This window comes from Dryobates pubescens, chromosome 3, assembly GCF_014839835.1.
Source record: "Dryobates pubescens isolate bDryPub1 chromosome 3, bDryPub1.pri, whole genome shotgun sequence".
Classification (NCBI taxonomy): Eukaryota; Metazoa; Chordata; class Aves; order Piciformes; family Picidae; genus Dryobates; species Dryobates pubescens.
The window spans coordinates 45,581,748-45,831,820 of NC_071614.1; the positions used below are offsets into that span (position 1 = coordinate 45,581,748).

The 250,073-nt window shown below is 40.6% G+C and overlaps 2 protein-coding genes and 1 non-coding gene across 7 annotated transcripts; all 3 read left to right on the top strand.

The window, feature by feature from the left end:
* The first annotated feature begins 4,455 nt into the window (after positions 1–4,455).
* Positions 4,456–234,199, top strand: PLCB4 (phospholipase C beta 4). 5 transcript variants are annotated; one of them, XM_054180088.1, is made up of 39 exons: positions 4,456–4,635; positions 31,040–31,099; positions 125,840–125,940; positions 130,751–130,831; positions 131,135–131,194; positions 132,500–132,643; positions 144,951–145,030; positions 153,078–153,131; positions 159,230–159,311; positions 160,247–160,347; positions 160,939–160,996; positions 165,679–165,787; positions 172,898–173,108; positions 173,731–173,824; positions 174,462–174,541; positions 174,999–175,083; positions 177,621–177,711; positions 178,588–178,683; positions 180,546–180,643; positions 182,223–182,258; positions 184,781–184,922; positions 185,526–185,610; positions 185,821–185,945; positions 188,144–188,195; positions 190,460–190,562; positions 192,758–192,922; positions 195,793–195,997; positions 200,261–200,349; positions 200,790–200,934; positions 205,528–205,577; positions 205,694–205,759; positions 213,494–213,609; positions 218,257–218,332; positions 223,234–223,409; positions 226,993–227,094; positions 228,690–228,747; positions 229,160–229,246; positions 231,286–231,322; positions 234,027–234,199. In XM_054180088.1, the coding sequence occupies exons 3-39, from the start codon at positions 125,857–125,859 to the stop codon at positions 234,113–234,115; spliced, it is 3,612 nt and encodes a 1,203-aa protein (XP_054036063.1). In that variant the 5' UTR covers positions 4,456–4,635; positions 31,040–31,099; positions 125,840–125,856; the 3' UTR covers positions 234,116–234,199. The 5 variants fall into 5 exon arrangements, with proteins under 5 accessions (XP_054036063.1, XP_054036066.1, XP_054036065.1 ...); XM_054180091.1 differs by lacking the exon at positions 231,286–231,322; XM_054180090.1 differs by lacking the exon at positions 182,223–182,258.
* On the top strand, positions 135,684–135,756 carry TRNAR-CCG (transfer RNA arginine (anticodon CCG)). The gene has a single exon. It is a non-coding gene; the product is annotated as a tRNA-Arg (tRNA).
* Positions 234,200–240,239: 6,040 nt separating the features above from the next.
* Positions 240,240–249,109, top strand: LAMP5 (lysosomal associated membrane protein family member 5). The gene is made up of 5 exons (XM_054180180.1): positions 240,240–240,455; positions 240,715–240,846; positions 240,935–241,040; positions 242,533–242,721; positions 248,790–249,109. The coding sequence occupies exons 1-5, from the start codon at positions 240,240–240,242 to the stop codon at positions 248,966–248,968; spliced, it is 822 nt and encodes a 273-aa protein (XP_054036155.1). The 3' UTR covers positions 248,969–249,109.
* Positions 249,110–250,073: the final 964 nt, after the last annotated feature.

The window sequence follows — 250,073 nt, forward strand, 5'->3', positions numbered from 1 at the left end:
GGTAGAGATATCTACAGTTAAAACTGCCAAGATCTTCAAGTATTTTGCCAAAAATTTAACTGTTAGATTAAAATATTCCAAGCTTTTTGTCTGCATTCAGCTGTAACAAAATGGTCTGCAATGTTCATAAAATTGGTAATTAAAAAAACAAAAAAGGAGGGTATTTTAAATCACAATTATTTGCCCCAGCCAGTTTTTTTTTTAAATAGATGAGAAATCAGTGTGCCTGCTACAGTCTGCAATTTGCCTCTTGAGTGACCATTGGGTTGCCTTTCACATTAAAGACATGCAGAGTTGGCTGCATTGTAAGACTTGGAAAATCACTGATATAAGTGGATGCTTTGCTATTGACTTTACCAAGACCAGCATTTATCCATCATTATCAACTGCAGCACCATCAGTGGCAGATGATAACACACTGAGTAGAGCCTTTTGGCAGAAGAAGCAGCAATGTCCTCCCTGGAGAGTGACCGGATCAGAAGCCATGTAGCTACATGCACTGTAGCTACTGTGTACAGCACTGAACCCAGGTTAATAAGCCATATTGTGACAAGTATTAGCTTGAGAATCATCCTAATGTAATTTCCAGTAGGCCCTGAGTAAGGGCAGAGCAGTCTGCCTCAAAAGCCTATGCAGACATATTGCCTGTGAAATAGGAAACTATTATTTTGCCATGTGCACAAAACTTTTTTAGCCATGTGGGTTGAAAAAGATGACAAGCGTCCTCTTAAGCTTGCACAAGTTAAGGACTGTAATCAAGAAAAAAGGTCTTTCATTGCTAGCTCTGAAATGACTTGTATCATAGCCCTGAAGCATTTACACACAATGAGGCCAAAATAAAAGCTGCAAAGGGAGCATTTGTGCAAGTATTTTATAACAGTGCTTAATTACAGACATGAAACTTTCCTTAGTATTCTACATATATAATTAGGAGCTGGCTTAGAAATGAAGACATTAATGGCCCAAGCAAGCAGTGGTATACATCAATAAGAAGCACTACACATGCTAGATCAACATGACCTGTATCACACTCAGTTGGTAGCACATAAGACCTTTACTGGGGAAGGTCGTGAGTTCAAGCCTGCAGTGGGCACTAGTGTCCTCCCTACTCTAGTCATGAGGTCTGTGGTGACAGGTTGGACTCGATGATCTTTGAGGTCTCTTCCAACCTTAGTGATACTGAATACATTGACTATGAGCTACTGGTCTATGAGCTACTGGTGTAGACCCCCACCTTTGACATCCTGACTGAATTTTGCACGTTCAAACTTCAAATACCTACTGTGCTTTTACACCTACTGCATACTTTCAATGACTAGACAGGCTGATATTCAAGGAAAAATTTGCCTTAGACAACCTGGAAACAAAATACTAAGAATAAACGCCTTTTGAGTGGATATTCTAAGACACAGTGGGGGTGGGATTGTAAAGTGTCCTGCACCCTTCTATCAGATAAGAAATAAAAGCAAAAGATCACATTACTTTACCAAACTTTCAACATAATTTCAAGTCAACCTAAGGGACAGCTACAAATATATAGTGTGGCTCAGTTGGTAGCACATAAGACCCTTAATGGGAAGGTTGTGAGTTCAAGCCTGCAGTGGGCAGTAGTGTCCTCCCTACTCTAGTCATGAGGTCTGTGGTGACAGGTTGGACTTGATGATCTTTGAGGTCTCTTCCAACCTTAGTGATACTGAATCTACTGAATACTGAAATTGGAGGTTCTCTTACTCCTAAATAATTCCTAACTGTCTAAGGCCCAATAACTGCTGAAGTCTAGAGGAAATCAGTGGAGAAACAATGACAAAAGTGTCACCATCAGTTGCACTGTCTTTAGAAGTCCAAATGTGTAAAGAGTTGTACCACAATGAAACTTACAACATACAAATCAACCTTGATATGTGGACCTGACGCTGCCTCTCGGATGCATCTCGAGTTTCAGACCTTCCCTCTGGCCTTACTTTCTACAACTTTAAACATCTTTTAATGCAAAGTCCTCCTGTAGTTATAACCAATATTTCCAGTACCCATTGCAGAGCCATGGTGCTGACAGCTGTTCCTTTGATAACTGCCCTTCTTTCAATGAACAAATCAGCTCAGAGAACTGATAGTGGAAAGGCAAATACTGCAAAAAAACATGGAGTGGATTTTTCTAAAGACACTATATTTACACTGATTCTGAGACACCACTACTAGTATTTGATGCAGTTACCCAAACATTTTGCTAAAACTGTTTTAAGAACTACAATAATAAAGACAATAGGACTGACTTTTTCCCTGGAACAAAATCACATAGGCAACCATGGCTTATTGTCATGTAGAAGGCATTTTTGAGGGGAAGGAGATAAGAAATTACAGGAAAAGCCAAACAATGTTATTGGACCAGAGTAACAGTGTCCATGCTTCTAGTCAGTGCAAGCTCTACACATCTGAAGACAAACCACTCTGGGATTCCTAGAGAACAGTTCAATACTCTTTGCTAATGAGTAAGCCATTATGCCTAACTGGAATTTAAATATTTTTTTGGTACTACTTTTGCAATAATTTACTTAATTACATGCAGCCCAATGGAAAAAAAAAAAGAAATTAAAAACAACAACAACAACAACAACACCCCCCCCCCCAAATAATCAAGAAACCAAACCCAAATGGACTGAAAATGACAGAACTTCATTTCTATACCCACAAATGTGTCAGTTTCATTCCTCTAGAAACAAACACTTCTAGAACTGCAAATAAAAACCTCTCCACTAGCCCCGTGTCTATTTCACATTCAAGCCAATGCCCTCCATTTTTAATAGCTGTAATTGCTGCGCCTACATCCTTTGTGTTAACTCGATCCCTTTAGCCCTGACTGTGATACTGGCCTTCATCCAGCTCATGTGCTTCTCATGCAGATTCCTTTGTCATTTCCTTTCCACACCTCCGTCTGCATGATAAACCCACCCTGAGCCTTAGCTGCAGCTTTTCCTCCCTTCATAAATTTCTAAAGACCTACCTCTACCTCCATATCCATAAGGAATTTTGAATGGAGTAGATAGGTAAATATGAACATCTGCTTAAAATAATACTTGCCTCAATTACAGACACCCCTCACTCTGTAGGTGTGCTGTGCTGACAGGCCGTCCATGAAAACATGTACCATTGTTGCTGTTGCTCTTGGTCACCCCCTTGCTTACATCTCCACGGCAGCTCTGGGAGCACTGTGTCAGCTCTTCAAGGCAGAATAATTTTTGTCACATCCTGGTACAGCACCTGAAGCCAGAGAGGAGCCCTGTTCCAGGATTTTTACAGTTTATGGTACAACAGTGTAAGCTCTGGTCACTACCAAGTTGAGTAGTTTGTGGCAATGCAACATCCTTATTATGACTGTCTAGGAAAACCATTTTAGATTTTGTTCCACTGCTTCCTCAGCTCACCCTAGACTTCTTCAGCTGTAACTTGGTGTGGCTCTTTACTTCACACTGTTGTCACCAGCTTTTGGTGCCTGTGTCCCTTCAAGGCAGTCAGACTTCAGGCCTCAGTTGATCAAACTCAACAGTTCACTAACCAAGAGGGCTGTAGGAGAAAAGCAAGGTGCTTTGGCTGTAAAAGTGAGCACTGTGTTTGGTTTTTGGGGTGTTTTATGTTGTGTTTTTTTCTTGACATGGAGAAAAATACTCCTCATAAAATCATAAGGAGAAAGAGAAAACTGAGGTTAAGCACATAATGACAACAACTATAGGAGCACAGAGAAGGCACAGGGTGATGCACGGGCAGTCCGTGGCAGCGGTTTGCAGTCAGACAGGATCCGTGAAAGCGCTGGCCAGAGAATATTCGTAGAGGGAATCCCATGTTTCTGGTTGTCTGTGCTCTTAGCTCAGCTTGTTTGCCCTGAACTGAGCCTCCTCTACACTTCGCTTCAAATAAACCTCAGGGAGTCCAGCCGTAATATTGACATAAAGACTGTGAGAACTTGGGATCCCTCCAGCGACCTCTCAAACACCCCTTTTTCTCTTCGGCTCTGTTTCTGCGTTGAAGACAGCAGGCCAGGCGCGAGCACACAGGGAATTTCCTTCTCGCTCATTCAGTCGCCCTTTAAATACATGTAGTAAACACAGGCACGTCGGTCTAGGCATCCTCGCAGAACACCTTCTGCGCACCCCTCTCGCTGCAAAAGAGGAACGGGGTCGCAGCGCGAAGTCCGCGCTCCCGGCCTCGCAGGCGGAGCTCCGCACCCGCGGCCCCGCCGCCCACTTGTCATGCGCTGGCCGCGGCCCCGAGCGTCGGGGGCGGGTGACCGCGGCCCGGTGAGGAGGAGGAGAGAACAGCGCGGCCCGCCCAGCCTAGGCTGAAGGGTTTCCCCCTTCTCTGCCGCCTTTTCCTTCGCTGCGGGGGTTGAGGCGGGTGCGGCGGCGGGGCCGCCGAGGCGGAGGAGGAGGGAGGGGTAGGAGGAGCCGCTGCCGTTGTGGGGCGGGTATGCGGACGGGTTGCACACTGACACACACACACGCACACACAGGGGCACGCACAAGCACAGTGTGCGGAGGAGGAAAGAGGAGGAGGTCGCCGCCTCGGAGCAGCCCCTGCACCCTGCGCAGCGCGGCGGGACCGCCGGCGGCGGCCGCCCTGTCTCCCGCCCCGGCGGCGGCTGAGGTAAGGCGGCAGCTGAGGGGCTGCATGCGCGGGGCGGTGGCGGCGCGCGGCGACCGTTGGGGGGCAACCGTTGAGGGCCGCCGGGTCTGAGGGCAGCATCGCGTCCTTCACGGGCAGAGGCTCTGCCAGTCCCTCGCTTTCGGGCCGTCACCTTGGGCTTGCCGCGCCGGCCGGGGCAGCCGCCGGGCGGCTCTGCCGGCTCTACCCCCGGCCTCGGTGCGCCGGCCCTTCGCCTCGCAGGAGATAGATGTACCCACATGTGTGTCTGTACGTGTGTGGGTGAAATTTTATATATACGCGTGTGTGTGTGTGTATGTACATTTATATGTGTGTTTGTGTGTGACCGGTGAGTGAATTATTATTCTCATCTTCACTGCCAGCTGTGCAGCTTATGTAGTTTCTGAGTGCATCCGGATTTTTGTCACTGCTGGGCGGCGTGACAAATGTTTCTGTGTAGCCAAGTATTTAACTTTCTTGTGGTGTTTCATTCCATACCACCCCCCCCACCTCCCCCACCCCCCCTTTTTTTTTTCCCTCTTCCCTGGGAGAAAGCAAAGCTCACCTTTAAAGATTTTATTTTCTTTCGGATGCATCGAAAGGTCTCTGGGGATACAAGTGCTTGTGTTGTTTCTCTTGTGTGTGCGTCAGTAATATACCCAGGTGGTTTTCAATCACTTAGTATTAATTTTCAAAGCAAGGCTCAAACCCGGTGTTTCCCCTCTGCCAGTAAGGCTATGTACTGTATTTGATGCATGACTTTGAATTATGTGTTTTCAGACACCTGTTACTTAATCCTGTTTATCCTTTCCAGTTACAGTTATCCAGCCTTGGTCTGCTTAATTTTTTTTTTACTACCTGAAAGTAAATTATGACCAGCCTTTTATGCTGATATTTAGTAGAAACCCAGGAATCTAATGTATTTGAGGTACATAATGTGCATCTCTTAGGTAACACCTTCTTACAAGGATGTGATTTTTGTTAAGTTATGGAATAATCTTCATCTCTGGAGGTGTTTATATAATGTCAAAGTGTCCATGGAAATGTATCTGTAAGAAAGGCAGGGGCAGTGGGAGCTACGTAAAATTAAGTCTATCACAGTATAAATCCACTAACGTGTGCATCATGTTGTCTTTGTATGTAAATAATGTTAATGGTTTATGAACTTCACTTGATGTTGCACCATGGAATTTTCAGTTTAATAACTGGAGTTAGTGCGGATGCTAGAGAAAATGTCGCATTTCTGATTCCAGAAGAGGATGGAGCAGGTTCTTTCATAACACACTGGTGTTGATGATTGTATTCTATAGTTTACTTGAGCACTGTAAGCAACCTAATGATAGAACTCACTTTAGCTTATTTTCTGCAACTTCTGAAAGTATCATGTTAACAGTATTTGCTGGCTTTCTCCGGATCAAGGGTGCTTAATATTGCTCTGCACTGTGAAACAGTTATTACTCCATAGAATTGAGCAATTTTATATTGGGCAGTTTCTAAATGTGTGTCAGAAACAAATTTATTTCTGTTCAACTGATAACTTTGTGAAGTAATTAAAGACAAATTACAGATTTCAGGGATGAGAATTCTCTTCCAAAACTGTTAATACAGCTCTGCCTTCAAATGTCAGTTTTGATTCATCTCTTGGTGATATCACTAAAACCCAGGTATTAATGTGAAAGGCAAACCTCTGGTGAAAATATAACTGCACATAGCTGTCAAAATAAAATTGTAAGATTTGATTGCTGGATGTGTATATGTACATGGTAGAGTAACAATGCCTTTTATTTTGTAGACATGCGCCCACTTACCACAGCTTTGTTCTAAAACAGTATTTTCTATCATGAATTTATGCATAACCTCCACTCTCTGCCTTTTCTTGGCATGCAGGTATAAAGAAACTTGAGGGAGAAAAGAGACTAAAAGGGGGGGGAGAGAGAATTCATGCGGATTTCCCTTAGTAACAGATGAAAAACATCTTTATTATATCGCTGGTTGCGTTCTACTTCCACCTTTTCTAAAGTTATGGTGAGTTGTTTGGGCTTGATGTTCGCTGCTGTCTTCTGTTGCAGACATTGGCCATTTCTTCCAGTAATATCTGGCTGTGATGATGAACTTGGGGCTACGCTTTGAGTCGGTCAAGTATTTGTTGTAGCTGTGTAGGAACTGATGGAATTTTTTTTCACCAGGTTTACGTATACATATTAGAAAATTGTAGAGATATGATTTCCATTTTTTGTATTTCTTCTTCATTTTTTAAACTTGTCATTATTTGTGGTCATCTTGTGTTGTTCAATGGGTTACTTTCCCTGTTGGTTTTTAACAGCTGAATTGCTGTTCCTTCCTGTTGGTAATGTGCTGAAGACTGAAGTCTGAAACGGCTGTTTTAGTATTTTCCTTAAAATGGAATTAATTTCTTTTCCAGTGGAAAGGGAACCAGGGATACAGGAATTCTTAATGACATTTTAAAAATGAGAGCAAAAACTTAATGCAGGCATCTTAGCTAAGAGTGGCTAGTTATGAAAATCCATACCACATTGATTTCAGAGAAGGCCGATTTCCTCTGTAGGTTCAGTTATCTGTCCCATTAGATTTGGGGAGTTGTCATAAATTAATTTAGAAGTGAAATTTTCCAAATAATAAAAACTCTGGTTGGTTGTTGTGGAAGTCATTATTAAAGGTTGCATAAGCATTATTTGCAAGATGGCTCTCAGTTGCCTGGGCTTAGTTCCATTCTCTAATAAATAGATGCATTGTGCTACTTCAGAAATTGCAAAACTGGTGGCTTGAGTTCATTTAATTAATTTTGCAAGATATGTAATACATCCAGGTTTGGAAATACTCTGTGTTGTTAGTTGTGACCCAGACTGTTAACCCTTCAGATTTTTTTTAGTTACAAAGTTTAGGGTGCAGGCATGAAAGGCTCAGATAAAATTTTTATTTGGTGGGACTTTGTGAGCTGGCTTTGAGGTCTTGCTGCTGCAGGAAAAGTGTGACTCGACTGTGTCTTGTGATTTTTGGACTTTGCGGTCACCGAGATCTATCCCACAGAGGATTCAAATATATGGGATGGCAATGATGTAGATAACAAAAATACTGTGCTTTGGCATTAACCAGCCTGCTTTGCTTGTGTTCTCACCCTGTAAGCGCTAAGCTGTGAGAATGTATCTAGTAGGTCATCATCCACCTTCTTTTGGAAGTTTTGTAAATATGAATAAAGAGACTTGTGAAACTGCAGAAGCTAGCAGCTTCCCAACTGTTCTGAAATTAATTAGTTATGTGTAGTAGTATTTTGCATGTTCCAGGAAGATATGCCAGTCTGAGTGCCTGGAATTGGGTGCTGAAACATGGGGAAGAGTATAAGAACAACCCTTTTGCAGCCATGGTGGGACTCTTTGTTTCCAGAACAGGATGCTCTTGAGTCACTTATTTGAGGCACAGAAATAGGCAGTGCAGCACAGTTGTGGTTTTAGAGATTCCTTTCCCTCAGACTTCTGGATGTTAAGTTGCTGATCTTTTCTCTGTGAGTTTGTCACTGCTGGGATCTTGGAGGGGAATCAATACTTGCCCCCCCCTGCCTTTGCAGACCTAAATCAGGTTATATAAGGTAGTGAAGTGTTGTGGTTTCTTTTGTTTGTTTGGCTATACAAATCATTCTAGGTTATCATCAACTGAACGAAGAACTTGTTAAAGCTGTACCTGCATGACAGCAAAAGAATCTTGATTTTTGGAGAAGAATGAAACAAATGTCTGTCTTCTTACTGGAGAGCCTAGCTCTTACGCAGAACGTTATAAAGATATACAGTCCTGTTTGCCTTGTTACTAGGTTTGGACGAGCGATACTTGTCTGTAGTTGTAATGTTTCGTTTCACAGTTGAAGTTGTGAAGAAGCAGCAGTCAGTCTTTCTATGGGAGGGAACCTGATCCTGGGGAGCAGTGGAAATGTCACTGAAAAATTAGGTTGCCTAAATGTATGTGCTCATGAAAAAGGGGGAAATACAAGGTCTCCAGCTTTTGCAATTGCTCGTCTTTCATGGTTTAGATTTCTATGGTGTATGGGACTGTTACTTTGATCTTTCTGTGGCTTCCCATTCTTTTTCAAGTTGGTCTTGAGCTCAGTCCTGATCCCATCTCTCTGATGGCTCATAGCTGGTTATGGGACATACGGTATAGATCACAAAGACCATAGATGTGTGTAGCAATCTCACTTGTTCTCCCCTGTTTAGTGACCAACTTGTTTAATAAGTAGATGTATCCATTGTCTGACTTTGTGTGATTATTGCAGGCTATCTGATAGGATGTGCTTCTAGCTCCTGATGTTATGTTTCTCATCTTTCTTATTATAATAGCAAATGGTCAAAACTTGAGTTAAGTAGGTAATTGGAAGCTGTCATATATCTGAAGTTAGGGTCTTGCTTTCCATTTCGTATGGAAGACATTACTGGTCCACCATGAGGTAAAGTTAAGGGTCACTTGCTTGGTCTTTTCTCAAAACAACAGTTTATTTCTTTAACCAGTAACAATAACTGGGAGCTTTGGACAAATGAGGTTGGACCATCTGTTTGGAATGTGGCCTACTGCAAGGTCTGTTTGTGGAGTTCTTGAAATTAGTATCACTGAAGTAATTATGTGTTTCTGCCATCTCCTTTCTGAAGAATCTGGCCCTATTCCATTGGATTTGGGGCTCTCAAACGGTAACCTTCTTTGTGAGCTAACCTTGCAATTTTGGAAGACTGTGAGAAGATGTGTAATGTTAGAGATTCTGGGTTCAAAAGTGAATTGAATAGATTGTTCCTTTTCAGATGTGTACTAATAGATCATTTACTTGAAAAGTTTTAATGTAGGCTTGGTGTTTGTATTCTGTTTTTGTAAACATTGTAATAGTAATTGAAATAGAGAAAAAATTTACGTGTCATCCACTTATCAAATAGTTATATAAAAATATTATCTGCAGTTGGTCTAGCAATATGCCATCAGAGAGAGAGAGCTATATATTCAAGAAGTGTTTGACTGTACTTTGCTAAGGTGGACATGGGTATGAAAAAGCTATTAAAGAGCATGCTGTTTGTTTCTGAAGTTACAGACAGATTTTTCTACCAATTTCTATATTCAGCTACTGCAGATGGGAAGCAATCAGTCTGGAGGTTAGTGAGTAATAAAAGGGACAAAACCAATAAGGATTTGAAAGGTTAATAAGTATTTCTTGGATTCTAGGTACCTAGAATTTCTATGATCCTGTGAACTCTGTGATGTAGAAACCAAATAATAAGGAAATTCTGAGAGATCTAAGCTGTGGTTTTGAACAAGATGGGTTGTATGAAAGAGGCTTCTCATAACAAAGTGGTAGTTTTTATTCCTTGATCTTTTAGACCATTCTGGGTTTTTCTGTTCCCATTTTTCTCCTCCTTGAACATACTTTTTTCCCATCCCTGAGATTGCAATGTCTGTCATATTTGCTTTTTGGCTTTCCTTCATAAGCTTGTGGAAGTGTTCATGACTTATATTGCTGTATGTGCTGTATTTGTTGCATGTACAGATCTTCTCTGTTCTTCCCTTAACTGAGCTTGTTATTCTTGATCCAGGATGCTTGCTTCCATCTCTGCTGATGGACATCTGTACTGCTGCTGCAGCTGCTAAAAGGAAACATAGGAAATGAATTGATAGCTGCAGTAAGAGCCTACTTGTTTTGAAATACACAAATTGCAATAAAAGTTCTTTAAAAATAAAACAAACACCAAACAATTTGATTATTCATAACTGGACACAAGTTGCTTTTTACAGTGTCGTGATAAGGGCATTTTACTTCAATTGTAACAGAATTCCTCTCAGAATAGTGAGAGTGGAAATGGAAGGTGAATGCCTTAAGGAAATAAAGCCATTGAGTAGTTACTCCAGCTGGGCTAACAGGATCTGTTGAACCAAACAGATTTGGTGTAATTTTTTTCTACAAAGGACCCTGATCAGGGAAGAAAGCAGTTCTGAAGAAGGAGGAGGAGAGGTGGGGCAAGAGGCTGTTTAATTTGTGATAATTTGTTTGTTTGTTGTTTTTTTTTTCAGAGATGGCAATGAAGCATAAGTCTGTTAAAGGTGAGGTTGTGGGGCTCAGTGTGGTGATGAAGGGGAGCATGTACTGTTCCTGATTCTTGACTGCAAGGCAGCCAGGGACTGTTGGGACACTTTTATTTATTTCCACCCCCCCCCACCCCCCCCAATACACTTCTTGAAGATTGGTGCAGATTAAGTAGACACTCTACTGGATTTGGAGAGCTGTACAGCATGTCTGATGTCAGCAAAGAATAAATTATTGCTTTCTGCTCTTTCAGTCTGTGTTATTTGTGTACCACCTTCCTAGCAAAATACACTTAGGAATAATTGTTGTACAAGGGAATGACAAGGGAAGGTGGAATGTGATTGCAGGTGTATTAGAGCAGATTACAAATTAGATGCTGCAGTTGAGTGTAAGAGCTGTGCAGGTAGTGTGTATACTTCGGCATCACTGCTCAGCTTGTGATTTTCACAGTGGAAATGTGTATCCATGTATGCTGCAGGTGTATGTGAGCTCTTGGAAATTCCCCTCAGTGTGTGTGCCATCCCTCACATGATATGCTTATCTGCTTTGATTGGTGAATTCTTGTGCTGAGGCAGAAGGTCGGGGTTTCTGGGGGCATCGGGGAGTGGAGTAGAAAGATGTGGCCTGAGAGAGTAATTGTGGGCTCAAATAGGGCAGTCTGAGCAGGGAGGAGATTCAGCTGCTGCTTGTTATTCTTTGGGGTGGTGGTGCCCTGTTCTCCCCCACAGTTTTTGAGAACCTGGCAGGCTCTTCTCGCTTTAAAGCTAGGAGAAGTAGTTCCTGCTATAATTCTACATTTACCCTGTGGAGAGGGCTGGTGGTCCTGTAATCTCTGCTGCAGCTGAACTGATACAGTGATTATTTCCAAATTCTTCAAATCTGCTAACAGAGCCTGGCTGTTAGTTTTGCTGATGTTCTGGTTTTCAGCTATGAAATATAGTGGCTTTTCATTGACCCATGACTACAGCTGGTGTCAGGGAAGAGAAATAGCTTCTGGGGAGGCCTTGGACCAGGACAGAACAAAGCAAAGTTTTGCAGTTGCACAGGTTGCTCTTGCATTCAGATATCGGTGGTATAATTTTGCTAAACTCAGTCAGATCCTTGTCTGCTTGAATGTATCATAAAGCATTAATATGTGCTTTAATTTATATTCTTCCCAGACTGATAAAATACTGCAATTGGTGCATGTGACTAGCCTGGCCAACAGGTACTGATAAAATAGCCTCCTTGGAGATATGCTAGTGAGATCATAAGGTTAACCAAGGGAAGTCATGTAAAGTGGTTTGTTACTGTGTGTGTGGTAGGTTGAGAGAGGGCTTAGCTCTCCCTCCTCCACAGAGTAAGAAACCACAGCTAACTCAGTCAAAGAGCAAAAGCTATATATTTACAAGCATATATGGAAAGCAGGTTATATATAACACAATATATACAGGTATTTACAATATATACACAGAAATACACAGCAAAGACAAATAACACAACAAAGATCCCTCCCTCAGGGAGGGATCCCCTCTTTGGAACCCCCTCTCTCCCCCCCTTACCTCCCTTTTTCCCCAAAAAGGGGTTAGAGAGAGAGAAAGGCAAGTTACTAAGGAAAAGAGTTGTTAGCAAGCTTCAAAAGCCCATGCAGGATTAGTGTTTGCTTATCTGAAGGCCAAGTCCAGCAGTTCGCAGAAGAAGCAGGCAGGGAGAACAGGCTGAAACACCAAACTCCCCCAACTCCCAAACCGAACTGAACTGAGGAAAAAAAAAATTTTCCAACCGCTTCACAATCTAAAGCTGAATTTTTGTTTATCAACCAATGAAATTCGTTTAGAATATCAGAATGTTTTGGTTCTAGTACCAAAAACATTAGCCAGTGTGTTCCAGCAGTGTTTATTCTTAAAGGCACAGCCTCAAACGACCACAGTCCACCCCTTTCTAAACAATTTCATTGGCTGTTCGTACTGTCCATCCAATCCAGAACAATATTTACAGTTCGTAAGTTAAGTTCATCGTCCATTCCGGCTATACTCAGATGTAGATGATTCAGAAGTCCAAGAAAATCCAAAATCAAGAAAATGGAAAACAGTTTGTCTCTCCGCAGACGAAGCGAAGAAAAAGGGAAACAGGGACTCAGGGACTCTCAGTTGACTCAGGGCTCTCAGGGTTCTCAGAGTTCGTGCACCGTAGATTCCTCAGGGACTCTTTCCTTTGGACGCGCTGTAGCTGTACAACATTCTGAAATTAAACTCTCTCAGCTAAAGTTAAATCTCTTTGTGGAATACACTGAATTTCACCATTCTCTTGCATTACCCAATAAGTGTGACCCGGACCTTCTGCTGAAACCACCCCTCGGACAGGTTTAGCCTCTCCTGAGGGCGAAAATACCCAAACAGTTTTACCTAACAGATTCTTTTCCCTAACAACAGGAACTCTATCACCTTCTACTTTCTGTAGCAGATCTGAATGTGCCGGTCCAGCTCGGTTCACTGAACCTCTACTGTTCACCAGCCAGGTTGCTTGTGCTAAATGTTTCTCCCAGTTTTTCAAAGATCCACCTCCCATGGCTTTGAGAGTGGTCTTCAACAAACCGTTGTAGCGTTCAATCTTCCCTGCAGCTGGTGCATAGTAAGGAATGTGGAAAATCCACTCAATACCGTGCTCTTTTGCCCAGCTCTTTACAAGGTTGTTCTTGAAGTGAGTTCCGTTGTCTGACTCAATCCTCTCTGGAGTTCCGTGTCTCCACAGGATCTGTCTCTCCAGACCGAGAATGGTGTTGCGTGCAGTTGCATGTGGGACTGCATAAGTTTCCAGCCATCCAGTGTTTGTCTCTACCATAGTAAGCACGTACTGCTTACCAGAACGAGAACGTGGTAGAGTGATGTAGTCAATCTGCCAAGCTTCACCATACCTGTATTTGGACCATTGTCACCTGCAGCCGTGTACAAAATGTTCTTAATGTCTGGACCATCTCGCACAGGTCCCAGACCCACTGCTTGGACTACTTCTTGCTTTATCTGGTCAAAGGCTGCTTGTTGTTCAGGTCCCCAGTGGAAACTGTTCCTCTTTCGAGTCACATCATACAGAGGTTTCACAATCTGACTGTATCCAGGAATGTGTAGTCTCCAAAATCCCACTATCCCCAAGAAACGTAGAGTTTCTTGCTTGTTCGTGGGATTTGCCATGGTAGAGACTCTATTTACCACATCCACTGGAATGTGTCGGCGTCCATCCTGCCACTGCACTCCCAGAAACTGGATCTCTGTGGTAGGACCTTTCACTTTGTCTCTCTTGATGGCAAAACCTGCATTCAGGAGAATGTCCATGATTTTGTTGCCTTTCTCGAAGACTTCCTCAGCAGTTTTACCCCAGACGATGATATCATCGATGAACTGGATGTGTTCTGGAGCACCACCTTCCTCCAGAGCATCATGGATTACTGCATGACAGATGCTGGAGCTGTGGATCCAGCCCATTGGCAGTCTGTTGAAAGTGTACTGGATTCCTCTCCAGGTGAAAGCAAACTGAGGCCTGCATTCCTCTGCTATGGGAATAGAGAAGAAGGCATTAGCAATGTCTATGGTAGCATACCATTTGGCCTCTTTGGATTCCAGCTCATACTGGAGTTCCATCATGTCTGGTACTGCTGCACTCATAGGCGGAGTTACTTCATTCAGGGCTCGGTAGTCCACTGTCAGACGCCAGTCTCCATTCGGCTTTCGCACAGGCCACACTGGACTGTTGAAAGGTGAATGAGTTTTGCTGATGACTTTCTGACTCTCCAACTGACGAATCAGATTCTGAATGGGCAACAAAGAGTCACGGTTGGTTCTGTATTGTCTGTGATGCACAGTCCGAGAAGCAACCGGCAACTTAATGTCCTGAATCTTGTGTTGTCCCACAACTGCAGATTCATCAGAAAGCTCAGGTCTAGCAGACAGCTTCAGTTTTTGTCCATCAATTTCTACAGAAGCTACTCCAAAAGCCCATTTGTAACCTTTAGGGTCTTTGAAACGCCCTTCTCTCAGAAAATCAATTCCCAAAATACAAGGTGCATCAGGTCCGGTCACAACTGTATGCTTTTTCCATTGTTTACCAGTTAAGCTTATATTAACCTCCACTTTACTTAACTCTTGAGATCCACCAGTGACTCCCAGAATAGTTATGGACTCTGATCCCTGATAATTTGATGGCAATATGGTGCACTGAGCTCCTGTGTCAACCAAGGCCCTGTACTTCTGAAAGTGTGAAGTGCCAGGCCACTGGATGTACACATCCCAATAGATTCTGTTATCTGTATTACCCCTCTCCTCCCCCTGGCGGGAGGCAGGGCACCCCTAGTTATGGGGAACATGTCCACAGGTGCAACGAGCACACTGTGCAGTGTTAGAACTGGAGCCACTGTTGGAGCTACTAGAGTTGTCCTGGGGAACTGTAGAAGTAACAGCTACCCTTCTGGTATTGCTACCTCGGGTTCTGCCACTTTGCAGTTCTCTCAGTCTCCTGAAAAGATTAGAAGTTGGTTGACCATCCCACCTGTTCATGTTCTCACCAAACTGATCACGCAGGGTAATCCAAATAGTCCTACGTGACTGCCTTGGTGGTCTGTTTTGGTTTGATCTGTTTTGGAATGACCTCCTTGGAGGATGTCTATTCCTCACAGATGAAACCTGTACCCACCTGGAGGAAGAATTGGAATCATCTCTTTGTGCCAATTGGGAGATGGTGTTTTTAAATTCATCCTTCAGCTCTTTCATGCAATTCTCCAGTTTTCCAGACAGAGTTTCAATGGCTGAAACCAAAGAAACACGTGTCATGCTATCATCCAATTGTCTCAATTGATCAGTGAATTGGCCAACCGTAAGAGGAGCTCCACCATAATTTCTTGCTACAATTCTGCTTGCCAGAATGTTTGCATAATTAGAAGGAGCAAGCTTGATGAGCTTTTTAGCAAGACCATTTCCTACAGGAACATCATCAGGATTCAGAGATTCATGTTCACCATAGAGTACCTCTCTAACAGCAAATTCTCTCAGACGCTTAATTCCCTCATCTATGGTAGTCCAGGGCTTAGGATTCCATGGAAGATCATCTCGGGAAGGGTATCTCATGAGAACCGCCATTAGAAGGCGTATCCACAGATTAACCTTACCGAGAGCCTTGCCTAGATGTCTATCTATTCCATTATCCTTCGAGAGAGTTCCTAGCTGGGCTGCTGACTTGTCTCCAACCATTAGAGCTGGAGCACCTGTATCATAACATCTACCAAGCCAAGCGAGAACTGGCTCCTTATCTGCTCTGAGATAGTCTTTTCTTACATTTCTAAGCTCCTCCCGGGGTGAAGAGCAGTCGGTTATGTCATCTTGTTCTTGCTCCTCTGCCTCCTGTTCCTCAACTTGTGGTCCCAACAACCTCTCAAAGATCCCTTTAAGCTGAGAAGCACCACCACTAGCTGCTGTCCTACCAAGAGATGCATCTCGATCCTCTGATGATCTCAATAACTCAGCTATATTTTTAAGACAGATTTTCTCTTCCTCCCCAGCAGAAGAACCTTGCTGTGCATCCCCGTCAGCTCCTGAATCAGCTTTAGTCTTACCCTTCCTTGTTGTTAAAACTGCTACTTGCTTTACTGGAGCTGTGTTTGGGTTTCCAGCTGCCTTATTATCAGAAGCTGATAAGCTTTGAGACAGATTAGTTGCTTTGGAGGACGCTTCCGCTCCTGCCATGGAAGAAGGAGGAAATGACTTTGCCTCGTTAATGGTGGCTGCCTGGGACACAGGAGCCGCCATGTTTGGGGCTACTGTAGCCCCTGGCTGCTTGCCAGAATCATCACCATTGCTATTCAGAGCTGCCTTGCCGATTGACTTTTTAGCTTTATCTTTAACTGACACAGATTCTCCATTATCATCCTCACTGGATGTTCCTGAAACAGAGCTAGGGTGGCGTTTTCGTCTCTTAACCCTCCGTTTTATAACAAAACATGCCTTGGACACTTTTTTCTCCCGGTACAGTGCTACCAACAAATACACATTAATTATCATCATCAGCAGGACTACACACATCAAGAAAATCAGCTTTGGATCCCAGCCATCACTTAAAATTACCCTTTCACCGAGCGGAATCTTAAACTCTTTTATCTCAATAGGGAGTGTGCTAGATGTAACATTCCTGCACTTTTTAACATAAAAGAATTCCAGGTACTGATCATACAGAAGCCGAATCTTGTACTTAAACCACAAATATAATTTTTGCATTATATATTTACCTATCTTATCGATAATCATACCCAGGCAATACTTGTAGATCAATACACCAAAGACCGAGAAGAACAGACGCTCAAAAAGCCAAAACACCTTCATGTTTGCTCGTTCGACTTAAGCAAGCAATAAATCAAACTAATTTGTCAGCAAGCCCCGAGTTGGGCAGCCAATAAATGTGGTAGGTTGAGAGAGGGCTTAGCTCTCCCTCCTCCACAGAGTAAGAAACCACAGCTAACTCAGTCGAAGAGCAAAAGCTATATATTTACAAGCATATATGGAAAGCAGGTTATATATAACACAATATATACAGGTATTTACAATATATACACAGAAATACACAGCAAAGACAAATAACACAACAAAGATCCCTCCCTCAGGGAGGGATCCCCTCTTTGGAACCCCCTCTCTCCCCCCCTTACCTCCCTTTTTCCCCAAAAAGGGGTTAGAGAGAGAGAAAGGCAAGTTACTAAGGAAAAGAGTTGTTAGCAAGCTTCAAAAGCCCATGCAGGATTAGTGTTTGCTTATCTGAAGGCCAAGTCCAGCAGTTCGCAGAAGAAGCAGGCAGGGAGAACAGGCTGAAACACCAAACTCCCCCAACTCCCAAACCGAACTGAACTGAGGAAAAAAAAAATTTTCCAACCGCTTCACAATCTAAAGCTGAATTTTTGTTTATCAACCAATGAAATTCGTTTAGAATATCAGAATGTTTTGGTTCTAGTACCAAAAACATTAGCCAGTGTGTTCCAGCAGTGTTTATTCTTAAAGGCACAGCCTCAAACGACCACAGTGTGCCATTTCACATGTGACTTGGCACAAGCAAATGTCTTACAGTTAAGTTAGTCTTTGAATCAGGTAATGAAAGTATTTGCGCTGCTGTTATGCGAGTGATGGCCATCTCTTCCCTTGCTTGAGTTGAAGACTGGCACCTTGAAAGAAGCCTGTGATACTTAACTGCAATTGCCCCAGAGAGTTTAAAAGTTGGTGAAGTTGTTAACCTGTATTGATACTCCTGTGAAGAGATGTATGGATTGCATGCTAGGAGAGAGTACCCCAAATGTCTGTCTTGTGACCTTAGCTGTTAATTTCCTTTGCATTGAAGGAGAGACCTCTGATGGTTGCTTAGTTTTCTCGTTTGACCTGGTAGTAAAAATGTTCACATGGTTAGATGGACAGGAAAAAAAACAACAGCAGTATCAGCCAGTACCAGAACAAGAGGATGCAGTCTCAGGCTGCGCCAGGGGAGGTTCAGGCTGGATGTTAGGAAAAAGTTCTATACAGAAAGAGTGATTGCCCATTGGAATGGGCTGCCTGGAGAGGTGGTGGAGTCACCATCATTGGAGGTTTTCAGGAGAAGACTTGATGGGGTGCTTGGTGCCATGGGTTAGTTGTTTAGGTGGTGTTGGATTGTTGATGGGTTGGACGCGATGATCTTGAAGATCTCTTCCAACCTGGTTTATTCTATGTATTCAGTTGTCTGCATTTTGTTTTTACCTCTGTGGAGAGCTGTATAATTCTCATGGAGAAATGTTGAGGTATGAATCTTAATTTTTGCTAGTCTGAGTTCATTTAGAAGAGCTCTTACTAATGAAGTCTGTACTGCAAAATTGTGGTCCTTGCATGGATAGAGAAATCATGACTTGTTTAGGCCTTTATCTGGTAGTCCAGATCATGTATAAAAAAATTAATCACCATTCCTCTGATCCATCTTTTTTAAATTCTTGATCCTTTCACTGAATTAGACAAAATAAAGTATATTTGGCTACAGTGACAGTCTACCAGGTGACAGTCTACCAGTCAATTTATTCAGGGTTTGCTTTTTTTTTTTTTTTAAGGGGGAAGAGGGTGGTTTCCACTTTTTTTTAAGGTAGATAAAGGATGATCTGCCAGTTTTATGCAGATGCCTGTGTGTTAGTTTCTAATAGGGTTTTTCTCTGACCTAAAATTAAATGTATTGCTAGATGTGGGGAAACCAAAAGTATGTTTGCAGTAATTCGTTGCTATACAAGCAGATAATTTTGTAAATGCTTTCCTCAGGTAAAAGCAAGACATGCCAATTCACAGCTACTCATGTAAGAAATAGACTGCTTCCAAAGAACCCCATGAGCTTTATTGCTGGGGATGTTTTTGTTTTATGATCTTTGACACTTCCATTTTCAAAACTAAATCAACTGAATCAATATGTCAAGAAATACATGCTCTGATTTATATACCTATGATTTAGTTACACTTAGTTAAATAAACAGTGCCCTGAAATCTTCACTGATCTCACCCTGCTTTCATTTCTAATGTATCCTTGAAAAGTCATTGCTCACTGTAGTTTAGTATAACCACCTTCCTTCCCCACAGTGAAACTGAAGATGAATATTGGAAAACAAAGTCATAATCGCAGCTCTCACCCCACAGTAAAACCGAAGATGACTATTGGAAAACAGAGTCATAATCGCAGTTCCCAGATATTTGATATATTAAAAACATCTATTGAATTTATCTGAAATTACATGAAAAGATACACAGGTAGTTCTTCAGGTAATTTTGAATCATCAAATGATTGACACAGTGAGTAGTTTTGTGACTCAGGTGCTGAGCAATGTGGGGATTGCTTGAAAGCTTTTAACAACTGGAAAACAGATTTTGAAAATTCACAGGTAGAAATGGCAAAGGAAATTGCATTGTTTTGTTAACTGTTAAATTACACTGTATTAAGAAGGCTGTAATTTAGTGTCAGCATATTTGCTGTTTTTTCATGCGATTTTCATTCTGCTTTTAAAAATTGAATAGTTTTCTGTAAAGAAAAACTTGGTATGAAAATACCAAGGAATTTTTTTTTTTTCCAGTTGTGTAAAATTACATTATCCCTTTAGTGGGCCTAATTTTTTTATTATTTTTTTTTTTATCCCTTATAAAGGCTAATGAGATCTAAAATAATAACCCCTACCTTTAGCACTATTTAAATACTCATGAAGACTGCCTGGAGTAATTAGAAATTTTAACCAAAACTTGGATGGTGAAGGTATTGCTTTGCTTCATAGCATTAGAGGTAGTAGTTATCAGTGTCATTTTAAGAGCTATAAAGCTGTATGCCTAAAAGTTGTGAAGTTGCAGACCAGTACTATTTGTTAGGTGAGGTACATCTCTTCATTAAAAGCAATCAGTAATTGTTTTGCTGGTAGCATTGCTTAATTTCGTAAACCATTACATAGAATCGCTAAGTTATGAAGAAGCGCGCTCATGATTTCAGTTAAAAGGTAGGTGCTTCTGTATATATGAAGTGGAAATAAATTTCAGGCTGTCTTCTTTTTGAAGAAGGTGGAAAAGATTCTTTGCAGTTAATTTTAAAGCATGTAAATGAATCCTTATTTTAAAATGGCTGAGAGTGGATGAATCTTTTTTTCCCCTTCTACCTCTTCATGAACCTGTCTTAGATTACAGAAATTAAAGAATATTTTTGTCAGGGGATGTTTTGCTTAGTGGAGTGGTCTTTAGCTGAGCTGGTAATTAGCATATTTCTTAATGACTGAAACAATTTTAACAAATATTGGCTCTCTTTGTTTGATGACCAAGTCTGAGTATTACAGGCATGTAACCTGAATCAATTTGAGCCTTGTATTCAACTCGAAATCACTCTGCCTCATTTAAGGTACCTTTTGGAAGGTTGTTGCAATTTATCTATTCTTTCTCTATTACTCTAATACTGTTTTGACTGGATTTATGCATTTGCATTTTTGTCCGTTGAGGATTCACAGGCCTAAATTGTGTCCACTGACTGGTCTGTTGCTTTAATGGCTGAAAGGGAAAACAGTGATAATCATAGAAAAAAATACTGTGAGTAGTACATCACGCTGGCACACATGGTTTGTTCTCTCTCTGAAGTTCATTCTGAGCAAAACTCACGAGAAAAGGATTGGTTGAAGTGAAGCAGGTTATGTAAATTTTTCTGCTTATTTGCCTCTTACATCTTTTATTTTCCTTTGAGCTTTATATGGCACATGGCTCTGTAGATCATGTCTAGCTCTGTGCTGCTAATATTGCTTTACTGTTTGGGCCTTGCAAAAGCAGAGGCACATGACTTAATTTTCCCTTCCTTGTAGTTTCCCACCTTTAAAAAGAGACAGATTGCAAGGAGTGTAAAAAACCAACTCACCTCCACCAAAAAAAAACCCCAAACAATTAAGACCAGAAAAAACCCTCAAATGAAAATCCTTGCCTGTTCTGATAGATAACTGAATACTTTCTGGTTCTGGTGTTGAGTTTTTCTAATGTTGAAATTTGACCTGACAAAACAAAGGTAAGGAGAACCTAGAGTGTCTGGAGTGACTTGGTGGGAGGTATGTCATGTATGAGAAATAAAACTGATCTGATTACAGCATGCTATAGCTACACAAACTCAGCCCTCCAGCACCTGAGATAGGATTAAATCAGCCTTTAGCTTCTGCTGGAGAAATACTTCATCTAACTTCAGAACTCATTCAACAATATCTAGTAGGCTATACATCCAGTGGGGGTCCAATTACTCATTCCTAAGTGAAGTATGTATCCACAAAATTGTCTCAAGATTCAGGTGCTTCTGACTGTAGCACTAGACCGACATATATTTACTATAATTTGTATTTTTTTTCCCCCCAGAAACAGCAGCCTCCTAGTTTGTAAGACCAATTGTTAGAGGCTGCACTTTTTCAGGATAGATAGAAACCAGTGGAGTTGTAACTAAATGTGTTGAGGCTGATATTTCTTCAGCAAATTAGCTCTGTTTAACCAAAACAGAGTAGCTATTGGTGTTGAAATCAATGTGGTAGTATTACTGAGTTAAAATATGCAATTTTATGTGACATAGCAGAGATAGGAACCCAGCCTGAAATCTTGCTCCTTGCCACTATGGTAATTATACCATCTAGTCCCCTTCTGCCCTCCCCAGATCTTTTGAGCATAGGTATATCTTGCTGTACTGAACTTGTAAAATTCTATTTATTTGTTCTGAACCAGGACTTTGGTTAAATACAGTAAGATGTGTTCCTCCCATCAGCTCCAGTGTTCTGATTATGTGTTTTTTTTTTCCCAATATCTGTCTTAAATAACATGATAATGCCTGACATGAAGGCTCATTGCCTTACAAACAGTGAGACATACCATAGCCTTCAATAGTGCACATAAGAACAATATGCAATATTTCTAGCTTATCCCTTAAAATATGAACTCAAATACAGCACAATGTAAATGTCAATTCAGGAAGGTTAGGTAAGTTTGGTATGGTCCCTTAAGAATTGTTTCTTCATGTCCTAAATTGTGAGGTTTCTGGGGCATGAACTATCCTTGCATTATTTATTTTGTGGCATTTTTACAATTCAGTCTTTATTTTTTAACCTGATTATTGTCTGCTTACTGCTACCTCAGATGAAAAAATATGTTGCAACATAGTGGCTCTAATTAGAGGGTGTGTACAACACTATTTTATGCAAGCTGAAAAGAAATGGCATCAATGTTGATTACATACAGAAGTGTCTGAAGGTATAAAACAACTTTCAGACAACTTAATATATCTTCGTATTCCAATTATGGAGACCTTTTTCAGTATGGTAAGAGGACTTTACAGAAGCCTGCAACTGTATGTGTTAGCAACAGGGATTCTGGTAAATACTCTTGTCCTTGACATGTCCATGCCCCTGGTATGCTGCATTACAAACTATACTAGGGCAAGCTCCCAGGAGTGCAGCTTAATGTATAGAGCAAGGCATTGCTCATACTGATTGGATTGACGTGTCATGCAGTATTGGAGGCCACTGTCTTTAATACTTTGTTATGAAACTGATCCAGTTTTGATTTATAGCCCAGCAGTAGCAAAGCTACATTCTTTTACACTTTAGAAGTATGGTCCGATATAGAATATTTATCAAGCAGTCTTTCTGCATACAGTCTTCCACCAAAAATGCAAATATGCTGCTTAGTGTTATTTCTGAGTATGAGGATTCCCTGTATAAACCTTTAAATTGGAGCATAATTCAGGAGAGTGGTTTGGTTTTTTTATTTTAAATCTTTATGGAGGTAGTCTGAATCAGCAAAGCTTGCTTTAAAGGGATACTAAAAACCATTGGTTTTGTATCCTCCCTCTTAGTTCTGTGAAAGGCAACAGGCAACAAACCCTGTACAAATGCAGCTGCATGGCTGGGCAAGAGAAGAAATAGAAGAGACAGGGCAGGAGTTGCAGTCTAAATACAATCTATAAGGATCTTTCAGCTATGCTAAAAATTGACACTGCAGTCATACAACACTCAATGGTCCAATAGTGGTTGAGGAATATTTTTTTCAGATGTTTTACATACTTGTAAAAAGTTCTCTTTATCCCAAAGTATGTAGTATATAGGATGACCCTGGAGCTGAACACAATTTCTAGTATATAGGCAACAGAATGAAATGATGAAATTCTAATGGTGAAGAGGGCCTGAAAATTCAAGCTGTGTGTTTTTATAGTTTTCAATCAAGTGAGACTTTAAAGAGAAGTCAGTAACTTTGAAGTGTAAATTTTTACCTTGGACAACCTAGTACTGGCTGCCATCATAAAGAAATTTGCTTCAGTAAAGCCTGAATCAGGCCCAGGGTGTTTGCACAGTGAGGCTCTGTAACTCTCTTTTGCAGATCTGTAGTACTCTGATCTGTTTACTGGACAAATAAAAAATTAAACCCATATATGTAATTTTTTTCTTTGTGAGAAACTAGTGGACAGGAAATCTGGTTAGCCATATCAGATTTCGCCCCAAGAAATTGCATCAGCTTCAAAACGGGCATTGTACTTGCTGCTTAATGTTTAAACCCAGTGTCAAAACCTTGTGGCAGAATAATATGTATGGTTTCCTTGGGTGGATCTCGGCTCCTGTGCTGGTATCTGATAGAATATATTTACTTTCGTGGATTGAAATACTATGCTATTCCAGTCACAGTAATGCCACTTTTACCTAGCCGTTTGCAGCCAGATTCATAGGCTGTGATCAAAATTGGTTTAAAATGTCTTTTTTTTTTCTTACTGTGTAATTTTTTCTTTTATACTTCATACTATTTAGTAACTGAACATGTTTAGTTTGAAAGGGGCATATGTTCTAGGTGGGTAGAAGCAAAATAGAAGTGTTTAAGCCAGTGGCAGTTTAATTTCAGCTCTGTACATTTTGTTGAGACAAGAAAAGCTGCTGGCATTTAGGCCTTGCAGTTCATTACAAAGTGACTCCCAGTGAGATTCTCCTATGGAATTAAAACTAATTGGAAAGCAGAGTGAGAAATTTGCCATCTTCTGTTGCTTTTGTTGATAATGTGTGGTTATGTAAACTTCTTCCCACCACTTTCTTCTGAAACTTCCAGCAAAGCAGTTTTGTGTCGTGTAACATCTGCTAGCACAAAAATGAGTTGTAAATATACTGTTGAATCTTCTCTGTGCAGCCTAGTAGGAAGGAAAGAAAGGATGGAAACTAGTGTTCTCAGAAGCACCGATGGCTTTAGTAATTAATAATGCTTTGTAAAATAGCTTAAAAAATGGTTTAGTATGATTGCTAAAGTAGAGAGTATATGAAAAGGCTGAGTGCATGTATTTGGTACATTTAGAAGTTTGCCATCATTCAACTTTCCTGCAGGAACATACCTAATACGATCAGCTGTGTACTTTTCCATGTGTTATGGGATAAAGAGGGGAGAAATAATGCTGCTTAATTGTTTCTCTTGCTTTTGTGGAAGGTTAGGATAGTAAAAGCATAGATCAGAGCATGCTGTGGTGGACTTGCTGGCATACACTTCAAAACATGAATGACAGGAGACAAAAGTAGTTTCAGCTGTGGCAGTATTCTTGTGATGGCACTGAGATTTCCCTGGAGAATTTAGGTGGCTGCATTTTCTCTTGCTGATTCCGAGTGATGGCAGCTTGTGGCCTGCTGACATGAAAGGAGTAGCCTTCTTCTTCTCACCTCCTGTTCCTTGTTGCATGTCCTGACTGCATGTTGAAGCCTGGGATTGTTCCTTCATTTCTGTTTTCTTTGGATGTGGTGAGACAGTCCGCTCTTAGTTGGAATGCAATTTTTAATGAAAATAATTTGATTGGCCCAAGCAGAGTAAAAGCATTTGCCTGTCATTGACCTGGATTCTTTGTAATGCTGTAAGTGAAGTCTTAGATTGTTAATGCTTTTATTGGCAATGAGTAGTTTCATAGATTGAAAAATCTCTTAAAATGCACCATGATAATTTTGGTTCCAGAGTCACTATAAGTGACTGTAGGAGCACTTCCCTTCCTCACCCAATAAAAGGTTGGTATGAGCAACCTGAAACAGACAAAATTACCTGCAGGAACTTTAGGATAGTGTATAGTTCTTACATGCAAGATACCCTAAAAGTTTGTGACTTAAATTGTAGCTTTGGTGTTTTAGGTCTATGACATTTGCATATAATGAAAGCTTGTGGTAACTGTTTTGTATTGTGCAAATGCTGCTTCTCTTTATTGTTTGAATTAAAATTACATAGTTTTATCATCTAAACACAATTCATTCACTGTAATGAAGTCTGAAAGACTTCATTTATAAATAATTTTAGAGCATGTTTCTATTATTGATTGATAGGCTTTTCATAAAGTAGAATTTCTTTGGAGTCTGTGGAAATAGTCTACCTGTTTCAGGAATTCACTGTGTCAAGTCTTGCTCAACAAACACCAAAAAACATTTACTTCAGTTTAGTTAAGCACTCTGATCCTGAGTTCAGAACTCTCCTAACTCATGACTGAATGTCTGGGGTCAGATGCAAATCTAGTACTGAAGTTACTGTGTGGCACTAGCAGCAGTTTGTATACTTTTTGTTAGTAAGTTTCTGACTTAATTGAGTGAAGCTAAATGCAACAGCCCTTAATAAAAACATATGTAGTTTATGAATGGGGTTTGCATAATGATATTCCTTTGGCAGAAATGGATGAAATGTTGTTTGGTGGGGTGTTTTTACTGTTTCTGAAGTTGTTCATGAACAATTGTGTTCAGCTGTGTATTTGGTGACTTCTTTTGTCTGTATCTGTGAATCACACTGTTCAGGTTTTATTCACCTGGGGATGGGTAGCTGTATGGCCCATAGTCGGTGTCATCCAGGTAAATATCAGTGAAGAAGAGGTGCAGAGTTTATCTAGTTACTGAAGAGGCTGCTGTTCATGTGGATTAGAATGTGAAATGTTCCAGAAAGATGCCAGAGGCTCAAATTACGTAATGCTTAGAGCAGGAAGCTACTGAATTGTGTGCAGTGTGTTACCAGCTTCAGACTGATGTCCCTGGCAAGTCTCCACTCCAGGAAGGAGCTGAGGTTTCTCAAAGGCTCCACGTGAAGATGAATGATTTGACAGCGTGGCCCTTGCTAGAACAGTTTGCCCTGTTGAAGGCAGGAGCTGGCACTGCACAGCCTTGCTGCATGCTGTAAGGAGGCACAGTTCTGACATAACATTGTTTTGGTAAGAGTGGTTTCCTGCCCACAAGTGTTTACCAGCTGGCACCATCTTATCAAGGACCTAATTTTAGAGTGATTTGATTCCCTTGGTCTGTGTGTTGGTCGGTGGGAGTTTTGTTGTTGACTTTGTTTTTCTAGATCCTGAAACAAATAAGAGAGTAAGAAAGGACTCTTCTGGAAACTACATGTCTAGATTGCTAGGTAGTAAATTTAGGTTTGAAATGTGTTAAAAATTGTATGTCTAAAAATGACAAACAGATAAAACTATGGTCAATATTCCTTTTTGACACAAGATGAGTGAAGATTTGGTAGTTATAGCTCTTCCAGTATATATAGGTGGACTAAAATTGTTACATGTAAATTTAGATTCTAATGCTCTTTTCTAGTTGGGTACTTATACTTCACTTTGGGAGTCAGGCAAAAGGTCCTTATTCGAATTCTAAGGTCTCCTAGTGCGTAACTCCATAGCCAAGAGTCCAGAGATGGGAAATACTTGTAGACTTCTAGAAGTGTGTTCATGTCAGGTCCTTCTCTCTGATCATTTGAGACAATGACAGGGGAAAAATTATTTTTTTTATTTTTTTTTTGGGTTTGGTCTCTGATGATGAAAATTTGTTTTCTGCTCTAGGAAGGCTGTCTGTCCTTTTGAAGGGTTATGTAATACAGCTGAAAAATGAAGTCTGTTACTATGGGGTTAAATTGCATGATATATCTAGAGTGATAGGAAAGTTCAGATGACTAGTCAAGAAACAAATTTTTCCTTACTGAACAGTAGTTAAGAAATCTGTGTTGTGGCCAGTAGTGTACATTTAATACTTAAGAATTTGATGCCTTGGCACACAGTTAGGCGTTCAGTTGCAATCAAGATCTGGTGGAATCTATTTGGTTAGGTGTTTAGGACATGAGGAACATTAATGATTTTCTGCATAACAGTAGGTATCACAGTATTTTAGAGGTTGGAAGGGACCTCAAGAGATCATTGGATCCAACCCCCCTACCAAAGCAGGATTACTTAGGGTAGTCTGCACAGGAATGCATCCAGGTAGTTTTTGAAAGTCTCCGGAGAAGGAGACTCCACAACCTCTCTAGGCAGCCTGTACCAGTGCTCCATCACCCTCACTGTAGAGAAGTTTCTCCTCATGTTGAGGTGAAATCTGTGTTCAAGTTTGAACCTGTTGTTCCTTGTCTTAATACTGTGCACCACCGAAAAGACCTTGGTCCCATCACTTGACACCCACCCCTCAGATATTTATACACATTGATGAGATCCCCTCTCAGTCTTCCCTTCTCAACACTAAATAGCCCCAGGTCTCTCAGTCTGTCTTGATAGGGAAGATGCTCAAGTTCCCTAATCATTCTTGTGGCTCTCTGTTGGATTCTGTCCAGCAGTTCTGTCTTTCTTGAACTTGGGAACCCAAAACTGGACACAGTATTCCAGGAGTGGTCTCACCAGGGCAGAGTAGAGAGGTAGAAGACCTTCCCTAGACCTGCTGGACACAGCCTTCTTGATTCATCCCAGGATACTATTGGCTCTCTTTGCCACAAGGGCACATTGTTGTTCCATGGAGAACTTGGTGTCCACCAGCACTCTAAGGTCTTTCTCTGTGGAGCTGCTTTCCAGCAGGGCAGCCCCTAACCTGTACTGATGCATGTTGTTATTCCTCCCCAGGTGTAGGACCCTTGCACTTGTCCTTATTAAACTTCATAAGTTTTGCCTGCATCCAGCTCTGCAGCCTGTCCAGGTCATGGTGCCCAGTCCAATGGGGTGTCAGCCAATCTCCCTAGTTTTGTATCATCAGTGAACTTGCTGAGGGTACTCCATCCCCTCACCCAGGCTGTTGATAAAGATATTGAACAAAATTGGACCCAATACCGATCCCTGGAGAACAACACCACTGGCCTCCAAGTTGACTCTTTCCCACTGATGATGACTCTCTAAACTCTGTTGAGCCAGTTTTCAATCCACCTCACTGACCAACCATCTATACCACATGTCCTGAGCTTTTATATGAGGATGTTATGGGAGACAGTATCAAAAGCTTTGCTGAAGTCAAGATATATGACATCCACTGCTCTTCTCTCATCTGCCCATTTGGTCACAATTTTGTATAAGGCTATCAGATTACTCAGACAGGATCTCCCCTTGGTAAATCCATGTTGGTATCAAGGTACCTAAGACTAGCTTGTTCATCTCTTTTTAAAAATGGATTATTTTTATTTCTTTGGAAGAGGAGAGAACTGAAAATCACTTTTCTATTTTGCCCTTCACAACCATATGGAACAAAGGCTAAACTTGAAGATGCAGGTGCTGTCTGTTATCCTATGAGTAGTCAGGATACTGTGAATTACGGATTGCTCAGTGTTTCTGCCTCTAGTCAGCTCAGACTTGACTCTGGCTCTGTTTCCTTCAGTTTGCAGCTTTACTAGAGGGGCCGTTGAGGATTTTGAACACAAACAAGCTTCTGAAGAAATAAAACTAGCTGGTGAAAAGAAATAGATTTTTGGTATTTGCATAACTAAAGAAACTTTTTTTTTTTCCCCCCATTAAATTGGTATCATACTTGTCTGTTTATGTGGAACATGAGAAATTTCAGAGCCCAAAGGCAGTCTTAGCCAGAAAGCTGTAAATGATTAAAATCAGTTGAGAAACAGAATCTGTTTCTGTTACATGCATTAGGTATGGTATGATGCTACTGTGGAGCTGTGCTGGCTTTTATGACAATGTAAATGTGTTGAAATCTGACCACATTCTGCAAGAGAGCAAAAATACCTGAGGTGCATCTCTTTGCAGTCTTTGCAGACTAACAGAGTAGCATGTGTGCTTGAAAGTAATTTTGCCATGTTTTTTTTCTGACAGAAATATGTTTTGAATAGTGACTCATTTTAGCACTGAGTTGGCTTTAGTTGACTCCAGAAGTAAGTGTAAGGATGCCTTTGTATGCAGCTGTGAAGTAGTGCAGACCCAGTGATATATTGTTATGTAATTATCAGCTACTGAGGCCACCCTAAAAGTGCACTAGCAAAACAAGTTTGAGGCATTAAACAAAACAAACAATAAATGAAAAAAACCCAATTGCACATCTCAAATAAAAGCACTGTGTAGCTTTTTGTTAGGAGAATGTGCTGTCAATATTTGAGAACAAATAACCTAGCCAGCATCCTCTCAGAGCTGCTATTCATGTTTTGGAAAAATTTTGGTTTAATGGAAGTTTTTGGCAACTTTGAGAGAGTTCAACAGAGCAGGAGACTGTTCAACTGATCTCATTCCTGGGATTGCTGTGGTTCTGTGGTTCTCAGTCCTTCTGTTACACTATTTGGGGTAGTTTGTGCCACGAGTTTCCAAGGTAAATGCTAGGCCTACACTTCTAGCCTCTTTTGGCAGAGACACTTGTTTTCTAGTCTGTTTCTGAGGATTTTTTTTTTTTTTTTCTTCTATACCTCAAATGAAAAGGTATCAAGTCAGGTTTAATCCATAGTAAGCATCTAGTGCATACTCTTGGTGTTAGGCTTCAATTTATTTTACTTAAAAGAATAATGTACAGCTTCTGGTCTAATGTGTGCAGGAGCTTTTGATAGATTACTTTAAAAGAGCTGTAGTTACATTCATATTATTTTCAGTGCTGAACACTTTTTTTCTCCTTTTAAAGCATCTTCTCTTATAATAAATGAATTTTAATCTACACTGGGATTTTACTTCATTTTTTAACATTTTTGTCCTTGTCATTCAGATTCTGTAAATTGTTGCGTTACTTTCTGTGAGTGGCTGTTGTGCTCATGTCCATTTTAAGCTCTCATACAAATGATTTAAGATACAGAAATTGCTTTTGTTCATTTTAAAGTATGTGGGGGACATAACATTGGCAAAGCAGTTGCTGTTATTGGTACAGGTGTGATAACCACAGGATCTATACAAGTGCTTCCTCAGACAAAGCTTGGGATGAAGTCAGTTTTTCCTTGAAGCACTCAATCTTATGATGCAGAGTGTATTGCAGAAGATGATGATACTAGAATGTTGCTGGGACTGTGTTCCCCCAGCTCCAGACTTCAGGGCAGCAAAAGGGTCAGAGCAATGTCAATCACTTTACCCATTTGCACTGCCTGGAAGCATGAAAGTGTTGAATGTGGGTGTGCAGCAAACCCTTTCCACACAGAGCTATAGAGAGGAAAGACAGAAGTGGACATCAGTGAATTAGTTGGTGTTTCTAAAATGCCGACAAAAGCAATAGGGAAATCTGTTTTAGCACTACTAACAATGGCATAGTTTACTCTTTACCCAAAGCTGGGGTAAGAAAGAGACCTGGTTATACAACTTAGAATAAAATAAACTTGTTTTTGCTCTGCTCCTGAAATGCTACCTCATTCTTGGTCTCTACTGTGTGGGATTACTTTCTAGTTTTAAGTGCATGTGCGAATGGATACTGTGTGTTAGTTTCACCTGCTGCTATGATGCTTTTGCTTAGATACTAACGAAAAGAATTTAAAAATAAGATGAACTTCAGATAAAACCTCAGTGTGCAGTATTTATGCTTCTTATAATGTACATTTCTGATCCATAAGGAGAAACTATTTCAGGGGAGAAAGATAATCTTGAAGTGTTTTTGAATAATGAATTATTAGTATTCCCACTTAAAGCCTTTTATTTTTTTATTTTTAGGGAAAGCAAGACATTCTCTACAATGGAAACTTCTACAGAGTAATTCCTGATTTTCAAGAGGTATGGGTTTTTCTGGGTTTGGTGGTTGTGTGGTTTTGTAGTGTGGGTTGTTTGGGTTTTTTCTTTTTTTTTTTTTTTCTCTAGGTTATTTACTTCAAGTTTAAAATATGGCTTAGTATTTCAGTGCTCCATTGTCCATGTTAGCAGGATGAGAAGTGTATTCTGAAAAAAACACCAAACCAACAGTTGGGGTTTGTGACAGAAGTTATTAGAAATTTAGGTCATAACTTTGCAAATTCAGAGTATGCTGTTCTCTCCAGAAAACCCTGACACTAGGGAAGAAGTGTGTGTGAGGATGATCAGTGACAGATTGGGGTATTCTGGGTCCTTGGTGGCCTCATCTTTTCATAGAGGCTAATGTTCTAAGAAGTACAGGTGAGTAATAAACTGATCTTTCGTTTCTTCCCCCATCAGCCCTGACTAAACTACAGTGATAATGTGGAGCCATTTTTAAAATTGTTTCAAAGGCAGTTTAAGTGCTCTAGTGTCTGTGTGATTCAAACAGATTCTTAGCACCTAAAATTGGTGGAGAACAATTTTTATTTTGTAATGTTCAGTGTTGGGTCACTTGCATACCAACTTACCTTCATCGTACATACTCGTACTCTGAGCATAGTTCTATATATTCTAGTGGCATCAAGGATTCTTACTTCATTGGCTCTTGCTGTCTGAAAGCTGCTTTTCCTCCAGAAGCACCAAATTGCCGAAAAAATCCACTTGTTTTAGCATCCAGGCCTTGAGCAGGCTCAGGAAGGTGGCTGAGGCAAATGCTTCTCATTCTGAGCCAGACCTGAGTCTTGCCCTGTTAGTCAAGCCATGAGCTTGAGTCCATTTACGCTTGTTCTTATGCATAGGAGCAGACCACTGTACATGCAAGTGAGAGTGTAGAACTTAATGCACTGTTTCTTCTGAAATTTTTGTAAGTGACCATGAAGAGATGGTGTATTTTTTTGTTTTTCATATCAAATATATCTAAATTCATACCAGAATTTTCTCACATAGTCTGAGCTGCAAAAGTTATGTTTGCCTTGGTCTTCTGGAAGTTTTGAAGTTACAGTACAGTGGTAGTAGGCAGTGCTTATGTATCCTTAGTGTTAGCCATTAAAATGCACTTCTGTTTTCTTTGATTTTCACTTCTGCACACCACAAGGATTTGGGCATTTGTTGTACTGAACCTGCTGTTCTGTTGCAAGTGGTTTGTGTATTTGTAACTGATAAAAATAATTCTTCTGTGGCCACAAGTGCAGTTGGCTACAATAATTAAAAACAAACCAACCAACCCCAAAACCTTGGCCTGTTACTAGGGATTCAAAGGGAAATCACATCAGTGACAGAACTGCTGGGGTAATTGTCTCATTTGTTGAAGTTCATGAAGTAGGGAGTGAATCAGTTTACCTTGAGTATCTGTCACATTTGGGCATCTTGTAAACTTTCAAAATAAAACTCCTCAGAGAAAAACGACTACATATGGACTTTAGTGAAGGAAGTCAAGGGTGTTACTTTTAATTTTCCATTTGGACCCATTTTTAACCATTTAAACATAGCATGTGTAAGGATATGCCATAGGTTTTACACACCATCTTGAAAGTCAATGACTTAAAAACCTCTTGGAAGAAAGGAAAAGCAAATCCCAGAACTTCTGGATTGACATCAAGTAAATTTTAACAATTTAGCATAATAACAAAACAAAAACAGGGCCAAGCAGTCACAATTTGTACGCTGTATGAACAGCATACTGTAGTTAATAGTTATGTTTAAGAAACCTGAGAGGTTTTTTTGAGTGGCAAGCATGCTAAAACATCATATAATTGAAGTCTGAGACTGTCATGCATTATTGTCCATTTAATTACGGTGATTCTAGGCAGTACTTACTTGAATGTGAGGTCAACCAGTGTGTCCTTGCAGGTTTGTCCTATTTACATAGTGGTAGCAGGACAGGGGTGTGCTTATGGGGGATTTTGCCTTTATTGTAACACATTTTTACCTAAAATCATTCTCCCTTTAATGCCATCAGAAGCTACAGGAAATTTAACCTCTTTGTACTCCAAAAGACATTGTGTTGGAGAGAGAAGTAGACAATCAGATTCTCTTCCCTTTGTGATAACAAAACAGGAATCTGGCTTATAGGCTGTTCTAAAATGCAAGTGCTGAAGAGAGTATGTCTGGTGTGATCTTTATAACTGAAGAAACTACTGTTTTTACTTCAACGGTAGAGGAAGTACGTGGTAGATTTGCATGGCTTTCTTCCAAAATAGTGCCTTATAGCCACAGCTGACATCTTGTAGCTGTAGAAGTACTGCAAGCACCAATACATACACTATGAGTGTGGTGCTGCTCACACCAGCAAGCTTAAGAGAATTAACTGTTGTGATTTCTAGTGGTACACTGCTTACTTGCTTTACTTGAAAACATCAAACCTTGATCAGCTTTGCTCTGTAATCTATCTACCACAGTCACAGGAATACTTGGTGTTTGTTTTCCTTATGCCGATGCAGATCTACACTAACTCTGTTCTCCACCCCTGCTGAGCATATTCATAGAATCATTCAGGTTGGAAAAAAACCCATGGGATCATCAAGTTCAACTATTGACTCTATTCTACAAAGTTCACACCTAAACCATATCCCCAGCCTATAAACACATCCAGGGATGGTGACACAGCCACCTCCCTGGGCAGCCTATTCCAATGTTTTACTACTTTCTGTGAAAAAAATATTTCCCAATGTCCACTCTAAACCTACCCTGTTGCAGTTTGAGGCCACTCCCTCTTTTTCTATTGCTAATTACCTGTGAGAAGAGACCAGCACTAACTTCTCTACAATGTCCTTTCCGGTAGTGTTAGAGAGTGATGAAGTCTCCCCTCAGCCTCCTCTGCTTCAAACTAAACAGACCACGCTCCTGTAAGCGGACATGAATGAGGATGAGCTTTAGTCCTACAGTATTTGCTACCTAGTCATTATGTGGGGCATGGTTCCAAAATGGAAGATGTTTTGTGGGGTATTTTCAACCTGGCTGAATTTTGCTCTGTAGCATCTCTTTTGGCCATGAATCCTACTGCTGTTCTTCTAATCAGTTCTGAATTCTACAGCCTATCTAGTTCTTTATACATGTTATGTCTGGCTTCTCAAAACAGAGTTCTTTTATGTCTGAAAAGTTATCTGCTGTTTGTAAGCAACATGCATAACTTGCTTAGGTGGAGTGTGCACTGTTTCCCTTAAAATGGATAATGTTTTCTTTATAAAAACTCTCATAGCACATTTCTAGGTCAGGAGTGCTTGAAATATCTTGTGTCATTAAAACCTGGAGTCAAGAGTGTAAAACAAAACTAGAGGGGCAAAACAAAAATAAATGAAGTTTACTGTGTCCAGATGAAGTGGTGTTTTCCAAACATTCCTTTCTGTTTGTGATAATGTAGTCTTTGTACTTTCTTTTGAAAGACTGTTCTGTCTAATAATTAGAGCAAAAATAAAAAATGGATAGACATTTTTGGTGAGAAATGTGAACATGCACAAATTATATACTGGCAAAGGCATCAGATTGAGAAAAGTTGGTGGTTCAGAGAGGAGGTGAAGCTCTGGGACCTAAAAAGCAAATGATAACAAAAAGTATAGACAATTTATGACAGTAGGTACTGTCTCACTTGACAGCTTCCCTGTAGTTTCACATATATTTAAACTGACACTTCTGATAAGGAAAGTAGTCCCCAGCATCTAATTTCTTGTCCTGGGATGCCTCTAATTCCAAACCCCCCTGCCATGGGCAGGGAAACCTCACACTACATCAGGTTGCTTACAGCCGCACACAGCCTGGCCTTAAAAACCTCCAGGGATGAGGCTTCTACCACCTCCCTGAACAACCTGTTCCAGCATCTCACCACCCTCATGGTGAAGAACTTCTTCCTAACATCCAGTCTGAATCTAACCAATCCCCTTAGTCCTGTCACTACCTGACACCCTAAAAAGTCCCTCACCAGCTTTCTTGTAGGCCCCCTTCAGATACTGGAAGGCCACAATTAAGTCACCTTGGAGCCTTCTCTTCTCCAGACTGAATACTCTATACTCTCTCAGTCTGTCCTTGTAGGAGAAGTGCTCCAGCCCTCTAATCATCCACATGGCCCTTCTCTGGACATGTTCCAGCATGTCCAGATCCTTCCTGTAATAGGGGCTCCAGAACTGGAGGCAGTACTCCAGGTGGGGTCTCACCAGAATGGAGCAGAAGGGCAGAATCACCTCCCTTGACCTGCTGGCTATGCTTCTCTTGATGCAGCCCAGCCTCTGAGGTCTATTGAGGTCCATCTAGATGGCCTCCCTTCCCTCCAGCATGTCTGCCGCACCACACAGCTTGGTGTCATCAGCAAACTTGCTGAGGGTGCACTCAGTGCCACTGTCTGTCACCAACAAAGGTGTTAAACGAGACTGGTCCCAGTACTGATCCCTGAGGGACTCCACTTGGACATGGACCCATTGACAGCCACCCTTTGGGTGCGGCCCTCAAGCCAGTTCTTTATCTACTGAATGGTCCATCCATCAAACCCATACTGCACCAGCTTGGAGACCAGGATGTGGTGTGGGACAGTGTCAAAGGCTTTGCTCAGGTCCAGGTAAATTACATCACTTGCTCAGCCTTCATCTATTAATGTGACCTTGTCATAAAAGGCCACCAGGTTTGTCAGGCGGGATTAGCCCTTGGTGAGGTCGTGATGAGTGTGCCCAGTCACCTCTTTGTTGTTCTGCCTCAGCAGTGCCTCCAGGAGGATCTGCTCCATGATCTTACCAGGCACAGAGGTGAGAGTGACTGACCTATAGTTCCGTGGGTCATTCTTCTTTCCCTTTTTGAAAATGGGAGTTATATTTCCACTTTTGCAGTCAGTGGGGACCTCCCTGGACTGCCATGACTTTTGGAATATGATGGAGAGCGGTTTAGCAACCTCATCCACCAGTTCCCTCAGCACTCAGGGGTGTATCTCATTGGGTCCCATGGACTTGAACACTTTCAGGTTCTTCAGATGGTCACAAACCTGATCTTCACTCACAGTTCCTTCTTCCAGTCCCTACTCTCTTCCATTATTCTGGAAGTGCAGCTGGAGCCCTTGCCAGTGAAGACTGAAGTAAAGAAGTCGTTGAGAACCTCAGCCTTCTCCATATCACTTGTCACCAGTTCATGTGTTTCCTTTCTGAGGGGGCCACACCTTCCCTGGGCTTCTTTTTACCATTAATATACCTATAGAAATTTTTACTCTTCCCTTTGATCTCCCTGGCTAGATTTAATTCTAACTGAGCTGTAGCTTTTCTGAGCAGCAATCTCGCTGCTCAGGCAGCTTCCTCGTATACCTGCCATTCTAGCTGTCCTTTCTTCCACTCCTTGTAGCGTTTCTTTTTGTCTGGCAGCATGTCCAGCTCCTTGCTCATCCAGGCATGTCTACTAGCATTCTTTGCTGCTTTCCTCTTTGTGGGTATACTTTGCTCCTGGGCACAGAGAAGGTGATCCTTGAACACTGACCAGCTGTCCTGGGCCCCTTTTCCCTCTAGGGATTTGTCCCATGATACTTTGGCCAGCAGATCACTGAAGTGATCAGAGTTTGCATGCCTAAAGTCTGGGGTTGTAAGCTTGGGATACATCCTCCTAGTTGCCCTGAGGATCTTAAATTCTATTGTTTTATGGTTACTGCAGCCAAGGTTATTGCTGAGCCTCACATTGGTCACCAGCCCTTCCCTGTTGGTGAGAACAAGGTCCAGCATAGCACCTTTTCTTGTTGGTTCCTCTACCATTTGGAGGAGGAAGTTGTCATCTATGCATTCCAGGAACATCCTGGTACCTAGCTACCTGGAATCCTGGTACCTAGCTGTGTTGTCCCTCCAGCAGATGTCAGGGTGGTTGAAATCCCCACCAAGGACTAGGGCTTGTGAATGTGAAGCCACTTCTATTTCCCTGTGGAGGGCCTCATCTGCTTGGGTTCTGCTGGTCAGGTGGCTTGTTGCAGACCCCTGCAATAACATCACCTGCCCCTGTCTTCCCTTTAATCTTCACCCATATGCTCTACCAGCTCCTGTTCCCAATGGATTCTTTCGCAGATAGGTCAGTAGGACTTTTGTGACTGACTTCAACTGAAGCCAAGTGAAAGAGAGAAATGGAGAGTGAAAGAATAAGCAGAACAATCTGGAAGCTATGGAGACAGCTACAAAATAAATGAATCAAGATAAAAAAGTGGGAAATGTGATAATACAACTATCAGATATTGGAAATATGTATGTGGTAGTGAAGGAAGCAAGAGGGCATGTGCACAGCTGAGTTTAGACAAAATGTCTTATTTCTTATTCTCCTATTGAAACTACCTGCCAAGCCCTACTATTGGCACACTGAGATCATTTGCCTAGTTGGTAGTTTCACTTTAAGAAACTGTTGTGCCATCTTATACCACATGACTACTGCATTCTTCTTTGGGTCTTACTGCTTTCTGGTGAAGCCAAAATGAAAATGACAAAATTGCTGCCAGAAAATGCCTTCTTTTTGGAAAGGATTGTTTTCTTTTGCTATTTTCAGCTTCTCTAAACCACAAAAGATTTAGAGGGATTTTTTCCTTCATTACATTTGTTGTCTGTTTAGAGAAGCAGTGCTTGGTTGAGTGTTTAAGTAAACAGGTGCTAACTAAAGGCAAAATGCTGTGTTATCCTATAGCTTTCCCAGAACACACTTTTGTTCTAGTGTTCACATCATCTTTTATAGTTTTGCTCTCAAAATAAGTGTTGCATTAGAAAACGGGGAATGTATGCACATGTGAGATATTATGGAGTCTAGCCTACTAACAGCGGTTTACCTAAACAAATTCCTTTTTGTCACAGCACCTATGAAAACTGGAATCTGAGAAGATGGCATGTGCTATTCTACCTCAGAATGATTTCTTGCAGAGAATGAAAATATCTGTGGCAAATCAAATTTGCTTTCAAAACTTAACTGTTGTGGTTATTATGATTTTCCTTGGATACATCCTCTTAATTTACTAAGTGTAAATTTTCAAATTGGACAGGTTGCATAAACCAGAAAAGTAGGAAATAACTCCTAAAGAACTGCTGCCAGATCTTTGAAGGACATATTGAGTTATTTGATCTGAAACACAATGTGTGAGAGTGGCTTTGCCAAGTTTGGAAGTTACAGTATGTGGAGTGATGAGACTGCTGTTACCTTCTGTGAAAAAAGGGGGAAAGACAGAGATACAGGGAATGTTTATTGCTTAACAACACACATTCCACTTTTCAATTGTTGAAATTTTTAATTGTTGTTTCTTCTTTTCAAAATTAATAAGACTTATTAAACATTACAGTGAAAAGTAGTGAGTAAATCTACTTAGATTTCCTAACTGTGCTTTGCTGTTTGATCTATACCAGACTGAAAGTTCAGATTGTAAAAAAGATCATGACAAGATTGTTTGCAGTATGGGTTAGCAGTCTGGAGCACCGCTCTGGAGCTGCTGTAGATGGAACTAACTCTGGTACTGAGTCTGTTTTCTCAGATGATTGTACATATGGAAGTATTTGCTTGTTTTGCAGTGAATGTTTTTGTAAATGGCCTGATCATCAGACAAAGGAAGCAATTCTTCACTTACCTTATTAAATTTACTCTAGATGTTCAGATGTGCGTATTCCACTCCTGTTTGTGAGCAAGCAGGTTGCTCAGACAAAGAATTCATTCAGTCTTTTCATGTTCTTCTTGCTGAGCTGTATTTTAGCCTTGAGAAAGCAACCTCATTTTTCCTTCTGTATATATGTTATGGGAGGAGAAAAGTCAGTTAACCCAGCTATTAAAGTGTTTGTGGCTTGTATTTGGTTTGAGTTCACCTAGGCTGAGCAGATGGCTCTATGAATTCAGTAGGTTCTTTCCAGCAAGATGGTTGGGCATGCTCACCACACATTATTCCTTGGCTACTCTGCTCAAGTTTATTTCTGAACCTTTCTTTTTCAAAAGTAACTTGATTTTATTTTTTTTTTAATGTTGCCTAGTAAGATGTGCTTTTCATATTAAGCCATAAAGCTAGTCCACTATGCAATTTTAATTCCCTTTCAGAAACACAGATCAAATGTTCTTCAATACTTGAGTTACAGTAAGTTTTTGGTTCATATGAATCAGAACTTGAGTTAGCTGAATTTGAAACTGGTACCCATGTTTTCTTTAAAAAAAACAGCTCTTCTTACCTTAACTCTGAAGTGTTCAGATCAAACATTTGCATGGTATTTGGCTTTGGCTGTGTTGGAACTAAGCAAGATGAGATGTTTAATTAAGCTTTCTCATCAGACTCAGTAATACCCTTGTATCTTAAGGAGGGAAAGGCAGGAAAATATTTGCATGTGGAATACTGTCTGTGAGTCACCTTGATCCGTCTGCTTTTATGGCCTGCTTTTGTGTAAATGCAGTTGGTGTTAAAGATGTAGGAAAACAGCTAGGAAGATTGTGAAAAGCTTAAAAGAAACGTCTGCATTTGGGATTAAATGGGCTTTTTCTGTGTGTCTCAGTTGAGCAATTTGTTGTCTGGACTCTATAGAATATATATTTTTTCTTTATAAATTGTGTACATACAGAATTGGTGAACTGAGAAATGTAACTTTAACAAATGTTAAACACATGAGACAATTTCCAGGTGAATACTCTTCATGAAATCAAATGCTTTCCCTCTCTTCATCATTGGTGTATCAGCATGGAGTGTTTTCTGTTCTCATCTAAAATGTGGACTCAGGTTTGTCATTACTAATATTCTACTTTTCTATGTTAATCCATTTCATCTTAGTCATAGAATCTTTTGAAAGTTTGTAAATTTGGAAAGAGCATAAATGGGAATCAGACACTAAGAATTTACTTCAAAAATTACAACCAGAGCAAAGACATTACAGCAAATGCCTCTTAAAATATGAGGTAATAATAGTTAAAGCAACACCCTGTAGAATGGCTAATCAGCGAGAGCTGGAGCCTATTCTGTAATACGGGAGCACAAGGTTGTGTCCTGACTACACTTTTATGGACTTTCTTTTACTCTCTGGTATGATTCTATCTGTTCATCCTCTGGGATCCAGGGAGAACTTTAAAAATTCAGGGCTACCTGTGAAGAGATTGAATTAGCCATATACCTTAAGACTGCATTTTGTTGCATGACTTCTTGTTACTGAGTGGTGTGGTTCCTGCTGTAAAAGATGCTCTTGCAAGCAAGGTGCCTGAGGCTGGTGCATAAACACGAGAATCAGATGTACTGCTGATCTGGCATGCCTAATGCACTTGTGTATAGCTGGGTAGTTGAGGGTGCGCTGGTGGGAAAGCAGTTGTCTTGTTCTCTGTCAAGTTACCATATTCAGGAATCTTGGCGGGCTATAACCTCTCTATCCCTTCTTTTCATGGTGGTGCATATTAACTACTGAACCTTGGCAGTAGGTTATGTGACAGCAGGTGACAAAAGGGCAGGAAATGATGCTATTGAATCTGCTACCTGTTGTACGTGGGACCTCAGCAGAATGAAAAGGAGTCAATATTACAAAACCAAAATACATGCTGTTTGACAGTTTATTGCTATATCTTTATATGTGATCTTTGTGCTTTTTTTTTTTTTTTTAAAGAATTATGTCCAGAACACAAGGGATTTGTTTCTGCATTTTTGCTGATGTGTTATGTGACTTTATAGAAACGGTATGAATTAAAGTGAAATGGTTAAATGTTAAAACAGCTTCCCAGATACATTGGTTTACTGCCAGGGAAAGGTGGACGTGCAGTATAAATTCTGTATTTAAACACTAATCAAACATTTATTATTTTTGAATGAATAACTTGAGAAGGGTGCAGTTAAAATAAGATGTACAGGGTATATTTCATGGAAAAGTTTTACTAATGTTGGAAGAATGGCTTTAATTAGTCTGACTGTTGGTAGGTGTGTTCATTTTCTCAATGTACATCTGGTATATAATTTTTCACCAACGTATAATTGGCAGTTTCCCCTAGGAAATAATCATTATTGGTATTATAAAAGCACTTTGTATCTATCACTGCTGGGAAATTAAAGTTTTGCAAAGGTCAGAATAAAGTGTGCCCCCAATTATGCTAATAACTCATCCCAAAAATGATCCACTGAAAGGTTTAATAGCTTGGTAGTCCTTTTTAGGTTTTCTTAGAATGGAAAGACTTAATATTGCATTTTGACACTTTACAGTAAGGTGAAAAAAAGAAATCACCCATGTCTCTGGCTTTTCAAGTTTGTACCTGAATCTCATAGTGACTTGAGGATCTCAAAATTATCACTGTTTTGTTGGATTTTTTTTTTGTGTGTGTTGAGTTTGGTCTCGGAGTTATTTTCAAAAGTCTTCTGTTTCACTTCACTGTGAAGTCAGTATCTCTTTTTTTAACTAGCCTAGGGTTATAAAAGATGCCATGTTTTGACATTTGAAAATGTCTCTAAATTTTACTTGACATTTGACAATGTAGTCTGATAGACTTTGATCCTTTTTCTAAACAGAATGTGCTGAAGTAATTAAAAACAATAACCTGTTACAAATTAAAGTCACTAAAGCATCCAAACGCCGAGAATTTTAAAGCAAACTAAATTTAAATTTTGTGTTTTCCTTGTCAAAATTTCTCTCATGTCCTTTGGGGGCTATTCCACATTGGCACTGTAAATGAACCATCCCAAAGTTTTCCAAATATTGGAAGAAATCTTCAGGACATAATTACTTAGAAATTATTTGCTGCTGGATTTTCTCACTTATGTAACACGTCCACTAGACAGATTTCCTTTGAGCCAGAAGGTCTGTGTTGCTTGAAATTATTTTCTTTTTGTAATTTTGAGGTTAACACATTAGTGAAAGGCTAGATGAAATAATTTACTCCTGAGACTGATTATCCTAATATACCTGCAGCTACTGTGCATCTACTGAGTTGTTAAAGAACCCATTAAGGGGATAGTCTGAAATCTAACATTTGCAAATGTCTCCAAATTAAATTATAAATGTCTGCTAAACAAAATGTTTGCTGCACTATGTCAGTTCCACTTACAGCCAGACCTCTATCAGGTATGCATGCTTTGTAACAAACTTGGAACAGATAGAAAACACAATGAAATAAACAGCTCAGATTTACTCATCTCATGTTTTAAGTCTAGAAGCTGAGTTAATTATGCATGGTTTTGTTTAAAATATTCTCCTTTTTTTAGTGTTTTCTCTAAGCTTTACTTCAACAGAGATGCAGAGGATTTATTAGTCTTTTTAGATGGGCTCTAAATGAGGAATATTGACATGTATGGAAATTGAAATAAAGGGTGGGTTAGAAATTTGCGTACCCTGATTTTATGAGCTGCATTAAGAAAGCTGCTGGCTTCTGCTTTTCTGGAGGTATTGTTTTGTTTCATGCAGCCATTAGGGTTAGAGCCAGTCTACCTTCATAAAATGTCTGTTACAAGAGCATTCCCATATGACAGTTTTTCTAAAAGCAGTGCTAGCAAGGTCTTTTTCATGCAAACATTTGTCTTAACTGCATTCTGGTGCAATTAACCACACTTGTAAATAAAGTGCGGGATGGGAGCAAGGCTTAAACTTGAATCTTGATTATGTCCTCCTGTAAATATTTTTCTGTTTTGATGTTTCTTTATTTTTAAATTGTCAGTTGTGATACATGGTTAATACTAAGTGCAGACAACCTTAGTCTCTGCTTCAGTTTTATTCTTAAGTTCTCTATGTAGGCAAGTTACTCTTCTTCAGCATAAATACCTCAGTTCTTGGAGAGGATGTTATTAACTCCAGTCGAGCCAGTCCTGGTTTTATGTGGAAGATTATTTCTATGCAAATCCATATAATCCAGTGTGGAAGAGATAACAGCAAATTTGTCAGACTTATCTGGGAAAATGCATACACACATGATTTAATAAAGGAAGGATCCTGTTTTCTTTAGCCTAACTGCAAACTAATTGTGCAGTCCAAAATGAATGTCCCAATACAAAGCCTGTATTTTGAATATCAGGCACAAAATGGAAGATAAAATTAGGGTCCAAAAGTAAGTTTATGTAGTGTAAGTATTGAACTACATGGTAATATTTAGAGCTGGATAGATGCAGCAATACTTACTCAAGTATAGTTTCATTAAACTTTCAAAGCAATGTGGTTTTACTTTGTAGCTATGTGAACAATTAAATCCTGTAAAATTTTTCCAACTGTCCTAATTAGTTTTTTCCATGTGAAGCTTGCTAATGCAGGTCTCACCACTGCTCACTCTGCCAGTCAATCAGATATGTCTCTTGATGGTACTTGTGCTTTTAGACCAATGGGGACAAAGTGATCCAGTTTTTCCTTCCTTCCAGGTACAATTATGGGTCTCAATATAATAAAAATAAAATGATTGACTATCTACAGAGGTTCATATGGCATAATTTCCATTTATTTTAAGTTTGGAAGCTAAAATATCTTAATTGATAATCCCATAAGGTCTATTTTTTTCATGAGCTTTTTCCTCTTTGAGAGTCTATGTTTTCAGGGTATTGCTAGTTCTGTAAATGTAGCTATCAGACTATTGTAATTTAAGGCTGAATCCTTCTCACATGTGAAAGAAAATAATCCAGGAGTTTTATTGGAATAGAATCAGATTTAAGGGGCATAGCTTGAATAGTCTTCTACTTGTACCAGTCCCTGGACAGCTTTGCACACACTACATTTTGTGTTGGCTGTTTCTCCCCTTATATAAAATGCTCTGTGTTGTGTTTTTTAACCCTTCCCTCTTCCCAATCAACTGATGTCATCTCCTGGGACTTGTCTAAAGACTTTGCTTTCCTGCATGGCATCCTGATCACCACATTGGAAAAACATGGACTTGAGAGATGGACAACTCTCTGGATAAGGAATTGTCTGGGTGGTTGCACTCAAGAGAGTTGCAGTCAAGGGCTCAGTGTCCAAATGGAGACCAGTAACAAGTGGCATCCCTCAGGGGACCAGTGCTGTTTAATATCTTTGTCAACAATGTGAACAGAGTGAGGTTGAGTGAGGCAAGTTTGTGGGTGACACCAAGCAGTGTGATCTGTTTGACATGCTGGTGGGAAGGGATGCCATCCAGAGGGACCTGGTCAGGCTTGAGAGGTGGGCCCAAGACAGCCTCATGAAGTTCAGCAAGGCCAAGTGCAAGGTTTTGCACCCGGGTTGGGGCAATCCCAAGCTCAAGTGTTGGCTGGGTGGAGAATGGCTTGAGAGCAGTCTTGACAAGAAGGACTTGGGGGTGTTGGTTGATGAAAAATTCAACATGTGCTGGCAATGTGCACTTGCAGCCCAGAAGGCCAGCTGTGTCCTGGGCTGTATCAAAAGAATTGTGACCACTGGGAGGAGGGAGGTGATTCCCTCACTCTACTCTGCTCTTGTGAGAACCCACCTGGAGTCCTATGCCCAGTTCTTTGGCCACCAACACAAGAAGGACATGGATCTGTTGGAGAGAGTCCAGAGGAGGGCCAGTAAACTGATCTGGAGGTGGAGCATCTGCCCTGTGTGGACAGGCCGTGAGAGTTCTGCCTGGAGAAGAGAAGGGTCTGGGGAGACCTTGGAGTAGCCTTCTGGTACCTGAAAGGGGCCTACAAGGAAGTTGGGGAGGGACTTTTTGTAAGGGCTTGTAGTGATAGGAAAGGAGGAATTGCTTTAAGCTGGTGGAAGAAGGTTAATTCAGACTAGATATTAGCAAGAAACGTTTTACAGTGAGGGTGGTGAGACACTGGAATGAGTTGCCCAAGGAAGTTGTGGATGCCCCCTCTGTGGAAGTGTTCAATGACAGGTTGGACGGGGCCTTGAGCAAACTGGTCTAGTGGAAGGTGTCCCTGCCCATGGCAGGGGGGTTGAAACTGGATGATCTTTCAGGTCCCTTTCAACCCAAGTTATTCTACAATTCTGTGTTTCAATATTTATTTATTTATTTTAATTAGGTTGGAAAACTGTTGATATAATGGGGTCTTATCACAACAATCTTGTGTGGCAGACTGTGTAGCCTGTACAGTTGATAGCACCAGTGTTTTACTTGCTATTTGACAGGTAATACTTTATTTTAGATCTTTAGTATCTCATATGCATATGCCTCTATAAGCATGTTTGTCTCTTTTACTTGTGTGCTGTTAGTGTCGGGTTGTAGTCCCCTGTAAACCTGTCAACTGACAAGTCCAGTGGAGACGGCATTGATCTCCCATGCAGGAATAGATTACCTTTGTTCAGTGACTGATTTTGTATTGGTTATATTGCTTTCTTATGCAATTTTTCCACTGTTTAAGAAATCTTAAAAAAAATGTTTTTCTCCATCTGTCAGCAAAGCTTTTAGCAGAGTAAAATGATCATATCTGCTGGTACCACGATGTACTTCTGCATTCCTGGTATTTCTTATTGCAGGAACCATCCTGTTTGAAGTAGTGTTGCTCAGCTTTCCTTTTTGCATCCTAGTTGCATTAAGATAAAAACATTTTACCAGTTGTGCCTGTCTTGGACATACTAAGTGCGGAATTTCAATTAAAAGCTAATTCTAGATTACCACTAGGCTAGGGCTACTGGCACTAATTCTTGGCCTTGTTATGGACAGTGTGCTGTTAGTCACAAATGGGTTCTTCTCTTGTTTTTACTGACCACATGTAATCCATTAGATGACTTGCTGAGTGAAAAGGTCACTGTGAGTCTGTGACAGGTGCTCAGGGTAAAGTGCACTTCACTGGAAGTGAAAACCAAGTGGTTTAGCTGGAGGTCCAGAAATTACCTTAAAATTGTGAGCATCTGCTCTTAGGTCTTGTAATGGGTTGGGGCAGATCCCCTCCCCACCACAGGCAGAAATAACGACTCAGACAAACGGATTGCAAAAGTGATGAAAGTTTAAATAGGAAAACAATAACAAACAACAATGAAAGTTTTACAGAGACCCACAAGCACCACGACAAAGAGAGAGATCCCAGAACATACCCAAGAACATCCCATCCCCACCTGGGGGTACACCCAAACCCCCCCAGGGCTCTTTCTTCCCCCCCCCACCCAGCCTTGGGCCTGAGCAGGCCCAAGGGAGGCGGCTCACGCCATGTTACCTAGGCAGCAGCAGGGGACGAAAGAGGAAGTGAAGACCCCGCATGGACATTTTATAGGGGAGCAGGGCATTATGGGAATGGAATACCTGGTCCCTGTGACCACCCCCTGGGCTGGGCCCACCCCTTGGGACCTCCCAGGTGTGGCCTGCGCAGTGGCATCTGGGCCAGCACCCAGCCTAAACCACGACAGGTCTCTAGGTGTGCCCTGTGATACACTCTGTGACTGATGATCTATTTTTGTCAAGTCCATGGTATCAGAGGTGCACATGTGCTTTTGTGTGTGGATGAAGGCCCTGGGGATTGTTGTGATGCTCTTTGCTCTTCCTTTCTCTTTGACAGATGCAGACACTAGGTGGAGAATATGCCAGCTGTTTCTTCTTTCCTCAGTTTCCCTTTTTTCTATAGCAGCAACAAAGAACAGAATGTATCCTGGAGCTCCTCTGGAAGGGTATTTCATAACTGATGTGAAAAAGTGGAAGAGATAATACAAATAATGTCGGTTAATATGCAAGAAAAATGCAATGCAAGCTTGGCTAAGAGGAATAGTTGTGTTAAGTTAGTTGTTAGTATAAAGGGAGTTTGAGTAAGTGACTGTTAACACAGTATTGCAGTAGTTTCGAGGTACGTATTCTAAAAAACTTAATTTGGCATTATTTAAAGTACCTCCTTGTAATGCATGAGAAGACAAAAGCCTCTTGGAGGCTGGCCATAAGGTATGCTATACAAAGTTAGTACAGAAAGTGAATTTTGTGAATTTTGTCTGACATTAAAATCAGCTTTGTGTCCTGTAAGATATTTGCTATTTTGTGTGTATGGAAGATTCTCTATCAGTGGAAGAGATAAGGTCAAGATAAACACAGCCCACTCCCTAAATTATTTGATACTAATATGGTGTTTAATTCTGTACTAAACAAAAACCAGGGACTGTCCTCTGTTTACATCCAGAGCTAGAAATAATTATATTGCACTTCATTCTCCGAGGCTTTGTTAGAAAAGACATTGAAGACAGATAGAATAGTGACAAAGCTAATAATAGATCTTTTATGGAATGTAACTTTTTTATTTTGCCTAACTAGAATATTTTCACTTCCTTGTGCTTTTAGGTTGACTGTCTTCTAAAAGTGGAAAAAGGGAGATAAAGACTTGATTTAGATTTTGCTTCTGCTGAATTGATTCATGGCCACTTTTTGTCTGTGAGCTCTATGTAGTTTTTATTTTGTTTTCATACTTTCTAATGTTTTGGTTTTTTTCTCTTCCCCCTCCCCACCCCAGAATTGAAGTGCTGCCTCTGCTTTCTTTTAGTCTCAAAATATCTCTAGAGACATTTTTGTCCAGCTTGCATATTTACTTTGGTGGTGGTTGTGTGTGTGTTTATGCTTACTTGCAGTTGCAGTCCTAAGGTCAGTTGGGAAAATCGACTTGAGAGTCCTCTAAATTACAAAGCAAAATGGCAAAGCATCAGAAGCTAGCAATGGGGCACACTTTTGCCATGTTACTTCAATTTACAGAGTTCTGCTTATTTCCTAGTGTGCCTCATGCTCACATTGCAGTGTATGTTTCTGGATATTTAATAGATAAGTATTTGCCTAAGTATTTTTAAAGACAGAGTACTTCTGAGTACAGGGTGACAGCTCTTATCTTCAAAGCCCCTGCAGTGCTTCTGGCATAATAGGAATGCGTAGTTGTGAATGAATAATTGGATGTCAGCAATTAGAACTGTTATTAAAATAGGAAGCTACTATGACTGTATTTTTGGCTCATTGTCTCAGTTCTGTCTGTTCCTCCTATAAGTGGTATGCTTGGCTGCAAACTTAAAGGTAAATATTTCTTGCTTCTTTTTGGAGTTCTATTTTATCTTGCATATTTTATGCCACAGTAGGGACATTCCACAAATTATAATTGCCATAGGTAGAAACATAGTCTGCAGCAATGCTTTATTATTCTCGCCACCAAACCATGTGGCCTTGGAGGAGTGGGAATGGGAAAACATTTGTATTCCTTGGGTGCAGGGGAGAGATGCTCGGCAGAGGAACTGTTCCCCAGTGCACACAACCTTGTCTATTCACTCTGTTGTAGGAGGTGCTGCTGGTATGCAACATTAGGAAGGGGCTGAGGTTTCTGCGTGGGCTCTGGGTGAGAAATTGAGTCTCAGAGCAGAGACCGGCAAGGGAATGGGCACCAGAATTGGTGCAGTGTCTCAGTGTTTTGGGAAGACGTGGAGGGACCATTCTTACAGGGTGGATTTGGGGCAGTGGTGAGCAGTGGTAGGGATTAAAGCAATACTGCCTGTGGGTTCCTGCTGCTGTCTCTCCATGGAAGAGAAAGAAGAAAGTGAAGAGTATGAGCTGTCCTGTTTGTGGCCTGGTCTTTCTCTACTCCCCCAAAAACTACATGACAGCCTCCATAAATTTTTGAATGGATTTCACCCAAAGTGAAAAAGCATAAACACATCCATCTCCAACCCCTGCAGCTGTGTGAAATCCTTGCAGCTCAATCTCCACTGCAGTATGATTCTGGATTTCCTCCTCCTCTAATGAAGGAGGGATTCACCTTTTCAAATATAGAGCAGTAACCTTCTTCTCCCTCCTCGCACCCCTCTCAATTATCAGGTGTGCACTATATCTAGGAATCTAATTTTAAATTAACTTATCACCCTACATCCCATCTGTAGGGGTTTGCAATTTTAAACCAATTGCCTTTGAGGTGACTTTATATACTGTCCCATTAACATATACATATCAATTCTAGGGCACTTACATACTGCATAATAAAATCCTCTCTTGAGCAAGACATCTTCAGGGAAAAGTAGTTTTCATTTGCTTTGCAAATGAGAGCTGTGCTAAGTCAAACCCTAATATTGAGTGGGGCTGTTGAATTACTTTAATTGGATAAATTCAAGCAATTTTAGGGCAGTTTTAGTGTAAATACCGAGTATCAGAGACACCTTTTCTTAACTTGGTGGTGTTCCATTATCTGTGGCTATTTTAATACAGTGTACTTGCCTGAATTTGTGAATATGTGCATGACCTCCCAAAGTATTGACTTCCCCTTGAAAGCATTGTTCCAGTAGTTTTATTTAAAAAAATATGTTCTTACTGTTGTCTATCACACTGTGGCTAGGGACATGATACAGAGTGAGATTCTTGTGTGATGCTGCTGTGCTTACACTGTCTTTATTGCTGGAAGGGCAGTAGTCACGCTGAGGCCAGCAGTTAGCTCATGGTCCAGAGACTGCAGTCACTTGGGGTGAGAAAGATTCCTATGGATTGAAAGAGCAGTATATAGTTTTATGGTATAACACACAGTTTGTGCTTCATTCTTTATCCTGAAATAGACAGCATTAGGATCCTGATACAGAAAAATGATTTCACTTCAGATTTTTTTTTTTTCCCTTTCCATGTGCCTATAGTATTCCTGCCAGCAAAGGTGAAGTGATTTGGATTTCCATAGGTTTAACTGGAATGTACTTACATAGAATACATAGAATAAACCAGGTTGGAAGAGACCTTCAAGATCACCGCGTCCAACCCATCAACCAATCAAACACCACCCAAACAACTAACCCACGGCACCAAGCACCCCATCAAGTCTCCTCCTGAAAACCTCCAGTGATGGCGACTCCACCACCTCCCCAGGCAGCCCATTCCAATGTGCAATCACAGCAAAAGTGAGCCTCCCTTGCACTTCTGAAACTGAAGAACTAAGATACAAATAACAAAAAGCTGTAAATATTTATCCCTTTCCCATTAGCCTACCTTAGATGAAAAGACAAGCATGTGCTGAAGAGTCACTTGGAAATGGCAGCATAGGAGCTAGGAGCAGCAACAAAGGGCAAAGAGAAGGCACTTGTGAGAGTAGACAGGGAAGAGAAGAGTTTGGCAGAGCTGTTCTGTAGAGACAAGAGAGGATGGCAGCTGTGTCAAATACCTGGATTAATGAGGGACTACATTTTAAAAAAGCTTGTGAGTGCAAGGGCAGGATTTTATTGTTCAGTGACCAAAACAAAACCAAACCTGTGTTCAAGGGGAGATTGGACGTGGCACTTGGTGCCATGGTCTAGTCGTGAGGTCTGCTGGGACAGGTTGGACTTGATGATCCTTGGGGTCTCTTCCAACCTTAGTTATACTGTGATACTGTAACTGGCAATTCTAAAAACACTTTGGCAGATGATAAATAAATTGCGCATTGGCCATTTAAAAAAATGTAGTAGCCCATTTGTCTCTGCTTAGTTTGTATATACTACTTTGCATGTTGTATTTAACAACTTGTGATGCATAAGTCAAAACATCCAGTTATCATTTGGAAATTTAGATGGTTAGTTGAGAGTGACCAGCCAAATGCAAGTTGTATGTTGGAACAGCAAGAGAACGGGGTATCATTTACTCCAAAATAGCAACAAGGGTCTCTGTGCTTAGGGTTACAGACAGGCCCCTAATTTGAACATAAGTTTCATTAATTTTTTGGAAGACTGTATTTTCAAAGATAGACATGCACAAGTGCCTTATCTTGCCCTGGATAGGCAAGCATCTCCTGAAGGGGAAAAAGAGAGGATGTATCACCTTTGGAAAGTGGGGGAGGCAACTGGAGATATGTTGAAGGATGTTATTAGAATATGTAGGAGAAAAATTAGAGAGGCAGAAGCCCAGTTAGAACTTAAGCTGGCCACTGCTGTGGAAGATAATAAAAAGCATTTTTATAAATACATTAATGCTAAAGGGAGGGGCAAGAAGAACATCCACTCCTTATTGGAGCTGGAGTGGAACATTGTAACTGAAGATGAGGCTGAGGTTCTAAATACCTTCTTTGCCTCCGTCTTCAACAGTAAGGCAGGAGGACTCCAGGATAACTGGTCTCCTGAACTGGTCAATGGGGTCAGGAAGCAGTGTAGTACCTGTGAAATCCACAAGGAATTAGGGACTTGGTGAGCCACTTGAATACTCACAAGTCCATGGGACCGGATGGGATCCATCCTAGGGTGCTGAGAGAGCTGGCAGATGAGCTGGCCAAGCCGCTCTCCATCATTTTCCAACAGTCCTGGCTCACTGGAGAGGTCCCACATGACTGGGTACTGGCCGATGTGATCCCTGTCTACAAGAAGGGTCGGATGGAGGAACCTGGAAACCACAGGCCTGTCAGCCTGACCTCAGTGCCAGGGAAAATTATGGAGCAGATCATCTTGGGGGCAAACACTGTGCACCTGAAGGATGGCCAAGGGCTCAGGTCCAGCCAACATGGATTTAGGAAGGGCAGATCCTGCTTCTCCAACCTGATCTCCTTCTGTGATCAGGTGACCCACCTGGTGGATGTGGGGGAGGCTGTGGATGTAGTCTATCTGGACTTCAGCAAGTCCTTTGACACCATCCCCTACAGCAAACTCCTAGCCAAGCTGTCAGCCCGTGGCTTGGACAGCAGCACTCTGCTGGGTTAGGAACTGGCTGGAGGGCCGAGCCCAGAGAGTGGTGGTGAATGGTGCCACATCCAGCTGGCAGCCAGTCACTAGTAGTGTCCCCCAGGGATCAGTGTTGGGTCCAATCCTATTCAATATCTTTATTGATGATCTGGACAAGGGGATTGAGTCCACCATTAGTAAGTTTGCAGATGACACCACGTTGGGAGCAGGTGTTGATCTGTTTAGAGGGTTGGAGAGCTCTGTAGAGGGACCTTGACCGGCTGGACAGATGGGCAGAGTCAAACATGATGGCATTTAACAAGTCCAAGTGCTGGGTGCTGCACTTTGGTCACAACAACCCCATGCAGCACTACAGGCTGGGGTCAGAGTGGCTAGAGAGCTGCCAAACAGAAAGGGACCTGGGGGTACTGGTTGACAGTAGGCTGAACATGAGCCAGCAGTGTGCCCAGGCGGCCAATGGCATCCTGGCCTGCATGAGAAATAGTGTGGCCAGCAGGAGCAGGGAAGTCATTCTGCCCCTGTACTCATCACTGGTTAGCCCACATCCTGAGTCCTGTGTCCAGTTCTGGGCCCCTTGATTTAAGAAGGACATCGATACATTTGAATGTGTCCAGAGAAGGGCAGTGAGGCTAGTGAGAGATCTCGACTACAAGCTCTATGAGGAGAGGCTGAGGGGCCTGGGGTTGTTTATCCTGGAGAAGAAAGAGGCTCAGGGGAGACCTTATTGCATTCTACAACTACCTGAAAGGAGTTTGTAGCCAGATGGGGCTTGGTCTCTTCTTCCAGAAAACCAGCACCAGAATAAGAGGACACAGTCTCAAGCTGCACCAGGGGAGGTTTAGGCTTGAGGTGAGGAGAAAGTTCTTCACAGAAAGAGTTGTTGGCCTTTGGAATGGGCTGCCCAGGGAGGTGGTGGAGTCACCATCCCTGGAGGTGTTCAGAAAATGATTGGACATGGCGCTTGAAGCCATGGTTTAGTTAGTCATGAGGTGTTAGGTTGGACTTGATGATCTCTGAGGTCTTTTCCAACTGTATTGATTCTATATTGATTCTATGATCTTTGGTTCAAAGAGAGTCAAAGTGCAGTGAAATAATAGATTGCTGTCTCTACAGAGAGTGCTCCTTGTACAGAGGACTCGCAAACAGACAGCCAACAGTGCAACATAACCGGAGACAAACATAGAGAATGAAGTTAGGGAGGCTCTTTAGCTCAGTGATAGTGGAATATTTTCCACAGCTGTGCCTTTATAGGTCCTGTGTAGTCCTGGTTTTCTTTTGTGGAGGAGTAAAAAGACAGTCAGGTGGTAGTGACAAGGAACATAATACTGGCTGTGGAAATAAAGCTGAGGGATTTTAGTTTTCTCAATCTTTTTCTCTTTTTATTCTTCTTTTAAAATTTCAATATATAAATCCAAATTTTGCTTAGTTAGTTGCCAACTCTTCTTGCAATGTGTATCACACTGCTTTGTGTAGTCATCTGTACATGGGTACATAGGTGGAGACCTACTCAAACTTGAGAGCCGAGTACTCTTCCTTGCTGCTTCCTACATGGCTGCTGTTCTGCAAGCACTCTGGCTTTGTGTAGAAATCCTTCCTTATGCTGTTTCTTTGCATATGACTTAAGGGAAATACAATATCTAACTATACAAATGTGCTGTGGATTAATACTATGTGCATAGTAAAGGCTAGTCACTGAGATAGAAGTCTTACATTCTTGATATTTACTTATTTTTAAGTAAACATCTGTTGGACTGACATTCACCTCTGTGCTATGGGTATACAATCAAAAATGCCAACTCTTCCATAACAAGTGTTTGTAATACTTTAAAAAAATAGTCCATGGTATTTGCTGATGCAATTTCTTTATCCTTAGTGTCACTCTATCCCATAGAAGCTTTCTTTGATAATGAAAAACATACTGTGCCTAGGAGAAAAGGATCTAAAAGTAATGTTGGTTTGGTTTCATGCCTCACCCCTGTAAGAATAGATATTTTGTCCTGTTGGAGTACAAATGCTTAATTCTAGGAGGGAGAATAAAAACTACAAGACATTTTGTATTTATCTGTCTAGATCTTATCCCTAAATATTTCTATCCATATGCTTATATAAAATATGATAAATAACAAATTATATATAACTCATTAGCCACCTATAGCATGTTACATCCATGCTTATTTAGAAGGATCCCTCTAGAATACATTAAAACAAACCACCCAACTTTTGGGGGGGAATGGAACAACAACAACAAAAAAAGAACCCCAAAACCCAAGAGAGAATAGGTAGTTGTTCTGTTTCATAACAAAACTATCCTGGTCTGAATGGTGGTATTGGGTGCACTTCATGGGTGCTGAAGGATGTTGAGCACATGTGCTTCCATGGAAGATTGTTAGGCATATGAACACTCTGCTTGAGGGACGCTTGCTGATGCTGACTTTTTTTCCTATAAAACATTTTGATTTTTCAGGAATTATGACAGGAAAAATGGCCTCGTTAAAACATTCTGCATGGCTTCCATTTGTAGTTTTGCTGGCTGATTTGGCCAAGCAAGGTGTGACCTGATGAGAGTTTTCCTCATCTTCTGGAAAACTGCAAAACCTAGAAACTCAGTAACGTTTCCAACGAAACTGTTGAAACATTTCTATTTCACCTTAGTAATATTTGTTCTACTTGTAAGTCACCTTCCAACTGGTAGATTTCAACTTTCCTCTTTATATTTCTCAGCAGGTGACCACAAAATAAACAGTGAGTTTTATTCATTCTTTCCCCATTTTGTTTACTTTGTGCATTAGACAGTGCTCTGTAAATTATAGTTCTACTTTTTCTCTCTTGAATAGTCAGTCAGGCATGTTCCCATTTCACTTGTGCTGGAGATCCATTTATAGGTTACTCATTCCTAGGAGATAGAAGTATGTTCATTAAAAAAAATAAAAATAGGAAAATTAAAAACTGAGGGGAACTGGGGAGAGCATGGTAAAATGAAGTTTCTTGGCTTTGTTTAAAAGTACTTGCTTTCAGATGGGTATTGTTATTCTTTCTTATGTTTTGCTCATCTCACTCACAGCTTGTTTTATTACATTTCTTTCTTCCATATTATGGAAATATGTATTATGGGAAAATTGTTTGGCAAGTATGAATGGTGCCTGTTTATTATTTAGGTATTGCTTCATACTGTGCAGCTCAAGTGTTCAGATAATAGAAATTCATATAAATTACCTCCATAAATTTATATGAGGGAAAATGCTACTTGTACTAACTCCCAAGATTGAGTTTAACATATTTATTTATTCTCTTTTTTATGTGGGTAAGACTTTCTTCTGTCAAGATGACCCTCTGAGAAACACCAGCTCTTTAAGTCCTTTCTGACAAAAAGAATAAAAATACTTATTTATGATAGCACACTGATAACTGATTCACTTCTTAATTGGTTAAATATAGTAATGTAAACATTAGACCCCAAACTGAGAGCAGATGTTTAATGCAGAACAGATTTCAAGGTTTACAACAAGTATATGCAGCTGTATACTTTTGCTAAACTCTGTTTGTGTTGCAGCAGATACTTTATGGAGACTTATTAGGGCATTGTTCAAGTTTGCCCAGCCATGTTCCCACACTGTTTGTAGGCTGTAGGAAGTAAGTACGTAAAGATCTTTTCCAGTACATCTCTATGTTAATAGTGGTGCAACTTCAACTTAAATTGATTAACATTTAGCTTTCAGCTCTTCTGGGAACAGGATTATTTCTGGGTAAATAGTTACAATAGGTGTGGTTGCTTGTGCTTGTTGGTTGTTTGGTTTTTTTTTTAATGACATATGAAAATATAAATTAATCTCACTATCAGAAAAAAATGAAACAATTTTGTTTCCTACTCAGAGGTTTTAGAATGGGCCTTTAAATACATATTATTAAATTGGTGATTTTAGAGGGAGAGAATTTAATATGTCAAATGCCATGCAGTTTTATTTGTGGGATGTTTTCATTCATGGCAGGGTGAATAACTGTTTTCCTGACTTTTTGTCTCCGATTGTCTTTGGATCAGAATTGTAATAAGCTGTCATAAGTCTCATTTTTGTCTTCTGCATGATTTAAGGGCTATTCTGTTATTCCTCTTTCTCCCCAATGCTCTTCACTGGCTCTGTAGAAAAAGCTAAAAGCTTTTGAAAATACGTGTTACAAGCTTTATCAAAGGACCACCTCAGAGTGGGTTGTATATCCCTTCTGTTTCCTCATCCCTTCTGTCTCTTCTTTCAGATGAGATTTGATTTTTGTCCTGCTTTGTCCTTTATTGTAGGCTTCCTTTCCCTGCTGTTTGCCATACCACAGGCTGTTTCCTTTGGAATGCCCTTGGTGATGACAACATACCTCAGGGATAGGGTTTGATCATTTGAGCTCTTTGGAATTTGAGCATCTGAAGTCAGCCCATCGTCCCCCACCTTTACTCCAGTGGGTGCATACGTTTTTTCTTTTACTTTTTAATGTAAAATTCAATATGTGGTGAATTGTGTTTTTTACCTCTCCTTCTCTGTTTTGGTGAATGAAGGGATAGATGGTTTTTACCATTGACATTCCCTTACATTTTAAAAGTAAGTCTAGTTTAAGACAGAAATTTAGTGTTAACCTGGTAACATAGTATATATTGATAGTATATGTATTGCCTTTGCCTTCCTGATTACAAAAGCAAGGTATTATGAGAGAATATTACACATCTGAAGTTTTGGAGAAGACAAACAAAACTATCTTGTTCTGTTTCTTCACTTAAAATAGCACTTTTTTTTTTTTTTCCTCTCCACCGAAATCAGCTAAAATCCAAAGTGTAGACTAGAATCTCTGCTGCAAATTCAGTTCTGCTGAAATCAGTACTTCCTGCTACCTTCCCCAAACTAGAGAAGAACTTCAGTGGATTTTTTTTTTCTCTTTTTTTATTAATTAAAATGTGTTCTTCTGCACAGCTGACTTCTAACCTACTTTTCCAGGTTCTGTTTACTGTTATTTATGGCATGTATTTGCATCTGCTTATGAGAAGGAAGCTCTGTGCAAGGTCCAGGCAGGTTTGCTTTTTGTTCATCAAACTGTCCTTGGTGTCAGGACAACAGCTGTGTGGTAGGACCAGCAGAAGGCACATTTTAAATGCTTTCCTCAAGAATCTCAGTACTGTGAAAAGTAAGGTAACTTCAGCAGCTGTTTTGTGCATGTTTAAGAACAGGAATACTCAGAGAAATACTGTGATACCAGTCAGGTTGTAGCATGAGAACATGGTATTGTTCTCTTACAGTTCCAAGTCCATGGATGCTCACATCAGGCTGCTGTCATTTAAAAGTAGGTCACTTCTTACACAGATTTTTAGGATCTGAGCACATAGCTTGATGTAACACACAATTACAGCCTACTTGCTTTAAAATAAAGTGTTTGTGTGTTTTTAATGTCTGTACTTTTTCCACCCTTATAACTAAAAATGTTAGCCTATATCTTCAGATGGCTATAGCTTCAGTAAAATCTCTGATCAGCATCAGGCATGTATCTGTTCCTTCCCTTTTTTTATCTCTGATCAGCATCAGGCATGTATCTGTTCCTTCCCTTTTTTATACTTACCAGGGAAGATACTTGTTCTAACTGTGCTCTCATATAATTACTTTTTCCTGTTATTTAATGGATAACAACATCTGCCAATCTTCTGATCACTTACAAACATAAACTGTTGCAGGTGAGTTGATTTCTGTAGTTAATTAAATGATGATTTTGAAGTATTTGTAAGACTGTTTCCAAGTTTTTTTCATTTGGCTTCAGAAATAGTATTTTCATCTCTAGTACTTTTGATTGGATAAAAGAATAGTGAGTGTAGTCATAACTGCTTAAAAGCCCTGTTTCTGCATTCTCCCAGGCCTTCTGTATTTCTCTGCCCACATTTTCATACTGAGTCTTTAGAAAAGAGCTGTGACTAATAGTAAATTTTTTGATATGAGTAACATTCTTACGTATGCATTGCTATGCTCATTACATCTTGTAGTGTATTGGTGTGTTGGTAAAATGTAGTATTTCTAGTGATTTTTGTATCTCACTACATTGGAGGAATGAGGTAGAATAATCAATGTCCATGAAGACAAATTTCACAACTTTTTTTTTTCCTTGATGCCAAGGGAGTTCAAAAGTTACTTAATTGTGTGAAGTGAGCTTGCAATGCAGGGGATGTTTCCAGATGTTTTTAAAATTCCTTTTAGGTAATCTCAGTTTAGTCAACACTGTTTTTTCAAGATTTTACAAACCAAGGCAACGGGAGCCATGAGAGAAGTAGGCAGGAGAAGGCATAAAATTAGATGGGTCATGAGCTAAACAGAAGTATTCGGTTGATGTACAGAAGAAATGGTACATAAATGTCAATTCTGCATGCAGAGAAAAATGTAATTATAGTATTAGGTGGTATGTGGTCTAGCTAAACAGGCAAGATTTATCTTTCCTAGTTTTGTCTGTCTAAAGCTAAGCATTTTTTTAGTGTTTTGGCTGCTAAAGTCACAGGGGAGAACAAGGTGCTTTTGGAGGAATGATTAATCTGTCTTGTTCTAGACAGATACCCTGGGATGATATGACTTGTCCTCTGGAGGTGTCTAACATTCTGCATTGATTAGAGAGCTCTAGATGGATAACTTTGGGCACATAGCTTTTAGTCTTTTGATGTAGAGGAGAGAGATTTCAGCTGTGTTGAAGTCATGTTCCAGCCTCTTACTTCTCTAAAAATGCCTCTGCAGTTAAGGTGATTTGTAGTCCTTCATTTTTACAGTTACCACGTGTACTGTTGTCAGGTTTACTCAGAATAAATTTTTCTCTTGTGTTTTTGTTCAAGTAGTTGCTTTTGCAGTTGTCAGGTGTGCTTTAAAAGAAACCCTCCTTGTGGTTTGGATGTTTAACAATTGGAAATAGTAGGCATTTATTTTAACTTCATAACAGCTGAAAAGGGCTTTGTTTTTGTTTCTTTCACCAAAAACTAAACTGAAGGTACATAACGCAGATTTGTTTCTTAATGACAGAATCCATAACAGAGCCATCCACTTGGACCACGTGGAATCTGTGGCATGATGTGGTGTAGAACCTTTGCCTTTGAATATCCAATTCAAAACTGGTAATCTGGGAGCTAAGAGAAGTTGTGACTCAGTTCAAATTACTTCAGAAGCTGCTTTTACTCCTTCATAGGCAGCTATAATCTCTTTCTCTGTTGCATAGGCAGCTATAATCTCTTTCTCTGTTGCATAGGCAGCTATAATCTCTTTCTCTGTTGGAGTGTAATTTGCCTCTGAACCTCTGTAACCTCGACTCCAGAAACCAAGAGGTCATCCACATGTCTCACTTGGAGATCTTTGCCACAAGCACCAGGTTGGACCATTGTCACTTGCAGCCGTGTCAAAATGTTCTTGGTGTCTGGACCATCTCCTACAGGTCCCAGACCCATTGCTTGAACTACTTCTTGCTTTATTTGGTCAAAGGCTGCTTGTTGCTCAGGTCCCCACTGGAAACTGTTTCTCGTTTGAGTCACGTTATAAAGAGGTTTCACAATCCGATTGTATCCAGGAATGTGCAGTCTCCAAAATCCCACTATACCTAAGAAACATAGTTGCTTGCTTGTTCATGGGATTTGCCATGGTAGAGACTGTTTACCACATCCACTGGAATGTGTGGGTGTCCATCCTGCCACCACACTCCTAGAAACTGTATCTCTCTGGCACTTCCTTTCTCACTTGATGGCGAAACCTGCTTTCAGGAAAATGTCAATGATTTTGTTACCTTTCTCAAAGACTTCTTCAGCAGTTTTACCCCAGACGATGATGTCATTGATTCTGGAGCATTGCCATTTTCCAGAGCATCATGGATCACTGCATGACAGATGCTTGAGCTGTGGGTCCAGCCCATTGGCAGTCTGTTGAAAGTGTACTGGATTCTTCTCCAGGTGAAAGCAAACTGAGACCTGCATTCCTCTGGCCTCTTGATGCAGGCCAGGATGCCATTGGCCTTCTTGGCCACCTAGGCACACTGCTGGCTCATGTTCAGCCAGCTGTCAATCAGTACCCCCAGGTCCGTTTCTGTTTGGCAGCTCTCCAGGCACTCTGACCCCAGCCTGTAGTGCTGCATGGGGTTGTTGTGACCAAAGTGCAGCACCCGGCACTTGGACTTGTTGAATACCATCATATTGGACTCTGGCCATCTGTCCAGCCGGTCAAAATCCCTCTGCAGAGCCCTTCTACCCTCTAACTGATCAACACCTGCTCCCAACTTGGTGTCATCCACAAATTTACTGATGACTGACTCAATCTCCTCATCCAGATTGTCAATGAAGATATTAAACAGGATTGGGCCCAGCACTGATCCCTGGGGGACACCACTAGTGACTGGCCACCAGCTGGATGTGGCACCATTCACCACTATTCTCTGGGCATGGCCCTCCAGCCAGTTTCTAACCCAGCACAGAGTGTTGCTGTCCAAGCCACGGGCTGACAGCTTGACCAGGAGTTTGCTGTGGGGGATGGTGTCAAAGGCCTTGCTGAAGTCCAGGTAGACTACATCCACAGCCTTCCCCACATCCACCAGGCAGGCATAGAGCATTCTGTACTGAGGTTTCTAGCTGCAGTGAATATTAATTTTCTAATCCATGCTATATCATACTCATCTGTGTAAACAGGCAGAACAATTCCTGAATCATGTGAAGCATTTACTACTTCTGGCACGACATTTTGAACTGTGGAGAAACAATGCTTCAGATGTTGAAGTCACATATAGTTGAATGAGGAAGCAAAACAGTGTGCACTGCAAAACAATGATCACTGCAGTGATTTAGTGGAGCCCTGGCAGTCTGGATTGAATTATGGTCATGTTTTGCTGCAGTCCTACCTCAAAAGGGAGCAAGGTCTCTCCTGTTTGGGTTTGCCTTGACATCTTGAACATCGGTACTGCAAGTGATCAGCTGTAGTTCCACACATTTCTGGGTGAGGACTCTGCATCTTGTGTTTGTGTGCTTGGCATCTCAAACACTGTGTATGAAGGATTTTGTCAAGTCTCTCACTACAGCTGTGTTCCGGTTCACCTCACTGAGAAACCCTGCAAAACCTGATGTGCATAAAACTAACATTAAGTATAATAAATTACAGCAGAAGGGGAGTATCTATATGGAATTGTCTGATGATATAATTACAATATCTCAGAATAAAGACATTGTGAAATCAGAATGAGGGCTGCATGATTTTCATGTGAGGAGAGTTCCAAAGGTTGATTAGAAGTACTATGGGAGCCACTCCACCTCTTTCCTGTCTGTTGCCAGAAACCATTTTTTGGAGGGGAAGGATGGCAGCCCCAAAAGAAAAGAGCTTGTTACACAACCAGCTGAGCCTTCTGCACAGGAATGAGTTTCCAGATAACATTAGCCCCTTTCTCCCAGAATCTAAACCATTTTGGATCCTCTGCTTCTATTTACACATCTTTACCAACAGTATTTTTTAGGCAAGGGCTTGTCAGTAGTCTTGAAAGCTCTTAAAATTTTGCCCAGTGCTTTATTGCAGCAGTTAGATAAGGAGACTTTACCTGTATGGCAAAGTCAGAGGTTCCTTTGCCACAGAGCCTGAGGCTTCATTTAAATAATTTGCCCAGTGTTTTGTAGGTTTGCATGCAATAGCACTACAAGCTTTACATACATAATATAGTCTGGCTTTATTTTCTAGACTTGCCTGCTGTGGGCCATAAGTTACAAGTATCTACATTATGGATGATACTAATACTTAAAATACTGCCTTACAGCTGAGGAAGCTGAAGTCCTTCATGAGTAATAATTAATTAAATCTCAAAACAGTCCCACGAGATGGCCTTAACCCGTGGTTTGCCAACAGAGAGCACAGAGGCTAAGTGTATTGTTTGAGGATAGGTAGCTGGGCATTGTCAGTTCAAAGATAAAAACCCAGACCTCATTTTTACAGGGTTGTGTTCTAATCCACTTGTGTTCCTAGTACTTCAAAATTTGCTGATACTTTCCCTGTAAGGCAACCTTTTAATCTTATTTGATCTTTGCTGTATGAGATGATCCTTGGGAAAAACATGGCATTCCACCAGTCTGCTGGTAAATCTCCAAAATGGAGTAGGTAATATATTCTGCTCCTGTCCAGGCTAACTGAAAATGCGAGTGTGTATTTTCTTTCAGAACACAGTATTTTGTGGTCCCTTCCAACCCTTACCGTTCTGTGATCCTGTGATTTTATGCTGCTATTTTGCCTGTAGATACAAAGAAAAAAAAAAACGATGCTGTGTGGGTTTTTCCCTTATTGTAGCAGGCGTGGAAGGGGTGGAAGTGGGTATTTCTGACACTCTCATAAAGACAGCATTAATGGGGGATGAAGGGAAGAGGAGTTTGGGGCAGTCCAAGAGCTGTTCGTGTAACTGTCATTTTAAGAAATTTTTCTACTTAAAACTGCTACTCATGGTTATATAAAGAATTTGTCCTGTTTGTGGTTGAATGATGTGAAAGACTTGCTGTTTTGGCATGTGGTATCACACAGCAGCTGAGGCTCTTTGGCTTGTGAGATTTTTCCAAGTGAAGAAGGAGCAAATGTTCCAGCAGGAATTTCAGCCTTGGCACGTGTTTCTTCTGGGGGTGATGGGGATGTCATGTTGTGTCCGGAAGGCAATCTGGAATGCTGCCCTAAGAGTTTCTTTGCAAGTCACGGTGAATGAAATCATCTGCTTTCTGTCAAAGGATCTTAGTGGAAGGAAGAAAGATTTTTGAGCAACAAAGTACTCCGTAGTAAACTCATTGACAAATCCTTATTTGGTTTGGTGCTTGTTTTAGAATCCTTTCTGAAAATCTTGACTCTGAAGTAGTCTGTGATAAAGTATACTTGTAGTATAAAGCTCTAACATAGATGAACTTGGTGACAGCTTTTAGTGTGTCTACAAAACTTAATGTCACTCTTGAGAATTCAAGTTGATGTGATACACGAATAAGGTATCTGTTTTGATTAAATTTGGAAATAAAAGAAATTTCACAAATTAAGCATTTTACTTTTATTGTTAGATGATAACCTGAGGATTAGTGAAGCTGGTATTTTTCATTTTCACGTAATTTACTACATTTCATGTTCATTAATTTTTGCAGAGAGTCTCAATTAGGTGGATAGGAAAACAGCTGTGGTGACAGACTTGACAAAAGCTTTTGTATGGCTGAGTGCAGCATATGAAACCCAGAAATGTGTGAAACTACAGCTGATCACAACTTTTCTCTTCAGAATACCGGTGTGATGACAACAGGCCCAAACTGAATCACTAAAGGGAATGAGTGTCAGGTGAAATTTAATGGAATCAAATGCAAAAATAAGGCAGGGAGAGTTTGGCAGGGTATTTCCCATGTTACTGGAAGCATGAGGTAAATGGCCCATGTTTGTCCTTGCTTTGTAGCATTTTTCCTTCCCTTTCTTTTTTCCCCTGTTGTAATATTTCTCTCATCAAGTAACTCTTTCCTTATGCTGAGACAGGGTGAAAAGTTGGGAACAGGAGGAGTGTTTCTATCTGGGCCCTTTGCTCTTGAATCACTCTGCTCAGTTTCACACTCCCATAGTCCACTGAATTATCTTCCCCTGGTTTTAGATCAGCTTACATTCCAGAAAAAGCAGAAGGAGGTTTTTCCTATTACAGAACAAAAGCTAATGGATGTGAGGAATGAGACCCTCTACTGCTGCCTACTTGAGAGTTCTAATGGTCCTAACTGCTTGTTGCCTATCATTCCTTACTTTAGAAGCTAGATGTTGTATCCTTTCCTCTGTCTCAAAACTGGGTTTTCCTTCCTTATTACTGATTGTCTGTGCAGAGTGAGTATGTCTGCTAGAAACAATGCAGCTCAGGGAGAAGCTAGGAAAAAAGCTGTATTTGTGGTGGAGTTTCCATATAACCTTACAGCAGCAGTTCTTTGTCATAACTTGCTCAGGAAATAGTGTTTGTGTCAGCAGCAGCTTCAGCTTCTCAGATTGCATGTACATCATCTGGCTTCTGCAATGAGCCACATCTCCCCTGCTTTCTCTGTCCCTTTCCCACTGTGCTTCCATAACTTCATGTTCTTTATCTTCCTTGTCCTACTATGAGATCCCTCTGCTTAAAGCTGAGGTGTACCCTTTTCTTTGTGCTCTCTACCTCCTTCACCTTCATGCTACACACCTACCTGTGGTTCATTTAGGAGTTTATACCCTTAATCTCCATCTCCACTTCTTTCAAACAAGTGGTGAGACTTCGATGGGCTATCAGATCCTAGTTAAACAAGTCTTATTTTTTCAGAACCTTTCATGATCTAACAGCTCTTAATACAATCAAATCACTGAATGCTGTTGCATTAGTGCTGGGTGCTGCACTTTGGTCACAACAACCCCATGCAGTGCTACAGGCTGGGGTTGGAGTGGCTGCCAAACAGAGGGGGACCTGGGGGTACTGATTGACAGCTAGCTGAACATGAGTCAGCAGTGTGCCCAGGTGGCCAAGAAGGCCAATGGCATCCTGGCCTGCATCAAGAATAGTGTGGCCAGCATTCATTTTAGAGTCAAGTAGTTGCTAAAATTCCACAACAGGTTCTCAAGCTATTAACAGACAATGTCTGGAAATGAAGCCAGCCTAGAATTCTTTTCGAGAACAGTACATGCTTTTTAGCCCAAATGCTAATTTTATATGTTATGAAAGGTAAATATAATTACCTATTGTTATTTTACTTTCTAAAGCAAATAGTTTTTTCATATCTCTTTCAATTTATTGTTAGAATGCATATTAAACAAAATGTGTAGTCGAGCAGATTGAGTAATGAACATTTGAATATATCTGAAGAAAAATGTGTTTTCTTTGACAGTGGCATCATGCATGCCTTAGACAACATGCAGAGTGACCCCTGCCTTATTTTATTACATGTTCAAAACTTGCAGAATTTCTAACATACCACAACTCCTAATTTTGTTACACTATAGCATAAATGCAGGATGTTTATTGCATTGTGACCAGTATATTAGAAATTGCAATAACTTGGACATGACAGGAGGAGTAACTCAAGTACAGTCAACCTACTGAATTGTCTACCTAACATGACCCAAGGGTAGTCATAACCCTTTGTCTATTAACATATATCTGCAAATCCCAGTGTGCAACTTGAATTAGTTATGAAGGCCTGAAGGAAAACCTTGTTAGTGCAGCAATTATGACTGAACAGAAACCATGAAGCTGTCATGAAGCTTGAAGTCTGCTGTAAAAACAACAAAAAATATCTCAAACTCCCTAACTCATCACTTGTCTCAGATCCTGTTTTACCAGTCATTCTTTTGTTTTTCCCTTGATTCTTTCAGGATTAGAAAACAGAAGGAGAGTTTCTTTTCAGGGTGTTGCTTTTAGAACTTATACTAACGTATTGTTCTTGTAAAATACGCATTTGTTTCATGCAGGCATGGTGGGAAATTCTGCTGCTTTCCCTGGTACTCTCCAGAACTACTCATGATTTCACCCTCTGCTAAAATCTGTGGCAAAATGCCAGTCTAGTTTAAGTAAAGCCAGGAATTCGAAAACCATTGTTTTCCAGCCTGATAGTCCCTCTTTTTGTTCAGTTTACTGAAGTGTTTCTTTAGCCATGGATAGCTAAACCAAAATGTCAGTGATACCCATTACTGCTGCCTGTATGTTGTTGAGAGGGACTAACTTGTGGCAGCTTGAGCTGTGTTAGTGATTTCAGTGGATGTGTGTACGTAAAGTTTATTAAGGGTTAGTTGGGTTGTTAGTTCATGTGAAGTTTTCTGGTTTTGGTGTTGGCTTTTTTTTCATTAGTGAAGGGTAGTATATTTAGATCTCTTTATATGGGAATGAATCCCTGTTCTATTTACAGATATCCAATAAAGATTCATTTTATGAAGAGAAAATTGGTTCTGGGTAGCCAGAAAAAATTAATTAAACATGATACAAAATTAACACAGCCGTTCTTCAGCTACCTTGCAATCGGAATAGCTACAAACATGGGGTTCTGGCTCGCTCTGTGTGTTCAGGGTATTAGCATATTCTGTGTGTTTTCCAATATCAAATGATTTGTTTTGGATTATATATCCATAAACTCTCACAAAAACTGTTCCTATGCCTGAGAGCTATAAGAATAGAGCTGTAGGTTTTTTTGTTTTGTTTCTGTTTTGTGGTGGTTGTGTTTTTTGGTGGTGTGGTGTGGTGGTGGTTTGGTTGTTTGGTGGTTTTTTAACATTGTTAAAAACATTGTGTGTTTTTTAACATTGTTAAAAACATTGTGTGTTTTTTAACATTGTTAAAAACATTGTGTGTTTTTTAACATTGTTAAAAACATTGTGTGTTTTTTTAACATTGTTAAAAACATTGGTTTTTTTTTTAAACATTGTTAAAAAAAACCCCTTCTAACTTGCAATACCCTTTGGGGTGCTATGAGGCTGATGGGATGGGGTGCAGTATTGGGGTTGTGTTATGAGTGCAGTTTTCTTGCTAGTGATATGTGAGTGTTGCAGTTTAGGACCAGTTCTTCACTTTCCTTATCAGGACTTCCTCAATGGGACTTGTTTATTGCTTTGTTCACACTTAAAACCTGCCTGTCATTCTGTTTGACAACTCTTTAGTCTCTGTGTCATGAAGTACTATTTGAATGGTAAATGATGGGTAGAAATATGAGAGTTTCAAGTTACTGAACAGTGTGAAGCAGCAGAATGATTTCTAATATGAATGAAATTGTATCTTGTATTGCCAGAGAATAATTAAATAAGTTGCCTAAACTGTGACTAAACATGGAAGGAAGGGGATTAATTGTAGTGGTCTGTTCTCTGTTCAAAAATGAAACTTATCTCAACCTAATGAATTAATAATATCTTGGATACACCAGCTTCAATAACTTTACTTCACTGATAAGTATGGATTGCTCATGATTTGGTGTGTTTTAGATAACACTTAAAGCTGTTTGAATATGTACTGACAGTGTGAAATTCATTTTTTTTCACCTCCAGCATCACCTCCCAAAGCTGAGCTGTCATTTTCTATGGTAAGAACAGGAGAACAAGTTTTCTTTCAAGTTTGCTGTTGCTAGAACCTGCTCATCTGAAAATTCGTTGGTGTGCACGAAGGTTATGTTCTCTGTGCACTTATTACTCCTGAAAAATGGGGATTTTTGAGATCTCTTGAGTGGATGTTGTTCTAGTTATTGAGTACCCAGTATGTATTCATCAAATACTATGTTAGACATGTTGATATAAGCCTGTGTTCGAAGCAGAGTGGTCTCGGTAGTGTGCTGGATGGATCTACTTTGGATTTGACTGTAAAATCTGCCACCAGGTGTTCTTTCACAGTGGTTTGCTGCCTCGTAGGAAATGTATGTTAAGCAGAATCAATATTATGGTTCTTTTTAGTCTTGTCTCTTTTATTCACAACTGGAAAATTATTTCAGTGCCCCACCATACTTCCTATTTGTCACAGTGCTTGTATTGTCCAGCTGCAGTATATCATTCATTTAACTCTTTTGTAGTATGTTATTTCTATTTGCAATACAACATGAGGGAGTTCTTATTTCCTCAAAGATGATTTTGGCATAATTAGAGGACAAGTAACTAATCTCTGCCATATTTAGGCTTTTTTTTTTTTTTTTGGTCTTTGTCTTTAAGGGCTTTTTAATTAGCAAAAAAACCCAGAGATAGCACTGGACAATTTTGTTTCTAGGTTAGATGATGTTACAAAGCAACAGGCAGTGATGCTCTAGGTTTGTATGATGTGATCATGCAGATACAGGTATTTATTTGCATTATACTGTGATTTATCACAGTATTTGTCACAGAGTACTTGAAGCATGACATCAGTGCTGAATTTATCAAACTTCTTACAGGCTTTAGGCACTGCTTAGTCTCTTTAATGCAGAAATTATTAAAACACTATTGACTTGTTTAAAATGAATAAAGATGTGAAAGGAAGAGGGCTAGCATGATAAAACTATCATATGCTAGCAAATAAAAAATGTATTATATATTTTTGTATGTAAAACCAGGTTTGTAGTAAGGGCACTATGGCAGAGATGACAGATAAGGAGTGCCCTCTATTTCTGAGGGTCAGTTTCAGCCAAAGTAGTGACAGGTACTGGATCAGCTGGTAATCTTTCTTGTTATGGTAAGCTAAGGTACTACAGCATGGGGGTTGCAGTTGTGTGTGAGTGGAAGTACCTGCCTTTAGGGAGGCAAAGTGTAATTAATTTCCATTCTTGTGCTTCTTTCCTTTTCTCTATATGTGCTCTGTACAAGTCATTCTAGAATAATGATTTTGTTTTGCCTTGCAGTACAGGGTGAGAAAATTCAGGGGAGGAATTGGCTTCTCACCAGGAGGACTGATAGAGTACCAGTGTCTGAGTGAAGTTCTTACTGTGGTGGCACTCTGTGCTAGCTAGCTGTATGACTGCAGCACTAGGAGTTAAGTATGAAGTGATTGTTTTCTGCCTTGCTTGTGTGGGTGATAGTAGTGATGCAGCAAAGCTACGAGATTTCAGCATCACTGGAGAAGCAGTGCTGTGTAGGTACCTGTGCCATAAGGCAGCTCCCTGCATCATCAGGCTGATGGGCCTCACTAATGCAGGCTGAATGCCAGCTAAACACCAGCTGAACGTGCCTGCACATGCAGCCACCCCAGCGCCAGCGCTAGCTGTGCCCAGTGTTACAGGCTGACAGATCGAATGCTAACACATTTTCTTGTGCCATTTGCTTTTCATAGTGCTCATGTATAAAGGGATGGTTAGATTGCTATTTTCAAACTAACCAAGCTTCACTTATGTAAGAAAAAAAATGTATAAGTAATAGCCCTCCACAGTTGCTTTGTACAATTGAGACTTGAAATTCAGAATTTTTTATTAGGTTCTAGTAGGTTGATGCAATTCAAGTGTCAGCTGAATTTGAGATTGTATTGATTGTGATTTTTGCCGGCTAGTAAAGTGTTTCTATATATTTGTTCTACTGGCTAGTATAATTGAATGATACAAGTCCAAGGGTGAAATTAGTCATCTTAGCAAGAACTGACTTATAGAATTGTTTTAGTTGGAAAAGATCTTTCAAGATCAAATCCAAAAATTATCTGTCTGCTAAACCATGCCCTTTAGCACCACATATACCCATCTTTTAAGAATCTCCATGGATTCAATGACCTTCCCTGGGATCCCAGTGAAGCTTCTTCTATCTACTTTAAATCTCCCCTGGTGCAACATGAGCCTGTTTCCTCTTGTCCTATCACTTGTTAGTAGGGAGAAGAGACCAACAGCCACCTTGCTACAACCTCCTTTCACCTAGTTGTAGAGAGTAGGAAGGTCCCCTTTCAGCCTTCTTTTCTCCAGACCTAACACCCTAGTCCCTTCCCTTGTAGTTCTTTCAACTACTCCTTGTAAGGCCTGTTCTTCAGACCCTTCACGAGCTTTGTTCCCCTTCTCTGGACCTGCTCCAGCACCTTAGTGTCTTTCACGTAGTGAGGACATTTAGTACATGAGCCACCCTTCAAGAGGATATGTGCTTTGTATTGTAGTGGCACAAAACTAATAAAGGTAAGATAAATCAATCTTCTGGTCTACATTGAGCCTCACTTAGTGGAAAGAACTGTCATGTTTGAGAAATAGGAACAGCAAATTAGTATTGTAATGTCTTTGAATAAATGTTGTAACTTTTACAACTTTTTTCCCTAATGCTTTTCTCCTTGTTAGATGCATTTTGTACCCTTCAGAATATCTGAGGAATCTTAAAGCTCATAAGTCTGCTTTAGATACTTTTGAGCCAGTATTGGTATGCTGTAATTGAAGGATAGGAAAGGAAAATGTACAGAATCCATGAGGAATTAGTTAGGCACTTGCTGAGCCACTTAGATACTCGTGTGTCCATGGGACCAGATGGGATACATCCTCGGGTGCTGAGAGAGCTGGCAGATGAGCTGGCCAAGCCACTCTCCATCATTTTCCACCAGCCCACCATTAGTAAGTTTGCAGATGACACCACATTGGGAGCAGGTGTTGATCTGTTAGAGGGTGGGAAGAGCTCTGCAGAGGGACCTTGACAGGCTGGACAGATGGGCAGAGTCCAACATGATGGCATTTAACAAGTCCAAGTATTGAGTGCTGCACATTGCCCACAACAACCCCATGCAGTGCTACAGGCTGGGAACAGAGTGGCTGGAGAGTGGGCAGGCAGAGAGGGACCTGGGGTACTGGTTGACAGTAGGCTGAACATGAGTCAGCAGTGTGCCCAGGTGGCCAAGAAGGCTAGTGGCATCCTGGCCTTCATCAGAAATAGTGTGGCCAGCAGGAGCAGGGAAGTCATTCTGCCCCTGTACTCAGCACTGGTTAGGCCACACCTTGAGTCATGTGTCCAGTTCTGGGCCCCTCGATTTAAGAAGAACGTTGATACATTTGAATGTGTCCAGAGAAGGGCAACGAGGCTGATGAGAGGCTTCGAGCACAAGCCCTATGAGGAGAGGCTGAGGGAGCAGGAGATGGGATTGTTTATCCTGGCAAAGATGAGTCTCAGGGGAGACCTTATTGAATTCTGCAACTACCTGAAAGGAGTTTGTAGCCAGATGGGGGTTGGTCTCTTCTTCCAGGCAACCAGCACCAGAATAAGAGGACACAGTCTCGAGCTGTGCCAGGGGAAGTTTAGGCTCGAGATGAGGAGAAAGTTCTTCACAAAAAGAGTTGTTGGTCATTGGAATGGGCTGCCCAGGGCGGTGGTGGAGTCACCATCCCAGGAGGTCTTCAAAAAAGCATTGGATGTGGCACTTGGAGCCATTGTTTAGTAGTCATGAGGTGTTGGGTGACAGGTTGGACTTGATGATCTCTGAGATCTTTTCCAACCTTATTGATTTTATGGGAATGTTTTTATTTTGACAGTAGTTAATGTTATGTTAATGTTGTCTTTGTGCATTAAATTAATTAGGATCTGTAAGCACATCCTTCATGAGCAGTTCCATTGTGTTGAAGTTGCACACTTGGTCACTTTCTTTTTTCACTTGTTTATTTGTCAGATTTATTTTTAACTGGAGAACATTTATAGAAGTGGTGGAGAGCAGAATTGTCTTTTCACTTGCACAGCAGCATGTGAGAAAAAGTTTGACAGTGAAAAATACTACTATAAAATCATAACAAAAGAGCCAGCAGTCTGATAGATTGAAGATCTAATGAGGGTACTATTATTGTTTAATTTGAAATGCGTCACATTTAAGTTAACAATATCTTCCTAAATTAACAGCTCTTCTCATTAAGGGAGAAATGTTGACTTGTAATTGCTAAGTGACATGAAGTCAAAGAGTGTTTTATGGCTGAATGGAAGACCGTATGCCAACGGATGAGAGGAACGGATGGCATTGAGCTGCTGGTAAGGAAGAGTGGTAGTTCGGAAACGGATGAAAAGCAAAGGTTCATCAACTTTGAGGCTGCCTTGATGCATTACTGTTAAATTATAGTGAGTGTAGGTGGGGTACATGTAAGACATTTTCCTTCTAAAAAATAAATAGAATATGTTCTGTTGAGTAGGGTCAATCAGTTGTGAACCATTTGTTTATTCAGGTTTACAGAACTGTAAATAAGACAGGCATACATACACAAATAAAGGCAAACTAATACACAGTGATTCATTTAAAGCACCATTTTAATTCTAACTTGTAGTTAGAAGACATCTGACATGCCAGATAACAGCTTATAGTTTTGTTCTAATTGGTTGTGTAGGTAACTGATTCCAACTTTCTGGCAGAGGAATTATTGTCTCTTTGCCATAGATATGTGCCTATTGCAGTATAAAGAAGTTAGCAATTTGAAATACTAACGTATTTAAGAGGGTTTTTGCTTTAAATTCTTATTCTTCCTTATTGGAAAAAAGTGATAAAACTTTGTAGATACTGCCAGAAATCACAGATAAATATTTCAGTATAAATTATAATAACAACCTACAAAATGACATTAGTAATGTCATACTCAACATAAGCAGAATAGTTCAAATAGCTCTAGAAGAGTTCTGAAACACTGCAAAAATATTACACTAAATGCTGAGAACAGAAATTTTATTTGCAGAGTATGAAGCAGTATCTGCAACAGACTCTTGTAATGCATCTCCCCCTTAAAAGTTCACTGTTCATCTGGCCTGACAGAGAATTCAGAGAGAATTTTGTATGAATGGGAACAGATATCGTAATTATACATAGTAGGGAGTTATCTGCATGAAGGACTTCACTGTAAATCACCATTTTTGACTGTGGTATAGTGAAGACTTGCCCTGTGAGGAGAGGCTGAGGGAGCTGGGGTTGCTTAGCCTGGAGAAGAGGAGGCTCAGGGGAGACCTTCTTGCTCTCTACAGCTACCTGAAGGGAGGGTGTAGCCAGGAGGGAGTTGGTCTCTTCTCCCAGGCAAGCAGCATCAGAACAAAAGGGCACAGTCTCAAGCTGTGCCAGGGGAGGTTTAGGCTGGATGTTAGGAAGAAGTTCTTCCCAGCAAGAGAGACTGGCCATTGGAATGTGCTGTCCAGGGAGGTGGTGGAGTCACCATCCCTGGAGGTGTTCAGGAGGGGAGTGGATGTGGCACTCGGTGCCATGGTCTAGTAGTCAGGAGGTGTTGGGTGACAAGTTGGACTTGATGATCTTTGAGGTCTTTTCCAACCTTGTTGATTCCATGAATGTTCTGTGTGGTCTGTAAACTCAGGCTGCATCTGTAAATGAGTGATAACTCTAGGTTTAAATCTAGAGGTGAACCTAAATATGTTGTTGATCTGCCAACATGCTCTAGTTGGAGCCTTCAGTGACTCAGCTGAATTGCCAGGCAAGGAGACCCTGTATGTCTGGGATGGGATGCTGAGGTATTGCTGAGGTGCATACCTTGCTCTCTGTAAACGCATGGATGCAGTGTCTCTGCAGGCCAGTTGCAGTTATTCTGGCATTTTTGTGGTATGTAATTTGATCAGGGTTGCTGCCAGTTGGAAAGTGGAGTTGCCTTGTTTTGATGTACAGTGCTTATAATGCCCTGTTTCCTTCCACCAACAAGTGTATCAATAAAAACATGAATCTAGTTCTACTGATCCTTCCATTTTCTTTCCTGTTTTTTAAAACACTTTTATCTTGACAACTATATAGGTAGAAGAGTCATGCTGATTGCCTCCCTCATATAAAGGTCAAGTTATTCATGATCAGATGCTTTGAGCCAAGAAGAAAAGGAGCCCAAGTTTATGATAGACAAATTGTGGAAATGTGAAGAACCAGGAATTTTCTGGTTCTTTTGACAGACTGTTCTTCATATCACAGTTTACATGTTTACACAGTTTACATGTTAAATAGCATATGGTAACATTCTCTGGGTTAAATCCTAGCTCTTTTAAGTCAGTGATAGAATTTACATTGATTTCAAAATCATACTCATCATCTAATTTATAATTTATTTTTTTTCTGGAAATGGTTTCCCAGGGAGAAATTTTAGCCTGCAAAAATCAGGAATGCAGTTTGTTACTGTTCCTGGTGAGTCTAGGGAAAAGGAGATAGCAAACAAATGTTGCAAACTGTCCTATCAGGCAGTTTTAGCATGGCTAGTAAGGGCTCACAGAACAGTTGTAAGAAGCTGGTGGTAGTTCTACAGCTCAGCTGTGGGTTTGCAACTCATCATGATACAACTTTTGTAAGCAACACTAAATAGGACTTAATTGGTTTATTTGTGTATTCTTTATGTATAGTAAATACAAAAGATCAGAGAGATATTTCACTTTAAAAAAGAGCTGGTGGAGCTTTATTTGTGATCCTATTAAACCCCAAAGTATCTCTATTGTAAATGATTTCTTCTGTTCTCTAAGCTCATTCCATACAGCTTTGTAATCAGGTCTGTAAGGGCCAAATGCAGTCCAAATGAAATCACTTGCATTCCACTTGCCTGCAATGAAGCAGGACCTTGGACTGCATGTAATATGTGGGAGTAAGTGATAAGATCATAATGAATAGTCCCCCCTGTTCAGTAATGATCATGGGGAATTCAAAGAATGCCTAATGAAAAGCATCTTTCTCTTATTAAAAAAAAAATATATTTGAAGCTTTAGGAGATTCAGGTTGCAGGAAAAATCCCATATGGTCTATACAGACTATTGTCTGTATTTTTATAAGTAAACTAAACTTCAAAAGTGTTACTGTGAAGCTACTTCAAGTGGAGAATTTCTCCCATCAAAATGGTAGGTGGTTTACTTTGAAAAGTAAATAAGTATATAGACGTAGAAATGTATTTTCCTCTTAAGTTTTTTTAAATGAAGTTTTGGGGGTTTCCTTTAGGTCATTTGCACTTTCAGGCTCTTATCACTTTTATCACTTTCAGCTTTGTGCCTTTTTTTTTTTCATTATTTTTTAAGAGCTCAGGAAAAGTGAACAATCTGTAATCTTGTTTGTACAAGAACTCTACTGCGTTCTCTACTTCTAGACCTTGCTTTTATTAAATTTTCTTATAAAATGGATTGACTGAAGATTTTGTTCTCCTTTGCAAGTAATTATTTTTTAGCCTTACTATTTTTGTCCAGTTCTGGGCCCCTCAGTTTAGGAAGGATGTTGACTTGCTGGAGCGTGTCCAGAAAAGGGCAACAAGGTTGGTGAGGGGCTTGGAGCACAAGCCCTGTGAGGAGAGGCTGAGGGAGCTGGGGTTGCTTAGCCTGGAGAGGAGGAGACTCAGGGGTGACCTTATTGCTCTCTACAACTACCTGAAGGGGGGTTGTGGTCAGGCGGAGGTTGGTCTCTTCTCCCAGGCAACCAGTACCAGAACAAGAGGGCACAGTCTCAGGCTGCATCAGGGGAGGTTTAGGCTGAAGGTTAGGAGGAAGTTTTACACAGAGAGAGTGATTGCCCACTGGAATGGGCTGCCTGAGGAGGTGGTGGGGTCGCCGTCACTGGGGGTGTTCAGGGCGAGGCTTGACAGGATGCTTACTTGCATGGTTTAGTTGATTGGGTAGTGTTGGATGATAGGTTGGACATGATGATCTCGAAGGTCTCTTCCAACCTGGTTTATTCTATTCTATTCCATGACAAGCCTCATTGTTCAATCACAGCTTAAATGTATGCAAGATTAAAACGTCAAGGCCTTTCTGTTTTGGAGTGCAACTTACACAACTTTCCACTCATCTTCTTAGACATCCTAAGTGAAATTCTTGTATTTATGTCACCTCTTCAGTGTGTTCTCATAATTTTAGTACAGGATGCTTTGGACTGACTTTTGTTTTATAAGGTTGCAGTTAGAAGCACTTGATAATCTGCTACTAATTATTTTAAAACAATGTTGGAGGATCTTACATGGGAACTGCAGTAGTGTTTTTATGATGTTTTCTTCTACAAAAAGCTTCATGGAAAAGAATAGTAAACAGCAATGATCTACAAAGGGGTTTTTTGTTGGTTTGGGGTTTTTTTGGTGGCGTTTTACTGGTAACCATTACAAAATGAGACATGGTTAGCATAAAGTTCAAGGAAGATCATATTCATATGTTGAAACTGATTAGAGCCTTAAGGTGATAAATGACAATTCATCATTTAAATACTGAACTTAGAATTCAAATCTTTGCCAAAACGGTATGATAGTTGAAATCTGCATTTCATTTAAGAAGAGAGACTAACCACTTGGATGAAGGCATATGCTTGTCTCTCTGCAAGTTAGCATATTTGCTTTGTAAATAGTACTTCTTTGTTTCTTAAGTATTATAATTCATATCTCAAAATACTTCAAACTGAAAATACGGGAAATGTTTAACAGTGGAATTTTTTTAACTCCATGCATGTATTAAATGTCTGTGTATGTTTTTACTCAATTCTAAACAGGATTCTTGAACCATAGTGAGGTCATGTATATTTGTGCATGTTCTTTAATTAAGAACCTTCTGGTGCTGAAACCAATACCATTAACATGGTGTGAAAATATCGAAGGATTATTTATCACATGTAACTTCCAAAAGGAATGCTTTTTAAAGTAGGAAATACAGCAGAAAGTTTAGTGAGATCCTTGAATGCATGGTGTGTTACCTGACTTAAAATGAAAATATAAATAGGACAGTTTTGTGCCTTATGTGTGCAAATGTGAACACCCCTGGGACTGATGATCAGCTGTTGGGCTACTAGCAAACTTGAGCTTATTTCAGTAGAATAAACACTGTTGTGAATAAATGACCACCATAATCGTTTCCAATTTCTTAGAGCTTTGTTCATATGCAGTTACCCAGACTCTCCAGGAGTCCAGAATAGACAACTTTATTGAAATCTTCTGGAATTTCCTTAAGAAATCAGTATTTTGTTGCATTAGGGAGTTCTTGTCATCTTTTAATGATGATTATCAGTTGGATTGCTCTTCCCCCCTTCCCCCCCCCCCCCCCCCCCCCCCCAAACTCTGCTGCTTGAGACTTAACAAGTGTCATGTCTTCAGAGGGATTTTCCCTGTCCCCAACCAAGGCACAGGAATTGAAAACAAACTCTGCAACAGCTGTTTGTATCGGTGTGAGATATTCCCAAGAGACCTTATATAATTCCTTGTGCTTTGTATGGTGTTTTCAAAGTCAGTCCTTAAGAATACAAAGTGAAAGTTTTTGGAATTGTCACTTAGTATTTCTGCATTATTTTTGTCTTTGCAGTCCTTCACAGAATTGTGCTGCTTGGAGCACCCAGATCATCAGCAAGTGTAAATCCATTTTTATAGTTTTTTTAAAATTCACTGGTAGCTGTAGGAGAAAGATGTAAGTATCTCTAACTGCTGTAGTCTGGCCCAGTTGATATCCTTTCAGTGAAGCACTGATCTGCCAACTGGATTGTCTCAGATAATACTGGTAGCAGATGGTGCACAAGTGATTCCTGGAACTCACGGCAACAAATGTACATTGAGGTGCTCACTGTTTTCAGGTGAAAAGGCTGTGTTTAGGCAGTCCTGAGGCTGCAGCTAAAATAAGTGTGGCCAGAGATCAAGCTAAAAGCAGAGCATTTCCTCTATTCAGGAGCCATCTGTCTGTATCCTTTAAAAACAATTTCCTTCATCCCAGTTGTAGAACTTTTGCGATAGTTTACTGGCTTTGGTGCAAGTATGCCTGCTGAGAAATATGAATCCAGGATTTCACACTAGGGATATAATGGTGGACAGATCAGTGGTTGCACTATCTGTACACCAGAAATAACAGAAAGATGCCCAAGTCGAAAAAGAAGGAACAAGTGCAAAGTTCAGCAAATAGTTAAGGAGATTTTAGCTCATTTTTCATGTGTTGCTCTAGATATGGCATATTACTGCATGCTGATTCTTAAAATCATTTTGAATGCTCTCTTCCCCACATACATTCATTGCCCTCTACAACTACCTGAAAGGTGGTTGTAGCCAGGAAGGGGTTGGTCTCTTCTCCCAGGCAACAAGCACCAGAACAAGGGGACACAGTCTCAAGCTGTGCCAGGGGAGGTTTAGACTCGAGGTGAGGCAAAAGTTCTTCACTGAGCGAGTCATTCGTCATTGGAATGGGCTGCCCAGGGAGGTGGTGGAGTCGCCGTCCCTGGAGGTGTTCAGGAGGAGATTGGACGTGGCACTTGGTGCCATGGTCTAGTCGTGAGGTCTGTTGGGGCAGGTTGGACTTGATGATCCTTGGGGTCTCTTCCAACATTGGTTATACTGTGATACATTTGGACATAATTTTTATTGCTCCTGTTACAACCCTCTGTACCTTACAATTGTAAAGCAGCTTGAAATTGCAGCCTTTAAATCCTTTAAAACATTTAATCCCTGGCATCAGTGTTTTGTAAACCAGCATTTTTGGCAACCAGTGACAGAAAAAGAGGACATGGTCTTGAGCTGTGCCAGGGGAGGTTTAGGCTGGGTGTTAGGAAGAAATTCTTCACAGAGAGTGATTGACCATTAGAATAGGCTGCCCAGGGAGGTGATGGAGTTGCTGGAAGTGTTTAAAAAGAGACTATGTGTATAAAACAGTTTCTGTCCCAATACAATTTGCTTTTTCTCCTTATTTAACTGTAGTTTACTATTCCCTCAGCTGTGCTTATGTATCTGCGAATTCAAACCTTAACCCACATCAGTGTGTACTGAGTAGAGAAGGAAAGAAGTAAGGATTGCTTAGGCATTTTCCCTCCTACAGTAATTTGACTTTCACAAAGAGCCACACAGACACAACCATGTGAGCAGGATAGTCATGCACAAAAGCTGGTAGTAACGTTGCAAAATATCTTTGCCACTGGGGAACTGTAGTGGTCAGCTTAGACTACACATGGTGAAGCAGTCTCCCTAAAGATCATGGAGCAGATCCTCCTGGAGGCACTACTGACTCAGAAGAATAGTGAAGAGATGTGATTGGGAACAGTCAACATGGCTTCACCTGCCTGACAAACCTGGTGGCCTTTTATGGCAAGGTTACAACATAAATTATGTCAGTTGCTCAGCTTCATCTATTAACCTGGACCTGAGCAAAGCCTTTGACACTGTCCCACACCACATCCTGGTCTCCAAGCTGGTGCAGTATGGGTTTGATGGATGGACCATTCAGTAGATAAAGAACTGGCTTGAGGGCCGCACCCAAAGGGTGGCTGTCAATGGGTCCATGTCCAAGTGGAGGCCAGTGACAAGTGGAATCTTTCAGGGATCAGTACTGGGACCAGTCTTGTTTAACACCTTTGTTGGAGACACAGTGACACTGAGTGCACCCTCAGCAAGTTTGCTGATGACACCAAGCTGTGTGGTGCGGCAGACATGCTGGAGGGAAGGGAGGCCATCCAGAGGGACCTCAATAGGCTGGAGAGGTGGGCCCATGACAACCTCATGTGGTTCAACAAGACCAAGTGCAAGGTCCTGCATCTGGCTGGAGGCAATCCCAAGCACTGATATAGGCTGGGCAGTAACTGGCTTGAGAGCAGTCCTGAAGAAAAGGACCTGGGAGTGCTGGTTGGATGAGAAGCTCAACATGAGCCAGCAGTGTACACTTGGAGCCCAGAAAGCCAATTGCATCTTGGGCTGCACCAAGAGAAGCATAGCCAGCAGGTCGAGGGAGGCGATTCTCCCTCTCTGCTCTGGTGGATGTACTGCCTCCAGTTCTGGAGACCCTATTACAGGAAGGATCTGGACATGCTGGAACATGTCCAGAGAAGGGCCATGAGGATGATTAGAGGGTGGAGCACCTCTCCTATGAGGATAGACTGAGGGAGTTGGGGCTGCTCATTCTGGAGAAGAGAAGGCTCTGAGGAGACCTAATTGCAGCCTTCCAGCATCTGAAGGGGGCCTACAAGAAAGCAGGTGAGGGACTTTTTAGGGTGTCATGTAGTGATAGGACTAAGGGGAATGGAACAAAAATAGAAATGGGTAGATTCAGATTAGATGTTAGGAATAACTTCTTCCCCATGAGGGTAGTGAGACTGGAACAGGTTGTTCAGGGAGGTGGTGGAAGCCCCATCCCTGGAGGTTAAGGCCAGGCTGGATGTGGCTCTTGGCAACCTGATGTAGTGTGAGGTGTCCCTGCCCATGGTAGGGGGGTTGGAAGTAGATGATCTTTGAGGTCCCTTCCAACCCTGACAATTCTATGATTCTAAAGTAAGTATCAATGTTCCTTGTGTAATTCCTGTGCTCCCTGTATAATTCATGTATATGTTTTGGAGGGACTTCAGGGGCACTTTGCATCTGCCTAATGCAGATGTTTGAACCTAGGTGGACAAACTCACAGAATCACAGAACGGTCTGAGTTGGAAAGGACCTCCAAAGGTCATCTAGTCCAAGCTCCTCTGCACTAAGCAGAGACATCCTTAACTAGATCAGGTTGTCCAGAGCCCTATCAAGCCTCACCTTGAATATCTCCAGGGATTGGGCCCCAACCACCTCCCTGGGCAACCTGTTCCAGTGTTCCACTACCCTCATGGTAAATAACTTTAGTAACATCCAATCTAAATCTGCTCTTCTCTAGTCTGAAGCCATTGCCTGTCAATCTATCACTACAGGTGTTTGTCAACAATCTCTCTTCACTTTTCCTTACTTGTTTGCTACAGAATTCTTAGGAATTTCTCTAAGACCATGGCTTCTACTAAGTGCCAAAATCAGGCATATTTGACTCTGAAGACCACTCTTGAAAAGAAAACAGTACTACAGTTCCCTCTCCTTCCTTCCTATATCCCCATCCAGCAGTGTCTTGAATGCTGTCTTTCTTATTAATCTTCTAAATGAATTATGGCATAAATTACTGCTCTGCCTGGAGTTCTACTGCATTGCTTCCAGTCACATTTTTTTTTGCTTCAGCAACAATAAAATATTTCTACTTTTAGCATACTGGTCAGCTGACTAGCTGAGCCAGGAACCAGAAAGATTTTGTATTGTTGGCTTTGGCAGTTGTTAATTCTAAACATTTCTCCATTTATTATTATTTGTGTGTGCTCTTACAGCAATCAAATGCTTGAATTTTAGAAACAAATAGACAGTTTGCTATCCACTCACTTTTGGGTTACTTTGGTCATATGCTAGCAGTGTCATTCACATTTGAACAGGTTGTTGGGTGTGTGTCTATCCCCTTCTGTTGTTATCTCTGTATTGATCAAGTTCTCGGGAGCAAGGTTCACTGAGTGTAGGAAGACATGTAGAGGGTCTGTAGTGGGAAGTAGGACCTCTCAGTAGCAGCTGTGCACTTGCTTGTCGTGGAGTTCTTTGTGGCCTGAGCTTTATATCAGAGGTAGACAAGTAGAAGTGATCTGTGTATACCTGTTGACCACGTTACAGCAGTAGTGAGACGGGATTTATTTAACTGTCATTGTGGTAGGTAGCTGCAGTGGCAGTCTGTGCTCAGGTTGAAGTGAGGATGGATTCTGCCCTGTCTGATTCTCTTTTGTTACTCAGCCTACATGCTGGTAGCAGCAAGGATTGGTGCCTGGCCATGGCAGTTTTATTTGTGTTGAACTAGATCATTAGTGCCAGTTGTGCCTTTGATGCTGATTTGAAGAAAGATGACCACATAAAAGTGTTTTAACTAACACAGAGCTTAACCAGCTCTACCACGTAATTTACTACTAAGTTACTACTAAGTAACAAATAATTAGCATCTGTGTCAGTAGTTTGAAGGAGCCTAGAATAGTTCTGTGGTTTCCACTAGGTCTGGAGATTACTTAGGTGAGTACTGGCATGCATAGTATAATCAAAAGTTTTGGTATGGTGATTTACCAATTACACAATGTAATTTAAAGCTCAGCCTCACAAAAGAAAGATAAATGGATTGCTTGATATACAGAAGACCAGCTGTGTGATTGTGGACCTATTTAAGTAATTGCAACCTGAAACATCCCATGCTTTATTGTTATTGTTGACAAAAGTAATTATGCACCTGATTATCATTTAACAATCCTTTTGATATCTTAAGTAGGGCCTGTACTGCAGTTAGCACTGTGCGATACAGTTAGGCCTCAGTGCCATCTCTTGTGAACTGTTAGTAAGTATTTCCAATAAGGCACTTAGAAATCAATCACTTGTTTTTTACCTTGAGAGAATCAAGATTTGTAGGATCAGATGGTATCTTTTATCAGGCTAACTGGTGAGACCAACAAACAAACAGGCAGTTTCCCAGGTCTCCAAAAAATAGCTCTGGCAATGCCAAATTGATAGTCTGTGTTTCTGTCCTCCAAAAAGATTTGTCATGGTGGTGGCTGCAGCTCTTTCCTTGAGAAAGGCTGTCTGGAGATTACCTGTAAAGTTGGGGGAGAGGTGGGATTTCTTCATGGAAACAGTGATTAAAGAGTGCAGAAAATGCACCTCTTTGTTACTCCTTCAGTGAAGAAGGCTAGAAGCAATTCCATTTGTGTGCCTTAGTTTCATATAAGCATGAACTTGTATTTTTCAGAGAACAGTCACAGAAGAATCAGATGTCAAAATCTGTCCTAGGAATGGTTGTTAGAGCCCTGACAGGTAAACCTGTCCTTACACTGGACAGGCTTGCTGTATGTTGCCTTATACAGGAATCTGTCTTGTACAGGACCAAGACTGGGGGTGGAGGGGGAGTGGAATGTTTCCCTTGTGTACAGAAGAGTTTCAAGTAAAATTCATAGTTGCATTCAGAGTTATTGGAGTTGTCCAGCTTCGTTTTGAGCCTGGATATGATGTGGAGCCTGTGTTGAAGTTATAGACTTGGTTGTGGTGACAGTGATACCAGTTATCTTTCCAGATCTTCTTGTATATTATTAGTGTTCATTAGCCTTTACCTCGAAGTATTACTTATTCCTTTCCAGAAATCAATAGACTTTTCATAAATTCCTTTATTTCTAAGAGAACTCATAGTACAACATTTGCTTCTGTGAAAAACTGCAAATGGTATTAGCATGTAGCATGGCTTGAAGAGTATGAAGAATGTGAATGACCCTGCAATATGGTTTTTAAGTTAGGTTGAGTTTGTGTTTGCCTGGTGCTTGGCTGATCTTGGCACTTGATTGACTGCAAGCTGGCTGGGATTTAACCAGCATGAAGCATGAGCAATGTTAGTGTGTCTAAGGGCAGGAAAAACAAATGACAGATCATTTAAATTCTGTCTCCTAGTATGTTATGGCTGTCATACTTGCATCAAACTCAGCTCTTGTGGATTTAGTTTCATGACTTAAAATGAAGGTAGGGGTTTTTGCCTTTATTTTCAGAAGTCTTGTTTTAACTATTCCCCTTAACGTGGTGGTGGGTGTGGTTTTTGTGTGTGGTGGGGTGTTTTGTTTGTTTGATTTGTTTTTTTATGGTTTTTTATCTCACAGCTCCATCTACTGTTTTTGCATTTGGTTATGTTCAGTCGTCTTCATCTTCAGTTTTCTCTTAAACTCACACAGTGCTAATAGCTGTTTTCTGCCTTTCATGCACTCTCTCTGCTCAGTACATTATTCATGACCTCCAAATTCCTCTGCTATTTCCTTTTTTCCACTGATTTACAACCATGACTCTTTAGGCTAGCAATTCTAGGTGTTCTTGGTGTCAGAGACTCAAGACTCTAGCACAAGGGATTTGCATGCCAGATGCTTAACACCTGTTGGAAAAAGCTTTCCTGTTTGTGCATACATCTAATTGTTTCCCCAGATTCTTACTATGTCCTGTTCCTGTTACTGTAACAAACATACCTTGATAAATGTAGTCCTCTTTCACTCATACTGATATGAAATGATTCCACAAATACTGGCCTGCTCCTTTGATGATATTGTTGCCTGTTTGCTTCTCCCTCTCCTGGCTTCTTGTACATCGAACATCGATTGTCCTTTTGTACTTTGAGAGCTCTCCACTGTGCTTCCCAGTGGCTGTCACCTTTGCTCTGTTTATCTCAATATTCTTGCCCCTATTAAGTCCAGTATCCAAGTCTCTGGTGTTAATTTTTCCATTCTCAAGTCAAGGCCTTTATACTCTGATTTTTGTAGCCTCTACCAGCCAAAGATACCACCTAGCATTGGATAAGCTGCCTTGTTATCATTCTTCAGTTCCTCACATCAAGTCTATTTCCTGTAAACAAACACCTGTTCTGAGACTCCTGTCTAAAGTGTTCTATTTCCAAGGGCCCTAATACCTCTCCAGTTTTGGCTGTTTCTCTAGCAACTTTTCCCATGAGCTGTTTAAGACACAGAGTAACTGGTTCTATTTTGGTACAATGTCAGGCAAAATAGCATGTGGTGTATGACTGTATCTCTGAGGTGGATTGGAAATCTGAATAATACTAACATACTCTTGCTAGATGTTATGGTTGCAATAACTTTTGGGGGAAACTTGCCACATGTCAGGCAGGATGCTTGGAAACCTTAGGAATGGATCATTGTCCTTGTATTTATAACGCTTATGGTCTACTTCTGCACTGCTAGTCCTGTGTTACTGGAGCTTGTCTGTTAACTCATTCTGAAGTATAATCTTCTCAACATCATTGCTCATCTAAGGAAGTCATGAATTAAGACAGGACAAACAATTAAAACTAGCTAGTATCTTTTTTAGGAAGATAATAAATGTGGCAGCGCTGTTCAGCTGCTCCTTCCTTGCATTTATTAATTGCTCAGGATGCTTTATGAATATTAAAAACTGTCCTGGCATGGTGCAGTGGGGAAGGGCATGCTTGATCTAGAGTTTTCAACATTACCTGCCACAACATAGCTCTTTCTCTGCAGGGTTGTATAGCAAAAACATTTCCCATGAAAGATTTAACAGTGACGTAACCAAAGTGTTTGTCTTGATACTGTACTTCTTGTGGATTATGGGAGTGGGTTTTTTTTCCCCAATAGTGAGTTCTAGCAAATATCAACAGGTTTTATACTGATCATCTTGTTTTATTGCTTCACAGAAGGAAGAGTTCCCAGCACATCAGTCTAATTAGACCACTGTTTATCCACCCAGTGCAGAACTGCGTTGTAAGTTACTTGTCATAAACTGGAAATTGCAATTAGTTTGCAAATGTGACGCTAATGGATTTTCTCTGCCTCTCAGTATATCAGTTTAAACTTTTGGTTCACTGTTTTATTACTCTGAATTAGTTGTGTGTGCGTTCATATAGATAGATGGATACATGACTTTGTTTCACATATATGGTCCTGTAACCGGTAAAATGAAACTTGATGAAGTGTATCATAGAACAAAAAGACCGTTACTTTAACACTTTAAGTTTTACATCTTACACGTTTCACAGCAATCCTTGTTTCTAAAACTTGAAAATCTTTGCTTGCCACCATCTTTCACTGGTTGCTGTGGAGATGGCATACCAATGCCAATTTTGTTCTCAAAAAACAAGGGAAAATGAACATAGACGTGTTGATCTTGTGTAATTGCTGCATGTGTATTACAGAGGAACAAAAGTCATTGATGTTGGAAGGAAGGAAGCTGGTAGTGTCGCTGAAGTCTTTGTAACCTAATCCAATAGCTTAAGATAGCAATGACCCAGACAGCTTTATAAAATTGAAGAATTGCTTGGGTAATACTGGGGAGCAACTGTAGCACATGGGCTGCAGGTTGTTGCCACTGCCAAACTCATGATAAATTCTGAGATGGCTATTAGTAGCCTTATTTCCACAATGAGAGCCTATTTAGATTGTGAGGGAATAGTCAGTATCACGACATGTGGATGTTCAGCTTGTGAAAAGGAGCTTCATGAAGTAGCAGATAGAAACACAGTTCTGTACAGCAGAGCTACATAGCAGCTGTTCCAGAAGCACTCCCGAACTGCAGCTTAACAAAACTATAATGTAGCTTTTGCACTGGCTTAACCCTTGTTTGGTTCATACTAACCTCAGTAATTGTAATAGCAAAACCAAGCCAATAAAAAATTCAGCCAAATGTGCTCTAGTTCTTGCTCTTGCTGAATGACACACATATTCATGATTGAATTTTGAACTCTGTTGCCATGGATGAGCGTCATGCAGCACAGCAAAGATGAAACTGATGGAGTGCAAAGCCTGCAGAACAACAAGGATTTTTTTTCATCAGAAAAACCATGATTTCCAGCCCAAAGGAAAGTAACTGTTTCTCCGGACAATTCCCTGAGTGTCTTGTTTCTTAGTGCATACCTGTATTCTGTGGGAACCTGTAGTTTATGGTCTCCAAACTATTAAATTTTCCTGGAGAAATTGTGATGAGTTTCAGTGGTTAAACTGTGTAACAGTCACTACAGAGTGGCCAGTCTGGTTGACCAGTGTCACCTGGGGCTCTAGATCACCCAAGTGAATCTCACAGTGAGCAATACAGAATGTTTCAGTCTTTCTGTGCAATCAGTACTACTACCCAGTACAGGCATTCTCTCTTTAACCCATAAAAAAGGTTCAGCTTTGGGCCAAACAATTTAGCATTCTCCTGTCTTGTGTTCCCAGCTCCACACTCTGAATGCATGTACCATTGGTTTTCCTCTTTGCCATTGTATGTGATTGAAGTGTCACTGATAAAGCCTAAACTAATCTGTGCATTACTATTAAAGCTTAAATCAGTGATTAGAACAGTTGAAAGCTGTTACTGTTTTCCTGGAAAATACAGCTAGTGCTAGGTAAAACTTAGTACAAGCTTCAGAAATTGTGGGTGGGTGTTGTATTCTCAAGAGATGAAGTAGTTTACAACAGCATCGCAACTGACAAGCAGCAACAGAAGTCTTTTTTGGCTTTCATAAGCGGCCAAAGACAATACATGCTGTTAAGAAACTAAGTGGGCAATGAAGTGTTTGGGTATGCTATAATAGCAATAACCAGACTGTCCTGGAGCTGAGAAGCATCTGTATTATTCCTGATCAGCAGTGGCTGTTTGGTGCATATGGTTGCATGTGTGTGTGGGTTTGTATATCTTAAATGAATGTATCTCAAATTATTTCAAATTCAAAATACTGAAAGTGAGAAGACTTGATGGGGTGCTTGGTACCATGGGTTAGTTGTTTAGGTGGGTTGGATTGGTTGATGGGTTGGACGCGATGATCTTGAAGGTCTCTTCCAACCTGGTTTATTCTGTGTATTCTATTCTGTATATTCTATGATTATGTTATGTTTGGACTTACTGCTGTTTAAGAACTATTTAGTTAAAACCAAAATTAACTTCAGCATAGAAGTCCAATACTAAACCTCTCTAACAAAACTCTGTGACCCTCGAAGCCTCATCTTAATGAATTGCATTTGTGTTCTGTGGCCTTTCTGGCTTTGAGTATTTTAAGTGTAGCATAGAACCCTGTTGGAACCTTTCTCAGAGTCAAATAGATTTTTCACAATGTGGTGGTTTGAAAGGAAAGGCTCTGCTTTCCCTCCCCCACTGAGAAAGAGACCACGGCTAAACCCAGTCGGAGAAATGAGATTATATTTTACAAGGAAACAGATTATAGGTAACACAACAAATACAGGTATTTTACAATATATACAGGAATATGCATCAAATAAAAACACAGAGACCAGACCCCCCACAGAGGGGGCTTCCCCCTGTGCCCCCTTCACCCCCCTACCTCCCTTCTCCCCCAAAGATGTAGAAGAAGAGATGTGGACGGTTAACAGGGCAGGAAAGGAAGAAAGGCCTGTTACAGGAATTAGTTAGTTCTTATCTCTTGGCAAGAAGCCCAGAAGCAGATCCAGCCGAAAGGGACAGCGAAGGAAGGAAGACTGAGAGAAAGTTCCCAGCTGCGCCGGGTCTAACAATCTCACCTCCCACAATTCTACCAATGAAATTCGTTTAGAATACCAAAATATTTTACAAACATTTAGCCAGTGTGCCCCTTTCTTAAAGGCACAGCGTCAAACAGCCACACACAACAATCTTCAAAGTAAGAAGCTGCACATGAGAGCCTTGAAATAACATTTATTAGAGATCTTTCTTTTAGTTAAGTACACAAGATTGTGTGGTGGATCTGTTTAGCACTGCAGCTTGTTGGAAATACTGGGAATGAGAGGCAATATTCAGTAAACAATTGTTTAAAACTATAAAGCTCATTTAAAACATTTCAGCTGTTATTTTCTGGTGTGTTAGGTATATTAAAATGACACGGTGACTTTACAGCAATTAACAGACTGCTTGTTCAGATACACCCTTGGTGCTTCAATGGGAATTGCCTAGCAATTTCAGGCTGCTTACACAGCCAGAGTAGTTGCCTCACAAAGATAACTGTGTCACATTTGTGTCAGACTATGCATCTTTTGGTCCTCAGTCTCTTTTGTGGATTTCTTTCTTTTTTTTCCTCCTGGCTGCTTCTGTTCGTTACAGCTAATTGTTATAAAACCAGAATGGCACATTGTATTGTGGTGAGGATGAGTAACAAAACCAGCCAGGACATGTCATAGCCCCTGAGTAGCCCCTTTGTGAAATTTAACATCAGTTCCTACAAAAAAAATTACTTGCTCTTTTTTTCTGTTTTTCAAATATGTTGTAACTTGATTTTCTCTGCTACAGGCAGTGTTTTCTATTCTGTTTGAGCTGGTGAAGTCTGAATCTTTCATAACAGCTTCTTTTGGGAGATGGAACCAAGCAATTTGTCCTTTGTGCTAGTAGCAGGGTTATTAAGGCTTCATAACTTCTTACTCTGAGATAGGAGTCAGAGAAAAGGAAGGTGAGCCAGACTTGCAGAATTAGGGGAGGTCAAACCCACAAGCAGCGATTTATTGCTGTTTCTAATTTACTGACTCATTCTTCTTGCTGAAAGGTTTTGTATTGTCATGTTGCACTGTGGTTCCATAGTTTTGAGGCCATTGTAAAAATGAAAGGATTCTTGAAGGAAAAGATAGAGGGACAGCAACAGACAGCAATTCTACTGCTGTCTCCTTGGATGACCACATGTGAGGTCCAAGGGTGCAATTTTAGTCAGAATTAGTGGATTGGATTAGATTATATAAGTGATATCTTTGGGGGATTTTGTTATTTAGTGCTTGTTCTGGGGAAGGTAGTAAGTTAAACTATACAAACTCATGGAAGGAAAACTCAAGAGATCTATTTAACATAAAAGTACTTCTTATGGCTCAGTCCACCAAAATGCAGAAGCATATTCTGAGAAAAGTGTAGTTATGCTTGATTTGATCAGAGACACTCTCCTAGGTATCACCTCATGTCCAACACTGGTGGTAGTATCTTTGAGTCGGCCATTGTGTTATTGGGCAGATGTTTCTTTCAGTTAAAATCCCATATTTTGATTCTTTTCTTTTCCAGGCAAAAATGCAAACACGTTGTTAGCAATGCACTACACATTCCCCAAACCCTGCATACCACAAACCCAGCATACACCAAGTTGCAAGGAACTCCCAGAGGGAGTACAAGACATTACTGTCTAGGATTTGCTTTCCTGTCCTCATAGTAGACAAGCTTTGTTTGTTGCCATCCTATTGACTCTATTCCTGTAACTAGTACTGAGCACAAAGGCATGGGGGTGTATTTGGTTCCTTCACAGTGAGAAAAAGGTGAGAGCTGACTGTACCCCCTAAAGATGCATGATTGTAAAAATGGCATCATGTAGTCTTTGTTTTGATTAATTCACTCCTTTCTCCAGCATGCCAGCAATAAGGATGCTACCAGGCAGCTGCCTTGTTATTTCAGCTTGTTTGTTAGAGAAGGGACAAAACTAGAGAGTGTGTGGCTTTGAATACCTTGGTTACTGCATGAAGGTCCCAGCATCTTATTCATCAGGAGTAGGTTTACAAAGGGCCTCACATTTAACAAAACCTGAAACGGGCTTGTTGATGTTTAACAGAGACTTGTCTGAAGACCATTGCTAGCAAAGACTATATCCTACCATTCTAAGACACTGAGTCAAAGCCTGTTGTTCTGAATCTATGAAATTTAATATGGTAAATATGAATATTAGTAAATATATCAATAACTTTTTATTAATATGAAAAATGGCAAAAAAAATCAAATAGGCTCGGCGTACAGCTGGAATATATATTTACAATGGGAATGTACAATATCCAGGCAATATAACAATTTTAACAATTTTAAGTAAACTAGAAAAAATAAACTGGAAAGAGAATCCCAGGCTCAACATGGTGCTTGAGCACAGGGGAGACTCAACAAGAACCATAAATACAGGAGGCAATAAACTAGTTACTCACAAATTAGTTTTGCCGGGGGGGGTGGGGGGGTGTGCTGCTGCTGTACATTAGCTGTTAAGGCTGTAAGGTGCTTCTTGTGCACCTGGCATGGCAAGAGACTGATGCTGATTGCTGGCAGAATGCCACTCAGTCTCCATGGCTGATCTGGCTTCAGCACATGGCAGGTTGTATGACGCATTTCTGCAAAGGGCTCTTGCATCTCCCTGGGTAAACTAAGGCACAGCACAAATTCCAGTTGCAAGGCAAGCGAGGCTTGGCTCCCAAGGCTTGTGGCTTCTTGGGCTTGCAGTAAGTAGGGCTCATGGCTTCTGTCCCAGGTCTTGGACAAGGTGACTCCAGACAAGGCGAGTCTGGGAAAGGCAAAGTGAATACAATTCAGCCTGTACTTATCCCTTGCCTGAGATTCAATTGTGCCAACAGGGCAACTGAAGCCAGCAAAGAGTTACCCAATGAAATAAGGCTCTGCCAGGCTGTGACCATAAAAGGCAGGAACATAGGCCTGGTCTGGGAGAAGCATGGCCTAGTGTGCTGCTCTTACCCTAAAAGGATACTTGTTTACCAGACTTGTTGGTGCCTGGTCTTTTGTCCCTTTTCCTGCATTACCCTGACTCCTGCAGGAGGGAGTGGGGAGAGGGTGACCATGTCTAGACATACCAGGACCTGCCTGGGTTTGTGCTGGGTCTGTTTGGCCCTACAACCACACCTGTGTTCTCTGTTGTGCTATAAAATATGCCAAAGTTCCCATTCAAGTGCATGTTTGTATACCCTTAGGAACTGATGTTGGCTTCTCTACGCAGACAGTATTGGTGTTAAGTAGGTCTCTAGTGTTTCACTTAGCAGCTTACTCATTAACAAAGGAACTCATAAATTCAGTGTAGATGTTAAAGGTAAGTAATTTACTAGGTTCATCCAGTTCTGCATAGTGCATATCTACATGCTATTGAGGTAGAACAAGCAATCAAACAAAACCCAACTCAAGACTAGACAGTGTACCTTGGTGTTATTGGCAGTCACCAGTGTTCCTCAAGTTAGTGAGCCTGTTAACATCCCGATATTAAGATATTTTGGTTTGATCATATTCCATAGTATCCTAAAAAAACCACCTTAGCCAGTATCTAAAAACCAGAGAAGCCTAGGACTTAACTGGATTTGAAAATGGACAAATACACTACAAAAGAAATTTTCTGCCCAAAGCTGAAATAAATTGTGAGCAGGGGATGACTTTTGAATGTTAGAGTTGGGAATGCCAGACCTAAAGAAGCAAGATAGAGTTTTCTCTAGAAATGTATAAGTACTGGCAGCTTGAAGTGGAGGTAAGTCTTGTAAGGACTGCTGAAAATGAATGAAATAAGTACAAATCCTTATGTACTATCTTAACTTTTTACTTGGTTGACTTTTGACTGTCTTTGCTTATTTTTTCCCTTGCATGTCTCAGAAAAAAAAATCTGGTAATTTGTTAATTATCTCTGGAAATTCATAGCAATGACTGACTTACATTAAAGAAAGCAAGTTTCAATTCGGAGGGATGCAAATATGCAAGTCTCAAATCTTCTTTCTACAGGTTACTTTCTCAATTTTGATCTATGAGAAGTCTAATTATTTATATATATGTATAATGTATTGCGTTTGTACACACCCTGGCAGTGTATTTTACCTTGTAGAAACAATGTGTATGTGGCTTCTTGCCAAGAAAACAGCTTTCCTGACATTTAGTAGGTCTCTAGGTCTCTGTCAATTTAACTCAGCAGTCAAAAAAGCTCATTTGCAGAGGACCTGTTTGCTAGGTAAAACATGTCTGAATAATTGCCTCGATCCTGTCACAAAGAATGGCTGCTTTGATATGGAGAGGAAAGAAAACCCCAACATGATTCCTGCTTGCATTCAACTTAAACCTGGGAATTTCCCTGATAACCCCCAAAAGTAAATTTTAATAAATATGTTTAGAAAGGTCTGTTTTCTTTGCCTTACTCACATGTAAGGGGACAATATTGTGCAGAGAGTGATTTTTAGGAACTGTCTCCTAACTTTAATTATCTTCTGACATTCAATACAGACATATAGTGGAGATTTTTATTTTTTTTTTCAAGTCTACAGCCTATTCTAGCAGTAGGTAATCTTTGAATCTCAGGATCTTAGCCTCAACTGGAAAAATAGTTCACCTTATGTATGTTCTGATTGTTAGGAATTAAAGCTTTATTTCATAGTGCCTGCAGGAATTGGAACTCTTCAGCTGTGTTCACTGGTAAAAATGTACAGCCTAAAAATATGAAATGTAAGATCTTTTGCTGGATTACTTTTGAGTTGATCTGGGATGACAGAACCTATTTCAGGCCAACAGTCATTTTAAGGTTTCCATGGAGATTAATGATGTCAGAGCAGCAACATCTGAGTGCGGTTTGCTAGAAAACAAGGCTATAATGTTAGACTGAAGAAGGGAAGTCTCTGCATTTTTGTAAATTCACAGAAGAGTGAAGGATATTTTCTCAGTGGATTGCAATTTGCTTTTGATCTGTGCTGAGTATGAGCTGAAGTAATGCTTTTGCAGTGTGGTGATGCAGTATACCTCAGTGCTGTAAGTGATGATTTCAGTACAATCTCATACCATCTGTTTTAGCTTTGATTTGTGTTCCTCTACTTGGATAATTTGTGTATTAGTATACAATTTTCTTAAGCACTCAGGTGTTTTCTGTCTGCACTCAATTACCCTGTTTTAAGGGTGATGCCCAGGTTTCCTTGTGATAATATTTGCAATGCATGAGCATCAAAGATAGATTTAAGGTAGAGCTCTGCTGAGTTTTCTGAAACTTGGTAGCTGCCACGAAGTATGGTAGATGTAAGAGAAGGGAGAAGTGGCAAAGTCAGAAGAAAACACAAAAGTTTTAACAGAGGCATAATTTAAAGCTAGAACTTGACCCTTAAGAAATTGAAAAATGTGACCAGTTTTACAAAGATAAAAATGTTGCTCCACTGTGGACATATTACTGAGCAAGGAACTGGATGTGTTAGAATCAGTAGTGAAGATGCAGCATTTTTGCATGGGATTTCTGCAAAGGGGAGGGATTAGGAGGTCTGGAGCTGCCTTGATTCCCCTGCAATTGCATAGGTTTTAAGCAGTGTCTCCCCATTGAAGGTGTTGGTTTCTTTCAGTTCCACAACTGCAGATTCACTACATGTTATTTGAGGGATTCTTAAGTTAAACTTACCAAAATAAAAATCGAGAAGCAATACTTAAATATGGCTAATTTTTCAGGTTTGAGCAGAAAATGGGGAAGGGGGGACAGGGAGAATACTTGTTCAAATTAAGAAAAATGGGTTGGGGAAAGAATATTGAGACTCTCTGCTTAAATTGAACTCAGTTTTGTTAAGACACTTGTTGCTTCTGTAACACTTGTTGCTTCTATAGAAAGGTGCTTGTGCATCCATGCACATGTACTGAAAAGCAGGCTAAGATACTAAACAATCTCTGGTCTGTTTTTCTGAAGTGATTAAAAGACCAGTCCTTTCTGCAGCATCTACTATGCTTCAGTTACCATACTTGGCTCTTGTTTCTTAATTGCAACAGAAACATCTTCTGTGTAAAGGGAAACACCAGGCTGTGTAAACTTGCTTTTATGACTTGCACAAATTATCAAAATATACTTATGTTTTAGAGAATTATTTTTTTTTATAAAGCAAAGTGAAAAAGCACCCCTGAGCTCAGATCCTATCATGTCTGAGTTCAGCAGAAAAGGAATTCTTTTTTTCCCCCAAGCCAGTTTCTAAGTTCCTGAAATGCAAAGCTTAAAGAGTGAGAGAATGGTCTACTCTTGCAGAAACCCACTGACAAATCCTCCTGAAAATTAGGACAAGTTAATACATTCCACATGTTCTCTGTCCCAGTTTTTCAAATTGATTATTTTGAAAAGCTAAGTAAGCCTATCTTTATTTTGCAGGAAATGTTTGGTGCCATTAGGCAGCAATACTATTGAAAAGAACAAAGCTGGAACAGCTTTTGATAATGTCCTCTGAGAAATGGCCAATTGCTATACAAGTGATACGAACAGCACTGTTTGTTCTCGCTGGGTGCTGTGCACTTAAATTCACACACTGCACTCATGAGCCTAAAAAGGCTTTTGAAGCTTTAAATTTTCAGCCATTTTGCAAAATCTGTGTGTAATATGAATGTATGCTGTATGACTGCTTTACAGTAACGTGCAGTTAAGTGTCTGACCATTACCTGGAAGGCTGAAGTTTTTTTGTCATGCTTGACTATTAAAAAAGGGGAAAATCTGTTATGGGATTATGTCCTATGAGGCAATACATTCTTTTGGAGGGTCTGAGCTTATGAGGTTAGCGAGTTTCATACTTGGGTAGCAGAAGTTATCTCATTGTGCGAAGTGAAGCCTGGGTGAAACAGCTACAAGCTGCAGTCTTGCTAATTCCTGTGAGAGACTGAGGTTTAATGAAATGTTCTGTAATCCATAACAAGTGTTGAAACACCTTTGTGTTTGTTAAATGGACAGAGAAAGTGCACAATAGGGTGAAGTTACCGAGCAAGGGTAGTGCTCTGTATGTTTTCAAGTATGTTCCTTAAGGAGAATAATTTTTCACATGTACTTAAGTAGTCAGGCAATGGTTGCATAATTGATTGACATTTACACGAGTATCCTCCCATCCATCTAAATTGCACTCTTCAAATAATGCCTTTTGACTTAGTTCTGTTACCAGCATACCATGTTTGGCAATGTTATGATATGCTGAGTTTACTTGACCAAATACAAAGTTTACTTAACCAAATATAAAGTAATGGCCTGACAGAGATAGAGATCACTAAGCTTGCAGCAGAGCATAGCATCTTTTTTAGTATTGCTGGAGGGTTTTTTTATTTGCTTTAAAAAATATAGTCAGATGTCTGTTTGCACCTCTTTAGTTTCTCCTGACCTGTTGCTTGTTCTCTTCTTGTCAGCAGCATTGTCAGTGATGGACTTTTGTAGGATCTCCAGACCTTTACTAGTGAACTGTTTGATTAGGGGAGACACCACACCTATTGGGAACAACTCATCTTGATCAGGAGGGGGGATAAAAAAAGGTGGGTGGGGAAACCCTCAGTTTAGGCCACATGTAGCAAATCTTTCAATGCCTTTTGCTGTAATTTTTAAAAGCTGAATTCTATTTCCTCCAAGAAATGAGAGAGGTTTTTGTGCAATAACCTCACAAAACTGGTATTGGAAAGGCAGATGCATAAAGCACAAACTAAAAACAAACATGAGACCATCTGCCTTAAACTTGCCATGTCAGACCTGGGTTAGCAGGAGTAGGAGGGGCTCTGATTGTATGAGAGACTGCTAGTGTGTGGAAGTTTCACATGGCCAGTCTGCAGTACGAGGTTCATTGTTTCAGTTTTGCACTTCAGAGGCATGAATGTTGTGTGCTTCAAGTCCAACATTTATACATGGAAGTAGATGTTTGTAAGTGCACACTCTGCAAATAGCTGTATGACTGACTGTTTACCCACAGCATGAATGTCTGCATGCAGAGTTGTGCAGGTGCAGCCAACACACAAACATTTTTCCCACGCTCTTCAACCATCTTACCATTTTAGAACAGGGCCCTGTAAGTTCATTTGTGAGGTTTTTTCTTTTTTTAATCAAGTTTGTTATGCCCCCTTAAGACTTAATACTGTTTATTTACTGCAGGACTTTACCCTTTCAGGATCAAGTAATTGACTTAATCCAAGATATTCATATTACCTACATCACAAAATAGTTGACGCCTCAAGTTATTTACATACACTTAAGCATTTTTAATTAACTATTTTTTATTTGTGTTTTGAAGTGTCTGTATGTTCTTAAGTTTATAAAAATGAGTGTGGTGCCTCTGCATGGGGAAAAAAATGTGAAGTTAGTAAAAAAAACTTAACCTTTTATAATTTCACAGTATCACTAAGGTTGGAAGAGACCTTGAGGATCATCGAGTCCAACCTATTTCCACAGACCTCACGACTAGACCATGGCACCAAGTGCCACATCCAATCTCCTCTTGAACACCTCCAGGGACGGTGATTCCACCACCTCCCTGGGCAGCCCATTCCAATGACGAATGACTCTCTCAGTGAGGAACCTTCTCCTCACTTCGAGTCTAAACCTCCCGTGGCACAGCTTGAGACTGTGTCCCCTTGTTCTGGTGCTTGTTGCCTGGGAGAAGAGACCAACCCCTTCCTGGCCACAACCACCTTTCAGGTAGTTGTAGAGGGCAATGAGGTCACCCCTGAGCCTTCTCTTCTCCAGGCTAAACAATCCCAGCTCCCTCAGCCTCTCCTCATAGGGCTTGTGCTCAAGGCCTCTCCCCATCCTTGTTACCCTTCTCTGGACACGTTCAAGTGTCTCAATGTCCTTCTTAAACTGAGGGGCCCAGAACTGGACACAGTACTCGAGGTGTGGTCTAACCAATGCAGAGTACAGAGGCAGAATGACCTCCCTGCTCCTGCTGGCCACACTATTCCTAATGCAGGCCAGGATGCCATTGGCCTTCTTGGCCACCTGGGCACACTGCTATTTGTTCCATATTAAGAGTCTTGAAGGTGAAGTATGCAGAATTAAGTTTCTGGCTCTTACAGTTTGTACTCAGAGGAGTCAGTGGTGTCCATTCAGCACAGAAAATTGTCCAAGTTTCACAAAGTTTTTTACTTTAAAAGACCGTGCCTTGTATAGTCAAGAGTTTTACACCAAAATTCTCAAAAGATTTTTGAATTGGTGAGCTGTGAGCTTACTATGTCCTCTCCCTATCTTTCTTTGTCCTCATAGTGCTAATACTGAGGCAGGGAAATGCAAACTCTTATCTTTCTGCTATAGAACTGAAACAGTAGGTAGGCTGAACATGAGCCTGCAATGTGCCCAGGCAGCCAAGAGGGCCAATGGCATCCTGGCCTGCATCAAGAACAGTGTGGCCAGCAGGAGCAGGGAGGTCATTCTGCCCCTGTACACTGCACTGGTTAGGCTGCACCTTGAGTACCGTGTCCAGTTCTGGGCCCCTCAGTTTAGGAAGGATGTTGACTTGCTGGAACGAGTCCAGAGAAGGGCAACGAAGTTGGTGAGGGGTTTGGAACATAAGCCCTATGAGGAAAGACTGAGGGAGCTGGGGTTGCTTAGCCTGGAGAGAAGGAGACTCAGGGGTGACCTTATCACTCTCTACAACTACCTGAAGGGAGGTTGTAGACAGATGGATGATGGTCTCTTCTCCCAGGCAGCCAGTACCAGAACAAGAGGACACAGTCTCAGGCTGCGCCAGGGGAGGTTTAGGTTGGATGTTAGGAAGAAGTTCTATACAGAGAGAGTGATTGCCCATTGGAATGGGCTGCCTGGGGAGGTGGTGGAATCGCCGTCATTGGTGGTTTTCAGGAGGAGACTTGATGGGGTGCTTGGTGCCGTGGGTTAGTTGTTTAGGTGGTGTTGGATTGGTTGATGGGTTGGACGTGATGATCTTGAAGGTCTCTTCCAACCTGGTTTATTCTATTCTATAAGCAGAGTTGCTTGGGGTGGTACAGAACCTGCAATGAAACTGGAGATTGAACTAGGGTTTGAACTGAACCTTGGTAGGCATCACCTATGCATGGAGCCTGGTACTTGAGAAACAGGTTCTAAAATGTATCACAAAGAAAGATCAAAGAGAGGGGAGAGTCAGCAATGGGAAGAGCTGGTGGAGTCAGAATTTGAAGGACATGAGCAACTTGTACTTGGAGAAAGGAGACAAGGGATGAAGAAAGTATGATGCCAAAGAAGTGAGATGAGTATGAGAGTTTGGAAAAGAGGCAAAGTGACTTCAGCAGAGGAACTCACCAGTTCATCAAAACAAGGGAGTCTATGAAGAGCTGGGAGATGTCTGAACTGCAGAGAAAACAAGCAGAAGAGAGAGATGTTTTAAGGGGAGTGTATGAGATGCAGATAGGGCATCAGGAGCTTGCAAATAAGAGAGGAAAGCTGTCTTACCTAGTGATGTTTGATGACAATGAGTGAAAATAGTTTCCATCAATTTGGAAGTGTGAGTTATCATAGAGGAGTCTCAGTAGTTAAACAAGGATATTCTTCTGTTGGTCTTATTGTTGATCTAAAGAATTGTCTTTCATTCTATGGTCTTGTGGGATATGGCTGCAGATGTCGGAAAGATCAGCAGATGATCAAGGGCAAAACAAGCTCAAATATAACCTGCATTTAGCTTTACTTTGCTATTTCTGTTTCATATGGCATCTTCGTCCAACGCTCATCTGTTTTCTCTTCTGCTATTCTCAGTTGAAGTTACTAATAGCTGTGAACTTCATTTCACGTAACATGCTGTACTAGCTTTATCAGTATACCTCATGCAGATAGTTGAAACCCTTAAAAACTGGTAGAAATATATAGCTGCTGGGTTGGTTGATTTGTTTGGGTTTTGGTTTGTGTGTGGTGGTGTTTTTGGTTTTTTTCCCTGCAATGTAAATGTTTGTTTGCATTTTTTGTTTAAATCCATGAGTAGGTTTCTCTTTTTTTCAATTCCATGGGAAAACAGTGAAGAAAACAGCAGAGCCACATGAGGGAATTCCATATTTATTTTGGGCATTTTATTTCCATGAAGAGGAGGATCCTGTTGACGCAGAGCATTTCTTTTTTTTCCTTCCCCCCCAACCTCAAAAAGTTATGGAAGCATTCATAGTCAGTTCCTTGTTGTCAGGGTTCCAAAAAAGCTGTTTGTGTAATAGACTAGGTATAATATTTGTGTAACTTTGAAAAGAGCTTTCGAACTGGTGTTTCATAAGCAGGATATTAAGCTGTATCATCAGGAGGAGTATTACTTCTCAGATGCAAACCCCAGCAGTAACCAGAACTTTCTCACTGTCTCAGAGACTTGCAGTGGGTTGACCAGTGATGGAGAAGTGAGGATCAGATTTTAGCAGGCCTCTAATTTGGTGTAAGATCCAGCTGCCAGCGCTGCAAGCTAGAAGCTCTGCTGCTCACTTCCAAGCCCAGGTCTGCATACATAGTGGTGATGTTTTTTCCAAACGCTGATAATTCTGAATTACTGGGCTAGGGGTTAATGTTTCTTAATAGGTAGAGAAGTCTGTGGTATCTTCAAGGTCTGTCACAGCCTCCAGAGAACTGGTGTGCTGCTCTGTAGCACTTAAAGCAGCTCTGAATTCAGCTTTGACTGCCCTGTACTTTTCCTGGACACAATCACAGAGTTGCATAAACCCAAGAACAAAGCCTGTTTTCCTACAGGGATATTGGAATGATGGTTGGATTGATTGCTTCTGTTGTTCCAGCTTTTGTAGCTCACTCAAATGGGAGTCTGATTAGACTCTGTGAGGAAATTACATATTTAACTGTAAAACTGCAGATGTGGCTATTTTCAGAAATATACCCACCCATCCTTGTAGTGCTAAAAATGGCTTGTCTTGCTGAAGACAGAGGGATGAGAAAATAGCCAAGCTAGCCAGCCAGTCGGGGCAGACTATCTTTCCCCATAAAGATTATACTGCTGAAATTCTTTTAAACCCTGTTCTGTACAGACTTAATGCAAATTAGCTAATTACTAGCCTCTGCTCAGGCTTCCATAAATGCTGAATAGTGGAACAGAATGATTTAATTTTTCTAACATATTCTCTTGGCACTTTTGCATGCAGAATATGTTGCTCTAAAGTATCCCTGGGTACTAGGTCCTTGGCAGTATTCCAGAAGGAGTTCATAGTAGAAACCATTCAGTGTAATTCAATAGTTGGTAAACCTACATTTGTCACCTTTCCTGCATCATATAATTTTACTGTCTGCCATGCAAGCTTTCTTCTGTCACAGAAGTAAAGAGGTGATCTTAAACTGTGAATTGGGGAGTATAATTGGCCCTAGTTATGCATGTGACGTTCTCTTGGGAGAGTAATTAAACTGAGGTGAAGTGATCCTATGAATCTCTATTTTAATATTTTTTAAATAGACAACTATTTAAGAGTTCTCAGTTACATTAGTAAATGAGTGTACTTGTCTTCCATTGTGGTTTTCAGTTTTGCATTGCTGTCAGAGACTGATGTAGTGTATTTAATTTCTCATTGAAATTCTTGTGAATAAGTTGTTATATAGGGTAGGGGAACATTTTGACTAGCTTGAATGTAAATTATTTCAATGTTAAAAAGTTTTGGGATATGGCCAGATTTAAGCTAACAGGGAAAGGAATTTGGTCAAGAGGTTCTGTTTCTCCTCGCTATTTGGGTCTAAATCCTAGAAACACTCTTAATGTGTTAACTCATTAATTTAACTACAGCTATCAAATAAGTCTAAATACAAGCATAAGTACCGGCAAGTATTACCCAGCTAGATCTATTAATTGAAGCCTGCTGATTCACAGAATTTCAGGGGTTAGGAGGGACCTCAAAAGATCATGTAGTCCAACCCCCCCCTGCCAGAGCAGGATCACCTAGTGCAGGTCACACTGGAATGCATCCAGGCAGGTTTTGAATGTCTCCAGGGAAGGAGACTCCACAAACCCCATGGGCTAGTGTCTTCCAATGTTCTGTCACCCTCACAATGTGGAAGTTTTTCCTTATGTTCATGTGGAACCTCCTATGCTCCAGTGTGCACCTGTTGCCCCTTGTCCTATCATTGGACGTCACCGAGATAGAGTCTGGCTCCATCCTTCTGACACTCGCCCTTGACGTATTTATAAACATTAATGAATTCACACCTCAGTCTTCTCTCCAAACTAAAGAGCTCCAGCTCCCTCAGTCTCTCCTCACAAGGAAGATGTTTCACTCCCATAATCATCTTTGGGGCTTTGTGCTGGACGCTTTTGAGCAGTTTCCTGTCCTTCTTGAACTGAGAGTCCCAGATGTGGCCTCATCAAGGCAGAGTAGAGGGGGAGGAGAATCTCTCTGGACCTACTAACCACACCTCTTCCAATGTACCCCAGGATGCCATTGACCTTCTTGGCCCCAAGGGTACATTTCTGGCTCACAGTCATCTTTCAGTCCTCCAGGACCCACAGCTCCCTCTCCTCTGCACTGCTCTCCAACACGTCAGTCCCCAACCTATACTGGTCCATCGTGGTGTTCTTTCCAGGATTCAAGACTCTGCACTTGCCCTTATATTTCTTTCAGTTTCTCCCTGCAGAGCTTTCCAGCCTGTCTAGGTCCTGCTGATATCATTGAGATTCCTTTAATGGTAGGTGCATTCTTTAGAAACTAGATACCATTAAAAAAGAGAAAAAAAGGACATGCCTTAAGCCTCAGGCAAGAAGGAGGATTGTTTATATTTTATTTATAATAAGACTTGGCAATCGAAAGGAAGCTGTAGATCAAGTAACTCTATGTTGTTGGTTGCCTGTTATGTTAATACAGTGTTTCAAAGACCACAATTTCAAATTTATTTCATTGTCATTACATTTAATAGTTAAATGATAATGTTCTCTCCATATAAAATGGTAAACAGAACAAAAGTGGGTATAAAATTCAGAAAGATCAGTGTATTGTATGTGCTTTTTTGCTTGGTAGTCTGTTGTTTTTCAAAAAGCATGGAATAAGGCCTCTATTTATTTATTTATTCTCTCTATTTCACCGGTATCAGTCTTATTAATACCCACATAAGCAGAATACTCCCTTCGCAGACATAGTAGCTGCTATGTGAAACTACTTGTAATATATGTAGTTAACCCTTAGCTAAGTATTTGTAGTTCATGCTACTGACTTAAGAGATGGACCTATTCATCACATCTTTGTTTAGACGGGACTACATGTAGATCTGTTTCATGTATTCTCATTCTTCCTTAATTTCCTATGTTGTCTTAATCCAGGCTGACACAAGACTTAACATTTTAGGTAGTAAACCTTCATGCAAGTATTATAACTTATTTTAGTGACTGAACATGATAATAAGGATTATGTGGTTAAGTGCTTTGCTCCCTGTTTTGTTGGTTGTTTTTTTTTTTCCCCTGTTTCAAACAGCTAAAAGCAGTCAGGCACTAAGCTGAAAGTTGTGGTTTGCAGCCCCTGAAGAATTATATTCCTATTTTGGGGGCATCTTTATTTTTATAATAATTAAATTCAAATCAGTTATACTAAATTTAAAAAATGTTTCAAAATTGTGTAAACTGGGAAGTATGTAGTGTAAAACACCAGTTTTCTTTTGAACTTGTAATTGCATGTTCTTTAAGCAAAATATTGCCAGCTGAGTTGCATAAACTGGGACGCTGGCCTTTCAGGATCACTCCTGTCCCCTGGCCCTGCATGTGCTTGTATCTTAACTGTTACAGCGTGTATGTTTTGGCATTTCTGATAGAGCTGCACATGTGAATTGCTGGTTATAGGTTACACTGGAATCAGCTTTCATTTCAGGTGGAAAAAAAAATCATTTAAAGTACTGTGAAGTTACCAGAATTGTTGAATATCTACTGTCTAGTTTCCAATAAGCTGATGGGAACATAGCATCTTTAGGTATCTTCAAGAATTTGAGACAGGGCTTAATGCAAATCCAGCACTAAAACTAACACTCATACTGGGTTTGTTTATTTATTTGATTTGGGTTGTGGGTTTCTATTAAAGTCTTCCCCATGACTCCTCAATGAATGGTAATTACTGGAGATTGTGTGCTTCCTAATTGATTATAGCAACAACATTCTAGGAGGTATTTGTTGGGAGTGCTCTGTGTTGTGTATGCTCAGTGTTGGGCACAGTACCTCAGAGTAAGTGTGCTACCATGACAAATGGTTGAAATGAATGAGATGGTATGATTTGACTATGGGATAAGAGGAAAGATTGAGTAAACTGGGATTGTCTGTCCTAGAAACAGACTCTTCATATGCAGATCACCAGTTGGATTTTTTTAATTAAAAAATTGATAATAGTTTGTCTGTGTCCAGTGCTGTTTCTGTCTTAACAATACTTGTGTGTGGTCTGAGATTGGTAGGGGCCAATGCCTACTGCTAAGCAGCCATGTTCCTTGCTTTCTGTTTCCATTTTCTTATACATCTAGAGCATGACCCGTGGGTAGGGCAGCACCAGCTCACAGTGTATCTATTCGCAAACAGCTTTCAGATGAAATGTCATTCCCTCAGGAGTTTGTTTCAGATCTGTCACTTAAAACAGAACATGTCATTTAAAACATGTCATTTAAAACAGAAAACACCAGTCATTCTAAAAGTGAGTTAGTAATTACCCATTAGATATTACTACATAAGCACTGTGCCACTTTGTTTTGCTGTTATGTTTTAAGGTTTCCCTTCCTTAAGCCTTGCCTCAAGTACTCATTTCCTAAAGGGCTGCTAGGTGTGAAACTGTACTATCTATTGGATATCAGCGTTATGCTTCTCTAACTGATGTCTGTTATTGCCAATTGTTGCAAATACAGTGTATGGGAGAGCAAGTGATGACAACTTACTTTGCACCAAAACTGATATTCTCAGTATTATCCTACCTACAACCTCTCTGAGACACCGTCTTTGACTGTGCAGGAGACATTTCACATCTTTGCCAGCTCACACAGATTCTGTCCACTTTTGGTATCTCCCTCTGTGCTCTGAAGTTGCAGGCTGCCGTTGTACTTTGGGACAATGCCAGTGAGATCTGTAGGCCTCTTCTGCAAATGCATGAACAAGTCTCCCATGGGAATGTTTTCCATCGGCTATCTGGAGCTCTTGTAGGCAGACTTGATGAATTGCATGAGACAGGTAAAAATACCTGCGCTTCCATGATCAGTGTATCTCCTGCATGCTGCTTTGTTTTCCTACTTGCTTGTCTGCAGAAAAGATCTGGGCTATGTCTGGGCCTTGAAAAAATGGTTCATTTTTGAATGTGAAGCTCTGATAAGGTGCCAGCACTCTGCAACAAAAGCACAGATAAGAAAATTCACGGCAGTCCCTTACTGTAAGTATTTAAAAGCATTATGAGGCATTGTCTGCTATTTTTCTGCTTTCTGCAAGGTATTTCTAAGTTTCCAACTAAACCTTTTTTAATTATTGTCTTTCTAAGTTGTGACATTACTTTTTCTCCAAAGACACAACCGGGCCGTAAGGCAGATGAAGCTGCCTGCCCTAAATGTTATGTTAAGTGAGCATCTTGTCAGCTGTCTCTCATTAGTAATATTTAATGTTAGATCATTGTATCAGTTGAATGACTGGTACTCTGAATTACAGAGAACGGTTACAGACTCGGAAAATGATCATTGGAAAAGTGATCATTGTTTAACTTTTTTTAATGTTTTTTGGGGAAATTTCTGAAAAAAAGAAAAGGGAAAATCCACGTGCCATGGTATCTGGATAAGAGATACGGAAATGTTTGAAGTCAGGAAACTAGGCAAAACTTTTCTGAGGTAAGGGTTAGTGACACACTGGAATAGTTTGCCTGTGGAGCTTGTTGCCTTTGAAGTGCTGAAGTTTGTTTATGCAGGAGTTTGTCATGTCTATCAGAATGAAATGGATTTGGCTGTTCCAAGGACTGTCTAATGGAATAGATGGCTTTTTTTAAGTCTCTTCCAGTGCAAGGAATTTGTTTTTCTGGGTTTGTTTTGTTGTTGGCTTTTTTGTTTATTTGGCTTGGTGGTGGTTTTATGTTTTGTTTTGGTTTTGTTTGTTTTTAAAGAGGTGTTACTGTGTCCAGTTCTGGGCCCCTCGGTTTAGGAAGGAGGTTCACTTGCTGGAGTGTGTCCAGAAAAGGGCAACAAAGTTGGTGAGGGTTTTGGAACATAAGCCCTATGAGGAGAGGCTGAGGGAGCTGGGGTTGCTTAGCCTGGAGAAGAGGAGACTCAGGGGTGACCTTATTACTCTCTACAACTACCTGAAGGGAGGTTGTAGACAGACGGATGTTGGTCTCTTCTCCCAGGCGGCCAGTACCAGGACAAGAGGACACAGTCTCAGGCTGCACCAGGGGAGGTTTAGGCTAGATGTTAGGAAAAAGTTCTATCCAGAGAGAGTGATTGCCCATTGGAATGGGCTGCCTGGGGAGGTGGTGGAGTCGCCATCACTGGAGGTTTTCAGGAGAAGACTTGATGGGCTGCTTGGTGCCGTGGGTTAGTTGTTTAGGTGGTGTTGGATTGGTTGATGGGTTGGACGCGATGATCTTGAAGGTCTCTTCCAACATGGTTTATTCTATGTATTATTCTATGTATTCTATGTTCTAATGAAAACTATCTTCTTAAGGCACATTGAAAAGATAAATTTCCATCAATTTAATTTAGTACAGCAGAATTTTCCAGCCTTCGATCTGACAAAATGTGCACATCTTCTAAAAACAACTTTCATTAAATTATTAAAGACGTTATTTAATTTAACAAGAAACTTTGAATGATACAGTAACATATGAAGACCTGCAAAACTGCCTGGAAGCAGATATTTACTGATCTTATGGGGATTTAGTGTCAGTCATTTAATATTACTAACAGCTGTGTCCATTTGTCCAAGACTTGCAATCTTCAGAGTGTTTCAAAACAATTAAATTTTGCACTCAAATTTTAGTATGGTTAAATAACAAAAGGATGTGTTATCTCAAAGCAGTCTCTGTGCATTGAATAATGTGGGGTTTTTAAAATATTTGCATTCATATTTATGCATGTTTGTATCTATGTAATATCTTAAAACCTACTGTTAAGACACAAGCTATTTTGAACATAGTTGGCAACACATCAGAAGATTCGTCTTCCTGATTACTGTGGACATTTTAGTCACTAAGTGTTAAATTTAGGAACATGTACTCATTTTATAGAGAGTAATAATTTGAACTCAAGCTACCCAAAGGCTAAATTCATATCTAGCAGCAGAAGCTGTACTTGTTCAGTTCTCCAAGCATGTAGAGGACAGTAATAGCTTATGCTGACAAAAAAAATCAGATCAGATAGAAGCTAGTGTTTATTCTTCATAATTCAGTTCACCACTAGTCATGTCTCCTGCAACTGACACTCACTTTGATATGCTTTTATCCTTGATGACATCATACTGATTTTCATCTATCCTTTCAAACTTGTCCAATCAATTTGTTTTGTTTGATTCCCCTATATTAAGGGATCACTGCAAATAGAAATGAGAGATGTGCTACACTTAACAGGACTGATGTCATATTTCCAAGCAATGATCATTCTGGAAAAGCACTCACAGCAAGAGTTCTAATACAGATGAGTTAATATAGCAGGAATTACAAAGATAAGTGTAAGTTTAAATCTTACTATGAGTTACACATTCTTCTGGTGACATTTTATTCAAAGCATGGAATAAGAATGTAAAACCTGCAAATTAATATGAAAATATTGCAGATCCAATATGGTGACATTATAAATTTTTCTTTGTTTTGAGTGTTAGGAATGACAATTTTACTAGCTATGATTGAAGAGTACCAAAATGAAGTACAGCAGGGTGCCTATTTAATCTTTAACTTCTATCATAATGCCAATCTGTTGGCTATTTCTGTGGAGATGATTCTCAAAATAGATTGGGATAAATCCCATGATGACAAGAACAAAACATGTATGCTTTATATTTGGAAAGGGCTTCCAGGCTGTCCTAGAAGAATTTGGTAGGTACTGTGGCTGTTTTTAGAATACATACATAGAATAGAATACATAGAATAAACCAGGTTGGAAGAGACCTTCAAGATCATCGCATCCAACCCATCAACCAATCCAACACCACCCAAACAACTAACCCACGGCACCAAGCACCCCATCAAGTCTTCTCCTGAAAACCTCTAGTGATGGCAACTCCACCACCTCCCCAGGCAGCCCATTCCAATGGGCAATCACTCTCTCTGTATAGAACTTTTTCCTAACATCCAGCCTGAACCTCCCCTGGCACAGCCTGAGACTGTGTCCTCTTGTTCTGGTACTGGCCTCCTGGGAGAAGAGACCAACATCCGTCTGTCTACAACCTCCCTTCAGGTAGTTGTAGAGAGTAATAAGGTCACCCCTGAGTCTCCTCTTCTCCAGGCTAAGCAACCCCAGCTCCCTCAGCCTCTCCTTGTAGGGCTTATGTTCCAAACCCCTCACCAACTTTGTTGCTCTTCTCTGGACTCATTCCAGCAAGTCAACATCCTTTTTTTGACACGCAGAGAGTTGACCTGAACAACTCAAAAATCACAGGAAAATTATTACCAAGGATTTGTTATTTTTCAGAGGAGTGGACTAGACGGTCCAGGTAGAATTTTGATCCCAAGAAGGAAATGGCACTGTCCCTTCAAGCAGCTGTATACATCTAAATGAACGCATTTCTCCTAGTTGGCTATTGGGTATGTATAGCCGCTTGATGGAAAACGCAAGTGTAGTAGTTGTGCAATTTCAGATTAGGTGTGCTGGTGAAAATAGACCCTCTGTTATATAAAATTTATACCATTACACACATGGTGGATGGTAAGTAAAATAATTTCCTTGGACCATCTCTGGTTTCTGCTGTTAATAGCCTTTTTCTTGTCTGTCAGAGGGGTCTGTTTTAAAGGGAAACTTTCTGACTGTCTGATGAACACTGCTGTAAACAGTCAAGTTACTGTTCTAGAATTTTAATTTTAAACCCTGAAGAGATTTAAAGTGGAAATTTTCCCTTATGCCTCATTATATTCCTTTGTTTTTTCAAGGGTGAGTTCAGTATATACAGCATGCTGAATGTTAAAATAAAAATATAAAATGGTGTTTGTTATTAATTGAAGATCATTGGTTTCTCCTGACATGTACATCAATTTTAACTTCAAAAAATGATTAAGTTTACATATCAGTATACATTCATGAAGATAAGATTGTGTAGAGCAAGAATTGATCACCAGGAAGGAAACCAAGGTGAAGTGAAGATGCTACCAGAGATCACCTTGCTAATTTTTAAAAAATACCACATTTTATTTCTCAGTGCCTGTTAACTAAACTATGTTCTCCAATCTTGAAACATTTTTCTGTTGCAAGATATAAAGCAGCAAGATTTTGTGATGGGTAGTGGGTCCAATACTCTAGTAATGTTGTTAAATATTTTCAATCAGACTTCTGACATCTTCCACGGCGCATAGAAATCTCCCTTAACTACTATTGCTCTCAGTTCTTTCCACCATTATTCCTCATTACTGTTCTGCTTTTATGCTTACTATACAAAAGCTATTCCCTTTTGCTTGTTCTTTATTATTGGTTGTATACAAGAAGATAGTCCACATGATTTTATTTAGCATAAATTGAATCTCTTTAAGCTCTGTATGTTTTGAGGTACATTCTGTTGCATTCATTTAAATGAATTGGACAATGCCATTTAATAAGGCTTACCAGTAAATACATAGAATACATAGAATAAACCAGGTTGGAAGAGACCTACAAGATCATCATGTCCAACCCATCAACCAATCCAACACCACCCAAACATCTAACCCACGGCACCAAGCACCCCATCAAGTCTTCTCCTGAAAACCTCCAGTGATGGCGACTCCACCACCTCCCCAGGCAGCCCATTCCAATGGGCAATCACTCTCTCTGTATAGAACTTTTTCCTAACATCTAGCCTGAACCTCCCCTGGTGCAGCCTGAGACTGTGTCCTGAGGTAAAGCAACAATTCCTTTTTATTAAGTGGGTGAGACTGCCCTACGAGGAAAATCAAAAGTTAGGGCAGATCATCTGGTTGTTCATCAAGGTATATGTATACTGGCTTTTCAGTCTCTCTGCATTTACAATTGTTTTGTTGTCGTACTTTGAATCAGCTTAAGACCACTATTTCAGAAAATACTACTTGATCACATTTGCATTGAAACTATGTAGAGACATTTATAAATGGCATATTATTAAGAGCTGAGCACACAAAAAAAATTAAATCTTCTAACCTGTCTTCTGTGAGATTCATTCCATACTGATCTCAAATATTTGACAAACAACATTTTTCTTTCCTTTTCCATCAGGTGACTCAGATATCATTCTAATGATATATCAGAGACATGTGGAGTGCTTTAGAGTACACTATACTGATAAGAATTGTCTATTACTGCTAGAGCTTCAAACTCTTCATGCAGCCAGAGCTGTATGAAACCCTGCAAACACCTGCTCATGCAGTAACTGCAATTTTTTGTGTGCTTGCATTCATTTGTCTCTGATTTTAATAATACTTCAGAGATGATAACATCAGATCTCCAACCATTTGGAAGATGGTTGCAGGGATTCTTGTTTAATTATATACTCTCATAAGGACTTTGTGAAAAGCACATGATGCTGTGAAAATTGTGACAAAAGTAAGTGTCTTACACAGGGTGATAGTGATTGATCCTCTTCCAGCAGGGAATCATAGAATTGTTTCTGATGGGAAAAGACCTTCAAGATTGAGTACAACTGTTTACCCAGCACTAACAGGGCCATTAAACCACATCCAGAAGTGCCATGTCTACATGTTTTATTGAACGCTTCCAGGCATGCTGACTGCACCATGGCCCTGGACAGCCTGTTCCAATGCCCAACCACCCTTTCAGTAAAGAAATTTTTTTCTAGTATACAATGTAAACTTTCCTGGCGTAATTTGAGGCCATTTCCTCTCATTCTATCACTTGATTCCAGGGAGAAGAGACTGACACCCACCTCACTACAACCTTCTTTCAGATAGTTATAGGGAGCAATGAGGTCTCCCCGTAGCCTCCTCTTCTCCAGACTAAACAATCCCAGTTCTCTCAGCCACTCCTCATAAGATTTCTTCTCTAGACCCTTCACCAGCTGTGTTCCCCAATGATGGGGACTTGCATCCTTGGCATCTCACGGTTGTCCCACAATTCCACTTCTCTGTTCAATTATTTATAACAGAGCCACTTCCTTGAAGCTGAGTGAGCAGTTGTGTTTCATTTCTCTATGTTGTCTCTTACCATTGGTAGTTGTTTACTTATGCCTTTCATAGAACAAGAAAAAACAAGTTTGACAAGCCATTTAAGATGCTCTTGAGGTGCGTCACTTGAATTTAGCAAGTGGGTTATTTACATACAAATACTGCTTTCATATTCTTACTGAGTTCTCTTTGGTCCTTTCTATGAAGTGGTATGTAAGCTGAACACAGGCTGGAGACAGCAGGGGAAAAATGCATACTTCTACACAGTTGAAGTTGCTTGTTTCGTGAGTTTCAGTTTCAATTTAATCCTTTAATAAGGGTTTTAGTGAAGTAAACTTTCAATTTCAAAAGCTAGAGTGCAAATCCGGGGTTTGGATTTCACCCATGCTTTGTTGAAGTAACCTTCCCTTGTAGTACATTTTCACTGTCTTGATCTATTGCATAGGAGGCAGGTACTGTTTATACGTTGTGAAAATGAGTACTAAGCAGTGCTGCTGGCACAGAGTAATTGATGGAGGATTTGGTAACTATGGGCTGTTAGTCTGAACAAAGACAAGTGTTACTGAAGAGTCTTTGAGAATATTACTGCAGTCTAAAATTATCTCTAATTGCTTCAAAGATTGTTTTGTGATATTGTAAGGCTTTCAGCCAGCCTGTTTTGAGTGCCTGTAAAAGTACTGTAAAATAGCATTCACACTAGAATGCTGCAGCAGAAGGTATGTTTGTCCTACATACCATGATGGGTAGAAATCCTCAAGATTGCAGGTTAAGCACTAAATATGCTGGGAGTAGCCTACCAGTAGGAGCATGGAGCACTGCATGGCTGAGAGCAGGCTAAATTAACCTGCACAGGCAGGTTGCTTCTAGCATCCCAGAAAGCATGGCCCAGCATTGCCAGCTCAGATCTGATTTGCATATCTACGTGTTGCACTGCATATCATAAATGTGCCCACTGAAGATTTGACTAAAACATTTGGTGTGCTATTGTAGTCTGAGCTGATTGTATTCTATTACCAGCTTGTGTCATATATGGCTGATCTTTGGCCACTATTACCACTGATGGACCACCTAGTTCCAATTGGAAAAATCAGTTAATTCATGCCAGAATATGTGTGAATGAAATGGTGGACAAGGCATCACATTCTCCACAAATCCTTTGTACTCTTGATGCAGGAAAAAAGAGATGTGTCTTAATACCCATGTGCAAACAAACAAACAAACAAACAAAAAAAGTAAGTTTATAATTCCTTTTAATGCATACAATTTTGTGTTCTTGGTTTTTGTTTTGCTCATTTAATATTGAAGTTTTATTGATGAAGCATACAATTTTTAAGGCTAGTTCCATAAACAATGCTTAGGGAGCAGGTATCATGGCATATCATCTCTAAAGCAGATCTGTGGGAACATGTCTTAATTTGAGCCACAGGTAGAATTACAGAGTGTGTGGCTGGCTTTCCTCTGCAGTGTACTACTACTGCTAAGGTTTTGTGTTCCTTGAGTTGAATTTCTGGTGCATGCCAGAGACCATAGTCATAGGGATTCAGGTAGCATGGCTAGAGGTCTTATTTATGCTTTCTTTTTAGCCTTGGGTCTTCTGGCAGTTTTTATCATGATACACTGACATGGTTTGTATCCTGGTTTCGCACTCCTGCTCCAAAAGAAACCCACACCTTCTAAGAAAGACAGGTTTGGATAGAAGTAACACTACTTTGTGCCTACTAGAACCCCATCTGAAAGCAAAAGGAAGTCTGATTTCTTTAGTTGTAACAGAGTACTGTCCACTACACAAACATGAAAAGAGTGGCCTTTGTTTCCTAGATCTGATAGTTCTACCATTGTGGTGCATTTTGCTGAGTAACTTATTCCTTCTTATCTTGTATGTGAATTTGGAGATATGATGGGAGGTGCAGTTTCTGTGCTTATCACATCCAGCACCTGTATAATCTTATATTCAGCCTGATTTTCAAGTATTGCCATTCTGAATGTTAAAATCAAATGATTCTTCAAATAAAGATTCAAAAACAGTGAGAATAAATTTTGTCTAACTTTGTTTTGCTTAACAGTACTGCTATTTCTTTATGCTCATGCAGGGTTTTCTATTCTTTTTTGAGTAGCTCTTGAAAGTGTGTCTGTGGTAAAAGTTACAGAAATAACAGGCTTGTTTGATAATTGGCCTGCAGATCTGGCAAAATGGACTGCAGACAATCAGTGCTGAGAGAAAGCACACTCCAAGTCAACCAGTTTTCAAAGCGGTAATGATCCTTCCCAGTAGTGTGTGAGAGCAGCTTTGCTGGCTCAGTATCATGGTTTGAATACATAGAATACATAGAATAAACCAGGTTGGAAGAGACCTTCAAGATCATCGCGTCCAACCCATCAACCAATCCAACACCACCCAAACAACTAACCCATGGCACCAAGCACCCCATCAAGTCTTCTCCTGAAAACCTCCAGTGATGGCGACTCCACCACCTCCCCAGGCAGCCCATTCCAATGTGCAATCACTCTTTCTGTATAGAACTTTTTCCTAACATCCAGCCTGAACCTCCCCTGGCGCAGCCTGAGACTGTGTCCTCTTGTTCTGGTACTGGCTGCCTGGGAGAAGAGACCAACATCTGTCTGGCTACAACCTCCCTTCAGGTATTTGTAGAGAGTAATAAGGTCACCCCTGAGTCTCCTCTTCTCCAGGCTAAGCAACGCCAGCTCCCTCAGCCTCTCCTCGTAGGGCTTATGTTCCAAACCCCTCACCAACTTTGTTGCTCTTCTCTGGACTCGTTCCAGCAAGTCAACATCCTTCTTAAACTGAGGGGCCCAGAACTGGACACAGGACTTGAGGTGCGGCCTAACCAGTGCAGTGTACAGGGGCAGAATGACCTCCCTGCTCCTGCTGGCCACACTGTTCCTGATACAGGCCAGGATGCCATTGGCCCTCTTGGCTGCCTGGGCACACTGCACCATATAAGTTGCTGCTCTTGCTTCTTGCAACCACACACCACCAGCCTTTCCTTTTATTGGTGCTGGTCATGACTTCTGTGTAACTGAGATACAGTTCATGAAGTGAGCAGAAAATAACAAGTAAATACCTTCCCAGTACCATACGAAGATGAACTGGCTGAGTTGGGATCAATTGGGTTAGCCAGAACAGGATTATCCAAAAGGAAGCAGAAATGAGGTGTTAGGACTGCTCTTTTCAGTGAGGGTTGGATCAAGTCCTGTTATCCTGATCACTCCCAAAGGGCTCATTGTTTTGCGGGCACTCTGAACAAATAGCTGTGTGTTGTGTTTTCCTGGTTTTTGTGTAGTTAGGTTACTACTATGTGGTTGCCTCTAGCACCCACTGCTAAGAATTAATGTGGGGACAGCGGTGTTCTTTGCTCTGTGTACAAGGCTAAAGGGTATCTGTGCTTTTAATGTGGCTAATCAAGGATATTCTGAGGTCGGCACAGTTAGTTTGTACATTCTTACAAATTTTTTGTGTATTAGTTTGCATACTGCAATAAGCAATATTATTAACCTTTAAGTAGCTCATGTTATTGAGATTTTGAAGAAAACAGGGGAAATACAACTTTGTAATGGAAAGCTGTAACTATAAATTCTGTTTTTTCTGCTTTTGTGCCAGCCACTTACGTTTCAAGAGAAGCAGTAGTCTTTCAATTCCCTGTGCTGCTTTTGTCTCCCATCCAAAAAAACCTTGCCAACAACCTGGTATCTCAGTAAGCACAGCCTGGGTCCCTACCTTCAGGAGGCTTCTGCCAGCTGCTCAGCATGGAAAACCTTACCACACTCAGTGTTACTCTGCATGGCATGGGGCTTTCCAGAGAAACACCAGCTGGGACTAGTCCCTTTTCCCTACATGTGTCATTTCACTCAGTGTCCAAAGAAACTCTGCATATGGGGGAGCAAAGAAAGGATGCAATTTAGTAGTGCTGTGATTGTGCAAAGCACCCTTGACACGGGTGGGAATGTACAGAATTAATGATTGCAGGAGAATATGTTGACAAAAGGATCTAAAACCTATATTAATATTTACTTTCTGAAAAAAGCAAACAAAATCCCAACATGCAACCTTCCTGATCCAAGCTTTCAACCTGTATGCATAGTTATTTCAGAGAAGACTCACTTTAGACATTCACAAGTTGCTTGGTCTGCTGTCTATTATATAGTGTGTTTGTGTGCTGAGTGCTACAGAAACAATAAAATCATCTTTCCCTGGAGATGCTGGAAACATATTCTCGCTTTTAATAGAGGTGGGGGGACATTGTGACTTGTTCAGGCAAAGTACTGTCTTAAGGAGAATGAAAATCCAGTCTTTCTGTAAATGTATTTTAATGTGGAAAAGCCTCCATTTTCTTCCTGTGAAGTAACCTTTCTGTAGATGTTTCTGGGCCCTTAGTTGTTTTTCTGTGGAATGGTCATTTGTTTCTTCTTCAACACCTCTGACTGACAGTGCAATTTGTGGCCTAATTACAGAGAACCAGAGTTAGAGTCTTGGAAGAGGATAAAGAGTCTTTTAAACAAAAACATATCCTCAGGATGTTAAGACTGCTCAGGGAACAAATAGGGTAGAGGAAGATGGGAAGTTGGACTTTGATACATGATTTGACAATCCAGTTTTGACTGAGCCAAAGGGATGTTTCTGTCACATCACACTATCCATTAATTCTTTTGGCAACTAGAGGGAGTGGTGTCCAGGGATAGTGTTTCTTCTCAATCGTTTTCCATGGTATGCAATTTTGTTTCCAACATACAGAGCTGCACATACTGACAAGAGTCGCATGCACCTGTTCCTTGACCACCACCCACTCTACAGATGCAGATTTAGAGAGCCTAAGAAGAAAGGGCTGAAGAGTATGTACCAGTTGAGCTGGGTCATCTAAGTGCCAGAGCTAACTTTTAGATAAATTGTTTGCTTGCATCTAAGTTTTGATTAATTGTGATGATGTCAGTTGTTTTGCTATACAAAAATAAGCAACTGCTAAAGGCTGAGGGCAGCCAGGGACTGCAAAGCATTGAATGCACTGATTTACTCTTGTAACACTTTTTTTTTAATGTGTCCCTTGGGAATTCTTGCCTAAACTGTACCTTTACTGCCTGCTTCAGCAAAGCACTTTGCTCTTTATCAATCCTAACAGAGCTTCCTTGTTTGTTTTTCTGGGTTCTATTTTGCTCACTGGACTGAGAGAGGTGCTTTGTGATCTTCTCCTCAACATCACCTGCACTTTGATTATAAGCTTTCAGGTTTTTCCTTTGAGTGTATACTGTGTGTATATTCTTCATGTATCCGTGGGCTCATCTCTAAAATCTTGTCTTAAAGATACCAGAAACACATTTATTCTGTGTGCAGAAAATGTGGTCTGCAGAAGTACAGCATATGCAGTACTGTGCTTACCATGAAAGGAGCAAAGGCGTTTGCTAGCCAAGGGCAAGAGTCGTTTCTTTAAGCTTTGAGTCAAAAAACAGTCTAGACATTCTTATCACATTAAACAGTCTGGAGCATTTCATAGGTTTGTGACAGGAAGGAAAGTAGTCTGAAATTTGTGACCAGTTTTGTTATGGGAAAAACCTGCTGGTCCCAAGGTTTTATTCTTTGCAACGCTTAGTAGTTATGCTGGAAAGGCTTAAGGGTGATATACAAAGCAAACCAGGTTTTAGGCATGTAAAAATGTTACCTTCACGTTCTGTGGGGTCTGTTGTGTGTCATGTGCCACTCTTCCTGATTTTAATGGGTGCTGTATTTGATGACTGTGGGCCACTTGCTACCAAGTTGGAGGCCAGCATGGATAGCAGCAGCATCAGTTAAGCACTGAATGCTTCAGTGCATGCAGGTAGTGTATATAGCAAAATATTTCCTTTCTCTTTTTGCTAGTGTACCTTTATCAATTTTAATGGTGTAACAACTTGCACTGCTGCCCTCCATTGCATCTGATGGGTACCAAACAGATTTGTCTGGTTTTGATCTCCATCTATGATGACTTCTTTCACCTTCCCAGGCATTTTGCCCATGTGTCCCCTTGGCTTTTCTGCAGGAGAGCTGAACTCCGTGTCTCTGGGAGCGCTGCCATCTGCACTCCTGAGCTGTCACGATAAATAATCCCACTGCTGTTGCCTGGAATGTTGGCACTGTTCTTGCCATTTCTTTCATCTTTACCACCGACACACAGACACCGGTGTTTTGTTTTGTTCATCTTAGTATATATTCCACTTTGTTCCTTCCTTTCCAGCCTTATTGCAGAAACACAGCTTCATAGCTGGAATAAACTAAAAATAGCCTTGCTTGTGCTATCCCAGACCATTTCCATTTCAGCTTTTCCAACTACCTATTATTATTCTCTTCTAGCATTGTGAAAGTGCGGTTATCTTCCTTTTCATGTTAGGTGTATTGGCTTGCTTGACACTTCATCATTCTGTTGAGATAGTTGTCAGACATGCAATCCTTGCCTTCTGCTCTTTTTTCCTGTTGTTACTTCCCTCCTCCTCCCCTTTTCAATTTTTATTCTCTTCCCTGCATATGTTTCATTTCTTTCTCCCCTAGCAGTTGTCCAGAATCAAGAATATCTTCATATTCCAGTGTGATGTGCATACTGTCACCTTTCCAGGGAGAGAAAAGAAAGCACAGCTTATCTTCTTGCCTATGTGAGCGTGTTCCATTATGTACCTCCTTCAGCATGCTTGCACTATGTGAAATGAAAGTCCCGGTGGCTGGTGAGAATAAAGAATGGTGAGAAGGCTTGAAGAAGTCACAACTCCCCCTTTTTTTCCTGCTATTCGACACTGAATTGCATGTTAATGTTAGGAATTTGGAGAAAGTCCCCTGACCCTGGTGTCTCCAGTTGGTCCAGAAAAATCTGTATAAATTGAGCCTCTTGGCAAGTTGTAAAGCCTGCTGTTTATTATGAGATGTCAAGTAAGTGTTCAAAATGGGCTGTGTACGCCAGGATGCCATACCGCTACTCATGACTGGCAGACTGGCTCCCCTTTTTGTCTCTGTACTGGACAAATAGGTTACATACCAGCACTTTTATTTTTATCCCTTTTGGAATACTGTGCCAAACCTTCCATTTGGGGCAATACAAAAACTGAGATGCCTTTCTTCAGAAATTTTCATATATATTATAAACAGTTGAATAAGCCAAAATGCATCCAGCAAGAAGATTTAGTGAGGCTCTCCCATCCCTTCCTTTAATAGTTGAGATGCCTGCTTTTTCTCCATTTTGCAAACAAGTGATACATTAATATTCAGAAAGACATTTTAGAGATCTTATTCTCAGGTATTGTAAACAACTGAATACCTCAATAATAAGTACGACTCTGACCTGTTTAATCAGATAAACTTATCTCCTGTGTCTTGTGCAGTCTCATTTTGCCCTTGAGACAACACCTGTCAATTCAATGATGACTGATGTGTCAGGAAACATTGCACAGTGTCAGGAGAGCTGTTTTCATATTTGTTTAGTAGAAATGTACACACAGATTGCACTGCTTCCGCGTGGCAGGCATTAGTGAAAGAGACTGTCCATCCCCATTTTCTATTCATGATTAATTATGAACTTACCAGCTAAAGGATTGGTAACATTTAGTTTTAATCTTTGGTCTCATTATCTGCAGAATCTTTCTTACTGCCTCCATTGTTTTTAGACCTTCTGTCCAGTGACATAACAGCCATCTATAAAGAAATCTAGCTGAAACAACTTTAGAAGCAATGCTTGCTCTGCCACCTACATAGGATAATGAAGTAACAATGATGATGGCAATTTAACATTCAGAACCATTTGCTTTTTTTTCTCTTGACTCTCTAGGAAATTGAAATAGTATGTAGCTGATAACCTGGTATATCTCAAACATGACTGTCCATATTTGGACAGCTGTTCTGCTGGTAAGAGAGCTTCTGGATTTTGAGATTATAGGCAGCATGTTATTTTTAGCCTTGCCTACCTGTGATACTTTGCATTTCTAACTGTAATGGTCTTGTCTTTGGCAAAACGCCCAGTTGCTTATTAATGGATGTTATTGGAGATTAGAGGTGTATAACATGACTTTTACCTATGGGATATCTTGCTGACAGTGTTTTTTAAACTCTAAGTAGATAAATGATTAGCATCAATAAATGTGTAATTAAGACAAGTCTTGCTAGGCTAATTCTTTAGAGAAGAAATGGGGAATGGCAAAATGTCCATCCAGGACTACAGAGCAGCCTGGCAACTCTAACCTGGATCTCTTGACTCCCAGCTAGTACAAGGCAGCTGTGGATTTCCTGGACAATTGGTGATAAATGTTGTTTCTGCATACAACAGGTAGTGTGTTAGTGAGCAAGGCAGATAGACAAGTTGAGTGTATACAACAGTGTTTAGACTAGAAACTTTACAATTTTTGTTTCTAGTTCATTAAATGTGCTACCAGTTCAGAGATCTGCTTTTTGCTCAATAGTGTTGAAGTGCACTGGCTAGGAGGAATCAGACAAAGAACCTTTATGTAAAGACAACTGGTATATTCTGCTTCTTTCTGGTTTGGTTTGGGTGGCTTTTTTGTTTTGTTTTTGTTTTGGTTGGTTGTTTTTTTCCTCTTTCTTCTGTGATTTGAATCTGAAATCTTGGCAGAAAAATAAAATGAAACCAGTAACCATTAACACTAAACATCTGGGGGAGCTGTGGTCTGCTCCAGCCAGGTATTAGCTAGGACCGTTTACAGCTGCCTTGCTGCTGCCCTTGATCTCAAACTGTGGCATAGAACTGAGGAAGGAAGAAAGACTGCACTTACAACTCTCTGCTATGCAGGATTTGGATGTGATGGGTAATTTCTTGCTTTTAATTCCATATTATCTTCCCTATTCTGTCTCCAATTTTGTGCTCCCCAGTTCAGGAGAGACAGGGAAATGCTGGAGAGAGTCCAGTGGAGGGCTACAAGGATGATTAAAGGACTGGAACTGTCTTGTGAGAAATGGGTGAGAGACCTAGGGCTTTTTAGCCTGGTGAAGAGGACTGAGAAGGGATCTTGGTTATGTTTAGAAATATATGAAGAGCGAGTGTCAAGAAGGGGCCAGTCTCCTTTCAGTGGTGCACAGTAATAGGACGAGGGGCAGCAGGTATGAACTGGAACACAATAAGTTCCATGTTAACATTAGGAAAAACTTCTTTACTGTGAGGTTGACAGAGCAGTGGAACAGACGTTGTGGAGTCTCCTTCTCTGGAGACTTTCAAAACCTACCTGAACATGTTCCTGTGTGGCCTGCCTAGCTGATCCTGCTTTGGCATGGTGGGGTTGGACTACATGATCTCCAGAAGTCCCTCCCAACCCTTACCATTCTGTGATTCCATGATTCCCTTGTTTAAAGAAGGGGATAGGAAAATTGTTATTTCTAGGATGCAAGCTGATCTGAAATGTGAGCAGCATTGCAACTTCTATGGTAAATACAAACATTTTCTGAGTAATGCTGTGGGTTAAATTGCATGACAGTCTCACCTAAAAAGTGTGAAGGCCCCTAAATTTTCATGGTGAGTGTAGTTTACGCACTTTATCCAGGTTACTAAGAAACTTGTAATTTAAACTTCCAACAAATTACTTTTGACAAACTCCCAACTGTGAAGTAATGAATGCAACTTTTATATATTGGTGTTTTTTAGACCACCGGAACAACTGCCACAGAACATCCCCTTAGTTTTGTCTGAAATTATAAGCTAGGAATGTGTCTCACTCGTGTTTCCTCAGAAATAGTGTAAAAAAACTTGTCAGAATTGAACCCTCCAAATGATAATGTTGCTTTCCTAATTTTAGGTATTAAATCATTGTCTATTAGTTTTTATATATGTATGTCTTGAACAAACTACTATTAAGTCATGTCAAAAGTTTGATTTGAAGTACCTGACTATAGAAGGGATTATATCAAGCACAGAGATTTAGAAGTTATTATGAAATGTAATCTTGACCTTTCATTACATTTTCTTATTATAAGGTTCAGACCTTATATTAAGAGTCTGTGTCACTGTTTGGAAGACAACTGTGTCCTCAGGACATGGTCATGGAGCAGATGATATTTGTAGTTTTGATATTTTTTGTTTGTTGAGGTACTAGCTTCTGTTTTTTCCAAAACTTTTCTTGGCATTTAGAAATGAAAGACTGCTGATATTCTACTGGTTTGGAAATAATCTGTTGCCTTTTCTATGATATTTGCAGTTAATAATTTGATCTTAGAATTTTGCTGTTGTTTTATGTCCTAGGGTCCCTGAACTCTTGCATTTATAACAGGAACAATGCTCAGCTAAGGTTATTTGGTGTTTATCTGTATTCCTGCCTGAATTCTCCTTAGGATTTTAACTTTTTTTTCGTTTTGTATCTTCCTATTGCATTGAAGTACAGGGGTCTGCATGAGGTCTTTTAGAGCACTAAACCCCAGAAGGAGGTTAAAAAGAAGTTGGAAGTTCTAAATGTCAAAAATTACTCATGATTTTAATTAGTTGAAACAAATACTTCATACAGGTGTTCCTAAAAGGTAGCAATACTACTTATAGATGTGAAAGATACATTATCTGTCAACTACAGATTAAACAACATTAGAAATTGAGTATGGTAGTAATTGCCCAAAGAGCACATAGAAGACTCTGACATTTTTATTTATTTTTTTTTCAAATAAATCTGACAAGTCTCTTATTTAAAGGGCTCACTGCTGTCATTACACAAGGTGATAGAGCCTGTAAGACTGCCAAAAAAAGGTAATTTGGGCATAAGTAATTCAGAAAATACTGGAGATGTTTTGTAAATACTACATGTTTATGTTTTATCATTCCATACAGTAGCCTTTGTCTTAAAGGCTAGAGTATTCTTTGTCTTCAGCTGAAAGCCACAGAGTGAGGTAATTAAACATAAAAGTAATTTGCTGCTTAGGTCAAGATAGATTGTATACATATATAACATGCTATAGCAATTTGGAAAAGATCTTGACAACTATTACACAAACCATTGCTTTCATCAAAGTCCAATTCATTCTCTATTACTACCTGGGACTTGACCATGGAAGCGCCCGCAGAACTGTGAAATCTTGTAATTGCTTTACAGTATATTGTGGATACTGCAGAAATGCAGCAGTGTGGCTCTCACTTTTGGTGCTGAAGGATATATGTACATCAAAGGGAGAAAGAGTAGGAAGTACACTGGTGTGGTGGTTTTACGCTATGCCTTTAAAATTTAACTGCAGATTTCAAGCAGAAAAGTAGAAAACCATGAATAAATCACTACTGGATGTAAAAAGGAAAACAAAAGATTATTCTAAACAAATTCATTGGATATATGTCTGGGGCAAGAGGAGCTGTACCATAACAATTCTTCAGATTTCCCTTTTCCCATTCCTTTTCTCTTCTGATCTCAGCTGTTTTGATTTGCTTGGGAGAGAGAGAACGTGCTTCTGGCTGGCCTCGGATAAGTCTAACCCATTGCTTTCTCTCAACTCCTTTCTCTGGGACAGAGAGGTTTGGGGGGGGTGGGCAGTGGAACGACTTCCTGGGTCTTTTGACCTTTTTGTGTTGTTTGCTAATTGTAAACATCTGTATAATATTGTAAATACTGTATAGTTTGTCTGTATTCATTGCATTCCATTGGAGAGTATAGTTTTTGCTTGTAAATACAGCTTCATTTGCTTCTAAAAGTTAATGCTGGGGGGAAACTTCAACCCACCACAACTGTTTTTTGTTGGGGTTTGTTGTTTAGTTGTTGTTCCGTTTCCTTGTGGTTTTGTTTGTTTTTAAATTATTTTCTTGTATCTGTAAGAAAAATGTGTATGACTGGGCAAGATTACTGAACTCATCATAGTGTTCTGTGGGTGTGTAGGCTTTGTCCTTGACACCCACATAGATAGTAACTAGTGTGATTTTAGGTGTGTTTACATGAGATGATTCAAAGAGGTAATTGGTGAAATGGCAGTGTGGAGCCTCCTCACTTTTTGCTCAGAAAACAGTGATTCATTCCAGAGGCAAAAATAATAATTACTAAAATAAATTAATAAGTATTGTTGTAATACTCAAGGCTAAGCAAACTGCGGAAATTCTGACTTACTATGTTTTATACTGGAGGGGGTCATCTCTAAGGAGTACGACTTTCTTTTCCAACAGTGTCTCAACATTGACAGGATGTTTATGGGATCCAAGTAGTATCCTATCCATCATGCTAGCCAGCCCTGTGGATTAGTTTAGAATATCATCTCTTTCTCCAAACATTAGTCTGCTTTGTATTAACAGAATCTTTTCCTCCTCCTGTTCAGCCACACCTTGTCCTTCTTTTGGTCAAAGAATGAAAAAAAAAAAACAACCACAAAACACACAACCAAACCATCAGGATTTATTGCCCTTCCACTCCCCACATCCCAGATTTAGCCTTGTACAGCCAAGCTTACAAAAGAGGAAGGCTTCTGTATTAAATAATGCTAGTCTGGATAAGGTTAATTGTGTGTCCTCACTCCTCGGGTACTCCAGGAGAATTAAAATCTAGTCTTTATTATGATCCAAATCATATCTTAAGGCATAAACCCATATTGAAAGAAAGGAAAAGAGTTCAAAAGGTATTTAACTACTGCATTAGAGAAACTTCACTTGCTTTCTCCTTGTGGTCACTGATTAAGTATTAAGTTGTATTTTATATATTTTTCTGTCTTTTTACATGGTAGAGGGGCATTTTTATATTTTAAAGAACCCTATATGAGTAAGGTGATTTTGATTTTCATTTTTGAAGGCTGTTGAAAATTTTTAAATACAGGTTTTGTGGTCTTTAAGTGCACTTCCTCAAGCTTCTTTTGCTGTTTGGATCTCGACACATGTATTGTTACTAAATTTCTTTATCAATTCTCGATTGTTGTTGTAGTGAGGGTGTATGCATCCATATATTTGCAACCAAATGAACATTAGTATGTCACGTTTGTTAGAGTTTGATGGGTGGATGAGGTTGGTTTTGTTTTTTACTTTCTCTGAACTGCTTAAAAATTGATCAAGATTAACAGGAGGTCCAGAGAGTGTCAGGGGAATACTTAGTATTTTGTTTTAGTGATTTAAAAAGCTAATAAGGTTATGGAAAAATTGATATTTTGAGAGGAGTGTAAGAAACACGAGAGAGCTTTTCTAAAGGCAGAGAGAATTTTCTTCACCTTCTGCACAGCTGCCAATGGATATGGCTTTGAATTCTTGTTTGTTACAACACATCTGACTCCTTGCTACATGTACTTGAGCAATCTTTCCCTCACACTTCATCTGTCTCAGTTCATCTGCAAACTGTATTGACCTGTGAGAGGGCAGAGCTAGAGGAGAGATCGGGAAAATGGTAAATAACAATGAGCTCAAGTTCCTGAGGCAGAACTTGATTGCTTCAAAAATTATGAGCAACCAAATGTGTTTTCTTGCAGCCCAAAGCAAAATCATGCAAATAAGAAGAAAGGCTTATGTAGATTTATATGACAGAGGGCTGTGCAGGACTTCAGTGTCTTGAAAGGCATCTGGAAAAGTGGCGACCGCTTTGTCTGACTCTAAAGATTTGAGAGCTGTGCATTGCAGCAGAAACTGAAGAGCTCTATCTATTTAATGTATCATTAATGAAGTAATGAGACAACTTCATACTGTGTCAATACCTAGACAAGGAGAAGATATCTGTAAAGGAAGGATTTTGCAGAGCTGTGTTTCTGTGATGAACTCAGAGTTCAAAGTGGTAACAATGCATGTTTGTAAGTGCTAAGGTAATTAGCCTCTCCGAGAGGTGTCTGTGGAGGCACTCTTTACATCCAGAGTGCTAGATGCTGGATGGAATGTTGTGTGTCTTATACAGGAGTTTATACCAGCTGCTGGTGGTAAGTTTTAAAAAAATGTGTATGGGTTTCACTGTCAGTAAAAAAAAAATGGTAAAGGCCACGTGTATTGGTTGAGGACTCTGGAAGAGTATTCTTCACAGTCTTAAAAGTGTTATCACATTTCTTGTGTTTTAGCACAGAGCACATCTGCTTTTCCCAGAAGGGCTGCATGAACTACTTGTGTTTGAAGCAACTTTTCTTCTTGAGGACATTCTGATAGCAAAAGTAATTTAAACAGATAAAGGCAACTACCACAGTATCATCAAATCACAGAATATGCAATAGAATATAGTATTTATCACTTCCAGTGTGTATGCTTTAAGTTTTCTTTAAAGCTAAGGGATATTTTTTCAAGACCTTTGAGGATTTGTTGTATACTATGGGAGTTTGCTGGTTCTGGTTTCAACTTTGCTATTAACAAAACCTGTGTAGTCAGAAAACAGCTTTCTGAAGCTGCATTTCTCTAAACATTTTCAAGGTTTTGTGATTATATTGAGCTGTTGTGTGAAATCTATGAGCTGTATAGGAACAAGCCACCTTCATGCTCCTTCAAGGGGATAGATATTCAATCATGCAGCTTCCTCCATGCAATGAGGGAAAAATCAGCTCTGTGCTGGCCTAAACTGGAAGAGACTCTAAAGCTGGAAGTGTATTTTAAAAAAATAAAAAAATATGTATTGATTTGGTGCATTTCCTGGAAGGATCTCAAAACATCTCATGATTCTCATGAAGGAGGTATTATTACTTTTTTGCAGAAGAATAAAAGCCAAACGCACAGAGCTAGCTTGTGACCGTTTGAGGCTGTACCTTTAAGAAAGGGACAGTGCTAGGACATTATGGCTGAATGTTTTTGTAAATATTGATACTCTAAATGAATTTCATTGCTAGATTGGTAGAATGCAGCTTTAAGTTTTAGTGCAGCTGGAACTTTCCTCAGTTCGGTTCCTCTTTGCTCTCCCTTTCCAGCCTGTCTGCTTCTGGGCATCTGGCCAGAAGGGCCGCAGATAACAGATAAGCATTAATCCAGCACTAATATTTCTTGCTACTAAAATTCTTCTTTTCTTATAACTGCCTTTTCTCTCTCTCCAACCCTCTTGGGGAAAAAGGGAGGTAGGGGGAGAGAAGGGGGTACAGGGGGAACTCCCCTCTGTCCGCAGGTTGGGGGTGGGGGGTGGGGGGCCAGCCTGTTCCTGTATTCTTCTTTCCTGTATATTTCTGTATATATTGTAAATTCTGTATATTTGTGTACATAAATTCCCTGCGTCTCACATTGCTTTGTAAATACAGCACTTCCTTTTGCTTCACCGGCTGAGTTAGCTGTGGTTTCTTTTATTCCTTCTTAATGGGGAAGGGAAAGCTGGGCCTTTCTCTCTCAACCTACCACATAGCTGAAAAAAAAAAGAGACTTGATAAGATAGAAAACATAGTGGATCACTTCTTGGCTCTAGTTCCTTGTCTTCTACTTTTTTTTCCAAACATCTTTTCATCAAGGTTGGGGTAGGGGAGAAATACAGATGAGTGGTCTTAAATAGTGTGTAACTTCTCTTCTTTTTTTCTAATTGGAGTGTACAGATGTGTTATTTTGAGTTTTCACCCTGTTTTCAGCAAAAGTGAGCACTTAATGGTGATATGTCTAATTGCATTTTTTCATAGCTATGGAGAATTATCAGTTTGTTATTCCAAAGGCTTTGGAAACATCGTGTATATTTTTTTTTTATTCCTGTGTTAGTTACCCAAAAAAAGGCAGGTGCTAGACATGGACAGCATAAAAATGAAATTTGCCCCTTTTTCTTTTTAAGTAGCAACATTTTTCTTATTATTTTGTGTGTGTGTGTGTGTGTGTGTAGAAAACTATTAAAAGCAACTGTTCTTAAGGCTGATGTTGGACAGTCTTTTAACAGTATCCCCTGAGTTATTTTGTTCTTGTTCCTTTTCATGTTTGAACGTTTGTGATGCTAATGAAAACAAGACAAAAGGCTTTTCACAAAATGCTTCCTTTTAAAATTTTTTTTTTTTTTTTTTAAATTTAAACAGTTGCATCTATTCTGGGTATAAAGTTCAGTCAAAGTGGACATCTCTAAGAACATTGTGGAAGGATTGTTACATAATGGGTAATACTTTATAAATCAGAGGTTTGACATACGCAAACACTACAAAGATGGCTTGCATAGCATAGATTACACAGACTGTCAAATGCTTTTCCTTGAATTTTAGGTATGCTTTTTATCTCTCTCACTCAGACAAACTTTGCTTGGGTTGTTGTCTGTCTTGTTAACAGAGTATGAACTGTTCTGGTTACCCTTAACCCTGTATCGTTTTGCTGGAGATGGGTCAGTAGTAGATGAATATTGTCAGTTGTCAGAGGAGGCCTGGGCTAAACAGAGAACGGAGTGAGGTGATGTTTGCCTGAGTGAGACGGGCATGTGAGGTCAGATTATTGTGACTGTGTGCTGTATTACTCCTCAGTACACCATTTTGCAGAATGATTTGCTGACATCTGAGTCAGTCTTACCTTGCTGCTGCCGAGTGAGTTCCCCCTCATACAAGACTTTCTGGTCCCTTCTATGAAAGAGATAACCAAGATAACCTGTGTCCTAGATGGTGTTAGTAAGCAGAAACAATGCAGATGCACTTTATTTCAGATAAAATGAACTTCAGTATTTTAGAGTATGTACTTGGAATGTTTTCTGATGTAAAGCAGTGTAACCTAGAAGGCACCAAGGTGTTGAAAGGATCCTGAATAATTTGATAGTCTTTATTGTAAAGTCTGTAAACCTTTATTTCCCTGTGAATTTTAGCCTATATATTATCCATATCTTGAGCTGTATGTGAAATATCACTGAAAATACACATGACTTTATTTACTTTTGAAATGTGAAACACAGCAGGGAAAAATGTATTTTGCTTATGTAGTATACAGTTTAGAATGTTTTTAAAAAGAAATAAAACTGGATATATTGGATCTGATGTTTTCCTGTAAAAGAGTAGCAGTCGTACATTACAGGTTGTGGTATTCCGCACCTAGGTCTGGAAATGAGTTAGCAGGTATTTAAGCTAAAGGAATATTAGACTGCAAGGGGTTTTTCAAATAATTCAGCTCAGACACACATTAAAATATTTTTATTTTGAAGTTATGAAACAAAAATACTCTTAAGTGTGAAAGGAAAAGCTAAAAATCACTTTTTTCCCCTTTTTTTTCTCCAGCTTAGACTTCAGAATATCCCTTTTAAAAGTCAGTAATTGAACCTTGGTTTCTCATTCTATTTCAGGTTTTTCTTCTATAATCATGGCAAAACCTTATGAATTTAACTGGCAGAAGCCAGTTCCCTCTTTTATGCAAGATGGAGCAGTGTTTGACAGATATGAAGAGGTAAGAGGCCAGTTGCTTTTCATTTGCTATTCTCTTTTAAATATGCAGATGTTACAGAGTATTTCCTGGTTTGCTTTCATTATACACAAATAAACTTTCAAGTAACTCCAGAAATGTTTATGGGGAAGGAATGCCAACACATCTTATTGCTATACAAATTTTTGCTTTCAGAAGGAATAGGTTTAAAATCTTTAATTCCTGTGATTTGAAATAAGCCCTAAGGAAGAGAAAGGGAGATTTGGATCAAAATACCTGTAACTGGCATAAAGCACAGTACTGAACAAAGTGAATCCTTCCTTTTTTTCCTTTTTTTTTTCCCCTCTTTTTGCTTTTTTTTTCTTTTTGGTGCATCTGTCAAATTTGTGGAAATGTGTCCTTTTAATATATAAAGTAAGGATTTGCATCTTACAAGGGAAAGTAAAAGAACACAAAACATTTATATTCTGATTCAAATGCATCATTTGAGATTTGGAGTGGTTTAATATACTTGAGCAAATCAACCTGTGTCTGAAATATGATTACTATGATCCTGCTTTCAGCTTTGCTTTAATCCAAATTTATTAAAGAAATGCAAACTAGGATGTTTTACACAGCCAAAATAAAGTGCTGAGACGTTTACCTTATATTCAGCCTGTGAGAATAATTTTATCAGGGTCTGGTTTTAATCTCGTTTGGACAGGAAACCTCTGAAAGTTGACGGTATCTTGGTAAGTGCCTCCAGGATATTAGTATTTTCCTCTTATCTTTTGAAATGTAAGTGAAAGGTATTTTTTACCACAAGGCCTGCCAAGATAGGGATGGAGTTTTTTTACTGTCTGTTTTCAGGTTTGGGTACAGATAAGCTACAAACATAGAAGTGGACATAAAATTCCTTAGAAAGGAGGTTCGTAAAAGCTTTATTTAGTTTCACAAATACTGCTCTAGAAAAATCAAGCTGTGAGGATCCAGATGAAGTGTATGTGCCATAGTTGTTCTCTTGCACCTTGTATGAGAAATGGGAAGACAAAAAAAAGAGTTTAAGTGCTCAGATTTAGGTGAGAGATAAGAATGTTCAGTGAGGCACCTGAGTCTTTGATGCAGTGAAGGGAGAATGAGATTGTAATGAATGAGAATGAGAAGTAATGAATGAGAAGTAATGAATGAGAATGAGAAGTAATCCCTTTTCATTGTAGGTTGGTGTGCCCAGAAGACACCTGTGTGAGTCAAAATAATGCTGGGTAGACATAGATAGGATGAGAACATAGCACCAAAAGTCTTGCTCTTTGAAGCTGAAATGACTGCCTTGCAAAACCCTGCAGAAGGAACATTCTACTTGCTACCTGTGGAGTAAAATGTTTGACCATCCAGCTGATGTTCTCTAGCTGCTTTGCTTGCTGCAAGTTTTGTGACAGTTTACTCCAAGTTTGCTACAGCACAGCTGTAAGCCTGGTTTGTTTTCTCAAAGAGGGCTCTTCTGGAAACACTAGAAGGCTTCAACTTAGATAACTAACTGTATATTTTATCTGCAGTTTTACAGGGATCATCAAGGACCGTAAAAATCCTAGTGACTCAGAAGTTAAGATCTGTAGGCTGTAAACAGTGAGCACTTGATGGTGTGGCTGTTTGATATTAAGAAATATATGATACACGGAAGCTATTGTGTAATTGTCTTGTGGTGGTAACTAGATAGCCTGCTTGAGAGAGACCATTGTTTTAGAAAGGCTACGCAAACATAGTAAGATCCAATCCCTGTACTGCAGGTCTTGCATTTTTCAAGAATAACGTTTCAGATCTAGACTTAGATTGTCATGAAACATCTGTGCTTAGTTCCCCACTCTAAGGTCACATTCAGAAAAAGAGCATTGATAGCTGAATGAAGGTCAGCGATGAACTGTGGCTCAGGAATCCTAGTACAGGTTCTTGGTGACAGAGCAGCTCTAGTACATCATGAGATATCTTTTTATGTGCCCAAGTTTTTGTGACCAGATGATGGATCCATCTTTTTCTTATAGATGAGTCCATTAATCAGAAGGATTACAGAATTATGGAAGTACATTTTGAGTCACACATTATCATGTTTGTCTGCTGAAAAGTCTGAGTCTAGAACAGAGTTAGCAGAATATAGGAAATAAAAATCAGACGTGATAGGAATCTTGGTGATCAGGTTGCATCCATGTGATCTGATTGTAGGTGGTTTTTTTTACCACACAAGAATACAAGTTGCAGAAAAAGCAGTTTCATGAATAGAGTAAAGGCTGGGGTGGATCATCAGCATGAGTGCAATTTATATAGACACCTTTGTGAAAACATTTTTAGTACATCGGGAGCTTTTTGGTAGATGAGGACACAATAAATGACAAAAAATTGCCCACTTTTTGTGTGAGTAGCCTGGGAAATACAAGAGACTCATATTGATTGGTGGCTAGCTGCATTTTGTACGAACCAAGATTCCAAGGGCAGCAAAACTAGTAAATCTAAGGTGTCTGGGAACAAGGTTTCATAAGCTATGAGCGTTAGAGTGAAGGCAGGAGGTCAGGTGTTCTGGTGAAGATAGATGGGCACAGCATTGCATGCTGGAAACTCATGCATGGTGTTGTTCACTCAGACTGAGCTGCAGCAACTTTGTACGTTCTCAATTCCCTTGCCTATGGGAAACTGCTGCATGTCAGTCCTTAAAACCTGTACATCTGGGTTGAGGGCCTAAAATGTTGTCCAGAGGTGTTAGACACCATTCAGTAATTAATGTGTCCGGTGAAAAGGAGTAATTACCCCAAAAACCACCTGTGGCTGCCTCCTAATACCCTGCATCCTAAGTCAGGCTGGAGAGTTCCCTCACAGTAACTCAGTGAGAACAAAGCATTCTGAAAAGCATGCTGCATGGATTGAAGGCATTGGAGTTCTTATGTGGTTTTGTTACCTAGATTCAAATTGTCCTGTAAACAAGACTACAAGACTCACATGGTATATGCTCATATGACTCATATGGTATATGCTCAGGAGAGGATGTGGACTTTTGGAAAGGTATCTTGGTCTTTAACAGAACAAAGCACTGATCTCTGAAAGAGTAAGCAGTGCTGCAGCCTGTACACACTGGGTTTCAATTAAGGAAATCAGGAAGTCCTGGATCCTTTTCTTTTTTTCTTTAAAAGATGATCAATTCTGCAGTGTTACCCTGCATTTTAGCTTAATTTGGGATACATTAATTGAGGCTGGAGGTGTGTAGTAGAAATTTCTTTTGTAATATAGATAATCTGATTTTTTTTGCCTTGTCTAGTCTCCTTGGTATACAGCTCTTTCTTGATTTCTCTACAAATCAATATCCTTCAGTCTCTGCTTGCCAGATACTCTGGTTACAAAATGCTCAGGACATGTCTACTGCCATAGTCTTACCGATAGTGCTTTCCAAATTCTGGAAGTTAAAATGAAATGTGATCATTTAATCCTGAAGGTAGCATTTTCAAATTGATATACTTTTCACCTTTACATAGTTTGAAGCATTTAATTTGCAATATTTTTTAAATTCTATTTAATTAATGGTTTTTAATTAGATAAGGATCACTACTTTCATTAAACAAATCTTCATAGTTGCAAAGAAGCAACAGAGTGTAGTTGGAGGCCTGTATCAAATTGAGTCCTTCAGGGGTCAGTACTGGGACCAATGCTGTTCAATATATTCATCAATGACTTGGAAGAAGGAACAGAGTGAACTGTCAGCAAGTTTGCTGATGACACAAAACTGGGTGGCGTGGTTGACACACCATAAGGTTGTGTTGTCATTCACCGAGACTTAGACTGGAGTGTTGGGCAGGGAGAAATGTATGAAAGGGCAAGGGCAAGTGCAGAGTCTTGCACCTGGGAACAGCCTCATGTATCAGTATAGGCTGGAGACTGACCTGCTGGAGAGCAGTGAAGAGGAAAAGGACCTGGGGGTCCTAGTGGATGGAAGGTTGACCATGAGCCAGCAATGTGCCCTTGGGGCCAAGAAGGCCAATGGTACCCTGGCATGTATTAGAGGGGCTGTGGGTAGTAGGTCAGGAGAGGTTCTCTTCCCCCTCTGCTCTGCCCTAGTGAGGCAGTATCTGGAATATTGTGTCCAGTTCTGGGTCCCTCAGTTCAAGAATGACAAGGAACTGCTTGAAAAAGTACAGTGCAGAGCCACAAAAATTATTAAGGAAGTGGAACATCTTCCTTATGAGGAGAGACTGAGAGACCTGGGGCTTTTTTATTTTGGAGAGAAGGAGACTGAGGAGTGACCTCATTAATGTTGTTAAATATTGTAAAGGGTGAGTGCCAAGAGGATGGACTCAGGTTCTTTTTGGTGATGCCCAATGACAGGACAAGGGACAATGAGTGGAAGTTGAGGCATGGGAAGTTCCATGTACACATGAGGAAAAAAAATTTCACTGTGAGGGTGACAGAGCACTGGAACAGGCTGCCCAAAAGGGTTGTGGAGTCTCCCTCTCTGGAGATATTCAAGAGTCACCTGGGTGAGTTGTTGTGTGAAATGGTATAGGTGATCCTGCTCTGTCAGGGGGGTTAGACTAGACGATCTTTTCAAGGTCCCTTCCAGCCACTAACATTCTGTGATTCTGTGATAATATTGATGAAGTGAATCCCAATGTTTCAAGTGACATCAAAAAGACAAATCATTACAAACGATTATTTTTTAAGACCTCCCTCCTTCCCCCCTATCTGATTGCTTTAGGAAGAGCAAATTCTTCAGGAAGGTATTTGGGAAGAAATGTCACAGTCTTTGATTTTGGAACAATAGACAAATCTATGATATTTGTCAAACTGATGGAACTAATGGCCTATATTTTCTCTTCTGTAGGAATCTTTTGTCTTTGAAAGTAACTGCCTCTTCCAAGTGGATGAATTTGGCTTTTTTCTGAGCTGGAAAAGTGAAGGAAAGGTATATTACAATTATGTCAAGATTAGATATTGTTGTATTTGGCTTACATTTTGGCTAGTTTTTTAAAACATTAAAATAGTGTGTTACTTTGTTTGCCAGGCTAGCTTTGGTCCTGTTCTTTTAGAATTGACAGAAATGCAGTATTTAAGAGGGAATGAAGTGATATAAAAAGTAAATATACAGTTTAGTGTCACATGACCAGTGTTTGCAAATAAGAGTGTTTATTTTTATTGCAGCTCCTAATGGAGCTGTGTATCAACAGACCTTTCAACTTGTACCCTTTTTTTCTTTTTCCTGTTTCAGGAAGGACAGGTATTAGAATGCTCCCTGATCAACAGTGTTCGTTTTGGAGCTGTACCAAAGGTATTCTGTAGTTATACTCTTCATTTAAACGAAGACTGTTTAAACTGAAGATGAAATTCTGGACAAAGTTATTTTTCTTTGAAAAAAAAATAAATCTTCACAATGCAGCTTGTATTTTGCTATCACAGTCTTAAAATTTTAAGTTTTTAAGTCAAGTAGTTCTGTGTAATTGCAGCAGAAAAGTTCTGTCATCTGATCTTGCTGATGTAGTAGAGGACTCCACTTTTTGGATGCCGTGAAAGTTGAGCAATAGAGATTACGAGCATGTATTGGGAGATTTTAATGATTTTATAACATGTTCTGGCACTTCTCTTAGGAATCTGGAAAAAATGTCTTGTATTCCAAATTTTGTTCCTATGTTTAGAATTTGTTTTATCTTGCTCCATTGATGTAAAAACTAGAAAGTTTTATTTGCATCTCTCTTTATACAGTTTGATCAGACAGTGCAGCTGGTCACTGTCATTTTGAAGAATATCAACAGAAGGACTTGCTAGTTCTGGAGAAGCCCAAAACTGGAAATATTTTCAGTGGCATTTTTCAGAAGGAACACTTAAGATTTAGTGAAGGGAATTGTGGGCCTCTCCCCCAGGCCCTTAATTTAGAAGATTTGTTGTGAAGCACGGTATCTGATAACACCTTTGTGTTTCCACTTTCATATGTGAAGTATTTCTTTAACTATCTCTTAGTAGCTCTCTTGGGAATCCATAGTCTAAAATCTTTCCCCCATAGAGAAGGTGCATGAGAAGTGGTGGTGCAGACCCCCGCCATGCTTCATGTACTGACAACCATACCAATATGCTTCAAACCTCATCTCTGTCTTTACGTAGGTAATTTGTTTTTTATGCCTATTAAATCTGCAATCCTTGATCCTCAGCAGAAACACCAGTTTGTATGACATGTTATTACGTAACAGCCAAAAAGTCACACAGGTCATGACTCTAACTATGGGTTTACCAAGATTGGAATAATTTATGTGAGATAACACTGTTCCTCCATTTTACAGTCCTAGGAGTTGTTACCGTTTCTTTTTCCTGATGAAAACATATGTAATTTCTAATTTAACATTCTAAAATACATTTTAAATGCTTCATTTGCTTCTGAGTTCTTACAATCATGCTCCTAATTATTAGAATATATTGCTTTCCTTGTTTACACATAATAATTCAAAGGGAAAGCAGTAACTTAAGATGACTGGTGAAGGTTTAAAGGTGTTAATGTACATGGTGATGGAAATGCATCTTTACCATAGCACATTGCATAACAAAAGTAGTGCAAATGTAACATGTTACTTACTCTGTTTAACAGGATCCCAAAATACTGACTGCACTTGAGGCTGTTGGAAAATCAGAAAATGAACTGGAAGGACGAATAGTGTGTGTTTGCAGTGGCACAGATCTGGTGAACATCAGCTTCACTTTTATGGTAGCAGAAAACACAGAAATAGCCAAGGTATTTCACAATTAAACAGCGTGTGTGGGGGGGTGGGATTAGAAAAATGAAAATTAAATGAATAAGAGCTCCTCAGTAGTAGTCAATTGGTTTTCTGCCTGGCTGACTGAAAGACCTGTTCTAATGTCTGCTGTCACACTTTGCAAAAGGACAGAAAAGATGTTTGCAGTATTCTGTAACATGTGTGACATGGTGAAAGGAAACGGTGACTCTTAGCAGCCTTTGCATGCATGGTGATGTATCAGAAGTGGACACTGACACCATCAAGTATAGCACACGGCGTTCCCTCACTTGATAGTGTCCGTGTGGGGCTTGTACAGCAGACTGACAATTAATGCAGTGTGTCTGCAACATACAGGGGTGCTAAAGGGAAGTGCAGTTACTTTCATTTTCCTGTTGGTTGGAGCTCAACCCTCCAAAATACCGTTCAGTGATAACCTAATTGTATTGTGTGGTTCATATTATATAGAAACACAAAAGCAGGAAAGAAAATTCTCCACAGTTAAGGGCATTAGGGGATTCCAGTGTACCCAGCTTCTTTCCTGCTTCCCGTTGACATGGAACAATCTTAAGGAAACAATGGTGCTGTTTTACACGTCATTTTTCCTGACACCTTATGATTGCAGTTCACAATGTGACTTTTGTGGCTCCGCCAAGGTCTGGTACTTGACCTGTCTGCTGAGTACTCTGAGAAACTTGATTCTAAGTACTGATGGTATGCTGCTAGCTTAGATACAGAGATTTGAGGGATTTTGAAAATGTTGGGTTTTTTTTTCCTTTTTCTGACTGCATATACTTATGGTGTATTAGTTGGTTTGCTTGTTTCTTAGCTGCTTTAGATCTCAAACTCTATTAGACTAATTAGTTTGTGAGGAGTATGTTGGCCAGTTACATACACTGTCACAAAAGGTGAGCTAATTATACTGTCTAAAAGATCTACTGCTTCAGTGGTGTGTCATGCTGCAGTCAGCTTGTGGATAGGCTCTGAGAGGCCCATAAATGTCAGGGTCCTGAATATTGGAGTCTTTAACTAAAATATATATCCAGAACTTGTGGTGATCCACTTGATCTGATATGTTTGAGGCACAAGGAAGCAGATAAAGTGGATCAAGCCAAAACCATGTAGAGCTAAGTTGCCTTTGCCTGGGATATGGGCATATGGGAAGTATTTTGTCTTGTACTGGATTGGACTTTTGTATATGGTAAGCATATCAATTTTTTTCTATAATTTTGTGCTAAAATAAAATTTTCTAGCAGTTACCTGCACAGAGAGCTGTTCCTCCTTAATTCTTCCCATTTTGTTAATGAGGCGGCACCTTTCTTGCAGTAAATCTACTCTAGAAGAAGTGAGTCTTTACATAGCATTAGCCATGCAGCTACTAGCCACTGTCTAAAATAGGCCTTTATTTAATCCATGTTCAAAAGTAAATGTCCCTGGTGAAATAACAGAGACAAGAGTTATGGAGAAAAAAGGGGTAGGGATTTAGTTTATGCAGCCCAGATATTTGTAAGGGGTGCATCTATAGTGGTTTCTGCTATTTTCCCTCCTGCTGCTGTGAGAAAGGCAGGCATTAGGTATTGTAGATCTATTGTCACTTCTTCAGATAAACCAAGGTCAGGAATGGTTGGCATGTTATTGAGATACTTTAAAATAAGGGGAAAGTTAGTGATGGATCCAAACAGAAAAGGTCAGAAGATTCTGACCAGATAGAGAGCGTAAAAGGAATTCTGCTTCTGTAGATAATAAGTTCCAGTTGGAAAGGAAGTAATTGTTACTCACTGACAGCTGAGTTATAATGGACTGAGAAACCATTACAAAAAGATAATTAATGCACATTCCTGGCTTCTTCAAGCTACCCATGTAAGGAGTGGTATCAGTGGGAAGCAGGTTCTGCCTGGTCCAATAGGACATGATGGCAGAATGTGGGGGCAGTCCCACAGGGGTGGCTTAGCTGTGGCAGGTGGGCATGCACAGAGTGACTATGAACAGTAGTGAACCCTCCCCTCCAAGCAGGGTTCATTGCAGACTGCCCATTGTGATTTGTCATCATCTCTGCACTGGGGCAAGCCCCATGCTCCTTTGCTTCTCGTGGCAGTGTGCTCAGTTCTGGCCAAGTCATTACTGAGCTCCAAGTATAGCTATTGCAACAACAAGAGTGTGTTGTTTATCGCTCCAACTCTTGATATTTACATTCTATCTACTTAAATTTTATTGGTTTTTTCAGCTGAGAAATTGGTTTTCATTTCCACTTTTAAACCAGCCACTAAATAGGGTGTACTCTGTCTCTGATTGCAAGCAGCAGTTGTGGTCCACTCCTAAAGCAACTCCACTGTTGTAGTATAGAGTGACTGTAGAAGGTGGAATTTAAAACCTAATGCTTGGAATCCTGGTTAAATCAGGTTATATAAATTACTGTGAGCTAAAACTAAAGCCAGACCTTGTTCTTATGGGTGATTTTAACCTGCCTGATATCTGCTGGGAATTTAACACAGCAGGGAGGAGGCAGTCTAGAAGGCTCTTAAGAGTGCATGGAGGATAGCTTCTTATCCCAGCTGCTGTGTGAGCCTACCAGGGGTAACACTTTGTTTGACCTTCTTTTTACAAACAGAGAAGGGCTGGTGGGAGATGTGGTGGTTGGAGGCTGTCTGGAGTCCAGTGACCATGGGATAACTGAGTTCTCAATATGCAGTCAAGCTTAGAGGGGCAGCAACAAAACCTCCATTCCGGATTTCCAGAGGGCGGACTTCTGGTTACTCAAGGAACTAATTCAGAAGTTACCTTGGGAAACAGCCCTTAAAAACAAAGGGGTCCATGAGGGCTGGAACTACTTCAAGAAAGAATTCTTGAAGGTGCAGGAACAGGCTGTGCCAATGTGCCAGAAGATGAGCCAACAGGGTAGACGGCCAGCCTGGATGGGCAATGAATTTCTGAGCGAATTAAGGAATAAAAAGAGGGTGGATCATCTTTGGAAGGAAGGTGAGGTAACCCATGAAATGTTTAAGGATGTTGCTAGATCAGGTAGGAAAAAAACTAGAGAGTGACCCAGTGGCCTAATGGATAAGGCATCAGCCTCCGGAGCTGGGGATTGTGGGTTCGAGTCCCATCTGGGTCGTACCGCAGTTATTTGAGGGGGAGCTGCACGCCAGGCACTCCCGGAGCAGCGCTGCCGAGCGGCTGCTCCAAGCCACCTGCCAGGCGGCTGAGCAGGGGGCCGGCTGGCTTCTCGGTGGCTTTCCCCCGGGTCAGGCAGGGGACTCGCGGGGCCGGGCAAGGGCGCGGTGGTTTGGAGCGGCCGCTGACGCACCTTTTGTGTAGTGGTTGTTGGGTGACGGGCTTTTAAAAGCACATTTGGAACTTAAACTGGCCTCTGATGTGAAGGACAACAAAAAGTCCTTCTATAAATATATTAATAGCAAGAGGAAGGGCAGGGTCAACCTCCACTCCTTGGTTGACATGGAAGGAAATGTTGTATCACAGGATGAGGAAAAGGCAGAGGTACTTAACACCTTCTTTACCTCAGTTTTTACTAGCTGGAAAGAACGTCTACCAGACAGCTGGCCTGCAGAGCTGGCAGAGGGAGCCAGGGAGCTGCATGGTTTCCCTGTGTTCCATGAGCAAGTGATAGGAGCTCTCCTCAGCAGCTTAGACCCCCACAAGTCCATGGGACCAGATGGGATCCATCCTAGGGTGCTGAGAGAGCTGGCAGATGAGCTGGCCAAGCCACTCTCCATTATTTTTCATCAGTCCTGGCTCACTGGAGAGATCCCAGCTGACTGGATGCTGGCCAACGTGGTACCCATTCACAAGAAGGGCCGGTTGGATGAGCCAGGGAATTACAGGCCTGTCAGCCTGACCTCAGTGCCAGGAAAGATTATGGAGCAGGTCATCCTAAGTGCAATCACACAACACTTAGAGGATGGCCAAGGGATCAGGCCCAGCCAGCATGGGTTTAGGAAGGGCAGGTCCTGCCTGACCAACCTGATCTCCTTCTATGATCAGGTGACCCGCCTGGTGGATGTGGGGAGGCCTGTGGATGTAGTCTACCTGGACCTCAGCAAGGCCTTTGACACCGTTCCCCATAGCAAACTCCTGGCCAAGCTGTCAGCCCATGGCTTGGATGGGAGCACACTGCGATGGGTTAGGAACTGGCTGGAGGGCCGAGCCCAGAGAGTGGTGGTGAATGGTGCCACATCCAGCTGGCAGCCAGTCACCAGTGGTGTGCCCCAGGGATCAGTGCTGGGCCCCATGCTCTTTAACATCTTTATTGATGATCTGGACGAGGGCATCGAGTCCATCATCAGTAAATTTGCTGACGACACCAAGCTGGGGGCAGGAGTTGATCTGCTGGAGGGTAGAGAGGCTCTGCAGAGGGACCTCGACAGGCTGGGCAGATGGGCAGAGTCCAAGGGCATGAGATTGAACACATCCAAGTGCCAGGTTCTGCACATTGGCCACAGCAACCCCATGCAGAGCTACAGGCTGGGGTCAGAGTGGCTGGAGAGCAGTCAGGCTGAGAGGGACCTGGGGGTGCTGGTTGATGGTAGACTGAACATGAGCCTGCAGTGTGCCCAGGCAGCTAAGAGGGCCAATGGCATCCTGGCCTGCATCAGGAACAGTGTGGCCAGCAGGAGCAGGGAGGTCATTCTGCCCCTGTACACTGCACTGGTTAGGCCGCACCTCGAGTCCTGTGTCCAGTTCTGGGCCCCTCAGTTTAGGAAGGATGTTGACTTGCTGGAACGAGTCCAGAGAAGAGCAACAAAGTTGGTGAGGGGTTTGGAACATAAGCCCTACGAGGAGAGGCTGAGGGAGCTGGGGTTGCTTAGCCTGGAGAAGAGGAGACTCAGGGGTGACCTTATTACTCTCTACAACTACCTGAAGGGAGGTTGTAGACAGTCGGATGTTGGTCTCTTCTCCCAGGCAAGCAGTACCAGAACAAGAGGACACAGTCTCAGGCTGCGCCAGGGGAGGTTCAGGCTGGATGTTAGAAAAAAGCTCTATACAGAAAGAGTGATTGCCCATTGGAATGGGCTGCCTGGGGAGGTGGTGGAGTCGCCATCACTGGAGGTTTTTAGGAGAAGACTTGACGGGGTGCTTGGTGCCGTGGGTTAGTTGCTTGGGCGGTGTTGGATTGGTTGATGGGTTGGACGCGATGATCTTGAAGGTCTCTTCCAACCTGGTTTATTCTATGTATTCTAGAGAGGCAAAAGCCCATTTAGAGCTTAGACTGGCCACTGCTGTGAAGGACAACAAAAAATACTTTTATAAATATATTAATGGCAAGAAGAGGGGCAAGGACAACCTCCACTCCTTGGTGGACATGGAGGGGAATATAGTAACTAAAGATGAGGAAAAGGCAGAGGTACTTAACACCGTCTTTGCTTCAGTTTTTAATAGCTAGATAGGTTGTCTTCCAGACAACTGGCCTCCTGAGCTGGCAGATGGAGCAGTATAGTTCCCCTACAATCTGGGAGGAAGCAGTTAGAGACCTGCTTAGCCGCTTGCTTCCCCACAAGTCCATAGGACTGGATGGGACCCATCTTAGGGTGTTGAGAGAGCTGGCAGATGAGTTAGCCAAGCCACTCTCCATCATTTTTCAACAGTCCTGGCTCACTGGAAAGGGACCAGATGCCTGGAAGCTGGCCAACATGATGCCCATCCACAAGAAGTTGGATGGAGGGTCCAGGGAATTACAGAACTGTCAGCCGGACGTCAGTGCCAGGCAAGATTATGGAACAGGTCATCTTGAGTGCAATCACACAGCACTTAAAGGATAGCCAAGGGATCAGGCCCAGCCAGCATGGATTTAGGAAGGGCAGGTCCTGTCTGGCCAACCTGATCTCCTTCTATGATCAGGTGACCCACCTGGTGGATATGGAGAAGGCTGTGGATGTGGTCTACCTGGACTTAAGCAAGGCCTTTGACACCGACCCATACAACAAACTCCTGGCCAAGCTGTCAGCCCATGGCTTGGACAGCAGCACTCTGTGCTGGGTTAGGAAGTGGCTGGAGGGCCGAGCCCAGAGAGTGGTGGTGAATGGTGCCAGAAAGGGACCTGGGGGTACTGGTCGATAGTAGGCTGAACATGAGCCATCACTGTGCCCAGGTGGCCAAGAAGCCCAATGGTATCCTGGCCTGTATCAGGAGGGAGGTTGTAGCCAGGTGGGGATTGGTGTCTTCTCCTAGGCACCCAGCATCAGAACAAGAGGACACAGTCTCAAGCTGTGCCCGGGGAGGTTTAGGATGGATGTTAGGAAGAAGTTCTTCATAGAAAGAGTGATTGGTCATTGGAATGGTGGAATCACCATCACTGGAGGTGTTTAAGAGGAGACTGAATGGGGCGCTTGGTGCCATGGTTTAGTTGATTGGATAGTGTTGACTGATAGGTTGGACTCAGTGATCTCTGAGGTCTTTTCCAACCTGGTTAATTCTATTCTATTCTCTTCTATTCTAAAGCATACACACATTAGAAGTGCTGATGTGAGGTCTTAGTACATTGTTTGTAGGCTGCCTGTCTAAAGTTGGTCCAGTAAAACTGTTGTGATTCAGAAACCTAAATCTGAGCTTCTTGTCTTACCTTATCCCCTTTGCAATGTGTTAAGGACTTTAACCTGAGTCAAGTGAGTTCTCTTTACATTTTTATCACTGCTGCATATCAGAAATTAATGTGTCCTGACAGTTGTTCTTTCCCAGTTCCACTTGTGCTGCTTGGAAGGACCATCTTTCCAGCTTCTACAAGAATGTTCCTATTGCCCTGCTTGTAGAGGACTTTATGTGAACCCTTCTAATTCACTTGAAGAAAGAGCCATAGCATTAAACTCCTATTGCCTGTTTAGGGGTGAAGTTCATATCGGTGTTTAAATAATGTGGTTCTGGAATCACAGAGTCAGCCTGGTTGGAAAAGACATCAGAGATCATCAATTCCAACCTATTACCCAACACCACCTGACAACTAGATCATGGCTCCAAGTGCCACATCCAATCTTTTTTTGAGTGTCTCCAGGGATGGTGACTGGAAAGTGCTGATGCCCACCATTCTTCTTGTTTTAGATAGAGATGGGAGCAGCCACAGGAGAGACAGAGTGGAAAGGAGGGTTGTGTAACCTTTAACATGGGCATAGCTGGATTTGATAGAAAATAGGTGTTTTCTACAGGTGTGCTACTCGCTGAGACAGTGAAGCACTCATTGATGGCTAACCTGGGAGGTACCAAGCTTGTATAGCATGTGCTGAAATGCTTTATTACACATATGCTGACAAACAATGTAAAGGTGAAATGAAAGCTTTAATGTACAGCTAATAATACCATGGTGTTGAAGATGACTACAGTTAAAAGTATTTCATTTTGACAATCTTAAATGTCTCAGCTTTTCAACTCAAAGAGTAGTATTCTTTTTTTTAATGGTTTCAGTAAGGTGATGCACTTTGGGCTCATAATTTTGCTACTGTTTCTACTATATGGCTCTTTCTTACCCCCTCCCACCCCCCCAAAAAAAAATCTTTCAGTTAACTTTTTTTTTTCTGAAACAAACTTAAATATTTGTCCAAAGCATATTGCTAGGAGTGCAATTAGAAAGTAACAGAAGTTTCCCATGGGAGTATCCCAGAGGCACATTACAGAAAAGTTGTTTTCTCATAGCTTTGGTTTGCTTTGATATTTCAAAGCAAAACTTTCGAAGAAACCTGCAGAACATACTTGGACAAAACTCGGGGAGTCTACTGCTGTTCTGTGTCCCACTATGTTAGTATATGCCTTGTGTCTCATATCTTACATCAAAAATCTTTCTAAGCTATGACTGCCTTTAAAGATAGGGCCACTGCTTAAGTGAGTGTGCCAAATATCCAATACCATGTTCTTTAGAGAAATCTGCATATCCTAGCCAGCATGCAGATAAGTGTCTGTAATTTTGCCTTCTTGTGTTCTTTCCTGGCTTATGCCACCGTGGAATTACCAGTGAATTGAAAACTTCAGCCCTTGTTCTGTGTAGCCAGGAATTGATTTCAATGTATAAAGAGTTTATGTTTTTACTAGTTTGTATACAAGGGGCAAGAAGGGCAACAAAGCTGATGAGGGGCTTGGAACACAAGCCCTATAAGGAGAGACTGAGGGAGCTGGGGCTGCTTAGCCTGGAGAAGAGGAGACTCAGGGGTGACCTTCTTGCTGTCTACAACTACCTGAAGGGGGGTTGTAGTCAGGCAGTGGTTAGTCTCTTCTCCCAGGCAACCAGCACCAGAACAAGAGGACACAGTCTCAGGCTGTGCCAGGGGAGGTTTAGGCTGGAGGTTAGGAGGCGGTTTTACACAGAGAGAGTGATTGCCCATTGGAATGGGCTGCCCGAGAAGGTGGTGGGGTTGCCTTCGCTGGGGGTGTTCAGGACGAGGCTTGACAGGATGCTTGGTTGCATGGTTTAGTTGATTAGGTGGTGTTGGATGATAGGTTAGACACGATGATCTTCAAGGTCTCTTTCAACCTGGTTTATTCTATTCTAAAAGCAGCCAGTGTGAGTTTTCCAGGCACTTTCAGAGTAGACCTCTCCATTCTGGAGCAGAAAGCTTTGTGGAGAGGTGCAACAGTCTGGACACATCAGGCAACTCCTAATCCAGGGTGCTTGAGGGACCCTCAGCTTTAAAGTCAGAAGTCCCTTTTAGTGTTGTAACAGAATTTCACAGCAATGTCCTCCAAGTCTGCACTTCAGTTGTTCAGGTAGGGGATAGTTTCTACACTGTCCTATGCTAGAGGTATTGAAATTTTCATAGAATAGAAATGACTTCTGAGACATCTGCATTGAGAGAAGAGGGACATCTACTGGTTACTGCACTGTTGAGTGAGGGCAAGGTGCCAGGGAGTCCAGTCAGGCCAGGTCTGCCTTGGTAAGAGCTGGGAAACATACTATTCTCTGTGGGTTTCCTAAACTTCCAGGCTGTCAAGGCCTTGACTCTGACAGTCAGTCACAGGCACTGAATACCAGAACCAGAAGGCCATGTCTCCTTGCCCTTTCAGTTTTCCCAGTGCACTCTACTTAACTGAAGCAACTGTGGAGGGACTGCACTGAAAATGTGAAGGTAAAGTTGCAAAAGATCTGGAGTATACTGACCTGGATGTCCTAGACATGGATGACCTTGTCTAGGATTTCATGAGCTGTAGATTGTGATCATTTTTAGCCTTTCATAATTTTTGCCCTTTTTAACCCTCATAAATGAAAGGTTGATGGCTAAAAGAGACACCTGAGAGGTCAAACTTGTGTGCCCTGCTGCTACTGCCTGCGTTTCTTCAATGGACCCCAACTAACACAAGGTCACTAAGTGCCTCAGAAGCATTTGAGAGCCTCTTTGATCAATTTTTCTTGCACTTTCTCCTTGCAGAGATATTTGACAATGTTGGATCTTGTTAGAGAAAAACAACACTGTTTATTCCAGCTGGCAGTGTACATAGATTTAGTCTGTATGTAGGGTGTATTTTGGTTTTGGTTGTTTGTTGTGGTTTTTTTTCTTTTCATGGTAATGTTTCTCTAGGATTAGATAGCAGTACCCAGATTCCACTTCTGTGTGAATATGCAATAATTCCCAGTATGAAGAGAACCATTCAGAGTTAACATTGGCAGACTAAAAGTACTGAGTCATATTCTGAAATCTGAAAACCTTTAGCTCTAGCATCAGTGAGAATCAAAAACACCCTGTATTTCTATTAAAAACATTATGTAACTACTTTCTGTAAGACCCAAGTGAAGTGTTTCCGATCTACCTTATCACAGAATTTCATCTTGTTATAGGATTTTCCTTCTTTGGAGAGGTAGTGATTTGGAAATGCTGAGCATGAAAGAAGAGAATTGAGGATCTTTATCACTATTTACTTACACAGGTTTACATGTCTTCCAGCTATATCTGTAGAATAAGGAGTGCTGCTGTCATAGTGTACAAGCAAGGCTGTGGTTATATTCTTGATAGCATGTTAACTGAGAAAAATCTGAGCTGCTCTTTCATCCCTCTCCCATGGTCAGCAGACAAAAGTATGTTAAATCTAGGAATGGTTTGTTACCAGCTTGACATTTGTCGGGCTTTGGATATTTTGTTGATATCTGTGCACTGTATCACAGTGTCTTCAAAGGCTTTGCGGGTCGGAAGGACCCCTGGCAGACGGTGAGAGCCAGCAGGGCTGACTTCTCTCGAGCTCGTTCGGGATCGTGACATCAGCCGCGGGATTTTTAAGACGCGTCGGGGCTGAGCGCGCGATGCCATTTTGGCTGCAGGGCCTTCTTGCCCAACTGCACCTGCCAGGGCAGCGACAGGTTACAGAAGCCTCTGTGGTAGCTCAGATAAATTATAGTATTTAGGTGAAATATAAATGATAGTATTTATAAATATAGTATTTAAATAAATCAATTATAGTATCTAGGTGGATTTTTTTTTTTCTGACAACTAACAATAAACCCCCTGAACCGTGGCAACAACTCGGCCAAAGACTATGAGAAAATCAGTAGGCACCCAGACAGATTTGGTGCATAAGCATGTAGGTGTCCAGGCTGCTAGCTGCAGAGAGTGCTGGAGCCTGGCACTTGGAATGGAGGGGGAAGGGGACAACACCTGTGTCAGGTGTGACCAGGTGAATTGTCTCCTCAACCTGGTGGCTGAGCTTAAGGATGAAGTCGCTGAGCTAAAGGATGAAGTGGCAAGGCTCAGGACTATACGGGAATGTGAAAGAGAGATATGTGGGAGCAGGCTTTGCAAACCTCCCCTGTTGAGGGAGGCATCCCCAGAAACAGGGAGGGATGGATACAGGTCCCTGTTAGGGGAAGCAAGGGGAATCCATCCTGGCCCTCTCCCTCTCCCCCACTGCCCTTGCATAGTCAGTATGAGGCCCTGCAGGCCGAGGGCAATGTGGATGAGAGGGTGGAAGAGGAACCATCTAGGGAGATGCCTAAGGCAAAGCAGTCCCCACCAATTATAAGTACCAGCATCGTAAAGAAAAAGAGAAGGGTTATAGTTTTGGTGACTCTCTCCTGAGGGGAAGAGAGGGACCCATATGTTGTCCCAACCCATCCCATAGGGAAGTGTGCTGCCTGCCTGGGGCCCAGATAAGGGACATCACAAGGCGTCTCCCTAAGCTAATCCAGCACACTGACTATTACCCATTGCTGGTAATCCAAGCTGGAAGCAATGAGATTGATAAGAAGGGCACCAGGATGATTAAAAAGGAATTCAAGGCCCTTGGACAATTGATTGATGGGGCAGAAGTGCAAGTGGTGGTGTTCTCAGTTCCCTCACTGGCAGGGGTATACACTGAGAGGAACAGGAGAACCCCTGCCATCAACAATTGGTTCAAGGGATGGTGCCAGCAACAGAATTTTGGGTTCTTTGATCAAGGGGCAATCAACCAATGGACTGCTTGCCTTTGCTGGCAATAATCTGTTTTAATAGTGCTGTTGATGATACGTTGTGGTAGTTTGGCCCACCAGCATTAACAAAAAAACCTTGGCTCACTCAGTTGGGAAAGCAAATGGAAGCTATATTTACAAGTAATAACTATACTTTACAATGGACTGCAATGAATATGTACAAATACACAGTATTTGCAATACTCTAAAGGTATTTACAATCAGAAAACAGCATGGACACTACCCTCCCCCCCACCCCCCCAAACCTTCTGGGACCCCAAAAGGAATGGGGGTAACTTCTCTGCTTCTCCCCCCAATCTCCCCCCAATCTCCCCCCAATCTCCCCCCAATCTCCCCCCCTTTTTGTCTAATTAGAAGAAACGAGAAAGAGATGTTAGAGAGTTCTGCTAGCTTGAAAAGCATCGTTAGTGCTCTTATCTCAAGGTTAGGCTGATAAGGTCCTTCTCCAGCAAAGCAGAGCAGAAGCAGCCAGAGAAAGGAATGAAGTGGGATGTGAGATATTGCTAGGGGCACATCTCACATCTGGCCAATGAAATTTGTTTAGAATAATCTTTTGTTTTCCTCTTTACACCTAACTGTGGATTTATTTATATTTCTCCACTCTTCTACTTGAAAATCTGCAATTCACTTTTAAAGGCATAGCCTGAAACTGCCACATAGGTGTAGTACTTGGAAGAACAGAAAGCACTGTCTCTTTGTTTAGTGAAGGATAAAATAGTAAGGGGCAGAACGTGCTGGTCTTTTCCATGGTGTTATAGGCTGTGAATTGGGTAGGTTTTTTCCTCAGGTTAGGTTATTAACATTATCCATAGCTGCAAGGAAGACTAGTCTTCCCCAATGACAGTTTCCTGCTTCTTCCCATCTTCAGTTTTGCTAATGTGGTGGTTTTGTGTTTTTTTTTTTCCTTTTGTCTCCAGCAATGGGTAGAAGGGCTTGGATCCATCATACATAACTTCAGAGCTAACAATGTCAGTCCAATGACGTGTCTTAAGAAACAGTAAGTTGCTTTCATTCCTACTCTTTCTCCTTTATTTTCCTATCCTTGTATCAACTTCCTTTTTGGAATTAAAAATTAATAAAACCAAAGTTTTTCGTAGTTCAACATTTGCAACCACAAAAAAAGTTTTAATAAAGAAAACTTTTATATTCGAGTTTTCTTTCATTGTGATAAGGAGGCTCGAGTCTATATCCGGCACCTGCCCAGGAAAAACTGCAAAAGACTGATAACTGTTCATTTGATTTATTGATACTGGATGTTTTAATTATTGTCTGGTTTGCTATTTAATTGATGCATAGGCAAACAAAACCCCATGAGTCTTGTCTTCACAGCTGTGTTAATTGAGGTACTGATTCTTCTGGGATGCTCTTGCCAGTTAAAGAACTGTTGTGCCTCAAGTCCTAAAAGGTTGTAGAAAAACGATTTTATTACAGAACATTTCTGTGGTAGGTTGAGAGAGGGCTTAGCTCTCCCTCCTCCACAGAGTAAGAAACCACAACTAGCCCAGTCGAAAGAGCAAGCTATATATTTACAAGCATATATGGAAAGCAGGTTATATATAACACAATATGTACAGGTATTTACAATATATACAGAAATACACAGCAAAGAGAAATAACACAACAAAAATCCCTCCCCGAGGGAGGGATCCCCTCCTTGGAACCCCCTCTCTCCCCCCCTACCTCCCTTTTTCCCCAAAAAGGGGTTAGAGAGAGAGAAAGGCAAGTTACTAAGGAAAGGAGTTGTTAGTACGCTTCAAAAGCCCATGCAGGATTAGTTTTTGCTTATCTGAAGGCCAACTCCAGCAGTTCGCAGAAGAAGCAGGCAGGGAGAACAGGCTGAAACTTCCCCCCCCCCCCCCCCCCGTGGTAGGTTGAGAGAGGGCTTAGCTCTCCCTCCTCCACAGAGTAAGAAACCACAGCTAACTCAGTCGAAGAGCAAAAGCTATATATTTACAAGCATATATGGAAAGCAGGTTATATATAACACAATATATATAGGTATTTACAATATATACACAGAAATACACAGCAAAGACAAATAACACAACAAAAATCCCTCCCTCAGGGAGGGATCCCCTCTTTGGAACCCCCTCTCTCCCCCCCTTACCTCCCTTTTTCCCCAAAAAGGGGTTAGAGAGAGAGAAAGGCAAGTTACTAAGGAAAAGAGTTGTTAGCAAGCTTCAAAAGCCCATGCAGGATTAGTGTTTGCTTATCTGAAGGCCAAGTCCAGCAGTTCGCAGAAGAAGCAGGCAGGGAGAACAGGCTGAAACACCAAACTCCCCCAACTCCCAAACCGAACAGAACTGAGGGAAAAAAAAAAAAAAAAAAAAAAAAATTTCCAACCGCTTCACAATCTAAAGCTGAATTTTTGTTTATCAACCAATGAAATTCGTTTAGAATATCAGAATGTTTTGGTTCTAGTACCAAAAACATTAGCCAGTGTGTTCCAGCAGTGTTTGTTCTTAAAGGCACAGCCTCAAACGACCACAGTCCACCCCTTTCTAAACAATTTCATTGGCTGTTCGTACTGTCCATCCAATCCAGAACAATATTTACAGTTCGTAAGTTAAGTTCATCGTCCATTCCGGCTATACTCAGATGTAGATGATTCAGAAGTCCAAGAAAATCCAAAATCAAGAAAATGGAAAACAGTTTGTCTCTCCGCAGACGAAGCGAAGAAAAAGGGAAACAGGGACTCAGGGACTCTCAGTTGACTCAGGGCTCTCAGGGTTCTCAGGGTTCGTGCACCGTAGATTCCTCAGGGACTCTTTCCTTTGGACGCGCTGTAGCTGTACAACAGTCTGAAATTAAACTCTCTCAGCTAAAGTTAAATCTCTTTGTGGAATACACTGAATTTCACCATTCTCTTGCATTACCCAATAAGTGTGACCCGGACCTTCTGCTGAAACCACCCCTCGGACAGGTTTAGCCTCTCCTGAGGGCGAAAATACCCAAACAGTTTTACCTAACAGATTCTTTTCCCTAACAACAGGAACTCTATCACCTTCTACTTTCTGTAGCAGATCAGAATGTGCAGGTCCAGCTCGGTTCACTGAACCTCTACTGTTCACCAGCCAGGTTGCTTGTGCTAAATGTTTCTCCCAGTTTTTCAAAGATCCACCTCCCATGGCTTTGAGAGTGGTCTTCAACAAACCGTTGTAGCGTTCAATCTTCCCTGCAGCTGGTGCATAGTAAGGAATATGGAAAATCCACTCAATACCGTGCTCTTTTGCCCAGCTCTTTACAAGGTTGTTCTTGAAGTGAGTTCCGTTGTCTGACTCAATCCTCTCTGGAGTTCCGTGTCTCCACAGGATCTGTCTCTCCAGACCGAGAATGGTGTTGCGTGCAGTTGCATGTGGGACTGCGTAAGTTTCCAGCCATCCAGTGTTTGCCTCTACCATAGTAAGCACGTACTGCTTACCAGAACGAGAACGTGGTAGAGTGATGTAGTCAATCTGCCAAGCTTCACCATACCTGTATTTGGACCATCTGTCACCATACCACAAGGGCTTAATTCTCTTTGCCTGCTTAATAGCAGCACAAATGTCACAGTCATGGATGACTTGTGTGATGGCATCCATGGAAATGTCTATGGATCTGTCACGAGCCCATTGGTATGTTGCATCTCTGCCTTGATGTCCTGACGAATCGTGAGCCCACCGAGCTAAGAATATCTCACCTCGGTGTTTCCAGTCGAGATCAAGTTCAGAGTCCTTGTCTACTTGAGAAACTCTTGCAGCTAGATCTGCCTGATGGTTGTGCTGCTGTTCCTCAGTAGCTTTGCTCTTGGGAATGTGAGCATCAATGTGTCTCACTTTCACTGGAATTCTCTCGATTCGATCAGCAATGTCTTGCCACAGTTCAGCTGCCCAGATGGGTTTTCCTTTCCTCTGCCAGCCATTCTTTTTCCAGTTCTTTAGCCAACCCCATAGAGCATTGGCTACCATCCATGAGTCGGTGTAGAGATATAGCTTTGGCCATCTCTCACGTTCAGCCACGTCGAGAGCTAGCTGGACAGCTTTTACCTCTGCAAACTGACTGGATTCTCCTTCTCCATCCTTCGCCTCTGCAACTCGGCGTGTTGGACTCCACACGGCAGACTTCCACCTTCGCTTGTTCCCGACGAGACAACAGGAACCGTCTGTGAACAAAGCATATTTCTTTTCATCATCAGAAAGGTCATTGTAAGGAGGAGCTTCCTCAGCACGAGTTACTCTCTCCTCTGGAGGTTTAGCACAGTTGGTATCTTCAGGCCAACTTGAGATCACCTCCACCAGACCAGGTCTTTCAAGATTTCCCATTCGAGCTCTCTGTGTTATCAGGGCCATCCACTTAGACCAGGTGGAATCTGTGGCATGATGTGGTGTGGAACCTTTGCCTTTGAACATCCAATTCAAAACTGGCAATCTGGGAGCTAAGAGAAGTTGTGACTCAGTTCCAATTACTTCAGAAGCTGCTTTCACTCCTTCATAGGCAGCTAGAATCTCTTTCTCTGTTGGAGTGTAATTAGCCTCTGAACCTCTGTAACCTCGACTCCAGAAACCAAGAGGTCGTCCACGTGTCTCACCTGGAGCTTTTTGCCACAAGCACCAGGTTGGACCATTGTCACCTGCAGCCGTGTACAAAATGTTCTTAATGTCTGGACCATCTCGCACAGGTCCCAGACCCACTGCTTGGACTACTTCTTGCTTTATCTGGTCAAAGGCTGCTTGTTGTTCAGGTCCCCAGTGGAAACTGTTCCTCTTTCGAGTCACATCATACAGAGGTTTCACAATCTGACTGTATCCAGGAATGTGTAGTCTCCAAAATCCCACTATCCCCAAGAAACGTAGAGTTTCTTGCTTGTTCGTGGGATTTGCCATGGTAGAGACTCTATTTACCACATCCACTGGAATGTGTCGGCGTCCATCCTGCCACTGCACTCCCAGAAACTGGATCTCTGTGGTAGGACCTTTCACTTTGTCTCTCTTGATGGCAAAACCTGCATTCAGGAGAATGTCCATGATTTTGTTACCTTTCTCGAAGACTTCCTCAGCAGTTTTACCCCAGACGATGATATCATCGATGAACTGGATGTGTTCTGGAGCACCACCTTCCTCCAGAGCATCATGGATTACTGCATGACAGATGCTGGAGCTGTGGATCCAGCCCATTGGCAGTCTGTTGAAAGTGTACTGGATTCCTCTCCAGGTGAAAGCAAACTGAGGCCTGCATTCCTCTGCTATGGGAATAGAGAAGAAGGCATTAGCAATGTCTATGGTAGCATACCATTTGGCCTCTTTGGATTCCAGCTCATACTGGAGTTCCATCATGTCTGGTACTGCTGCACTCATAGGTGGAGTTACTTCATTCAGGGCTCGGTAGTCCACTGTCAGACGCCAGTCTCCATTCGGCTTTCGCACAGGCCACACTGGACTGTTGAAAGGTGAATGAGTTTTGCTGATGACTTTCTGACTCTCCAACTGACGAATCAGATTCTGAATGGGCAACAAAGAGTCACGGTTGGTTCTGTATTGTCTGTGATGCACAGTCCGAGAAGCAACCGGCAACTTAATGTCCTGAATCTTGTGTTGTCCCACAACTGCAGATTCATCAGAAAGCTCAGGTCTAGCAGACAGCTTCAGTTTTTGTCCATCAATTTCTACAGAAGCTACTCCAAAAGCCCATTTGTAACCTTTAGGGTCTTTGAAACGCCCTTCTCTCAGAAAATCAATTCCCAAAATACAAGGTGCATCAGGTCCGGTCACAACTGTATGCTTTTTCCATTGTTTACCAGTTAAGCTTATATTAACCTCCACTTTACTTAACTCTTGAGATCCACCAGTGACTCCCAGAATAGTTATGGACTCTGATCCCTGATAATTTGATGGCAATATGGTGCACTGAGCTCCTGTGTCAACCAAGGCCCTGTACTTCTGAAAGTGTGAAGTGCCAGGCCACTGGATGTACACATCCCAATAGATTCTGTTATCTGTATTACCCCTCTCCTCCCCCTGGCGGGAGGCAGGGCACCCCTAGTTATGGGGAACATGTCCACAGGTGCAACGAGCACACTGTGCAGTGTTAGAACTGGAGCCACTGTTGGAGCTACTAGAGTTGTCCTGGGGAACTGTAGAAGTAACAGCTACCCTTCTGGTATTGCTACCTCGGGTTCTGCCACTTTGCAGTTCTCTCAGTCTCCTGAAAAGATTAGAAGTTGGTTGACCATCCCACCTGTTCATGTTCTCACCAAACTGATCACGCAGGGTAATCCAAATAGTCCTACGTGACTGCCTTGGTGGTCTGTTTTGGTTTGATCTGTTTTGGAATGACCTCCTTGGAGGATGTCTATTCCTCACAGATGAAACCTGTACCCACCTGGAGGAAGAATTGGAATCATCTCTTTGTGCCAATTGGGAGATGGTGTTTTTAAATTCATCCTTCAGCTCTTTCATGCAATTCTCCAGTTTTCCAGACAGAGTTTCAATGGCTGAAACCAAAGAAACACGTGTCATGCTATCATCCAATTGTCTCAATTGATCAGTGAATTGGCCAACCGTAAGAGGAGCTCCACCATAATTTCTTGCTACAATTCTGCTTGCCAGAATGTTTGCATAATTAGAAGGAGCAAGCTTGATGAGCTTTTTAGCAAGACCATTTCCTACAGGAACATCATCAGGATTCAGAGATTCATGTTCACCATAGAGTACCTCTCTAACAGCAAATTCTCTCAGATGCTTGATTCCCTCATCTATGGTAGTCCAGGGCTTAGGATTCCATGGAAGATCATCTCGGGAAGGGTATCTCATGAGAACCGCCATTAGAAGGCGTATCCACAGATTAACCTTACCGAGAGCCTTGCCTAGATGTCTATCTATTCCATTATCCTTTGAGAGAGTTCCTAGCTGGGCTGCTGACTTGTCTCCAACCATTAGAGCTGGAGCACCTGTATCATAGCATCTACCAAGCCAAGCGAGAACTGGCTCCTTATCTGCTCTGAGATAGTCTTTTCTTACATTTCTAAGCTCCTCCCGGGGTGAAGAGCAGTCGGTTATGTCATCTTGTTGCTCTTCTGCCTCCTCTTCCTCAACTTGTGGTCCAAACAACCTTTCTGTCACTCTCTCAAGGATCCCTTTAAGCTGAGAGGCACCACCACTAGCTGCTGTCCTACCAAGAGATGCATCTCGATCCTCTGATGATCTCAATAACTCAGCTATATTTTTAAGACAGATTTTCTCTTCCTCCCCAGCAGAAGAACCTTGCTGTGCATCCCCGTCAGCTCCTGAATCAGCTTTAGTCTTACCCTTCCTTGTTGTTAAAACTGCTACTTGCTTTACTGGAGCTGTGTTTGGGTTTCCAGCTGCCTTATTATCAGAAGCTGATAAGCTTTGAGACAGATTAGCTGCTTTGGAGGACGCTTCCGCTCCTGCCATGGAAGAAGGAGGAAATGACTTTGCCTCGTTAATGGTGGCTGCCTGGGACACAGGAGCCGCCATGTTTGGGGCTACTGTAGCCCCTGGCTGCTTGCCAGAATCATCACCATTGCTATTCAGAGCTGCCTTGCCGATTGACTTTTTAGCTTTATCTTTAACTGACACAGATTCTCCATTATCATCCTCACTGGATGTTCCTGAAACAGAGCTAGGGTGGCGTTTTCGTCTCTTTGTCCTCCGTCTAATAACAAAACATGCCTTATAAACTTTTCTCTCCCGGTACAGTGTCACTAGCAAATACACATTACTTATCACCAGCAGCAGGACTACACACATCAAGAAAATCAGCTTTGGATCCCAGCCATCACTTAAAATTACCCTTTCACCGAGCGGAATCTTAAACTCTTTTATCTCAATAGGGAGTGTGCTAGATGTAACATTCCTGTACTTTTTAACATAAAAGAATTCCAGGCACTGATCATACAGAAGCCGAATCTTGTACTTAAACCACAAATATAATTTTTGCATTATATATTTACCTATCTTATCGATAATCATACCCAGGCAATACTTGTAGATCAATACACCAAAGACCGAGAAGAACAGACGCTCAAAAAGCCAAAACACCTTCATGTTTGCTCGTTCGACTTAAGCAAGCAATAAATCAAACTAATTTGTCAGCAAGCCCCGAGTTGGGCAGCCAATAAATGTGGTAGGTTGAGAGAGGGCTTAGCTCTCCCTCCTCCACAGAGTAAGAAACCACAGCTAACTCAGTCGAAGAGCAAAAGCTATATATTTACAAGCATATATGGAAAGCAGGTTATATATAACACAATATATATAGGTATTTACAATATATACACAGAAATACACAGCAAAGACAAATAACACAACAAAAATCCCTCCCTCAGGGAGGGATCCCCTCTTTGGAACCCCCTCTCTCCCCCCCTTACCTCCCTTTTTCCCCAAAAAGGGGTTAGAGAGAGAGAAAGGCAAGTTACTAAGGAAAAGAGTTGTTAGCAAGCTTCAAAAGCCCATGCAGGATTAGTGTTTGCTTATCTGAAGGCCAAGTCCAGCAGTTCGCAAAAGAAGCAGGCAGGGAGAACAGGCTGAAACACCAAACTCCCCCAACTCCCAAACCCAACTGAACTGAGAAAAAAAAAAAATTTTCCAACCGCTTCACAATCTAAAGCTGAATTTTTGTTTATCAACCAATGAAATTCGTTTAGAATATCAGAATGTTTTGGTTCTAGTACCAAAAACATTAGCCAGTGTGTTCCAGCAGTGTTTGTTCTTAAAGGCACAGCCTCAAACGACCACACCCCCCCAACTCCCCAAACCGAACTGAACTGAGGAAAAAAAAAAAAATTCCAACTGCTTCACAATCTAAAGCTGCATTTTTGTTTATCAACCAATGAAATTCGTTTAGAATATCAGAATGTTTTGGTTCTAGTACCGAAAACATTTAGCCAGTGTCTCAGCACTGCTTGTTCTTAAAGGCACAGCCTCAAACGACCACAATTTCTTTCTTTCTTCTCATTTCACAGACATGGCAATGGCCTTGAGACGAATGTGTTTAGATGCCAATTTTAATAAGTGCCATTTAAAAAAATCTTTCTTTCTTACTTTCAGCTGGATGAAACTGGCCTTTCTAACAAACACAAATGGGAAAATTCCAGTTCGGAGGTAAGCACTATTGGAAGCTTCAGTTTTTATAAGGTACTAGTTGTATAATATTAATAAAATCATGTGGTTTAATAATGAAGTATAATATCAGTTTTATTACTAACATACATGTAAAAATAAGTATATAACTAGTCATACTTCGCTGAATTCCATACCTCGTTAAACCAGGCAAAACTTATCAACCTGTTAATGAAGATAGGAGTGCTTGTAATTGTTTTCAAAGTCACTTAAATCTAAGAGCATCTATTGTCTCAATTTAAAACTCCTTAAACTCTGAGGTGGGTTTTTCAGTTGTAAACTTTGATTCAATACTTACTAAAGGAACTAGAGCTGCCGAACAGAGAGGGACCTGGGGGTGCTGATTGACACCCGCCTAAACATGAGCCAGCAGTGTGCCCAGGTGGCCAAGGGGGCCAGTGGCATCCTGGCCTGTATTAGGAATAGTGTGGCTAGCAGGAGCAGGGAGGTCATTGTGCCCCTGTACTCTACATTGGTTAGGCCACACCTTGAGTACTGTGTCCAGTTCTGGGCCCCTCAGTTTAAGAAGGACATCGAGACACTTGAAGGTGTCCAGAGAAGGGCAACAAGGCTGGGGAGAGGCCTTGAGCACAAGCCCTATGAGGAGAGGCTGAGGGAGCTGGGATTGTTTAGCCTGGAGAAGAGAAGGATCAGGGGTGACCTCATTGCCCTCTACAACTACCTGAAAGGTGGTTGTAGACAGGAAGGGGTTGGTCTCTTCTCCCAGGCAACCAGCACCAGAACAAGGGGACACAGTCTCAAGCTTTGCCAGGGGAGGTTTAGACTCGAAGTGAGGAAAAAGTTCTCCACTGAGCAAGTAATTCGTCATTGGAATGGGCTGCCCAGGGAGGTGGTGGAGTCGCTGTCCCTGGGGGTGTTCAAGGGGAGATTGGACGTGGCGCTTGGTGCCATGGTCTAGTTGTGAGGTCTGTTGGGACAGGTTGGACTTGATGATCCTTGGGGTCTCTTCCAACCTTGGTTATACTGTGATACTGTAACTGCAGAATCTTGCAGGTCAGTTAAGTAGAGGACAAAAATGTGCATATTGAAGTGTAGGTCCTTGTAAAAGAGATACAGCTGTGCCAAAAATACTTTTGCTTTTATAAGAGCCCCCAGAGTAATACTTTTTCTCCACATGGTAAACAAATTATTGCATTCATTGTCAATAACAGAAAAATTAGAAAAGTTTCATTTTGTGCGCTCATTAACTATTACAAATTACTGATTTTCACTCCTCTCTGGCTAGGTAGTAATTCTCCCTCCTCCTGCTGATACATTGAGCTTCTTTCTTTCTCATGCAGTATGTGAAAACCACTTCTGTGGCATGCTGTTTTTTCATAAATAGAAAAATCACAGAAGGGAGCAGGAAGGAGGACTTTGTACGATATGCCTTACAGCACTTTTTTTTTCAAGGGACTAATGGAGAATTTTGCATCTATAGAATAATCTGCAAAAAACACAAAGGGCCTGCTGTGCTGCCTTTCAGGTTTCTGTTGTTTCATAACTCAAACACCTTGATGGTGTAAGACCTGCTTCAGTGCATTAATATTTCAGCTTTCACATTGCCAAGCCCCTGCTAATTTCTCAGACTTGAATTAAACTGCCCTGAGGCCCCTTCTGTGCAGAAGTCCCATGAGAAATATCAACTGATAAGTAATGCTGAGGGAATAATACTACAGGGGCAAATGTATTTTCAGGATTTCAGAGCTTTATGCCTGTTTGAATATAGAACTTTGTTCCTCAGTTTGGATTTATAGTGCTCTCACTTTTCTGAAACTGTTTCTGTCAGGAAATATTTTACCTTGCATTTAGCAAGGCATAAATTCTCTCTGTTGTGCTGCAGCAGGCTCATTTGTGTATGCAGACCAGCCTGCATGTTGCTGAAAAGAGTCCAGTCCCTTGGTTCCAATGCATTAAATCTTCACATTCAAATTTGCATTGTTTTCAGGTTGCTTAATTTATTGCAAAAGTAGTTTGCTTATAAATTTGTAAGGGATCTGCTATTCCATACTATGCAGAAGGAAGCTGACCTTCACATCTGGGTGCTCAGAGGAATGCATTATGTTAGTGTGGGTGAAATGCAGCAACTGTTTGAGGCACTGTATCACCCATTGAAATGGCATGGGGAGATGCCAGTGAGAGGCAAGAGGAAAGTAATGGAAGAGGGATGTGGATGAAGGTAAAAAGCACAATCAATCTGCTTTGTAGACTGGTAGACATTGTAGACATTGGGAAGTGGTGAATCAGAGCTCTGGCAGAGGATGACAAGATCATGAGATGAGCAAGAGCTGCTTATCATGAAGTGAGATGCAGGCACTTGGGAGTCTCAGCACTGGGCAGCCTAGGATGTGGGGACTTCATTGCTCCTCTCCTTCTCCCACAAACAGTGCAGAGAGAGATCATGGATTGATCAAAGACAACAGTAGGAGGTAGATGCATCAGGAGGATAATGATTATGAGGAAGGCAAGCCAAGAAGCACTGAGAAGTGAGAGCAGAATGGCTTGGCTATAAAAAGTGCACCAAGTTTCACATTGTTTCCCAAAGCATCTCTGCAGTAACTTTTCCATGTGGTTTAAACCACTGATGATTTCCCTTCAGCTGACCTCAATATTGCTGTGGTCAGCCCTTCCCATATACCTGATCTTAAAATACAGTGTTATCTAGTCAGCACTGCTTGCTTCATCAAACCTTCACCTCCTCCCACTGCTCAGGGATTTCTATAACAATTGCCATAGTTCTGGTAGTGCAGATAGCAAGGTAATTCTCTCAGAAACATAATACCCAGAAGACCTCTTAAGATACAGGAATGTGTATCACAAAATCGCCTATATTTCACTTTCACACTGAAGTGCAGTAAAACGCTAAAGAAGAAATAATCTTACCTGGGAAATCCTTGCATTTGTTTTCAGGTTTAAGACTGATTTTTGCAGCCAGAATGTAACCGTAGGGAATGAACAGCCCTAAGTAGGTGAAACTCCTCCTTAAGACTGGGGTTAGTGGTAAATTGCATAAATATTCCTGACTCCTTGTTAATACAGTTGGGGATTGCCACATGATGAAGATTCTTCTCAACTGCTTTTGGATTTTTAACGTACTCTGGGACATATATCTATTACTATCAACCTGCTGTGTGGGAGAGAAGAAATTTTGACAGTTAGGAACACAAAAACCTTGGGAGAGCGCCAGTTTAATCTTTTAGACTTCAATGAATTTTAGAAGTTTAAGAGTCTAGAACTAGATCTACAGATCTTAGAAGGACAGAGGCATTTATTACAGTATTTTGTATTCTCAGATTTTTAGCACTACTGCAAATGATGGCTAAAAGGTCAACATTTGTTTAAAAAAAAAAGAAAGTTACTTGTGTTCTGCAGCTTTCTGTTGGCAGGAAATGGATTTTCTATATGTGCAAGTTGTACCTGTTCAGCTAGAGCCTGTTTAGAAGTTACCTGTGCTCAATCTATGCTTAACCTTTGTATAACTACATCTCAAAGGCTGTAAGCTAATTTCGCTTCCAACTATGAAAATAATAAATTTGGGGGAAAAAAAAAAAAGATGAATGAGGCTTAAATCTGTTTATAGTAGTTAATTAAGTTAATTTGAAATTACACATTTCTAATACTCCAGTGCACCTGGAGTTTAGGAAGAAATTCTTCACAGACAGAGTGATATCCCATTGGAATGGGCTGCCCGGGGAGGTGGTGGAGTCGCCATCACTGGGGGTGTTTAGGAGGAGAGTTGATGGGGTACTTGGTGGCATGGTTTAGTTGATTAGATTGGTGTTGGATGATGTGTTGGACATGGTGATCTTGAAGGTTTCTTCCAACCTGGTTTATTCTATTCTATTCAATTTTTAGATTGTGGTTGGAAGTCATAGTTTTAGATACTTTCTTGTACAGTGTATGCAGTGGTACTTCTAGTTCTAGTCAAACTGATAAATTCAGTGGAGCCATGATAAAAGATTGATTTGAACAGTTTAAGTGTTGTGTTAGTTTTTGGAGTGATGGTTGGAAAGTAATGAAGGTCTGAAGTAACAAAGTTAATTAATCTATTAACAAGTGCCATAGATTCAAACCCCTCAGTCCCAGGTCTGGAAAGTATTTTAATATTTGAGAGGCTGTGCATTCACATGTTATCATAAAAAGCCTCAAACCACTGTAGAGCATGAGGAGAAAATACCTGTAGGTAACTGTTGAGCAGGAGCTTGCCTGCATATGAAGTAGCCCAATTTTCTTCCAAGGCATGCAACAAGGTGAATGTAAATCTGCTAGGATGAAACCTCTTCTGACAGAAGTTGTCATTTAATTTACAATATCCTTAGCAAATTGAAAGTAGCCTGCTGGTTTTGTACTTTGTTTTTATTCATGCCATCTTTTCTAGACTGCTGCTCTCACTGCAAATTACTGCTATTTTGATGTCATCCTTGGTCAAGTAAAAAATAGTTCAGCATCAAAAATAAATTCTCTGCATGCATGGAATCTTGGGTCACATTATTTGATTAATTATTACTCCCATATTACATATTTTTACATGACATTTATTATCGGGGCCCAATTCATTAGAACACACATAGACATTTTGCAGCAGTGGAGACAGGTGTTAAATTCTAGAGCTAATATTTTTACTATGTTTAGGTTTTTTTAAGAAAAAAGTGCCTGAAGTAAAACTGTCTTTATTTTAATGAAAATATAATCATCTTGGTGTTGATTATCAGCTTTGAAAAACCAAATAACTTATTTAGGTGCCTAAATAGGGGCATGGAAATTTAGCTGTTGTAAGAACATAGGGGAAAACAAACAAACAAACAGAATCCCCAAACCACAAGATTTGTTGAAGTATTTTATCATTGAGATCTTTTATTTCCTTAATTTCAATATTATGAAAATATTTACATAGGCAGTCTAAAGTATTTTGAAGAGTAAATCAACTGTGAATTGCTATGGCAACAAATAACAGCAACAGTTTGTTTCACATCTTTCACCATGTGAAATTATTTTGTATGCATGAGTCTCAGCAAATAGGTTGCCTCATTTGATGATAAAGAGCAAGATTTTCTTATCAGGCATCTATGGAGTCTTTCTAAATGTACAACTTTTGTTAGCGTTAGAAATATATATTTAGTACAGACTTCAGATTTTTTTTATCTAGACTGAGACACCAAAATCCAGTAGTGGGACACATTATTTTAGCTTAACTCATAAACAGAAGGAAAGGGAAGATGTCAAGTTTGGATCTAGTTTTCCAGAGACAAAGGTTATTCAATTTAATCTCAAATGGAAATAAAAATAGACCAAATGCTTTCACATTAATCATACCAAATAGTCATGCTTTAATATAATTTAATGCATAGTGAAATCATCCTGTTTCACAGAAGGAAGAGGATATTAATCAGTTGGGTGGAAATATTTCAGTGACAGCTGAGACCATCCTAAATAAGTTGTAGATAGTATGTGTAAAACAGGGAGATCTGTAATGGCTGTAAGGTGAGGAAGCATTTGAAAGGAGGAGTGAGCAGTACAGCTGATATTGTTGGGGAATGAGATTTGCCATGCAGCTGAAAGTCTCTCACTAGCAGCAACTGCTTGAAAAGGAAAGGGGGACCGAGCTGCCATGGAGAATGGTGTGTGCCTACCTTGTGAGTGAGCTGGGAAGCATAGGTTAATGCTTAGAATGAAAGGGAAATCACCACAAACAGGAGACATATCTCACTTGTATAATCTGCTACTTCTAAAACAATAATTTGTCTGTGTGTAGAGTTTTAAAGAGCAAACAAAATAATGCCCTGCACGGCTCTGTGTAATAATACATAGGAAAAAAAATCCCTTCTTTTTGCAGTTCATTATTTCGATGTATTTTCTAATGGATAGCTTGCAGGCAGAGTAGTGCTGCTCTGTGAAGCTTAGAGCACTTTTTTGACTACACTATTACTGGGAAGATGCTTATATTCATAAGTTGAAGCCAGAGGAAAATGTTGGCAGTAAAAGCAAGAAAGAGAGATGTGATTGTTTTGAAAAATGACTAATATTTCTCCCTTTTTTTTCCCCCTCCACTCTCTTTTTTTTTGTTTGTTTGTTTGTTTTAGCATTACCAGAACCTTTGCATCAGGTAAAACAGAAAAAGTCATCTTCCAAGCACTTAAGGAATTAGGTCTTCCCAGTGGAAAGGTATTTTAAGTGGTCTTGAATGTTTTTGGTTTGTTGGGTTTTTTTAATATATACACACACTAATAAATTGATGAATCATTCACATTTGTAACTGTGATCTAAGTCAAAAACATGCCTGTTGTTCATCAGTAACTACTTAATCACTGTAGGTTGTTTATGAAACCCAAAATGTAATTACACCTGTGTGACACAGTGGTCCGCAAATGTCTTGAATGAGGCTTCTTTCTGTAATGGATTGTTTCATTCATTCATACAAACTACGTGAGCACAGAATACTTTATTCTCTGCCTAGTGTCATTTCATTTTGGCAGCTAGCCCTTTTTGGCTTGGTTGCAGCATGCATCTGATAAGTGGTAGCCCTGAAGGTTAGCTCACTGTCTCCAACAAGGAAGAGGGGCTACAGAAAAACTTGAATTCCGAGTCCTACTGCCTGGTATGCAAGATGAAATTGTTCCTCACTGTTGCAGTTCTTGTCTTATTCAGAGGACACAATTGAATGAGTTAGCCATGTGTTCCCTCCTTCATGGAAGTTTTACATGCCTCTGCATAAGAGCTGCTTTGCTTGTTAAAACTATTGCACCAAACCTGGGACTCTTTCTCAGTGTTCCTTGGCCTCAGAATATCTGAGGTTTGCCCTATTTTGAACTTAACGGGTTTTATTTTAAGCTTCAGAAGAAAAATGAAGACTCTTCTCCAGTTCTGTGTTTGTCTAGAATTAATTTTACTGCAGGGTCAGAATATAAGCACATCAAGCAGATCTATGGTAAAGATGAATTAAGAACTGTCTTCAGAAAATATAAAAGAAACAAGGTAAATGTATACTAGGTAAAGCACTAAAGCAGTTCTTAGTTGGTTTTGCTGGTGAAAGAAATGCTCTTGGGAAAGTAACATCGCTCTCTTTTGCTGGATTAATGTACCGTTGCATTTCGTTGCAGAATGATGAAATTGAGCCTGCAGCATTTACTTATGAGAAATTTTATGAGCTCACCCAAAAGATATGTCCCCGAACTGACATAGAGGATCTCTTTAAGAAGATGTAAGTTCAAATTTAATCTTGCTTTAAACTCATTTTGTTGTATTTTTAGTCCATATCTATAGTGACAGAACACTGTAAAGATTACCTTACCTTGAATCCTAGTAGCATCAGTAGTATTTTGAGACAAGCTCATCTCTGGTTTTCCTCTTCCTTCCCTCTCAGGTTGTTAATGTAAAAGTTCATTCTGCATTTTAGAGCAACTTTTACATGAGTTGGAGGAAGCATCTAGAACTTTTTTTGGTTGGCTTTACTAACTACTGTAATTTTAACTTGCTCCTTTAGATGATTAACATAGTATGTGAACTAATTAAATAAAACAAGACATTTGAAGTTTAAAAAGTTTCTTTACTCAATGTATTCTGGAGGACTTACATGTTGTTTTATGAAGTAATGGTTACCAAATTATAGGAAGTATGGGAGATATACCGTGCCAAGCATAGACAGTCTGTTTTCTGTTCATTTTGATATTATAGAGCTACTTCAGGTAGAAAAGTAGGTGGTTTGAAAAGTATCAACAATGTCAACATGTAAATCATACCTACTGTAGCATCATATATGAAAACTTACATTCTCTAATAAATTTCTTTTCAGCAATGGAGACAAAACTGATTATTTAACGGTAGACCAATTAGTGAGCTTTCTAAATGAAGTAAGCTTTTTCATACATTAACTACCATTCAAGTCTGTCTGCAGTGGCTTGCTTCTTCCAATCTTTCCATTGCATGAGTCATGCCATTATTTGCTGTGCTTTTGATCTGCTGATCTTTACATTATGGTAACATCCAGGTGCAAAAATCAGCTTAAACATCGTATGCTGTTGTGCTTTGTACGTGTTGGCTTTGCAGATCACACCTGTTGATTACTTGGCTGTTGTGTTATGTTGTGTGTTATGTCTGTTTTATACATTTGACATACATTCAAAGCATTTTCAACTAAAATACACCCAGTATTTTATTAAGAGCAATTACTTTACCTCTAGGCTGCAACTAAATATATCTGCTAACCCTTCTTTGAACAATAGAAGAAATGAGGTAGGCTTTTATAAACAGGGCTTTGATTTTTTTTTCTTGACGGTATTATTTCAGCTTTTTACAGATTGAAGAGCTAAGAGGATATTTTAAGAGGTTTCTCTGTTTGTTTGTTGTAATACCACATGTGCAGAATAAGAGGAAGTATTTTTATTGCTATCTTTCCAGAATACTGCTACTGGCAAGAGTATTTAGTATTCCTTGAAAACATCATGAGTGTGTGAAGAAGTTCAATAAACACTGCAGGGCTGAGACTTTTTTAATCTATTACTAAAGTACAATAAGTCAAAGAAGACTTATTCAGAACTGCAATAGTAAGTGCACTGTGTAAATGTGACAGGAACATACTACATGGAAAATAGGCACATTCTATTTGGTTCTATACCGGTAGATTCTTGTCATCCACAGCATGGCTTGCTGCTTTACCTCTCTGTGTGATCTTTAAGGACTGGTTTCATTACCAAAAATTTCACCATCTAAAATTATTTTAGTAGTTATAAATCTATTTTATGTATATATTTATGTATCTGATACAGCTAAATGAAGTTTCAGGCAATTAAGATCCTCATATATCAAATTTAGAATATAATTTTCCATTTCAGTAGGGAACACATTCTTAATCTTCACCAAACCTGAGTGACATGTAGAAAGAGTATTGCAATAGAAAAGATAGTGAAAAGGTTAACAGCTTCAGGACTAATTGTTACATGCCAGGGACCTTAGTTTGTATGCCCGTAGTCCTTTCCATTAGGAAATTAGGGCACATGCTTAATGTTACCACTGCGAGATGTTCTTCTTTTTTTGCTTCTGCATTGAAGAGAGAAAAGATAACATTGTGATTTAAATTATGAATTATCCTCATCCCCCTCAATTCACTTCTAGCGATAGATACACTTAACTGCTTGAAGCATGCAGCCCTGTCCCTGTCTTGGCCCATATCTGCTGTGTATGTTTTTTGTGTGGTGTTTTGGGTTTTTTTTAAGTGTTAATTGTCATTTTTCAGTAAATTAGTATTTTTTCAGTATTTTAAAATTGCAGTCATCGTTTCAGTTTAAAGTGTGTTTCCTTGAAGCCCAAGCTTCTGAAGAAGAGCTGCTACCAATTGTAAGAACTTCCTGGCTGTCTCAGTTGCTGACTAAAGTTGAATTGTGCTCTCAGTTTTATGTTGTTTAAGCAGTTCTTTTTACAGAATTAGAAGCCTTATTTTGTAGGCATTATTGTCGAAAGATATATCTTTTTGGCTATGTACTTAGCAATACACATTTTGTAATGGGAAAGCTTGCAGTTGGCCTTTTAGTTGATCACCAAAGCTGGGAAAAATTAGTCAAGTAGTTTTCAGAGAGTAAGACATTCATTCTGATGACTGAAACTAATACCTTTGTCTCTGCTGGAGGTCATTTGGTTTCCACATAGAATTTAAAGCTTTGGTCATGAGCTGAAAGACACTAAATGACCCAGAAGTGGTAATTTCTTGACTGCTGGCCAACACTGCAATTAGCAGTGCTGTTTAGTGCTGGACAATACAAAAAAATATTATCATTACATAGGAGAGGACAATATGGACAGAGCAGTTCTTCAAAAGAGTCTTTAAGCTCAGTTACTTTGAATTCAGTAACCTCTAAGGCATGCTGCAGAAGCTCTAAGTGATTTGGGGTTTTAGGAGAGGATGAGGAAGTTACTGCATATGAGTGGAAAGTGAGCTGCTTTCCTGGATGCTTTCCAGACTGCTGTCTCTATTTGATTTAGTCCTGCTGGCTGACAGCTGTGCATCAATGTTAAAGTTTCTGGGGAGTTTATAGAACTTCAGTTATTGTCAGACACTGAGTATTTTGTTTAGGTCTTAATTTTTTAAAGTCAAATTTTGAAAAAAGAAAATGTAGTAGCAAAAAGACTGATAATGCTGCTATTGAGATTTGTTCCTGCCCTTCATTTGCAGCAATAAATTAATAAGCCAAGTAACTGACAAAATGGCAATTCAGTAGTCTCAGCAGTTCTCATCCTTTCTGGGAAGGAGGTATGAGGAGATGCTTTTCTATCCCCTTCTTTCCCACTACTCCTCTTTTTCCCTCTTGCTTGCTCTCCCTCCCTCTTCCATGCTCTTTTTATGTCCCTCTGTTTTTTATATCCATGAAAGGAATCCTTCTCAGCACTGCACATGACAATTCAAGAGGCAAAATTGGTTTTGACACATTAACTGCTGTGCATCTCAGTTCCTATCAGCGACTGGAGGCCAGCTTGGGGAGGCTAGATGGCCTTTCTCTCTGTTGCAGAACCATACAGGTGTTCTATTAGATGATTCACCCTCATAGTGATGGAAATAACCTGTCCAATAAGGTAACTAGAACAATCAAATGCAATTATTTTGGATGAACAATTAGACCTCTGGCTTGTTTTTCTAGATGAAACGTCAGACTTTTAGTCTTGGTTAGCTTTGGTGTTACAACTTTCCTGTGGCAACAAGCTTGGTAGTGCAGAACTATTTTCTGCAAATTTCCCCAAAAGACACTAGCAAGTGTTCTTAATGTTCTTAAATTGTCAATTAATTTTCTTAAAGTGTTGTCAATTTTGCTTCAATTTTTAAGTAAGCATAAAGACTAGCTTTTATTCCAATAGCAGATAGATAATGAGTTATGAACATTACTACAAAAAGAATAATTTGCTCTTAGCTCCTTCCAGTAACTCATAACTCTGGGACTCTCTCAAGAGGAGATTTACTTTCTCATTTATTTTCTTCTGTTTGCTTATGACTAACTGTAGAAGGAAGAGAGTTGGGGAAGAACACTTTTCTTCAGTTAAGAACCATCCCTAGTATTTCTTACCATTTTTCAAAGTGGTGTATTGTCACTAATGGTATAAAGCTTGGTGTTTGTCCCATTGGGTTGTACTGTTGCATGCCACTGTCATGTTGCTGTGTGTACTGCTTAGCAAGTAATGTCCTGCATCCATCTGCTGTCATATCATATTTCATCCAAGTTTTATTAGATATCCGAACAGCTGATGTGTAGTGAATGAAACTGCTCTCTTTTAGATGCTGCAGACTGTCAATAGCATTACTTGAAAGACCTCTCCTTAATTGCATGGTTAAATTGGCATTGGTTGTAATTTCTTGAATTAATCAAGCATACATGCCAATGTATTGATTGTAAGAAAAGAGCTCAAATGCTTATTTTTGATTGGATATTATTGCTTTTTTTCCTGTGAGAAAATGTCATAAAGTTTATGCATAAGGAATTACAGCAAATGCTGGTAGTGCTGTGTCAAGCCATATAAACACCATCATGTCCACTCCAAATTATTGATCACCAATATGAGGGTGGCTTGTTACATATCTGAATTCTGCTTAAACTAAAGCTTGAAATTGTGCACCTACTGGGTTAAGAGTGTTTTCACAGTCATGTTTATTTCTTTGTTTTACTGCATCTGCTTACATGCCACTATGTTCAATTCTGATTTTGATTTTACTTTTAATGGAGAATCAGGCACACAGTGTGCAGCTCTAATTCAACATGACAAAAAACTAAGTTATGTAGTGCACTATGGAGTGAAAACACAAAAACTCTTGGAGTTTTAGTAGTGTATTAGAAATCACTGCTAAACTGTATCTAAATATTACATAAATTATGGAATCCTACTATTGTCAATTACTGTGAATTGAAGAGATGATACTGTGAAGCTCTTAAATTGTACATATTTCTTCTGAGAACCTACACTGTTGTTTGAATAGTGTATATTACACATAATAACACAATGTTGCCACGATTCACAAATAATCATCAGTGATTGCATTTTTCTAAATTTGGGTTTCAAATTCTGTATTTGTGGTATGATTTTATTTTACTTTTATTTTACTTTAGCTGTAGGCAATGCTAAAGACATGTATTTTTGAGAAGGTGATTAGAGTGCCATCAGTCAAATCTGTCAGATGAGGAAGAGAGAATTTACAGGGAAAAGAGATTTAGGTGTTCATTTTCAACGTTTCACTTGCACATATACCACGTGCAGTCGTTACTTTCACAAACAAGGCATAGTAAGACAAGTTATGCGATTGCACCGGATCAGGTTCTTTCGAATCTTTCTATAATTGATCTGCCTAGGATTTTTATGAAAGATAAGGTTCATTTTTTTCTTGTCTAAAGCTGAAGTTACTGTTGAATAGTCTGTAAGTTTTAGGGCTGCCTTTTTTTTTTTTTCTTTTTTTCTTAAATGTCCACTTCTTTCTTTCTCATCTGCAGTAATGAAATGCTCTTGGTTGATAGCCATGATCTGTATTGTTTTGCTGAATTCCATTGTTTTCTAACCTTAGCATCAACGAGATCCTCGGCTCAATGAAATTTTGTTTCCCTTTTATGACACAAAAAGAGCAATGCAGATAATTGAGACATATGAGCCAGATGAAGACCTGAAGAGTAAAGGTAAATCTGGGAGGGAATTCAGTATTCGCTGGGTGCAGGCATTGGGGAGGTATTTGTTCCAAAGCATCCAAACCTTTCAAAGGGAGCTTACAGTTCTTGTGGTCAGGGGGAAAGAACTTTGTGGCAACCCAGGGAACTAGATCAGGAAACTAATCTGATTAAAATCATCTCCCTCTCAAAATCATTGAATTTTTTATTTATTTTTTTTAAGTCCCCCAGAAGAATTATTTCTCCTGTGCAGGTTATAGTGTGGCTACAGAGACAGCCATCTTGATACAAAGTGGGAGAGACTAGGGCTGAGTAAATAAGGACCAACGTGGAGACTCCTAGCAACAAGGCAATATGCATGTGGTGATGGCCAAGGTTGCAGACTGCAAAGCTGTGCAGATACTGCATAAAAATAAAAAATAAACTAAAAACATTGCCATGTGCACCACTGGATATGCATCTGTCTTCTTACTATATAATCTGTATAGTGCTTGTGGGCAGCAGCCTAGCTTAGAACAAGGTGTTTTACATGGGTGCATTGAAAAATGCTCTATGAGCAAGAAGATTGTGAGAAGTGTCTCCAAGCCATTCTTGGACTGCCTGTGTCCTAAACTGATACAAGCATTAGAGAAGGCAGTTGTTGAACTTAGCTCTCAGTTCTCAACCATTCTGCTGAAATAACTGTGTTGGGATCAACCACAGAAAGAAAAAATGTTGCTATCCTTATCTGTCCTCTAAGCCCTTTTGCTGGAAGTCACTGGTATTGTAGCATGCAGAGGAGAGTGCAGGTTTGCAAAGCCTGTGGACCTTCAAGCATCCTAACAGGAATTCATTTTCACCAGCCATTCGGGCTAAAATATCAGGCTGGCAATGAAGAAGCCAGGGAGCTTCATACACCCAGTAGTGCTGGCCCTGCTGGTGGAGAATGTGAAAAGCAGGCAACAGAAGGCGGCAGTACCTTCAATTTCATCAGCAGGCAGCTCTCACTAAATGCTGTGGTCTTGTCAGATTCCCCATGTGCCTTTTACAGAATCATAGAATCATTTAGGTTGGGGAAGACCTTTAAGATCGTTGAGTCCTATTATGTTGCTTTATGATCATAGGTGTTGAGACCAGCAATGCCTTCTATGGCAACACCTGCTTCTTTGGCTTTCTCTGGCACAGTGGTCAGGAAGAGTTGACACTTTTCTTCCTCGGTCTATAAACTTAAGCCTTTTGTAGATGGATGCATAGCTCTCATCATTCCCTTATAGTACTACAGACCTTTTAACCAAACTGCTAGAGAAGGAGCTTGTATTGTATATGTTACTCCAGAAACTATGTTGTATGCTGTTACTTTTTGTGCCAAAGAAATGTTTTTGGTTTAAGAAATAAGATTGATGTACAGCAAGACAGTAGCAATAAGCAACTGACCCTTCCTCAGTTATATTACAGTAACAGAAAGAGCAAACAAGGCTGAACAAGTTATTGCTGTACAGTTTATTAACCATATTCTGCTCAGGAACACTACAAAGGCAAATCCTTCCACCTGTTCAGTGCATGTCAAAAATGCACAGGCTGGTCTGTTGAGCACATAGAGCTCTGCTAAATTGATGGAGCTGCAACCATTGTTTGTCTAGAGCTCCTGCCCAGCTGTCACTTTATTCCACTAGATAATGCACTAGAAATATAATCTGAAATATTTTGTGCTGCTGCTTTTGAGTTGTCAGTGATCGACAAAACAAAATCGTTCTTACAGTTGATAATTCCATGTGCTGGTTTGAGCTTTGCCAGGAGTGCTGAAAACCAAATGGTAACAGATAAAGATTCCTTCCTCCCCCAGCTTTTTTTTGTTTTCTTTTCCTGGTAAGGTAAAACAAAAAAAGGGTAGGGGAAGGGAGAGGTAAATTCACAGAAGAAATAGCCTGGAATTGTTTTGGAAGAAGAAGAGGTAAATTTTTTAACAAAATATATATACAGCAATAACAGGAAGTTCACAAAGGTGAGGGATAAGGATAAATGGGAAAATATACAAAATCAAGCCTGGATGGCCTTGTATTTCCCTGGATGTAAGTGGATTCAGTTCTTTAGAAAGCATGGCTGCAGCTTGGAAAAGTAGGCTCCAACCACAAGGTCAGTGCAGTAAGCAGCAGATGATCTCTCTTGAGCAGGCAAGGCTAGGAAAGAGAGAGCAGGAAAGGGTAATGGAATAGACCACCATTGACTCAGGGGTCGCCTCCTCCTGGGCAGGGGGGGGAAGCCAAGTGTGGCTGTTTGACGCTGTGCCTTTAAGAAAGGGGCACACTGGCTAAATGTTTGTAAAATATTTTGGTATTCTAAACCAATTTCATTGGCCAAGTATAGGGGGGAGGTGAGATTGGACCCAGGGGAGCTGGGAACTTTCTCTCAGTCTTCCTTTGCTGTCCCTTTCGGCTGGATCTGCTTCTGGGCTTCTTGCCAAGAGATAAGAACTAACTAACTTCCTGTAACAGGCCTGTCCGCTTCTTCCCCTGTCCTGCTAACCATCCTCGTCTCTTCTTCTACCTCTTTGAGGGAGAAGGGAGGTAGGGGGGTGAAGGGGGCACAGGGGGAAGCCCCCTCTGTGGGGGGTCTGGTTTCTGGTTGAGTTCATTTGCTGTATATTCCTGTATATATTGTAAAATATCTGTATTTGTTGTGTTACATAGAATCTGTTTCCTTGTAAAATATAATCTCATTTCTCCGACTGGGTTTAGCCGTGGTCTCTTTCTCAGTGGGGGAGGGAAAGCAGAGCCTTTCCTTTCAAACCACCACACCAAGTCTCTCTCTGCCCACCTGGATCAAGTTTCTTTTGTCCACCTTGGGGCTGGGTTCTTTCAGCCCCCATCAAGGATGGGTGTAACCCATCACATTGCATTTTACTCCCTTTTCCCCCTCTTCTTCCACAACTCAAAATCATCTGAGAGGATTTAAATATGATGTGCAAAAGCAGTTCACCTCTGGCTGACACCAAGCATGGAAAAATGTAAGTTCCAGTAGAGGATTTTTTCAGAAAGTGAGGAGCAGAATGAAAAGCAGGATTACTGGAGTTGCCTCTGTAGGAGTATGTAGGAGAACGGTTGTTTTTGGATAGCTTTAGAACAGCTATGTTTGGTCTCTGACTTAGAAAAGAATGTAAACATCTTGTAACTGAAGGAAGAAACATGGCAGAATTAGGTTGGATGTATTAGAATATTGTTTTGTTATTTTAACCTATTGTGTGCCTGAATTGCACACATGCCAGTAGAAAATAACCAATTAAAATGCGACACACGTGCTTTCTAGAAGAGTATATAACCTTGCTGTATAACATAATAAACGTCTTCGCCTGGAGGCTGTCTTTGTAGTGCCTTCAGAGTGATTGAACACCTACACCCATACTACAACAAACAGTGACCATGATGTGCACCCTGAGCAACTACAGATAACAACTCTGACTTGCACCCTGAGTGACTACAAAGCATAAACAACAACTACTTGGCTTCACCCGGCTTGTGGAGACCGTGCTCGCTGCCATCATTAAATGGTTGCCTTGAAGTCATTGGTCTCTGTGAGACTCGCTAAAGGCTGTTTTCCACTGGAAGGAGAGCCCAGTGGCCAGTGATGGTCTCCAACTTAGCTTACGTATAGGCTTGGAAAGCGTGGATGTCCGGATGTAAAAAATAAAGAAAGGAAAAATTAAAGGCACCTCTGGGAAAAAAAAGAAGAAACTGAAGACGAAGAACAGCCACGGGCTGTGTGGAAGAGGTGAGCAGATGGGGTAATTATAGGGGGGTTGGAGCCTCTTTTTTGGTGAGCACATAATGGGGAATCAGATATCAAAAGAAGAGAGAGCGATATTCGGAGTCCCAGGCAACCAGCACCCGAACAAGGGGACACAGTCTCAAGCTGTGCCACGGGAGGTTTAGACTCGAAGTGAGGAGAAAGTTCTTCACTGAGCGAGTCGTTCGTCATTGGAATGGGCTGCCCAGGGAGGTGGTGGAGTCACCGTTCCTGGAGGTGTTCAGGAGGAGATTGGACGTGGCACTTGGTGCCATGGTCTAGTCGTGAGGTCTACCGAGACAGGTTGGACTTGATGATTCTTGGGGTCTCTTCCAACCTTAGTTATACTCTGATACTCAGATCTTGAAAAAAAGAGCTATAACTGTCCTCAACATGTTTTAATTATGGACAAATGGGACATTTTAAGTGAAAAGTATGACTTGGGAGGAGATACCTGTCCTAGAAGCCTCTCAGAACCTCTTTAAACAACATGGGAAGTCTATCAGTACCTCTGCTTTTCAGCAGATGCTCTTTTTCAGCTGCTGATCACTGCTCCTCTTTCACTGTAAGAACAGTGTATGATCCAGGGATCTGGCATAAGATCAAAACTGAGTTTTGGGACTGTTCTAAGGAGAGTAAGATCAGAGAAATTAAAGCAATGCTTGACGCTCAACCTACCTTGGAGAAACAAGTGAAAAACACTGATTGCCAGAAACTTCTGTGTGTCTTAAGAAATCCTGCTGTAAGTGATGTGCTAACAGCCTGCACGCATCAACATCCAGAAACTTTGGCAGCAGAGGCTGTCACATCTTCTCCCCAAGCCTCTGATGTTTTGAACAGCGTGGGCAGTGGTATGGAGCGAGGAGGAAGCAATGGCTTCTGCTCTAGCCATCTCGAGCTTCAGAGCGGTGGTGCCAGCCATAGTAGGAGGAGAAGCAGGAGGTTCAAAAACATCAATTGAGCTCAGAATTGCTGCTATCACCTCCCCCTGGGACTTTCTTGTTATCTTCGGGTGAGAATTTTACAACTTCTAGCAAACTTAGGAGACTTTCCATGCCTCTGATGGACGCTGCAGCCTGACCCCATGGTTCTGTGGGCCACTCCGTACCACTGAGGGATCCTGCAGTTCAACACCAAGAGCTACATGGAAAGGAAGCTGCTGTGAATTCAGCAATGTTGTCCCCCTGCCTTCCTTCCCCCCTCCCCCCTACTCTGTGGCTACAGTGGTTTTGCTGAGCCTGTCAGTTCTCCCCTTTTCCCCCACCCCCAGCCTTCTCTCTCTGTTATCTCTCCCTTGTCTGCAAAAGTTGTGTTCTGTTTTAAAGTAATAGTGCTAAGTTTTGTAAAAAAAAATTCAACATTTTATATGTGCAAACCTGATATGGATACTGATTTTAGCATTATGTCTGATTGTAAGGGATTTTGGAGATTTGTTATTTTGATGTTTTTAGTAGTTTAGTTTTAATAGCAAGCATAATGAATAACAGGTACTTAGGTATTTAGTGACTGTAATAAGGTATGTCAATAAGTAATAATCATAAGTTATTCATGATAATGGGTAAGTTTAAGTAGAATAAGTTATTCTAGGAGTTCATAGGTTAAGGGTTTATTTCCTTTGGTTTAGCCTTCTTTTTCTGTACAAGTATGGTAAAGCTTGGCAGATTGACTATATCAGTCCCATGGACTTGTGGGTATCCAAGTGGCTCAGCAGGTCCTGAACTAATTCCTCATGGATTTCTGGGGCAATACACTGCTCCCTGACCCTATCACCCAGCTCAGGAGGCCACTTGTCCTGAACTCCTCCTGCCTTACTGTTAAAGATTGAGGCAAGAAGGTATTCAGGACCTCAACCTTTTTCTCGTCTTCAGTTATAGTGTTCCCCTCCAGGTCCAATAAGGAGTGGAGGTTCTTCTTGCCCCTCTTTTTAGTTTTTATATATTTGTAAAAATGCTTTTTACTGTCTTTCACAGAGGTGGCCAGTTTAAGTTCTAACTGGGCCTTTGCCTCTCTAATTTTTCTCTTACATAATCTGGCAACATCCTTAAACATATCACAAGAAGCCTTCCCCCTCCCCTACGCTGATCAAAACCATAGTTTTATTAGAAAAAGGGGGAGATGTAGGAGGAGGGTTGTTTTTGAACAGCTTTAGAACAGCTGTGTTTGGTCTTTGACTTAGAAAAGAATGCATACATCTTGCAACTGAATTGAGAAACTTGGCAGAATTAGGTTGGATGTGTTACAATATTGTTTTGTTATTTTAACCTATTGTATACCTTAATTACACGCACACCAGTAGAAAATAACCAATTAAGATGCAACGTGTGCTTTCTAAAAGAGTATATAACCCTGCTGTAGAACATAATAAACGTCTTCGCCTGCTAAGGTCTTGGCCTGGAAGCTGTGTTTGTTGCGCCTTCAGGATGATCGAAAACCTACACCCATGCTACAACAAGAGTAAACTTATCTTAAACAGAATATGAATAGGACTGCTGCAATGTGTGTTATTAACAATAGCTGAGTGTTCGTGCATGACTTTAGGGAAAGCAGTTTCCAAATTAGTGCCGGGTAACTATTGTCTGCAGTGATTGTGAGCAGACCCTTCTTCCTTACCCCAGATCATTTATCAGTCTCTTGGCTGCTTTAAAAACTGATAATTGCAGTAATTCTTCTGAATTTTCATTAAAATTTATCCCTTAATTTATAGTTTTTATGCTTTATGAAGCACATAAGAGCAGAGAAATAAAAGGTATTAGGAATTCTGTCTTGCGACTTACTATGTCCTCTTTGTTATAGAGGAATAAACCTGTGGTTCAAACAGTAAACCTGAAGGTATCTTATAATTTCCTAACGCTTTTGCAGTGAACACATGCAGATGTTTTCAGGTACACCTCTGCTTGTTTTTGTCAACGTAGAGCAGTCTCTGCTGCAAGCTGATTAACAGCAATGTAGCACAGTCAGGGTATGGGACTAAGTACGGAAGAGGGGAGAATAGTACCGTAGAAGGCTGGTATACGCAAACTCACAATTTCTGATTCACAAAGATCCAGAGCCCATAATGATTCAGTGTTCTGAGATGTCACTACTTAAGTGCTAGTTTTACATTCTCTTGATGCCTTAGATCTACTAGTGCTGAATATAGGATATTGTGCAAGGTGGGCACTTGACTTTTTCCTTTTGTTGTCTGGGAACACAGTGGCAAGTTTTGCACCAGGGAGACAGTTGCTGGAAGGGCATGCTTCTCTTTGCTTGTAGAAGTCTGTGTAAGCATAGCTGTTGTTAGGGTTCCTGTTCACAAAACTGTTTGATTCATGCCCACTACAAATTTCTTCATGGTAATTAACCATGCTTTTTTCTTTCTTCTAGGTGTCATATCAAGTGATGGATTTTGCAGATACTTGATGTCAGACGAAAATGCACCAGTTTTCCTGGACCGTTTGGAATTATATCAAGAAATGGACCACCCTTTGGCACATTATTTCATCAGTTCCTCTCATAATACATATTTAACAGGCAGGCAGTTTGGTGGCAAGTCTTCAGTGGAGATGTACAGACAAGTGCTTTTGGCTGGATGCAGGTTGGAAGCAGATAACAGCTTTTAATATTTGTGAATCTAATAATTGAAAGCTACATAATATACCTTGGTAGTGATATATTGCATAATTGGAAGCATAAATATGTGAGTTTAAGTATATAATTTATATGTAAAAATGAAAATATACTAATTTAAAATTGTTTTTCCTCACAAAAGCATTGAAAGGCAGTGAAATGTAGAAACTGGTGTCAGAAGAGAGTTTGTGAGAAACATAACAGAATTTTGATCTCAGAATGACAACTGAATTTCAGAGGCCTTGCTGCTTTGTGATCAAGAAGTTTATATGAAAATGAGAATCAATTTATGGTTTCCTGCTTAATTTTTTGACATACTGGAACATGTCACAGTTAGCTGAGTAAGAGAATAAATTAAAGCGCTACAGTGCTAAAAAACATTGACTCACGTATACTATATTTTAAGTAGTATATCCGAAGTTATAAAAGCAGTTTGAAATTACAAATGCATCTAAAAAGGGGTTGTGTAATGTCCAAAACTGCTTTGTAATTTACTTCTCTGAACATCACTGCTCAGAACATGCCTAAAGTAGCTTTCCCATGATGAAACATCTTTTTCTTGGGTGACATCTTTTTTCTTGGGTGTTTAGGTGTGTTGAGCTGGACTGCTGGGATGGCAAAGGTGAAGACCAAGAACCAATAATAACTCATGGAAAAGCAATGTGTACAGATATTCTTTTCAAGGTAAATCCCTGACTTCTGCCACCTGAGAGCAACTCTCAGTAGAACCCTTGAACAAGAATCCATAGAACATACACTTGCCTCCTCAGTAGCCAGGTCCTATTCTCTTGTGGCAGAGTGATGCATTGCATAGACACAATTTCTTATCCTCAGATCTGAGGGCTTATTTCTGACTTGTGTCATACAACCCCTATGTTATATTTGCCTTTACACAGTAACTGCAGAAAGCAGGCTTGTTTCTTTTGCCCTGTATTTACACCTGCTGTGGCTCTTTGCACCACAGAATAAATATCTTCTCTGTTGTCTGACAAGTTCCTTACCTGGGGAAAAACCTGATGATGGAGGAGTTACTCAGAGTAGTTCTCTGTGTCAAGAGAAGATGGCAGCAGATCCTGCAGTGATGGGTTCTAGGTGAAGCTGGCCATCCCTATTGCAGGTGTAGTGAGGCACTTTTTGGACGCTGAGTCTAGGTTGTTGTGGAGCAACAAAGAATTGTGAGCATACAATTTGTTCAATTTCTTTACGTGACACATGTGAGACTCCTCTCTGTTTCTCAGGGTGGGGTGGAGAACAAAGAAATCTTTCATTACTGTTGTAATTTGATCTGTTCTAATTGGAATCCTATTATTGCATTTTATAGGATGTAATTCAAGCCATTAAGGAAACGGCATTTGTTACATCAGAATATCCTGTCATTCTTTCATTTGAAAATCACTGCAGGTATATCGTGCCTGTTCTGTTTTGTTTTGTTAAATGCAGTGTATGAGAGAGATGGTACAGCTCAAAATTGCAATTTCAATGTACTTGAAACTTTGTAAGGATATGCAGGTATATTGAATGTCACATAGAAGAGACTGTAATATACTAGTCAATCTTTATTTAGCTTAATAACAGCAATACTTTTGTCTGTGGTAAAGCTGTGAAATATATTTGCACTAACTGTCCTCACTAGCTGTATGGGATTCAGTTAGTCTACTTTTTTGGTCTTATTAAACTCATCTATGTCAGGGCATAGGCTTTTATTGACTGTATAATTACAGTAAAGAAACCCTCAGCTGTGTGGAAAGTGGGCAGAGTATGATTTGGGATGTCTAAATTACTTACTATTATTCTGTTTTGCTGAGTAATAGTGATTTCTTTTTTATATTTCAAAATCAACCAACATCCTCTTTTCCAGCAAATATCAACAGTACAAGATGTCAAAATACTGTGAAGATCTTTTTGGAGATCTGTTGTTGAAGCAGCCTCTTGAAACACATCCAGTATGTTATGTTCTGCTAGTCTTATAAATTTATTTTATATACATATATATATTAGTTGTATTTAAAATAGATGATAGACTGGGATCATGTCACCCATAATACTGTTCACTTCCAGTCCTGTGCTTTCAAAAATGACTAGTGATTTTGGGTGTCTGTGCTTTTTGGTACAAACTTGTCTTTATCTGATTTGTTTAATCTCTTCTGTACAGGGCTCTGGCAAGCAGCCTGGGGAAATCCATCCCCTTGATGCGTGGCGTAATATCAGCACCTACATAAAATATACCACTTATATTATATTTTCAGGTCATACATAACTCTCAAATTACCAGTCACTGTTTCAAAACAATTAATTATAAATTGCATGGTCTAAGCTGAGAATTTCCCGTCTTTCAGCTGCACTTTGCATGCTTCATGCTCCAGATCAGATCCTAGAGTCTGGATGACCCCCACTATTGCATTAAGGCTTTAACACTAAGAGTTAACTGCAGCCTCGTTTGGACAATCAAGTGCACTGTGATCTGCATGCACTTCACTCTCCTGCATGGCAGGAGATAGTAACAGACAATTCTTCACAAACACAGTATTTGAGACTTTAATAGCTTGTTAAGCAGTGCTTGAAGCTACTCCTCCAGGCCTTCCTTACTGTCCTGAGCAGTGTGCTCACTTTCTGCCAGCAGCCACTCAAAACCTGCAGATACTCTTTAATGTGGGGGATGATGGCAAAGATGACTCTGCTTTACCTTTCAGCTTCTGTCTACGGGACCCCAGCAAAGGGGACTCTTGGCATTATCATCTCTAGAGCTGTTCTTTTCTTGTCTTTGCTTGCATGTTGCAGGGATAGCAAAGCACAGGGCTTGGTGAATATCAGGCTGTTGCCCTGAGAAGTGCACCCCAGAGAACTAAATCTGTATGTTTCCCTGTAATGTATGTAGCACATGTCCCCATTCCTCACAAATGACAGCTTCCAGCAGCTTTCAGGGAATCCTAAAACAGCTGGTCAAAGGCTGTGATGCTGCTGACTTGGGGCCCAATATTTCACTTCAGCTGCCTGTGCTCTGTACCACGTCTGAGCCTTCTGCATTTTGTGCCCATTCCTCCTCATGGGTGAATGCAGTCCCCACCTGCTCACACAGTGTTGCAGAGATGGCAGGAGGAGCTTGAAATGTGTATTTTACAAGTGTGTGGATTCTGATATTTTCACTGGCCAACTGAGGAAAGCACACTTAAGAGCAGCGTGGCACTGGCTGAAGCAGATTTGGTTTTAAGTAAAAGCAAATATTTGTCCAAATGGGCTTCCAGTGATGATGCCCTTGCTTGGGGATGCAGACTGGCATCCTGGAAGCCTGGAGACAAATGATCTCTGTGGCACTGACATCTAGTGGAATTGCAACCAAAGCACTTTCAGGAACAATTGTATTTCCATCCAACATGCTGAAATTCCCCCGACTGAGCCCGCCTGGTGATTATTGGTAATCAGTGCCCTCCTGCAAGGAGTATTGCAACCATTCTTGTGGAGCTGGGTGTGCTGATTTGGGCTTCATTTATTTAATTTATTGCTGGGTTGTTATTTGTCACCTCTGCTGCTTTTGTTTGCTTTAAAGTTGTGGTGCCTCCTCCTTCGGTTTCTTCATCTAGAATGATTCTTCTGCATAGCTCAGAGGATAAGAATATCTGGATATTCTAAGAATTTTTACTAGTCATGAAATATCTTCTATTCTTGTATCACTTATGATACACTGGAAATCACAGTCCATTATACCAGCAGATCCCTCTATTTAGCAAGCCTGATGAAGAGAAGCTGCTAGTTCAGATCTCTGTTTCTCAGCCTCTGTAATGTGATGTGTCTTTAAATCAGAGGATTTTATACTTTTTTCTCAATAGCTTTTTTTATTCCTTCCCCAAACTGGAACAAACCTTTTAGTAGTACTTCCTTGTACTTGTGAAACTTGCCATTCACCTTTCACAAACTGAAGATGTGACCCTGTAGCCCTACTGGCAAAACCAGTCTTCATTACTTCGCTAGGGACTGAGTAGTTAGTTTCCTGTTCATCAGTGTCAGCCCGCTTCTGCTCTGGAAGTATGTGTGGGCTGCCTCACTTGCATGAGTATACCTTGAAGAGAACATCAATGGTGACTTATTTAGAGATAAATGATAATGGGTGAAACTGTGACATGGGCCATGTGTGAGCCGCACACAGATGTGTGTGAGGGAGAGAGGGAAAGTAGGATGTCCTCCAGTGAAGAGTTGCGGGTCCCATCAGAGATGTTTTAATTGGTGCAACTGAGGATTGCATAGGCTGGAGACCACTGCATCGGCTTCAGCCAGCAACACTTGGCTGAGTACAGCATTCCCATGGAATAGGGAAGAAGCAGAGGAGACAATATAACTGTAGTCACACTACCTCCCAGGATTGTGCCTGAGGTGGCACTGCTTGTTCACTGTCCCTTACCATTGCTGTCCTAAAGCCAAACCCCAAACGGGGACACAGAGAAGCCAAATAGCTTTCATTAAGCCTTTTCTTTAAATTATTTTACAGCTTGATCCAGGTAAAGCCTTACCTTCACCTAATGATCTCAAAAGAAAGATTCTCATAAAGAATAAAAGACTGAAACCTGAAGTAGAAAAAAGTAAGTAAAGCTTGACAAATATTAAAGTCCAGATAGATATGAACAGATGTTGTTGGTAGAGTTTTCAAATTGCTTGTACTTTAGTGTTGGAAGAATATGAATGATATGTAAATGACACTGTTTGCCCTTGTGTTTCATGAGAGTGTCAGAGTCTAAACCTTGATATCAGCATGTAGCATAGGCAGAGATAGAACTAAAAATGTAATCCTGAGACTTTTATCAGATTGCTGGGTGAGCTAAAATACAACACAGATAGAATCTCTTGTAAATTCTGCCTACACAGGTATGTTTGCCTTGCTGTGTTTTTCCAGGATAAGCATAAAATTAAATGGAATTTCAAATTGCTGCTCTTGCTACTATTGCCAGTTCTGATATTAATCTTCTTCCAGTAATAGCAATGTTGCTATATTTGTTTCCAGTATGGCTGTAATGATAAATCCTGGTCCTTTTCCATTCAAAGATAAGCATGAAGACCTTCCACTGACTTCAGTCATACGTGATTGTGTTTGTACTGTCCAACTGAAATGCAAATGGGAACACAATTGAAAATCCAAGCACTTCACTTCCAGGTGCATAGATCAAGCACCAAAGTGATAGCTATCTATTCTTTGAAGAATTAATATGCTTGGTCCAAAGACCTTTGAAGTCTATGGAAATATTTTTCTTAACTTCAGTGAGCTTTGGATACAGCCCTTAATGATCACTTCTTTATTTAAAAATAGTGTATTTCTAATGATGAAATTTTATTGCTAACTGAAAACTTAAAGAACTCCCTAAATAAAAGTGGGATCAGAGAATCATTTGTGATTGTTCTCATGTATTTATTTGTGCTACAAACTCTTCACATCATGACTAATTTCTTTTTCTTGTTAACAGAGCAGCTTGATGCTCTGAAGAAAATGATGGAGGCTGGGGAAACTGCTGCTCCTGTAAATATCCTAGAGGATGATAATGAAGAAGAAATAGAAAGTGGTGAGGATTTCATAGAGAGGGCTATCAAACATTGCCTGTTGTAAATCAGTAGGCTGGCATGAGCAGCTAGTATGTACATGAAGCGCATGCCCACAATCTAAGGCAACAAGTCTAGGCTCAGTGCAGGAATGTTACCATCTCATCTTGGATAAATACCATAGCTGCTTCTGACTCCGTGGCAGGTTGTAGAAGGAATGTAAGCTCAGTTGGTGGTAATGGTGGTAAATTTAACTTCCACTTACTGTTCAGAAGTTACATTGGAGCTGCACCCAAGTCAGATTTTCACTGTGTGTGTATGTGTGTGGGAGGTTGGGAAGCTGTAATCTTTGCTTTGAAAACAGATTTATCATATTGTGTCATTTTATCTTGTGTCAACATTGGATTGGATTATTGCATTGTACTTTATATGGATAGAATGAGGGATGGGATTTTCCTGCCAAACTTCAGATACCTTCAGTGTAAATATATAGATCTGAGCCACTGATGTGGAATGTATTATTAGCAGACAGACAAATCTAGTGCATGATTCACCTTGTCTGTTTTAAATGTCCACCTTCAGAAGAGGTAAATCACACATTGCCTGCAAGCATCTGAGCCAAGGTTACTAGTCTGTGATCCATGTCATACTGAATTGCACAGCTTTGGCTTACCCCTTGATCTGCTCCTTGATTTGATGAATATTTTTTTATTCTATTTTTACTAGCACTGTTGCAGTAAATAAAGGTGCTTGTGATCTTTGTGATCCAGATCTTGGTATCTGTCCTTGCAATGCTAAAAATTACTAAATACAGCTGATCAAGGAGCACAGAGTAGATTCTGTTGTTCTGCAGGCTGATTTCCATTGGAAATAATTTCCATTATTCCTAATAGTGTTCTTACTTTGCTGTGCTTATAATCATATACTAAACTACCAAGAGGCTCAAATAAGTATTTATGAAATTATTGTTTAAATACAGATGAATAATGAGATAAATGATTTTGTTTGCAAGAAGCCTCTTTAGCTTGAATACACTAGGTTCTAATGGAAAATCACCCTAAAAGTAAAGTAATTCTCCATAGTAGGGGCACATATGAGGAGAGGCTGAGGGAGCTGGGGTTGTTTAGCCTGGAGAAGAGGAGACTCAGGGGTGACCTTATTACTCTCTACAACTACCTGAAGGGAGGTTGTAGTTAGACGGATGTTGGTCTCTTCTCCCAGGCAGCCAGTACCAGAACAAGAGGACACAGTCTCAGGCTGCGCCAGGGGAGGTTCAGGCTGGATGTTAGGAAAAAGTTCTATACAGAAAGAGTGATTGCCCATTGGAATGGGCTGCCTGGGGAGGTGGTGGAGTTGCCATCATTGGAGGTTTTCAGGAAAAGACTTGATGGGGTGCTTGGTGCCATGGGTTAGTTGTTTAGGTGGTGTTGGATTGGTTGATGGATTGGACGCGATGATCTTGAAGGTCTCTTCCAACCTGGTGTATTCTATGTATTCTATTCTATAAAGAGAATAGTACAATGCACAGAAAGTCTGGATACCAGCAACTTTTAACATCTTTAAAGAACTCTGCCTACATTTCCTTTTATTTCCCCAAGCCTGTTTGACTTGATTTTTTTTTTTTTAACACTTTTCACTAAGCAAATTACTAATTCTCTCTGTAGATAAATTTTTTCTTACTAAGCATGTCAAAACTATAAGAATCTCAGGCCGTAGCTGTAATTTACTACTAATTTACTTACTACCCTGAATTTTTTCTATTTTTATTTTTTAAATAATGGCAAAACCAAACCTATAGATTTGGCTGTAATTTGTTTCATTTGTTGCACAAACTTAGCAGTTGCTGTGTGTTTTTTTTCAATGATCCTTTTTCTTTTCTGTGCAGCTGACCAGGAAGAAGAAGCTCATCCTGAGTACAAGTTTGGAAGTGACCTTGTAGATGATTACAGTCAAAAAGAAGCTGTTGCCATCAGTGTCAAAAAGGTGAGATTGCTTCTTACATGTATTTCTTTGGAAGCTTTCTGTGGACATGGGTGTAAGAGACCCTGTTTTGTGGAAGCATCACAGCACGTGTTGTCAAAAGAGTCAAACCCAAGATCTTCACTAGATTCCTAAGTTTTAGGTACATGAGATGACAATATTTCTAGCTGAAAATCTCTCTGCTTGTTCAGGTAGAATACTCACTGAGGAAACCATATGTAGGGAAACGGTATACAAATGTAGAATTTGATTAAAAGTACTAAGTGAAGATAGCAAGCCTGTTCCTACCTCTTGATATTTCACTTTGCATCTCAGTTGCAGAGCCCTAACAAAATGGAATATCAGCTTCTGTGCTCAGTGGCATTTTTTTGCAAGGCTGTATCACTGCATCTTCATTACAGGGGTCATCTCTTAATGAGTTTTAGAGCAGATTCTCTCTTCCACCTACAGAAATGAAGGCAAAATAGGACAATCATTGTCCAGTGGGGTGGGTATGGCAGTGGGGCTATATCAGAGAGCCACGTGGCAGACAGGGTAAGTCTCTTTCTTTTCACTCATACCTGATGTAGTACAGGTTGTTGGTCTCTGCTTAGTAACTTGAGTATTAATTAACAAGTAGTTAGATACAGAATATTGGAATTCAAACTAAGCCTGCCTGTTGCTAAAGGTGTTATTGGCTACTTCTCTTCTCTGGATCTTACTCCAGAGAGAAATATAGATATGGAAAATCTTTCATAGCACATTGTATTTGGCAGTATGTTCCTAGCTATGTCACTGAGACATCAGACTTCCCTTCTTGGTACATCTTCAAGTCAAGGTCTTTGCTTCTTCAAGACTCACATGAAATCCTCACTCTTAGGGCTGGTTTCCTTTCCTAAGTCAGCTGGTCTTCAAGTACCTGAGTGTTTTATGGGTTTTGTTTGATGTTTTTGTTAGTTGTCTTTTTGTGGTTGTTATTTATTTTTTCTTTAGATTATGCACTCAGCCTTAGCATATGTCCTTGAGTAACTTCTCTGCTTCTTGCTTATCAATGACTCAATCTTTATTCTTTAAGAATATACATTCAGTGCAAAGTTAACATTTATCTAAGTTTTTCAGTAGTGGCAGTATGTAACAGACTGTCCCATTGCAGATAGCATCTTGAGATAGGCCTTTTCCAAATGTGCATATTTAAAGCACAGTTTACAGCAATCTTAACCCTTAAGTTTTCAGAGCTTGGACAGGTTGCATATCCACATCAGATGATATTTTGTGTTTTGAGTGTGGCATTCTTTCATTCCTATCTGAAACTTCTTTTCCCCAGTATCTAGGAATAGTGGTGGTTTGGGATCCTTCTGTCTGGCATCCTCCCTCCTATTCCCATTGCTAGCCAGATGTTGAGTTTCAGACCTTGTATATCCAAATTTGAAAGAAATTGCAAATTTCTGCAAGCATATGGGACAGAAGAGCCACACAAGAAGGTGGAAAACAGTGTACTTCTTGCTAAATGCATTAACTTACTGATGGTAATTTTTTTTCCTTTACTGTGAGTGTTTCTTATTGCTTTTTCTTTGGGTAATGTATATATATTTTTTCCCTTTAGGCTGTTGAAGATTCTGAGCAAGAAAACAGTAAAAAGGTGACACATAGGATGTTACATAGTTTATTTTATTGCTGTATTTATAACATGCATTTTACTTACCATGCATTCTTAGTGAATTAACAATTTTACTCTCAATTTCACTCCACCTACACAGTATCTTTGAAAGTGACTCTACCTCCTTTTGTCCTGTAGGGTTTCATCTGCTGCACTTTTATGCAAGGTTTAGGGCTGTCAGAAAATTTGAAGACAGACAGGAGTGCATAACTTCCTCCTGTTTATAAGTGTCTGATCTCAGTCTCTAAGGTCATGCACTGGAAAACAGCAGTTCTTTGAATGGTTTTGAGATGTATCATCCCTGCTTCTTTTTATTTCCTCCTTCTTTACCCTTTTCCTCTCTCTTTTTCTTCCTCTGCTTTTCCTTGGAACTTCTTCATTTATCTTCTCCAAGAAATCCCTTCTTTAAGACTCTTCCCACCTCCATCTGCTCTCCTCCTCCTTCTCTCATTAAAGCTGCTCCTGTTCCTAACCACTTTGTTTCAATCTGTGCTGTTTTCTAAGTGGGTTCTGCCTCTTTTTTTGAGGGGTGGAGAGGTGTAAGTAGTGTAGAGCAATAACTTTCCTCCATTGTTTTCTCTGTCCTCAAAAAAGGGTTGTGTGCCTTGTAACCATTCTTCTGTTTTCCTAGGCTTTAAGAAACATTCCATCCTAACCCCTTTCTAATTCATGGTTTTAAAATTGTGAACACTGCAAAGAATGTAGCCCATTTACTCAATGGACTAATGTGTCTGTAATGCAGTCATACAGCTATAGTCTTCAAGGTACTTGCCTTGGCACTAAAGCATGCCTATGCCCCTTGACTTCTTTTTCACTATGATTTATTGTTTAGATATTAATGGATCAAGATGGTAAATTATGATTAGCAATTCTGAGCAGCCAGCAAGAAACACATGGAAGGAGCCTGGTTTTTAGATGAGTAGTCAGTTTTTCCTGAATCACTGGCCTTCAAAAATGAAGACACTGAGAAGAAATAGTTTCTTAAAAGAAATTTGGTCTTTAATTTGTTCTAAACTATTAACAAGTATTGACCTGGCCACAAAAACATGCTTGTATTCTACTGATCAAGGCACGTACCAGTTGGCATATTTAGAGAACAGATCTGTAAACTCTCACTATGTGGACTCCTGGAAAGCAGTTGGATTGAGCTGACTGCTCCGTGAGTAGCATTAAAATGTGTTATCAATTTGATTTCATAGGCCACTGGAAGTTTAATTTGATCTAAAATGCACATAAAACAGTGTGTACCTAGACTCCTTCGATAAGTCAGCTATTCTATGCAGTCAGAAAATGATGTCCTTGTGACTATAATAATCATATATCAAGATAAAAATTGCTTCACGTCACATGGAATTAATTTTCTGAAATATGTCTGCACTCTATAGTGTGTAGATGTATGTGCCTGTTCTATGGGCATGTAGTTTCACATTTCCTTTACTCTCCCATCTTGTGAGTTAAATGAGTTGCAGTAGTGAAGGTTTTGCATTCTACCTCCATGAGAAAGGGCTTTGCAGTGCATCCTATTATTGACTATTACCTGACAGAATAGTGAATGAGAACTTTGACAAACGCGAGTTGCATTCTGGAAATCGAAAGCTGTACTGTAAGAATTTTTGAATATACTTAGTACTTCCTTGCAGAAGTTCATTGTCAACCCACAGTAGGTTAGAATTTTTGGTAACTGGTTTACTGGTAGGAGAACAAGCAAAAATATTACTGTTAACAGCAAGCCTTGTGGAGTTTTCCACAAGACTGAGATCTTTCTTTCTCTTTCTTGGAGTGAGAAGAATGTGTTTCAAACTGATTTCAAACTGAAAATGCTGGGCAGGTAGATCCATATGAGAAATGCTTCCTGTTGCAGGTTTCTAGCATATGAGATGCTTATAGAAAACTTTGGAAGTTCTGTTATAAATATAGTACATATTTATGTGATTGGATTCAAATTTTTATCAATTTAATTGGCTAGGAATGAGCTTGGGACTGTGCCTCTTGTAGGTTTCATGACATCTGTTTGTCCAGTGAAGGTTGTTCTCCTTATATTTTGGTTTGCTTTTATTAGTAAAGATCAGTGACTGAACCTATCTCTGGTTTTGATGCTGAGAAAGTTCTACTCACAAGCCAGTATGCTTTACCCCACCACAGCTGATGCCAGAAAATGCATATTAAATCACAGTTCTTAGGAATTTATTTGACAATGATAGATCATTACCTCCCACCATTGCTCACTCTGTTTTAACAGTTATCTTTTATCCCAAAGTTACCCTACTAACATCATGTAATATTTAATCACTGCTTAGGATTTTCTCTATCATCAGTCCTCTTGCATGCATCCTGCAACATTGGCAGGATAAATAAATAAATCTTAATTTAAGACATTAAATTTGTATTAATTTGCAATTTCTTTAACTTTCTACAGATTGGGGTATGATTTTGTGTCACGTGAAAAATCCAGCAATAGCATTTGCACACACAAATAGTGATTATTCTTTTTGGTGTGTTTTCAGGGTTTAGTAACTGTTGAAGATGAACAAGCCTGGATGGCATCTTACAAATATGTAGGTGCCACAACCAATATACATCCATATTTATCAACAATGGTCAACTATGCTCAACCTGTAAAATTTCAAGGTTTCGATGTAGCAGAAGGTAACATAAAAGGTTGAATGAAATCAAAGTATTTGCTTATCCTAGGTATTTTATTAATCTCTACATTTTTAGAGTGTAGAAATGGCATAAGACTTCTATAGTTTAATGATCAACATCAGTATATTTTTAGATATGTTCCCTGAATATAGAGGTTGCATGTTATTGCATTGGTCTTCCACATGGAGTCACTAAGTTACTGGGAAAATTGAAGGCTTGTTGAGGTTGATTTTATTCTACAAGCATTTCCAACTAAACTGCTTTCTTTGGTTTACTGTTCTGTGAAGTAAGGTGAGGGTGGTTGTCACAGTGGATAGCAGTTAGTCATATTGCACGCTGGACGATTTATTGTGTTGCTTTGCCTTATCTGGCCGTACAACATAGGCTCTGAATAACAGTTTTGTCCTAAACAAAAAAATACAAGAGAAAGCAAAAAAAAAGTCATAAATATTATTAAATTTCCCTTCAGTATAATTTGAGTGACAGATAATGGGGAAACAGAGCCAGCTTTGCTATATTCTGCTATTACATATAGAGTGTGATGTTGAATTTTGATTCACCATTACAGAAATGTTTTTAAATGTTTTGTCTTTTTTTTCCCCCTAGAACGAAATATTCATCATAACATGTCTTCTTTCAATGAATCAGTTGGACTAGGGTATTTGAAGACCCATGCCATTGAGTTTGTGAAGTATCCTTTGAATTCCTCATACCAGTTTTATACTACTGCTACAAATAAACAAGTGTACCTTTCTAGATTTGCAGTATTCCGTGTCTGTAAAGAAAAGGTAGCTTATAGAGTGAGAAATAATAAGATTAATGTAAGAAATATTGAAGATCCCAGTATCACAAATACATTTTTGTGATGTTTTTAATTCATTTTCCTTGATGAATTGTACAGTTATAATAAACGACAAATGAGTCGGATATACCCAAAGGGAGGCCGAGTGGATTCCAGTAATTACATGCCTCAAATTTTCTGGAACGCTGGATGCCAGATGGTCTCACTGAACTATCAGACCCCAGGTAGGCAGCAATGACCAATGAACCTCAATCCTAAATAATGGTTTGGGCAGTAACTCTCAAACAGATGCTATGGATTTGCTTCTGGCATTACTTGAGGAAACAGACATATGGCTAAATAACACAGTGGGGTGGAATTACAGAAGCGTAAGACAATGTAGTAGATAATTTCCCTTCTTATGTTTAGCTTTTTTAAGTCCCCTTCAATGGAAAAAATAATAGGGTACCATAACTTCTCACATGAATGTTAATGTTTTATTAATAAAAAGAACTAATTATAGGGAAATCACTGTTTTCACAAAACACAGCTTTGGTCTAGTTGGGTGCATGACTGCAGAGTAAAGATTAAGGAATGTACAAATTAAGGTAGTAAAAAGTAATGACTGTGCCAAATGCATTTCTAGAACAGTTACTGGAGAAATGGGGTCTGAGATCTCAGCTGAGAGAGTGATGCCTGGAAACGCAAATGCCCCTCCACAGCGTTAACTGAGAGGAGGTGTATTGTTCTGGTTTGATAAAGGTGTGAATATTCTAGTGTATTTGGAAACCTGCAGGAAAACAGTTTATTTTTAACAAAGTTTGGGAGAAAGTTGGATGGGAGTTTACTCTCTGTCTTCATATTTAAGTAGTGTAATAATGCATTGAATAAAACTCCGATGTTTTGAATGCTGAAACTAAGCCATGCTGCTAGGATCTTTGTGGTTTATTTTTGTTGCATTTTATTCAGTTCAGCCCATAGGAATGCAATGTGATATTCATCTCAATTTCTTTAACACATCAGGATGCAGGCAGCTCCATCAGAATAAATATATACTTCTAAGATGTGATTCTAATAAATTTAATGTATCTGCCTTAGACTGAGATTAATTGCACTGTTAGCATGTCTGTATCCCCTTGTTATTCAAAGTGATTCTAGATCACTAGCAGAAATGCAGACATTGATACTATGGGTACTATGGCAGTCTGGGGAGGTCCCTACTGACTGGAAAAGGGGAAACATAACTCCCATTTTCAAGAAGGGAAAGAGGGACAACCCAGGGAACTATAGGCCAGTCAGTCTCACCTCTGTGCCTGGTAAGATCATGGAGCAGATCCTCCTGGAGGCACTGCTGGGGCAAAAGAATAACAAAGAGGGGAATGGGCACAATCAGCATGGCTTCACCAAGGGCTAATCCTGCCTGACAAACCTGGTGGCCTTCTATGACAAGGTCACAACATTAATAGATGAAGCCGAGCAATTGATGTCATTTTCCTAGACCTGAGCAAAGCCTTTGAGACTGTCCCACACTGCATCCGGGTCTCCAAGCTGGTGCAGTATGGGTTTGATGGATGGACCATTCAGTGGATAAAGAACTGGCTTGGGGGCTGCACCCAGAGGGTGGCTGTCAATGGGTCCATGTCCAAGTGGAGGCCAGTGACAAGTGGAGTCCCTCAGGGATCAGTACTGGGACCAGTCTTGTTCAACATCATTGTGGGTGACATAGTGGCATTGAGTACACCCTTAGCATGTTTGCTGATGACACCAAGCTGTGTGGTGCGGCAGACATGCTGGAGGGAAGGGATGCCATCCAGAAGGACCTTGACAGCCTGGAGAGGTGGGCCCATGACAACCTCATGTGGTTCAACAAGACCAAGTGCAAGGTCCTGCATCTGGGTTGGGGCAATCCCAAGCATTGATACAGGCTGGACAGCAACTGGCTTGAGAGCAGTCCTGAAGAAAAGGACCTGGGGGTGCTGGTGGGTGGGAAGCTCAACATGAGCTAGCAGTGTACACTTGGAGCCCAGAAAGCCAATTGCATCTTGGGCTGCACCAAGAGAAGCATAGCCAGGAGGTCGAGGGAGGTGATTCTGCCCCTCTGCTCCGCTCTGGTGAGACCCCACCTGGAGTACTGCATCCAGTTCTGGAGCCCCTATTACAGGAAGTATCTGGACATGCTGGAACATGTCCAGAGAAGGGCTGTTTCCTAAGTACAGCATAAACTTCAACCTCATTAACAAAACTGTTACTTCTGTGAAGAAATTTAAAAGTTGTTTTGGGTTTTTTTTAATTTCTTCCTTTTATTTCTTAGATGTGTGTTTTAGATGCATTTAATTTTTATTTAGACAGATTATTCAGGACAAACACTGTTAATCTCTAAGAAGGATTGTTCATGAGCTGAATCTTCAGAAGGAAGGAGTATAATTTTTTTGTCTTTTGGCAGATTTAGCAATGCAGTTGAATCAAGGAAAATTTGAATATAATGGATCATGTGGGTAAGTAAAATGATTTAAGCTGTGGTCAATGTGTATCAGAATCCTTTATTGTGGTTTTAATAAATTTTTGTCTCTATTAATTTTGTGCTACAAAAGAAAAACGGGATGCTAGGTGAAGAGCAGAAATTAGCAGAGTTCAGGCAGAATAATCCCCTGCCAGGAGATATTCTGATGAATATGCTTTTAAATTATGTGCAGTTTTTAAAGACAAGAGAGAAGAGGCTTTGTGTGCAAATTGAGAAGATCATGAACACCATACATAACTATTTAAATGCATCTTCAGGTTCTGTTCATAGTCTTTCTTTGAAAATATGCCTCAGAATGGAGATTCATTGCATGGTTCACAGAATTGCCAGATTTACTTGGACAAGTTGGGTCTTAATGTCCAGAGAACATTTATTTTAATCTGTGTACTTGAGTTAGAAAGCAAATTTCTCAGAGAATATTGAAGCATTTCATCTCTCTAAGGTCTTGCTCATGACTTCTGCATGAAAAAGGATGCTTAAGTCATGTTTTTTTTCCTCGTATGTGGTGTTTACTACTTCGATAGGATAGACTGATCATTAACATCAAGAGAAAGAAGTTTGATTAATTAATAAGAAGTGATAGTCCGGAAACACATCAAAACATGAAAAATCATCCCAGGAAGAAACAACTCTTTAACCAATGCAAATCTTATTCAGGAAAAAGGTCTGAGTAGATGAAGCTTGGTAAAATTCTTCATCTGCAGATCAGGCAGCATAATGCTTTTCCATTCCATGTCTTTATTCAGCTGTGAACTCTCCAGAGAGAGGCTCTTGGGTCTGACAGAGTTGCAGTCTCTGATCATTTAAATCAGAATAACAAAAACAATAGAAGAACAAAGGTATTTTTTATGTGAGAGTGTGGTTCCTTTCTTGCTTGATCCATAAGCCCTATAAACGATTGTCTAATTTACTCTTGCCAAATTCTCTGAAGTACAGGCATCATTACCAACTAAATTCCTTGATTCTTATTGTCAGTCTTCCAGTAGTACAGTAATACCATGGTAATATAGTGATCATATTTTGCTATGCATTATGAAAGTGGTGGTTTCAGTCACTGGAAGCACGCAGGGCAATGAAAATAAGAAGAAAACATTTCCATCTGTCTGTACTCCTATTTTCTTGGATTTACATTTTTTGTGCTGTAGAAACAAGACAGAGTCATTCTGGCTTCAACATTTGTATTTCAACAGACTGGGAGCAGAGGGTAAGGATGTATCTGATAGTTCCTTTCTGCCCATAACCTATTGAATAAAATATTATGACAATTTCACATCATGCAAGAAAAATGAGGAATATTATTTTCCTGAACAGAAACCACATTTATGAAAACATGGGAGAAAACACTGACATTCTTTCACTTGCAATTTTCTCAGCATTTTTTGATGTTTTTGTGAACTTCATCTAGGTCTTTATAACATGGTTATTCATTAGGGAGACTAAAGATGGATAAAAAAGGTATCTTCTAGTAGCTGAATTAGCTGGAGAATTAGCAAGATGACTCCACTTACGTGTTTTCACCCATCCATGGAAGAGAACGCTTGTCATGTGTAGCACAGCATTTCTGTGATCAGCTGTTATTTCCTTATGGTGCAGAATCCTTCTGATTTGATTCATCAGAGCACGTATTGGCTTCATTGGTACATTGATCTTGTGTGTGCAATCCTCAGGGATGTATTATTAACTGTTATTATGGTAGTACCTTTCATGCTACTATAATTAACAGTCTGTCAGCACTGACATTATCAGCTGTTTCCCTTAAGATTTCATAACTGAGATGAAAAAAATAGCTTCAAGCTGAACTTTATTACATGACTCTTTATGAAACTGCTTAATTAAAAAAACCCCCAAACCTGAATAAGCCCTCTCTGTGTTTCCAATGTCTTAAAGAATTAAAACAAATGAGAGCATATACTTATTTTTTAATATGATAACTCTTGGTATTTTTATTTATTCAATTATTTAACATTTGTCAAAGTATTTTGAAATGGCCTTGATTATTTCATATTATTTTCATCTTGAAATCTAGGGTTGATTTCATCTCTTAGTAGCTGGTCATTAAAAATTAAGATTTTCATCTGTACTCTACACAACCATAGCACTGCCTTTTACTTCCTCACACCTGCAGTTGGAAGGATAGTGTTCCACAGAACTGTAGGAGAGCTTATTGTTTAAAGCTAGAACATGCATTTTATTTGTTCTTACACTCAAGAATAATTTTTTTCTTTTTCTTTAAATAAGGTATCTACTTAAACCAGATTTCATGCGACGACCTGATCGAACATTTGACCCTTTCTCTGAAACTCCTGTAGATGGTGTAATTGCTGCAACGTGTTCTGTACAGGTAATACAGCAATAGAGAATCTTCTGTCTTGTCATCACATCCAAAATCACTTTAAAATGTCAACAGAAATAGGGTATTTACAGAAAATGAGTTTGGATTGCATGGATTTCATCAAATTTTTGGTGTTTGTTTTTTCTGTTTTGTTGTTGTTCCTGGCTAAGACATCTGTCTTTACTTGATCTGAATGGAACATGATAGTATTAGAAATGGTTCATTATTATCACTGAATTTTAACCCCCTCATGCTCTTTTTGAATTATGTCAGCCCTCACATACGACTAAAGGAGTTAAGTTCATTCATATGGACAGTATGCAATTACATAAACATCACTTGTCACTGTAGAACCAGAAGGAGTATGGGAACATACGGACAGGATATTTTCAAAAGAGGCAGAGAAAAATGGTTCTTGTGTTGGGGGGTCCTTACTTTGGCATTCTCCAAGTAACCAAGTTCATAAAGTTTCTATGGCAGTTCTAAAGCATAGTTAGGTGTCATTTGTTGTAACAAAGCTGACAATTATAAAATCTGTTTTGTGACTTGACACTCTGCTCTTTTTACTCAAGTACCCTATGTGCAGCATAACAAAAAAAATTAAGCTTTCAGCTGTTGCTATGTGCAGCCTGGACATTTCAAACCCTCTCTGACCAAGGGTTCATTGTGCATTCTAGACATACATAGAATACGTACATACATAGAATAAACCAGGTTGGAAGAGACCTTCAAAATCATCGTGTCCAACCCATCAACCAATCCAACACCACCCAAACAACTAACCCATGGCACCAAGCACCCCATCATTTAACTAAATTTGATTAATACCTTCAGAAGAACACAAATTTTATTAATGTTGTTTTTCTTTAATGTTTCTTTATGACAATATAATCCCTCCAAGAGGGATGTGGTATCTGGTGGTGAGAACATAATTGCCTAAGTATCATTAGATAATAGTTTTTTGATCATGTGTTTTGCTTCTTGGTTTTCTTGTGTGACTAAAACTAGTATGAAATTACATTCCATCACAAAAGTGGACTTAAGTCAGTGATGGTGCCCTCTCTTTTCAGGTTTGCTCTTCAGGGTGTTCCCTGGAAGAGTGCTAGATGATAAAAAGAACTCAAAATGATCTTAGGTCTGTGAAATCATGTTTCAGGGTTTTAATTCCCTCCTTCATCATAGTAATGAAAATGTTATCTGTATTTTTTTATTAGTAGATCTTCTTGATGAAATAAAATTTTCCCCTTGAGTAATCACCTTCGTATCTTCATATACATAACAATATAGAAGAGTGGTGTGGGATTTTTGTTTGTTTGCTTTTTAAGCAGCTTACATTTTGCAGGCGTACAATACAGAGTTAGACTGACATGCTATTAGTTTAAAAACTACCCAAGTGAAAGTAGAGCAATAGCTTCCTTTCACGTCTTCATAGTTCAGACCCTGTAGCAGATAACAGTGCTTCTGAACAGGCAGTTTCAAGCTGTGGAATAGCAGTGTCTTGCATGGATGTTTCATGCAGTGTTTTTTGGTAATACAGCAAACACATCTGTGAGACATTGGTTAGTTGAGCCGATTGACTTAACTGTTAATGCCATAGCACAATGAGCACAATCATTTCAAATTAAGGATATGTTTAAGGTCTTACATAGAATAAACCAGGTTGGAAGAGACCTTCCAGATCATTGCGTCCAACCCATCAACCAATCCAACACCACCCAAACAACTAACCCACGGCACCAAGCACCCCATCAAGTCTTCTCCTGAAAACCTCCAATGATGGCGACTCCACCACCTCCCCAGGCAGCCCATTCCAATGGGCAATCACTCTCTCTGTATAGAACTTTTTCCTAACATCTAGCCTGAACCTCCCCTGGCGCAGCCTGAGACTGTGTCCTCTTGTTCTGGTACTGGCCACCTGGGAGAAGAGACTGACATCCGTCTGTCGACAACCTCCCTTCAGGTAGTTGTAGAGAGTAATAAGGTCACCCCTGAGTCTCCTCTTCTTACCACAAAAGCCTTTTCTTAATAAGTACAATTTTAGCACTAAATACAGCATTTTAATCTGTTTAAGTATCTGTTCTGTATAAAGTATTTTTCAGAATGTTATCAATAAAAAAATATAATTATTTCCGTGCTCCTGTGTACTTCATGGTGCTTCTATTCTTTGTACTGTATTTCCTTACTGCTCTGTCATTACATTGCAGGTAATATCTGGTCAGTTCTTATCAGACAAAAAAATTGGTACGTATGTAGAAGTGGATATGTATGGCTTACCCACGGACACAATACGAAAAGAGTTTCGAACACGCATGGTGATGAATAATGGTCTGAACCCTGTTTACAATGAAGAATCATTTGTATTTCGAAAGGTAGGATATTTGGAAAGCACAGTTGGTGGTCGCTAGCCCTTTTGCACATGAGCATGTTTACTCAATTGAACTGCTCCTCCCTGCTTCAATCTGACTGCTTACATGAATAAGTAGAACTCCCACAAAAAGGGTTTGTAGGGTTCCTTTTTACTGCAGTAAACCATCTAAAGCTGAAATAAGCTTTCAAGAGGTTGTTGGTTTTTTTTTTGGTTGGTTTGTGGTGTTTTTGGTTTTTTTTTTGTTTAGTTGGTTTTTTAATTTTTCTTTATTTCTCTAATAGATAACCTCTGTAGCTGTCACATGATTTTTTTATTATTTTTTTGTTTGTTTGTTTCTGTTTGGCTTTTCCCTCCCCTTTGCTTCCTCTGCCCCCTTGGAGGTAGCCACCTTCTGCGTGGCCATGCCTGTGTTCAAGGTATGCAGTCTGCTCAGAATGAGCCCCCGCTGATGGACACCATCATTCCTTGGAGATTTCTTCTTTCCTGCCCTGGCAGTGGCTGCTATCTTGCACTGTTCCTTCAGCCCAGAGGGCAGGTGAGATGCTGCATCCAAAGCTAAGGTTTATGTTATTACATGGAAAAGTTGGAAGGGTGCTGTGTTCTTTAGATGTGTTGCCAGCTCCCTCCTTCAGTAGTCCATGTGCATCATGTACCTTTTTGTTTTTTGTTATTTTTTTTTTAATAACTAAAGAAAAGCAAACCTTTTTTACTTGGTATGGGGGATTTAAAGAGAGAGATCAGTCATCCATGTTCAGTTTTTATCTTTCAGTCTTTATCTATATGACACGTGTATTTTTTTCTTCTGTCAGCTGGAGTTTCATCCAGTCTACATGTGTTAGCAGTGCTGTCTTTGAATAACGTCTGTTTTCCTTACACCTGTTTTGTTGTCATGCAAAAATGTTGCTCTTTTATGCTAAAGTGACAGACTTTGCTGAGTGGTGGTAACACTTCACACTTTGAGTATATTACACACACAATCTCCCTTCTTAACAGTTTAACCCATTTTTTAATAGAAATGTTGTTAATGCAAGAGATTTTTCTGGATTCGGAATATATTCTGTAATGCATGTGAGTTCCAAGTGCTTTTCTCTTGAAGTGGAGGCAGAGGGAAGATGCTTAGGTACAATAACAGGCAGCCATGCTGCCTATGGTTTGCTGGCCGTATGGCCAGCATCTGCTGCTTTCTGATTTCTTACACTGAAATGCCCATAAACTGCAGGGTGCACACAGCTTCTGTCTACAAGGGGGATACCTATGTATCATGGCACGGGTACATGCTGATGCCAGTATTCTTTGGACTTGCAGCTTTACTCTGCAATGTACAATTACATAATCACACAATCTCTTGACTAATTCAATCTGTAAATCAGCCAAGAGATTACTTTTCTTCATCTCAGGCCCCCGTCATATTATTGTAATCAAGATGTGCCTCGAAGATTAAGCAGATGAGTGCCATAAACGTAGCAGGAACAATTCCTCTAGTTGGAGGACATGAAGACATAGAGGGTGCACAGTGCTAAAGTGCCATGAGGGTGGAAGTGCCTGCCAGGATGACACAGAAAAAATTCACAGAGAAGGAACAATAAACCTATTAGTCCTAACTCCTGCTCCTTAGCAAATCTGTGTCTGGGCTCACCAAGTAAAAAGAGATGTGCTGATCTGTGGCCTCTAGAGGAGAGGTTTTACCTGCCCTATTTGGGTTACGGTGTTCTCCTCAACCAGATGTTCAATCCGACACAATTATTCTCAGGTAACATGTTTGATTGTTTTTCTGTTATGTTTTCTTGGTTTTATTTTAAGTAAATTAAAGCTTCAGTCATTCTAATCCAAGTTCTGTGTTGTCACTCTGTTGTGTAAGGAGGATGGGGTGAGTGGCTGGTGGTAATCTGTGCTGGGAGTGCTAAATTCTAATGAAATACACCAGAGTATCCATGAATAGGTGGCTTCAGTCAAAAAGCATACTTTATTCTGTGTCTTCTAAGACTGAAAGCAAGAGTGGCAAGGGGAAAGTCTACAGGAGGTAGTGGACACAGCTTAGTTAAATCTTCCCTTTTGTGCAATAAACATTGATGAATAGAGCCAGATAGAGGAGGAGTGGGAAGATGTTTTACAGCGATTAATTGAGGCAGGCTGACAGAGAAGCTGCACCTCAGCCTGTCTTCTCCATACTGCTTTATGTACCCAAGCAGCCCCTTTGTTCTAGAGAGGGAAGGGGATTTTGTTGTTGGTTTGGTTTTTTTTTTTTCCTTTTGGTAACTGTCAGATGGAGATTGACAAATGCAGGTAGCTGGCAGTATCCCTACCCACTATGCATGCCATATACCTTTCATGTTGTGAGTACAGCACACCCACTTCTGGCAGTATGCCATTTCAGTAGGTCTGTCACCCTGTCCTTCCTTCTCCTGTCAGCTTCTCCCCTTTGCTGGACCTGTAGTTCAGCGTACAACCCCATCAGCTTGTGCTTGCACTCTTTGTTCTTCACTGCCCTTTTGGATGCATCCCAGATCTTTCTGTCATAATTCCTCCTGATTCAGCACTATCGGCCCTTCCTTTGCTACTGTTATCTGTGATTTCCTAGGTAGCATTTATTTGCCAATGTCACCAGTCTTCAGTAATGAAAAATAAATATGCAAAATGTTTAGTGTAACTGTAAGCTGCAGGATTTGCATGTTCTGAAATCCACCCACATTTTAGGGTGAAATAAAGGTGAAGGAAAGATTAGTCTTCAAAGTGCTCAGTTTGCAGGGAATGTCATTATCTTACAGTGATGATAGTCTGTCTGCCATACAAAGTGAAAGGTTCAAACATGGGAGGTGGGCAGGGTGCTGCTGTATTAAAGTCATTTAATGTCTTCATTTTATGGCTTTCCAGGTTATTCTCCCTGATCTTGCTGTCCTGAGAATAGCAGTGTATGATGACAATAATAAATTGATTGGACAGAGAATCCTGCCTCTGGATGGTCTGCAAGCAGGTTACAGACACATTTCCCTTCGGAATGAAGGCAACAAACCGCTCTCTCTTCCAACAGTTTTCTGCAACATTGTTCTTAAAACATATGTGCCTGACGGTTTTGGAGGTGAGACAAACCTGTTTCCCAGTGTGCTGTTGATTTGATGTGTGGAAGCACTGGAAGAGTGTGGTGTCAGTATGCCAGGCAGAAGCAGACATGCAGTGCTGGAGGATTGAAAAGATTCAATATTTTAAGTCCTTGGAAACTCTCCATATTCAGTTACTAAAAAAAAAAAACACTAAAAAACAGTTTTCAGAACAAGTACATGCCTCTGTGTTAATGATAATGACACATGCCTGTTCAATGACAAAATAATATGGGGAGTAGTTAATATGAGTTATCCCAATTTGATTTTTCTCTCTTGGCATTTTAGGAAGACTTTTCTATTTATTTTTTTATTAATTGCATCTTTTTTTCTGACAAATGTTTGTGAAGTTAACAGGTACTGTAGGCCTATAGCTATAAACAATTGATGCAGAATCTAGATGTGTTTTTTTGAAATGAAACCACTTCTGACTTCTTGAGAATACTGACATGTTGTTAAAAATGGCCAGTGAAGTAATTCAGTGTTCAAAACCTTTCTGCATTTTTCTCTCCTGATTTTACTTGGGTTTAGTGTGGTTTAACTATTTTTGGGTTTTCAGGGGAGCAATTTTCAATATGAGCTATTTGTATGATCAAGTTGACAGGGCTGTGGTCGTTTATACTGAGTGGTGGCAAGTTGCCACACATGGGTAGGAGCAAACAGCTGAGAGTAATCATCACACCACTTAATGGGTAAGTTCACCCTGAGGGTGTACCTCTGAGAAGTGTTTTCTTCAGCGTAGGTGAAATTTGCTTGCACATTAGACAATATGTAAACCATTTAAAACTGAAGAAATCGTGCTAGATGTTAGTGCTCTGACTCTGCAGCAGAATTTCATGTTATGGTTGACTGGTGAAACATTATTGGTAAAAATGAAGCTCTGCTCTTTGCAAAAATTCTTTCAGTTGCCGCTGCTTCTCAGAGCGTCGTTTCCATAGACAAACTGGAGAATGAAAAGGCTTACCTAGCATATTAGATAGTGTCACTTCATGTCTCTGCTGATGTTTATCCAGGCTTTAAAAAAAATAAATAGGCATGGACTTCAGTAACAATATTTCATGGAAAAATGTAAGCATTGACAGGAGCATTTGTGTCATGGGTATGTGAAATCCTGGTTGCTGGCAAAACCACTGGGATTTTGCCACAGTTCTTGGAGCATTACCATGCCTTTATGCAGCATGTTTCATCTACAGTATTTAACTTCAGAGGCTTTGTCTCAAGACCAAATGTGAGCTGCTTCTTAATCTTGAGATTCATAAGGCAATAAATGAACCATGAATCTAAGTGTGTGCTTTAGTTCTTTACTGAAGATTTTGGCAGTAAATGACTTATTAAAAATATTTTCCCAGTTAGGGATGGGACATGCTTCTGATTTGGGATTGACGTTTTCCTGAATGATACCATACTACTTCTAAGAGTAGGGTTTGACATGACTCAAGCAGATGAGTCTGATGGTTCCTTAGGGATTTGTTTGTTTATTTTCAGCTGCATTATACAAATTCAGAAGTGAAAGCCTTGCTTTTCAAAGAGAAATTGAACACCAGTTTAGAATTTGTAAATTATGTGTAGTTCAGTACTGGTTGCCAGCAGTTCTAGAGATGGTTTATGTGGTAGAGGTAGCATGTAAGAAAGTTCTACTACCCTTAAGTAACAGTATCATTGCAGGAAAATGCTTCTAGAATGAGAGAATGGGTTGTCACAGCTTATTGTCAGTGTTAGGAAAAGCAGACTCCATGTTAACATGAACTAAATGAGTTTGGTTACTAGTTCTCCTCTTTATTCCCAGATAGTTTTGATTTTTCTTGTTGATAGAGAACAGCAGCATGATGGGCAATTGAGAAACAACTTTTGACACTCTGTTGGCATGTGGGTTTTAATTATTATCTGAAGTGATCCTCTCATTGTTTTATGAGCTATTATTAGGATCTCTGTGGTAGTTTTAGGAGGCCTGTAGGAAGGTACAGTAGCTGCTTACTTATTTTTTATTTCTCATATATAACCTGTATGAGTAAGAATTGAAAAGTTGCTCCATAGCTAGAATAGCTAATGCATTGTAGGCTTCAAAAGATGCAGTTTTATTTTTCATGTAACTTAGTAATTCCTCATAGTTTATTTGCATCAGATACTTTGTTCCAAATGAAACACAATGGTGGCACTAATTAATGCATGTGAAGTAGCATTCTCCAAAGAGAAGCTTCTGTAATAGAAACCTCTGTGTAAGTAAGCATGGCCACTTAGGTTACTGGTTAGATTTCTCTGTAATGTACTCTTCCAGTGATTTTCCTAGTTGTATATTTGTGATTTTTCTACAAAGTGCTGTTCCCCACCCCCACCTTACCTCGCTGGGGAGAAAGAAAAATGTTAGCAGAGGACAAATGGTGATGTGAGAAGTGGTGATGAGTCACATCACTCTTGTAGAAATGCTGAGCCTTTGGTGATGTGTTTGTATGGTTAGTAATACGATTTGCAAAGGTCTCACTCCCCCCAACATGTTAGTCATTTTTACCTTGAAGCTCATGATAATCAGGTTCCATTTTAAATGACGCATTATGTCAGCAGGGTAGTCCTGGATTTTTGTGGAAGAATGTATACCAGGGACAAAAAGACATGCTGACTAAGTCAGGGAAGAGGAAAATAGTCAATGCTGAGCTACAAGACTGTTGTTATGGCTGAAAATAAATTTGACATGGTTTATATGTATATGAAGTAGGTTTCAGAAGATGTCATTGGGTCACAACAGTTATTCAAGAGAACCTATTTGTGTAGATAAACAGAACCGTCAAGGGTAGTGCTATGTGTTTAATACAACCTTTAGTGCATTGGGATCTCTCTGTAATTTTCTTCTTGCTTAAGAAAACCGTGAGTGACTTCAGAGGAACATTTTGCAGAACATCTTAGTTTGAATGTGAGATTACAGTTTGCACAAGAGGCTTAGCAAGGTTCTTGTGAAAACTTTTGGTGGGTTGGACATGTTTTCAGACCCAGTCAGTGGATCAGATTCTCTGTCTTGGATCATTACAAGCTCACTTGGAATTTGTCTGAAGGGATGACATGAAATGTGGGCAAAATTAAAGTTACGGTGAAAACCATGTCATAAATGTCATTACAGAAATAATGGCCTGTTACACAAGTGAGACCATCTAGAATGTGAAGGTGCACATTTTATCTTTTACTCATAAACAGCTAAAAATAGGACTTTGCAGCATTCTGCAGAGAAACAGCTTGCTTACAAGTGAAGTGCTGTCCATGGGCCTCCTCACAGTTTTGACAAAACCCCTGAGTTAATAAATGACAATATTTTGTATTGGATGCTGAGTCAGTTGGGCTGCAGGATTTAAACTTCTTTGCTTAATTACTGCTCTCACAAGAAAGGCTGATTACCTGGGACCAGTGACCCTTTGCTCTATAGTACCAAAGATGAAGTTTCAGAGGCATCATCAAAACAGGTCACTTGCTATGGTCTCTGAATGCACTATTACTGTAAGTGCTGAATTGGTTTCATTTGCAAAATCTTTTCTTGCTGTGAAGGGCCTGCTTTGCCATTTGTGAATTCTTTGTTGAAATGAAGGGTGGAAAGGGATTATTCAATAGGTAGGTAGAGATTCATGTGTTTTGTCTTCCTTGCACATTTATCACTGCGTATGGAGAACAGATTCAATAATCTTGATGGCAGCCAGTGCTTGGTAGAGCTATGATACCACTAGTGGTACTGTGTCGTGTACAAGAATCAAATACTGGTCACAGTGGTTCATAGAAAAGCCATTTCACAGCCTGTCATGTTCCAGACTTGGAGCACCACAAATGTGAATGAGAACAGATTTCTTCAATTGTTTTAACCATCCATCTGGAACTGCTATTTATCTAGGAAATACAATAGCATTTTCTATGATTCCCTGTAGTCTCAACTCAGTCAGCACCTCCTTGAGTAACCAAGAGACAAAGTTGTTAGTGCTGTCTGACGCAGGAGACCCTCTTCTGGTCCCAAATTCTATTATCATCAACTGGAAGTGTATTAGGGTAACTTTGGTCTGATGGAGTCAGTGTGTTTGTCTAAGTGAGCTACCTGGAGTAGTACCACTCACTTGGTGCATTATAAACTGACTCTCGTTTCTAGTGTGTTCGCCAACACGTTCTTGACAAATTCACTATGAAAAGTTGAATCATTTGTTGCAAGGCATGGTTCGTAACGAGGGTAGAGTAAAAACAAAAACAATAGGAGACATAGACATGTCTTTTTCTTACAGATATTGTAGACGCTTTATCAGATCCAAAGAAATTTTTGTCAATCACAGAAAAAAGAGCAGACCAAATGAGAGCTATGGGTATAGAAACGGTAAGTAGAACTTAATGGCAAATACAACCCATTTATGTTCATGCTGTGTTCTTTTTTTTTTAAAGTAAACTGGTCTCTCTTCAATTGATGCATGTTACCTTATCATTTCTCATTTTCAAGTATAAGCCTCTCTTTCCTGTTCTAAAACACTGACTTACATAAGTTACCAAGTACTGAAATACTGTTCACTAATTGACTTTTCACAGATCATACTAACGTATCCCTTAGAAGCAGAAACTTTAAGAAATGAGAAAGGATCCTTATTTTATTAGGTAGTCATTTAAAAGAGGTTACAAGTATTTCACTGAGTACAGTGTTGTTGGAAAGTATGTTACTTTAAACATAATTTAGAAAATTGTGAGTTCAGAAATTTCCTATACTCCAACTTTTATACCACAGGGAAAACAACTAATTTACTATTTTGTGAATGCTTCTTTCAGAGTGATATAGCTGATGTACCAAATGACACTTCAAAGAATGATAGAAAAGGAAAAGGCAATAATGCCAAAGCCAATGTAACACCTCAGAGTAGCTCTGAACTTCGACCAAGTACTACTGCAGGATCTGGAACCGACACTAAGAAAGGTAGACAAAAGTCATATACCACTTTCTCGCTTCTGCAGTAATTCAGAATGTCACAGAGAAGTGCTCATTATTGTAGTTTTGCAAGTCTACATTCCTTTTAGGAGTTAACTTCTTTTGCCACTGACAGTGGTCTTTGTTTAATTGCAAATAAATTGCTAAAATGGCTGTATAAAACTATACAGCTATATTTTACCAAGTGATTTCTTTGAATGCCTACTTCCAGTAATAGGTATTGCTACCTGTTGGTACTGCATGACTCTGGGAGTAGTTTACTAAAGATCTGATGGAATCCTGATAGGAATCACGATTGTCTGGTATTACACTCCACAGAAATTCTTCTACTTTCTTTTTTTTTGCCTTTTTTAGTTTTCTTTCTCCCCACACAAATCCCTTGGCTGAATTGCAGATTTAAGTATCTCGATACTTAGAATTCATTGGATTCTGTGGAGATTTACCAACAATTATAAATGTTTTCAGTGTGCAGTTCTGCTCTGAGTAGTGATTATGGAAATGACATGTTTATTGTAAAAAATATCTATATTAAATGTGCTCATTTATAAGCACATTTTTCCTCACTATTCACCATGTAAAATCACCTTATAGAGGCAAATGGGATTATTTGCTTCTCCCATATCATCACAGGTAATGAAGATTAAGTGAGAAGACAAGTTTTTACAGCTGAATGAAACATAAATATTTCTGTTAATGTGCCACAAGAACTGGAATCTTGTTCACTCCTTTCATCTACCTTGGCTCACAGGGGTTGATAGGAGTGAACAGGAGCGTTGACTGCTATTGTTCTTAAGTGTGAGCAGGCATGGCTGAATGCACACATGTGAAGGGATCTCTTGAGAAACAAGATCTCATTTCTCCAGAGTCACTCTTGGCAATAAAACAGGATGATGTCTTTAGCACCTGAATTCTTTCAAAGCTCTTCCCAGGTGTAAAACCCAGAAAATAATTACGCAACGTATCATCATTATGTATCATCACCAAGATAAACAAGTATTAGTTTTATTGTGCATTAATTAAGCATGACATTTGCTGGGGTTGGCAACTGATTCCTGATTGCCATGGAGTCAGACCTGGTGAATGAAGTAAAGGAGTCTGTATTCTACAATAAAATCCTGAGGAAGTCTGTTCATTACTCAGCCTGCCTGATGAAGTCCTGGTCATAAACTGCGATTTAAGTACTCACCCATTCTTGTTTGCAATCGTTTTTGTCCATATTCTTGCATGTTAAAACAGAGCTATTCATTTTTATATCCCACATAACGACTTTTATTCTGTATTACTTATCTCTATGATATTTTAAGATCCTAATAATTCTATCATTATTCCAATACACAACTCACCTTGCTATTAGAAATTAAGTGTCCAGCAAGACAGGGTGTTGGGAAGGCTTTCAAATGCACAAGAATGTTGGGGTTTTTTGTTCCCTGGCTCTATGAATAGTTAAGAAATTTGTGATTTTGAAAACTCAAGTCTATTTGGGCCTAAATCTGTTCCAGTCTCACTTGCTAAACTGATTTTAATTCCATATAATTGAGCAGAATGTTATGCTTCTAAGAAAAGACAGGGGGAATCCTGTAGTCCACAGACACTATTAAAACCAGTTAATTAAATATGTTTCCAGTATACTTATTGACAGGCAAATATTTGGTGTAAAATTTTTTGGGGAAAAGCCTATGCATTACCACTCTTGTGGCACTGTATTGACATTTTTACTAATGATTATATGCAGGGTATGCTTGTAGTTCTAAAAAGTCGTAATACATCACAAAATATTTATTAAAACATAAATATGAAATGACATGGGTTTTTGTTTGCATTCCAGTTGAAATGATCAAAATCTGGTTTCATACATCCAGATAGAATAGAATTAGAATAGAATAAACCAGGTTGGAAAAGACCTTTGAGATCATCAAGTTCAACCTATCACCCCAAACCATCTAATCAACTAAATCATGGCACCAAGCACCCTATCCAGTCTCTTCGTAAACACCTCCAGTGATGGTGACTCCACCACCTCCCTGGGCAGCACATTCCAATGGCCAATCGCTCTTTCTGTGAAGAACTTCTTTCTGACATCCAGCCTAAACCTCCCCTGGTGCAGCTTGAGACTGTGTCCTCTTGTTCTATTGGTGGTTGCCTGGGAGAAGAGACCAACCCCCACCTGGCTACAACCTCCCTTCAGGTAGTTGTAGACAGCAAGAAGGTCTCCTATGAGCTTCCTCTTCTCCAGGCTAAGCAACCCCAGCACCCTCAGCCTCTCCTCACAGGGCTGTGCTCCAAACCCCTCCCCAGCTTTGTTGCCCTTCTCTGGACATGTTCCAGCAACTCAACATCTTTCCTAAACTGAGGGGTCCAAAGCTGGACACAGTACTCAAGGTGTGGCCTAACCAGTGCTGCATACAGGTACACAATGACTTCCCTGTTCCTGCTGACCACACTATTCCTGATGCAGGCCAGGATGCCATTGGCCTTCTTGCCCACCTAGGCACACTGCTGGCTTATGTTCAGCCTAGTATCAACCACCACCCCCTGGTCCCTTTCTGCCTGGCCGCTCTCCAGCCACTCTGACCCCAGCCTGTAGTACTGCATGGGGTTGTTGTGACTGAAGTGCAGCACCCAGCACTTGGACTTGCTAAATGCCATCTTGTTGGACTCTGCCCATCTTTCCAGCCTGTCAAGGTCCCTCTGCAGAGCTCTCCTATCCTCTAACTGATCAATACCTGCCCCCAGATTAGTGTTCTCTGCAAATTTACTGGTGATGGACTCAATCCCCTCGTCCAGATCATCAGTAAAGACACTGAACAGGATGGGGCCCAGCACTGATCCCTGGGGGACACCAGGAGTGGCCAGGAGTTTGCTGTGGGGGATGGTGTCAAAGGCCTTGCTGAAGTCCAGGTAGACTACATCCACAGCCTCCCCACATCCACCAGGTGGGTCACCTGATCATAGAAGGAGATCAGGTTGGTCAGGCAGGACCTGCCCTTCCTAAATCCATGCTGGCTGGGCCTGATCCCTTGGCTATCCTGTAGGAGCTGTGTGATTGCACTCAAGATGACCTGTTCCATAATCTTGCCTTGCACTGAGGTCAGGCTGACAGGCCTGTAATTCCCTGGGTCCTCCTTGTGGATGGCCATCATGGTGGCCAGCTTCCAGTCATGTGGGGCTTCTCCAGTGAGCCAGGACTGTTGAAAAATGATGGAGAGCAGCTTGACCAGCTCATCTGCCAGCTCTCTCAGCACCCTAGGATGGATTCTATCCAGTCGCATGGGCTTGTGGGGATACAAGTGGCTAAGCAGGTCTCTAAATGCTTCCTCCTGGATCACAGGGGAATTATACTGCTCCCTGACTACATCTGCCAGCTCAGGAGGCCAGTTGTCTGGAAGACAACCCATCTTGCTATTAAAAATTGAGGCAAAGAAGGTGTTAAGTACCTCTGCCTTTTCCTCATCTTCAGTTGCTATATTCCCCTCCATCTTCACCAAGGAGTGGAGGTTGTCCTTGCTCCTCTTCTTGCCATTAATATATTTATAAAAGCACTTTTTGTTGTCCTTCACAGCAATGGCCAGTCTAAACTCTAAATGGGTTTTTGCCTCTCTAATTTTTTTCTTACCTGATTTAGCAACATCCTTAAACATTTAATGGGTTACCTCACCTTTCTTCCAAAGATGATACACCCTCTTTTTGTCCCTTAATTCATTCATTAGTCCATTGCCCATCCAGGCCGGCCGTCTGCCCCGGCGGTTCATCTTCTGGCACATTGGCTCAGCCTGTTCCTGCACCTTTAAGAGTTCTTGCTTGAAGTAGGTCCTGCCCTCCCGGACCCCTTTGTTTTTAAGGGCTGTTTCCCAAGGTACCTTCTGAGTTAGTTCCTTAAGTATTTAAGTAACAGATGCTACTGTTAGTCTTGTATTTACTTGTATTGAATTTTTTGAGGATTTTTGCTTCATATGATTTTGTGGTTTTCTTCCATTTTTAACTCTTTTCTCTGGGAGTGTACTGTTGCTCCTTTTCTTATAGCCTGTACTAAGATAAGTGCAAATTTTATTCCATTAGCATGCAAGCTGCTCGTAAATTTTGATTCCTATAGTGTTTATATTTGAAATTAAGAAGCATACCTAACCTTAGTTAACCTGTTGTGTAGTCATATAGACCCTTACCCAAGAAGCCTGTCTTCTGTAATGAGTAATGCCAGAGCAATCTCCAGCTGTGGACCAAGAGCCTGAAGTTTGCATAGTTCATTTTCAACATGCACAAATGGTTTGCTGTGTTTTCAGAAGGGGTTCTTTTTCAATTCTTAAATTGCTGTGTCTTGACACTTCAGATCAGTAAGAGATTAAAATATAATCATTGATTTATTTCTTTTATTCACAAGGCAATTGATTGAGTAGTACATTTGAAAAGAAAATTAACTGTGTCTTAGTTATATCTTGGTGAAAAATTTCTTGTTGATCTGTATTTTTATATGGTGAAAAATATCAATTACTTAAATATAGGTTTCTGTGGTAAAGCTCAAATTTAAAAGTGTGCCATATGCTAGTATGTATGAAATTTTAGATAAACCATATAATATCTTCCTAGGTATAGACCTTATTCCCCAAGTGACGATAGAAGATTTGAAGCAAATGAAGGTAAGTCTGGACACAAGCTTTTCAAGATGTGTTGCTGATTATTTAAGTAACTAGGAGTTTATTTGGTTAAAGTCAATATGACTCCAGAAAAATTGATCCAACTTCTCTTTTTGTAGGCTTATATAAAACATTTAAAGAAACAGCAGAAAGAGCTGAATGCCTTAAAGAAGAAACATGCAAAGGTATGATTATTAAGAGCTCTCTGAGGAACACATGCTAATTGAAAAACGTTGTCCGATTCAGTAGCACAGACAGGTACTACCAAGAAAGGCTTATGCGTCTTAGATATACTCAAGTATGCTCCAGCAAGCAAATTTTTCCTTTAGCAATCCTTTGTGGGTCTCAACTGAGTTCCAGGAAATGTATGTTTGACCCATATAAGCATCCAAAGCTTACCTTTTTCAGGTAATGATTTTATCTGGCTGCCTCCGCCCTGACCTATTGACAGGCAGCTTGGAAATGTGATGGTAATGTGAGAGCATGCTGCATCAAGGGCAGGCACTAGAGAAACTGCAAAGAGAACTGGAATGTGTAACTGAAAAATCAAGTGCCTTATTCCTCCTCACATAGCTGTGTTAAACCACTTTATTGTCAGCTTTTTGCTTGATGCTCCAAATACATGTAACACTGTCACAAATATACTTTACAGTAGAAAATCATGACCAGTTTTTTCCTGCCCTTTACCATTAGAACACCACTATTCTTACAGAAAGAAGCATAATAACTGCAGAAATTTTCTTAAGTTTTGAATTTTGGCAACACATACAAGCCCATTCTGGGCATTCAGGGCAGTACTCCTTTGCTGTCTTTGATTGGAGATTTCATTGCTGATTGGACATAATGTACTTGTCTGGGCATTTTTATTTTGTTTGTTCATTTTCTTTGTTTACTTTCATCTTTGTGGGTTTTATTCATGACTATTTGGATGTAGGACTGTGTACAATGAAGTATGAAAGAATTTCTTTCAATAATTGGCACTTTAGGGATCTTACTATTAAAAGTAGTGTAAGAAAATTAAATAGTTGCATTTCAGCTTTCTTAATGATTCGGTGCAGGCAGAAAATGAATTTTGTGTGCAGAGCCCATGCTCAACAAAGTGTCTGTCATCCATGCTTCCAGGCATGGATAGGTTCTAAACCTTCATAGAGTTGATGTTTTGAGAGATGTTTTAGAGATGTATTATTTTTAAATACTACTTTGTCAGTCATTGGATAACATTCAGCAGTTTTCTGTAGCAGCCTTTCGCAAATTAAAACGGTGCCTTGGTCACGTAGAAAACAGACATAATAATCTGTCTCCAAGATGTGTGACCCATAGTAGTGTAAGGGTATAGCAATCAAGACTGCATTTGCTAATGTTACAAAAATTGATTCATCTGTTCAGGGTTGCACTTGCTTTCTCTAGTGTGAGCAAAAAGCTGCCAGCAACAATCTGAAAATGCTGTGCACTCACATGGGCTTTCAGTATAAGCTCAAGCACAGTTATTTTAGATCTGAGCCAGCCTGTGTCTTGTTGGTTCTAAGTGCAGAGTGCAAGACCTAAGAGAAAACCTGTATAGAGCCTGCCTTGCTTAAGGCTCCAGTAAGAGCACCTTCTTGAATTTGGAAAATCCGGGCAGAAAAGTGTGGTCATGTTAGCTCACAGATGATCTTAGGGAAGTGCATGGTATAGTCATCACTGTGCTTAATGCACTTTAGCTGCTGGGATGGAGCAGGAGAGCTGTACTGTTAGTTATCTGTGGTAAGCTTGAGGGAGCCTGTGTATTAAGCAGACAGTTCCAGAAATAGGTTTGCTCTCATTTAACTATTGACACTCCAGAGGTGTGGAGAACTAAGTAAACAGAAGTGAATTGTTCAAGTTGTTTGATGAAACAAAGGTCAAATAGTTTTCCATCTAAAGTTGGCCTGGGAAAATGCACTATGGGAAACTAATGTATGCAAGTGTGAGAGAGAGAGCAGGTTGAGAGGAAGGAGTCTCATCAAAGCGTTCTGACCTAAGAGTTCTGATCTGAAGCTAATCTAGTAGCACTGAGCACAGCTAGATAAGGAAGACAGTCTCGGGGCAAAAAAGAATAATGCAAAAGCAACAGTACAAAAGATGCTGGCACTGTAGATTAATGAAGTTCTGCAAAATGGATTGTTGATTTTGAAATGGCAGATATTTTTTTCCCATTTATTTCTGTGCTGTTTTGTATTATCTAATGAAAATCCTCCAGACTTCAGCTTACACTTCTACATAGGAGTATTTGTATTACTTTAGGGAGATGCCAGTCAGAAATAATAGTTTGTGTCATAGGAACTTACCTCCTCTTCAACAGACTGAATTGTGATTTCTGCTCCAATCTGTGTGCGATTCTTTACTTTTTTCCCCAAATCTCTTGCTGAGATTTGTGTCTTTCACAAGACCTGGCCTCTCAGAACCCTTGCTTGAACTGTGGCTTCAGTTTGTAATATAATCATCAAATATAGTTTGTGAACACCACCATGTAAAAGCCACGTGAATTCAAACTGAGAATTCATTGGGTTTGGGGAAATCATGAGAGACGTACCTGAGAAGTCCTGTCATAGAGCCACAGAACGGTAGGGTTTGGAAGGGACCTCTGGAGATCATCTTGTCCAACCTTCCTACTAAAGCAGGCACACCTTAATCAGGTTGCACAGGAACGCATGCAGGTGGTTTTGAAAGTCACCAGAGAAGGAGACTCCGCAATCTCTCTGACCAGCCTGTTCAGTGCTCCGTCACCCTCAAAGTAAAGAAGTTTGTCCATATGTTTAGGTAAAACTTCCTATGTTCCAGTTTGTGCCCATTGCTCCTTGTCTTATGACTGGGCACCACTGAAAAGAGAATGCCCCATCTTCTTGACAACCACCGTTCAGATATTGATAAGCATGGCTCAGATTCCCCCTCAGTCTTCTCCAGACTAAACAGCCCCAGGTCTTTCAGCCTCAACTCTTCAGAGATGCTCTGGTCTTCTAATTATCTTTGTGACACTCTCCAGTAGTTACCTGTCTGGGGAGCACAGAACTGGACAGGAGTATAGGGGAGAGTAGAGGGGGGGAAGAAAATCACTTGACCTGTTAGCCACACTCTTCTTAAAGCATCCCAGAATACCATTGGCCTTTAGGGTCACAAGGGCACATTGCTGGCTCATGGTGAACTTTTTATCCACAAGGAACCCCTGGTCTTTCTCTGCAGAGCTTTAATCTGCAAACGTTTTCTGAATCAGTCTAGAAAGTCTTTCCACCTGAAACTTTGTTTGCATCTGAGTACAAAATGTACTGAGTGTGTTTTAAGGTGCTATAGAATGACTCATATGTCTTAGAATTGTGACAGAAGTTTGTGATTCACCATCCCTGTGATGAATTTTCCTTTGCGTATAGACTTAAAATCCAACTTGCATCTGCTCATTTTAAATAGCATTCCAGGCATTTAAGGTTGTGTAATTCAAGTGACCTCTGGTAGGAAGTTGGTGCTCTTTGTGCCTTTCACGTGGAGGTTGTTAGTACCCCATTTTCCTCTTCCAGCACTGTTTATATTGTGCACAAAAAAATACGCGTCTTCCATGAACAGGCTGTGGTTGAATCACCATCCTTATTTAAAAGCTGTCTAGATATGGTGTACTAGTCACCCTGGTAGACTTAGATAATGGTTGGACTTGATGATCTTAAAGGTCTTTTCCAACCATACCGATTCTGTGTGTGAACTGGATGGGGAGGAGGACTACGAAAGGGAATGAGTGGGATATGATCGGCAATGTATCTCTTTTGGATACTAGAGAGAGTTGTGCATAAGCAACAAGTAGCAGTAAAGAGGAGCCTGCAGAAAATCGCAGTGGGTTTGTGATAAAGAGAAGGCTGGATTCATGGCTGTCCTGAGTGGAAAACAGGCATTCTAGCCCTCCCAAATTATTAGAGGAGTGCTACATGAGTGGGCAAATGTCTTATGTTTTGCAATGTTTGTGCTTAGTCTTCATATCAAGAACTGTATTGTTCTGTTCATCTAGAGGAGAGTGGGTGTGTATTGGGTTTGTCTTGGTTAATTCTCCCCACAGTATCTTTGTAGTGCTGTGTTTTGCAGTGCTATAGCTGTGTGTTGATAACACTGGTGTTTTGGCTGCTGCTGCGCTGAGCACCAAGGCTGTACTTTTCCAACATTCCTGTGCCCCAAGAGTATGCTGAGGGATGAGCAAGATCTTGGAAGGGGACACAGCCAGGCCAACTGACCCAAACTAATCAAAGGGGTGGTCCATACCATAGGGCATCAGCTCAGATGTATAAGCTAAGTGAAAGAAGGAAGTGTGGGGGCTTTCATTGATGGCATCTGTACTTTGGAGCAACCGCTATGTGTATTGAGGCCCTGCTTCCCAGGAAGTGACTGAACATCATCTGCTGATGGAAAGTAGAGAATAAGTGTCTGTATTTTTTCCTACCTGATTATTCAGCGTAAATACTCCCTCGTGAAGCTGGCATATTTTAATGTTGATGGAGGCTGTTTTCTTTTATATCCTCTGGAGAATAGAAAATGCAGTTTCCCACTCTAAATACACAATCTGGAACCTCTACTGATTCCCCAGGAACGTGCTTGGCAGGCATTGGACATCTTGGCTACAGCCCAGGGCCATTTTTTTTAAAAGCATCACAACATTTTGTGTTAAAGTTTTGGTAAAAGTGAATGTGAACATTTTTAATTAGTATTTTTAGAGGAAGAAATAGTGATAAGGTGCAAACAGGTGTATAGATAACAGTAATAAAGAGCAGTAGACTAGAGAGGGTATAATAAATGTAAAAAGAGCTATAACCAAAATAGAGATAAAGTCCTAGAAGAGGTCATATTAATTAATGTAAGACTCGGAGCATTGGTGAGGAATGGTAAGGAAATCCTCGTGTCTCTGCAGATGAAAAACCCTGTTTTTCACCCTGGGCATCCCCACAGCCAAAGGAATGTCTGTGGTATTGAAAGTTCTTTGCATCATGTGGATGTTCTGATGAATATACAGGGACACACAGCTGTGCCCAGTGCATGGCCTCCTGTTGTGATGGGTTGAAATTACCCCCAACATTAACTTTGCCAGACTAACTCAGTTGGAAGCAAATGGAAGCTGTATTTACAGGCAAAACTGCAATCTGCAATGGAATGCAATGAATATATACAAAATATACAGTGCTTAAAATATTTACACATATTTACAATTAACAAACAACATGAAAACCCCTCTGGTCAGAGACGAGGGAAGCTGTCCCTCTGCCCCCACCCTCCACCCCCTGTCCAAAAGGGAGAAAAGAGCAGAGAAAACAGCAGTTAGAGTTCACCAAAACAAAGCAGCCAAGGTCAAGCAGAAGCAGATTAGACTCCCATCAGAGCACGAAGCAAGCAGAGAGGAGATCAGAAAAGAAGAAAGATCGTTTTGGTACAGACAGTCTTATATTAGATATTTCTCCAATGGAATAGTTTAGAATGATCTTTATTTTATTTTTCACACCTAATAGTGATTTATTTATATTTTTCTACTTTTCTGCTTAAAATCTGTAACAAAAATTTAAAGGCATAGCCTAAAACTACACACCTGGGCACAGGGACTGCCCTGGGGCCAGCACCCCAAGGGCTTCCTGCAAAGGATGCTGGGCAGAACGACTGTGGGGTGACTGGAGTGGGCTGGGCTGTGCACAGGAGGTTGTCAACAGTAGCGGAGCAACTTCTGGAAGGCAAAAAGTGCATTTGTCATCAATACATATCATATGTTGAAAGATGGTACCACAGATCATCTCTTCGTCTTCTTTTGTGTATGGTTGTTACCAGTCCTCATTCTTCACATTCTTCAGGACACAGGGACTGTTTGACCTGTGTTCCTGCAGCCACTTCTTTGGCTCTGTGGCTTTACTTTATCAGACTGCAAAAGATGATTTTCAAGCTTAACTGAAGAACACATCAGCTTGGTCCTGACTGCACATGGGCTTGGGCTATTGCTGTGATCATTGGCTCTGAAGCTGACTCAGGAAAATAAAATCCTCTTTCCATTTGGAACCTTTGTGATTTGTGTCCTTGAAAGTGGTTTCAGACCTGAAATGCCTGTAACAGTCTTATTTTCATTCAGCTCATACTGAGTGTGTGGAGTAAAATGGAACAGCACAGTTCTGCTGTGTGTGACGCTGAGTTCTGCACAACAAGCTCTGACCCAGAACTGAGGGCTCCATCCAGGAGAACAGCTCTCTGCAGTGCACGTCCCAGACAGGGTCAGGCTCATCCTGGTCTATATGAAAAACGGTGTCTCTAGCAAGAGTAGGAAAGTGGTTGTGCCCCTTCACTTGGCCCTTGAGTACTGTGTTCAGTTCTGGGCACCACAGTATAAATGGAGTCCTGGAGCATGTTCAGAGGAGAGCAGCAGGCTTTTGAGGAGTTTGGAGGGCATGTTGTATGAGGAGCATCTGAGGGAACTGGGGTTTTTTGGTCTGGAGAAGAGGAGGCTAAGGGGAGATCTCATTGTTCTCTACAATATCCTGAAAGAAGGTTGTAGTGAGGTTGGTGTTGGTCTCTTCTCCCACGTAACTAGCAACAGGATGAGAGGAATCAGTTTAAGTTGTGCCAAGGGAAGTTTAGGTTGGATATTAGGAAGAATTTCTTTACTGAAAGAGTGGTCAGACATTGGAACAGGCTGCCCAGCTCCCTGGAAGAGTTCAAGGAGCATGCTTCAGGATATAGTTTAGTGGTTATGGTAGCTGGGTTACAGTTGAACTTGATGATCTTGAAGATCTTTTCCAACCTTAACAATTCCATGATTTTATTTTTGTCACCATTAGGCAATATGTGGAGCAATTAGATAGTAATAAAATAAGGTAATTTAACAAACAACAGTTTAACCTATTGTAATGTAAATTCAATATTTAGTGCTTTCTGTGGACATTAAATATTTGCATCATTGTGAGCAGCTAATTGTTTCTAACAACGGAGAATATGATATGAAGTCAAGTTCACTTAGTACTTACATGTAGACTTCATTACTGAAATGTGTTGTTTCTGGTACAATCTTGTAATGGAAAGAGGAACTAGTGGCATGCTAGACCCAAATGTATAGCATACATAATGATGTTAATTATCTTTTCATGAGAGCAACAGTTTTTTCCTCCCCTTCCATAGATAACCTCTGCCACTTCAGTGATGTAAGCCAGGTAACTATAGTAGTGACAGTGGGTTAGATTTGGTGTGTAACACTCCGCAGGCAGCCCTCCATGGCCAGTGTATCAGCTTATACTGTCTTGTTGAGGGGGCAGGTAAAACGAGGTAAGTTATTTGCAGTCTCCACATGTAGTTGAAATTTGTATTGCACACCTTACTGTTGCTTGCCAAGGGAGATGCTCTGCAGCAAATTGGAATTTCTAAATGATAAGATTGCTGCTGTCACTAGGTGTTAATGATTTTATTTTTAGTGAATATTTGGACTTAGAGCTATTTGATTTGCACTGGCCAAGGACCAAGCACTATATTCTGTATGATATGTAGAGGAAAGGGAGAATCAGGTTTTGTTGTCCTCTACATTCAGAAGCTGTGAACATTATGATCTGAGCTTGTAAATCTGACCTTTTACATTGCACTTGCATGGGCATTTATTCATAAAGATGGAAGAGTTTGCCCATCATTCTTTTATTTTAAGGTATACCGTATTTTTAAGGTCTGCTGCATATTTAATTCTTCAAACAAAGAAGAAATATTTTAGCATTTATGGTGGAGTTTCTGGAACCTGTAATGCCATATGGCTAAACCAGATGAAAATCCATTGTCAAAAGTTATCCTATTGACAAATGTTACCATCCATTGTCAAAGTTATCTGTACGAAGTTATTTGTACACTGATATTTTTACACTGTAAGAAAATTAGACATTAAAAATCCAGAAACCTAATTGTAATGCCCTACTGTTTTCCAGGAGCACAGTGCTATGCAGAAGTTGCACTGCACACAAATTGACAAAATAGTGGCACAATACGATAAAGAAAAGGTATTGTACGAAAAAATGTTAGAGAAGGCAATCAAGAAGAAAGGGTAAGATGTTATTTTATTTTTTTCTCTGTTTTTAGATTTAAAATGGATTGTTATGCATTTGTGTTCTGGAATAAGACATTCATTCATCTGAATGACTTTTTTAATGAATTGCAGCTTGAACCAGCATCCTACATAAAACTGAGTATGAGCACATTGAAGACTCTTCAGTGGGTTATAAATGTTGTACTCACTTTGCCTTTCTCCAGTCTTCTGCTCTCAGAGTTTTAAAAGTAAAAGCAAAGGAGCTGCCTCAAATTTTTATTTCTGTGATCTGATCTGGTCTCACTGCATTCCCTGGAGAGTATCGCTGTATCACTGTTATGTTCAGTGAGAGCAAACTAAGGTTATCAATAGCTCTAATAACCAGAAAGTAGCAATTATTTGATTTGGGGGAAAAAAATGGCTTCTAAATCACAAATGCTTTAAAATAATAGAGTTTTGTCAAGTTGAAGTTTCTTTTTAACAAAAAAGCCCTTCAGATCAACAGCTGGGATAAATTAGCATTGCTCCTTAGACTTCAGCAAAATTGTTTTGGTTTGCACTAGCTAATGGCGTGGTACATTATCTGTGTAAATCTCTTAATTGTCACAGAAAAGTTCATCATAGATACTAGTGACTTCAGTAAAATGTACCTCTTATAGTCCCATTTGGAATTAAGTAGCAGGACCTGCTGTTGCCTTGCTGCATTGTGTAATCTAGCAGCAGTGTCTCCTCTCCACCTTTCACCCTATGACTGGCATTTCATTGAGACAGTGTTTATGCTATAATACTGTGGCCTGAAGCAGGGATTGTTTTATTCAGTTTTAAATGAGCTATGCTAATAGTTAGCCTTAATTTTATATTGTTGTCATCTGGCAACAACAGCTAGCAACCAACTCAGTGAATACTGAACATAGATGCCTCTTTGGCATTGGATTCTTCCTCAAATACTTTTAATTTTATAAATTCCTTGGCAGTAGTTTTTGAACATGCATGTATAAACTTGCAGGAGAACAGAAATAGAACTGTCAGAAGTAAACAAGGTAGGGAGAATTCTCCTCACCAAATTATTAAAAGCTCACAAACTTCAAAAAGCTCATATTGTTGCTCTTGTTTTGTTCAAGAAAGGAGAACTATAAGCACCCAAATACTTAAAATCCAAGTAGTTCCTTCCAGAACATTACTATTACTTCAAAGAGAGAGGGAACAATTACAGGACTAATTAATGTGGCTTTGGTTCAAATTCCATTGACTATACCGTAACAGGAGGTTACTGATATAGATGGATTTGTAATTACAGTCAGTGGCAATGAATTGAGCGCTGGACATTGCATTAATTGGCATAGGGGGAGAAAGGCTTCCCTGTGCTCTGATATTTAAGAAACTTAGATCAGAAGAGTCATAGATTCATGGAATACCTCAAGGATCATCCAGTCCAATTTTTCAGGATAAGACTATAGTTTAAACAAGATGGCCCAGCACTCTGTCAAGCTGGACCTTGACATTTTCTAATGTAGACGAGTCATGAATCAATATTCCTGTTGGCCTGAGAAGATGACAGTGCCTTTACCTGTGTAGGCAAAATAGCAAATGAAGGTGAATCAGAAAATTAAAGGTGATGATTGCTGTCTCTTTGAAGTCAGTAGTGGAAAGCACTGAGCAACAATGCTTTCCAAACTAACCCTAAATGGGATGGATACAAAACTAGTTGATAATTTGGTTCTCTGATATCATTTCATTGACTACATGCAGCATCCTAATTTTATAACAGTTCTCTCATGGACACTAAAGCCTTTTAAATAGTTAATTTATCATAAAATATTTTCAGAAAGGAGAAGAAAAAAAATAGGAGCTAAAAAGACTATTCCAGAAGTAACTCCAAAACACAGCCAAACACTGTTCCTTGCCATGACTCCATACTTTCTATGGACTCCATAACTCTTTAGTCATTTTGTGGCTCTTCAGTGTTACGAGAATAACTACAGGTATCCAATTAACAGCAAAATCAAATCCAGTATCAGCATAGGCTTTCTGTGAAAACACTTTTCAATTCTGTATCAAAATGTTTAAGGCTTTCCTTCAGTGTCATTGTGTATGCAGCCCAGAAAGCCCATTCAGCAAGCTACTTATGCACGCACGCTTCTTCATATCAACTGTATGGTATATTTAAGGACATGCTTAAAAGTGAACACATTGGTTGAGACTTAGATTATATTGAGCTTGAAACAATCTAATGAATAAGAGGTCCTGGGTTCAGCGAGTATGGGGCATCCTCCATTTCCTTGGCTATCATTTTGGAACTCTTGCAAGCAATGGAAGTTGTAAAGGAACATACTTTCAAGGCATTCATGATGAAATTGTCAGATACTTCCTGAAAAAAAAAAAACCAAAAAGGTTTTTTTGATAGGTGTATAGACTGTCTCATGTGATTTAGTTGTGCAGTTTTTCATGATACATTTGTGCCACACAGTGTGACAAATGTTAACTGCATATTGTTCAGCAAAGTAGAATTTTTTAATCACGTGCTAATTCACTGACAGATGGACAGAATTTTGCTCTCTGTGCTATTTCTGTTGTACACTTCAAATACTTAACAAATCTTAGAGGCTTATGTGGATGCATACATGTTGCCACTCTGAAATGAACTTCAGGGCACATAAAGATCTATCTAATTCATCAGGACCGTCTAGAAATTCAAGTGTATAGGCATGTGTGGACATGGACGTGTGACACTATGCTGGGCTGTCCCTGAGTATTTGTTCCCAACTGTGACTTGATGATTTAACCGGGGCTATGCCATTGCTGTTGGGAGCAATTCTCATAATATCCAGCGTGACTGGAAGTTGCCTTGAGAAACAATGAAAGCTGTATTTCCAGAGAAGGGATCAGCTGATGGTTTTGCTATCTGGGATTCTGAAAAGTCCAGTGATTGAACAATTTAGACTTAATTTGGGATAAAATGTTTGATTCACTGAAGAATCAATTTCTTCCTAGTCAAGTCATACATAAATTATAGCCAGCCTCTGATCATAGCTGCTCGCATGGAAAATGAAAGACAGTGCTTTTCCAGCTGCTTGGGTTTTCTTTTCAGGACAAGGTAGCAGCGATCAGAACCTCTCTCTCTGTCCTTTTATTACTTCCAAAGTGTCAAATGGGTGTTACAAATCTCTACAAAAATTTTCTTGCTGTGACTAAAAGAGACATGACTAGACTTTCTGGTGGCCCTTGGGAAACACAAGGCATGTCAAACTACTGTTTCCATACAGGCTTTCCTGGTACTGTTTGATGATAACATTTTCTGCTAATTTCTATATGTTTAGCAGTACTTTGAAGCTCTTAAGTTTAAATTCTATTTTAATATCATAAATCTCCTTTTCTAGAGCAAATATGGATTAATGTTACTGCTTCGAGAAGTAACCATTCTTATTAGAACTACCTTGAGATGATAAAATTAGTATGGCTCCATCCACTCAGTGGAGTTACACCATTTTACATCAGTGGATGATCTGACAGAAATATTGCAGTGATGTTATACTACACTGAATATATTGTACTATCCCAGACAGAAAAAAACCCAACCGACCAAACACACACACAAAAAAAATCACCCCCAAAAAAACCCCACAGAGACTTCTAATGTGTCAATTTGTATTCTGTTGTAAAAGCCCTTCACTGAAAAAAGGGCACAAGAAGATTCGTAAAGCCTTCAAAAAATTATTTGCTTTGAGACTGTAAATGAGATTCCTGTTGCAGTGGCAAAAGAATAGTTTTTCTGTACATCTCACACCTAATGCATACCCTAAGTAATTTGGCTTAGATATGAAAATTATGCGGTTAAGAGGCAAAAGTCATCCATCTCCTAACTCCCAGGCACATTATGGCAGCTTCAGCAGGGGCCTTCGGCAAGCATTTTACCACCCCATTTCTTATGTGTGCTTCCTGCATTAAACAAGCTTTACAGTGTGCATTCAACCCTAGTAACTTGACCCAAAAAACAATGACAAGTCATCTTATTGCAGGAGTGAGGCCTGTCTGCAAGATTTGCTGCTTTCCTAATCATATAAGATAGTTAATGGATTGGATTCATCCATATGAATTGAAGCAGTCTGCAAAAGACCCCCCCTTCTTTGCCACCCATTCACTTCTGTTTTCTCACAGAGGGGCACTTACACTTTGAATAGGCATTCGGTTTTCATATGCCCAAATTGCCCAATGAGTTATTCAGATTGCTTTTTTTCCTCTGCCTCAAACTAAAAAAAACAAAGCAAAACAAAAAAAGTAACAAAAAATACTTTTCACACAGGATACAATCATAGCAAGGCAGTGAATATGCCTCTAAGTTTTCAGGCAGAAACTGGTTTCTCTTGGCAAGGTATTTTAAGCTTGGAAAAGGAACTAAGTACTCTAAATAGAGATGCTTTGACATTCTCAGCAACAGAGTAATTGCTGGGACAATCTAGAATTAATCGTGTAGTGTTTGAATTGAATGATCATTAATTCAACGATATTTTGTAAGTTGTGAATAAATTGCCAGAAGAAATAATTTCATTCCAATATGCTGCAAGCACTTCAACTTTGATTAACATTTTAATTAGTAAGAGCTGACTGAATGAAAAGATGTTTAACTTGTGGCACCCACTTTTCATTTTCCTTTTTTTTTGTTCTTAGAGGAAGTAATTGTCTTGAATTGAAGAAAGAAACGGAAATTAAAATTCAGACGCTAACATCAGATCACAAATCTAAGGTAAGCAAACAGCCAATTTTGACACATGCAACATCTCAAAGAGAAATTTTTGAGATTCAAGTGGTAGTTAGTTTTCTTGGAATCACATGAATGATTTTCTAGCATTGATAACATGCTGAAAAGAATGGGAGTAATTGAGTGTCTAAAAGTGTTTCTTAAAAAAATTTAAAGCCATATCAATTTCCTGCCCTTTTGAAATTTTGGAAGGAAGTGCCATATTCATGCCTTATGAAGTGAAACTGGTCATTTGGATCAGCTGTAACTAAATAGAGAATATGTGCTTTATGAAATTTGGATGCTAAACACTTTCCTAAAATATATAGATAAAGAACTTTGGTTTTCATTTTCCACCATTCTCACCATGGATAACAATTGCTAATCTACCTCTTAGAAAGAAGTTGACCAAGTTGCTCTTGAAACAAGTGCCTTGTTTGGGTTTTTCCCCCTCAATTGCTTAGTTACACTGTTTACTCCAAGACTCAACCACAGTTCATTTAAAAAAGCTGGTCTCAAGCTGTGATTCATGGCTGACATTGAGTTGCTTAAAGCTGCTTCCTCTATACCTCTGTATCACTGCTATGCTCACTGACTTCTTATTTCCTGTGAAAGTTTTACCTACCATCTGTTGACATGGTTTCGAGTTTCAGAAACCTATCCAAACTAGAGGATGGCAGGTACACTAAATGGCACATCCATGTAGAAAATTATCTGGAGGGAGAAAAGTACAAAAGACTGGCCACACAGAACAGGAGAGGTACTGTAAAAGCTGAAACCTGTGAAAAGAATCAGACAAGTATAAAAAATACAAAGAAAAGCAGTCACATCTTTAAGACTAGAATCAGTTAATTTTCATCTTCTCCACAGTTGTTCTTTGGTTTTATTATTTCATGTGAAGAAGATCCTGATAGTCTAAAAAGGTTTCTTTCTTGTTGCTGCTTGTTTAGCCAAAGATGTAGGAAAAAAAAACAGAAATAAAACCTATTGTACTCTCTCATCTCCCTCAATTCCCTTCCTGTATGAAAAGTCCAGAACCGTTTCCTTAAATAAATGCAAATTTAATGACAGATGATAATTGATTCATTTCCTAGTGAAATAAACTCTCTGAGGAACACTAGCTCCCAGTACATAAGAGGTTGGAAGGGACCTCCAGAGATCATCAGGTCCAACCCCTCTGCCAAAGCAGGATCACCTAGGGTATCCAGACATAAGCTCCAAAACTCATTTGAAGTTATATTGCACAGAAAATTCTTTGCTATGTTCTCTGCTTCTCACCTGTGTCATTCACAGTCTGCAGTTAAGAAATGCAATTTGTACATGGGGGACACCCAAGCATTTGTTAATCTTCTAATTCCAGTACATGTGACTCACATTTTCCCTGTCTTCAGATGTGTGCAGTTTCTGAGCTCTGTTCCTTTTCAAAATCCCACTTTCAAACGGGTTCCCTTCAATTTAATCCATACTTGGAAAAAAGATTGATTTTGTCCACTCCTGTGTCAGGTTTTAGGATGACATTTTCAAAGGAGACTTAAATGTAAGCTCCTTTCAAATGCCAGGGCTCTGTGTGTTAGATAATTCCTGAAGAAGTCCTCTGCACATCATCTACCACTGTGGTTTTCTCCAGCTTTTCAATGTCTTGGTCGCTGTGATTCCCTCAAAATTGTACAGATTATGTACCTGGTTTAGTATTCTTACAGACTACTTTTGTTTCAATTGTGGTGTGTGGATTATTCCTGGAAATCATTTAAACATTTGCAAGCAACAGGTTGGACAACAGTGTTTAAGACCATAGGGAAATTAACTTTTATCCTAGATGAGGGTATGTGCAATTAAACATAGAAACAGAATGGTCAAATTAGATTAAATTCAGAGATTCTGAATTCATTACATTGATATAGTGGGAGTTTGAGTAATTAACAGTTGTTCAATATTTCTCAGCATTTGGCCCACTATTTTTGACATGGGATTGTACCATAATTCACATTTAATTACAGCTCATGTCCTCCAGTGCAGCTCTATGTCACTATGTGTGTGTACACTTTTAGCACCAGGGACCTTTTCATCTACAGAAGTCTTCTATCATGAGGAAACATCCAGCCCATTTGGCATATAATATTTAAATTGGATCTGAATGTTCCAACGTGTGCATCACATGCAATTAACCTTGCAGATGCAAATTGCTCCCCTACATTTGAGAAGTGGATCCCAATATAAAGAAAGAAGAGGATGAAAATTAAAAAAAAAAGAGAAAGATTACTTCAAAGAGTTTTCCTGCTTGAACTTAGTGACAAAACAAACATCTTGCGTATATGCTGTGCAAAAGAAAGTTCCTCATTGAGATTTTAATTTGTCTCTTAGGTCCAGTGTAGGAACAGATGAAAGGACAGAATTGCAAACACAGTCTGTAAAACAGGAAAAAGAGGAGTTAGCTAATGGTTATTTTTCCTATCCCTTTGCATAAGTAACACTAGCTTAATAGTGGAAAGTAGGACAAGAGCACAGCCCAGTGCAAATGAAATAGTCCTATGAGGCTAATAAACTGAAGGGAAGAAGAGATGTACACTGAACTTTGAAGTGTATCACAGACATGCAGAAAAAGTAGCTTTCACGTGATATAATGGTCATGAACTCTAAGGTGTCTGAATCTGAGTCAAACTGGGTATTTCAGGTCATGTAACTGGTGTTTGGGAAATTCCTCACCTCCTTCCCTTTGGGTTACGTCTTGCTCTACCTGAAATGAAAACTTCATTTTCTCCCCCACAAACAAGAAAAACTTGTTCTATGAGGTGCTGCAACCTCCTTCTTAGACTGCACACCAATTTTGAAATTAGTAGCACATCGCTAGCACATCTATCCATGAACACAGGCAGGTGTTTTGCAGTAGGCCCTTGAGTTTTTGTTTCTGTGCGTATGTTTGGGCTGTGTAAACACTCTTTGCGGTCAAGTCACAAAATACTTGCTTTCACCATAGCTTCCACTAGTTAAACATTTATCAGTTTCAGTAGTCATGGTTCTTCTTTTATACAGAGATTGTTTTGCATTTCCTCTGCAGCATAAGGAACCTTTAAATAAAAGCACACTTGTTTACTGGAATGCCTGCCTGTCCTTTTATGGCAATGTAAAATGCTTTTACTGAGACTGGGAATTAGATCTCATATGGTAGTATCTCCTGCACTTGCAATTAATTACTCCAAATTAGCCTGAAACCCAGTCCAAAATGGCAGACTGTATGGAAGAGTCACACAGCAGCAACATGTGGAGGAGAACATTTGGCCACGTCTGTCATGGTGCCCACTACAATTTTGTTGATGTTTGAAGGGAGGCAGAGGCCAGTCAGAGCATTCTCTGCAGGAAGCCATTTTGAGCCACAGACCTGTGTAAGGTGTTGGCTCCTGTGCCAAGATGTCATACACAGGTGTGATCTGCTTCTTCCTGGGTCACATAATATTACTTGTCTTTTTAAAGTATTAATGCTGTATAACACTGTGACTGTAGCAGTTTTCTGAGTGTGTGGGTGTTTGTGCTGGGGTCCCAGTTGCATCCACTTACTTGGGACTTTGAATCTACTTGTACTTTTTTCTCCAAATTGTGGATTGAATTGACTTCGTCTGGAAACTTTGCACTGAAAATAAATAAGAAATGGGTTTACCCAAGAATTCCAGCCATGACTTTTAGCTCCCCTGAAGTCCACTGTAGATCTCCCTGGGGGCTAATAAGCCAAATGAGGTCACTATTGAGAGGAGATTCATACAACATAGCTGAAGTGTCCAGTTGTTTAAAGCCCTGTAGACATGAGAGGCATCTCCAGACAGTGTTTGGTGTGGTAAATCTTTCTTTATAATTGCCCACCTTTTTGCATCATCAGTACAAGGAGCATGCAATAAATGTGGTCCTAACTTAAATGTTGTCACCTCGATCCATTACAGAATTATTCACTTTTTTCATTAGGAGTCCACCTTTATTATATAACCTGATCTTTGCATAGGAGGGCCTTCAGAGGAGTCTCTCTAGGGTAGAATGGAAACTGGGGCTGTTAAGGTCCACTCTTCTTTCACGATCATCAGCATGTGCAGGAGAATGTGTTCCACAGTATTGAGAGCCCACATGTGGGGCCACACCTCAAATGCTACCACTGCTCTCTCACTTTTTGAGCAATGTGCTGGCAATTTATTATTTGAAGAATTCAGCTTAGATTTCAAACAAGATGACCCAGGTGTCATAGTAGCAGTTGAAATGGCTCCCTGAAAATAGGTTTATTGTGAGACACAATTTGTATACTGTAGTGTTTCTTGGGAACTTTACAAAACTTTAATTATTTTGAGTGTTGGGAGATAAGCAATAGAAGAATATTTGTTAGATTCCCCTGCTGACTTAATACAAACCCAAGGTACATAGCCCATCTTCACATTCAGGCTGCATTAAATACTGGGTTTCTCTGTAAACTGTGTGTGTAAAATTGCCTCCACAAAAGCAAAGGCTGTATTTAAGCTCTCAGAGAAATCCTGCTCACTAGTTTTTCTATTGTTAATTTTGATACTTTTAATAGATATGTTTTCCTTGGCAACCAAAAATGTGAAACCATTTCATTATGAACTCAGTGTTAGCAGAGGTTTTAAAACAACAGTTGTACAGTCAAGAGCATAAATGCAGCAAATTTATTCAGGGCACTTTAGATAATAGAGCCTTAATAGTAGGGGTTGGTTTACATCTGGTTTTATCATACACGGTAGTGTCCTTAGTGGCTTTGTTGCTCTGTGAAGCAACTTCAGTTGTGTAACTTTTCACAGTTTAGCTGCCTTCTTTATAATCTTTTTTATGATTGTCTTTACATCATCTGCAGCAGCAGTAATAGCTGGTCTCCTAGCCTAAGGGCCTCTAGCGAAATTGTGGTTACTTCTCCATAGGTCAAAGAGATTGTGGCACAGCACACTAAAGAGTGGTCTGAGATGATCAATACGCACAGTGCCGAAGAGCAAGAAATCCGTGATTTACACTTGAACCAACAATGTGAGCTACTGAAGAAACTGCTGATTAATGCTCATGAACAACAAACCCAGCAGCTGAAATTTTCACATGACAGGTGAGCAGGGCAGCACTACCTGATAATGAAGGCACGGTTTATGCCTGGTTTGTATGATGATCTAATTTCTTGTGTTCCTTAATGTGCCACAGATAACTACTGTACTGCTGTCAAAACCACTGAGCTGTATGCATAGAAGCAGTAAAAGGCATGATCACACAAGGTTTAGTTAGGCGCAGGAATGGGCTGTTTAGCTGGTGTAGAATTTTTGAACTTCATTGAAGGCAGGAGTGGTAGTTTGCATCAGCTGTGGTTGTGCTTAGACTTTCTCCAGGAACTTCATTTCAGAGGCTGGAAACCAAGAAGTACTAAATATGTTAATACCCTATGGAGTTTCTAGTAGTTGTCTATGTGTATAGCACTGGTGATTGTAAGGAAGGCCCATGCAAAGTAAGATCATAAAAACAATGGACAAAAATCCCTGGCAATACAGAGGATACTGCATGACAATACTGTCTTGTTGCTTTTGTAATTAACCATTTTGCCAATTTGAAATTAAATAAAATTAAACACACATCTTATCCCTAGGGTTGTAAATGGCAGTAAGTAAACCAATCTTCTTTTAATGTTATGATCTAAGTAGCCTAAAAGCATGTGAATGCAAAATGTGTGTGTACATGTATATATTCATATGTAATTGTCTCAAGCGTCTTTCACATAATCATGGGGGGAAAGGAATGAGTTAATCACTTTTGAAGGTGGAATTGAAATTATTTTTTTAATTCCTGAATGAAAAAAGAGCTTATCTTTGTGTCAGAGAGAAGACATGCTGGAACCTTCAAGCTTTCCATCCAACAGAGAATTGTCCCAGCAAAAGGCTTTTAAAATAGAATAGAATTAGCCAGGTTGGAAAAGACCTTTGAGATCATGGAGTCCAACACCATCTAATCAACTAAACCATGGCACCAAGTGCCTCATCCAGTCTCTTCTTAAACACTTCCAGTTGTGGTGACTCCACCACCACCCTGGACAGCCCATTCCAATGGCCAATCACTCTTTCTGTGAAGAACTTCTTCCTAACATCCAGCCTAAACCTCCCCTGGCACTGTGTCCTCTTGTTCTGGTGCTGGTTTCCTGGGAGAACAGACCAACCCCCATCTGGCTACAACCTCCCATCAGGTAGTTGTAGATGGCAATAAGGTTTGCCCTGAGCCTTCTCTTCTGAGGAGGCCCAGAACTAAGGGGCCCAGAACTGGAGACAGTACTCAAGGTGTGGCCTAACCAGTGCTGAGTACAGGACCAGAATGACCTCCCTGCTCCTGCTGGCCACAACCCCATGCAGTCTTACAGGCTGGGGTCACAGTGGCTGGAGAGCAGCCAGGCAGAAAGGGACCTGGGGGTACTGGTTGATAGTAGGGTGAACATGAGCTAGCAGTGTGTCCAGGTGGCCAATAAGGGCCATTGGCATCCTGGCCTGTATCAGGAAGAGTGTCGTTAGGCCACACCTTGAGTCCTGTGCCCAGTTCTGGGCCCCTCAGTTTAGGAAAGATGTTGACTTGCTGGAACTTGTCCAGAGAAGGGCAACAAAGCTGATAAGGGGTTTGGAGCACAAGCCCTATGAGGAGAGGTTGAGGGAGCTGGGGTTGCTTAGCCTGGAGAAGAGGAGGCTCGGGGCAGACCTTATTGCTGTCTACAAGTACCTGAAGGGAGGTTGTAGCCAGGTGGGGGTTGGTCTCTTCTCCCAGGAAACCAGTACCAGAAAAAGAGAACACAGTTTCAAGCTGCACCAGGGAAAGTTTAGGCTGGATGTTAGGAAGAAGTTCTTTATAGAAAGAGTGATTGGCCATTGGAATGGGCTGCCTGGGGAGGTGGTGGAGTCACCATCACTGGAGGTGTTTAGGAAGAGACTGGATGGGGTGCTTGGTGCCATGATTTAGTTGATTAAATAGTGTTGGGTGATAGGTTGAACTTGATGATCTCAAAGGTGTTTTCCAACCTCGTTAATTCTGTTCTATTCTATCTGCTGTAGGGTAGATACTTCTCCTCCATACACAGTACAAAAGCAATTACAATTTGTGCTTTGAGCTCATTTTGTAATAAAGCAGAAGACAGGAGAATACTACTAAAAATCTGAGGCATATTGAACTCCAGGGTGTCATACTCCCTGCCTTTCCAGACTGGGTCAGCATCACTGACTTGGATGTAGTGAGCTTGCAGCATTTCAGTAACTGGGGATGTGAAGTTGTTATTCACAAGCATTATGTACTCTCCAGATAAAATAACATGAGGGAAAAAAAAGTCTCTTGGATTTTTTTAATAGAAGATTTTTGTAGTCATTCAAACAGTCATTCAGATAATACTTCTAACAAAATAACATGTTAATGCACTTTGTTATGTAAATATATGTATAAATTCCAAGGATAGATTTACATGCTTGCAGTCTGTATCATACAGTAGGAGGTCAGCAGTTTAATATTGCAGTTCACATACCTGCTTTTCAGAATCCTTTTCTTCAGCATCATGTTGGCTTTTCTACTTCTACCAGTTAACTCTAGCTACAGACATCACCACCATGTGGGATTGGGAGAGTGTTCTTTAATGGTGCCAGCCTGACAGGTACTGCCCAAACTGAACACTAAACAGGAAGCCTAATGCTTGGCAGTTGAGCAGTGAGCTGACACTAAAACTTTGATTTCATCTTTGATGAGCACTGGTTTAGAAACAAGGAATGGTCCCAACAAGTGCTTCTTGGTGATTTTGAGGAAGATAAGATTATTTTTTTTTCATCTGTTAATAATACCTTTTATTTCTTGCAAGTAGTGAAAACCCAGCAGACCCAGAAAGCCCCATCAGCAGTGCAGCTCAGAGTGATGTTATAAAGAGACAGTTGCATATAGATGTGTTGTCTTTTAGCAATATCCATGGCCACACCTTTTAAAGTCTGCATTTAGGAAATGTTTCACCTTATGAACTCTTGGAGGAAAAGAAAGCACTGCATTTCTAAAAAAAAAAGTTTAAACTGTGGAAAATGTAAGTCATGGAACAAAGTTTCAACTTAATGATTGAAGTATTTTCAAGAGGAAAGAAAGCTTAAAAAAAGATTGACAACACCTTTTTAAATAAAGCACCCTGTTCTATACCACCCTCTTGTTAAAGCTATCTTATTGCAAGGTTCCCAGGGCCAGAAGGAGAAACCAAACATAAGTCAGGCCCAAAGTGGAAGTCATAAAATGAAGTATGTCAGCTCATACCACAATTAGCACTTATTATTACTACTCATATTGCATTCATGTTATCATCACAGGATTTGTAGTCTTTTTTTAGGCAGCTTTAAAAGACAAATCATGGTTTTTAAATGGCTAATAGTAGCTCGTACTTGGCTGTTTCATTCTAGGAATATTCAAAATGTAAAAAGGTTTAAAACTGATCTTTCATATTATGTTGTCTGTAACAAATAGAGATTTTGGAATGCTTAAGTCATGTAAAGTCTACCCAAAAGAAGGCATTTTCCTTATTTGTTCTTTGTTCTTTCTTCTTCCTTAATGCTTCAAGGACAGAATTAATCACAGCATAGAGTAATAGCAGGAAACCAACCTCAACAATGCTTATTAGGCATTAATGACTTCATTTGATTTTTGCATAGGGAAAGCAAGGAAATGCGGGCCAACCAGGCTAAAATATCTATGGAGAACAGCAAAGCCATAAGCCAAGATAAATCTATCAAAAATAAAGCTGAAAGAGAGAGGTAAGTATCAGATATCCCTTCCTGAGAAGGGAAGAATGCTGTCAAAGACAGATGACCATCTTAGGGAAAAGTACTGCTTTTCTTGTATTTATCCTTTTAATAAACGTAATGGCCTGATCCACAAAATAAAAAGGTTCTTTGTAGTCATCATCTGTGACCTGCTCTTGTAGGTACAATCACACTATTGAACTGAAATACATCTGTACGTTTTAATGAGGTGCATGTTGTGCTGTTGTTTTTAAAATGAAGAGAGGGCTTACCTGAATAGAGAGTCTTGAGTTTTGGTTTTAGTTGGAATTAGACTAACTGGAGAGGCAAGGTCACTAAAAACAGAGGTGGTGGTGCCAGTGAAAAGCATTCTTCCTCATCTATTGATAATAAAGGGGAGAGGTGGAGCAGAAAGATGGAGTGCTAAAAGTGATCGTAATCAGTGGAGAGGGTGATGGAAGACAGGAGCGAAGAAGCAGGGGATGTACTTCACGATAACCCACATGTTGCTTCTCCACTCCTGAACTGGAGCTCTCTCCCTCCTTATGTGCTGCCACTGGAGACTTGGTCAGCATCCAGGCACAGCAAAACAAGGGCACTGCTGCACTTTCAGAAGTGGGTTATTCACAGCACATTTGGACATGACAGCCTTAATTGACTTGAGAGACCAGAGAGACAGTTGCCAGTACCAGCTGGAGGATTGATCTGCATTATAGCTATTTTAAGCTGCTTCTATTTATCCTAAATGTTTCCCCTTCACTTTGGGCTTGCCATCTGGCACGTTCTTTCCTCTTTAACATTCCCTCCTTGACACTGGGCTATTTTGGTCATAAGGCTTGAACTTGTTCCCACTAAACTAAGTCCCTTGAATGTTACACAGCCCTAGCTCATCAGGAAAACGTTGTCTGAGCCCTTGATAACTATGCCTAGTTAATATAAGACTTCCACTAATGACTGAGATATGTCTGTTCCCAGATGTGAAGCCAGGCTGAATGCAGTTCTGGTTTTCAGGCTTTGCAATTAGTCCAGTTCAGCTCTTTGAACTGTTTCTGGTGTATTTTGTGAAAAACATCTTAGGAAGAGACTCTTACCAATTAGGTGTGTCATATAAATATGAATTGTATACTTTTTGCTTAAATAACAGCTTTAAGAACTTTATAGCACTAGTGAGCTGTAGCTTTACTTATGATCATGAGATTATTTTCCATTACCACTATTAGGAGAAGTAGCACTTTTTATACACTAACATAAATTGAGAGGAGGGTGCAGTAAAGGATATAAAAATGAATTAAATATTTTTAAGTTCTGCCCATCACTCTTGAGTAAGGGGGGGAAAATCTGCATTCATAACAATTTTGGTCTTTTTTTTACCCTTTCTTTTTCTTAATTTTTTTTCCCAAGTCTTCAATCATACTGTCAATGTACTTGAAAAAACCTGTAAATGTAAAAGTACAGAGCCAGAAGGGTGTGCAATTTACCAGTAGTCCCACATAGTACAGATAATCAAAAACCAAAATACACCTGATGAGTTTGTGATTCTCTCTATTGTTGCTTTTGAGTTTCTTTTGCCAGTGAGCCATCATGGACAATATTTGCATTTTTTTCAGGCGAGTCAGAGAACTGAACAGCAGCAACACAAAAAAGTTCCTGGAAGAGAGAAAAAGGGTAACTATAACCATGACTCAGTCACTGTGCATTATTTCTGGATATTCATTTTTATTTCTCTGTGTTGAGGATCCAGCTGTTGTAAACAAACAGCCCTTGCTCCTTGCTTTATTCCACATATTTGTTGTGTAAAATATGCAATAGCTATATAAGAGGAAAAAATTTTCAATTAACAAAATTACTTCTCATTGTGTATTTGCTACTTTTATGTAATACATATATGTAATATATAGTATGTGTAATATTTAATATGATTTAGAGTAATAGTTTTCTTAAGCGTGGGTGATATAATAATCCTCCTGTGATGTTTTGTAGACAAGACAGTCTAGATATGCACATTTTTCAAGTAAGTTTTCACTTTGCTTGTTAACAGTGTACTACATTTCCCCCCATTATTTTCTCTTGTTTACAGCTGGCAATGAAACAGTCAAAGGAAATGGATCAGTTGAAAAAAGTTCAACTCGAGCATTTAGAAATCTTGGAGAAGCAGAATGAGCAGGTATACTGACTTAAAGGCCTAAAAGAAAAGAAAATTAGTGAAAACAGTAATCAGAATCAGGCTGAGTAGAATGCATCTGCATTAGTGAACTTGGGAAAATGACCTTATTTGTGGTCACTCACCTACCTGGGGAGTTCAGGTGAGGAAGTGAGGTGACTTAATTATCTAGAAGCAGATTTGCTGATTTGTTTCAGATCAGCATGTGAAAGCTAGACTGCTTAGCCAGAGTCTGTCCTTTCAGCTGTTCAGACACATTAGCTAGATATGACAGTCATAAAAGAGCCAGCATAATTTTAATTAGTCCTAAAAAAGTACCTCAAGCAAAACTGTTTCCTTCATGTTGTAACTTAAATTTCTAACACTGATTGGAGAAGAGGTGAAATGTGCACAGAGCATCTGTGAACTCTGAGACAGTTAATTTGGACTGAATTCTAGAGATGTATAGTAGCGTGGGGAGTTTTATCTGTACTAGTACACTCTTTCCTAATTAAAATGCTGTATTATTTTTTGCTAGTTTATAAGCTAAGTGTTTCTAATTGAAAAAACTACTTGGCAAGGAAAGGAGGATTCCAATCATCTTTCTGGTAGAAGCATCACTAAGTGTCTGAGCAGTTCCCTTGCTGAAAGGTTGAGCCTGCAGAGCTGTAGTGATTTCATGGACTTGCAGTACTGCCCTTACACATGTAAACTGTAAGGGGAATATACCCAGCAGTTTGAGAGGAGAGAGAAGGGGTGCATTTAATACTCACTGTTTTCAAGGGTTATACACTTCTTTGTTTATTAAATGTTCAGAACTTGAATTCTCTGTTAGATACTTTTAAGATTAATAAAAGTCATACTGTGGAGGGAAAGGAAAAGGAAAAAGTACATGCAAATCAAGTCTTTCCACTATCAAGAGCGAGTCCTACAGCCCCAAAAGCTGCAGCCTGATTAAGGTCTAGGGGTTGATAGCACGTAAGATCACTGGCAATTCCTACCACCAAGTCCCAGTGACCATGGCTTCACCTTCTTTCTGAACAATAACCAAAATAGCTAGTCTTTTTCCTCCCAGGGTTTCTATAGATACTCTAACTTCCAGCATGAACAGATCAGTTAGGTCTGCTCCTAAGCACTATCTGCCTACAATCAAAAGGCAGGAGGGGCAATTGGATTACAGGGGATCTGTAGTGCCACTGTAGAAAGCGTGACCGAGAACTCCATCAGCTGTGCTACTTGACAAAAAATTGAGCTTGACCCAGAAATAAGTGTTATTCATGGTCTCTTTACAGTGTATTCAGAAGGCTTTGGATCCACTTCTTAAAACCTAAGGACAAGAGGGAATAATTATAGTTGTGCTTTTAAACATAATATGATAAAGGGAGGGAGATTTCTGGGAAATAAGCATGAGTCACTAAAGGAGTCATCTTTTAGAAATGAGAAACTTCCCTCACCTGGGGTTACCACTTCCCCTGCTATGGGATGTTAACAGCCTACAAGAACTTGCTATACTCCACTTCAGTATTGAGATTAAGTCAATTTTCAGTGATCAAATGGAGTAAGATCATTCATGTGCTGGTTCTCAGTTTTATGGGGGCATGTGGTGGCCTGCACCACAGGGGTAGTCCTTAACAGCTTTTTAACTCACTGTAATTTGATCCATCAGAGCATATATTCCACACCTGCTGTTTTGACCACTTCCTTTTAGCCTCAAAAGTGCACTAGTGCAAACCCCCACCTGGGTTTGGTTTCACCATTATACACCACTGATACATGAAAGCTAGTTGGATCAAGATGAAGGTGGTATTTGTTTAATGAGAATTTCAAAACATGTTTTTTCCTGATAAAACAAAAGAAGATATTTTCCATGCAAATACACAGTGTAGAAAAGTAGAATTATGGGTTGAAACAGCCTTCAATACAAACTGTTATGAATTTAAATTTGATTTTGTTTATGTATGTTTTTCTTGCATTAATTTTTCAATCTCACTTCAGTTTTCATTCATTTAATTTGCTTCTTGCTGTATTACTCAATTTTGACATTATTATTTTTGTACAAACAGCTTTTGAAATCCTGTCATGCAGTGTCTCAATCACAAGGTAGGATGGATGTATAATAAGCAAACTATTATTTCAGTGTGCTTTCCTTCTAAATTAAATCATTACCGTTGGAGCCCTCCTCGTAAATGCAACCATTGGGATACAGTGAACACAACATTAATCTTGCTTGCACACAGGTATTTGAGCCTGACATAGTATTAACAGTATTTTGCGCTTCAGCATCTCAAATTCAGATGCAGATGAACAGTGATGTGCAGAGGAAATATCTGAAGATTAACTTGTATCATACGTTAGCTGTCGTCTGCGAGAAGTGTCTTTTGAGCTTAGACTGTTTTAGTGTTAACATATATATGATTAACTGCTAATACTGATAGTCACACAAAGGGTATCCACATACATAAGTCTGGTAAGAAAATAAGCTATTCCACACTACGAATAGCAAACTCTAGAATAGCTGACTAGAAATAGCTTTTCAGTGCCTAAAGAAGAGAGGCTTCCCGTGCTTCAAATTCACTTCAAAACCCAACACATGACAAGGTATGTCAATTATACTTAACAAGTGGCTGTACTGCTGTGGCTACCTAGATAACTGTTTCTTGCAAGAGATCTCTATTAACCCCTCTCATACCAAGGAAAATAGTTACATTAGGTTTGAACATCCAGTTGTGCAGTATTACATGATCTCAACTACTTTCTTGAATAGCCAGATAAAATTTTGCACCACTGAGTCTGACAGTTTTAGAATGAGGGAAAAAAAGGACATAAAACATTGTTTAGGGTAAGATAATTTTTTAAATCATTTTTTTACTGTATGTGGTTCTTAACCTGTCTTAAATCTCTCTAGAAAGCAAGCATCTTGAAAGCTTGAGTCCATTAGCTGCCACTTACTTTATGAATTCACTGTAGCTTCCACACTGCCTTCCAGAAGGCTCGTCTTCAAATGCGGTGCTTATGTATTCACATCAGAAGGCACTGTCTGAACCAGCCTCAGACTTGCAGAGGGGTATCCTGTTCCTATGCTAATGTGTTCTTTGAAGCCAGGTTCTCTCTCAAATAATTTCATATGCCATACATTGGCATGCAGAGTATTTATAGGACACTCTGTGCCAGTAGTTCAGTCATAAGCCTTAAACGTGAAATGGGTGAGTCACTAAGAAATGATGACAGGGGTTTGTTTTATCTGGAATTTCATTTCACACACAGGCAAAATCCAGCCAACATTTCAGAAGAGGTTGTACATATTGATTCATTTATTATGTTTCCATATTTTCATGTTAAAATTATTTCTTCATTACTTTCAAGCTTCTAACTCATTTAAATAGAGAACGTTGATTAATTTTTAATCATATTTATGACAGTTGCTTTGCTTTATCATAATTACTTTTTTCCCCCCAAGATGATGATTATGAAAGTGCAGGGGCAGGTTGTTCAAGAAGGCATGTATATCACATCTGTACAAATGTACATTTACCTTGCAAAATGAGCAGCTGTGCATCTTTTTAGTTCTATACCTATGTACATATATGCAAATATGTATGCGCATCTAGGATAGGTGACTCCTTAAGCAGGAGCTTGTGTAGCAAAGTTTCGTTTCAAATCAAGATTTACTACTTTTGGGGAAATATACTTCATGTAAATCAAAGCCTGTAACCATTCTTCCCTGCATGATGGATGCAGAGCAGTTAAACCAAAGAAAATACTTCTTGGTTTGCGACTCCCAGAACCTGTCCTAATCCTCAGAAGCTTGATTGTAAAGATAGATGGGGTTAGCTTGCCCTCTGGATCAACTTACTGTGAGTCCTTTGAGTTATGGATTTAAAAACCTTCCCAGATTGAGAGCCCTCAGCAAAAAATACAGGGATACCGACTCCCTGTTACTTTAAACTGCAGAGTTCAAAACCAAAGTGCAGCTTTGGTAAATGTGTGTGTGAGTGTGTGTGTGCTCATCTGTGAGACACAAAGGGAGAGAGAGACAGGGAATTAAAAAAGCTCTCCAAGCAGAGGATTCCCAGGCCAATTTGCATTTATATACAGCACTTTAACTCTGTTGGCAAAGCCCAAGGCATGCTGAGTTTATAGCGAGATCTGGCATACGTTTGTTGGTGTATTCTGCACAATGAATTTGGGTATAGTTTCAGATGGATTCATTGTGTGTCATCTTGTGTTATCCCATGGAGCACATAGTAGTAGTCTGGTCCTGAGGTGGAAACACCGTATTTGGAATCATAAGGATATCTAGGCCAGACGGAGATTTTTATCTTTATATTATGAACAAATTATTTTAAAATCCCACCTAGGGCAAGGCAGATGTTACACTGATGGATTTTTGTCGTTCCTTGTCTTTATGAAATAAACAAGCCCAGATCATACGTGGAACTCCATAAACGCTTCAGGCAGTGACACCTCACAGCATACATTCCCACAGACATTTCCTATCAGGACAAACAGTTTAATTGGCATGTGCCTAGTTTTATTCCCCAAAATTAGAGCTTCTCCATTTTACCATATACTTCAACCCATGAGTCTTGGAATACGATCAAAAATATTTCCCAAGAATCTGTAGACATAAGAACTACATCTGATTATGAAACCAGAATGACACTGGGGGGAGAAAACATGATGTTGTTACATATATCTTAAGTGTGTTTTGCCTGTATTTCCCGCAGACTATCATATAAAATATGTGCTTCACTTTGAACAAAAGGTCTAATGCAGTGCTTCATGCGGTTATTTTGGATTGCAGGCAAAGGAGATGCAGCAGATGGTGAAGCTGGAAGCAGAGATGGATCGCAGGCCAGCAACAGTGGTCTAAAGCCTCAACACGCAAATTGAAGCTGGAGAACACAGCATCCTTAAAATGAGAGCAACATTCGAAATTGCATTGCTGAGGTTGAAAAGCAGGCACTTTTTTATTGTGGGCTGGGTTTGGGAGGGGGTGGTGGGGTGGTTAGGGCAGGGGTTTGGTTTTTTTGGTTTTAATATATAAACTGTAGCTATAGAACACCAAGTCTCTTCTTACTTAACACTGGGCACTGAATTTCCTTTGTTGGATTTCCATAAGAATTTCTTTTGAGAAAACACTCGTCAGAAGATGAAGACATTTTCTTAAACCTAGTCCTGTATTCCTTTCTGTATCTCACCAGGCAGCTTGCCTGCACCACAATTACACAATCAGAGCCTTGAAACACAATAGATACTTTAAACATCATCTCAAACGGTCACAAAACTGTAGTCCCATTGTGTTATTTACTATTTGAGTTCTTACGTGTGGTACATTGTGTAGAAACCCCATGCTGCCAGACCCTGACTAAAAAACATCATCAGATGCTCCGCACCTGATGTCATCAAGCCCACTGAACTGGATCTTCTGCTAAGTCACTGTAATAATTGGTATAATTTAAAATTAAATTGCAAGGTATTTTTGAGGCAGTAGGCAGATGAAAGTTAACTGTGTATACTCAAAGGACAGTATGTACAAAGTTATCGGCCACACTCATCAGCTGTAACAGTAACTTGACAGGGTATTTCTGCAGTCCAATGATGTCATTTACAAGTGCTGTATCAACCCTATCATGCCTGAAAGAAGCTGATATACTGTAGGCTACTGCAGTGGTTAGAGTGATGGAAATACACTGTATTTGTGCCAAAACTATCAGTGCTCTAAGGAATTACATATTAGGCACTTTAAGAAACGTTTACATCCTACTTTGCTTGTATAGAAACTGCATTTTGATCCTGTTGCTGCAGACTCCAGATACTACAGTTCATTGTAACGTAACGATTGTTTAAATGGCTTTTAACAAAGAGTTTGCAACTGTGAAAATGTAAAAAGTATTTATACACTTCAGAATCACCACATTGTAGAAAATCACATACACGTTGCCACGTGGTAAAATTAGTGGACAGAAATGCTAAGAGTATGTTTGCATGTGATACAAATGCTACTAAGACTAATGCCTTCTGTATGACCAGTCATTCTACTCGCAGGTAAATGTGTGGCACAGAATATTGTTTGATTAATTACAAAGACTTTCAGCATAACAAGGTCTATATATATATATGTGTGTATATTAATTATGTGGGCATTCTTGATACTTGTAGTAAAAGTACATAACTAATTTAATTTTACACAGAAGTATTTATGCAGATTTTCAGAATTTCATATCAGGAATAACCTTTTTATGTCCATTAGATATAAAATCAATTTGCTAATGTGTTAATTTGCATGATTCCAGAGCTTGCTGTAGTTATATTGCAAAACAGTGCATGTAAGCATTCCGCTTGGAATTCGTCCATGCTGCCAATTCAAAGATGACTGCATGGAAAACTGGTAGTTTAGAACAAATCAGATTCCTGATTTCAATGTACTAAGCACCAATTACTTTGTTGTATATGCTTGTACAAACAAATTCTACATATTCCTATAAACAAAATAAATGAAAAGAGATGTTATTGTCAGTCCTGAGATGAAACTTTCAACTTCTCTAATAAAAACCTTTAAAATTCAAAATCTTTAGTTTTGACTGTAATGAATTATAGGGTGGTGGTGTTAGTACCTACACATTTTTAGTAAGTTGTATTTCCTGTAAAAATGTGCATAGTGTAAATATATTTCTGTCACAGCTTATTTAGTCAGAGTCTTATTTCTTTTAAGTGATAGAAGACTCCGGCATTGGTCCTTGCAGCATTACAGAACTACCTGAGCACAGTGTAGCAACACTACCCTGAGATACAGCAACCTGAGTACAGCATAACAGCACTACTGTGACATGCAGCAACGTGAATACAGTGTAGCAGCACTACCTTGAGAATGCAAGCAAGCTTGAGGTCAGTGAAGTCTTTAGGTGTTTGAGGTAGCATTTAAACTACTACTACTAATTCAGAATTCTCATGCTGATGCCACTTCACACATGGAGGCACCTCCTGCTCCTTGCAGTCCATAATGCTTTAAAGACAAGTTGTGTACTGGGAGTAGCTCTTCCTACTCTCTAAGCTCAGCTCGGGTGCTGGAGGGAGCTGGGAGCAGCAGTGTTTTCAGGGCGTGCTGTATGGAATACAGCATCAGAAACAAAGCACCAATTTTTATTCTTTTTTTAATGAAAATGTCTTTTGAAACAGGTCTACTGTAGACAGTGCACTACTATGAGCTGTAATTTACACTGTTGTCTACTGCAGTCATTTCTAGCCAGTAAGGAGAAGCAAATGGCAGGCCACGTATGGAGGACACCAGCTAGTGAAGTGTTGAATATTACTAGTTTTCTTAGGCTCACTTACAGCCTGGCTGGAAGTCCTTGCCTTAGCTGTATAAAGAAATAACTGGAGACAGAGGATTGCCTGTCTTGATTCCCAGGTAAGTATCCTATGCATCAGGGCATACACTGGGTTTAGAAGGCTAGAAAATGCAGCCTTTTTCCAAGTCCATGCTCACTGCTCTCAGCCAGAAGCAAAACATTTATCAAGTCAAAGAGAAAATGTGCTTCTGTGAAACCACATTGCTGAGCAGCCTCAGCTTTACAGGCTTAGCTCCCAGAACTGTTAGGTATTTCATCCATTGGTGATTTAGTATAAAAGCTTAAGACACTAAAATGAAATTAAGTGATTAATTTTGTCAGCTAAGTATTTTGAAATACTAAGTAGTATTTGATTCCAAAGCTATTTGAAGTTTGGTTGCTGATGTAATGAGGTGAGAATTTCCATTCAGATTAAATAGGCTAATCAATTTGAACACTGATACTGAGTTAAAGCAGTTTAATATGTCATTTCCTGTCGGGGTGATGGATTCCACTTCAGTGATATTTCATTGAGGGAAGTGGCAGATTTTCTCTTTCTGAATCTCTTCAGATAAATTCAGTGCAGCTATGATGGGGAGGGTCATTGCCACCCCATCTCACAGGCAGCTCTTTCACTGATAATGTGGAGGTCATTAATTTCAGTGTTTCTGGGGGGTGTGGGGGTGGGGTGTGGGGGTGTGTGTTTAACTCCTGCCCCACTCCACTGCAAACTGCATTGTCAGAGACAAAAAATGCCCCTCGGGACCTGATTTTCTTCACAGACTTAGTTGCCCATGGGCTCCCTGTGAAACTGGCTGCTAGTGGCAGATGCGCACTAGAGTCACTTGGCTGGGAAACCCATTCCTAGGGATGCACCAACAACAGTGGTTCCGGTGCCGCAGCCCCTCTGTCACTACACTCTGCTCCCTGTGAGGAGGCTGGTAAGAGTTACTGCTGTCAGGTAGTTGGGGGCTAACAGGGGCATTTGATTCAGCCTTCAGAAATCCACAAGCAGTCTCTGCAGCTGAGGGGGTAAAGGGCATGTTCCAGGGCTGGCTCCAGGTAATCTGATTTGTGACCATAAATTGGCCCTGATCACAGCATTTCAGGTCAGCTAATGCTGCACTGGCTGCCTCAGGTGAGGCCTTTCTGCTCTCTCCACTTTTGGGGGCTTTCTTGGTGTTAAGAAATCTTAAGCCTTTTCCTTTTTTTGCCATGGAGAGCAGGATAAACACAGCTCCGTAGGCTGGAAGTGGGGATTGTCACTGAAACCTTTTTTTTTTGTTGTTGTGCTCTGCAGCTGGTGGATGCCAGAACACAGTTCTGTGCTGTGGGGCTCAGGGGCTGTGAGTCAGGCTTAACCTTGTCTCTTAACACAGCTGCTCTTTCCCAGCTGCTCCCTGTGGAGCCTCCCTACACAGGCTGGATGCAGGGGTGACTGCTCAGGATCATGCACTTTTCTGGAGCTTTAGAGGCTACCTGGAAACGTCAACAAAATTGGAGACTGAATAGAGGTCTAGAGGAGGAAATAGAGGGTAGTTAAATACTTGAGGTCATCAGAAAAAGACCTGGGGAAGCCAGGCATTAAAATTGCCACAGAAATACAGTCTGTAGCAGTTACAGAGCCTCGTGTAGAAGGTTTTGGGTTTGTTTTTTTTAACCCCTTTATATAGTCCCTTGAAACTGTTATCTGCAGGTTAATTCTGTATCACAGCTGCCACAGGTCTGGCTCTATTTTGGGGAACAGGAATGACTATCATGAAACAGGATAGAGGAAATGTTCAGAGTATATTTAATATGTGCATCAAACAGATGAGGAATTTCAGTAGGGTAGTTATAAAAATCAGTATGTTCTTTCAGCACCTGCTTGTATTTTTAAAGGACCGTTGCCCAGCAGGCACACCCCTCTCAGGTGTGCCCAGAAGCATCTGCCTGCAATCAAAACTCACCTTTCTGCTTGCTTCACAAGGCCCAGGGCCGTTTTCTCCAGACTCCTTTTCCTGAGCTAGTAATGCGAATTGTTACTGACTGAATCCGCATACCGCCACAAGCTCCTGAGATCCCTTTGGCTTTTAAAAGCACAAATCCGTGGGGGAGGGCTCCTGCTCCGTGCTGATCCCGGGATGGTGGCTTTGCAAATGGTAGATATTCGGGTGTGCTCTTGGTCCCGGGGCGAAGGTGGCAGCTCACTAACAGGCCGTAAAAACTCGTAATAAGAGACGGAAAAAATATTTTAACGCCGTCTCGCTCGACGAAAGGAAAAAGCGAAGCCTCGGGGTGCTCGGCGGTGCTCGGCGACTGGGGTGCTGATAGGGCTGGCTCTGCTCCAGGAGCGGCTGGGTCCGGCTGGGCCGGGGCCGAGGTGTGCCCGGCTCGATCCTGTCTGCCACTGTTAATGCCTCGGAACCCCGGGCAAACCGGCATCTCAGCATGCTCTTGCTGGAGGTCCCTCCGCCGGCCCCGGGACTGCTCCACACAAGCACGTCCAGGATTGTTTAATGCACCTTCTCGGTGCTGTAGGACCGCTCCCCTTGGTGCGCGATGGTATGTTTTGTATTACGGTATGTCACAACATCTGAAGAGCTCAGGTGTGCTGATGGTCGTTGACAAAAGGGCACCGAGTTTGCTTCTGACCTTGCCACACAAAAATAGCTGCACGTTTCTTTCTAAATTAACTCAGGGAGCAGGTGTGCGCCTTCACCGAAATTGCGCTCCGTGAGCCGCCAGCGCTGGACTAGATAATCCCTCCTCCACCCCCTCTACTGTCCCGGTTTAGTCGTTCTGCTTCTCCGGCGGGAGTAGCCGCCTGTATGGCCATGGCTGTGCAGAGCTCACCCGAAGTGCCGCCCCGCTCACAGCCCTTGCCTGGAGGGTTCTCGGGGTAGTGCAGCCCCGCCTCGGCAGCATGTCGGGGCGTCCCGCTCTGTGCGCTGGGATCCCCTGGGGATCGCTGAGAGCCCCTCCGCCGGAGTCAGCGCCCCCCCCCTCCCCCCCAACCTAGCGCCGGAGAAGCAGGGAGGTGGGGGGGAATTCCTCCTCCCGGCCCTGCCTCCGCGTACGCGCCGTCTCTCGGCGTGGGTGCCTCCATCAGCTCAGCCGGCAGCTCCCCTCCTCCTCCCCACACACCCACACACTCTTGCCTGTCCCTCCTCCCCGGCACTCCGCAGCACAGTGCTTTTGCAGCAGCTCCAGAGACGGGAGGTGGCTCAGGTTTGGGTGTTTCACCTATTGCTTTGGGGTGTTTGGTTTTGTTTTGTTGTGGGTTGGTTTGTTTGTTTGTTTTGTTGTTTGGGGGATTTTGTTTGTTTTTGGGTTTGGGTTTTGTGTTGTTTTCGGGGTTTTTGTTTGTTTGTTTTTAATTTTGTGTATGTGTGGTTTTTTTCCCTTTTTCTTCAGGGCGCACATTTTCGAAGGAGCAGCAGCAGACACGCTGGGGCCAAACAGCAGGATGGCCGGAGGACGCCTTCCGGGGCTGCTCTTCTTTTTGCGTGAGTATCGCGGTGGCAAGTCGCGACATGGAGCCCTGTCGCGATGAGGCAGCCACTGGCGCTGAGACACCCTCCACGTTGTTCCTGCTTCACCGCCACTGGGTGCCCCATCTCCACTGCCCGCTCTGTCGCGACAGGGACGCCCCGTCGTGACAGTGGAGCTTACTGAAGCGGGCTCGGGGGACGGGAGGGGTGTTAATGCCCTGGTGGTGGCCGGCATTCAGCTCCTCTTCGCCCGCAGACACTCTGGCTCGCCTGGCTGCCGAGCAAGAAGTTGAAAATCTCTCCGGGCTTTCCCCTAACCCCGAAAAGGACATTTTTGTGGTGCGAGAAAACCGGACGACATGTCTCATGGCGGAGTTCGCCGCCAAGTTCATCGTCCCCTACGACGTGTGGGCGAGCAACTACGTAGATGTAAGTGGGGCCCGGTCCCGCGGGATGGGGAGTGTGGGGGCGCTGCGGGGCTCCGGCTTGCAGGTGCTGCAGCCGCGGAGCTACTGCACCTTGTCACGGCAGGACCGGCAGTGCCGGGAGGAAGGGGAAATCCGCCGGTACTTTGGGAAAGTCCTTTATCGTCTCCGAGGATGTTCAGCTGGGGCTGGGGGATCGGGAGTGCTGCTGGCGTCCAGAGAGCCTCCGGGCCGCCCCCTTGAGCCTCCCTGCCCATTTGCAGCTGCTGACGGAACAAGCCGATATTCCGTTGACGCGGGGCGCCGAGATGAAGGGCAAGTGCGGCACCAACGAGTCGGAGCTGGAAATCTCCTGGCTGGAGCAAGCCTACACCCTCAAGCTCTCCTTCCTGAAGGTACGGGACTCTCTTCTGCACTCCCGGCAGCTGGGATGGAGGGTGCGGGTTGGTTTTGCCGGAGTCCTGATCCGCCTTGTTTCAGCAGGAGGGACACAACACGTCCCGGGGTCCGGAGGCCTTCTGGAGGCTCAGCCGAATCCAGTTCACCTATGACACGTCTGAGCGCACCTACTTCAAGGACGCTGTCAGCCGTAAGCGCTGCGGGCCCCTGGGGTTTAAAGAGGGTCTCTCTGATCTGATGAGCCTGGAGCTGGGGCAAGGGACACGTACACCCCACAGGCTACTCACCTAAATGCAGTTTAACAGGAAAAAAGAAACCCCCAACCTGCCCAACGAAGCCAGATCCGGGTGCTCGGTTTAAACAGACATGGGGGGGGGTGTTTATTGTTCTTTTTTGTTGTTGTTGGGTTTTTGTTGGTTTTGTGGTGTGTTTTTATTTTATTTATTTATTCTTGTTTTGAAACACAGTGATTGCTGTGGAGAGAGAGCCCAAGCTCTGTTTGCTGTGCTGCCTGGGGGCCTAAGGGGGTAGGGAGGGGTCCCCCTGGTCTGGAAAAATACGGCCTTCTTTCTTGCAGGAGATGTGTTTTAAGATTAGTTATATTCTCTGTTTTGTTGATGGTTCAATTGGTGGGAAAGCAATGATTTTCCAAGATTATGACAAGGTGCACATCAATATCCATATACCCCCACATGCCTCCACACCAAACAACTTCCTTTTTCTGACTTGATTTCATTTCTTCTGGCTTTCATTTTGTTTTTATTTCATTTCTGCTCAGAAATGACTTGGTTTGCATTGAAAATTTGAACACTTATTTGCAAGACCTTCTTACTCAAGAATTTCAAACTCCAGTGAATGGTACACCAAGAGTTTGTAGCATAAGACACACTGGACACGGAGATATTTTTCCCACTGGTGTTCATACTGTTTATGTCCCTGAAACCCAGTGATAGCCATGCCTCATTCCCCCTCTGCAAATGAAAAACAATGATTGCCCTTCTGTGCTGCTGGAAGGGGATAAAAGGGCTGCAGAGTGGGAGGTGGAAGGCATCTCCCATTCCACCTTGCTGGGCTGCATTTGGCCTTCATGTATAAAACAAATTTAATGTGACGGGAAAATATTTTTCTCAGAATCTATATTTTGATTAAATGGTCATGTTGTATCCTCAGGAGAGGTGTTGGGGCCTGCTTTGCTTTGTTGTAAGGTCCTCAAATTGCATTGCTCCTTCCCATGTGAGCTCAGAGCCAAAGTACAGCTGCAGGAATTACAGCTTCCTGAATGAAGGGAGTATTAGCAGAGTTTGTGGCTGAAACCTGCATGCATATCAATAGAAACTATTTCCCCATATTTATGGACTTAAAGTCCTGTGACATGAGCATGGCTGGCAGTGTTGGAGACAGCTCTGCCTTTTGTGCTGGCAGGAACATGCACTGGGGCCATCCATTCCTACTTGTGGGCAGGCAACCCCAGTGCAGGACCCATCCTGGTTACATGGGGATGTTCTGCCAAAAGCACAGGTGCCACCCCAAAAGAAAGTGCTGCTTTAAGAGTAGTGGAGTGTGCAGCTGTCACATTACACACAGCCCTTGTACCCTTGTGTTCGATCATTAGCTTTGTTCATGAAGTTACAGTGGGCCCCCATGACGGGACTTGACCTCTGCTGTTTCTGCCCCTTGGCCAGCCGGGAAGCACACTGCCAGCTCACACCAGCTCTCTGCCCTGGTCACCCCAGCTGGGAAATCCTATGAGTGCCAGGCGCAGCAAACCATCTCCCTCATCTCCACTGACCACCAGAAGTCTGTGCAGCTCTTGCTGTCAGAAGTCCGCATCCAACCCTTTGACATCACTGCGGATTTTGTTTTCGGTGAAGGTAAGGCGCAGGGCAAAGGCGCGTCCTGCATCCCTGAGATGCTGGTGCTGCCTTTGGGAATGTTGCAATGTACAGTAGGAATTTGTGTCACACTTTTATCCAAGCACCTTCTCTTCTCTCCAGCAGGGTGTCAGAGCAGTCCCCCCAACCCATAGCCTGCCTCTGTGGTCTCCCCAAAGCCCTTCAAATTCAGTCCAAACATGGACTATTATTGCATGTGTGTTGTCTTTGGTAAAGACTCATCTAGTTGGGTTGCCAGCAAGCCACAGAACTACCTCGTTCCTGGGGAGCCCTTCAGGGCTCTTCAGCAGTATGGAAGATGCTTCAGTACAGTTTCAGGGGCTTTTTAGGGTCACTGCACTCTGAGGAAAGTTTGGGGGTGCAGTAGGAGTAATTAATGTTAATTGTTGGTAAAAGAAAATGTGAGTTGGCACACACTGTTCGTATCAAAGGGTTGTACCAAAATCAGCATTGATACTGCTGTGGGGCAGAATGCCTGCAGATTTTGCCTGCTTTTATTCTGAGGAACCTGCAGTGCCCCTCCTCTCCAATGTCCCTCTGCCTTTTCCGTCAGGTTGAATGAGGGAGTGTAAACATGCTCACCTGAATTATGGCTTTGGGACTAGTTCCCTTTTTACAGTCTTAGCAAATTAGTTAACTCCATTATTGTAAGAAGATGCAAATAAAATTTGTAATAGGCAAATCTTTGAATAATGAGCTAGAAAATGGTGGTGTTATTTTCAAGCCTAGCATTAAAACCCTGGGGCTTTATTATTTTGCGTGTGGGAAATGTTTTAGAACACAGTAAAAAACCAGCCCTGACTACAGAGCTGAGCAGTCGTGCTCGTGACTCACATTCCTCTAGCTCGCATAGTAAATACGTGCTATTATGTACGCTGGCTCTAGCAGAGCTCTGCCTGGCTGAATTACTCATGGCAAGGCCACCTGTAGTACCAAGTAGGTTTTATGTGTGGACACAAATCTTTTTTTCTTTTCCTATTGAAGTGGTTCCACATTTTGTATAGGTTACAGGGAGGAAAATGTAGAATGTAGTATGTTCCTATCACTTTTTGTTGGCACATCTTCTTTCTCCTCTTGCAGATTCAGGCCTCCTACACTCAGGGTTTGACTGGGCAGACCTTTGAGTAAAGGGTGTTTAAAATGTGCAGGTCTGGACTTGGTTTTAGCATCTGTATCTCTGTGATACCAACCTTGTCAAGTCTGATAGCCCATAGTTGAAAAAACTAAGCTCAGGGTTCATTGCTAAAAGGAACTGCCTGCCTTTGTTGTGACCACATTTATATCAGTGAAATATTGAATTGGTTTTCCCCCTTTGTGTTTGTAGTTTGTTGGGTTTTTTGTTTGTTTGTCTTTCCTCTGTGAAGTGAGATGACCCTAGTTGGTTTATCAGGCTTTATACGCACATGAGAAATCCTGCATCCTGAGGAAATGACAGTTTTACTGCTCAAGCTTTCTGGGTTTTTTTTGTGGTTGCTCTCATTATTCAATTACACTCCCTCTTATTGAATTCCTCTGAATTTATATAGCAAAGAGCACCTGGAAAGGATGGCCAGAAATGCCTAAGAGGTCATTTTATCAGTGAAGCTTCACCAGGGGCTTCGCTGCTTCACTCGGCAGCATTTCCCCACCGGTACTGCAGACCAGCGTGTCATTGACACATGCGTGGTAAAACATGATCCTTTGTGGGGTCTGAGAATGGCTGCCAATCTTAAATTACAGTAATTACCCTTCTTCTTTTTGGTTCATTAATTTCCCATTAGGTAAAATTCCTATTAATTATGAACAAGCTGCAGAACACTTTAAAATATTTTAGGCTAGAGAAAGAGACCTGCTAGAGCAGCAGAACTGCTGGGCCGTGGGAAGGTCAGGACCCCTTCACCACAAAGAAACGGGGGGAAAGATTTAGCCATTAGTCCTGACACTGTCCTGTCTGGGGATACATTTTAAACCTTGTAGGGGGTGATTGCATCGCTTTTGGTTTTTTATTTTGGTGCTTAAATTTGTGCTAGAACGTTTGGGGTTTGGTTGGGGGAGTGTGTGTGTTATTGTTTTGGGGTTATTTTTTGTTGTGGTTTATTTGGTTTTGTTTGGGTTCAGTTGGTTGGGGGTTTTTTTTGGGGGGGTGGGGGTGTGTGTGTTTGTTTTTAAGACATTGCTTCTGAACCTCACAAACACATATATAAGTGTGTAATTTTCAATTTTCAATGCAGAAGCAGCAGAGCTTAGGAAACACTCCTGGTTTTAACAGGGAAAATGTATGTACGTTTTTCAGCTTTAAGGATCAGCAAAAAGAAAGCTGGATCAAGGGGGTGTGAGGAAAACATTTCAGTTCTGAAAAAAACTGCAGAAATAGTCAATTCTGTTGTCTTCAGTAAAAATAATGCATAGCACTAATGCAAAAGGATATGAAGAATTAAGGACCAGGATGCTAGGAGAGCTCATCGCCCTCTGACCCCCTCCTCCAGCCCAACAAGGGCCACACTTTCTCGAGGGTTCTTGGCACAAAGTAGCTCCTCTTCCTAAGTTGTGCTGCCACACTTGGAAAAAACACCCTTTAAGCTAATTGCTTGTAAACCCTCATCTTAATAGCTCCAAACTTCAGCCCATCTTAGCAGCCACAGCAGCAGCTGTTTTTCCATCCCTCAAAGGAACCCCTGCACCGATCCTCAGGCTTATGGTCGTGACTGCGGGAAACAGCTGCTATTTTTTTGCTGTGCTGCTATTTGTTCTGCAGAAGGATGCTGAAACAAGAAAATGGGCCTGTTGGGTGGTTTCATAGCCTAGTGCTGAAATTGGACGAGCACTCACCATAGAAACCGTGGCGGTGTGTGAGCCTAGGTGCTGCAAGGTGTTGGAGGAAGCGCAGCACAAAAGAACAATGAGAACGTACATAAATGTCTCCTTTGTATCTTCCTGCAGCCTGCAGGGTGGCATCCCTCCAGCAAAGGGGTGACCCCACTGGGTTGGGGAATGCACCAAAATGCCCAGCACCACCTGAACTGTGCATGTAGTTAAAATTTGCCAGGAACCTTTTTGCTTTCCTGGACTGAGGGTAAAAGTCGGGGATTTAGGAAATCTTTAGATCCCTGTGGCCCAAAGTAAAATACACAGGCAATTTTGATGGGAAGGGCTTTTTTTCCTGCAGAAGGTATTGATTTAAAACACAGCAGTTCTCAATGTGGCAGTGTTTCATTTGTTGTGCATCAACCAGCACATTTGCCCGTGTTGTGCTTAATGTGGTTAAGCATCTGAATTTGGGTCTGCTGTGGACATCATGCAAAACCTTCTCCACTCCTTGCCTCCCCCTTTGCTTTTTTCTTTGCTGACAGATAGGAATGATACTTGTTACCTACCTTCCCCACAGTGCAGTGGACCTCAGTGTCTGCACAATGTCTGTTGAAGTGAAAAATGCTGTGTAAATGTTTAAGTACATTGTCATAAATGTGAAAGTATTTTTGTTGTTATATTAATCTTAAAATGCAAAACTCATCCTCCTAGCCAGTATCTGCAAATGTGGTTTTGCCTAGCACTTGTGCCTCTGTGCTGGGTCCCTTCCATTCCCACTGTGGCCTCTGAGACCAGACTTCGGTGATGTGCTCCAATAGGAGAAGTGGATGTGTCTGATGAGGAAGAGGTGTTGATAAGGCAGGAGGTGTCTGCTCTATAAGGCTGCCTTTATCTTTCTGCCTAGGGTGGTGCAGCTGGGTTTCTGGGTGTGCTGCCTCTGGAGCCTGCTGCCTTTCATTTGCTGACTTTTTACTTTTTTTTTTTGGGGGTGTCTTTTAATCCTCTTTAAAATGTGTCAGCATAAAGAATTATTTTCCTTGGCTGCTTGCAAGAACTGACACCTTTTTGAGTTGTAACTCAGTTAAATACAGCCACGTCTTTTCTGTGGACACCAGAGTTTTGGTGTGTCCTCTGGCACATTCCGTGCCTTCCTTTGGCAAAAGCTGGGAATACAGACATTGCAAGCAAGTGCAATTGGTGCATCAGCACACCCCAGCCTGTCAGACTGCAGCTGCATGGTGAGTGCACAGGAATTACTCTAGCACAGAACCTTCCTGTGGGATGGGTGCTGCTTGGTATTAGCATGTGGATTCAGGGGCTCAGAGCACCCCTAGCCCCAGGGCACTGCCTTCTGCATGGCTTCTCCTGCAGTCTGATCTGGGGATGCCAAGCTGTCCCTGTGCCTTGGTATTATGAGCCTGATCAGGCCTTGGTATCCTAAATGGGGAAACATTTTATAAAGCTCTGGAAACCCAGTTTTAGGAACTAAATAATAATCAGAGGGATTTTTCACTCTTCTTACTATGAACAAACAAAACCCCTGCATTGCAGCAATTGCTGAATTGCTTGTAACAGTCCTGGTGATTAATCACTCCTCTGGTGAAACAGTGAGCAACCTGAACCGAAAAGGACATTTTCTTTGTTCAATTACATTTCACTTTGGCTTTTTTGTTTCACTTCATTCACAGCTCACGATGTTTCCTGATGGCATCACTGTAAGCCCGGTGCTGGGGGGTGCCGCAGCTCCCAGGGGTGCCGGCACCAGTGATGTCCCTGCTGTCACCTCCTGTCTGGGCTGGAGGTGTCTGGGTTTTTCTTGCTCTTTGTCTCATGCCTCTAGGTTTGAGGAGCTTTTCCCATTCATGGTTATCACTGCATCTTGCAATTAGCTGCCTGGGTAACCCTTCTGGATTGTCTTTGGTGACAGCAGGAATTAGTGGTGTCCTGTGTATCTGCTCATCTAACATGCAGCCATTTTTGGGTTTCTCCCTCCTTGTTTTTTTATAAGTAATTGCTCTTTGTATTGTTTTCATCACAATTCTAGTACTATGAAGAAGATGATCTAGAGACAAGAGCAGTGTCTGTCCTGTACCCCATAACATTTTTTCCCCCCCTGACTTGGCATTTGAATTCTTTTTGGTCTGGCAGCCCCATCCTGGCAGCATTGGCTCTGCCTTTCTATCAGCACAGATAAGCAACACTCCCATGGGGGGAAAAAAAGTCAATCATGAATCTGTCATTCAGGCCTGCAGTGGACTCTGGAGGTATAAGGGAGCTGAACTGGCATTACCAGTGTTAAAGTGTTTCATGATCTTGGTGGCCTTTGCAAGCCAAACAGAGAAGTGTTTTCCTGTTGTAGCTGTGGCTGTTATTACTATTATATTCTAGTGGTTTATTGCACTGTGATGGGGACTCACAGGCCAGAGGAAAAAACACTTGTGTTCCTTCTGCTTATCCTTTGCCGTAGTTAAGAAAAAAATGAGGGGTCCCAGCATGCTTCTTGACCGCAAACATGCATGTGCTCTGCCAGTGCTGGTAAAGTTCTCATGAGGAGCTCACAGAGATGCAGGAGATCATGGTAGATCTCTCTCATCTCTCAAGGCATGTTTGATCTCAGTCAACCTGCAGATAGAGGGTGGGGGGGAAGTCTTTTAACAGTGAGCAGGATAAGTCTGATGCAGGATAACTTGAGGAAGACTTGAGGGCTTATGATGGAATATTTATCGACTCTGTACTAAATAAAGCAGATCTTTAGCCACAGTCAGGAAACTTTTCTTTTTGCTGTCCTGTTCCCAGCAAGGCCATTGCTGTACAGATGTGGCAAAGGCCTGAAAAGGAACTTTGGGCATGAAGGATTCTTTGCCTGTCAAGTTGGCTGGTTCAACAGATATTAACACTCCCTCCAAACCCTGCATTGTGATGGTGATTTTACTTTCTTTAAAGCAGATGATTTTCTCCCTGGGACTGCAATGACAATTGCTGGCCGTCTTTGCTGCTGCAGTTCTTCTTGCTGTGCAGGGACCCCCAGCACAGAGCTGCAACTCCAGGGAGGTCAGATATTACTATTGCAGCAGTTCAGATCTGAAGTGGCTTATTGATTTCTCTCTTTCCTTCTTTCTTTCTTTTTTCTTTCTTTTTTTTTCTTTTTTAAATGATTTTCTTGGGTTTTGGTGGTTACTTTGGTCTTTCTTTGTGGTGGGTTGGTTTGTTTGGTTGGTTTGTGTTTGGTTTGGTTTGGTTTGGTTTTTCTTTCCCTGCAGAACACAAGTGCCCAGTGGACCAGAGGGAGCAGTTAGAAGAAACCTTGCCTCTGATTTTGGGCCTGATACTGGGGCTGGTTATTGTGATAACCCTCTGCGTTTACCATATCCACCACAAGCTGACAGCCAACCAAGTGCAAATTCCTCGGGACAGATCTCAGTACAAACACATGGGATAGGGGAGAGGATCAAGCAGTGCAAACATTTCAGGTAGAAAAAGCAAAAGCACTTTTTTCTAAAGGTTTGGAGTGGGGCAAGAGATGGTATTCACAACACCTAACCCTGGGTATTTCATAGAGACACACAAGGTTAGGTTTTAACATAGTACAGAGAGCTGGCTCTGTAAGAAGGCTCAGCATCTGATTTGAGGAGGGCCTGTGGCAGTAAGTGGTATGAATACCTTCTTAAGCAGTTAGGCTGATCAGCTGGAAATGGAAATGCTTCACATATCAAAGTTTAACATGGGGGCAAAGTTAACTTTTTTGTTTGTCTGGGGTTTTTTGTTTGTTTTTTAATTTCCCTCAAGTGACTCTTACGCATGTACTGCTCTTTGGCAGTGTTCAGCCCTCTCCGTTATGTCCCATTCAGGGAGCAGGGCTGGGGGATAGAGCCATTGCATGTAAGGCACCTAATGAAGGGAATCAAACCTCATTCCTGATGTTTGCACTCATGATAAGGAAAGGATGAAGGTGTTGCAGGTGTGGCCGGGGGGGGGGAGGGGGGAAGGGGAGAAAAAGCTGGTATAAACTGGAGTAACTCCAGTGGAGCAGACTGTAGCCAGCTGAGGAGCTGATCCCACGGTTGAGACTGAGTGAAGAAAATTTGGTTTTGCTTCTTAAGCCACATCTGAACTAAACTATAAAGATAGTAAAAAACAAACAAACAAAAAAAGGTATTGTTGCAGACATTCTAAAGTGCCATGCTACTGCAAGTCAACCGAGAAATGCTTCTGGCTGGACATCCTGCACGTATTGTGATTGTCGTTGAGATGTTACATTGCTACCTGCAACCGATGTTTTCACAATGAAACAAAAAAGCACCCAGTAATGTTGAAGTTACTATGCAGATTATTCAGGTATAATCTAATGTAACAGAAACAAATACAAGGGAACCTTCAAAATCTGTCCTTAAATGTAGACAATTTTTAAGATTAATTAAATCATACACATATATAATGCTTGATTTGCTGCCTTATTTTGAAGTGATGGAATGCTTTTTACTAACTCCATGATACTGGTGCAAAAATGCAGTGTCTGAATGGTTAATTAAATCTAGGATTTGTTC

What these genes read in the sequence shown, in the direction of transcription:
- PLCB4 (XM_054180088.1), top strand. Translation starts at nt 125,857, where the DNA reads ATGGCAAAACCTTATGAATTTAACTGGCAGAAGCCAGTTCCCTCTTTT. An exon ending in GAGGATCTCTTTAAGAAGAT is followed by an intron (nt 160,348 to 160,938) that starts GTAAGTTCAAAT and finishes ATTTCTTTTCAG; the next exon opens with CAATGGAGACAAAACTGATT. An exon ending in GAGCTATGGGTATAGAAACG is followed by an intron (nt 200,350 to 200,789) that starts GTAAGTAGAACT and finishes TGCTTCTTTCAG; the next exon opens with AGTGATATAGCTGATGTACC.
- LAMP5 (XM_054180180.1), top strand. Translation starts at nt 240,240, where the DNA reads ATGCCCTGGTGGTGGCCGGCATTCAGCTCCTCTTCGCCCGCAGACACT. An exon ending in CTTCAAGGACGCTGTCAGCC is followed by an intron (nt 241,041 to 242,532) that starts GTAAGCGCTGCG and finishes CCCCTTGGCCAG; the next exon opens with CCGGGAAGCACACTGCCAGC. An exon ending in GGATTTTGTTTTCGGTGAAG is followed by an intron (nt 242,722 to 248,789) that starts GTAAGGCGCAGG and finishes CTTTCCCTGCAG; the next exon opens with AACACAAGTGCCCAGTGGAC.